Source organism: Gymnoscopelus microlampas (assembly GCF_963454915.1).
Source record: "Gymnoscopelus microlampas genome assembly, chromosome: 8".
Lineage (NCBI taxonomy): Eukaryota > Metazoa > Chordata > Actinopteri > Myctophiformes > Myctophidae > Gymnoscopelus > Gymnoscopelus microlampas.
Genome location: NC_139945.1, coordinates 36,740,834 through 36,963,333, shown reverse-complemented (window position 1 = coordinate 36,963,333; position 222,500 = coordinate 36,740,834). Strand labels below are relative to the sequence as shown.

Genomic DNA, 222,500 nt, shown 5'->3' with positions numbered 1-222,500 from the left:
TTTTTCTGTTTTTGTTTTTTTCCCCCCCAGATTTTATTATGCTTCATTCCATGAGTCCCTTCGCTCGCACCCTGCAAAGAGTGCTGCAAACCAGGCCTATCATCATCCTATAATTCTACAAACCTCTGTGCGTGTGACCAAAATCTCTTCTGCCCGGTTCTCCTCAGTGGCTGGAGCAATTGAGCTGCATTTGCACACAGCCATTGACCATTACCATGTGCACGGAACACCGAAGCCCGTTTTTCCCTTTCCCCAAATGTCAGCTGTTTATTAGCATCTTTCTGTTCGCTGGCTCCCGGGTTGCCAAATCATGTGCGTTAAACAAGCGCCGGTGTTACCACATCCATGAAACAAGCGTGGGTGCTCATATCCCCCGACGAGTATGGTCTAGTTATGTTAACTAAAACTAATGAAATAACAAAAACTGCAACTGGAAAACATTTTTGGTTAACTGAAATCCAGAAAAAAACAAGGTTTTACAAAAAACCCGATAACTAACTGAAACTGTGTTTACAAAAATAACTAAAACAAACTAAAATCATAGAAATTGTTCTTAGTTTTAGTCTTTGACAATATTTCATACGTGAGCCTAATATTGTGGGTGGATGTGAAATCTTGTCTTCCATTAGATTCCATATTTTTAGCTGTGCCAGTGTTAAGCCCTGTTGTCAAAATCTTGTAGCTTGTCTATTTTCACTGTTTGTCTGAGCTTGTTTTATCTCCCCTTGACTAAATCTGAAACTAACACTAAAACTAATAAAAAACTAAGCTAAGACTATGCTTTTTCAAAAAACTGAAATTGAAAAACGAAAAGTTAAAACTAAACAAACACTCATGAAAAATGAAAAACTATAATAACCTCCCTTGCTGCAAACAAATGGACTCTGTTGCCGTGCGTTGGGTCCATTTGTCTGTTCTGCCCTTCTGGTTAGGAGTCATCAGTTTCCATGCCTGCCGTGCACAGGAGGTGCTCCCCTGCCATGAGATGGCTGCTTCACTCAGTTATTTGTTATGATTGACTTTGTTTGGGTCTGGGTGCGTCGTTGTTGCCAGAGGCAGCCTTAGGCCCTGTCCACTCTAGCATGGATATATTGCAAAACAAACATTTCCTTTAGTTTTGGGAACTTCGTCCGTATAAAAACGGCTTTTCAAAAAAAAAACATATTCTAAAGTGAAGATCCGTTTCAGGGTTAGACTGGATTTCAAGTTTACAACTTAGCATTGCTGCATTAACTGAACCACTTCACTGGCACGCAATGGCGTCTGCTGCACCCAATAACAAATATTAGATATCCAACAGCATTGCCATCCAGAATTGTGAGGCCCCGCGAAACAATCTGTTTTTCACCTATTTCCGAACAGCATATAAAAATCACACCCTGTGTGAAGGTAGCGGCGCCTTTGAATACATTATGTCATCGATATGTGTTTATAATGTGTTTATAGCCATGTGTCATGTGAAGCTTGACCAATCACTTTGTTGACGGGTCTGACCAATCAGAGCGTCGACGACAGATAAAGTTAAATTGAGGATCTAACTTTAAATAACTTACCTAGAAGGAGACTTTAGCCAAATAAAAATATATACATAAAAAACATGAGGAAATAAAAAATAAACCTTGACATCATAGTGATGTCATGAATAGTCCCCTTGCCTGACAAATCACAACCTTGACGGGCCTGACCAATCAGAACCTTGACGGGCCTGACCAATCAGAACCTTGACGGGCCTGACCAATCAGAACCTTAACGGACTCTTGGATTCTCGATCGTCTCTATCAAACCATTCTGTCATAATGGATGACTGGGTCCCGAACTCAGACTTTCTATACATTTCACCCTTCATCTGTTCTTGTATCTTTCTCTTTCTATTCGTCATATTAACTTTAAATAACTTACCTAGACGGAGACTTTAGCCAAATGAATAATAAGATGAAGTCATTGTCATCGTTTATATAGACATCGAATTCTATATTCATGACATCATAGTGATGTCATGAATAGTGACCAATCACAACTTTGGCGCACCTGACCAATCAGAACGTTGACGCACCTGACCAATCAGAACGTTGACGCACCTGACCAATCAGAACGTTGGCGCACCTGACCAATCAGAACGTTGACGCAAAAGCCAGGCATAGAGGGCTAATATCCGCTCTATACCTAAAGGTATAGAGCGGCTAGCGCCGCTAAAAAATGCAAAGGCAGTCCAGAGTTTCTAAATACAGTATAATAAAATAATAAATAATAAAAAACAAGACATGACACACAGTCATGTATACCAGCTTGTTACTACGCTCGTATGCAGAGGTGTAAAGTAACTAAGTACATTTACTCAAGTACTTTAATTACATTTTGAGGGACTTTTTCACTTCAGTCCTATATATTACTCTGTGTCATAGTGATTTGAACCGATGGCAGGCGTGTATAGTAGCCATAGAGGCGAGAGGCGTGTCTAGTAGCCATAGTAGCCATAGCTTGGGAGGACGAGACCGCCTGTTCAGAGTATGGGAAAGTATCCCCATTGGCTTAAAAAGGACAGCCAATGATCGAAAACATGTCGAGAATATGACGAACACCTGACACTAGTGGTCAGTCTCTTCTTAGACCAGCGTGCTTTGCAAACTTGTAAAAGAATGCCTGTGAAACAACCATTTAAAGCGATGTTTTGACAGCCTGTGCCAAATTTAACACAGTGCGCTCCTGATCTGCTGCTGATCGGGAAGGCGCTTCCATGTCAAATTAGTTTGTTGCATTACATGTGTAGGGATATATATACTTTTTAACTAAGGTCATGTGGACAGGATTTTATTGTTTTTAAACGGAGGTAAAAAATATCCCTTTAGAGAAATATTCATATACGTGTAGTCAAGGCCTTACACATCTGGGGCCCGTTTCAAGAGCTAACATGAGGCCCTACTTGACAAGCACCACAGGTGCTTTCCCCTTACATATTCGTTTTCTGTCTTCAAAGCTAGCCATGACTGTTTCTCGATGTTTGAGTACTGTAGACTACCCAAGCAGGAACACAGAGAGAGACTACGATTTTCATTGAGAGAAAATCACTTTCCTTTTCTCGTCATGATTTCAAAGTCCGCACAGCACCAGCCCCATATAGCCAGCTAGAACAAACTAGTTACCGCCGGCAAAATATCAAGAATTATCATGTAATGTAAACTTATCACAGTAACCGTGAGCAGTTTCTATTAGTGGGCGAGTTGTTCAATTCTTCGGCCCTCTGGGAGGACGGGCCCTTTTCAACTGACACAGGTGAAACTTAGCTAAGGCCGTATTTGGGGGTCCTTTGCATGGAAAAGTTTTGGAACCTCTGACGTAGCCCTAGGCAAGGGAAGGAATGTTCATTTGTATAGCCCAGTTAAACACCACAGCCCATGCCTCCTCAACTCACCATCTTAGCAAACTACTAGTTCCCAAATTAAGGCCACACCCTCACCCAGTAACCAACATGTAATTACATCATAGATCATTTCATATTGTTCGTCAGCTCAACCTTGATAGAATAGCAAACTGCAACGTGACATTAAAACAATGATTTGTAAGGTTTTGTCACCTACTGTATACACTACTGTACCTTCAACCTCATATACCTAATCACAAACACGCTCACTGGCACCGTGTGACAGAAGCTGGATTTACACTTATCCACTTTGTAAGGGATCCAAGTCACGAGACACAGTGGGAGAAAAGCCTGATTTACACTACAAGCTTGTGAGCTTGTAGATTGCCTGTCTTCACGTGCGACACTGGTATGTAACTAAGTATAAATCGGGCTTTAGGAGTGAGTTTACACATACTGTACGCTATGAACCACGTTGCACCCACAAATCATAGCTTTGGATATACAGCATAAGAGCACGTGTACAGTGCATATGACTAGTAGCCTTAATCTGGCCATGGTATTTGTGGTGGAGACAGTGGTATCATTCACTGCGGTCTTATCTGGGCCAGCGTAGGACCAGGCCCTCCAGGTGTCAGAGCCTGCTCTGAGTCCAGTCCAAAGTCCCTTATTAGGTGCTAGAGGATAGCAGCTATGCAGCGTTGGACACACATCTGTGTGTTTTGGCTGGAGAGAAATAGGACTTAACATTACTGACCAGCATTTTTTTTAAATATGTTGGCACTGACACTCTCTGTAATATATCTATATTACTCCATCCCACTGTGCTCATTCTCTCTGCCGCACTCTTTATCCCATTCGCTTTGTTTTTTGTTCTTTCTTTTGTCATCCGTTTCGTCACTGTCTCTCTCTTCCACTCGTGCTCTGTTTTAGTCTCTTTCCCCTTTCTCCTCTCACTCTTTTTCATCTTATGTCCTGTTTTGATTTATCTATACTAGGCTGATGCCCGTTGGGAACGCATGCCCATGGGTTATGCAATATCCATTGCACCTGTTGTCAGACTACCCTTTGTCATAGTGCTTGAAAGGCCAGTCTACGTATGTTAGTACTATGATGTCATATTGATGGCTTCAGTGATCTCCATATTATGGGCATGAAATGGACACAGCCAGACAGTCAGATACAGAGATTTGTGGATTTATAGATCTTATGGACAACCGCTGATCTGACCGACTTACAACTTGGCACATCTCTCCCTCTTGTCCTTGGCGATACACATGACAAGTTTGAAGTCGATCGGTCGGATGGTTCTCGAGATACATGGGGAAACACACATATTTTTAGAATATATATTCTTAAAACTTAGCTCTCTCTCTTCCACTCTCACTCTCTGCCTTCATGGTTTAACACTCCCCCCGTCTCTCCGTTTGTTTCTCTCTGTCTTTAGGAGATCATGGATCGTATCTATAAGAACGTGATGACCAAGGTGGAGGAGATGAATTGTGTTCAGAAAACCCTGTTCATCCTCGCCTACAATTATAAACTGGAGCAGCTGGCCAAGGGACAAAGCACGCCTCTATGTGACAAGTACGGCACACACACACGCTTTAAGCTTATAGATCTTGTTATTAAATATTGAAGTTATTTGTCATATCTGCCCTGTGCGACTTTCATTTACAAAGCCTGCCTAAAAGCCAAACAGAAATGTAATTTCTATTCATAACGTTCTAATGTTCAACAACCGAAACACAATCAAATCGTTAATCGCAATTATTCGAGCAATAATTGATCGTCGAGGAAGATGTCATAATGGTTACTGACAGTCCTAACCCTCCCGTCTTGGCTCCCTTGTGCCCCAGGCTGGTGTTCAAGAAGGTTCGCTCCCTGCTGGGCGGCCGTACGCGGGTGCTGCTGTCGGGCGGAGCACCCCTCTCTGCCGCCACGCAGCGCTTCATGAACGTGTGTCTCTGCTGTCCCGTGGGACAGGGCTATGGACTGACAGAGACCTGTGGAGCTGGCACCATCAGCGAACGTAAGAGCCATACATACGTACATTCATTATACTGTTCTCAAACGTTTTCGTGCCAGCAATGACTCGCAAATTGATATGTATGTGGCCGCGGACCCCCCATCTGAAAATATGTTGTGTCAGGGACCCCCAGAAGCAAAGTTTTGTGTTCAAAATGTTCACCTTTTAAAAAAAGATTTGCACACATTTTCAAGATTTTTCAGAAATAACAGATCTACAAGCTCATAGCACGACACTCTGTGCCGCGCTATGAGCTTGTATATCTGCTATTTTTTAATAACCAAGTATAAGATATGGAAAATTAAAATCTTTTGTGCCATGGGGACCAGACCCCACTGCATTACACATCATGGAAGCAAGAGTTAGGAGTCTAAAAGTCCCGCTAGAAAATCAATTGGGTTCATAACTTGTTTTTGGCCAAAGTGTGACGTACTTAGAGCTATACTAGCAGTGTATTGGTAGTACTGTAATGTAAAACTGTTACATAACAGTACATTACAGTATATACTGTAGATAGTAGGGTATATTGCAGTATATTGGAAGTACAGTACAGTATATTGCAGTATATTGATACAGCACAGTATATTGCAGTATATTGATACAGCACAGTATATTGCATTATATTTGTAGTACAGTATATTGCAGTATACAGCACAGTATATTGCATTATATTTGTAGTACAGTATATTGCAGTATATTGGCAGTACAGTGTGATGGTCTCAGTTATCCGACTTTTATGAGGCGAGGCGTTTGAAGGAAAGAGAAGGAATGGAAGGCTAGAGAGTAGAGATGAATGGAACAGATCTCTCCTACAGAGAGGTGAAGGGATCAGTTCAATTTTTATTGAAGTGCCAAATCACAACAAGTTGCCTCAAGACACTTTACATAATAGAACAGAGACCTAACCTACCCCCTGGCCCTGAGAAAGCATTTGCCAACAGTGGCAAGGAAAAACTCCTTTAACAAGACGAAACCTCGAGCAAAACCAGGCTCTAGGGTGGGTACTGGGCAGAAATGTTTCAAATGGGGCAGAGTGAGAAGGAGATACAGCGACAGGGAGAGGGGAGGGAGACAACAGTGGACAACAGTACATCAAACAATTTAACAACTATAATAACCCCAATAACAATACTAGCGACTATAATAAGAGAGGGGGGACAGAGAGGGTTGCTGTTTGAGAAAAGGGGGAGTTGCTTGACAAAGGAAGAAAGGAGTTGTAGGAAAATGGAGAGAGAGATAAAATCATGAGGGGAGGAGACAGAGCCCAGATTGATCGATGGTGGGGTCAGTGGAAAGATGGGGGGGCTATGGAAAAAGAAATACTGACAGTCAGATAAGACATCATAGTCATGATACTGAAGGAACCTCAAACCACATGAGTCGTACTGACTGCAGTGAGACATTCCAGGCACTGTATGGTCCACATTTACTGTATGTCTGATGTGTCACTGTGCATGTACACTGTATAACAAAGACTGGAGACACTGAACATGTCTGGAGATGTTCCCTTTGTCAGAATGGCATCCAGGCTTATTTGCCATGCACACTCACACAGTAGGATCTTAATTTAACCCAGTAAGACCGAGAATGCATCTGTGTCATTTTAGATTTCTTTGGCTATACAAAAATAGCAGATCGACAAGCTCATAGAGCTATGAGCTTGTAGATCTGCTATTTCTTTTTAAATCGTGAACATTTTGTCACGGTTTGAGTCCGGGCAGGATTGTAGGACCCAAGTGCAGGAGAGCCAGAGGCAGAACTGGTCGGTTTAACGGGTTTATTAAATCAAAAGGTATTAATACAGGCAAGGGACTGAACTCACGATGTAACGGCACGCAACATAATACAATGAACAAGCAAAGACAGGTTGCAAACACAGGGCTTAAATAGACAGGGAAATAATAAGACACAGGTGAACTCAACAGACTATCAACACTGGGATAGGCTGAGGGACTAAGAGGACACAGGAGGAGAACATGACTAATCAACAGGGAGGTGAGACAGGCAGAACAGGAAACAAGACTACAAAATAAGGTACAGAACAAACACAGGGCAACAACAACAGAGTAACAGAATAACCAGACTAGGTACAGAACAGAACAAAGGCCTCAGAACAAAGTCAGAGTCCGCGGCCCGAGGAGCGGACCGTGACAGGCCTAAAGAACAGGCCTAAAGTGTCCACGACCATATAAGGGCAATGTGTCCACAGCCCGCGGAGGGGACTGTGACACATTTTTGCGAATCTTTGAATATGTATTCAACATTTGTAAAATATGTTGTTCCAGGGACACCCCCAGAAGCAAAGATTTGAGTTACAAATGTTCGCTTAAAAAATATATATATAATTTCAAAGATTTGCACACAGTTTCACGATTATTTCCCCAAAAATAGTAGATCTACAAGCTCATAGCGCGGCACTCGGTGCCGCGCTATGAGCTTGTATGTCTGCTATTTTTGAATAGCCAAAGAAATCTAAAGTGACACAATGCGTTCCCAGTCTTAAAGGGTTAAGGCTTGACTTACAGGTAGACAGGCTTCAAATGAGAAAGAGATATTTATTTACAGCTATGCATCTTATAAAGACAAAGATTTGCGCTGACGTTGAGTATGTTGAGTCCAGAAGCAGGACTTGGGGTTAGTGAGGTTAACATCGCCAGGGCTGTAGTCGAAAGAATAAGGCTAGAATTGTCATAAGAATATACTGTAGGCATGAGAATACATCTAAGCAACACATTATCAAGCATCACAATTAATGGATCTACACATCTCCTCATGCTCTAATGATGGGACAGTAGTAAAGAAGCCTAAGAAAGAGCCTGTGTCTGCTCAAAATGCATTAAATACAGTGTGCAGATCTTTCTGCTCTAAGGTAATTGTGTTAATCCAGCATCCATTTTATTGGACATTGGAATATACAATATAAGTCTTTTTTTATCGTATATTATTCTCAGTGATTAACTTTTTTGCAAACTGCTAATAAAGTATTCAATCAATCAATCAATCAAAAAAATATAAACGTTTTAACTTATGCCTTCACACAGTCTGTGATTTTTTTTTGCCAGCTGTCCTTCATTTGGCAGGCTGTAAATGTGTTGCTTTTAGACTGGGTTATTGTTATGTGTTGGAATTGTTCATATTTCGTCCAATGATATAGTTTGTTCATCGTTTGTGAAATATGGCACTCTTCTGCCAGTAGATTCGTCCACTCTTGCGATTGGTCAAATGTTGCAAACGCTGCCACTTTTATGTGAATGCACGCATACATAGCTAGACTGGGAAAACCTGGGTTGACGTAACAAACTGGTAACCTAAGCCAGTGGTTCTCAAACTTTTTCATGTCAAGGACTCCTAAAATGTATTTGGATGCAGAGCCCCCGCCCCCATCTCAAAAATGTTTTGTGCCCGGGATTTTTCAAAAATAGCAGATCTACAAGCTCGTAGCCGCTCTATGAGCTTCTATATCTGCTATTTTTGAATATCCAGAGTATAAAATAATGGTCATACTCTTACAGTAGCTCAAATCTAAAATGACACAGATGCGTTCCCGGATTGAATGGGTTAAGAATTTGACCACAGCAATAATATAATAGACACCTAATTTTTTTGTTTCCACTCCCTTTCATATTGCAAGACAACAAGAACGTCAAAGCATGGATCGTTGGAATAATAGGATGCCGGGACATTTCTCTGTGATGATGTGACACTCTCTCCACTCATTGTGTTTAGACGCACCCCGTGACGCACTCAGCCCATTTGTGAAATTATGGAAATATTTGGGAGCTCTTTTCCCAAGCAATGTGAAGCTGGAAAAACACTGGGCTGTGGGACATTCCTTTGGGGATGGGGTTACCATGGCGAGAGGCGGGGGAGGGCGTCGGTGCCTGGTTGCCGTGGCGATGGATGTTGTGCATAGATGCTATAGGCGTGCATCTCACTAATCGGCGCAGCTTGAGATCATTTTGTGTGTGTGTGTGTGTGTGTGTGTGTGTGTGTGTGTGTGTGTGTGTGTGTGTGTGTGTGTGTGTGTGTGTGTGTGTGTGTGTGTGTGTGTGTGTGTGTGTTATTCCAGTGTGGGATTACAGCACAGGAAGAGTTGGTGGGCCCCTGGTTTGCAGTGAGATCAAGTTGAAGGACTGGCTGGAGGGTAGGTGACAAACACAGTTCATCACTGTACACACAGTAATACATCATACACGTGTCGTGCACAGCTCACACACTCACCCCACAGCAGTGCTTCTCAAACTCTTACATTTCAAGGACCCCCAGTTTGGTATGCATTAGGCCACGGACCCCCATAACTCTTGAGAGTGCGCAAATGTAACCAAATGGTCTATTTGGTTCCATTAGTACACTCTCTGAGTTACAGACCTGCAAGGGACAGTTTGGTTCCTAAGTTATCAATAATTTGGCTGGGAACCCCCCCAAGGACCCCTGGGGGTCCCCAGACTCCACTGCCCTACAGCACTCTCCTCACTTATATACTGTAGTACATGCACAAGCACGCACGCACGCACACACACACACACACACACACACACACACACACACACACACACACACACACACACACACACACACACACACACACACACACACACACACACACACACACACACACACACACACACACACACGTGCGCACACACAAACACAATCTATGCCTTGAAGATAGCTCAAATTCTGTATATGAGTCACAATGCACGCATGCACACTAGGGCTTTCACGGTTTTTACAGGTCGACTAATTTGACCCAGTGGTAGTCGACTACTCGACTAGACGAAATTTACATTAAAGAAAAATTTACAAAAAAAGGGGGGCATTGTTTTAATGCCATTCTACTACTATATTACTATTATTATTATCCTCCTGCCCTTATTTTTATGGCGTTTTAAGGGAAGCGCTTCTGGCACAGCAGCACAGCACCACAGCAGCGTCTCCAAGGAACCCCATTGCCCAATAATAGGCTTTTATTGGCACCGGCTTCGAATGCTATCAATGCATTGAATGGGAGATTATCACGTTTTATCAGACCATTGAATGGGCGAAGTAGGCGAGCTACCGTCTACCCCGCGATTTGTCAGACCATTCATTGGGCGTAATCAGGAGCTACTGACCTACCGACGGAGGCGGAGCAGTCCCCACAACAATATTTACGATTCTGTCCATATCGGTACATAACTCGAACGGCGCTGAGTAGGCACAGGCGAGGGTCGCACCGCTCCGGACGGCAACTCAGTCGCCTTAGCTCCTTCGGTGGCCCGTCGCGGGGCTCCACCTCGCCTGAGACTGCGCGCCTCCGTCATGGTCCGAAACCGAAACAACCAAAACCAAAACCGAAACTAAAGTATTTAAGTCATCTCCGTCGGTAGGTCAGTAGCTCCTGATTACGCCCACTGAATGGTCTGATAAATCGCGGGGTAGACGGTAGGTCGCCTACTTCGCCCATTCAATGGTCTGATAGAACGTGATAATCTCCCATTCTATGCATTGATAGCATCCGAATCAGGTGTTTATTGGGCATACTTTTGACCCCCTTTGATAAAAAATAAAGTCAGGAGGATAATAATGATAGTAAGATGGCCCATTACTATGGCATTAAAACAAAACAAAACAAAAAAAAACGTATTTATCTTTTTTTTCCCCCAAGTATTCGACTAGTACCAACAAGGTCGACTAGTGGTTATACTAGTCGACTAGTCGACTAGTTGGTGAAAGCCCTAATGCACACACAGAGATACACACCAGTACACACAAACAGACAGATACACATTTATAAGAATCAGAATAAATCCTCAGGTGGTTCTGTCCACATGAGCTGGCTGGTGAGAAAGGTTGTCAGTCTAACAGAGGAAACTTCACCACGTCTCCTATGAGCAGCAACCACAGAAACCTCAGTCTGCTCATAGCCTTGTAAGGACATCACTCCACTCTCCTGCACTGTTTACAATAGTGGTTCTCAAACATTTTCATGTCAGTGACCCCCAAATTGATTGGTCACGGACCCCCATCTGAAAAGAGTTTGTGCCAGGGACCCTGGCACAAAAGAGAGAGAAGAGAAGATTAGTTTAAAAAAATGTCAAACTGGTTCCAATTTTTCTTTTTGCTGACCTACAGTACAAACGCGCAACACGTCACGTTGCGAGCTTGTAGATCTTGCAATAAAATAGGGTTAAAGTGGTTAAACGGTTCCTCGTTTTGCTGGGGACCCTCTGGAACCCCCTCAGGGACCCCTGAGGGGGTTCTGTAACATGTTGATCAGACCGACGTCAACGTGGTAGTGCTTTATCCTCCGTCTATTGTACGAACACAACCATGGCTATTCGTTTTGTATTGATTCCACTGTAATCTATTCCAGGTGGCTACCGTAGCACAGACAAGCCGCACCCACGAGGGGAAATTCTAGTTGGTGGGCCCAACGTAACCATGGGTTACTATAAGAAGGAACTGAAGAACCAGGAGGACTTCTTTGTAGATGAGAGCGGCCAGCGGTGGTTCTGCACCGGAGACATAGGAGAGTTCCACAAAGATGGATGTCTGAAGATTATCGGTGAGGATGGAGGCATGGAAGGGAGGGAAGGATGGACGTAGAGCTCTTTTTCCAGAATCAGGTTACCCTGATTCTGGAAAAAACCCGAACCGAGACCCATACAGGGTCCGGATCTGTTGTTTTACCGTAATCACTCGGACCCTGGTCGGTTCCGGGTCTATTATCTCGGACCTCGAGTCTGTTTATCATTATGTATAGTGAAAAGTAACTAAGTACAATACTTAAGTACTGTACTTAAGTACAGTTTTGAGGTAGATATGACACATTGTGAGCTTGTAGATCTGCTATTTGCAAAATATTTTTATACATTTGAAAACTTGAAATGGGACATTCTGCATAATGAGTACTTTTACTTTTGGTACTTTAAGAACATTTTGCTTTTACTTGTGTAGCGGCCCCCACCGAAAGATGGTCAAGACTTGAACTGATGATTATGAATTTATTAAAATCCAAAGACCACCGTAAGAACTGACAAGACAGTACAAAAACACAAACAAAAATACTCTGTTAGTTTCCCACATTTTGTGAAAGAACAACCATACCATAACATTAGTTCACATAAGCTACAATGTAAATAAGCAAAAACTGTACTCAAAGTACTTTTTAACATGGCTTTGACCAGTCAGCATTGCTGTAATTACTTTACAATGAATTAAGACACAATATGACTTCAACATCATCACTTCTAATGAACTAGTTTTCCTTTTTTTTAGCAGTTGTTTTTAACTCAATATAAACATAATGAAATGCCTTTTTGTAACCTTTTTTTAACCAAGGTGCATGAAATACTGCAACATCAAATACCTTCCTTTGCAATTCACAATTCAAACCTTTCAATGTCAACACATTTTACAGAAAGAGTAGTAAACTAACTAACTCTAACTCTGGTTTAGTTAGTTATTATTATCCATAGCATCATATGCCTTTGTTGCAGAAATACAATTCTTTCATTCAAAGTCCTTCAATATACCTTATGCTGAACAGCATGTAAACAAAACAAGCACTGCATTTTTAGCAAAGACCTGTCCTTTTATAACCAAAAACCCTGTGTTGTTTTGTATGCAGTAAGCACAGTCCATGGCTACTAACCTTATGCCTCTTCGGGGGGTGCTAAAACTATAATTGATCATCTCAAAAGATAAACAATATGCGATCTTTTTGCAGCAAGGAACAGCACGTGACATGCGTCTCCACACTGCTGTTGTGTCAAACTGTCAAACTGTCTCTCTCTCTGCTCAACGCGCAGGTAACGTCGTCCAAAAGTATTTTCAAAATAAAAGCATTTGGCTCAAAACACAAAATAAAAGGATACCAACTTAAAGCATTGTCTGTTCACCCAGGATATATAATATTTTAGTGTAAAACGTATTTGGGTTCTTTACAACTTGTAACAGAGTACTTCTACTGTATATTGTAGTAGTAGTATTGATTGAATAGTATTGATTGATTTAATATTTTATTAGGCAAAAAAATAAAAGTAAAACAGCACAATTACATTTAAAATACTTTGTCTAACAGGTCCGTTGATGAAAGTCCTTGCGGTCTTGTTTCCAATGAGGGCCTTGGTATTCAATTCATAGACATATATAGTGGCACCACAGTTCAAATATCAATACAAATAATACAGAAAAAGATAACACTATGTACAACAAGGGGGAAAAACTATATGTACAAGAACAGGGGGTATTGATACTTTTACTTACTGTAAGTAAAAAAATGTAGTACTTTTTCCACCACTGTGTATAATTCCCGAGTGGACCCGAGAAGACCCGTGCTGAGCGCTGATCACTAGAGAAAAGCATGAAGTGCTACGACGATCACGCTGACCTGGGATCAGATTACTGCAGCGCAACAGCGCATGCTGTCAGTTCAGTGAGAGCGGAGAGCACACCAAGCGCATCAAAATATACCTCCTTGGAAACAAAATGTGCACGTGGCGTGTGCGATCATGGATTCCTTATTCATGAGGTGAAAACATACAATTTAATGTCATATTGTCTCTTATTGTAGGCTGATACAGTATATAGCGGCTAGGTTTCATTATGGAGTAACTAACATCTAGCCTGTTTTTAGGTACATGTATGTTGGGTCCATAAAACTGTGATATCTCTGAACAAATCAGATCTCGGTCCGTCTTTTAAAAAAGAATGTCGGGTCCACTCGGATCTCGGAACCAATTTCACAGGTCCATCCAGGTCCGGGTCCGGGTCCGTCATTTGAAAAATATCTAGGAACCAGTCGGGTCTCGGAACAAAATTCACGGGTCCATTAGATTAGGGTTCTGGTCCGTCATTTTGGATCTGTGAAACGCTCTAGTTGGATGGATGGATGGATGGATAGTAGGGTGACCCTACCTTCAAACAGGTCCATTGAGGGACAGATGCGCGCACGCTTTTTTTTGCGGTTCTGGGCGGATTGGGTTCCTTTTTTTTTCAGTTTTTGGTTTCTTTGTTTCGGTTTTAGGGTTACGATTAGGGTTAGGTTAGGGTTATGTTATTTAATTCTTATTTTTGCCTGATTTTACCGATTTATTATCAAAAAAAAGAAAATCTTTTTTTTTTTCATATCTTTGATTTTCGGGACATTGCTCTGCTTGTGCGGAACGCGGGACAGAGGGTCCAATTTCGGGACTGTCCCGCGAATTTCGGGACGGGTGGTCACCCTAATGGATAGGCTGGCTGATACTCATCCAACTATCAAAGAAGAACCTTTCCCACTGAAGATGGTATTTAATTTGACTTTACTTTACTTACCTAGCTTTCAAAGGCTTTCTTAAGGACCATCAGTAGCAATGCTTAACTGGTTAAACATAAGGCGACTCTGAATTCCTGGGTTTTCCCTGGATTATCATCAGCACACTCAAAATGCCCTGTGTTCCTGGGTCTCTTCCAGAGAACCTTCCACCCTCATTGTCGTCCATCAGTCTGTCATGGCCGCTCCCAGGAAACCATTCTGATGACTTAAATTTACCTCACTTCCCAGAATTTCCTCCCGAGTCGTGTCTCTTATCTACATCAGACTGGTCAGACTGAAAATGGACCATCCCTTCAGCGTCTCTCCCCCTTTGAAGATAGACACACAAATGCAGACATGCATAAACATGCGCACACGCGGTTTGCCATGCATAATGGATGTTTATTTTTTATTGCCTTTCTTCGTAGATTGTGCACCCCTAGGCAAACCAGCCGTCTTACTGTAACCCTGCATTTTGCACCAGCGTCTTCGTTTTGAACACACACACACACACACACACACACACACACACATTATTTTCTTCTATTCTGTCGATTACGTTTTTGATTAATCAAATAATCGAGAAGCGTGTTTTTTTAAGATATATTTTTTTAATCTTGTATTTATCAACAACAACTTAAGCATTATTATATCCTTCATCGTGAGCTTGTAGCGCTGCAGTTTCCACTATTTTTTAACTTTTGCCTATAATGGCATGCAATCTTTATTTCAGACCCAGGGGAGATCCATATCACAATAAAAACAACACAATAAATAAATAAATAAACAAAAACAAAAAACTGTAAAAGAAACAGACAAAACCCCTTCCACAATGCTCAGTTTCTAACATACAGACATGTGTGACCAACGGTTCCACAGTCTAGAGGAGAACCTGACAGAAGTACGTATAGGGTTGGTTATGACCGCGATGATGTCATTTACTGCTCAGATGCCCTACACATAAATCTATACATACGTTACGTAGCACAGCAGAGCAGGTGAACCCCTAATTGCTCCCGATGAGCAGGTTGGTGCCTTGCATGGTTTCCTCCGCCATCGGTGTATGAATCTGTGTGTGAATGGGTGAATGGCACAATAAATGTAAATTGATTATTTTACTATTTAAATGCACCATTTACCATTTACCCCAACACTAACAAACCTATGGCTTGTTCTCACACTTGGAGCTCTCAGCAGCAGCCTCATGCTGTCATTATAAGCCACTGTAAGTCGTCTGATGCTGCCTTGTCTGTAGTGACACCACAGGTGGGCAGTATACAGAGGTGTACTTTATTCTTTATTCTTTATTCGGATCCCCATTAGCTTCCGCTGCCGCGGTCGCTAGTCTTCCTGGGGTCCACATAAAACATCACAACATAAAACAACATACAATATACATACAAACAACAACTGACACTCGTCAGTCCAAATCTAAGCTACATTAAAATGCCAATGATATAGACACTACAGGAACATTGGTTAAACATCATGTACTAAAAGGTACTGAGCACGTGATACATTTGCGACACAGCATGTTCGCTTGAACATAAGGCTTCGGACACTGTCTACTGCACACACTAAGGGCAGTGCCAGACAGATAGATTATTAGTCAATTATTTTATTAAAATGTTAAATATTTTTTTGTATATTCGACGAAATGGATTAGTTGAACTGTGGATGAACTGTTTGTGTGCAGACCGTAAGAAGGACCTGGTGAAGCTCCAGGCAGGAGAGTATGTCTCCCTGGGGAAGGTGGAGGCCATGCTGAAGAACTGTTCTCTGATAGACAACATCTGTGCCTACGCCAACAGGTACACACACACACCTGTGTGCATGTGTTTGCATGGTGTGCGCGTGCACGCCCATTTGTGTGCACATTTGTGGATTTCTGCACACGTGGCGTGTTTGTGTGTATGTGTCTAAAAAAGCTTCCAAGCTTAATGCTGCAATCCGTGACTTTTTTTTGTGAATGAAATGTGATTTCATTATAACTAACAGAACTGCGGTGGTTGTAGTTGTTCTCCCTGCTCTTCTATTGATACAAAGTCAAAACGCAATATATCCTCTGCCCAAATGGGCAGAAATACCTCGGGTATCCGCATTCCTATCCCGGGTGTGACATAAAAGATTGCTACTTTAAATACTTTCATTCAATACTTAAATACCTGTTATCTCTGTGCATGGTAGGATTTCCCTGTGTATGTCTGATAGTTTCCAGGTTCATAGACTGATACAATAAAATACAGTATGCACACATGTAATATGTGCACGTGTATATCTTATCTGTGTATCATTGTTACATGTTGTTAATTATGACTTTTCTTGCTGTCTTCCTTGCTCTCTGCGTGGCAGTGACGAGACGTACGTGATTGGCTTCGTGGTGCCCAATCAGAAGCAGCTGCTGGCGCTGGCGGCGCAGCATGGTGTCCGGGGCTCGTGGGAGGAGCTGTGCAGCAACGTGGCTATGGAGGAGCTGGCGCTCAAGGTCATCACAGAGGCCGCCGTGGCAGGTGAGGATCAGGCTTATTCATTTTTAACTAAATCTAACATTAATGAAAACAAAAAGTAAGCAAAAAAAAAAGACCCAAACATTTTAGTCAACTGAAATAAAAATAAAAACAAGGCTCTGCAAAAATACGATAACTAACTGAAACTGTATTGTGTTCATAAAAGTAACTAAAACAAACATAGAGAGAATGTCCTTAGTTTTAGTCTTAGTGTCAGTATTTTTCTTTAAAAATATTAGCATATGTTTTCAAATGGGTGTCCAGTCCATGGCCAAATACAAATCAATTTGAGGGTTCTTGACATAAAAAAGAACCCTGCACTGTGTCCCCACGTCAGGTTTCCTACTGTGTGTGTGTGTGTGTGTGTGTGTGTGTGTGTGTGTGTGTGTGTGTGTGTGTGTGTGTGTGTGTGTGTGTGTGTGTGTGTGTGTGTGTGTGTGTGTGTGTGTGTGTGTGTGTGTGTCTCTGTCTGTCTGTCTGTCTGTCTGTCTGTCTGTCTGTCTGTCTGTCTGTCTGACTTAATAAAAACACTGTTTTCACTTTCCTCTGATTAAACTTGATGCAGTCCAGTGTGGTTTGGTTCCAGTATGAAACCATTTGAGAATCCATTCATAGTTTCCCTTCTCTTTGCAGCCCAACTGGAGCGGTTTGAGTTCCCGCGCAAGATCCGTCTGAGTCCAGAGCCATGGACCCCAGAGACTGGCCTAGTGACCGACGCCTTCAAGCTCAAGCGCAAGGAGCTGAAATCGCACTACCAGGACGACATCGAGAGAATGTACGGTGGCAAGTAGCTAATGAAGACCTCTGCGGCATGATTCATCGTCCAAACACAGACCAGCACTTGGTTGTCCCCATGTCTTCTCCGGGACTTTTGTACCATATTCCAGGAAGCCACCCTACCAACCCCCAAACAAAAACTACACAAAAGCCACAATTACTTGAATCTTTGGTTACTCTTTGTTCTCCAGAGACCATAAATAAATATGGATAGGGCAAATGAGATACAGATGTCAGAGAATAGAGGCCGAGTTGCAATGTTCCCCTCTACTGTGCATGATGTACTAACCTTAAGCCTGATTTAATTGCACGGCAGTGTCGCATACCAAAAATAACAGATCTACAAGCCCAGAAGGGGTCACGTTGCTACGCGGTGTGACTCGTTGTGATCTTGTAAATTATCGTGGTATTTCTGGTGGACGACACCGGTGTGCGACCGAGTATAAATCAAGCATTACTCTCACCTCAGAAACCGCTTTTACTTGAAATTCTAATCAACACAAATCACTTAGCCTCGAGGAGCGGTGCGAAGAGCTTTGTGTTGAGGCAATGCGTTGATGAGAGCCCTCCCTGTACGTTGCTGCCTCCCTTTTCCCCGTCCTTTCCGGGGAGGACTTGTGTCGTTGTCACATATGAGTTATGAAACAGCAGGTTTTGGTGGGGCGGTTGTCTGTTGAACTCCAAGGAGAAGCTCAGGGTGGAGTAAACAGGGCTGTGGGATTGCTTTTTCAACTCGGATTCAGATGCTAAATCAACAAAAGACTCTACGCAAGTTATGCCGATGATTTCCATAAATCTGTTACTGGATGATTTGCTTAATTTTTCTTCTCTACTAATTTACTTTGCAGTTTCAAATTCCTGTCCTCTCCCAAAGATTACTTTTCACTTATTTCTCATTTCCGAGTCTAGTTGTGCCTAGCGACTGGTCGTGTTTCCCGCAGGTCAGGAAACCATTAGCCCTCATGTTTCTTTTCACAGTTCACTTGTTTTCAGTCCTGTTGAGTGGTTTATTTAGTTTCCCTCCCACTGCCACACAGCCTGACACACGTACTGCTGGGACAGTGCGTCCCTCAGCACATTTGACACCAATAGCAGGCAGTCATTAGAGGGCAAATTAGAAATGAGGTTAGTGAACATGTACTATACCATGTCTAGTAAAGGTTATCCTGTCATTGGTTCAAAATGATGACAATTGCACCCAGTACATGTACTCTAAATGTGGCCCATCGTATTTCACCACAGTGATAATACATGTCTTTACTCCTACAGACCATGATTGTGCACTAAAAGAAAAGCACATTTGCCTGTCCCGTTTGCTCATACCACTCAAATGTCTAATGTAATCATCACCAAGCTTTGTTATAAACAACGTGCAATATGAAAATACTACTTCTTTGTCCAAATAAGGTGTTTGGTTACAGATGGAATGAAAGGCACCAAAAAAAGAAACTCACTTAACGCACTAACGGGTGCGCTGAGTGAAATATCTGCACACTTTTCCAACGTTGGCCTCTGGTTCGTGGCCGACATTATCTTCACGGATTGCCCTCCTGGCCGAGTAGCCGATTTGTGCAATTTCCACATCTGCACATGTGTGATGGAGTGCATATGCTCAACAGCACTCAGAATCTCAGCCTCGGCATTCCCACAATGTGACACCTGTTGCCTTTTCTCCTGTTTCTGAGTGGCTTCAGTCTATTCTAGACTCTAACCACTTCTGAGATGTTCCAAACATTACTGCACAAAGATTAATGATAACGTTTTCTTGACAGTGTGTGTTATACTGTTACGCAAACATAACACGCCTGTCCAATTCTTGATTTAGTTTTGTCGTGATTCTTCTCCTTGACTGTAAATACTTAATGTAATGTGGAGCAGTGATCGCTGGAGAAAGCTAAATGTATAGTCTCTATTTTGAATCTATTTAAGCTTTGTTGTCATAGCCCAGTTCTGGAGCTCCTTTCCCTCTTTATGTGAGGAGATCGGCCTTGATACACAAGTGCATCCAACAATATTTATTTGTAATTTGCCTTGGATCAAATTAAATCAATGAATAAAGATTGTGTTTGGTCTACGTGGGCTTTCCTGTGTCGTTTGAATTACACTGTAGTCCTCCATTGTGGTCAATTGTTCCCATATAACCACTATCTGTACCTGGGTTTGGAAATTTGGGAAGGTTGAGTTTCATGCAATACCTCTTGTCAACCAGTAGTGGTCCTACCTGACCATATGATCTAAATGTCTCAATAGAAAAGCAGAGAGACCACCGCAGTTGTGTTAATTATATTGTACTGTATACTATACCATACGATTTAGTTCAATTGTTTTACTCACAACAAAAGGTTATGGATTGCAGCTTTAAGCCCAATTTACTTAGTCGTATGATGAATAGCGAGCATAGCAGATCTAGATCTACAAGCTCACAACATGTCACACTGCGATGCGTTGTGAGCTTGTAAATATGCTATGTTCGAAACTGTTAGAATAATGACATGCCCAAAATAGGCATGCCAGTGTTTAGTTAGTAGGCCTATACTTCACACTACAACAGTGGTTCTCAAAGTGGGGTCCGGGGACCCTCAGGATTCCAAATGGACCCTTACAAGTCTGTAACTCAGAGTTAAGGGGGTCCTTGAAATTAAAAAGTTTGAGAACAACTTCACTAGAGCATCACTGAGGAAGACGTTGATCTTCCCACGCACAACAACTGTAAACTGAGTGAACTGAATGAACTCAGCCTTGAGTAACATTCAATAAGCAGCGATGACCGCCTGGCTGCCTTCGACAGTAATTCAATTCAACACTCACCAATAATTAGGGTTGTTTAGACCCAGCGATGATCTTATTTCCTCCCCTGGCGAAGTCTGGTGTAAATGGGAGGAGTGGAGTTAGTCTTTTGAATGGATTCAATCATTTGGGAGATGGGACCACCCTAAAACAATTCACTGTCACCTCAATTAACACTTGCTTGAACGTGAACTCATCCCTCCCAAAGCAAGAAACCAAAGCAAAGGTTTTCATTAAATCTCGGATACAAACCCTGAGCTGCTGCTGCGGTGGTGAATTCTGATGGCTGATGGCTCATAATGACAAATATGCTGTAAGTGTCAAGAATCATATGAATAGCGGAGAAATTAGAATCCTTTTGTTACTAAATTATGATGGAATATTGCCTGTCTGTCTGTCTGTCTGTCTGTCTGTCTGTCTGTCTGTCTGCCTGCCTGCCTGCCTGCCTGCCTGTCTGTCTGTCTGTCTGTCTGTCTGTCTGTCTGTCTGTCTGTCTGTCTGCCTGCCTGTCTGTCTGTCTGTCTGTCTGTCTGTCTGTCTGTCTGTCTGTCTGTCTGTCTGTCTGTCTGTCTGTCTTCATACTGTATGTTGTCTGTCTATTTCAGATTTTCACTACAGTACAGTAATACTAGTCTTGTGTCAGAGATGCTGACAAGACAAGCACAGCTTCAAGAAGTAGGATATACAGTATTCAATGTTTTCATGTGAGTCTGCTTTCTGTAACAAGTTCACAAGGCAGCTCCTCAGCTCTGAGCCAAACTTTTCTGTCGACCACTGAGCCTCTCTCACGTGACTTAATGACACCCTGGGGTCCCAACATAAATGCTCACGTCCATCCTCCAGCTTGCCAAACTCCAGAGGCGCACATAACAGAGACACAACACACAGGCTCATATGCACCCGAGCTACTTTTATTGGTGAGTTGGGATTTTCAATCAGTGTAAAGGCAATATATTTATCTGGTTATTGTTACATCTTTGTTTGGTTTACACACAGCTTCTTGCATTTCTAAAGCTGTTGAACTGTACGTAAAACCATACGTAAAACTGTGCGTAAAGTGTGCATCCGATCTAATGCATAATACTTTATTCTTTTTTTTCCCCACTTCTGCAGCAAACTTCTGACGCCCTCGTAGGCTGCACAGGGAATGGAACAACAACCACACAACTCCACGGCGCCAGAGCTTCTGTTTCTCGAGACGTCCGACGTGTCCCACCAGACGGACAGCCACAGGACGAGCACTGGCAACGCGTACCTGTACATTCTAATAGTCCTGTCCTTCTATGGAGTCTTTCTGTTCGGCATCATGCTGGGCTATGTTCGCTCCAAGCGGCGAGAGAAGAGGAGGTCGAACGTGTTCACGCGCCTGGTGCACGAGGAGGAAGAGCGCGAGTGGGGCTCGTTCCCGAAGAAGCACAGCATCACGTTCATGCCCGTCATCCCGGCGGCACTGCGGGCCATGCAGGTGTCCCTGCCTCATGGACTGTATGACGGCGTCGGCGGCTGCAGAGTCCCGCTGTCTCCGCTGTCCCCGCTGGCCTGTGCGCTCTGCGCGGAGCAGAGCAGCGTCAGCTCGCTGTGCTCCAGCGCCGATGTGCGCTTCGCGATCGAGGAGGAGTCGGACAGCGGGACGGTGGAGGGGGGCTCCGAGGACACCGCCACCCCGCCTCGCCACAAGGGATCGAGCCTGGAGAACAGCGACGACTCGGCCGGTGACAGTTCCCAGTCTCCCCGCCACCGGGAGGGAGAATTGTGACCAGAAATAGAGCTGTTCTTTGGCTGGGATACAGGAAGAGTTGGCACTTCATGAGAAGTCTGGGCACCTCGATGGGAAATTGGCTGGTAGTCTATGCTTTGGAAAATGGTCTGGGGAAAAAAACATTGTTGGCTATGCATGATTTCAAGTTCACGTTTTATTAGAAAACATCATTACATAACAGTATGAATGATGTTTCTTACAATTCTAGAGGATCGCTCTATTAAACAATTTGAACATGCATGGTACATAATTATCAGACCTATACCTTTCAACTTGTTGTTTATAATGACTGGCTGGTTTTGTTGAAATATTACGCCTTAACATGCCAAATGTTCAAGCATGTTCAAATTGTTTACCTTATTTCAATACATTTATTATTTCTTCTTTTTCTTTTCTTTTTTCCCCCTTTTTTCCATTTGGGAAAAAATAGCCAATTTAACATTGAGGTGCCCAGACCTCTCAGGTGCCCACTCTTCCAGTTTCCCAATGGATTTTCACTCCAAATAGTATGAAAAGTATAGAGGACTTTACAACCGGACTGAATGAAATAGAACTTGACTGCTCTTGATCACTTCTGTACACTAAAATCCTGAGTGTTATTACATTGAACTGGTGTATACAAATGGAACCAAATGATCCCCGGGTCCATTTGGTTCCACAGTGGAACAAAATGGAGCTTCCACTCTCTCAGAGTTACATGGTGGGGTCTAAGGTCAATATGGGCCCCTTAGGGTCCCTTTGGTCACTTGTATACTCTCAGAGTTAAATTAACACTGATGGTTTTACTGTGAAGCTCGATCATGAGTAAAATGTACCTGGGACCCACTTGAAAGATCTGTATGGCTTGTTTTGTTTTGTCTGTAACTAAATTGTATTTGTTGTAACTGATCACACTGCGCACTGTTAGGCCTACACCAGCATTCGTAGTTATACTTGATGAAAGTAACACACTGTACATACCATTTGTTATTTTCACTTTGTGAGGCTTAAGTTAAAACAAAATGTCTGCTGTGGTGTGGAAAATAAAGGAGAATACATTGTGTACAAGTCTTTACCTTTTCCCTCCTTATTTGATGTGATGTTTTATTTAACCACTAGATGGCAGTGTTGTAATAACACATTACTAGCCTAGTTGTTACTGACGAGGATGGAGAGAAGAGAACGGACATAGGGTTCTATTATCATCATGTTAGTTTTAGAGGGCGTGGGCATAGTGCGTGAAACCATTGCAGTTAAACAAGACATCTACGTATTGCCATTCTCCAATTCTCCTATTGTACTTTCCTATTAGCCTGCACCTTCACTGTCATTTCAACTAAATCACTCTTAAAAGAATCACTGTGGGTCCTGGTCTGCACCCGGCCCACTTGCATGTCTGACTTAACCACATGAGCCCTATTTTGGGGCATGTCATTATAGGCGACATGCCCCCCCTAGTAGTGCACAGCAAGGGTCTCAGAATCAACCTAAACACGCCCCATCCCATGCCTGCAGCCATTGCACTTTATTCTTGCTTGAAAGAAGCCAGGGTGTGTATTGACTGTAAATGAATAAACGGCAAGGGACAGTTTCAGGGCTGTTGTTCCTCTCGGGTGGCATTGGTTTATGACTTGTAGTCCATATTTCTCTCTCTCTCATGCATACAAAAGCATGCACACACTCGTCGTTTTTCTGTTTATCCACGGCATGGCAATGATGGAGATGGATCACATGCATCTACACACACACACACACACACACACACACACACACACACACACACACACACACACACACACACACACACACACACACACACACACACACACAGTTTTTCAGCATGACTGCACACCCCAAGTCTCAAAACTCAGTCTATAGGGTGAGTTGTGAGTCGTGTCTGCCCTGCCAAGCCAAAGTGCAGTAACTACGTTTTTGGACACACCGACTTATTTGTGTATCCCAAAGGTCAATTTAGCCTTTGTGATTTTGGGGGATAAACAATTACCTCAAGAACAGATGTACAGTTAGTGTAATATCACTTATCTGCCGATATCTCATTTTTATTTGGCTGACCAGTTGAATCACTTTTAAAACCATTTATCAGTGATTTTTCTTTTCGTAGTTACTGCACTTTGCCTTGGCAGGGCTGAATAGCCGGAGGGTTTAATGACAGCGTATGCTGAGAAAGTCCCAAAGTTGTGTGCGTACGTGGGTGGGTGTGTGAGAGGGAGAGACAGAGCGAGCGTTACACAGATAAACAGCTAGGTTTATCTGTGTCTTCAACCCTGAAGAGAACAACATGGACAGTTTGAGAGAGAGAGAGAGAGAGAGAGAGAGAGAGAGAGAGAGAGAGAGAGAGAGAGAGAGAGAGAGAGAGAGAGAGAGAGAGAGAGAGACTGAAGCAGAGTGAGTATGTCTGAGGCAGGATGTTTGTTTTTAAGCCCCTCCAAGTGAGATAATGGTGGTCTCTGAATCCTGCCTCAAACATGCACTATTAATGAGACTGGAAATGAGTCACACACTGTACAATACATTATGGCATTTATCTACTGTACAGTACAGTATTTCCCTCTCTCTCTCTCTCTCTCTCTCTCTCTCTCTCTCTCTCTCTCTCTCCCTCCCTCCCTCCCTCCCCCTCTCTCTCTCTCTCTCTCTCTCTCTCTCTCTCTCTCTCATTTTCTTTCTTGCAATTTCTCTCTCTCTCTGTACTTCCTTCATCAGTTGTTTGTTCCTTTGAATGCTGCATGTTTAGCATGTCCATTGGCATATATCCTCTAAAATGCAACCAGCATGACATTTTGCTTTCATGGACGAGGACATTAGCATCAAGCAGCCTAGGTCATATTTGCATGATTTCATTCAATATTTGGGTTGAAAAAAAATAAAGAAAAACAGAATAGCTAATTAATCAATCATCAGAAAATGAATCCAATCCCATTTTAGTAATTCAATAATTGGTTTATCATGTCAACATTTCTAATGTTTGCTATTTACAACTTGACCAAAATGTGAATGCCTATCTTTGTTCCATAATGAAAAGCTTTCATTACCTGACTTCTGGATAAACACATTTTCAAGATGAAGATGAATTGCAAGATGTTGCGATTCAGATAACTTGTGATAAGCATGATGTTGTACTCTCACCATCATTTTTTGGTATAAATTAATTTACAACATTTTAAAAGAAATTGACAGATGAATCAGTTGTGAAAGTAATCATTACAGTTGCAGTCGTATGTGATATATCGTGATATTGTTTGGTATATGTAGAGCACTGGTTCTAACCCCACCATCATTACCAACGCTGAAATGCACATGCAGTAGTAATAAGCATCAAAAGCATTTTGAATAACCAGTGTCAAAGAAACATATGTTACTGCGATCGATTACATGTTCATACATCAGCATCAGAAATAAAGTAGACAATAAGGACAACAAAGAGGCTCTGTTCTGATGCAGACATGTAAAAGGAACCTCCGGTCTTTGCCTCCAGCATGTACACACCTGTCAGCAGACAAAAGACAGCATGGAGGATTGATATATGCATATGCACTTGCATATGCATTTGTCCGGGAGTCAGATGTGTGTTCCGTGGAGATAGCGGATGACCATGCCTTTCCTTCAAACACGCAGCCTGTTTTCGCCCTTTCACCTAATGAGTGTTACTATGGAGACCCAAGCTGAACACTGCAGTTAATTTGTATGTGTGTTGCTGGGGGCAGAGACCACTGCTACAAGTCAGGGAAGAGGAGAAGCAGGGGTGGAAGAAGTACTCTGATATTTTACTTATGTAAAACTACCAATACCACAATATACAAATGCTCTGTTACAAGTAAAAGGCCTGTATTTCATTATTTTTACTTGAATAAAAGTAGAAAAGTATTGGCATCAAAATAGACTCATAGTACCAAAGTAAAAGTAGTAACATTTGTCAAAATTGGTCAAAGCTTTTTGAGAATAATAGGGGATCTACAAGCTCACCACACGTGGTGAGCTTGTAGATCCACTATTTTCGAATAGACAAAGTATAAAACAATGTTTGTAACAATAAATCTAAATCTACAAAGCAACTAGTAACTAAAGATGTCAAATAATTGTAGTGGAATAAAAAGTACACATTTGCCTCTTGAGATGTATTGGAGTAGAAGCATTAAAGGAGAATTTTGGACTACAAAAAAACAACAAACTCGACAATCCTCCAAACAATGTGCAGAAGAAGAAACATACAGTACTGTAGCTGTTGTCAATTTCCACATCGCGCGTGTGTGTGTGTGTGTGTGTGTGTGTGTGTGTGTGTGTGTGTGTGTGTGTGTGTGTGTGTGTGTGTGTGTGTGTGTGTGTGTGTGTGTGTGTGTGTGTGTGTGTGTGTGTGTGTGTGTGTGTGGTGTGTGCGTGTGTAATTTTCTTTTTTTTTAATTATCACCTGTAATGAAATGCCCAAAATAGGGATGCCAGGTTGAAAGAGGTTGAACAGAAACCATGCAGTCATTATGAAAACTGCCATCCCAGCAGCCTTTGTTACACAGCTTTGTCCAAAACAGTTTGTGCTCTCAGAGCAGCTTGTGCTCTCAAAAGGCAGCAACGTTATGAAAGGATCTGGGTCAGAAAGACTTTGACTTGCCAACAAACGGCGGTGGTACTGTATCAGCTACAACCAACAGGTGAGCAGCCACACCTGGAGACATCAATCACTAATACAGCATTGTTATAAAAAAAGACCATCATGGTATGGGGAGGGAACACAGAAGGTGAACTTGGCACTGTGTGTGCGCATGCACCAGTGGTGGTAAAAGTGCTCACATTCTTTACTTAAGTAAAAGTATCAATACTGCAATGTAGAAATACTCTGTTACAAGAAAAGTCCGGAATTCAAAATGTACTTGCGTAAAAGTAGAAAATTGGAATAGAAATGTACATAAAGTACCAAAAGTAAAAGTACTCAGATTGTCCCATTTCAAGTTCACAATGTATAAAAAATATTTTGAAAATAGCCAATCTACAAGCTCACAATGCGTGGCATCGCGTGTGTGTGTGTGTGTGTGTGTGTGTGTGTGTGTGTGTGTGTGTGTGTGTGTGTGTGTGTGTGTGTGTGTGTGTGTGTGTGTGTGTGTGTGTGTGTGTGTGTGTGTGTGTGTGTGTCTCTCTCTGGTGGTTTTAATATCTTGGTCTCTGGAGCTGCAAACACCTCATGCTTTGTTTGCATCCGTGTTGTTGGTCTCTTCAGTGTGCCCCCCAATAAATAAGAACTTAAAGAATACTACTTTAGTTCTATCGTTCCAAGCCAGAACACAATCGATTGATTGCGTCTGGCATTTTGTTTTAAAATACAAAATTACTATATCCTTTTTTGTCAGGGCTGGTATGGCCAACTTTAAAGGATTAAACTAAACTACAATGCATGCGGCCCACCGCAAACACATCATGAAACACTTTCATGATTTTGAAAAGGGCCCTGATCCAGAAGCACTGCACTAAGGAGAATGCTTTCCCCATTTGCCACTTAAGAAAGGAGTAAAATGAGGGACCAAACTCTTCAAAAGAACATTTGTGATTGAGACTAGTATTATGTGAAGATGTGCGTGCCAGTTTATGACGACTTTGTGTCGCCCTCACATCAGAACAGCCCCTCCTTTGTTGGCCCCCTTTATATCTATAAATACTCTGGGTGAGTCATCATCATCCACTGTGCTCCTCTCTCTCTCTCTCTCTCTCTCTCTCTCTCTCTCTCTCTCTCTCTCTCTCTGCACATGAGCACACACACACACACACACACACACACACACACACGCACGCACGCACGCACGAACGGACGCACGCACGCACGCACGCACGCACTTTCCCTCTGTGTCTCTCTCTCTCTTTCTCTCTCTCCCTGCATCTGTTTTTCTTCCTCTCTCCATTTCATTATCTCTGATGGGGGAAAGTAACTAAGTACGTTTACTCAAGTAATGTACTTAAGTACATTACACCTCAGAAGTAAATATTGTACTTTTTACTCAGCTGCAATACTTTAGTTACTAGTTACTCTGTAGATACAAAAGAAAACATACAGTACATGAACTGATAAATGAATACGTATTAGTAAGCTACACAGCAGCATTACTATTTTATTTTTATTATCTATCTATCTATCTATCTATCTATCTATCTATCTATCTATCTATCTATCTATCTATGTATCTATCTATCTATCTATCTATCTATCTATCTATCTATCTTGTGGGTTACAGGCGGCGCCCCTGAAAGAGCAACAGTGCAGGACAGGTGATGATGAATAGGCTGTCAGAACAGAGTCAGAGGTATTGTCAAAGGCAGGTCTGTGAAGGCTGGGGCCAGGGGGGGGGGGGGGGGGGGGGGAGGGCACGGACACAGTGAGATGGATGAGAGGGCTAAAGCCCGGCCCCCCCAGAGAGCAGCATGCTCATGCTGCTGCTGCCTGCTGTGGACCTTGACTGTTCTGTGGACAGCCTGCAGTCTCCAGGGCGTGCTGTGCTGAGAACAGTGGTGGTAGCAGTGTGGTGAATAATGGCACATTTCCCTCTACTGTAGATGTCCCCCCCCCCTCCCCCAGCTTTTGTGTGACGTTAGTTTGTTGTTTTTCTTTCGACGGGGGAGAGGAAGAATAGTGATGTTTCTGCTCTGATCTCTGTGCATGTGTACCTGAATGAATCTGTGTGCCTTGCACTATAGTTCAATAATAAAGGCCAATGTTTGAATTCAATTTCTCTGTCTGTCTGTCTGTCTGTCCCCCGTGTCTGTCTGTCTGTCTGTCCCCCGTCTCTCTCTCTCTCTCTCTCTCTTTTCTTTTAATGATCCCAGTGTCCGGTTGTCTTTTTTCCCGAAATCAATTCCCCTCTCTCTGTCTGACCCCCGGCCCGCCCTCTTTTTCCACTTTGCTCTACACTCCCTCTCCCCCTTCTCTATCCACCCTCATTAACTATTGCACAATTCATGTTTTCCAGACCAAACTCCTAAGCCAATAAGCAGTGTCTGTCTGCCCCGCCCAAACTCAGCCCACACAGTGTGTATGTGTTTACATCAGTCACCCGGTGGTGGAAAAAGTACTTAAATGTTTTACTTAAGTAAAAGTATCAATACTGCAATGTAGAAGTACTCTGTTACAAGTAAAAGTCCAGAATACAAAATTTACTTGAGTAAAAGTACAAAAGTATTGGTATCAAAATGTTCTTAAAGTACCAACAGTAAAAGTACTAAAATATATATATATATATAGCCTAGGTATAAAATAGGGCTAAAGTGGTTAATGTATGTTTTATAATGTAATAATTTATATCGGCAAAGTAACTAGTAACTAAAGTTTTCAAATAATTGTAGTGGAGTAAAAGTACAATATTTACCTCTGAGATGTAGTGGAGTGAAAGTACTGAAATTTGGAAATACTCAAGTAAAGTAAAAAAAAATACCTCAAAATTGTACTTAGCTACTTTACACCACTGCCGCAGCCAACCAGAACACCATTACATTGATACCTGTTGTAGCATGAGGCCGCAAGCAGTTTGACGTGAACTCTAGTTGACAGGTGGCTGTGTTCATGTGAGGTGTTGAGCAATGGTGCATGAGGTGAACACTGCACACAGCTGGGTCAACACACACGCTACAGAGTGACTACTTGGACTTTTAAGAAGTGATTTGTAGTTCATTTGAGTTGAAGACTGTCGTCATTAAAGTGGGGGGAGAGTTTGGGGGTGGGTCTGTATAGGGCAGCCAATCAGTGTGTGCGCGTGTGTGTGGGTGCGTGCGTGCTCGCGTATTGTTAGTCACTGAATGTTCTGGTAAAATAATACACTTTTGTTTAAGGTTGAAACCATTATTAAATGCGTTGCAATCAGTCTCTTTATAAGCCATGCACCAATCTGCGTGGTTGGTGATTTCAGAGGATGCTGAGTAATGCAGAATTACTCAGCATCCTTGGTCATCGGACTGTAAGAAGACAGTCACATTGATATTTGTTTATATCCAAAGCTATCCTGGGGCCAATCTGGGAACTAGTGATGAGCGGGCCGACCCGTAACCCGCGGGTCCCGCGGGTCAACCCGCGGCGCGGGTGGTCGAGTCAGGATTTCAGAGGCAACTAGAAAAAGTGCTCCTCGGAGCACAGGTCTCCGCCAGGTCAGGTAGGTTATTGTGGCCTCCTGGTGGCGCTATAATAGGCCAATGTGAAAAGGGTGGCATTTCTTCTTAGGCCTTTCAATGGGACACTGCATTCATGAGTTGAGGCATTTTGTTCCAAAAATGTGTTTTGCTAAATTAGACCTGCTGGTGGCGCTATAAAGGCCAATGTGAATGTGAAAAGGGGGGCATTTCTTCCTCGGCCTAGTGGGAATCTGCATACAAACTTTCACGGAAATTGCACATTGCATTCATGTTTTGAGGCATTTTGTTTAAAACTGACCAATCCTGCAAACTTTGGAAGCCACTGTAAGCCAAATAGGATGGAATATGAAATATCGGACAGATCCATCAGAATCACATGACTATGGAGATACTGTGTACCAATATGCGTGATTTTTGGACAGAATCTGAATGAATAATATCCAAAAATGTATTGTACATAAGTCGGCCTCCTGGTGGCGCTGTAAATGGCAGATGTGAAAAATGCAGTGCAGATGTTTTTCCTTGGTCTCTAGGGAGTGTGCGTGCAAAGTTTCACGCAGATCGGTGCAGTTATAGTTAAAAATGCAAATCGGCGTGTTATAGCGCCACCATGAGGCTGATTTGAAACATGTCAAGTGGCATTTCTTCCTCGGCCTAGTGAGAATGTGTGTGTGCAAGTTTATGGAAATGTCAAGCTGCGTTCATGATTTGAGGCAGTTTGTTCAAAACGGACCAATCCTGGAAACTTTGGAAGCCAACCTTAGCCAATGAGGATGGAATATGGGAAATCGGACAGATCAGGGTTGATCACATGACTATAGAGATACTGTGTACCGATTTGCATGACGTTTGGTTGAAAACTGTAGGAGTAATGGGGAAAAAGAGGTTTTGCACAAATCGGCCTCCTGGTGGCGCTATAAATGGCCCATGTGAAAAATGTGGGGCAGAGGTTCTGAATTGGCATCCAGGGAGTGGGTGTGCACAGTTTCGCAGCGACCGGGTCAACGGTGCCGGAGATTAGCTGGTAACACACAGACAGGACACACGCACGCACACACACACGGACGGACGGACGGACGGAGGGTAAAACATACTCTCTCGCCATGCCTTCGGCCTGGCGGAGACAATTATGCGGGCTGTGGGTGAGCGGGTCAGCCGCTCTCACACGCAAAAAAAAATATATATATTTTGAACAACATGCTTGTTTATTTAGCCCATCACAATGTTGTGCTACTGTAGACATTTAAAGCGACTTTGGGTACTTAAAAGAGCTCTATATAAATCTGAGCTACAGTATTATGATGATAATTATCTTTTTTTTCCCACCGCGGGTCGCGGGCGGGTTGAGCCATAGATTTATATATGGGTTCGCGGGGCGGGTCGAGGCGGGTTGGGTTCCGTGGCGGTGGCGGGGCGGGGCGGGTCATGAAAAAAACGACCCGCACATCACTACTGGGAACCCATCGCCAAATAAAAAAGGAATAACAGCGCCCTCTGCTGTTCTTTAACTCTTTCGTAAATCCCGCCCACTACATTTGATTGGGTAAAGCGCGGCCTGCTTCCTGATCTGAAGGCACGCCCACTTGTAGGCCAGTGCGTACACGTTATGACGCTGCGTTCGGAAATACAGCAATGAGCGCACTGGCCAATACAAACTAGGCGAGTGCGCTCCGGTGCGCAATTTCCGAACGCACCCGAACCCCCCCCCCCCCCGACAGATTCAAACGCAGAGCAGAATCTGTTCTTGAGAGATTATCCTGGGGCAGCTTCCAACTTACTTGAGCAGATTTTAGGGGGAACGAGGTCAGGAGCTCCCTCTGATGTTACGGCCAAGTCGTTTGACAGGTAGAGTACATGGGCACTGTTTTTAAAGACCACAACCATTGCAAGTTGCTGTACTCCTCCACCCTGAGCCATTCCAGCCTAGCAAAGTGATCTGGTGTTAGTTGAGTCCTGGGGTGGGTGTTGAGTAGCATCATTTTCATCAAAAATGAAAAAGAAGAGGGAATGAGACAGAGGCTTCCAATCCATGTTTAAAATGCCTTGGTATAAGCGGTTGCACTTAGAATAGGTCACAGAGTCCATGCATCACGCTGAGGAACAGAGTAATGAGACATGCATCTGCATTGATGTGCAGTTGCACAGTCCTAATGGCACAGCCCCTATAGCTAACCAGCTGAGCCATTATCTGGTCAGGTTTACTCAAATAGTCAATCAAGAGTGGCACCTCCTGCTGCTCATTTAGCTTGTCCTCAGGTCAAACAGCAGGCACTTTCTAAAGTCACTCTGACCCCTGTCTCCTGCTCCATTTACAGCTTGACAGGCAGTGTCCACCCTGCCCTAGAGCAGTGTTTCCCAACCTGCGGACTGGGCCCCCCTTGGGGGGACGCCAAAGATCACAGGGGAGACGGGGAGGCCTTGTCTGTTTAGAGTACCGGTAGTCCAAGATTTTAGACATGCTGTAACTCCCACATGTGACATCATTGTGGAGCACACTTACTGTATGACATTGTTAAAAATAGTAACAATGGTATAAAAAATATAAGCACAAATCTAAAAACTAAAAAGAGCTTGTAAATCTGCTATTTTTGCTCTTCATCATACTAGTATAGGGCTTAAGTGGTTAAATGTCAGAAAAACAAGTGCGTGTGCGCGTGTGTGTATGTGTGGGGGTTCTCAGCTTCGTCAGATGTAAGAAGGAAAAACGTTTGGGAACCACTGCCCTAGATGACCAGATCTTCTAGAAGTGCCTCCCAGGCCACACACATGGACATTGCACAATGTTTGTAAAACTGATGAATTGAGTACAATGGACCACAGTGGGAACTATCCCCCTGGGTAACACACAAACACGCGCACGCGCATGCACGCACACGCGCGCACACACACACACACACACACACACACACACACACACACACACACACACACACACACACACACACACACACACACACACACACACACACACACACACACACACACACACACACACAGCATGGTGGCTTCCCCAGTGCCCACTTGTTGACGAATTACACCGTCTTGGTATAATCCAACCAATCGTGTGTTGAAAAGAATCAGCCTATCAGTCAGCGGATCAGCAGGTAACCACTCACCATCCAGCTCACCTGCTCCGCAGGGGGTCTGACCACCAATGATAACCACTCACGCATCCAGTTCAGTACAACCATTGGTCTCCATGGATACATATGGTGTGTAGAAACCTCAGGAACATGTCGTTGCTTTCGGGCAGAAACCATCACATCTCCATATTTCAATGTATTTTTGAATGCCCTACTACAAAGATGTCACACAAATTGTGAAAAAGGCAGATATACTGTACAAGCTCACAGCTTGTAGATCAGCTTGTAATAAAAAAGGGAACGTTTTGGACATACACGGTTTTCACCCGACAGCGACGATATAGTTCTGTAGACAAAACTGTGCACCCAGGAGAGAGTGAGAGTGTGTGTGTGTGTGTGTGTGTGTGTGTGTGTGTGTGTGTGTGTGTGTGTGTGTGTGTGTGTGTGTGTGTGTGTGTGTGTGTGTGTGTGTGTGTGTGTGTGCGTGTGTGCGTGTGTGTGCGGTGTGTGTGTGCGGCGTGCGCGTATACGTATGTGTTTTAATGACTGTTCCAGTCCAGTCTAATCACTGAGCTTCCTGATCATTATGTGAATGCACAACAACAAAAGCACATAGGAAGTCACATATTATAGGCCCATTATACACACACACACACACACACACACACACACACACACACACACACACACACACACACACACACACACACACACACACACACACACACACACACACACACACACACACACACACACACACACACACACACACACACCACCCACTGTCTCTTGAGATGGGTGTCCACTTTTTTTTTCCTCCTGCAGTCTGTTAAAGGAATTGTATTTGTCCCCTAGGAAGGGGACAGCTCATGTAGGCGTCTACATGACATGACAAGTGATGTCCGAGATTCCCAGCTGGCCAGTGTGCAGCACAATGGGTGATAAAACCTTACCTCCCATAATCTGCTTGTTTTGACAGACTCTTACACAATCAATTCCCTCTGTAAAAGTGTGTGTGTGCGTGTGTGTGTGTGTGTGTGTGTGTGTGTGTGTGTGTGTGTGTGTGTGTGTGTGTGTGTGTGTGTGTGTGTGTGTGTGTGTGTGTGCGCGCGTGCGTGTGTGCCAGTCTGTACAGTATCTGTCAGAGTGACAAAGGAAAGCATCAAAGTAAGAGAAGTATTACAGGAGTTGTCACTCTGAAAATAGCAGATCTAAGCTTGTCAAAAATAGCCAATCTACCAGCTTGTAGAAAATAGCCGATCTTCAAGCTTGTAGATCTTTTCACAAACATTTCACCCATTTTGAAATATCTTCCAAAAATCTGTACTTCTACTTTTGGTACTTTGAGTACATTTGCAAATACTTTTGTACTTGTATTCAAGTAAGCGTTCTCCAATGTGGTATTGATACTTTTACTTATTATGTAAAACCTATGATTACTTCTTCTGCCCTGTGACGGTTCCCTGTATTATGTGTAGTTGCTGTATGTATGTCACCTTCATATGTTTCACTTAGGTTATGTCACGTGTTTATGAGTTGTGTTCTGCTTTGCCCTTCTAATTGTGTTTCTATTTGGTTCCTGGACTAATGGAGCAGAGTGATGAAGGTCATCAGGCTAATTGGCGTGCACCTGGGCCCGGGTGCTCACGGCCCTAAAAAAAAGCCTGATCCCCAGTCCTTTGTATGATCCCTGCTTCTGCACCTCCCTTACCTGCATTCCTTCCAACATTTGTGTTAAAGGGATATTTCACTTTCAAAAAAACTTTGGGTTATTTCATTGTCTACTCAAGCTTTTGTGAGCCCCCCAGACCGTTTTTAAGTTGCTTGATTCAGTATTTAGATATTTGATATTCATTTTATCAGACACGCCCCCTTCCTATACAAACCCATTATAACTTCAAACTCCATTTTTAACATGTTAGATTCATCAAAAACACCGTCCTTGGTTCTGGTGACCAAGGGCGGTCACCAGAAAAAAGTCATCGAAAAAACACGGCCCCTCACGTATTAGGAGGGCAGGGTGAGTCACCAGAACCAAGGACGGGTGTTTTTGATGAATCTAACATGTTAAAAAGGGAGTTTGAAGTTATAATGGGTTTGTATAGGGAGGGGGCGTGTCTCATCAAATTAATATCAAATATCTAAATACTGTATCAACTTCAAAAAAATAAAATAAAATAAAACGGTCTTGGGGGCTCACAAAAGCCTGAGTCTGTTTATTTGGGTTTTGATCATTAATAAATACTAAGTATATTTTTACACTGTGTCTCCCTTGTTTTTGCTATGTTCCCTGGTACATCTAAGCCAGGGTCATAACAGCCCCATGTGCCCAGCAATGATTTGTCTGCCGAAAGACTTCCTGAACTACAGCAGACAACGGCACTATACATAAGGAGACATTAGGAAACGTCGTTGGAAATGTGGCTGGTGAGAGAGTGGCTGTCGGAGCAGAACATGCAGGAGAGATATTAGTGTGTCTCATGCATTAGTATGATGAATAACTATGCCGGCATACACACAAATACACAAACATCTTCTGCTTCAACACAGCACAGAAATGACACTCTGCTACGGATTCTGGTTGTAGACTGCCAGTTTGAAAACAGAATCGCCCGTGACTGAAACTGAGGAGAATGGAATTAATCTTGACGGATGTAAGTATGTATCTCTCAAGATGTTGACTCTAAATGCTTTTTCACCAGGCAGTGCTACATAACCCTCCGAAAGGAATGCTGCATACTCAGTCTTTGAGTCACGCTCAGTGGAACACCTGATGTCACCAGACGTACCACAACAAACTACAAGTTAATAGTGTGATTACAAGATAGATAAAATTCAGCATCCCATTTGTCCGTTGGAGCAACAATGATCAAGATCCCAAGCCAGATGTATAGCTGTGGCTCAGGAGGTAGAGTGGCCATCTTGGAATCGGAATGTTCCCGGTTCAATCCCCGGCTCCTCCTGGCTGTGTGTGTCGAAGTGAGCAAGACACTGAACCCCTAAATGCCCCCGATGAGCACGTTGGTGAGCACGTTGATTTCCTCCGCCATTATTGTGGGAATGTGAAATATATTGTAAGGCACTTTGGACAAAGATTCTATTTACCATTTTATCATGACATTGGAGGAAGTGTATCTCTAAAATAGCCTGCATCTCACACAATAACACAAAGCACAGAGAGTAAACATCGTCCTACCTTCAGGGTTAGCATTAAATAGCACGCACGTACGCACGCACATACACACATGCACACATGCACACACACAGTCTTGAATCTGAACCCTAGCTGACATCTTATTGATTGGACTATTGCTCTGAAACCCAGCCCAGCCCCACACATCCCAGACCTCTCAACACTCCCGAGACTAGACTGGCCGTGTGCGTGTGTGTGTGTGTGTGTGTGTGTGTGTGTGTGTGTGTGTGTGTGTGTGTGTGTGTGTGTGTGTGTGTGTGTGTGCGTGTGTGCGTGTGCGCAATCTGCGCATGCACGTGCGTGTGTGTGTGTGTGCTACGTGTACCCTCTCTGCTCGTTCAATTAGTCAGGTTGACTGTTAATGAACTCACCATTAGTCCACTCATCCCCGTGAAGCAAACCAAAATATGATGTAAGCATATTACATAAGGCCTGACCCACATCCTAGTATCTGTAGGTTTATAACTACGTAATGACTCTTAAGCTGTGTAATCATATAAGTATGTGTTGGCACATGAGTTTTTCTCCTTATCAGGATGCAGTTCCCCATCTATCTGTTCCTTTTACTACTCTATCTTGCCTGATTCCGGAAGTACAGTATGACTCATATATCGTACAGTCACATAATGTGGCTTGTGCAAAGGTATGTATTCTATGTATGTTTAATATTCTTCAGAATATGATGTGCGACGCTGCCTTGCTGCCATCTTGTTCCCCGAGCTCACACTTGCTTACAAATGACTCGAGTCACTCAACTGAATGATCAGTCACCACTTTAAAAGAGGAGAGAATTTAGCATCTTCACTATTACAGAAGATTTAAAATCACAAGCTATGCTCTTCCTCTTCTTCTGGTTGGGAACCACAATGTATTCTATCTGAGACGAGTCATTGTGTTGAATCCGTGTGAGATTCACAAGAAGCAGTTAATACCAGTTGCACAGTTGTTGCGTAGCCTGACCAAGCCCCCCAGGGCTGTCAGGTTTTTAGAGGCACGGCCTTTTGTGGCTAAATCTAGTATTGCAAGTTTGGGCTTGTTTTGGGCCACTACTACACGATGAGCGAAAAGGATTTCGACCAATGGGCTGGACTCTCAGGCTTTTGCACGGAGGTAGTTTGTGTCGCAGATGCATAAAGGACACTACTGCGCATGCAAATGGCCCCCATGTTGTCATCAGACCAAAGGGCACAAAGCCTGGAAGCAGGGCAGTATACACTGGGTGAGCAACTTGAAATGAATGGACAGGGATTTCTGGTCCATCCTCTATGTAATATAACTCCATGAGCCTGACAGGAAGCTGGACGCATTCCGTAGTTGTTTGACAAAAGCGTCTACAAGTTTGCCACAAAGCTGCATTTAAGCTATATTTTAGCTAAATATAGCTATATACTACAGTCTTAATTTTGATAAGAAAACCAGCGTCCTTCTGAGACAGAGGCAGAACATGGCCACAATGAAGATGCAATAGGACACACATAGAAGCATATGTACATGTAACAAGCATGAAAGGCCATTAACAACACATATACATGCATGCACAATCATCTTGGCCTGTGCGTACCTTGTCATTCACTCATGCAAATCTGACCTATGAGTCATTCTGGCTCTACGTCAAAATAGTCTCACACTTCTTTCCTCTCAAAATCCTACCCTCTCCCTCCCTCCCTCTATTCCTTTCCCTTCCGGTACTCTCTCTGTCCCTCATTCCTTCTCTCCCTCCCCTACTTCCTTCAGCTCCTTCTATCCATGCCCCAACTCCTCTGTCCCTTCCTCTCTACATTCTCCTCTTCTTCCTCCGGTATTCTGTCCCTCTCTCCTTTCCCCTGATACCCCCCCCCTCCTTCTCTACGTGTCACAGATGGCTGACCGGAGCAGACAGCCACGGCACGACAATGCTTCCTGTCTGGCTCTGTGGGCACTTAGCAACCGCCAGGCGCACACGCCCTCTTTAGCTGTCAATTAGAAGAGCCATCAGTCATCACTGCACAGCAGGAGGGAGGGAGCAATTTAGACCACAACCAAAAACCTTGAAAACAATTACCTTACCATACACTTACCTAGTATAAAGAATCAGTAACATTTATGAATGGCAGGTGCATTTGAAGAGACGATGTATGATGTTGTTGTTGCTTGTCTCAAATCTCCATTATTATCTCAAGACAAAAATGCTCAATATTCTCTCTAAGACTTAAATAGAATTTGGTACACAGTAGAGAGAAAGACAGGAAAAGGGGAGAGAGACGGGGAGTGAAATGCAGCCGAGATTGTCGGGCTCGGGACTCAAACCTGCCACTCCCTCGCTGCAATGGAGCCTATATGTGGTATGCGCGTGCGCCTTAACTGCTAGGCCAGTGGCACCCTGCCACAGTCCAACTCTTGATGCTGAGTGCCAAGGAGGCATTGGGTACCATTTTCAATCAATCAATAATATCAATCAATCAATCAATCAACCAACCAACCAATCAATCAATCAATCAATAAATCAATCATGTTTTGTAGTTTTATTCAACTTTAGTTTTATAATGGAAGTCAATGGCTCTGGCTGAAACCTCAAGCTGGTTTTGGATTCACTTGTATACTACGTGTATCCATCTCTCACAGTACACATCAATTAATATGGGGTTACACTTAATGCACGTCAGAGGACTGTGCAGGCCTGACAGTGCGAGTTTCATTTGGTCTAATATGACCTGAGAATGGAAATGGCACATCATAAATGATTCAAGAGATGTGTGCAGTGGGAGATGTGAGAGTGCGGGGAGAATCAATAACAATACCAGCAGAGAGCAAAGATGGGACTAATTCTGTAACTGGATGTAAAAAGAGGAAACTGAAGCCTATTACAGCTATTCCAGACACATGGTGGGTACACAGTGAAATGACAATAATGACTCATGAAACAAAGCCTCTGTTCCAATCTGTCTATTCATTCAGGTGACAGACGTCTAGTTTCAGAGATATCCTAGCCTATAATTTATACAAAAAAAACCCCATAAAAACAGAAACTATTAAACATTGTATCACGTGGATTTCAGGATTCACATGGGAACGCGTGGCTCCAATGTGGATCTAGGACTTCTAGTGGCCAGCCTGTGATGTCCAGTCATCTATGATGTCAGTCATCTATGTCATAGTCTCTATGACATACAGTATCCTTGATGTATGACTCCTAATTTGGTCAAGATTTCAGCCCGACCAGAGCAACATTGACTTCCATCATGAATTAAAGGTAGGGTAAGTGATATTTTTTGTTTAAAAAAAGTATTTTGTTAAAAGGTTAAAATAGTATATTCTGATAGTAATCATTGCTATGAAGTGTTTTTTCAGTAACAGATGTCTCCCTGTCTCTCCAGCTCTTTAATAAACAGAAAATACATTTTTCGGTAGGTGTCAAAATCTCAGCCAATCAGGAGAAAGTACCCATTTTTAAGCTTAATTTGTATAGTGTTCCAGTTCCAATTTTGTCTGCTCATTTCTTAGTGTCATCACTTCCAATTTCACTTGTTTAATCTGTATCCTGATTGAGTTCTCTATCCTGGTTGGATAAAATTGGAAATGAAACTGAAACTGAAACGAAAATGCATTTTCTGTTTAATAAAGAGGTGGAGAGACAAGGAGACTCCTAATACTGAACAAACACTCTATAGCAATGAGTACTATCAGAATATAGAGCTATTTAACACTTATTGTAACCAAAGCAAATCACTTACCCTACCTTTAAAGTTATAATGTATAATTCAAAAAGTATAAAACATATGTGAAAAATAAATGCGTGGAGGTACTTCTGTGGCAGCCTGCATACAAAGGTTGCCACTGATCGCTCCAGCGGTTTGCTACATTAGCTTCGGACACACAGACCCACAGACAGACACACACAGACCCTCTCATAGATGGCTAGTGCTAGCCTCTTGCAGAGCATAGCCGTAAAAATGTAAACATAAGAAATGACACTGTGGTTTTGCCTATTGTCTGACCGGTTCCCACTGCAGACATAGAGGTCCTGTCACCTCAGAATCAGAATCAGAATCAGAATCAGGTTTATTGTCACATCACAGGTTTACAAGGTAAAAAAGTGGGTGAAATTCGTTTTTGTACATCACTCCCATCGCAACGTTAAATTCCATAGAAAGAAGAGTGGGGAGAGAGAAAAAGAAGAGGGGTAGGGGGCAAGTGGGAAGGAGATCAACAAGAGAACAATAGAAGGCCAAAAACAAGTTATCTACATATTTACAAAGTACCTGAGATAAGAGACAAACTAAGGTGCCTGAGCATAGCAGCAATGTATGTATACTGTGCATGATATACTTATAGACGCTAAGGTGCTTAGAGAGAAAAGAGCGCAATAATAAAAAATAAAAAAACAAAAAAGTTTGTGCGTTATACATGGGGATTAAGGTGCAGAGAGTCAGTGCGTGTACACCTAAGGGTGGACTGACCCTGGTATAATCCGCAAGTAGCTCCATGAGGGAGAGCAACAAAAAGTAATCTGTACCTGGTGTAGTCTACAGGTATGTCCGAGGGGGGAGCTTTTCATCTTAATGTTTGATCTTCAAGTGTTTCTTCAGATTAGCATTTTGACTAAAGCTTTTGCCACAAAATGTACAGCTAAAGCCCTTTCTCCTGTGTGTATCAACATGTGTTTCTTAAGATTAGCATTTTGACTAAAGCTTTTGTCACAAACTGTACACCTGAAGGGTTTTTCGCTGGTATGATCCTGATAAGTCCAAGTCATTTTTCCTGGTATAATAATCCACAGGTGTGTTCAGGAAGAGCCAGAAAAGTCTGCAACCAGCTGGGCAGTACCGCCTGTTGTCAGGCTGCTGAAAAGGGCTCATGCTTCATTCAGCATTCTGACAGCAGCCGGGTTAAAACTATTCCAGAACCTGGTGGTGGAACTCTTGATACTGCGGTAGGTCCCCTTGCCCGGTCGCGGTCGTTGTAGGGTTCTGAACAGTCTGTGACTTGGGTGGTACTTGTCCTTGATGATGCGCTTGGCTTTGACCACGCACCGCTTCTTGTACAGATCCTGAAGCGCTGGGAGCTCGCTTCCCATTATTCGCTCTGCCGATCGCACTACTCGCTGTAGGTTGATCTTCTCTCGGGCAGTGCAGTTCCCGTTCCAGGCCGTGATGCAGCCTGTTAGGACGCCTTCAACCGAACTGTTGTAGTACAGCTTGAGGATGCGCTGTCCTACTCCAAGCTTATTCAGGCGGCGGAGCCAGTACACTCTCTGCTGAGCCTTTTTCTTCACGTGTGTGGTGTGCGTCTCCCATTTAAGGTCCTCCTCGATGTGTACTCCGAGGAACTTGAACTTGCTGACCCTTTCCACTGCAGCACCGTCGATGAGGATGGGCGCATGGTCTCTCCGCGGCCTCCTGAAGTCCACGATCAGTTCTTTGGTCTTGTCGACGTTGAGAGCGAGGTTGTTCTCCCGGCACCAGAGCGCCAGTGAGTTGATCTCATCTCTGTAGTCAGACTCGTCGTTGTTTACGATTCGGCCTATCACTGTCGTGTTGTCCGCGTACTTTATGATGGTGTTGGAGACATGTGTGGCTATGCAGTCATACGTGTACAGGGAGTAGAGGAGAGGGCTCAGCACGCATCCCTGGGGTGCTCCGGTGTTGAGGGTCAGGGGGTCAGATGTGATGCTGCCCATTCTCACCACCTGATGTCGGTTGGACAGGAAGTCCTGTATCCAGTCGCACATGCTTGGGTGTAGCCCTAGGTCTGAGCTTTTTGTCAAGTATTGCTGGGACAATGGTGTTGAATGCTGAGCTGTAGTCCACGAACAGCATACGTACATATTTGTCCTTCAGCATCTTGTTGTCCATGTGCGAGAGGACGGTGTGGAGAGCCATGGCAATAGCGTGGTCGGTGGATCTGTTTTTGCGGTATGCATACTGCCACGGATCCAGCGAGGCAGGTAGCGTGGAGCTGATGTATTCCCTCACCAGTTTCTCGAAGCACTTGCTGACGATCGGGGTGAGAGCGACAGGTCTCCAGTCATTCAGGCATGTCACTCTGGCCTTTTTGGGAATGGGCACAATGGTTGACATTTTGAACCCTGCAGGGACCACAGCCTGGGAGAGGGAGAGGTTAAAGATGTCAGCGAAGACACCCGCCAGCTGGTCTGCACATGCCTTGAGGACCCGGCCTGGGATTCCATCAGGTCCGGCTGCCTTGTGGATGTTGACCCGTGCAAAGGCTGTACGCACTTCTCTCTCCGAGATGATTAGAGGGTTCTCCTCTGCTGGTGTTGCTGATGCCCCCGCTTGGCTGCCGCGGTTGGAGCTGATCTCAAACCGGCCATAGAAAGTGTTCAGTTCGTTGGGGAGGGAGGCAGGCTGGTTCACCTCGCTTCTGGTTCTTGTTTTGCAGTCTGTCAAGGTGTGTACCACCTGCCACGTGCTCCTCTGCACCTCTAAATGGATCCACTCTGCTGCCCTCTTACGTGCCCCTACTCCTGACCCATGGTGTTTATTAAGTTAGGGGGGTTTATTAGGGGTGTGGAGCTATAGAGAGGGGGGGCGGGAGCGATGTGGCTGAATTAATTTTTATCCTTTAAAGAGGCTGCAAACAAAGCCTGCATCTATTTTCCACCATGCGCCAAGAAGAAAACATCTGCTCAGTGGGCCACGCTGCAGACTGAGGCCCCATAGAGAGATGCGTTTAGGAGATAGTTTGGCCTTCTTCATTAACAATGACCCCAAAGCCTGGCAGCTCTGTGAAGTGTAACGCAGCCGCATGATTGGTTGTCTTATTAAGAATATTGTGACTTGTGACAAGGATTTCAAGTCCACAAGGGAGGCTATTTTTATACACTGCAATTAATATTCAGTGAGTCTGATCATGCAGGGGTTTATGGGAAAGGATGCTAAAACAATCAGACACAGTGTTCTATGAAGCCAACAGTGGAGAAAAATGTTTTGATTTTCTTGGCCATAAACTAGCCAATCACATAGTTTATCTTCGGGGGCCAAACAACATATTAGCCAATTGCAGAGCAATTGCTCCAGTCTATGGGATGCACAGCTTTTATTTGTTTAAGCTTGCCCTTGAGCTTTTGCTCACTGGCATTGTTGATCACAACAGAGCCTTGAGTGCTGACAAGCAAATTGCTACGTTCAGATAATACTAATGTAACTTGGACATCATTTCATATTCTTTTAATTAAGTGACATTGGGGACCTCCGGTTCAGTGATGCACAGTTAAAGAAAGGAAGAAGACTAGAGATGATGTACAACTGCTAATTGCATGCCTTAAAGGGGAAGACCACTCATTTTCAACATTAAACTATGTCTTTAATACACCTTAGAGCTGTTGTGTGGAAATAAGAAAAAAGTCCCCCCCCCATAGAAACATAGAAGACTGAACTTGAGAAGGAAAACCATGCAATTAACAAATGAGCATTTTAAACCCTCACTAACCCTAACCTCAGTAAAACTATGCCTACCCCTAACCTCAAGAAATACTATGCGTAAGCCTAAGAATGCCAAATCATGATCACCCTCAATACATCGTCGGGGACCGGGGTCAATTCAGTGACCTCCGGACTCACAGGCTGCCTTTCTTCTCATTGAGCTAGAGATATGATAGCCCTGGTAGTGTCTGTTGAAATGTATAAGTCTTTCCGTCCCTGATGAACCAAGCCTCTGTTTTTCTAACTACGCTAGATCACTGGTTCCCTAACCATCTACCGATAGAGAAATTGTACGTCTCCTCGGAACAGAAACTAGTGAAAGTAGTCGATCTACAAGCTCACAAAACGTTGCCATCTGAAAAGTTGTGAGATTGTAGATCGGCTATTTTCACAATGAAGTATGTCATACATTGCAAAAACATACTCTCTCAAAGAAGCATTTCATGTTACCTTTAACAGTTGCACATGCATTCATTGATGCAGTCATGTTTTGTGCGATGCAATTGAAAAGTAGCCTGCATGAAGTGAGGCTTGAACTGGCGACCTTGCGGTCGGGCACCTCTACAGGCAGATGCCGTAGAGGTGCCCCCCTTTTACCAATTGGAGTAAGATTGGTTTCAGTGATATTTGGAATGACCCTCTACATTACTGCAAAGTTTCAAAGAAATGTGAGTCTGCATGTATGTGTTAGGGGCAAATGAATAATTGTCATAAAACTGCAATATTCATTGGCTCATTAAAGCTTAATTTGTTCACTTACAAACTTCTCTTCAAGCGGGATTTTAGATATTGGTCGAAAGTTCATGTGTAAAAGGTTTTGTGCAGATTGCTCAAAAATCCCAGGAGGAGATAGATTTTAACTGCTTTTCATATAATTCAAAATGGTGGGAGATCTAAAGGTCAGAGGTCAAAAGTCAGAGTGTGACATTTTTTCATCATGAGTAGACGCATGTGTCTATCAAAGTTTCATGGCTGTAAGTCAAACAGGGCATGAGTTGTTCCTGTTCAAAGTTGGCATTTTTGACGAATGAGTGTGAGATTTATTTCTTGATAGTTTTTCATGACCATCTATCATATGGCAGCGTTTCGTAAAAAGTGTATGCACGGTTAAGCCAGAACTGCCAAAAACCGCAGAAGAATAATGTCAATATCAAAACGGAGCCATGCTTGTGCCTGGCCCGGTAATTACAGACTGGTGAGACAAGACAGGTAGCAACAACTAGGGCAGACAGGAAACACTAGGAACATAACTACACAATAAAAGTACATGTAGAACAGGAAACAATAGGAACGATACATAATAAGATACAAGGATCCTGACTACTTTGTCATAGAAAAGGAGTGAAAATAGCCGAGCTACAAATTATTGTAGATCGGCTATTTTCACTATTTAATTTTTCTTTTAAAAATAATACATTTTCTTTTTGGGACTGATAACTTTTTTTTTTTGGGACTGATAACTGATAACAATTTCAGTTTGTGAATGATTTTTGTATGAGACATATTGTATTGGGTTTAACGTTAAAGTGCATGTGAGAAGGCCACCAAGATTTGCCAGAAACATACAGCCCCAGTGTGTGTCCTCGAACTACTTCAGTCAGTACACAGTGGTTGAAATGTTGTCTCGATCTCCTCCAGAAGAGACTTTTTTATTTCAGACTACAGTCGCATTAGACTGCTTCTTTGTAACTTGCCTCCATCGCTCCTGTTTTGTGCTAAGTTAATTTTAAATATTGTATTGGGTTTAACGTTAAAGTGCATGTGAGAAGGCCACCAAGATTTGCCAGAAACATACAGCCCCAGTGTGTGTCCTCGAACTACTTGAGTCAGTACACAGTGGTTGAAATGTTGTCTCGATCTCCTCCAGAAGAGACTTTTTTATTTCAGACTACAGTCGCATTAGACTGCTTCTTTGTAACTTGCCTCCATCGCTCCTGTTTTGTGCTAAGTTAATTTTAAAACGTTGTTGTGTGTCCCTTTTTTATATCTTTTTAAGGTATGTGGTTATTGGTAATGTCAAGTTCTTTGTCAGTTCAGCTCCAAACCCAAGACAAGGACACAACTCAGTCTTAAACTCAATCAACTTCTTTATTTTTTCCAACTCTTTCATTTCATTTTGGTTGGTTTCTTTTCGTTGATTGGTCAATCAGTCAGTCAGGTTGTAAACCTTAAAGACAGAAAGAAAACAAGGTTTAACAACATTGCCGTTTTACAACGAAATGAGGGTATTTTTTAAACTCATATCTCCAACTTAGGGTTTCAAACAATAAATGTTTCAAACATTAAATGTTTTAAAACAATAAATGTCCCAAAACAATAAATGCTTTAAAACAATAAATGCTCTAAAACAATAAATGCTTTAAAACAATAATATGCTTTAAAACAATGAAATGCCTTAAAACAATAAATGCTTTAAAACAATTACAGCCCTTAGACAAACAAAAGTGTCTTTAACCAATCAATGCCTTAAAACAAGTTATTTAAAGTATATTATTTTAAACATTTTAAATGAATTAAACATTTAAAATGAATAAACCATTTTAAGTCCTTTAAATGGAATAAAGACACATTTTAGAAAATAGCAGACCCACAAGCTTGTAGATCGGCCATTTTTCACTTAGCATTTTAAGCATTTTTTAAACATGGCAAATTCATGAATTCCAAATTTTAGTAGTCTTAACTCAAATAAACCATAACATGGTAACTTCATGAATTTTCTACATTTTAGTAGTTTTAAATCATAAACAGAATTTTAACCTTTTTAACTTTGTATTATTCTTTTGTATTTCATACTTTTCTTTCCAAACACAAAAAGAGGACAATGCTACTTAATGAAAATTTAAATTAGCCAGTTAAACATGAACACATAACAAGCCACATTTCAAACACATAAGCAGTATAAAAACAAAATAAATAAAACCAGTTCACCGACCATTGGCGTCTTTGGGCTGAACTTCTTGTAGGAGTTCCTTCTCTCCTCTTTGAAGTGTGTTTGTATGACTGAGCACCTCCATTCCTTTTCAGGTGCTTCTGATCAGGTAATGAGCGGCCATTTTGCTGTTGCATTCTGGGAAATGTAGTGTGGAGCAGGGCAGTAGTAGAGCAGGGGTGTAGTTCAGTTCTGACTATACATGGGCCAGTAGGAAGAGGATTTGCCCTAGGCTCTCACCACTAAGTCAAAGCTCCCTTTCTGAGTCTTGACTTGACAGGTAAAGATCCTGGTTTTCACACGTTAGGTTAGTTAGTTATTGAATATAATTTCTAATCTATCAGGGACATACAAGGTTTGTGTTGTGGTTGTATACACGCAGACCTGGAGGATCTGTGGACTGCGGTGTGTGACTCATTCTCTCATCAAAATCCAAACTGTACAACAGTGCTCCCTGTTTTCAGCAGGGCAACGTGAGGAAATTGAATTTGAGCAAGGTTACGTGGAACCAGTGTTTGGGTCAGGGCAGGCAGCTCCAAATGGGCTCACTTCTTTGTTTTGCCAATCAAGTGGTGACACATACTGTGTGTTGTAGCCTGAGCATGGGGGTGAGATATTAATATCAGAGGCAGATAGACTCAAACTAATTCAGATGACGCATCACTGCAAATATACTGAACACAAATGTGAAAATAAAAACAAATATTGTGCATAATGTATAACATAATCTCTCTCTCTCTCTCTCTCTCTCTCTCTCTCTCTCTCTCTCTCTCTCTCCCTCTCTCTCTCACACACACACACACACACACACACACACACACACACACACACACACACACACACACACACGCACACGCACACGCACACGCACACGCACACACACACGCACACGCACACGCACACGCACACGCACACGCACACGCACACGCACGCACACATACACACATTTGAGCAAGAACACTGACGTCAAACCCACCAGACCCATTCACAACCCCTCCCTCTCTCTGTCTCTCTCTGTTTCACCCTGTCTCTCTCTCCAATGTCTCTGCCAGGACACTGACAATCTGGATTAAAGGAGAGAATTATTGTCTGTCAGGACTAGTGGTAATGAATGAGGTGCAGCCATGGAGAGGAGAGGAGAGGAGAGGAGAGGAGAGGAGAGGAGAGGAGAGGAGAGGAGAGGAGAGGAGAGGAGAGGAGAGGAGAGGAGGACCACCATATTTGTCAATGGTGGAACAACCTTTTCCATAATAATGTCGCTTTAATAATGATTAGAGACATGGCTCTCTTGACATTATTTTGTAAATGTAAACTCCAACAACATGAGGAACCTATATTTATCTGCTAACACATCACTTCTGACGTAAATGCCCCGACTTTTCGCTGTTAGCTCCCATATAAGAATACTTGTAGGTGTTTATGAGCGTTGACCCCAAGGCAAGTCTAAATTGAGAGTTAGGGTGAGAAAGAAAATCATGCTGATTAGCAGACATTCAAAATAGAAGCAAAACTGCAACACATCAGCCTCACTGGGAGATTGAGGGAAATACAGAAAATGTGGCTGTTTAAGTTTTTCTTTGACCCTCGAAGAATCTTGCTTTTGACAGGCTGGCGTTGGGACGGGGGAAGGAGATAGGGGGTCAAACAAAACACTAATTGGTTTCTGTTTACCAGTGATTCATTCTGCTACAAACAGCCACAAGCAATAAGCAATAGACAGACTGTGTGCGAACGTGTTCGAGAATAAGGATTGCCATTTTCATCAGGGAGAGTGAAATTAGGCTACAGGAGGCTAAAATCACCTGGTCTCATCTGTCTAATCACTTCTATTACTTAAATCATGTAATTTCCAACTCTATGCGTCATGATTTAGTACTTAAAGCAATCCCTGACCGAAAAACAGAGAAGATTTACATACTGTATGCATTTTTAAAGTGATTACTTACTTGGAACAAACGTAGACTAATCATGTTGAATAGTCACATACTTTGGAAATCTTTGTGGATCATTATTTGTTCACTTTTAGCACTTCAAAGTTTAGTTCAAATAGACTTTTAAGGCTATTGAAAAATATCTTCAAAGAATACATTTCTGAAAGGGCTCCAGTCTTTCATAAGCAAGTATACGGTGCTTGCCTTGGGTTTACAATGAACTCAGAAACGAGGAATTTATGAATGAAAGAGCTGGACTTCCCCGATGTAAGCTAGAAAGGACTTGACTGGCAGCCAAAAATAGAGACTGAGTGCTGTCGGGTATGCGTGTGCAAACAAACACACACACACACACACACACACACACACACACACACACACACACACACACACACACACACACACACACACACACACACACACACACACACACACACACACACACACACACACCATAACTGGCTTGTGTCTCTGCAGTCCCTTCATCACCCCACCCGACTCTTTGGCTGAGACCCTGTGTGAGTCATCATCTGTGGTCTTTAACTCCCTGAGAGAGAGAGAGAGAGAGAGAGAGAGAGAGAGAGAGAGAGAGAGAGAGAGAGAGAGAGAGAGAGAGAGGAGGGACAGGACAGGACAGGGATGGATCTTATTGCCGCAGCAGACCACTACCATCAGCAGCCAGTCAGTCAGACAGACAGACAACTACTGGAAACATGGGTGACGCAGGCACTGTCCATCATCATGACGATAGTGAATGATGTTCAACGGCCTCCATCATTTATGGACCCTATATAACCAATCTGCCAGTCATGTTTTGATGTAGAAGGGACATGCATGGCATGCATTTTGAAAAACAAAATCCAAATTAATTGTGCATGACCAGATAGGCTATTCTTTGTTGTTTTCAACTAATTATCCATAGTGTAATTAATTCTGTGTCACTGTGCCTTTATATGAGCCGTTAGAATTTGTTTGAGACAACTGTGGCAATGCAGGTATAGGCTAAAGCAGGGGTCTTCAACTGAGGGTCCGGGACCCCTAGGGGGTCCTCAGAGATACTGCAGGGGGGCGGCCAAATATTTGTGTGAGATATTTGTTTTTTACTGTACATGAACCACTTGAACCCTATTATCCCCATTCTGAAGAGAATTTAAGCCAAAAAATAGCAAAAATAGATCGGCTACTTTCGGCCAAGAGGTTAGTGTTGGTCTATGAAATCTATGAAAATAAAATGTTACACAGTAGTATTAAAAAATACATGTAGTGGGGGTCCCTGCTGAAAACGACCCCTAGGCTAAAGCATCTGGAAATATTATAATTACCATTCAAAGGGTTTTATAGATCCACCTGATTCAAATCTACCCGTGCGTGTGTGGGAGAGAGAGAGAGAGAGAGAGAGAGAGAGAGAGAGAGAGAGAGAGAGAGAGAGAGAGAGAGAGAGAGAGAGAGAGAGAGAGAGAGAGGGAGAGAGGGAGAGAGAGAGAGAGAGAGAGAGAGATGCGTATCTTGCTCTGACGTACTGGATGGTCTTATAGGTCCGGGAGCTGTCCTTGGTGCTGAACACATCCCTGCTCTCTGCTCACATCCACACGGAGATGCGAAGCTCGCTGACGACACAAACTAATTGCAAACAACGTAAGACTTTATTATTCAAACTGAGATATTCGATTTATGTTGTACAATGTACCACCTTTTTTTTTTAAAATGTTTTACTGATATCAGAATTGTTTGCATCGTGTTGTATATTTCTTCACTTGCAAAGCTCATTGACAACCTGATGCATCATACAGATGTTCCGCAGAAAGGACGGATTAAAGGCAATAGACTCTCTTTAAATGTCCTTTTGTTTAATCTTTCATTAGATAATGTCCCTTCTGATATTCTGACATGTTTCATCTTTGTTTAGATAATGTTCCCTCTGATATTCTGACATGTTTCATCTTTGTTTAGATAATGTTCCCTCTGATATTCTGACATGTTTCATCTTTGTTTAGATAATGTCCCCTCTGATATTCCAACTCATGTGAAAGTGAAAGCTATTTTTTTTTGTTTTAACTGCATTTTCCAAAACATGCCTAATGATGAACTCTGTTAGTTCATCATTATCTGTTTAGTTTTGGTTGATGTTGGTGCTGTTTAGAAAACCCTCTGACTACGTTTGAATGAGTTGCGGTGTTTGTAGGCTACAGTATAGGCTATGTTGATCATGTTTAACTTTGGTCCTGTGCTGCGCTTGACTGATCGCGTCGTCGTCGCACAAAAAATACACTTGTTTACGAGTGCATTTCAGAACTTGATCATTGTATGAATTTAGTCAGTAACACAAAAGGTGGCCGTTATCTAGATAATTAAACAGATAATAGTTGTCTTGGCAACCAAACAGAGCTTGATTAAGGTTGAGTTACCTTGACAACGAGACCGGAGAGCAGTAATTTAAAAGCTAATGAGTACTAATATATTATAATTGACCAGCCAGCTGAATGCCTGCATACCGCCCTCCAGCAAACTAACAACAGATCGATGCCACTTTAACACCTTGCATGCCTGAAAATATGAACAGGAAAAAAACAACAGAACGGTAGCATTTCAGTATATGGGTAATAAAGAATTGGCAATGGGCAAGCAGGATACAGGCTGAAATAATGATGAAAATAATGCAGACATATACAAATAATAATAATAATAATAATAATTAAATAAACCCATCTTTCCTAAATCATCTGTCCATGAAACATTATTGTGTGATTGTATCACAAGACCAGACCTTTAAACTGTAGATAAGAGCAAAGGACATTTCATAAATGCCAGATCAATGGCTGTTGTGAAGCTGTTATCTTCATGTGTAAAGGTCAGCGTTGACGCCTCTACTGTATATCTCCTCTCCAGGCAATACCATGCCAGCATCCACAGCAGGGACCATCTTCCTCCTCTCTTTGATTCCCCTCCTTGGCACCTCTGCCGTCAGGGGGGCCTCTCTCAGAGAACACAGACTGAGGGGCAGTGAACCAGATGATCCATACCAACCCCCCAATGCGGACATGCTCAAAGCCCTAGAGTACATCGAGAACATCCACCAAAGAAGCGGTGCAGAGCCCCAGCTACAGATGCCGCTTGCCTCAGAGTACGACGCCACTGACATGGACGATTCGGAGAAGCTGCGCGCCATGCTGAGAATGGCCTCTGCTCCCCAGAGCCAGGCTGGGAAGGATGATATAGAGGAGAGGGCGGAGGAAGAAAAGGATAACGAGGAGGATAAGAGTCAGGAGTGGCTCCAGGCGGTGCTCAGCAGCCTCCAGCAGACAGAGGAAGCCTCCAAGCCTGCCGCGCATCGATCTGATGATGGCGCTTTCCCCTCGCTCAGCAAAGGTGGGAGGACGGTGACAGATGAGGGGGATGCTGCATACCACTGGACACGGCAGCCGCTCGCCACCAGGCCTCACAGGAATCCCCCGTTTGAGGATGATGACGAGGCTGATGGGAATGAGGAGGAGAAGGGGGAGGAGGAAGAGGAGGAAGGGCAGGCCTTGAACCACGAGAGCCCCTTCAAACGCATGAACGAGAATGTGGAAGAGAAGTACACCGCTCAGAACCTGGCCACTCTGCAGTCGTTGTTCGAGGAACTGGGGAGGCTGGCTAACACCAATGCTGCTAGTAAACGCCAGACTGAGGGCGACAATGGCGATGACATGGCCGATGAAGAAGAGGAAGAGGGAGACAATGACATCTTTAATGTGAGAAATCTGGTTAACGAAGACATAGCTGGGGGAGAAGTATGGTCTCCGCTGGAGGAGCAGGAGAGAGAGGAGGAAGAGGAGGCAGCGAGAGACAACACACGAGAGGTCGACCAAGACCTGTTTTATGATGACCCAGAGGAAGCTGATGATGTAGATGATGAGAGATATCCAGTGAAAAGATCCAGCCACACTGGTCTTGGAGATGACCCAGAAGACTTTGCTAAATTGGTGGACTATTACCTTTTGAAAGTATTGGAGAAAACAGAGGAAGAGGAGCAGAAAAGAGAGTTAGAGGAAGAAAAGAGAGCTCAGAGAAGGGCAGCTCAGTCACAGTACAGTGACAATATAAACCCACAGGCCATCTACCAGCTCATTCAAATCTCCCAGAAGCTCCAGATTCCACCAGAAGACCTGCTGGACATGCTCAAGACAGGAGAGCTGACAAAACAAGACAGATCACCTCCACGAAGCCAGACGCAATTGCGAAAGGACGGTGATTTGGCCAGGCTAGAAAACAAACTCTCTCAGATGGCCTCACACAAAACAACACACAAGAGCCCTCCAGCAAACTTCTACAACAGACGCCTCCCTGACACACAAACCAGTAATACTCTAGATGACCTGCAGACAGAAGAGATACTGAACATCCTCGGGTTGGGAAGTATGGGAAATCACAACACGGCTCCCCTCAAGAAACAGAAGCACCGTAAAAGCTCTCAATCAAGACTTAATACGCCGCCTTCGTGGCAAGAGGATTACATTCTCCCAGCCGAGAAATTAAAGGACGACTATGATGATACTGTGGGTGAGGATGAAATTGCAGCATATTTGGCAGGTCAAATGCTGGCACAGTATCCCGACACTGTGTACTACAACAAGGTTGGCCAAAAGCGAGCCTCTGACCCCAATGAGGGGGGTCCTACTGTGCTGGGGTCATTCGAGCAGATGATACAGGACTACCTAGATCAAATGGACTCAGAGAAAAGCCCACATCAAAAGAGACAGTCTGAGAGCGAGGACATGGGTGACAATACCCAAGCGCAGAGTTTGGACGACGAGGCACTGAGAAAAATCCTAAGTTACTTGAACACAGAAATCGATGAGACAGAGGACAAGAGTGTTGATGACAAATCTGTCAAAGGATTGTAGGCCCATATTGTGGGGTTGTATATAGATATTTAGTAGTTTTTGTGGGGATAGAGAGGAATCAGATTAAAGTATTTTCAAAGATAAATAATGCAGTCAACATAAAGCAATATTTTAACAGCTTTGAACATAGGGCTTGATATCAAGTTACAAATGTACTGTATAAATACATATATTGAATTGACTCACCATGATTCCATGCCTCTGTATGAGGAGTTAGTCATATTCTAGCTCATTCACTTGCATTTTGTCCAAGACATTTTTTTCATATCGAAGAACCTATACAATACCACATTTGTTCTATACATTTTTTCTGACCCTTTTATTATTGAATTCATAATAACAGTATACCAGAGTATATGAAGTTCAGAGCTTGTTCAATGCAAGTGATTGGGGAAATACAATGTGAACACTCCCTCTTTGTCACAGAGTCCATTTCTTTATGTATTTATATATTGGTAAACTTATATCAAGCCCTATATTCAAAATTGTGAAAATATTGCTTTGAGTTCATTCTAAGAGTTTACAAGATTTTGGTCATTACAACCAATTGATTTACTGATTTTATGATTAAATTATGTAGCGATGCCTAGGCCCTATATGTGGTGGTAACTTGGTTTTGTGGTTAATTTGATGTTTTTATTTTTATCTATTCATTTATTTATTTTTATATACGTAGGTTAGTTGTTCAACAGCACCAGTTACAATAGACCAATCATACCTGTGGCTCACCAGCGTGGCATTTCAGCGCACATCCAGTCAGTGTTGGATCCTTCGGGTCCACTCGTGTTCTTCATAAGTTACTTCTTAAGTGTGCTCATATGTGACATAACTGAGGTCAATAAAGCATAATAAAACTTTATTTATTTCCGTATTGTGTAGTGTTTCTTCATTTGCTGAACACAGAAATGGGTGATTTAGCTCCACAACATAGTTTATTCTGTTTGTGACTGACATCAATAAAGTCAGGTTGAAGTCACCCAGTGTCACCCTAGTCGGCTATTAGACCTCCGTGTAAAACAGGGTTATAATTGGTCTAACGGTGAAAGTTTTTTAGACGTCTAGGCTTAGCCTAGGCGTTGATTAGCTGTTTTTTAAGCGTCTATATATAGACGTCTACTGTATATTGTAGACGTCATTTCAACTGCTATAATATAGACGGTCTATAAATAGACGTTTAAAAAACAGCTAATCAATTATAACCCCGTTTTAGCCTAGCCCTTAGACGTATTTTAGACGTCTAATAGCCCAAAAAATGCTCAGTGGGCAGTTGTTGAAGTACATAAGGGAGCTTTATTGTACATTGCAGCCTTATATTACAGTAAGTTCAACTTCTGGAACATGCAGAAACAAACCACACGGTAGAGTTGGACACCATGGCAACAGGACTGCACAGGACACAATCAGAGTTGAGAAGTAGAAGTGCAGCCTGACATGGGACAGTTTGTATTATTGTAATAATTACAGTGTAATAATACAGATGAAAAAAAGGTTTGTATTAAATATTCAGACCAGTTTAATTCCTGCCCATTATCCCCTGTGTTATACTGTACCCTGAGAAACACAAGTCTGACATTTGAAAGGCACTTAGCTGGGCATTGGACAGGCACATTTCTGTTTAACAAAACAGTATTAAAAAAACATAATTAGCTAAGATAGGTATCTTGGTCAAATGCTCATACAAAATGAATCGATGATGACTATGAACAGAATAATAACAGAGTAATAGTTCTTACAGTGCATGTTTAGAAGTATTGTACAGTAGAAAACAGTGCTTTTGAACATCATGGTCTTCCAGTTGGCTTCAGTAGGCAGGTTTACTCATATATTCCTCCATGGTCTGTGAAGAAAGTATGCATGTTATAATATATATATCGTTGCTATCGGGCAGAAACCTCTTATCTCCATATTTTAACTTTTTGTGTTTTTTCGTAAATTAATTTCCTAATTGATCATACAGCAGCGTCACACAAAAGTATCAAAAGCTCAAAGCTCAAAAGCTTCAAAGCTCAAAGCTCTTTTGAGCTTGTAGATCTGCTACTTTTGATACTTTTGAATTTGAATCCTGAAAAGTAACAGTTTTGCACATATGAGGATGAACTATTATTCATGTCAGGTGTGTGATGTGACGTGTGTACCTCTTGGTGTGTGTCAGCCTCCTCAATACACACACCTACATCTGTTTTGGACGTTTCTTGAATCTCTCCTCCCATCAGGAACTCATCCAGGATGAAGTAGGCCTTCTCAAAGTTAAAAATGATGTCCAGTTCACACACCTGATGGGACATAGATGAACACCTCAACTGTTTAACTACAGACAAAAGCACAAAACGTAATGGGTTGTGTAGCTACCTTGCCATTTTGTAACTCCAAATATTGGCATGATATATTCAATAGTGCACACAGTGAAACAGGCTTCAAAGTCACTCTTTTAGCACATAAATGAATGTAAACAAAGCCAATTCTGCCAATATGTAACATTACAAAACCCGACACAGCTTTTATTTATTACATTACATACATACGCACAGTCGCACGCACGCACGCGCGCGCGCACACACACACACACACACACACACACACACACACACACACACACACACACACACACACACACACACACACACACACACACACACACACACACACACACACACACACACACACACACACACACACACACACACACACACTCACACACACACACACACACACACACACACACACACACACACACACACACACACACACACACACACACACACACACACAAACGCATCCTGTGTGCTTTAATGTTCCTGAGGGAAATTCAGTTGTCATAGCAGCAACACAGTAAAGATGAAACAAAGATACAGGAAAGGGTAGAGAACAATTGCAGAATAAGTGGCAGGGTAACACTAAAATAGGATAACAGTATAAAAGACAGTAAAAAGATTTACTGACTTAATGTCAGACCAGGCCCTCTGCGCCGGGCTGGTCGAGTATGCATAATGTATAAGTAGAGAGAAATAGAGGCTTAGGCCGTCACCAATAAAAATGGCATATAAATAGACAGTAGTTGTTAACATACAGTAGGCATAAATATAATATGCAATCTATCATCAATAAAAAGGGCATACTAGACATACAGAGTATCAACAGTAATATGGATCAATATGTACATAAAAGCATGTAGTTATAGGTATGTAGTTAAATAGGTATACTGTACACTCTATCACCAGTAGCAATACGTGCATATATTTTGACTTTAACAGGTCCTACATGTATACACCCAGTACAATCTGCCAGCTAAGTCCAGCTCAATTTGGTGAGGTTTTGCTTACATTGCCAAAGTATTTGTCCAGCAGCTCAACATATCTGTGCAGCACTTCTAGGGTAAGCAGCTCGTTGTCCTGGTCCTCCAGACCAGCACAGAAATACAGACTGGCATACCTGGAACAGACCACATCAAAGGTTAAAGCAGCAGTTCTCAAACTCCCCCAAACTGCTTGTGGTGCTCATGTTAGATTCTGAAACAAGGAATCTAAAAGCTCAACATAGCGGCCCCTAGAGTCCGTGCTGCTCCTCACACCCAACTGGAAATTGGCCGAAGAGTGGCACTAGAGCAGTGACTTATGAAACATTTTCATGTCATTTTCCCCCAAAATAATATGTATTTGGCCGTGGACCCCCATCAGAAAATATGTGGTGCCAGGGACCCCATACAAGATTTGTGTTGTTAAAATGTTTCAAAAATATTTAAAAATCTTCACAATTTTCTGAAAATAGCTCATCTACAAGCACACATTTTAAGCTTGTATAGCCGATGAATAGGGTTAATCTTTTTTTTAGGCTATATCAACACATTTTGCTGGGGACCCCTGGAACCCCCTCAAGGACCCCTGGGGGTCCCCGTACCTCACTTCGAGAACCACTGCACTAGAGGGAAAGGCCACAGGGTCAGCAAAATCACTAGGCTTCATCCTGGAATTATGATTCCATTCATTTCAGAAAGAAATGACAATCAATGCGCAGAAACCTGCTTGCTAAATATACTAAATATCAGTGCACATAATGTTTTGTCAATTTACATTACAGTCATTTAGCAGACGCTTTTATCCAAAGCGACTTACAATAAGTGCATTCAACATAGGTAGGCAAGGAAACTACTAATCACCAGAAGTCTTAAGTGCATTCTCTTCTAAAACAAGCAACTAAGAGTATACCTAGCGCTAAGGTAAAAGTGCAATATATCAGCTACTTACTTTCTTAAACAGATGAGACAAATCTGTCTCCTGCCTCCCTGCGCACAGTGATGTTTAACACTGACTCAAATGTTGAGTTAAGTTCAGTAGCATTTTAATGAATTTGGAAGAAATGTTAATGCTTAGTCTAAGGAAACGAAGAGAAACCCATGACACACAGAGAGGAAATACTCAGAAAGCTGCCCACTCCCTCCTGTGTTCAGCTCAGTTGTAAAACTGTCTGTCTCAACAAGTAGAAAGGGTAGTACTAAAGAAGATTGGATTACAGTAGTCAACGAGATAGACTCTATAGAGAAATTGACCTTCTCTCTTAGGCTGCGAGTAGAACAATATGTGAAGAACTGGAAGCAATGGACGTCTTACTGTATTGGGAAATGTAACTCATTGCATTTGAAAAAAGAAGAACATTCAGTAACATTTTGTAATATATTGTATTGTAATATAACGCCCACCTCATCACAATTTTATTTTAATTTGTTTGTTTGTCTTTACTTTACTTTTTATTTTTCCTTTCTGTGTATGTGTCTTTCTTGTGTTTGTTCTTTTGTTTGTTGAATTTTCTACCTGGAAAATAATAAGACATAAGCTACAAAAAAGAAGAAGAAAGGGTAGTACTGAAAAATGTCAGACACTGCTACGTGCCAATCCAAACACATACATCCATGTTCATGTATATAACGCACGCACGCACGCACGCACGCACACACACACACACACACACACACACACACACACACACACACACACACACACACACACACACACACACACACACACACACACACACACACACACACACACACACACACACACACACACACACACACACACATGCCCATACACACCCGCATCACCTCTTGTAAACTATCTTGAGGTCCCTCCACTGGAGGAAGTTGCAGGAGCGTGGTGGGCGGGCCAACACCATCATGGTCATGTCACGGATCACCTTCTTCTTGTCCCGCTCCGTCAGGGGGGTGAACCATTTCTGTAGCCGCAGTTTCCCCTGGCGGCTGAACAGCAGCAGGAAGTGCATCTGCACACAGACAACATAAAAAGACACCAGAAGACTAAAGACTTGTTAAGATCTGTGTTTAACCACTTGAACCCCACCATCCATATTCTGGCGGGAACACATTTGCTATTTTTGGTAAAGAGATTTGGTGTAGATGGAAAAAAAGCAGTCCAAATGCAGAGCCAATTCCGGTCCAGTTTACTAAATCTAGACTAGAGGGCTTAAGGGGTTGAACCTCATCTCCAATATGCATTTAAATCCCCATGTTGTGCTGTCTCATTCAGTATGGTTTTAAAGTATGTGATAAAGTCACAATTAAAATAGTGTCATTATTATTATTAACAACAATAATAATAATCGGGAGCTGTGGGACTGCGGTCTACTCCATTGCGGGCTGAACCCAGAAACTCCCAATCTGCATTTAAATCTAAACTGTTCAGGAGTATGCACATGCCCAATTGCCTTCATTAGAAAGTGACCTTTTTTATGCCTACATAATTTCCCTAATTTATATCTCTCTTCTCAAACCACAGTTGCTCTCTCTGCATTCAATACAAAGGCTGGAGCTCGTGTTGTTTTCCCCTCCTGATAATAAGTCTGGTTTCAGCAAGAAACAAGGGAACTGCATGCTTAACTCAAGAGCCAATCCCAAAGGCACAAAAATGGCAAATTAAGTTGTCAGTACTCGCAAGTAAATAGTAACACTTTTAACCACTTAAACACTATTATCCGGTTTGACCATGTCATGCCATGAACATTCACAGAAAATAGCAGATCTATATTGCGTTGCAGTGCATTGTGAGTTTGTAGATCAGCTATTTACGATGATTTTCTGTAGAGGGGAAAAGGAGCAGACCAAGTATAGAGCCCTGGGAGATACAAGGGCATAGAGGGTTTAAGTGGTTAACAACAGCAGCAGCAGAAGGAAACAAACATGTTTCCTCAGCATTTTTAAGTCATGTGCGGGTGTGAAGTCTTGGGACACTTCACTACCAAGTGTAAAGAACTTGCTATAGGTTCTGTTCACAGGCTTTTTAACGTGTTATTTGGTTACGAATTCTCAGGGTTTATATATTGATTATTATCATCATCCGTATTTTTTTTTCTTATATTTGTTTTTGGTCTTTTATGCCTTTAATGATAGGACAGCAGACTGACAGGAAATGGGGAGAGAGATGGTGAGTGACACACAGCAAAGGTCGTTGAGATCGGGATTCAAACCCGCGACACGCTGTCAGGCTGGCATTGCAGCCTAGGGTGCCTGGACCGCCACAGCCGCGGCCCAGGCCCCATACTTTTAACTAGGCTAATGTATGCACACTTTTACTAGACTGGGTGTAAATTGTTTAGCTCCTCTAAATTTGCTACAGTTCTCTGGTAATTAATAGGTTATTTTCCTCTTCTAAATTCTGTTTTTATTTGGTATGTAAATGCAATTTTTGTTTTTATTACTATTTATCTCACATCTGCATTTAAACCTAAACTCAGATCTGCATTTAAATCTAATCTAGACAGAAAGTAAATGAAGGCAGACCATTTAATGTCAGGCTCCATCGGTTGGATAACTTAATTTCATGAAAATCATAAATAAACAAATAAAATCAAAAAACGAACAATCGTTTAGCATCATATTATATAAAAGAAATCCCTAATGTAGATCCTATTGTAATGTCAGTTTTTTCTTTCTTTTTGTGTGTGATTATTTTAGCCTATGTCTATCTATTGCTTATCTGTTTTACTGGAGACCGAAAAGCAGGGATATGACAAAGTTTACAAGCTGGGGTCAAACCCAGGTCTGTAACCTAACCACATAATGTTTTATCTGGTACACAGACCAGGCTGGCCCAAGGGAGAAACTCTTGTAAAGGGCTTTGATGAGCTAAATTCTGTATTGACTTCTGTATGTCCTATATACACCTTAAGTAAAGTTTCACAAAGAGTTTGAATGTTATTTGAGATAAGGGGGATAATACGAGGCTACAGAACAAATGTGACATTCTTTTGTGTCCAGTGTCATGTCAAGCATGCTATCAACATGTAGTTAATGTGTAGCTACGGATTTATGGGCATGAATGTATGCACACAGACACAGGTATGTCCACACAGACTCCCATCCTCACACACTCACTCACTCACGCACGCACGCACGCACGCACGCACGCACGCACGCACGCGCACACACACACACGTGCACACACACACACACACACACACACACACACACACACGTGCACACACACACACACACACACACACACACACACACACACACACACACACACACACACACACACACACACACACACACACACACACACAAACACACACACACACACACAAACACACACACACACACACACACACACACACACACAAGCGCGCACACGTGCACACACACACACACACACACACACACACACACACACACACACACACACACACACACACACACACACAAGCGCGCACACGTGCACACACACACACACACACACACACACACACACACACACACACACACACACACACACACACACACACAAGCGCGCACACGTGCACACACACACACACACACACACACACACACACACACACACACACACACACACACACACACACACACACACACACATGTGCACGCACACGCACACATATTGCTGTCACCAAAACATTAATATTAATAACATGTGCTGTTTGTACAGGTGTTTTTTTGTTTGTCAGAATGTAAATCACTTTGCTATCCTCTGGATAAAGTACAGAGTTTCTGCATTCATTTTGAGAGAGATGGAGGGCGTGTGTTCAATAACAGGGGTCTCCCCATTTCTCCAACTCTTTAGAACATTTTCAGATTGGGTTACCAAATTCCCAAATGTTATCCAAACAGGAGAGAGAACTAAACCCCACAAGGAACATTTTTCAGTTTCAGTTATACCAGTTCCAATTTTGACTGGATCAAATTGGTATCCCAAACTGAAAATGAATTTTCTGTTTACAAAAAAAGAGCTGAGACTGGGAGACGCCTGTTACTGAACACAACACACACTCTAGCAATGATTACTACTAAAATATTGCTATTAAACACTTATTTCAACAAAGAAATACCACTTACACCACCTTTAACTATAATGGGCCCGCTGTGCAGTTGCTCTACCTGGCTTACAACATAGACATTTAATCCCACAGTCAGTGTTGCAATCAAAACACATCTAGCCACAAGTGCTCATTCCACATACCTGGGATTACACTGTCAAATCTTGAGTGTTCATTTAAGTTTGAGAGTCCATTTGGTGACATTTGTACACTCACATAGTTACAAATGGATACATTAACACTTAGGATTTTAGTACTTTCTACCTAGAAAATAATAAGAGTACCAAAAGTAGAAAGTATTCAATATGCAGAATCCCATTTCACAACTTTTCAAAAGTATGAAATGTATAGAAAATCTTTTGAAATTAGGAGATCTACAAGCTCACAATGCGTTGCATCGGGACGCATTGTGAGCTTGCAGATCGGCTATTTTCAAATGGTCGAAATGTATATAGGGCTGAAGTGGGTAATGTATGTTATGTTTAGTAATAATTATCAAAATCTACAAGGTAACTAGAAACTAAAGTTTTCAAATAATTGTAGTGGAGTAAATAGTACAATATTTGCCTCTGAGATGTAGTGGAGTAGAAGTAAAAGTATAGAAAATTGGTCATACAGAAGACAGTAAAAAACACTTCAAAATTGCACTTAAGCACAGTACTTGAGTAAATGTACTTAGTTACTTTACAGCACTGGTCCGTGCAACACTGAATGCACTGCTACTCTTATCAGGGAGTCATAACAGATCTTTGACCTGGTGCATTTAGCAATCTACCAGGAACACTTCAAATAGAACATAGAACAGGGACCTGGTGAAAAGAGTATAAACCTGTGATGATGAAAAGGTTCTGAGCTAAGAAGCAGCTTATCTGATATAGATACAAACAGTCAAGGTGCCATATTTCATTATTTGTTGAACTTAATTAAAAAACTAATTTAGTTTCAATTTAATTTGAATTTCCTTAACATCTGAGCAAATGAAAAGAACAGAAGAGAGTTGGTATGCTCCAGATGAGCTCAAACGTAGGCTATACACACACCGTGGTGTAAAGTAACTAAGTACATTTACTCAAGTAGGCTACTGTACTTAAGTACAATTTTGAGGTACTTTTACTTTACTGGGGTATTTCCAATTTGTTATACTTTTACTTCTACTCCACTAATTTTCAGAGGCAAATAGGCCTATTGGTATTTTTTACTCCACTACAATTATTTGAAAAATGTAGTTACTTGTTACTTTGCAGACTGTATTACATACATACATTAATTTTAGCCTACCTATTTTATAGGACTATTTTTATTCCGGACTTATTTTATAGGTAGGCTATTTTTATATTTGTGAGCTTGTAGATCTGCTACATTTTGATACCAATACTTTTACTCAAGTACATTTTGAATTCCGGACTTTTACTTGCAGAGTATTTCTACATTGCAGTATTAATACTTTAACTTTAGTAAAAATAAAAAAAAAGAGTACTTTTTCCACCACTGGCTGTAGCCTACACTGCAATGAGTTCCTGCATTCATTTTCCTCCGAGAGTATCCTACAGACAGTACTTCCCAGGTGCAGGTGTAGCCTACTCTAGTCTAGACTAGTCGATATTAATAAATAATAACCTAAAGTGTACACTGGCCAAATAGGCCTATGTAATCTATGTAAACTCAAATACTCACCATTTTGTCACGGTAAATGGAGATCAGCAGTCTTAGATCGGTGTAAAGATTCAAGAATCCACGGTTTAAAAGCACGCTGTTATTTCTTGTGTATCTCGGGACGTGGTGACATCGCTGAGCTCTGCGCTCTCTGCGTAACGTGCGTTGCAACACCACATGTGCGCAGCAGTGGTGGAAAAAGTAGGCTACTCATTTCTTTTTTTACTTGAGTAACAGTATCAATACTGCAATGAAGAAATTCTCTGTTTATACAAGGAAAAGTTCGGAATTCAAAATTGACTTGAGTAAAAGTACAACAGTTGGTTAAATTGGTATCAAAACGTACTTAAAGTGTCCAAAAGTCCTACTCATTATGCAGAATGTCCCATTTCGCAAGTTTTTTTTTTACAAATGTATGTACTATACAAATCTTTTGAAAATAGCAGATCTACAAGCTCACTGAGAGCTTGTAGTATTTTCAAATGGCTGAAATTTGTATTTGTAATAATAATCTAAATCTACAAAGTATAGCCTATTTTTTTGATTGAATACTTGTATTCTCATTTAGAAGTTTGCAGAGTAAAAAAAAAAGAACATGGTAGTACAGTTTAAAATACAAGGTCAACTAAAAAGGATGAAAAGCCCAAAGAAGCCTTTCGGCTTGATTCAATAGGGGTCCTGACCTCACGTACTCAATTCATGAGAAAATAGTAACTAAGTAAGTTAGTTAGTTTAATAGACCAATTATTTGTTTAGCCTACTAACATTGAGACTGGATGCACAGGTGATTGTTTCATGCAATCAATTCTCAACCTTTTTGTTTCGCACCCCAATCCTCTCTTGTGTGTTGGCTAGTGAGGCGCGTCTTAGCGAGACCTGACAGAATGGGTTTCATTTGGAGCCAGATCGTTTGGAGCCAGTGTGACGTCGTCTGTGAAGGGGTCTATAAGTAAGTTTTCAAATAATGTGGTTAAGTAAAAGTAGGTTACTTAATATTTGGGATTACTTACCCATTGGGAGTGTGATTGTCTCACACCTGTGAACCAGATGGAGTGTTAGTATATAAGAGCACAAAGTGATCAGTATTGTAAGACACTATTGAGGAAGGTCCAGACGGATCGAAACGTTTGTCATTAAATAAAAAAAGTGAGTTGCCACAACAAGATAGGCTACAGTGTGCGGGACTTCTTATTCGATTCAGATTACTTACAATATTTGCCTCTGAGATGTAGTGGAGTAAATAAAAGTATCAAAGATTGGAAATACTCCATTAAAGTAAAGAAATACCTCAAAATTGGACTTTAGTACAGTAGCCTACAGTAGGCTAAATATACTTAGTTACTTTACACCATTGGCAACACCTTCCCAACTCCCAAGACACTGCCACGCCCTCTGCTCATCTGCAGCCTGGGATTATGGCTCTCTGCTGTTGTTTCCACAGCACTATCCTCACTGTTCGGTAGGTAACATAAACAAAGACATCATAGGATGTGACATAGATGAGTTTCCGGGCGAAGGTGAACTTCTTGGATTGGATGAGAGTGATGATTACGTCGTCGTCAGATGAGGATGATGATGGTAGATGATGTAGATGATGAAGATGGTGTGACAGTTTATCTTTGGACAAACAGCGTCCAAATGTCTCAAACAACATGTTGACCTCGGCTCTGACCGGTCACTGGTCAGTGGTGACTTCGTGGCACTGAAAGAAGGGTTATGAATTGGAGAAGAACACCAAGATGTAGTGTTCCCAAAACATTCCGAGATGAACTCACTATCTACTTATTGTTATTAAATTCCAGGAGCCGACATTTCAAAACAACGTTAGTGGCAGAGATGAAGCTGCAGTGGCCTTACGGTGTGTGTGTGTGTGTGTGTGTGTGTGTGTGTTTGTGTGTCAATCACACAAAAACATTGTACTTGTAAATAATCACTTCAACAACTTCTCTTACTTCAGCGTCCGTTATGAGGAAATTAATGGTTTGTTTAGGTTAGTGACTCTTATTAGAGTCAGGGGATATTAAAAAAATCTGGGAATAAATTAAAGATGTCTAGTAGTAACACATCTCACAAATACTGAATTTCAGTTTCCCTTGGGGAATCTGTGACAGCTGTTGAAAGTTGGAGTTACTAGTTACTTTGTTGATTTTGATTATTATCACAAAACATACCACTTCAGCCCACTATACATCCTATATATGTTTACTTTACTTTAGTCATGTTCTTTTTGAATATGTTTTGAATGTCTTTCTTCGAAATCACAAAGCAAAACACTGAATATTAAAAAAGAGCAACAAAGAAACAAGAGAGAGAGAAAAAAGGAAAGTAAGTATCCTAGATATACTTTGGCAATTTGAAAATAGCAGATCTACAAGCTCACAACGTGTTGCGGTGCGACGCGTTGTGAGCTTGTAGATCTGCTATTTTCTAAAGATTTTTTATATATTTCAAACATTTGAAAACTTGTTCTGCATATTGACTACTTTTACCTTTTGCCCTTTAAGTACATTTTGATGCCAATACTTTTGTACTTTTACTCAAGTACAACAGACTTTCACTTGTAACAGAAGTATTGCTACATTGCAGAATTGATACTTTTACTTTTTATTAAAAAAAGTATGTTTTCCACCACTGGACCTTGTAGGCCACACATCATCGGTGTGGTGTTATATTATGTTCTTCAATGTGTGTGAAATAAGCCCAGAAATAAGCCTGGCTATACATCATCCCATTGAAGGTCTAAAGCAGTGGTTCCAAAGCTTTTTAGCTCAAGATGTTTGTCTGGGACCCAAACTAGTGAAAATAACAGATCTACAAGCTGGTCTACAAGAACCAGTGTAGACCACTGGTTCCCAAACAGTTGTTTGCATTCAGCTATTTTAAACGTGCTCTAAGTTGAAATGAGTTGAATCACCCTGGTGACCTTTATACACTATAGCATCTATTGTCATCTATAGCCATAACACATTCAGCCCTCTGTCTCGCCGCTTGGTGGCCTCTGGAAGTGTGTCATCCACCTATGTAAATTCATTAGAATCCCTTGGTTACACGTGGTACTGGTCAGTATTAAAGCCTGGAGGAGAGCTCGCCCCGCTGACCAAGAGCCTGTGGAGATAAAGCATGTCTCTGTACCGCAACTCCGCCTGGTTCCTCAAAGGAGTCACTGAATTCACCAAGTAAGTAAAACCTGTCTGTTCTGTCCTGTAGGCTGCTTAACCACTCGAACTCCAGCATCCCTATTCATGGGGGAATATTTGCCAAAAATATCAGACTGATTGGCTATTTTTAGCAAAGAGATTTGGTGTAGAGGGATTAAATAATTCAAGTACCAAGTACAGTGCAACTCAGGTCTGTTTTACTAAGTATAAAGGGTTCATGGTTATTAATGTGCACATCAAAGATGCACTTTTCAACTTTGTGTTAAAGGGAAGATTCATTGATTCCGCAGTCTAATGTCTAAATGTCTGCATCTATGAAAATGTAAGCAAGATAAGTCATGGCTATTATAAAAAAATACATTTAAAAATATTTTGGTTCATTTGAGGTAGGGGTAAACATTTAATCAAACATTTGTATTCATCAAATAATCTGTTTAGTGATGTATTAGGTAAAAAATATCTTATATGCATTCATCTTTATCTTTATTCATTCTAAAATGAGAAGCTGCTGGATAAATATAACCCATTTAGACCTGGAACACCTATACGTTATTATATCTTTCAAGCCGGGAACACCTCTGTGTGTAGTTGTTGCAACATACATTTTTTCCAAATTTATGCAACAAAATGTGAAGTTTTTCAGAAAACATTTAGATTTAGAAGGTGTTTTTAGAATCGGCCTCAGGTCTAAATGAGGCAACTTCAGGATGATTTGGTCCAGACAAGTTGTGATGAATTTGATTTGATTTGATTTTATTAGACGTTATACAGGAAAAAACACATGTTACATCATGTTCATCGTAGAAACGTCAACGATACAGACACAGATAAGTCTTGCGACTTATTTTCATTGTGGTCCTAGGTCTGAGACAAACAACACTGCAACAAAATACCTACAGGTAGACCGTTCAGTAATAAATAAAACAAACGAACGAATGAGCACTTATTTTACCATTATTTTATGGTGTAAAATCAATCAATCAAATAATCAATTTATTTATGACAGATTGCTTTATTATTAAAATAACTTTCCATTATAGTAGTAGGATGTGATGGTTGAAATGTCTAATGATGATGATAATAATACATCACACTTATATAGCACTTAGATACACTTAAAGAGGCTTTACACCAATAACTTTATTAAAGAAAAAAACAATCATCAGTAGATCCTGGTGAGATCACTACTGTGTATATAGGATCAACCAAGAAAACGTCCATATAGTTCAAGATATCCATTAAGACATACTCAACAACCTTTTTTTGAGGTACCTAGTATACAGAAATAAATTGGGAGACGTTCATTTAAGTTTAAAGCACCTTCTGACTGGAACAATTAACCTACTTTACTTAGATCAATTATTTCATTTTCTGTTTTCAAAATGTCTTAGCTTGATTCGCTCAAATCTAACTCTTCTTGCTTTTGATTCTTTTTTTTTATAATTGATTGTAGGCCTATTTAGATTTTGATAGCTCTTTTTATTTATTAATTTTGAGTTTTTTTAGATGACTTGTGTAACATTGTTTGTGCGTTGTGCCTGAGGACCCCCTGGAAAACAAAATGATGCATCTCAAGGAGTTTATCCTCCAATAAAATGTTCAAATAAAAAAAGACTCAAGGTGAACAGATGCAAGTGAGATGGAGAATGTTTGGGCATCACCACTGGATCAGCCTAGATGGCTCAAGTGTGCATTGAATATAATAGAATAGAATAATTCATTGAATATGACTGCTTGATGTCTGAATGACTATTCAATGACATTTTAAGATTGTATTTGTATCAGCTAGGGACCGTGTACAAAATACATTAATGTCAAGCAAAGAGAATACTTTGTACCAGATTTAGCTATAGCTAATTTCCATCTGTAGTCCCTGGGCAGTTGAACAGAAACAATATGGTTGTGATTGATCGATGACTTGTTTCATGATTGATTTCTGTATCAGACCTATAATGTAACTGAACAGGTGCTCTGTGAGGCCCCAAGTCTATCATAATCACAGTGGAGCTCTAGCTTATCAATCAAATATAAAGTGTTTCCACAACAGTGTGTGAACCAAGCCAAGCCTTGTAAAGAGGTGTGTTTGTGCTTGTTTCACATCTTCTCCCTTTTGTCCAGTGTTGTTTTTCCTCCCAGATAGCAGCGAGTCTCACTACCCGCGCTGACCCTGCGCTAATGTGCTCCCTGCATGACACCGCATGAACAGAGCCACCATTTAGCCTAACTCGCTAAGCACGGCGGCACCATGCTCCCTTCATCCCCTGCTGCCTGCCGCCTTAACAATGGTGCACTCAGGACAATGGGGGGAATTGAGGTCCATAATGTCGCTGCCTCTCTCTCACAAGCACACACACACACACACACACACACACACACACACACACACACACACACACACACACACACACACACACACACACACACACACACACACACACACACACACACACACACACACACACACACCAAGCACTCCTGCCTCCCAGATGATGCAAGGCACGCTCTCTCCCTCATCAGATCTTTACAGTAAAACTGAAGTGACACACTCAGTGTCCCCGGTTGACCCGACTGCTCAGAGCGTGTCTGTGTCTCTCTTGTCACGTACACAAACACATTGATTCAGACACAGAGAGAAAGGGAGATGCATCCTTTTTTCATTTCGGCCCCCTACAAGCGAGTGGTTCCCAAAGTGGGGTTCAGGGATCCTGAACCTGTTGGTTCCAGGGGCTCCCCAGTCCAAACGAGGAGTAGTTTAATTAAACTATAATTCAATTTACTTAAAAAAGTTATCGTGAGTGTTCTAACAAGTGTTCCAACATGCTACTGTAAGATTTCAATATCACCACTCCATGTGTGGTGTGTGTGTGTGTGTGTGTGTGTGTGTGTGTGTGTGTGTGTGTGTGTGTGTGTGTGTGTGTGTGTGTGTGTGTTTCAGGAATGGCTTTCTGTCGTCCTCCAAGAGGTTTGTGGAGAAGGACCTGGAGGTGTCCATGGCAGGTCGCTCCTTCATGATAACTGGAGCTAACAGTGGTATTGGGAAAGCCACGGCCATGGCCATCGCTAAGAAAGGTAGGTACACATCATCTGGACGTTACAGTGATGTGATCGACACATATCATAATGTCGTAGTGCGGAATAGAACAGCTCTGGAGCCTTCATATTCCATTGTCACTACTTCCTTCTTCACAGGTGGAACCATCCACATGGTGTGCAGGAACAAGGACAAGGCTGAGGAGGCCAGGGCCGACATTGTCAAGGAGACAGGGAACAAAGTACAGTGTGACTCATGTTTCTATAATTAACCTTTTAAGACCTGAGGCCGATTCTACAAATGGCTTGAAAAAACGTATGTTGATATATATCAGCGGTGCTCAAATATATGTTCCAGGAACCCCCCAGAAGCAAAGATTTGAGTTACAAATGTTGGTTTAAAATATATATATATATTCAAAGACTTGCACAAATTGTTCATGATTAAAAAAAAAATAGCAGATCTACAAGCTTATAGCGCGCACTGAGTGCCGCGCTATGAACTTGTATATCTGCTATTTTTTAATAGCCAAAGAAATCTGAAAAGCCAAAAAATGACACAGATTCTAGCTTTCCCGCTCGTAGAGGGTTAAAGCAGAAACTAGAAGGCAGGGTCACTACGGTAACTACCTCTGCTGCTATGGATACGGATTGCATTCATCCTGAAGTCTTGTGCCATTGCAGGAGATCTTCGTGCACATCCTGGACTTGACTGAGACCCGTAAGGTCTGGGAGTTCGCTGAGGCCTTCAAGAGGAAGTACAAAACCCTCAATGTATTGGTGAGAGCCACTAGTTTCTCACAATATGCTGACATCTTCAGGAGTATCAAAACAATCCCCTGTAAATGTGTATTAATCGGTTCATCCCCACTTATCCTGAGAGTTTCCACTTCTCATTTCCTCTGTCAACTCCTTCACTTTCAAGTTTATTGTCACGCTCACGCCACAAGTTTATAGATATAAAACAGTGTGTTAAATTATTATTTTCCATACAAGCTCCCAGTGCTTTTATTTACAAATATAGTCATAAGAATAGAGAATGAAACAAAGGAAACAGCACAACAATATCAAATATATTAAGATGTGTGCTAAAAATGTTACACGCAAATTAGGCAGAATATCAGCCTCTTGTGCAAGCAAGATACCACTTAGTTAGCAGCAGATAAACGGTATATAGCAGTAGATAGAGAATCACAGTCTCTTGTGGAAGTAAGAGTCATATTGTCTCTGTCGGGTGGAAACCTCATACGTCCAAAACTGTTACTTTTCAGGGTTCAAATTCAAAAATAGCAAAAGTAGCAGATCTACGGCAGATCTACGGCAGCAACGATATACAACAGTGCCTGTTCAACAGCCTGAAGGTCTGACAAAAAGTTGTCCTTCAGAAGGACCGCCTTGTGCTTAACACAATGAGGTTGTCGTTTTTGGGTGACAGCACAGGTTACGGCCTGCCCATCTCTGCACATGAATATCAGCTTATTACTGTTTGCGATAAATTGTGATAATTGGTACCTTAACGAGTTGTACTGTGTGCAGATCAATAACGCTGGCTGCATTATGAGCGAGAGGGAGGTGAACGCAGAGGGACTAGAGAAGAGCTTCGCCATCAATGTCCTGGGTGAGTGGGTGAGACATTGTGGTATATGAGAAATCAGACTGCATGCTGTGTATCAGATCAATCCACATCAATGTTTCTATACATAAACTATAATGACATGACCCAAACTAGGGACCAGGTTGAAAGTGGTTAAAGTGGGAAGTATCAGATACAGTTATAACCATAATGTCCTGATTCTCTGCCTCCTGTCTCTTTCCAAAGTACATTACATTACATTACATTACAGTCATTTAGCAGACGCTTTTATCCAAAGCGACTTACAATAAGTGCATTCAACATAGGTAGGGAACGAAAACTACTAATCACCAGAAGTCTTAAGTGCATTTTCTGCAAAAAAACAAGCAACCAAGAGTATACCTAGCGCTAAGGTAAAAGTGCAATATATCAGCTACCTATTTCCTTAAACAGATGAGACAAAATAGCTAAATCAAATGAGCAAGAGCTAAAACAAATAATTGTATCGACTAAACAAGATCCAATAAAACAATACAACAATAAAACAAGCGTTCGTACAACTAGTTAACAACAAAGTACTACATTGAATAAACCAAAGACCTGAACTGGCCAGGAAGGTGCAGAAATAGTTTGAAAACAGCAAGCAGAGAACTATGAAAGTGTTCATTTGTCTTTGACCCGTTCTTTTTTTTAGGAGTTTACATTCTCACCAAGAGCCTCATTCCTTTGCTGGAAAAGAGCACAGATCCCAGAGTGGTGAGTGTCTCAACTCAATATTGTACACACATTATTATTGCAAAATATACAACTTTACAAAAAGTTAAAATAACTATATCACTATATCAGTACTTTGTTTACACTTGTTTAGGCAAATACTATACCCCCAAAAAAAATGTTTTCATTTGGCATTGTTAAATAAAAAAAGAAGTGTGATAAAACGTGTTATTTTGCACAAATATTAATATGTATATGTGCCTTGAGAGTTTGACTTTTTGGCACAAAAAGTTTGGAACCCACTGCCATAGTGGGCACAATAAACATCCACTATCAAATGATAAAGCAGCAAAAGAGAAAGACAGAGAGAGAAATCCGTACATGGTAATACACCTCTCTGTGTTAATTGAGCACTATGGATATTACTGTGTATGTGTATACTGTACAGTCTGTTCCTAGAGCCACACAATGTATTCAGGCTGAAGCCTGAATACATTGGAAGAATGAATTCATCCCGATTGTGTTTCTTTTTATTGTTCTCCAGTGAGAATCCAATTGTCTTCTCCTACCCTCATTTCCTCTGTCATCGTTCTTCCTCTCCTCCCTTCCCCTCCATCCCTCCGTGCTCAGGTCACGGTGTCATCCGGGGGCATGTTGGTTCAGAAGCTGAGGATAGGCAACCTGCAGTCTGAGAGGGGAAATTATGACGGTACCATGGTCTATGCCCAGAATAAGGTAAGAAAGGATAATGGGCTTTCTACCTTCAACCACCTACATAACTACTTGAAGCGGCAATCCATAACCTTAATGTCCTCCCCGGAAACACTGTTCCCTACATGAGTGCTAATATTTCTACTGCTGAGCGAAGACAGAAAGTCTGTTTGGTGGCAGAGCAAAATTTGTGTTTTGACCTTCATGCAATACCTCTTGTCAACCAGTAGTGGTCCTACTTGATCACAGGATCAGAATGTCTCCATAGAAGAACAGGTAGACAACTACAACCGCTGCAGTCGTGTTATCGTTTTTTTAATATCGTTTTGAAGCAAACATGAAAAAAGTATTTCCATGAAAAAATAATAAAGGCAGAGGCTGCTGAGCAAGAGCAGTGTGCGACTGCTCTTGCTCAGCAGCCTCTGCCTTTATTCAAACTGACAGACGTTTCGGTCCCTCTGGACTTTCATCAAGAGTGTCTAATGTAATATTGTATTAACATTACCATACACATAGGTCAACTTAGTGTTTTATGGATAGCAGCTTTAAGCACCATTTGTGTTATCTATCCTCTCTTGGGGCGGCTGTAGCTTAGTGGTAGAGAGGTCATCTGGTAATCAGAAGGTCACCGGGTCGACCCCCGGTCCACTCAGTATAGCTTACGTGTCGAAGTGTCCCTGAGCAAAGACCCCTATCATCCTGTGTGTGTGTGTGTGTGTGTGTGTGTGTGTGTGTGTGTGTGTGTGTGTGTGTGTGTGTGTGTGTGTGTGTGTGTATTTCAGAGGCAGCAGGTGGTGATGGTAGAGCAGTTGGCCAAGGCGCATGCAAACATAAACTTTTCTGTCATGCACCCTGGCTGGGTGGACACTCCAGGTACCACAAGCACGCGCGCACTCGCATGCACGCACGCACGCATGTATACCACAAATGCATTTACGTTAAAAACCTTATTATTAATGTATTATGGACCCATTTTTTTTTCCAGAGTTAAGTCAACACTGTGAATTTTACTTTGTAATCCAGGGTGATTAATTTGTCTCTTTATCTCTCTCCCTCTCTCTTTCCTATCCCCGTCTCTCTCTCTTCTCCCTGTCTCTCTCTGACCCCCTCCCCCCCCCCCCTGCTATCCCCCTCGCTCTCTGGAGTTCCAGTAGTGGCCAATGCCATACCAGACTTCCATCGCTCTATGAGGGAGAACCTGCGTACCCCAGAGCAGGGGGCCGACACCGTGGTGTGGCTGGCCATCTCTGAGGCCGCAGCCACCAATCCCAGTGGAAGCTTCTTCCATGGTAGGAACTGAAAAAACAACAACTAATAAATCAAATCAATTTTCAGGTCTTTTCTGTTAAAGCAAACCTGATGCCTTTTAGAAATGCAACAATTACTGGGTAGGACATAGTGAGGAGAGGAGATGAGTTAGCTGGCTCAATACAGTGTTTGTCATTTGTAGGTCAGATGAGGGCCACAGATGAAGTGTGCGTGCTTTTGTGTGTGTGTGTGTGTGTGTGTGTGTGTGTGTGTGTGTAGGACTGGCATGCATCCACTGCAGCTGGAGTGGGCTGCTCTGTGCCAGATACTGCCAGAGTACAGTGCACGGCACGCCCCTATAAACACACACACACACACACACACACACACACACACACACACACACTTTAGTAAAATGTCCTCAGTGACCCGGGAAAGTCACACTTAGTGACATAAACAACCACCTAACTTGTGATTACCCAGAACATATGAATATACTGCATGGAAGTCAAGATATCTGTTTGGTCTCTCTCTGCTTAAAGATAGCTCATATTTTAAACAAAACCTCTGCCTGAGCATCACATTTTACCACTTGAACCCTGGCGTCCTTATCCTGGACATTTCTTATTAGTCGAACATTCTGTTAAGATGGGCGAACATTCAGCAAAAATAGCTTTACCTGCTGAGTTTGTAGACCGGCTATGTTCAGTGAAGAGGCCAAGGATAGAACCCTGCGGGACCCCGGTCAACGAAGTACATTGGGTTTAAGAGGTCACAATGCATATTCCTGCATGCATGTTAATATTTATCTACAAGGTTTTACTATCTTTGTGGGGAACAAAAGTTCCCACGACGATAAGATCTGCCTTGTGGGAAAATGTTTCTCATCCCCATGAGGAAAAGTGGCATTTTTATGGTTAAATGTGTGTGTGTGTGTGTGTGTAGACCGGAGGTTGGTGCCCACCCACCTGCCCCTGGCCTGGAGCCGTAGTTCTCCTCCGGAGGACCAGAAGTTCATGTCACTGATGGAGGACCTGGCCAAGACCCACCAGCCCCACTGAACTACCACACCCATCACCACAACAACCACACTCAGAGTTCCAAAATGCATCTCAGCTTGGAATGACCTTGGTACCATTAAAGAAAAACAAAGATAGATAGAGAGAGAAGAACCTAAAGATCTGCACCGATTTCCCAGAAATCATTGCATAAATATAATTTAATAAGGAAATTCACCATTTCTTCATTAAAATGATTTTGGGAACTGTTATACTGGGATCCTGTAACCTTTTTATTTAATTTTGTATGACTACTTATTACTAATATATTCATATGTGTGAGGTCAGCTTGTATTTAAACAGTGTTAAGCTACAATGTTTGACAGTCATGTTTTTAGCTTTAAGATTTCTTATTCTTCTGAGTGCGCTCTCTCTCTCACACACACACACACACACACACACACACACACACACACACGTTCTCATAGCTACTGTTCAGTGACTTTAAAGCAGTCAATTAGATGGGAATCTGATGTGACTTAAGGCACTGCCAATACACACACACACACACACACACACACACAAAGCTATGGGCTCAACCTAATGTTTGCTATCATGTGTCTAATGTAACATGCGTGCAGTATTGCTGATAATGTTTAACGTCTATGTAAATTATTTAATTCCAATGCCAGTAGCAGTAATGTTTGGACTCACAGTATGTCACAGGTTGAGCTCAAGCTTGAGAGTTGCCCTCACTATACACCGTTTTACACACCATTCACAACTGCCATGTGCAATGAGATGCATATACACATGCTTTGGATAAGCGCTGTATGATTGCATACCATTTATATGTGAACTTGTGATATCTGCCCAGCACCTTATAGAGAAAAGGGGAGTTTACTGACTGTAACAAGCTTTGGTGTTAATTTATTCTGTAATGCATGCTTAATTAAAGAATAATATTTTTTTGTCAAGAGCATACTAGTATTTATTTTACGATTCCTTCACTGTTGCAACATTTGTCCTTGGTTAAAATACTATTTGTGCTTTGTTATGTGCAACGGAGACATGATAATGGAGGTAGAGGAAGGAAATGCACCAGGATATGACTGCAACAAACACATTAACACAGCCATTACCTTTGCTCTTTGCAAAGGCTAGCCAGTGAAACATACAGTCTGTGTAACAGGTCATAATATATTTTATTAAGCATCAGTTCTTTCCTCTCTGTGACCAGCAAGTTCACAGAAAGACTAAAGTCAGTCAGTACTGTATTGTCAACAAAAGGTCTCTTTAAAAAAATTCAATTAGAGATATACAATTACAGAAACAAATTGGAACAGCAAGTTTGTTTAACAAGCAGTTAGAAGAAAACAACTAAATTATTAAAATCAAGTTACAGATTTACAGACGTGCGCCTCCGAGTTTGAAAATTGAGGCTTTGCATTTGCAAAAAGTGGGCCTGGGCCTCTAGTTAAAATGAGGCCAATCAATCCTATTGTTGGATGAACTGACATATTATTAGACACAAACTAAAGCACACAGGACTTGGCAAAAAAAACAAAAAACATTTACAAAACAAGGACGGAACAATAATTAACAACCTTTTTCATTGCATATCAAAAAGAAGACCAAAGCAATGAACACAAATTACAAGCCCCGCCCCACTCAGTCACACCTGTCTTGTCCATCTACTAGTGAGCTAAGCTCAAATATAGTAAAATTCTAAGTGATAATTCTTCCATTTGCAACTCTCAGAGTTACATTAACGCCCAGGATTTTACAGTGAAATCTGTCACAGGTGGGAAGGAAAATTAAGCCATTAAGACCGGGAACGCATCTGTGTCATTTTAGATTTGGGCTATAACCATTATCTTATACTTTCACAATTCAAAAATAGTAGATATACAGGCTCATAGCAATGAGCTTGTAGATCTGCTATTTTTGAAAAATCTCAAACATTAGTGCAAATACTTGAAAATGTATATATTTTTATGGGAACATTTTTGACTCAAATCTTTGGGGGTCCCTGGAACAACATATTTTCAGATGGGGGGGGGGGGGGGGTCCACAGCCAAATACTTTTGGAGGTCCTTAACATGACAGTTTGAGAACCACTGATATGGAAACATACGGTTTTCAGAAAACTGTTTTAGAAGACACGTTCCCGGATTGAATGGGTTAATAATGAGCCCAAGAATTCCAGGTCTTGTCAACCAACGCAGAAAGGTTTGGGGTTTGAATCCTGATTGTACTGTAGCAAATGCATCTTCAATAACCCTGTAAGTCCCTGGTGACTATGTGTGTGACAGTGTCTTTAGAGACCAGTGATTCTAAACCTTTTCTGGATCAGGGCCCACTTGAAAATCATTAACGTGTTGGCAGCCCACCCATCTGATGGGTCAGAAGATGGGTGGGCCGTGAACCCATTAAGACTGGGAACGCATCCGTGTCATTTCTTTGGCTATTCAAAAAAAATAGCAGATCTACAAGCTCATAGCGCAGCACCGAGTGCCGCGCTATTACCTTGTAGATCTGCTATTTTAGAAAAATCGAAATATCTTCTAAATATATTTTTGGGGGTCCCTGGAACTAAATATTTGAGATGGGGGTTCGTGGCCAAATACATATGATTTTGGGGGTACTTGACATGAAAACGTTTGAGAACCACTGATATAGCAACTTATGTTTTTTTTAAAACCTGACATTTGTAGAATCGTCCAAATTGCACATTTTTTCACGATTTAAAAGAAAATAGCAGATATACAAGCTCATAGCGTGGCACTCAATGCCACGCTATGAGCTTGTATATCTGCCATTTATGAATAGCCAAAGAAATCTTGAAATGACACAGACGCGTTTCTGGTCTTAATGGATTAATGATCAATCAATTGATTGTGTTCCAGCTTGGATCAATGGAACAAACGTAATATACTTTAACTTCTTATTTATTGGTATCACTATGAACATTTTTCAAGGTTTTAAAGAAAATAAATACTAAAAAAGGTGTTTGTCTTAATGTTTTGCCAATTATTTGGGGGCCCACTTGCAATACCCTCGCAGCCCACCAGTGGTCCCAGGCCCACAGGTTCAGAATCACTGCTTTAGGCAAAAGACATTTTCAATGGACTAATGGCATTGGTGTGGAACAACGGCAGCACTATGAGAAACACCATGAATGTACAGTAATGTTACACTGTCACATTTTGGAACATTATTATGACAATCACAGTGCAATTCGTCACAGGACCAGGATGGGACATGCATGAATATATGAACATGGATATATGTGACATGCCTGGCGTTATGTGGGAATGAATACTATGCGATGGACACAGACAAGTAAATCCTTAATTAGATAAATACATTGCGACACATATAAATACACACTACGTGAAACCTGGAATGTGAGGAATGTGACGACATTTTGAAATTCAGGAATCCCTAATGGTAGAATGCTCATTCTTCCTCCGACATACAATAAGGCAAGCGTTAGTCTGCACACTAAAGCATATTAGCCAATATGGATTTACAAGGACACTACATGAGTCAAATCCAGCCATTCTGAAGTGAATCTCTCCCACAAAAAGGAACATGGAATTTACAAAAGTGTTGACTTTCATTTCAAATACATACACATATTGTGCAATTCAGTGCAGTGGCGAAAACATTACCCTTGGGACAGTTGTGTATTGAAAATGTATAGACGGGAAAGGAGGAAAGAATTGAAATCTACCAAGACATGCAGATTCAATTCAAGTGAATGAAGAGTGACTGAGGTAACAGCCATGAGCATTGAGAAACTTGTAGAAAGGTGTCTTTAAGGCTTAAGAGGAAACACATGGAGCAGCCAATTCACCCACTATTCAGCTGGGACCACAAAACACTGTTAAATGCTACATACCGTACGTACCAGTTCTGTACCTAAGTGCCTTTGTTTAAAGTGTGTCCAAGCCCAATTTTGCCCGACAAAATGAAAGCCATGCCATAGTTATACATGAGGGTGTGACAAAAAGACCAAGGGGGTGATGAGCTGACCAATCAACACAAGCTAAAGTCGTATAAATTCTACGGCTAAAATGCCACCATGAGTGCTGAACTGTCATCATGAGTGACGGAACACCATGAAGGAACACACCATGACAAACATGGCCACTATTCGGCCAATTCTCAGCTCAGGACACACTGGAGCTTATCCGGCTGCTATGGAAAACAGAGCAGAAAACGGCTACCTTTTGACGGTCCACAGAGCGGCTGCCTACAGGTGCCAACAAGACCAGCAGCATCTGCCATGTTGTCAGCCAACTCTCTCCCCACACTGCTGGGAAATTCCAGCACCACCACGAGAAGTTCCTTGTTTACAGTAATGTTAATGTATTCAGTAACTTAAAAGTTGTAATCAAATTCTATTTTTCATCTTGTGAATAGATAAAGCTTTGGGAATGTGATTAACTATTTATCACCCAGAATGTGTCATTGCCCTGGTCATCCTCATTCTGGGTGATAATACTACATAGTATACACACATATCTTTATGGCATGGCTCTGCAGGAGTCAGACTGTCTTAATGAGAGTCAGTCTGTGTCTGCCCGCAGATACTGTAATCTTGCAAATCACAGGACCAATCAGTGTCTTGTGCGCACTGCCATCTCCACTGATTTCTTTTCACATGTTAAATACTTTTTTGATGGAAGTTGAGTTTTATATAATGGGGCACGGATTGGGCTGAAACCTTGCCCAAATTTGGAGTCAAACGTCATAGAAATGCCATGACGTCATAGATGACTGACATCACAGGCTAGGCACATGAAGTCAGAGATCCACATTGGAGTCACATGGTTTGCATGTGAATCTTGAGATCCACATGATTCAATGTTTTTTTTTTGTATCAATCAAGCAGTACTGTGAGTAGTATCTACCCACAACAGTGGTTCTCAAACAGTGGGGTCCAGGGACCCCCGTCCTTGAGGGGGTTCCAAATGGACCCCTACAGGTCTGCAAGAGAGCGTAAGGGTTCATTTGGTTTCATTTGTACACTCTCAAGAGTTATTTGGGGTGCTTGAAATTAACACGTTTGAGAACCACTGATCTGCAACATCAGTGCTATCTATGTCAAGTGGTATCAATGTAAGTGAAAGAACACTTACAAGAGCGCTTTCAGAGAATGATTTGTCTTTAGACATTTTAATCGAGATGAATGGAGTGCTGGTGGCCACTTGTTGCGTGCTGGTACAGTATGGTTACCTCCCAGCCACTGCTGGCACAAAGAGTGAACCCAAGTGATCAGAGCTGACCATGAAATAACTCCTGAGACAAAATGAGTGATTTAAGGCCAGCTAGTGAAAGAGACAAAGTGAGAGAAAGAGTTACAGAAAGACAGACGGGGACAGAAAGACCTAAAAACAAACAAAACTGAGACTTGAACGTCAGCACAATCACATCTACTGTACTATACACATTATGCACATTTGTTGTAGCTGTTAAGACTGAATCGTTTGCAGTTAGTGGGGTGTAGAGTTAGGCGTGTGAAGTTGCAGAGTCAATGACGAGCTTTTCTGTGTTTACAAGACTAGAGGGTTGGCAATTGTGTGGAACCCCAATGTTACAGTGCAAGGATAATAAAAAGAAAACAAACAACTGACCTCTGTCAAAGGAACTAAATCAGAACTATAGTACGTAAACAGTCCTCCTCCCATTGGAGGAATCATATGCACACTCAAATGCATGCACACACACACACACACACACACACACACACACACACACACACACACACACACACACACACACACACACACACACACACACACACACACACACACACACACACACACACACACACACACACACACACACACACACACACACACACACACACACACAATTGTGCTTAGGAGGATTCTGTCAAATCAAATACAGGAGTCAAAACCATTCACACACTTTCATATCAGACTCCTGGGTCGTCAGTATAGTGGATTTCGGGGAAAATAAAGTAAGTGAAATTCATTTGTTGGACTAACTATTTAATTTAAGTGCCAAGCTATTTACACCCTAACCCCCCCCCCACCCACACACATACACACACTGCCTGGACATGGCTGATAGGGTCCGGGCATTAAGGGGGAGGGGATATACGTGGATGGTGGGGTTTCCATGACAACTGCAGTCAGACAGCTGTCACCAGAGAGTTGGTGGATCCCAGCGGAGGGGCGAGGCCTCTCAGCGAGGAGAAAACCCTGTTGCTATGCTACAGCCAACCACCTGTGTCATATCCCAGATCTGTGGAGAGAAAACGGCCAGTAAAGCTCCATTCATACTTCATATGCGTCAGAAATTGCCAACCTACAAGCTCACAACGACACGTTGTGAGCTTGTAGGTCTGCCATTTTCGGCGTGTGACACCGTCGCGAGACGGAGCATAAATATACGGCTTAAAGGGATAGTTCACCCCCAAAATTACTTTTTTACTATTGTTTTTTGTCGCATTCCTAAGCCAATAATTTGATGACCGGCCGTGGCTCCGGTAGGAGACATTAGCATCTTTCAAATTATTGGCTTAGTGACTAAAACAAAAAGATCTCCATGAATTCAAGGCTTCATGGTGTGTGTAATTGATAGGAAATAAGTCATTTTTTTGGGTGAACTATCCCTTTAAGAAGTCATAAAACCCCAATATACCAATCAAGGAATGACATTTCAGGATTTCAAACACATCTTTAACACATTTTCGCTGTCAGTAAAATGGCTTTTTCACGGACACTTTAATTTTGATCAACCTGTATGCCTGGTACCACAACTGCGGTGGTTGAAGTTGATCTACCTGCTCTGCTATTGAAGAGCAGATAGACCGGGTTCAAATCACGGGTAGGATATAGATGTAGGATGTTTACAGATTGCAGCTTTAACTCAATTTAATCTCACGACGACAGACGGTGTCTTTTCTGTAATTATGTGATGTTAGTGGGACAGCTGACCTTAACGATGCGGTCGTTACCGCAGGTCACCATAAGGCCTCTGGACGGGTCCATGTCCATGTGAGCAATGTTGTGCTTCCCCTCATGGAATGTAGCCAAGGGTGTTCGACTGCAACACACACACACACACACACACACACACACACACACACACACACACACACACACACACACACACACACACACACACACACACACACACACACACTAACATAATTTCATCAGAATTGATCTCACTATGTATAGTGACACTCAGAAACAGTATTATACTATTACTAAGCAAAAAGGTTCAGGCAATGATTTAACCACTTAAACCCTATACACCGTGTTGAACAGGGTCACTCAGGGCTCTATACTTGGCCCCCTCCTTTTTAACCACTAAACCAAATCTCTTCACCAGAAATAGCAGATCTACAAGCTCACATGTCACATTGCGACGAGTTGTAAGCTTGCAATATTGTCGCCGAATGTACACCTACTTTCGCCGAATGTTAGCCTATTACGACATACCCAGAATAAGGACGCCAGGGTTGAAGTGGTTAATTAACTGTATAACTGAGGCAGTCGGGGCAGTTGAACTGAGAATCCAGGTACTTACTCCTCTTCTTTGATGGTGTCAAAACAGGCATCACATACGCGCACCTGGAACTCAAAGCCCATGATGGGGTAGGTGGAGCGTTTGGAGCTGCACTTTCCACACACCGCGTTGCCGCACTTTCTGCAGTGGTGCTGCAGACAGGAAATGCACTTGGAAATGAGTCTGGGGTGACCGCTTTCACACACACAACTATACATAGAGATCATTTGGATCTGACTTTTGTCAAAAGTGACTTGTATGGTCACAGGCAGTGGCGTGCACAGACATTTTGAGGGGCAGGTGCTCAAGTAAATTATACTTTTTTTTTTTTGACTTGGTCTGCTCTTTTTTCCCTCTACACCTGTACCTCTTTGCCAAAAATAGCCAATCTACAAGCCCACAACGCCTCGCAGCGCGAGGCGTTGTGGGCTTGTAGATCTGCTATTTTTGGCTAAAGTTCTCCTCAGAAAAGGGATGCTAGGTTTCGAGTGGTTATGGTAAAAAGAAAAATCATATCACACAAAGATTTGGCGGACCCCCAATAGTAACTCTGAGGACCCCTTAGGGGTCCCGGACCCCCTGTTGAAGACCCCTGCTGTAAACTGGAAAAAAAACACGTTTGTTTTTCTTTTTTTTTAAAGGGCACTTCTGGTCAAGAGGGCAAAGGGCAGGTGCTCTAGCACCACCTAGAGTCTATCTGTGCACGTCACAGGTATGGTTTGTGTAGTACGAATACTTTAGTTTGGTAATGTTTATATAGCCAATAAAATAAAATCCATGAATTCATGACCAATGTGGTACATCTACTAACTGAAATACTAAGATTCCCTAAGATTGGATTCTTTCTCTCTCTCTAAACTGTGATCTTGTGAAGGGTGTGAGGAGAGGAGATGAAGGTCTCCTACCTGTCTGAGACCCATGGTCTTCGCGTCCCACATCTGTTTGATGTTCCAGAAGAACGGCTGCTCACATTTCTGACACGAGTCGCTTTCCAGCCACTGAGGAGCCTAGAAGAGAAGGTTTACACTTCTGTTACACAGGAAACATCTTTACACCGTGTACTTAGATTAGAACATACATTAACATTTAAAACATGTGTTTGTTTTGCTGCATGGGACATAGTTTGAGGCAATACAATGATTTAACACTTCCTAACTGATGATCGCAATATATCTAGCTTTTCATTTGCCTTTTTTTGGTATTCAAATCTATTTTTATAATGCGTTTCTTTTGCACTTTTTTTGTTGTTGATATTCTTGGGGATCTGCCTTTATTGATCGTACACAGTAAAGAGAGACAGGAAACAGAGCGACAGGGAGTGACACGGGAGTGAGCGACAGGGAGTGACACGCAGCAAAGGTCATCCCATTAGAGCCTATATGTGGCATGTGCATTAACCCCCTTTTGCACTCTCTTAATGCTCCGTGTCTTAACTCATTGACTGCCATGGACAAGTTAATTCGTCGAATTAATTAGGGCTCACCCTGCCAACGACGAGTTTGGACGAGTTTTTTTCTTTTTCTTTTCACACAGAACCAGGAGATAATGTAATCCCAACATGTACTGCTCCATTCACTTCCTGGTTAAAGTATTTGGGAAATCGATGTATGTTTTTTTTATTAACGCTTTAAGATCTATTTTACCTATTTTTTATTAAAAAGTAAATTGATTTATTTGATTAACTGTTACATATATATGTGCTATACAAACAACCTTGTCTTTCCTTGTGTTCTATACACTTGACTACCTAAATGGATTGTTGTCTGATATCAATCCTCTATTGTCAAGACAAGACACTTCAAAGCCTGTGTCTGTGAACATAATTGTCACAGAATTTCTATTTTCTCCTTACAACCGCAGAGGGCGGCAATGCCTCGGTGCTGCACAGTATCCATGGAAACAATAGGCCGTTTAATCTTTACACTGGTTTCCCCAACTGCTCACTGTGCTGCCGATTTGTAAATCTAGTCTTTCTCCGATTTGCACAAATAGTCACAATAAATACTACCTATATGAGATCATGGGAGTATTATGGAAAAGACATACAGAAGCTTCTATTGAGTTACTTTAAATTATATTCTACTCTATCCTTGAAAATATGAAGTGAGCACAATGCTGATGTGATTTAGCAGCTTCTATTCCATTCCATCCGCGTTAACCTGGCGTCCCAATTCTGGGTATATAGGCAGAACTGTTTAAACATTAAAAATCACACCCTGTGTGAAGAGAGTGGTGCCTTTGACGAGCCCCGTATTGATGTCGTCATCAATGTTTGTTTATTGGACATACATACGGACGGACACACAGACAAAGTCAGATATAGGAGTGGTTGGCACCACTCAAAAACATAAACATTTTCCAAAACTGCACAAATAGCTCACATCGCAACATGTTGTGAGCTTGTGAGCATCTTTAGCTCTTTATCGTATAAACGCACTGCAGTAGTTCCCGAATCCTAACACAAAGACACATTTTTGATCTCCCCAGTACCCATACTAGTGAAAATGTCCGATCTACAAGCTCACAACGCATCGCGACGCGTTGTGAGCTTGCAGGCTTTTTTAATTTGTGGAATTTCTTTGATTGATTTATTCATTAGATTATTTTGAAAAATATTTGAATATGTATTTATTTATGAAAAAGAGTGATTATTTTTTACTTTTGAAATAATAAAAAAAAAATCATATTTACTAACGACCCATAAAAATGGGTCCGTGACCCACTGACCCATATATTGTACTGAAGTACAGTATATAGGGCTTAAGTGGTTATTGTATTCCATAAAACTGTGCACAGTGCACTGTGCTGGGTTCCAGTGTGCGATGAAGTGTACCTCCTCTCTGGTGGTGTCCATGTTCCACACTGTGATGCCTCCGTCTGCGGAGCACGACATCAGCTGCCTGGTCAACTGGAGGTAGCGCACCGCCTGCACGCGCTCACTGCACACAAGAGGGAGACACAGCGGGGAAGATGAGAATCAGTGGTGGAAAAAGTACTCACATCTTTTACTTAAGTGAAAATATCAACACTGCAGTGTAGAAATACTCTGTTAGTAAGTAAAAGTCCAGAATTAAAAATGTACTTGAGTAAAAGTACTAAAATATTGGTATCAAAATGTACTTCCAAAAGTTAAAGTACTAAAATGTTTGAAAATAGCAGATCTACAAGCTCACAACACGTCGCGATGCGACGCATTGTGAGCTTGTAGATCGGATATTTTCAAATAGCCTATGAATTAAAATAGGGCTAAAGTGGTTAATGTATGTTTTATAATGTAATAATTTATATCTGTAAAGTAACTAAAGTTTTCAAATAATTGTAGTGGAATAAAAGTACAATATTTGCCTCTGAGATGTAGTGGAGAAGAAGTAAAAGTACAGAAAAATTGAAATACTCCAGTAAAGTAAAAAATACCTCAAAATTGTTCTTAAGTACAGTACTTGAGTAAATGTACTTAGTTGCTTTACACCACTGATGAGAATGGGGGTAGAAAACTGAGAGAAGGGAAGGACAGGTCCTTTCCTAGGAGCCGGTAGACCACAAGGTAACAAGACCTGCTCCTTATGGGTTGGTAAGTGTCTGACAATCACCTGCGGCTTGTCACACAACTCTCGTTTTCAAAACAACAGCAGCGCAACAGGATCTATGCTGGCTTGGACAGATACCGGTACTCCTCATTGTGCATGGCTTGGCTTAATAGCTCTTACAGCAGTGCTGCAGGCTAGTGAAACATGTATGAAGATAAAAGAGAGAAGATACAGTCTGCCTCTAGGGACAGCTGTTACTGGCACTACTGAGACCTGCCAATGACAGGGGAGGGAGAGAGGGAGAGAGAGACAGAAAGAGAGACAGAGAGAGAGTGAAATAAAATGAAAAACAAGTGATCTGTCAGAAGAGAAAAACTGCCTCAATCATTTACTGGTATCACATAAATGAGAACAACATGGTAGAGAGAGAACAATAGTTTCACTCCTCTGCCTCTCAGCAGCCACCCCATTGAACTTGCTGTAGCTAATGATACAATCCACTTTCTGTGTGGAGTTTGCATGTTCTTCCCACCTTGGGTAGGTACCCTCACAAAAAACATGCAGTAATCCTGGTCTCTATAATGCCTCCCCTTGGTCAGCCGGGGTGCCTGATGGAGGGGAAAGGAACTGGTTGGAATAACGCGTTCCTTGCACACGCTACGTCCTACCGGGGAAACTCCCCCCTGTCAGGTGATAAGAAGCGGCCTTATGATTTTTTTTTATTAAATTCAAAAAATGATACAATATGCCTTTGAAATGTAAACACAGGGATACGAACGCAGACACACCCGTTCCCCCACAACACCTCAAGACTTACTGATGTCCCTGTAACAGCAGAGTTCTTCCCTTGCGGCCTCCGATGTCCCACATGATGACACTATGGTCGGCGGCCCCTGAGAACAGCAGCCTCTGGACTGGGTCCCACCACAGCGACCCTATGCTACCTTGGGGTACGTAAAAGGTGTGGTAGATGACAGAGACGGGGTAAGACAGAAGGGAAGGGGCACAGTCACAGACAGAGGGGGAATTGTTAATCATTCGTTTCATGCAAGTTGCATTGTGAACATTGGTGGACAAAGTAAACACTCAATATTCAACATTTTCCTTTAAACTCATTCACTGCCAAGGACAACTTTTTTTTCCAAAAGGCCCAGACTGCCAAGGACGACTTTGATGACTTTTTGCAGGGTTTTTTGTGTTTCCACTAGATGGCGCTCTTCGTTAACACATGAGTGACCACTTCATCTCCAGATACACACAGAACAAGGAAATCACGTGAGCCCAAGATTTATTGCTCCATTCACATACATATTTGGAAATCGTATCTCGCCTCCAATGTATTTTTGGCGAGACATGCTATTTTCAATAACAAGCGAACGGGGGGTCGTGATGAGAGTTCATTTTTTCCCCCACAGAAGCACAGTGAAACCACCCGTGATTAACAATGATCAGGGGATCGATCATACTGGAGATAAATATTCTGTGACTACTTGAAAATGTAAGAACATCGCTGGCAGTGGATGATTTATTTATTACATTACATTACATTACATTACAGTCATTTAGCAGACGCTTTTATCCAAAGCGACTTACAATAAGTGCATTCAACATAGGTAGGGAACGAAACTACTAATCACCAGAAGTCTTAAGTGCATTTCCTGCAAAAACAAGCAACCAAGAGCATACCTAGCGCTAAGGTAAAAGTGCTATATATCAGCTACCTACTTTCTTAAACAGATGAGACAAAATAGCAAAATCAAATGAGCATGAGCTAATACAAAACGTGTATCGACTAAACAAGATCCAATAAAACAGTACAACAATAGAACAAGAGTTCGTACAACTAGTTAACAACAAGTAAGCCAGCCAAAGAGGAAGGGTAGTGTTTCCTGAAGAGGTGGGTTTTCAGCCTGCGGCGAAAGATGGGCAGTGACTCTGCTGTCCTGACTTCAGTGGGAAGTTCATTCCACCACTGTGGGGCCAGAACAGAAAAAAGTCGTGACCGTGTCGATCGACCAGAAGGACCCTTGAGTGACGAGGCAATCAGTCGCCCCGAGGTGGCAGACCGAAGTGGTCGGGCAGGGGTGTAGACATCAACCATAGGCCAACCATAGGCAACCAACCATTATTCTGGCAGTGAATGAGTTAATATCAATGCATTGTTGTATTGACATTTCAAACATTTCCCCCAAAATGTTAAAAATAAATAATGGACATTTTCAGACAAGCTTGTGTATTGTCCATTTTCGCTATATTTGAAATAGGGCTTAAGTATTTAATTCATAACATATTTTTGTAAGTTTGAGCCCCAAGAGTCCCTTCCTACAAATGTAATGGAGTCAAAAGTACAATATTTCTATTTAAAATGTAGCAGAGTGAAAGTCATCCACTTGCAAAGAACAAACCAAATTCTGTAAAGATTTACTTAAGTACTCAAGTGTACTTAGTGACTGACCACCACTGATTTTGAGCTGCCTTGGGATGCTTGCAGCAGAAGACTACTGCTGCGTTTCTGCCTGTTGGCTCCATCCGGTGCCTCGTGGAAGCACTACAGCCCCCTTCAAACTGTGGCCAAATGCACGAATGGAGGTAGCTGGGAATATTAGCTAGGGCTCAGCAACAAGACACAAACAGCTGCTGTCTTCTGCATGAATCTGGCTGAAGGCCTACAATGCCTTCTGCCTAGTGCTTGTAACAGTCACTATTCCTCTATCGTCTCATTCATAAAATAAAACAGGCAGATAATGACATTATGATACAATGCATAGCATTTCTCATACACCATCATATTGATTTGCAAACCTTTGATCCCATGATTTTCCAGTCATTTCACTTATGGGACAAATGAATAGCAAATAACCAATATTTTCCAGTCATGCACTAGTGCAGTGAGAAAAAGAGCTTCCAAAAGGCTAAAATAGGTCATAACGTGGTTAGCCACTTAAAAGCAGAAGTATGTTTAATGTTGCTGAATCACATAGATAAGAAATGCTTTAAGGGCAGTTTAAACAAACAGGCTTCAGTTGCAGTCTACTCCACTGACGTGTTTTTAGTAAAAAAGCTCTTCCTCAGGCAGTCATGCCTTCCACATGCTTCTTAGCCTAGGATTACGGACCATGTCCATGTGTCTTTGAAATTCATATGTCTTGCTCGCAGTTAACACAATGATCCTTTTGTGAAACATAATTACAAAGCAAATGTGTGTTGATCCTAACCAGTAAGACTCCCTAATCGGGAGATAAGCGACCGTAGGTCACATGTATACAGAAGAGGGCTGTAACGGCGATTGGTTCCTAGTTGTGTGGGCAATGTATAGTTTTGTTTGGTGGTCTAAGAAATGTGGTGGCAGGCATGTTGATGACATGAGTGTACACATACTGTGTAGTGTGTAGCAATTTGCGTGTTTTTAGGGGCCAAACTGTAGGAGTAGTGGGCAAAAATGTGTTGTGAAAAGCGGCCTGAAGGTGGCGCTAGAAGAGGGCCATGTGAGAAATTAGGGGTGGGGTGTCCGCGTTGCCTTGGCGGACGAATAGGTACCGGCCGCGGCTCTCCCGGACGCTCCTAGCCCGAGTTACGGCATTTTATGTGAGCTGCAGTGGCAGGGGGTCCTCCACTGGGGGCGCCACCACTTTTGCATCCGTTCTGGAGCGCCAGGAGTGGGTGGTCCCCGGGAATGCCCCGTGAGCAGCCCCGTTGGGGTGGTCATTTGGTAATTTGTCCACATGTGCTCATTTTTTACACTTGGGGGTCCCCGAGGCAGCTGGGGGTCCCTGGAGCTCCGGGGGTCCTTGGAGGGTGTAGTTTGGCAGGTAAGGAGTGTGTGTGCAAAATCTGGCATGGATCGGGGCAACGGGTGCGGAGATATGAGCAGGGCAAAAGTGTGACGGGACGTGTGTGACGGAGGGACGGGTGTGACGGGACGTGTGTGACGGAGGGACGGACGGACACCTGGAGCAGGTTTCTATAGTAAATGCGACCTACGGTCGCAATTAAACACCCATTTGCCAAGTAAGTAGAAGTTAGTGAGAGACTGAAATGCATAATCTAAGTGACAAATGTCACATATATGAAATGCTGCATTTCATATATGTGACATTTTTCACTTAGATTATGCATTTCAGTCTCACTAACTTCTACTTACTTGGCAAATGGGTGTAGTCCATTTACCATCACTGCTTCCCCATGGTAATGCGTGTGCATAACAGGGCTGCCTGCAACCAACTATTATCATAATTGATTAATCTATGCCATTAATTAAGACCATCAAATGACAGTAAAGTAAGGTAATAAAGTATCAAATGGATGGCAAATGCTCATCACAAGAAGTTATCGGAACAAACTTTGGTTGTAAATATGAAATATTCGAATTTTATTTGACATGATACATCACTAAACTGATTATTGCGACCGTAGGTCGCATTTACTATAGAAACCTGCTCCAGGTGTCCGTCCGTCACCCCGTCCCTCCGTCACACACGTCCCGTCACTCCGTCACACACGTCCCGTCACACTTTTGCCCTGCTCATATCTCCGCACCCGTTGCCCCGATCCATGCCAGATTTTGCACACACACTCCTTACCTGCCAAACTACACCCTCCAAGGACCCCCGGAGCTCCAGGGATCCCCAGCTGCCTCGGGGACCCCCAAGTGTAAAAAATGAGCACATGTGGACAAATTACCAAATGACCACCCCAACGGGGCTGCTCACGGGGCATTCCCGGGGACCACCCACTCCTGGTGCTCCAGAACGGATGCAAAAGTGGTGGCGCCCCCAGTGGAGGACCCCCTGCCACTGCAGCTCACATAAAATGCCGTAACTCGGGCTAGGAGCGTCCGGGAGAGCCGCGGCCGGTACCTATTCGTCCGCCAAGGCAACGCGGACACCCCACCCCTAATTTCTCACATGGCCCTCTTCTAGCGCCACCTTCAGGCCGCTTTTCACAACACATTTTTGCCCACTACTCCTACAGTTTTGCCCCTAAAAACACGCAAATTGCTACACACTACACAGTATGTGTACACTCATGTCATCAACATGCCTGCCACCACATTTCTTAGACCACCAAACAAAACTATACATTGCCCACACAACTAGGAACCAATCGCCGTTACAGCCCTCTTCTGTATACATGTGACCTACGGTCGCTTATCTCCCGATTAGGGAGTCTTACTGGTATGATTGTAACAATAAAAAATGTGACCCAAAACAATTGTTCCCGCTAGATTAATTGATGATTCAAATTAATTTCAACCCTAGTGCAGAAGCCATATTTAGCTACAGCTTGTTCATATCAAGCATTCTCCAGTGCGTCTTTCCTTTGCTCACATAATGAAGTTCCGGGGAGGAATCTGGGTCATCGATCATAATGGTGCAGTCATGTCTGCTTATCTGGCTTTATGCTCAGCATACTGATCTGTGCATTTGTGTGACGGGTCTAATCATGTGCGCACAACTCCCATGATGCATCTGTGCTCCGTGAGGTCGTGTGTGCATGCATTACGTGCCCGTTATATTGTATAGGCCTGGGCGATACGGCTTCAAATCAATATCACGATTATTACTCAAACTTTTGCCTCAAATGCGATTAATGAACATTTATTTTATATGCTTTTACACTGACCTCATAGATCTCTGACAAGGTCTTCTGAAAGTATTATAATTTTTTCATGTGGATTCGTTGATATCAAATAAATAATATCAGATAACTCTGCTTCTCGATTAACCGACGTGAGCAAGATTAATTCGGTGAGACACATTCACTGCCAGACTTATTTCTGGCTGGGTGCACCCACTGCCAGCGTTTTTTTTATTTTTCTAACCTTTTCAAGTAGTCACATAATATTTATCTCCGGTATGATCGATCCCCTGATGGTTGCTAATCACGGAGGGTTTCACTGTGCTTCTGTGAAAAAAAGAAATGTCATCACAACCTCCCGTTCGCTTGTTATACGCCGTTGAAAATAGCCTGTCTCGCCCAAAATACATAGTAAAACACAGGAGCCGAGATACAGAATACTTTAACCAGGAAGTGAATGGAGCAGTAAATCTTTGGATCACGTTGTCTCCCAGTTAGGTGTGATTTTTTTTCAAAAAAAAAAAAAAATATATAGAGATATTTTAAATGACAGATCTCCGTCAATGGCGGTGAACGGGTGGATTTGAAATGACGGAGATCTCCGTCAATGGCAGGGAATGTGTTCTCTCTAGGAACAGAACAGAGTTGTCATTACCTTCATGGCCCTTCAGTGTAGTGATTGTGGAGTAGGTTTGTCTCTCTAGTTTCAGCAGGGTGATCTGTCCTGAGTAGTCCCCTACAAAGGCATGCTGTGTCTCATGGTCGTATCTGGGCATGGAGTCAAGGCTCAAAGATTAAAAGCTCTTTGTCACTTGAATACACACTCCCTTATATAATTGACAACACTCAACAAATCTGACTCGGACGGCCTCTGGCTGGAGGCCTACAGTATATAGATGGTTGGATGCAAAATATGTATTTTCTCATTTTTATTTCTATTCATCGCTCTCAATAGTGCAACTGTCCCTAACTTGACCTGAAAGGAACAACATATTCTGACAAAAAGTTAACAGTTTGGTTTGTCTGTCCGTTTGTTTGTCTGTCTTGTGTCTTTTTCATTACTGTCAAGTGATTATTATTATTATTTATTCATTTTTTGTCTTGTCGTTTGGCTTGTTATGACCTTGGTGGGATGGTGGGGGATTGGGGAAATAAGACGTCGTACATAATGCAATGTGCTTGTATTTTATATGCAACATATGGAAAAATAAAAAATAAAGTGTTTTTTTTTAAAAAAGCTCTTTGTCATAACGTTGACCGAGTGACACACACCTGCACGGGAACACACGTCAGACTCGGCACAAGCAGACATCAATTCAATGAGAGGAAAGGAAGAGTTATTATGGTATGTGGAGATAAGCTATTTATACTGTGCTCACGGTAAATGTAAAGTATGAATGATTTGAACATGCACGGTGCAGCATTATCAGACCTAAATGTACCCTTCCACTTCTGGTTCATGCCCATCATGACCTGCTAGCGTTTTGTAGCAATTATAGAAATATTGAGCCGTAACAGTCAATATTCAAATCATGTATACTTCACTTCAGATCATTTTCCAAATTCTTTATTTTTGTTAACATTTGGGGCAAAAAAATGAATTTAACATTTGAGGTGCCCACCATATTTAGGTGCCCACTCTTCTTGTATCCGCACAAACAGTAAAATCCTCAGTGTTACTTTAACCATTTGTAACTCGGGCACTGTACAAATTTAACCAAATGGACCCTTGAGGGTTTATCGGGATAGATTTGTAATGTACACCAAGTTAAATAAACACAAAAGGTTTTGCTGTGCATGCACACGCGCACACACACACACACACACACACACACACACACACACACACACACACACACACAGAAGGATACTGTAGGCAGGAGGCCCAGGCGGTGAAGTAGTGCCGTCCCAACATGCTGCCACTCTGTGTGCACATCCAACTCACACTCTTATCGTGGCCCGTGCTCACCACCCACTCACTCTCCAGAGTGAACACCATGTCCGACACGCGGTTTTGATGGGCTGTAACGCACACATTAACACAGACACAAACAAGTTGCACATTCAATTTAGGCATCCAGACCCATTGGATACATATAATCACATCAAATGACGGTTCCCTGCCGGCGGGCAGTGATAAGCATGATTTAAAACTAATTTTCCTAATCCAACTGAGAGCATTCTGATCTGCTGACAGAGTCCTTGTGGATTTGCCTTTCTTCTCTCCTTTCCTTGCTAAGAGAGCGCTGGTGGAAACCAGATGGAGCGCTCCAACAGCGACATCTGGTTTCTGCCTCTAAAAAGCAGCAGGGTCTCCAGTTTCCCCACAGCCATGATTCTTTTTCCACTGACGGGAGCCGGATAGGCTGAGTGACTGTTGGTTTGGTTAGAGGGATTGTGTTGTGTAGCCTTAGAAGGGAAAGTGTCATTGTAATCAACCATTAATGCCAGCGTGATGGGATGTGTAATCAAGATGTAATTTGATTTAACGCAATTGTTTCCCAGCGCCATTGTTGCTCTGTGTGCGCGCATGCACGCGCGTGTGGCAGTAGCAACAGAGACAAGGAAACGGATACATTGTGTGTCTGTTTTCCAGGAACACACACACACACACACACACACACACACACACCTATAAGAAGGCCTGAGAGTAAAGTGGGGGTGGGGAAACCCCCCTGTTGAGATCTCACCTGGGTACGTCTTGACATGACTCATCTTGTTGAAATCTTCAGAGATGAGAAACTCCTAGAAGCCCAGAGGAGGGTGTCGTTTAGAAAATGTTTCAAAACCAAAATTGGTAGTCGTTTTTAAACTGGGCCATTTGTGAAACACCACTGGAGTTGACCCCGGGTGTCAATATCATCATCTGTACGGCTCAGCTTCACTCACCACAATAGCTCCATTGTCCTGGCCGATGAAAATGCGCCTGCTGTCATGGTGGTAGGACATACAGGAGCATGGCGCTAAGGAGGGAGATGCAAAGTTTAAAATAAATGTGTTGCGAGAAGGGAGAGACGGATAAACATAGATAAGATGCCATGCCATTAGTTTAGATGTAGTTTATTCTGTTTGGCTGTACAAGGCTATCCAAGCACAACGGCCCTTAGTTTTTTTCCTTCTGTACATTCATACAAGCCAGACAAATATAAACAATTGAGCAGTGACCCAAGACAAGGAAAAGCAACTACGGTAAAGGTTCTTACACACCGGGAGTGTGACGAATAAACGATCCGAAAATCGACCTAGTTTAAAAAATAAATTACGTCGCTTTATCTCTGCGTAATATTAGCATTCTGTGTGGATGACACAAACGCATTTTAAGATGATGCGAATGAATCACATTAAATAAACGCTCCTTAAGGGTTGACCCTCTATGGGAGAAGACTTTTTATGGACTTCTCCATAAAATGATAAAGTACCAATAGATCATGGATTAAATCATAAGCTTGGTTGAAGCACATAGCAATTGTAATTAGGCAAATACTAAGCACACACATATCAATTATTTTTATTTGGATCTGCTCAAAATGTGCATACATAATAGATCCAAACACTGATCAGAAGGTTGCATTACATTATGGTCAAACCAGATACAACGTGATGCACACGATTATTAACACACATAGGAAACAGATAACACATTGATGACTACATACAGAAAAGTGACAGATTTTTTTTTTATTACTCAAGGATATATGAAACATGGCCTATGCTATGATAGCTGAGATAGAACAATATTTAGCCAACATTTTTGTATTTGTCTTTTCCAATTCTTCCAATTGCAGACCACAAGTTTGACAACGTGGCTCCCAAACACAAAGACAATAAGTTGACAGTTATATCCTAAAGGCCATGATACATTTTACCAAAGGCTGATATTTCATAAGTGTGGCTATTAAACAAATGTACATCCATATACAAATCAAATGGGCAGCCTATTTCAAAAATAGAAACAGTTCTTATAATTTCATTTAAAGAGTAGTTCACAAAGAAAATGACTTATTTTCTATCAATTACACACCCCATGAAGAATTTGTTGTTTTGTTTTTTGTCGCATTCCTAAGCCAATAATTTGATGACCGCCGGTCTCTCCGGTAGGAGACTCAAAGAGTCTCGGATACATTAGCATCTTTCCGCCGGTAATCAAATTATTGGCTTGGAACTACTCCTTTACTGAACACAATATCTGGGATATTTGGAATAATATCCTGCAATGAATTGACATCTGTGTCATCTTGTGATCAAACCAGTCTAGTCTTACAGTACTGTGTACATTTGTGTTGTCCTTTCCTGTACTTCTCTGATGTTATCTGAGACCAGATCAACCAGACGGTCATGTCTGGCAATATACAGTCCTTGTGGATCAGAGAAAATTATGAACTGGTAGGACAGCAATCACATGCATATGCATCATGCAATATGGACACACTTTCTTTAGGCATGCTACTTACATGATACTGTATGGTAGATGCTGGGCCAGTATTGGCCACTGTCTCGCTTCAGCCATACTCGGATAGTTCTGAAAAGAATAGCCAAAGTGTCAGTCAAACCCATCAAACGCTCTTTTATGACGGGGAAAACGGAAAAGGCCAGCTCGAAATTATGGAGAATATGGAATATGACCTTGTATTGAACTGTAATTCCCTGTGATTGTCTTTGCAAACTGTTCATAAAGTATTCAATCAATCAATGGTACAGTAATGTTAGGGAATATAGCTGTCTCCGAATTTAAATGTCCTCAGTTGACTGAAAGCATCACTTTTGACTGATAGTTGACTATTTAGACTATTTGGGGGATTTGGGGACAATGCATCGCATAGCATGGTAGTGGGCTGGTGTGGATAATGGATAGTAGGGATGGATGCGCCAACCTAACACTGGTGGCTGTTGAAAAAAAGCACAAAACAAATGACAAAAGCCTGCAAGCCAATGAATGTTTCCATATGAAAGTTGGCTAATCAGCCTGAATACAATGGCAAGCCTCCCCCAGCTGAAACCTGGAGAAAGTAGTGTGTTGATTCCTTCTAGCATTATTCCATGCTGACTGCTGGCAGGAGCAGGTTGCCTGTTTTGTGTCGGTAGTGTGCATGTGTGTACACGAGACAGTACATTCAGTTGTCTCCTCACTCACTCTACAGATTTTTTTCTAGTGATTGCGTTTTTATATACAATGGATTAATGGAGTTTGATTTTTTGGTCTAGCTGCTGCACTCTCTCACTACCGTGAACACAGTTACTGTTTTGGTTATGCCAAGGCAATCAATACAATCTACTACAATCTGTTGACTGCTCGGTCATTGATACATTGATCACTGACTGTGATCTGGAAATTGTGCATAAGGATAAGGTGTCGGGAAGATTTATTAACTACAGCAATGTGCAGAATAATGACATTATGGAAAAGAAATGTGCCTCTAACAAATGCCTAACAAGACCTACATAGCTTGAGGAACCGAAAAGAACTTGGCGCCACTTCTCCATTGAACTCAATGGATGTGGCCCACCCTGTTCTTTTCTGTCGCTCTATTACTTTGAATAGTGTCCTCAAGCTCGATAGCCGCCTAGAGCCCAGCAACAAATTAGTCGACTAGCCGACTGAGAGGTCTAATGGTCAAAGATAGCAGATCAAGAGCGAGACTAGTCTTGGATAAAGACTGTCATATAATATATTACAGTCTTGTATCAAGGCTAGAGCGAGACACTACTCAGTCTATGTTGAAACTAAGGATTACCTCATGCATCAGTCTTTAAGTGTAATAAATGTGTTAATATTTACAGAAATAAAACAAGATTTGAGTTCAGCAGCACTGCCACGGCCCTCATTTGACTGACAACTTTCAGGTAAGCTCCCTTTTCCCAAATATGTCTTCTAAAACTAATATAAAGCACAGTCAATGGTCAAGTGGTACAGTAGTTCATGAACAAATGTTCCAGTGTTCACGTCATAGTTTTCCATCTATGGCATTGGCTATCATGACAGAACAGCATTTCAAAATTAGAAGCGGTCGTGTCTCATGGGACCTGAAAGTCAGAATGTTCCACATTTTCACCACTTCTCTCTACTTAGAATTAGATCAAAGGTAAATTGGCGCTCAGAATGAAATATTGAAATCATATTATTCAGTCGCCCTTCTATTAAGTCAAGAATCTGAACATTGCTTCTAAAAAATAGAAACAATAACCTATCAACCAACAAGGAAGCACTATAAACCAATGTATTGACCCTCAACTCTTTCACAGCTGGGACCCCTGCAGCTTGCAGCACCAACACTGAGAAATGTCATCCATTAAGGAGACATCATTTTATAATTGATCATCATGATGTGACTGAACAGCAAACCCCAAAACGAAGCATGCACACACAATGGTCCCAAATAACTACTGGTCCAAAAAGAATTGATCATTCATTTGATAACAGGATAGGTGGGCACTAGGGACATCTGGGCACCTCGATGTAAGATTGTCTATTTTTTCCAAAATGTAATGTCCAAAATGTAAAAAAAAAAAAGTAAAGTATACATGATTAGAACATGCTTAAACATTCGACAATTAAGGTCTAATATTTCTACAATTGCTACAAACCCTTAATATCCAGTCATTTTCGGGCATAAACAAGAAATTGAAGGATAAAATTAAGTCTGATAATAATGTACCGTGCATGTTCACATCATGTATACTTTGCATCACTTAAGACCATTTTTCATATATACTGTTTTTTAACATTTTGGACAAAATAGCCAATTTTACATCGAGGTGCCCAGATGTCCCTATAATATCAATGTTATAATGTATCACCATGATGTGACTGAACAGCAAACCCCAAAACGAAGCATGCACACAGTAGTTCCAAATAACTACTGGTCCAATTGAATTGATCATTCATTATTTGCACCCCACTGGTTGCTTAGGGTTCCCAGTCTCGCGTTGGGTCTGGCTATTTAAAGGGAGGCGCCCACTAGACGGATGAACTTTGACAGTCCATAGTTTATAATATATCCCTGTCATTTGTTCACAAACCACAGCTTATAAGAATTAGACATCTGAAGAATGAGAACACTTGATTTATTTGTCAAGCAAGTTGTTCGTAAGCCAGTGTTTGAGTTTTAAACCCAAGAAATAGACTGAGCCTGGCTAGCTGCTGTTTAGAACAATGTTGCCAGATGTTGTGAGAGAAACAAGCAACCAGGTCTATGAAAACAAGCCCAAAAGAAGCGAACCCGTCAACCTTTAAAATATACACACTGGCTATTTATTTATTTTTAATCTTGAAGAAAATTGGGGGGGAAAACAACATTTTAACAACACAGATCTTGTATGGGGGTCCCTGGCATAAAATGTTTTCAGATGGGAGGGGGGGGGGGGGGGGGGGGTCTGAGGACAAATACATATTAAAAAGGGTCCTTGACATGAAGATGTTGAAGAAACACTGGTTTAAACAACATTTAGGAAATGTGCCCCAATAAGCAACAACTACACTTTAGAAACAAGCCCAAAAAACCCGGCAACCACCAATATTTACAAGCAACTTACCAGAAAAACAAGATCAAAGTCGCTTATAATAAGCAGACACGGCAACACTGGTTTAGAGCTATACCCAGTATCACCACTGACATTAGCTTTAATACAAACTTACCGGTCCTCGCTGACCGTTATCACTCCATCTTCCTTTGGTATCAACACGGCCGCGGTGACGGTGTCGGAGTGTCCCTCGATCTTGTTGAGAAGGACCGGTCTGGAGGTCTGTGGCCTCGAGTGGATCTCCGCTGCCATGGCGATCAGTATATACTAGCAATGTTGTTCTTTTTCAGCTGTTGTTTTCTCCCAGCGTTGCCAGGTTTTGCGAGAGAAACAAGCAAACAGGTCTAGGAAAACAAGCCCAAAAGAAGCAACTATGAGCATTTAAACGTATTATGCGTCGGCTATTTGAAAATAGCCGATCTACAAGTTCACAACGCGTCGCAACTGCCATTTTCAAAAACTCTTGCAATAAAATGTGTATTTTTAAAAAACATTCTAACAACACAAATGCTCCCCTGGGGTTTAGCCCCATTCAGAGCCCCATTTAGAACCTCTCCCTCCGCTATGTAGCTCCAAGATGAGGTCCTACGTGGCCCGGTGCCGTTTGAGCAGGACATTTTCGAATATTTTCCACTTTACATGTTTCTTACCCCTTTCTGCACATCGTATCCAAAAAGTAAAGGTTTTCTGAAATGCTCTCAGATGTTTTAACTTCTAGGGCACAATAAAATATATCCAACGAGTTGAAAAAAGCGTTTAAATAGCTTCTCTCCTCAGCCGGTTCCATAATATTATGCATTACAAGATACAATTCAACATTTGACCAGTAGGGGAGTCAGTAATGTCGCCTCTGCGGGCGCAACTTCCGGGTATGTCTTAAAACATTTAGGAGAGAAGCTATTTAAACGCCTTTTTCAACTCGTTGGATATATTTTATTGCGCGCTAGAAGTTAAAACATCTGAGAGCATTTCAGAAAACCTTTACTTTTTGGATGCAGTGTACAGAAAGGGGTAAGAAACATGTAAAATGGAAAATATTCGAAAATGTCGTGCTAAAACGGCACCGACAAACGTGGAACCTCATCTCGGAGCTATACAGCAGGAGGGAGAGGTTCCGATTGGAGCTACCCTGGGGTACAAATCATTTTCATGAAAATATTTGAGAACCACTGGTTTAATTGGTTGAAAGCTTTTGAAAGCAAGCCTTAATAAACAACTATAGTTTAGAAATAAGACCCAAAAAAACCCGCAACCACCAATATTTACAAGCAATTTCACAGAAAGACAAGCCCATAATCGCTTAGAATAAGCGGACATGGCAACGCTGCTCGTAAGGCAAGCAGGGTCAGCTGACCGTAAGCTCTTCTGTCAGGACGATTACCGTATTTTCAGGAGGTGAGCGCCACACTACATTCTGAACGTCAGAATTAGAATCCGATCCATAAATGAACATTAACTGAGTATTAGTCTTTGGTGGAAAGTAACTAAGTAAATTTACTTAAGTAGCTACAAGTTTGAGGTACTTTTAGTTTACTGGAGTATTTCCAATGTTGTATACCTTTACTCCACTACATCTCACACACACAAAATGAACATTTCTGAATCTGAACTCATAAATTAGTTAGGTGAAAATCCTGAAATATGGCAGAATGAGAAACCATCAGTTATTTTAAAATTCAGAATTAGGTGAACATTTATGGCTAGAATAAGTGACAGTCAATTCTATGTAATTTATGTCTGTCACTGACAGACATAAATTACATAGAATATTGAAGGCATTGTAGGCTGAATTTCTTTACAAAACAGATAACTCAAAACACAAGAAATGGACATTGTTATGGGTGTTCACTTTATTGAATATTAACAAAGTAAAGTTTGACAACATAACAGAACTCTTCCTAAATGAGAGAACATTCATTTCAAAGAAGCTACATTGTTGACAGACACTCATCACCAGGCAGTTTAAACTGACATAATTTAGATGGTGGGCAGATGAAATGACTTCCAAAATGGACTACATCCAAAATTGAAAAAGTAACACGATAAATAAACAAACTCCAGAGTTCAGATAATACAAATATTTGACATTCATGGTCTTATAAAAAAATGCAACAAAATTGAAATAGTATACAAAAGATTCATTTAAAAGCGTTGGAAATTTAGTCATTGCAAAACGTTACATACAACCTGTTGCATTACAGAATAAAATGACTAACAAAAAAGCAATACTTAAAATATCAAATGAAATGTCCACATTGTACATGAGGCTACAGGCAACTGTGTGTGTGTGTGTGTGTGTGTGTGTGTGTGTGTGTGTGTGTGTGTGTGTGTGTGTGTGTGTGTGTGTGTGTGTGTGTGTGTGTGTGTGTGTGTGTGTGTGTGTGTGTGTGTGTGTGTGTTGCTGCTGTAGTCTCAAGGCTGGTTGATTTGACCGATGAACAGAATAGTACCTGGAACAGAGAACAAATGCAACCATCAAACTTAGTTTCCTTAAATAAACATCCGGCTGAAATGCCAATAAACTTGAAATGGTATGCTGACAAGAATGCCACACTGCTCCCATTATACCAACAGTGAAAGGTACACTTTAAAAAGGTTGAGTTTTTAAACAAGTATATAGGACTTAAGGAGTAGTTCACACAAAAAGAATGACTTATTTTCGATCAATTGCATACCGCATGAAGCCTTGAATTTATGGATTTAAAAAAAAGTTTTAGTCACATTCCTAAGCCAACAATTTGATTACCGTCTCCTACCGGCTAATGTATGCGGTAGTAGGAGACACAAAGTAGACTCTTTGTGTCTCCTACCGGAAATACACACGTTCATCAAATTATTGGCTCAGGAATGCGACAAAAACTAAAAAATCTCCATGAATTCAAGGCTTCATATGGGGTGTGTAATTGATAGAAAATTAGTAATTTTCTGGGGGAACTATTCCTTTAAGTGATTAAAAGTTCACTTGATCAGATGGCGAATAGTGAAACCAGTCCATATACAAGCTCACAATGCTTCGCAATGTGTCATGTTGTGAGCTTTTAGATCTGATTTCTTTTTTTTTGGAAGCTGTTCGCCTATATTGACAGCCCAAAACAGAGACGCCAGGGTCAAAGTGGTTAACCACTAGCATCCCTATTCTGGTGCAAACATTTGGCTTGGAGCTTGTATATTGGCTAGTTTCGGTGAAGAGATTTGGTGTTGAAGGAGAACAAGGAGGAAAACAGATGAATACTTTATTCACTCACATAAGGCCTCAATGTCTTTTCAATCATGTGCTCTAAGTGACAAAGCTTGTGCCTGTGACAAGACGGTGTTATTCATCCTTCGCCTTATGGTATGTTCTAACAATCTGAATATATAGAATCCAATATTCCAAGATGCTACTTCATGCTGGCCTGGTAATAATTATTGAACAGGAAATGTATGCTACCTGTTGGGTTGTGTCGGATGAGGAAGAGGAAAGGTCTGTCCACGATGACCCACGGTGGAGAGGACCTTGCCTGCAAAATGGCAGCTATGCAGAAAAACAAAAACATTGCTGCAACATTTATGGAAACTACACAACAGCAGACATAAAATATGTATAACAAAATGATCAAACAAAACATTCATAAAATATCAATATATGAAAACCTTGATAACATACAACTGAGCACCACAACCCATAAACACATTGCCCATATCCAAGTGGAGGTCAGAAGATACTCACAAGTGGCAGCGGCTGCTTTTGTCCCATCCTCGTTCACCTCAATTTTAGCCTTCTGGAGAGCCTTGGATACGAACACGGGCTCAGCACCTGAGAAAATACCTTATTTTGAATCCATCATCCATGCTGTAAACTTCCACTCATCAACACATTTCTCCACAAGGGGTCGCTAAAGTGCTTTCAAAACAAAAGCGTGTTCATCGGTTCTAAGGTGTTTACTCCAATAGTGGGGGAGGCAGGAAAGGGGAAAAAAGGACAGCAGAGTGATTCAGCTTTTCACACTGGACAGCGAGACGTGATTCATAGCTATTTGTGCCTTCCGTTGCCGTAAACAACCAGTGATACTTTTCATATTTTCAAGTCATGCTCAAGTGGAGCTAATGGTCGGATGGGTTATGTGAGGTTTTATTCATGCCGTCACTCACTCAAGTGTCTGAAGTCAGCTTTGGCCACACTGAACATGTCTGTTATCCCTAACGCCGCAAGGGGGGCTTCCAGGTCCACCTGTGCCTCAGCTGTAAACCTAAAAGAAATCACACACACACACACACACACACACACACACACACACACACACACACACACACACACACACACACACACACACACACACACACACACACACACACACACACACACACACACACACACACACACACACACACACACGTCTCAAATCTAAACTGCCACAGTTTTGTTGTTGACAGGAAGCAGAACCTATCATGGTGCATTTATACAGTAGCTTTCTCCAAAGCTCTTTACAATGTCCATTACATTCACACACACTTAGAAGCAGTTAGGGGTAAGTGTCTTGCACAAGGACACTTTGACGCGTAGCCACAAGGAGCAGGGGATCGAACCAGGAACCATCCCATTCCAAGACAGCCGATCACCCTCCTGAACCACTATATGAACCATACTGTAGGTGTGTGTGTGTTTGTCTTACCTGGGAATGAGCAACCGGACTTTCCTCTGGTGCATCAACTTGGTCCAGCTCTGCACAGTGGCCGTACTGATGTGTGGGATGACATCAGAGAGGGGCGTGTCCTCTTCAGAGGGAAGGGCGATCAGCATACTGATGGTGTTGCCGTGATATGGCAGATCAATCACTTTGTATTTCAGCCCCTGTGGAGTACTGGCCAGTCCTGAGAGAAGAACACAATGTTGAAGGTTATGAGTCCCAGTGGTCACGGTGAAGATAAGAATAAAGCTTGGTGCAATTATCATTTGGTGGCCAATTAAGATTAGCACTGCTGGACTTTAACGTTGCATTATGCCAGCGATTCCATGTCTATCGATTCAAATTTGCGTTTGTACCAAGTTTGCTAATCAGGAGAGAAGACATAGTCACTATGTGTTCTTGTAAGTAATGCTCATTGTCCACCAAGATTAGCACATACAGTATAGGGCCCTATCTTGCGCCCCAGCCGTGCTACCCACTATTTGGGGATTTAGCATTGCGCAAGGGCCGTTCCCACAGTCGTGACACTCTCTTGCGCCACCCCTAAAACACCTGCACTACCCCTTACATTATGCATAGGTGTGGTTTGGGCATTACATTAATAAAACCAATCAGCGTGCCAGATGCCATAGCCTTTAAGAGCAGGCTGCGCAATGCGTTATGTTCAGTGCTATCGTGCACTCTCGCTTTCTCTGCCCATGGAAGAGGCAGTCCGACACTGATTGCCTTGGAATAAAATTATATTTAATACACAGAATTATCATTCACACCTTGCTGGTTATAGAGAACTTCAAATTACAGCAATTGCTTGTGTTCTGGATTAATTCAACTGAATGGTCTGGTGTGGTTATAGCGAACGCAGATCAAACAAGCTTAACTGGCAACTGCTGATAAAAACACAACTTATTGACACAAGAAATTAACGCTTCCCCATATGCGTGTGGGCACGATAGCAATTTCACGGATAGCGCAACTACACGCCCAGCAGCCAAAAACTCCAGCCGCAAATTTATAGGGCCGCAACGGAAACAAGTCCCCAGGACTTTTCTGTGTTATCCTTTTAGCCTAAATGTCTGACTGTACCTCGTGCTGTTTACATTTCTGTCTAATAAAGTACTGGTATTCAATCAATCAATCAATCAATGGAGTCGGCATAATGTTCAGCAATTAAGGCTGCCGCTGAACATTAACGGCAGTGCATAGTGCCAAGGGATAGTTGTCTGGCTACACGAGACTAACACCTGTTGAAAGAGAGAATTGACATAATTTTTGGATCACATGCTCCATGCTTCATCAATCAGCACCCATTATTAGGATTCAATATTTACATCCGCATTCTTCGTGCTCTTGTTGTTATCTCTAAGCACACAGACAAATGTCACATCAACTGCAAGTTGGTTTTGAATGGATATTGAATATTATATGAATGTCAATAGCTCCGAGCGTGTCTAACTGGTTGTCATGCTTCCATCACTGCCTATCGAAGCTGGAGTCAAATACCTGTGCGTGCTATTACTGCACAGTCATCTGTCCCGGGAATGAATGCAGATTGTAACCGTTCCGACTAAAGCCAAAAGCCAGATGTTAGTGGGTGTACATGGGGTTTCAGTCCAGTGGGAAAGGGGCTTAATAGTACTGCTTTGACATTTGAAATAATTAAAAAAAAATCTTCTGTTGTGGGTTTTAGTTGCAAAATACTGCCTTAGAGGTTATAGAGGTCTGGCCAAACAAAGAACAACAAACCACAGTAATGCCAGAGTACAGGCAAATGTGCTAAAGTCATGTTTATTAAATGGCTATAAAAACCCATAAAACCAAGTACCACATAAAAATCATAAAACCAACAATACACAACGGCCATTATATTCAAAAGACATAACCATATGAACCCACAGCTGAGGGGGTTATGTTGTTTTTGCACATTAGAAACTTGCCAAAAGATATTTGGCTTAGTCCCTTGAAAAAGATGATGCCGTCTTTTACATAAAATAAATAATAATAATCTTTTAACACTTTCCTCTGATATGTACAAGGACATTAAGCCAAGCATCAAGGCACAGAATATCCAAAAGCAACTTCATGACATACTGTAGTGAATGGCTCATGATCTACAAAGGCCTCTCGAGTAACCTAACATGGTGTAAGCCCAGCTCTAGCCTTGGGTGAGCACCAGAACCATGCCCACTGACCCTGTATTACTCTGAGAGACTTGACTACCGCTATTCTAAAAATAGAAGACTGGCTGGTATATAATTTAAACTTGGACTCCACCTGCCATCCCACAACAGTTTAAAACCTAGTACTACTAACAACTGTCTAGCACCATCTAGCAACCCCCTAGTACACCGTAGAAATTAATATGGCACTACTTGACAACTAGGCAGCAAATGACAAAACCAGCAGCTTATTTTCTTTTCACATATTGTTATACGACTGGAGGCCAATGATTAGCAGCCATCTAATCGCCACTCACCAATGTTGAAGACAGACAGCTGGGACATCATGGAAACTTTGAATACGTTCCCGTTGCCTCCGTTGAAGTTCCTCATCTTGGTGTTCTCAGGCTGGAAGCGGGACTTCCAAAGGCCTTTGAAGTAGATGGAGTTGACCGCTACCAGACGGGTCAGTGTAGGGTCCAGCATGTCTGCTTTGATGAGGCTGGGGATGTGACCTGAACAAACATGCAACAAGAGGATATTGTTGCTGTCAGGCAGAAACCTTGTATGTCCAAAACTGCAAAACTATTCTACTGTACAAAACGACATAAAAGAAAGGTAAAACAACCGCTAACTGCACAAAAAGGACATACCTTTGGTTTTATTGTTGACCCAGGTGTTGATTTCATCTGCTGCCCCCTGTGTGTCTCTGAAGTCGAGGCTCCTGCTCTCACACTGGAAGTTGGCTTTGTTGGTGGCTACAAAGGCCTCCTCCATGGGGAAGCCCTCCTGGGTAAACATGGCGTTAGCGATGGTAACAATGTCCTGGTTTGACTTGGCCGTCACTGTTTTGTGGAGCTTCTTCAACATTTTGTAAGGGCCTAACAGGAAGAAAGGACAATGGAATCATCGCTCAGTGGAGTTTAGTTGAGGCTTAAAACAATTCACACATTCAACCAGCACACTTGCCAGGTCTGCAGCCATGACAATGAGCTGATTTACATTACATTGAAATAAATTTTGAGTTGTACATTTTGTGTACAGACCTTGTTTTACCAGATGAACTCCCAGTAAAAAAAAAGTAAGTAACCTTGTGGCCCATAGGCTCCTGCCCATCTCCTGTTTCTGTAGCGTGAGGTTGCTTGATGTACAAGTACAGTGCATCCCCCAGCCATGATGTACAAGTACACCCCAGGGAAACATTGGGTCCCATTTTGTAGCCTTTTGTGACCTGGCCGGGGGACTGAACCCCCGACCTCCCAATCGGACACTCAGACTACAAGGCTACCAAGCTCGAGAACTTCCAGTTGAAGTCCATAAAACAGGATGTTCCCAAGAATGACAACTCAGTATTCACCTTTGTTCAAATTTTTGCATTAACAATATTAAAAAAAGTCCTTACCATTCTTCTTATAGCGGAGAGCTGTGAGCACCTGCCTTCGAGTTTCTCCATGGGCTCCTGGTAGCAGCATACCCAGGATAGAAGCCACTCCATGGGGTGAGAGCACAACATTTTCCTGGGGCTTTGAGCGGGCTACCTGCTGGAACACTTGCAAGCCCAAATCGGAGCCTCTTTCACCATAGTTGGGACTAGGAGCCAGAGAGTGCACCCCCTTGTGGCCACTTAAGACCACCAGCACACCCAGACACAAAAAGATGAAGTGCCCCATATTGTTCAGCAGAACACCTGATGGGACAGAAGAGACATTAAATTAACATAGACTATTGTTGCTTTATATAGAGAGGATAGTGTGTAGAGAGACACATTAATTGCAGAGGGGGACTGACATGCAACACAGGTCTTCCACCTGTATTGTACCGTAGACATTGCTATGATAAACACTCCCAGAAATGTTAATCTGTTCACCTACTTTTAATTATCACATGAACCCTAACGTCCCTATTCTAGGCATGTCGGAGAAGAGATTTGGTGTAGAGGAAACAAAGGACATTCAGACATTCTTATCCAGAGTGACTTAACGTGTAAAAACAAGTTAAAATGTGAAGAATGCACCAAGTATAGACCCGTGGGCCCCGGTCAAAGAAGTATATATGGTTTAGGTTACTGGAAGATAGAGACTCTCTCTCACAAGACATCAATTACTTTGGGTTTTCACTCGGCTGAGGAGCAAATTCAAATGAAACCTCAGTATCTATACAGGACGCTAACCGGAACGCTCACCCCAAATCACACTCGCCCCCATTTCTTCCGTGGACCACTCGCCCCCCGGCACTTCTTTGTTTTACTGAGGTTAAGGTTAGGAATAAGGTTAGGTTTAGGCATAGTTTTACTGAGGTTACGTTTAGGAATACCTGGTGGCGACCGCTACGAGGTCGCCGGATTTGACCTGGGGCGAGTGTGTTTTGGGGCGAGCGTTCTTGTATTCCACAGTGGGAGCACCCTGTCAATTCTTTGAATAAAAATCCCCTTGACAATAGGAAGTGGCAGGATGGCATACTGGGTAAATCCATCATCCCACAATTGAAAGCTGAATTTAATTCTCAGAGGGTTAGCCAGTGTGACTGTCAGTAGGCTATCCATCTAACTTGTCAGAGTGTCCTGTATACTTCCTATTGGGGATTTCAATTCAAAGAATTTACAGGATGCTCCCACTGTGCTGTTCACTATGTAGTTTAGATATTAGCCGTGTTGTTTACTTGATCTCCTGGGTAACTGTCATAGCATATCTTTGTTCTCATTGTAGCTCTCAAATACATGGCCACTTACTGTATCTGACAAATGTTTGTGGCAATTAGGCTGCAAAGACCTTTCAGATTTTAACTTGTCGTTTTTACATGTTTAGTTGCTATGGATAAGGATGTCTGAATCGCAAGTGATGACAATAACTATATATTGTACTTTTCACTCACACCTCTCCAAAACATAGTCTTTGCAAGAAAGAAAGAAAGAAAAGGCCCTGGTGTGAACAAACAGGGTCTGAGATATTTTGATTCAGAATTGTAGCCTAGTTGTGGCCTTAGGATGAGAAAATGAGTTACATTTTAAATTAAAATGTAACTCATATTAAAAACAGCTTATCAGCTTCAAATAACCTCCAACTTCTGCACCATATGCAAAATGTTTGCTTGCTTTAACACGTTTTCCTGAACGTAACAAACATATTATTAACACACTCTTAACCCATTAAGACATTTTTTATTTTAACCACTTTAACCAGTATTTTATACATTGACTATTCAAAAATAGCAGATATACAAGCTCATAGCGCGCTATCAAAAAAAAAACATGAAAATGTGTGCAAATCTTTGATTTTTTAAAAACAATATAATTTCTTTGTAGTACTTTCTACTTTTGGTACTTTAAGTACATTTTGATACCAATACTTTTGTACTTTTACTCAAGTAAATGTTGAATTCCGGGCTTTTACTTGCAACAGAGTATTTCTACATTGCAGTATTGATACTTTTACAAAAAAACATGTGTAGCCTACTTTTACCACCACTGACTACAACCAAGTAATGCAGCCAGACAGTGGAAATACGTGGAAAGAGACCGTAAATGATCAGAGGAGCACTTGCACCACCTGTAGGAGATGACAATGATGTGGACGCAAATAAACGGACAGAAATTAATTACGTACACTATTAATCACAATGTCATGAGCAGAGAACAATTTACAATTATCTAACTATGTACGCACACGTTTTACACTTCATTTAATCCAAATAATAAAGTTTGCAGGGAAAAGAAAGTGTCTTCCAGACTGTTCCTTCTTACCTCGGCCGATCAAGCTGCCACACGTGAAACAGAAGGTTTGTTTAGTTTCTTAAACAAACGTCTTCTCGGTCTTCTCTTCTGGACAGTTATTAAAGTTTATCCCCGCTCTGATTCTATTAATCTAAAGTGTAACGTACACCTCTTGTCTATTCAAAGGTGAGGTGTAGTAATGTACCGAGTCCACAGTGTCGTTTAATGGAGGCTTTTGTCACTTCAACTCCGCCTTCTCTTCAAGTCGAGCTGGAATAAGCAACGCATGTATAGTGACTGTCTGCGTGACACAAGCTGCAGTGGTGTTAAGTAACTAAGTACATTTACTCAAGTACTTTACTTAAGTTCCATTTTTAGGTATTCTTTTTACTTTACTGGAGTAATTCCAATTTTCAGTACTTTTACTTCTACTCCACTACATCTCCAGTCAAATCTCAGAGGCAAATATTGTACTTTTATTCCACTACAACGATTAGTATGGTTTACTTTGTAGGTTTTGATTAAAGAACACACATTAACCACTTGACTTCAGCCTTATATACATTTAGGCCATTTGAAAATAGCCAATCTACACTCACAATATGTTGAGATGTGAGGCATTGTGAGCTTGTAGATCTGCCATTTTCAAAAAAATGTAATACATTTTATACATTTGAAAAAACAAGCATTTCTACATTGCAGTATCGATACTTTTACTTAAGTAAAACATTTGAGCTTTTCCCACCACTGGTTGTGTACAGCAGGAAATGACATCCTCCTCAGGAGACTGTTTACTTGCCTGCCCTGCAGTATGTCAAATAAAACCACTATGCAAATGGTTAAGTCTACACACTACAGGCTGCATTCCCAAAGCACTTTTAGGTTATGAAAAGTACACCATGAGCAACACCAGCTTAAAAGTGCCCATTTATTTATCAGAAGTAAATCGGTAATCTGTTCAGTTTCCACCTGAAACCCCATTACTGGGGCAGTGGGCTACAACTAGAATAACCCTAAAACACCTCTTTTTACTGAGGACTACATGACTGTAGGCTACTGCGCCATTAGAATGGAGTGAGTCCTTTAGGCAGGGATCAGGGATCATGCAGTTGTGCACACAGCACAAAACACACATTAACCGAACAAAATCTCAACTTAATATGCCACCCACCTGGGATGGTGCTGATGCGTTTTAAATTCAGGGCAGGAATTTTGGATGGGTGTACTGTGCATGTGCATGTGTGTGTGTGTGCGTGTGTGTATGTGTTTGTTTTGCTTGAGCAGGGTCTTAGAAGTCCAGCTGGGGTGCAGAGTAGATTGTTGTGAAAATAAACGGTGTGTGTGTATTGAGAGGTTAACTGAGGAATTGAATGAACACAACCCACACAGCTGTGTATTGGGATCATGCCCTAAGGGGCTTCCTTTTTTTTCTTCTATGGCAGACGAGAATGCTATGAAAGTACTACATGTATCTGGCTCAAAGATGTGACACACCATAGAGCTTTTTTTTTTTAACATTACCCAATATTCTGAATGGTCTTTGTGTCTAATGTCTTAGTCATGGTGATACAGCTTAACCTGACTCTGTCAAATGGAAGAAGCTTGCGACACACATTTTGTTTCAAATGAGATTTCCGGAGGGAGGGGGGTTTACCAGGCTAGATACAGCTTAAGACACGAAACATTTCACAAGAGACCTACAAGTGAAAGTGACCAAACTTGTGCTGCATCATGTCTGTGCAACAATTTAATGTGAAATTGTGTGAAATTAATTTGTTTTCTTTTGGAAAGTTTGACACTGACAGGAAAAGATAATAGACATTACACAGCCATGTGCTGTTGGATAACCAACCTTAACATGTAGATGTGATTTGTTAATACCATAGGATACAGAGCAGCAGTATTGTATTAATGATCCAAAACACAATATTGGTAAAACATCCACATAAGCCCATGAGCAGCGACCAGCATTTCCTTTTGTTAAAAGCCAACATTCATCACATTATGTAATACATTACAACAAAAATGACCTAGGATAATTGTATCTGTATTCATAAAATACATTTGGAAGTACTCACCTTATTTAATTATTGATAGTGAGTTAGAAGAAATCCTGCAGGTCCCACTATGTATGTGCTGGGTAGTTATTGTGCATTCCCAGAACAGCTTAATGTTAAAGTTGGGACATTCAAAAAGAGAAATCAAATCTAGGGCCATGCTAAGTTTCAATCTGAATGATAAAAAGAAAAAAAAAAACATCTCTTTAATCCATGAGTACAAAACAGATAGCCTCACATACAGTACAAAAAGTACCTGAACATTAGCGCTTTTAGAGCCTTTTCTCTGCAAAACAACAATCCTTGCCGTGCTTACACAAAAGCAGAAGCCTGATTCCAGCATCAGTGATTAAACATCAAAGTGATCAATTTGCTCTCTAGTGATTGGCTAGTCTAATCAGAGGTCATTGTTTCAACCATCGCTGAAGGAGAATGAAGACGTGGTCCCGTGCCATGGTAAGCTGGGGAAGGTCCTGGCTTCTTTCAGGGTACATGTTGGCACAATGGGCTGTCCCTGGGTCACAAGAGAGATGGAGGAATGGGAGGGAAAGTGGATAACGGAGGTATAAAACATGGCTATGCAGTGCAAACTACTAGTGTTCTTATACAGCTTGTATTACCAAACCAGAACACTGGGCGAACTCTGTCTTTTTGAGGCATTGATCCACTCAAGGTCATGTTGCTAAATGAAAGACCATAATGACTCCCTATTTGGGTATAATACTAAACATGTGTTTATGGGAATTAATCATCTCATTCCGTGCAGCCGTATTCCTGTAAAATTGTTACAAATAGACAGGACAAAAAAAACACTGTTGGGAGTGGCCAGATTGGCTTCATGGTGGCAAAAAGGACTTACAGTAAAAGCGAAATGGGTCAGTTACTGGGAAGTCAGAAATCCTCAGAAAGAAATAGAATCTCAAGAAGGGTAAGTGGTCCCTGTAAGTCTCCAATAAGCACAACAGTGGTCCCCATGTTAGTCAGGGTGGTGGTCCCTGATTCATAATCAGTTGAAGATTCCTGTTCTAAGGGAAGCAGAGGTCAACAAGCCTTTTGTCCAACTGTTCTGGGTCAGTCAGTTTTATCATTTGAAAAATAATGAATGATTATACAAAATTAAATTGCGTATGATGGTGGAGAGGGAAGCAACAAGTGTAAAATATGAGAATAGAGCTGCAGCAAAATAGACTGCCCTTGATTGCAGTGGGTAAACTGTCAGATCAAAGCCTTGCAGATGATACTGGTTCACAATGTATAGCTGCAGTGTGTAATAACTGGGGAGGCCCAGGAAGCCTATTCAGCCCCTAGTCATGCAGACTGTCAACATTAATCAAAGGATAAATTGGCAGTGTTAAGAGCTTATGAGTTAGCTCCTGTATCCTGAATATCTTGGAGATGGATAAGCAGATGTGGAATTTGCTTGTGTGAATTGCAGTGTAATTTTAATCGATGTATGACTGCACACAGAGAGTCCACAGAATCGTTATTTAAAATAATGTTTCTTGAAGGTTCATATTGCCACCTACATTAAAGTTTGCAGAGTGCCCAATGCTGCTGTACTGGAAGATGAGTGATTCTGTCCAGACCCATCACCAAACCCTGTGTTTGGCAGCCAAAGGTTGTGAACAAACTCAGCTTGTCAATGAAGAAAATTCTCCATTTAAAAGAGAAGGCTATTTATAACGTGTAGGGAGAGAAAAGGATTCTGTTAAAATCTTGTGTGATACAGGTGCCTTGGATTCTTTCATTTCAGGCTGTGCTTCTTTTTTTCCTCCTTTCTTCTTTTGCATTTTTGCCTGCGGATTTGGTTTAACAACTTTAAGTGCACCCTTGCACAAACAAAACTGAGCTTTACTCAGACCTTGTGCAGGGGGGAGTGTCAAGATGTGGTGTCTGGGCTGTGTGTGTGTGTGTGTGTGTGTGGGGGGGGGGGGGGTGCATATTTGGCATGATGTATTTCCACCCCCAGTTACTTTCCTTAAGTTAAGAGTTTTTAGAGCTTGTGCAGTGACTTGTGAAATGAGTAAAGCCAAATGTAACTATTTGGTTCTTCCTGAGAAGAACCAAGATTTCAGGAGGAGTCCCTGAGCAGCCTATCCCCTGAAGGAGTGTAATATAGAGGAACATGTTTCGCATGAGGAGTAGGAGAAGAGATGGCTGGTTATTTCTCCTCACCGCGTGACTACTGTTGCTTGTTTGTACTGTACTTCCTGCATTAAGATTTACTGGTGAGAACATGGGTTCTGGGGAATGCATTGCAGGAGATCCTGTTATTCAGATAGCTGTGCCCATTAAGTTCACATGGGGATGTGCCTGGTTATTTACAGGAAAACATTTTTTTTTTGGCCTGGTTTTAAGAAATATGTATTGTATAACATGAATATTCTTCTGGGTCAACTCTTTTACTTTAGAAACTGGGCCATCAAAAATCCAATATGGCGGTAATTTTTCAAGATGGCCGCCAAATCAACAAGTCATATCTATATTTCTTGCACATTTTAGGAAACATTTCACCATAATAGATATATCTATGTTCTACCATGGGGTTGACGAGAGGAGAAATGGGGAGTGATGAGCATGAGCATTTGTGTTCGGGTAGCTCAGTTGGTAGAGCTCTTGCCTTTGGACCACAAGGTCATGGGTTTGATCTGGGCACCGTCAACTCAGCGTATGAGTAGCGCGGCTTGAGTCCTGTGGTAAGTGCCGATGTTAGGTGTGAAGACAGAGAAAACCTGCCAGGTCAGGTAGGTTATTGTGGGCCAGCAATGTTCGGAATTCGCCAATCAGGATGGAATATGACAAATCGGACGGAACCGTCTTGATCACTTGACTATAGAGATAATGTGTACCGATTTGCATGATATTTGAAAAAGGAAAAATTATAATTGTAATATCATCAAGTAATGATGGAACATGAAGAAAGAACAATGCTGTGTGGAGCTCAGGGAGGAGATAAGAAAGGCAGCCAAAGATATGAAGAAAGTAGGCAGGAGTACAAGGAGATGATGAGTAAGGCGAAGAGAGAGGTGCCGAGGGCTAAGGAAAATAGTATGAGAAATTGTATCAGAGGTTGGGCACCAAGGAGGGAGAAAAGGAACTGTACCGATTGGCTAGACTGACAGATGCAACGAAATGGGAATGATGTGCAAAAGGTTACGGTGATAAAGGATAGAGATGAAAATGTTTTGGGGATGCTATGAGTTAGGAGTGAAAAGGAAGGACATCATCAGCAACTGCTAAATTAAGAGGATCAGCCCAGGTTAGAAGGTCTGGGGATAAAGCAAGAGAGCCGAGGTTTGGATACAGTACAGTATGTGAAAAGGAGGGATGAGGGGTAATTGGGAGAATGATGCTGAAGATGTAATAAGAGGAGAAGAGGAAGGCCAAAGAGGAGGTGAGAGACGACATGCAGGTGGCAGGAGTCACAGAGTTAGTCATGAGATTTCTTTTTGGTTTGAGTTTGCCTGTGAGCACAGTTGTATGGCGTGTTTTTGAAATGTTTTAACATAACTTAAATATACTATGGGAGTGTTATTTGGTGATTGGCCTCACAATGCTGAAATACAAGATCAGTCTAATTTTGGCATCCATCTTGAAATAAATGTAATCTTTGATCACTCTTTGATTTAAATCTAAGAGTGATCTCCAAAGATGATTTGTACCAAATGTCACGCTTGTATCACCATTTGAACGATCCCCGAAAATATTGCTGTTATCTGCTACTACCTTTAATGAAGACCGCGGGGAGATCAGGAGTGATGTCGCGGGTGATGCCCAGGGCGTGCCAGGGGTCGATGGAGCCGTTGGGGAAGACTATCCTGGCGGCGTGGATGTTGTAGCCGCCATAGTACTCGTTGGTCTGGGCCACCGCCTCTGCCAGTGTCTCAGCACTCACATTGTACAAGTCTGCACACTGCTTGACGTGGTACCTGGACATAAACAGGATAATCACTAACACATAGTAGAGATGACATGGAAAGTGTTGTTAATGGTGTTTTTCTATGAATATATCATCATCACATGATGATACAACATACACACGTAGGCACAGTATACTCACGGCAGAGGAAAGCCACCAAAGGGCTGGTTCGGTGAATCCGTGCTCTGGTAGAAACCAAACTCGGTGCAGGTTTGGTAGACCCACTGTCTCCCTGAAACACACACACGCACACACATTTCCCATGCTCAGCAAATTTACATATGTTATGCCACCTAAAACAAGCCAAGCACTTAACTTGGAACATTAAATTCCAAGACAACACAACAAAAGCTAACAATGAGTCTAAAATAGGGTTTTTCCCAAGAAAAGTATTTGAGAGTGAAGCCAAATACTCCAAGGAGGGGGGGGGGGGAACAGTTAATACAGCCCCCCCCCCTGCAGCATTTTAAGAGACCACTTCCTCTCCCAGTGATCCCCACTAACATATTAAGCCACCAACAACAGAGGAAACGAACGCTGGAACTGTAATAGTAGCCCAGGGCAGGGGCACAAAATGTAAAATAGACTTTTCCCGTCTTAAAATAGGCCTTTTCCACAGTAAAAAATAAAGAACATTAAATTGAAACGGGAAGGAACAACCAGTGACTTTCCAAATACACTTTGGATGTGAAATGCATTTATTTAACTGTACAAAAGTAGCCAGTAATTACAAGCACACAATTAAGTAAGTACAGTTGGAGGGGAATCAGGGGATTATTGTTGGCATCAGCCGAGAAAGAGGGCGCCTATCTCCTTTACAAGGTGCCACGCCAGGTGGAGCGCCACCACTACCTTTTGCTCCCAGACAGTATACCACACGTCTTACTTATCCAAGTCAAGATCAAATCCATAACCTTGTGATTCAAAGGTGAGCGCTCTACTGACTGAGCTACCCGAGCGCTAAATTGCATGACTCAAAATATGTGATAAACATATGCAGCCCACCCCTCATAAACACCTACCTCCCCCTGCACCGGGTCCATCCCAGGACGTGTTGGTCATGTCTCTAAGGTAGTTGGCGTAGTTGGCGTCAAGGCACTTCATTGAGAAGGTGTCCATCATGAGGCGTGCCACGGCCACGTAGCGGTCGTAGGGTCCCCCCAGTGAGGCATCTGCCATCACCCCACACAGCACTTTGATGGTGATATTGGTACCCACCACACCCTGCAATGGCACAACACTGGGCTTACATCATTGGTTCACAAACTTTTCAGCTCAAGCACCTAAAAGAGACATTTGCGATGCAAATGTACAAAAATACATTATGAATTAATCACTTAAGCCCCATTTCAAAAATTGTTGAATACGCTGATCTACAAGCTCCCAACGCGACGCGTTGTGAGCTTGTAGATTTGCCATTTCTTAAATGTCTTTTACATTTATGGATATATTTTTTGGGTGAAAATCTCTGAATTCTTTTGAAAATTGTTTGACTTTTTAATAAGAATCTTATTTGTCATGTTAATATTTATTTATTTTCACATAATTTTTATTGAAGAAGTCAGTTTTACAGGAGGATAAACAATGACAGAACTCTTCAAATTCTCTGTGAAAAAAAACAAACGCACAAGACAAACACAAACCCCCCCTCCCAACCCTCACAAGAAAGTAAATTACATGGTATTAAAAAGTACAGAAAAGAGGGCAAAAAGTGGAAAAAGGAGAGAAAAAAAAAGACAAAAACAAAACCTGAGAAAAAGAAAAAGAAAAAGAAAAGGAAAATAAAACTCAGCCAAAAGAGTATCCGAGTAGATGACATGACAGCATGTATTATACAAACAAGGCACAGAGAAAGCTCAACCCACACCGTTCTCAAACACTTGAGGGGTCACCTCGAGCACGGGAGCCACTTGTCTCCTAATAATTTCATTATTCCTAATGTGCAAAATGTTGACTCAGATCTCTATATTCCTGCATTCAACACATTTCTGGCTAACCACAAAACCAAATGCAATTACCATTTTACGGGGCTGAAAAATGTATCACAGGTTTGATTCTCACTGTACTTCCTCTATATTTACTTACAGCCCTTTGTTCAGGTCTTGTGCAATACCAGCACATTGAGTTTACATTCATCAAAACTATCTGGGCATGTATGAGAAGGAATGGCACTGGCAGAGGCTGATCTGGGTCAATGTGGAATGTGCTCCTGTGTCGAGAGATAACATAGTAGTTAAGGCCCCTATCCTTGGACCAACGTAAGTTGGGATCCTATCAGAACCTTCTCTCCTCATATTTCCCTATGTTGCTTCTCTCTTATTCAATGAGTAAAATACAATCTAAAGCCTAATTTATACTCTGTTGCAGCTTGAAAATCTGTTATTTCCGATGAGAAATGTTTGTGGGATGAAGAATTAGGCTTAAAGGGTGAATGTTTTGTTGCAAGCCATTGTTGCACACCAAAAATAGCCGATATACAAACTTACAGTTTGCAGCACTTGGTTGTGCACCTTGTACAACCAAGTATAAATCATCCCTTTGGGGGAATGGACTAGCCACTCACTTAAAAAAAGTGAATGCAAAACAGAAGCACTATAAACTACAAATGAACCAGGACTAATACTCTGTCCAACATTAATGGTTGCCAGATTGCCCATGGCAAGTAAAGCCTGCAAGTAAAACCTGTCTAGACTAATTCAGCCCAATGTTTCGTTTTCATTTGATTTCTCCTATCGGTTGTGGGCTGCTGCTGTCTCCCTTGGCTGAACCTCTCTGCCAAAGCAGTGCTCCAGAATTAAATGCGACCAAAATGAGTATGCAAGTAAACATTGCATGTGGCTGCCTTCGTGGTCTATTGTCTCTCCCAGCCTGCAAGTTCATCATCAGAGCCTGTTCATCATCTACATGCGTAGTCACTTCTCAGACTGGATTTAACACATTAATTAGTTCCACAAGCGCTTGGTTCTAATATGGGACACAGGTCTCTGGTGGGGTATGTTGAACCTTCGTACTCGGACCAGAGCTGCGATTATGCTACCTAAAAAGCAGTCACAAACTACATAGAAAACATTCTAGTATGAATAGCATGAGTGCGTGTCAGGAAATATTCCTCCACATACATGAAAATAAACAAAATGTGTACATGTACTATGCCAAACTTCCTCAACTGCCATTATGGGCCAATAGTCCTGATGGTGGCACTAAAGCAACCATTTAAATCTTGAAATTTGAGAAAAACTCAGGTGTAAGTGCTATCATTTCGCAATTTCAGCAAAATGTTATATGTTTATTAAAAGTAATGATGTCAGTTGCACTACATACAACTCAACTTACTGCTTGCTGCAGTGAAACAGTAATAACAGGAGTTCAAACACAAACAGCAATTGAAGGATCACTTCACCCATTTCCAACCATATCTTGAATCTTCATATGTCCTCACTAATTCCCATTATAAGAACGCACAATTTCAATCCACTCAGTGTCTCATTGGTGGGCTATGGACAGTTCAGAAACCAGACTACCAATGACAGAAACTAAGCTAACAGAAACATCAGCCTTTGTCTCAATACTGGAACGTTTGCATGCTAAAATAGAAGCCATTGTTCTTGCGTTAATAAAAAACATTTAAACAAAGTTTGAAATCTTCTTTGAAATTACTAATCCTGACTACAGATGTTACTGGTAAGCAGGTTTCTGAACTGTCCACAGCCAGGTTTCTCTGAGACACTGAGTGGTTAGACAGGAATGGTGCCATCCTATAATGTACACACACACATTTAACATCTGTATTTGCGTTCACATTTTAACAAGAAATTCTTGAAAACAAACAATAGTAGATGCACAAACTTGGCAAAGCTCAACAACAAGTATTTCAGGATACAGATGACGGGTACAGGAAGCATCGCCTTCTCCATAAATGGCGACTGCCAATTATCACAGACACTGAACAGAATTTTGCCAATGCCTTAGCTCTTGACTTAGGCATTCCTGCAATCTGCAGGTGTCTCACAACTGATTTGTGGACATTACAGAGGCTTCCAAATATGAACACAAGCAGTTTACATTTGTAAGGCAATGGATTTTAGTTACTGTTGAAGTAGCCTATATTGAGACAGAAATATATGCACCGCACAACTGGTAACAGTATCCCCTACTAGGCAGGGCAAGTAGACATTTAGATTGGGCAAGTAGATTTGACAAGTATTTGCCCTGCAGGGCAAGTAGGAGAAAAAAAAACTTAACGCCGGACCCTGTATCTCCTCTACTGCATCTTCCTTTCTAGGTAAAACTGGGGAACTGTTGGTATTTGCTTTCACAAGCTATAGTCTTACATCATTTTCTCCACCCCCCGATTTTATAAAGCACCCCAGTGCCAACACCTCGAGCGTGGAAGCCCAAGTTTTGATTTCCCTGCTTGGGTTACACATAGCTCCATCCTGCTCTCCTCTTATCCAAATTCCTTTGTGGTACCTAAAACTTGGTAGTGAGCCCTACACTTCAGCCCTTTGGCCCAGAGGAGGCAGCTTCTTGCTGTGTTTGTGTGTTAGCGCTGTGGACTCCGTAGCCCACTGCTCCTCTGGGTTTCTTTATAAGCGTCTCTTGTCGCCTGGGGCGACAGGAAACCAGAGAGACCAAAGACTCTTTTGTTGCTTTTTCACATCAGCTTATTGGTAACCGGACTCACGTCTCCTCAAGGCAACAGGGGGATAGAGAAAGAGAGAGAGAGAGAGAAAGAGGGAGAGAGAGAGAGATGGGGAAAGAGAAGAGAGGAGGAAGGGTGTGTCATAGTGAAAAAGGGGACCAAGGGCACCCATAAAGAAAAGCGGTGGAGAGAGTGGGAGGTGATAGATAATGATGGGGACAAAGAAAAAACAACTTTTGTGTGCGTCGAAGCAAAACACAGCCACGGAGGGGAGTCCTGTTGTCAGATATGAAACTGTCTGAAAGAGCTTGGAACGATCTTATTGCAGTATCTTGCCCCTTTTGTCTCCTCTTTGCTGTATCACAAGCTAACTGGGTTACGAGAGGGGCCACCCACATCTCAGATAATCAAAACAGGCCAGAGGAAAACCCCTAGGGAGCCCTCTTTTGGTGGTGCAGTCCTGGGGACCTCTCACTGCGACACAAAGGTGGGTTTTATGTGTTTCAACACACTACCTGGGCTGTGTGCGACCACCCCTCAACTCAATAATTCCTGGTGTCCTCGCCACCCATACTGGGTGGTACTATGTCAAACTCCAGACCTAGTGGCCAACTCCCCATAACCTTTACCCACTTCTCTCTATTCCCAGATTCCCAGACTGAGTTGTTTTTGTGTGTAGTTGTGTACGTGCGCTATGTAAGCCACAGCTTGTTAAAACAAGTTCCAATGGTTCCTCTGTTGTGATGCAGAAAGGAGATACAGATAAGATAGCAGTTCTAGGTTCATTTGTAGTTTATTTGTCTTTTTGTCTTTGTTCATGAACAATATAGTAACCATAGCACATGGTCACATTATGTGAAAAATCTAATTTAGTTGTGCTGATCTTATAAGCCGAACAAATACCACAACAAATACATCAACCTTAGGTGCACCCTGTAGGTGCAAAAGACATTTTCAACTTTATTGCAAATATGACTGGGTAGATTAGAATGTTTCTTATAAAATGGATAGTTCCGGTACTTCATTATGAATTGAACATGGCTCTTGGCTGAGCCATGTTCAACCCATTGTAAATTACTCTATTAACACACACCTGTGACCCCATTACAGCATCAAACAAATTGTGTTGCGTCTGGGTGTGTTGCCTGACAACTATTCTGCTAAATGCCTCCTAAGAACTACAGAGGGATTATTTATTATAAATGAATTACTGAGTTGTTTTTTTGTTGCCGTGATTACTTTACGAAACCTTGCCAGGTACAGTATACTGTATGTAGAAACTGAAAGCAATACGTCTTATTGAATCCCTTCTCTCCATCTCCTCTACCTCCCTCACCTCAAACTCCCTGTTGTCTTGGTTGTATTGGACCACATCCATGAAGTTGCCGGCCAGTGTCTCCAGGAGGTAGGCTGAGTCCATGTCTGACTGGAGCTGCAGCTTGGAGCACAGTCTGGGAGAGGAAAAAGAGCAGAGTGAGGAACACAGATGTGGACAGGCAAGCGCCTGAGGTGTCTCAAAGCCCAAGGCTCAAGACTCAGCAAGAGTTTATTTTCCACCTGAGGCTGTCAGAGCATTGAACAAGGACAAAAAACTAAACAAAACAAAACTGCCTTCGGTCTGTAAACATCCCTGATTGGAGTTTGGAAATATTGTACTTGCACCGATGTGTACATACTGTATATGTATATATATGTTGTATGTGTATTGTATACCTTTGATTGCTACTTACTCTCCTCCCATATTCTGCACAGTCCCCATCGGTGCTACAGTAAGGGGTTGTTTCACCCTTATCTGACCTTCTTTACCCATGCTATTCTTCACTTTTTATTTTTAAATTGAAGAAAAATAAAGTATTGTCAGTCACTGTTATTATCATCCTGCTATATTGTAATTGCACAGTCTGCGGAACATGCCACACCAATATTGCTGTGAGTGACAAATAAACCCTCTTGAATCTTAGTACACATAGGAGGGGGACAGGACATAGGGGACAGACAACAAGATGAAGGCAAGGGTTGAAGGGAAGGAAACAAGGGAAGGAGTAGAGGGCAAAAAGGAGCATTAGAGGAGGAGATACATGGTAAGTAGAGAAAGGACAAAAAGTACAGATGGAGAGGAAAGACGAGGAGTCAAGGACAGAGCGCAGTGACGAGAGAACAAAGGACACGGGAGGAGAGGAAGAGATGAGCCAGGGAGGGAGAGGAAGACGGTAGAGAAAAGAGATGAGGTAGAGGGGTAACAACAACGGAGGAAGAGAAAGAGAAAGGACAAATGGTACACAGTTAAATCCTGTGTGTTAATGTATCAATCTGTAGCTCAGACAGTGTACGAATGTAACAAGATCATTTGGTTACATTTGTGCACTCTCTGAGTTACATTAACACTCAGGACTTCGCTGGGTAGGAAAGACAGAATGAGAAAAAGGGAGGGTTCAGTTTTTGTACAATGTGGCCTGTGACCTTTGGTCTTTTTTACTGTGCAGTTGGTGACAGCTAATTGAAAACACATGGCATTACTCTGATGCTGGACGCCACTCAACAGTTCTCTCCTACAGTAGCTCTCTTGAAACCCAACACTCTGTGCTTACATGCAGTACTCAATAATCAACTCTGTATATGTATAGAGGGGAGTGTACATTTACAAAAACACAAGCACATGCACACACACACACGTTTAGTGTTGATTAGGGCAATCCGTCAAGTTGACAGTGATTAGGAGGAGGTGAACCATCCAGAAGGTGGCAGAGTTTGTATGTCTGCCTGTATTTGCCTACTGACCAAAATGTGTGTGTGTGTGTGTGTGTGTGTGTGTGTGTGTGTGTGTGTGTGTGTGTGTGTGTGTGTGTGTGTGTGTGTGTGTGTGTGTGTGTGTGTGTGTGTGTGTGTGTGTGTGTGTGTGTGTGTAAGGGGCAGTGGTCATTAGTAACTGGCCACTTCCTTCATAAGGAATCTTCTTACTGCTAATTTGCTTCTCTGCAAATGATGTTATAGGTCAGTTTTAGAAATGACCCAATCTTCGTTTGTGTGTGTAGTGCGTGTGTAGTGCATACATAGGTCAGGATGGATCCATGACGCAATCATTGTGTCTCTGAGGTATTGTGGTAAGGTAGCCAGACAGAGTAAAGGTCTGGTGTGTATGCTTCAAGCGTGTGTGTGTGTGTGTGTGTGTGTGTGTGTGTGTGTGTGTGTGTGTGTGTGTGTGTGTGTGTGTGTGTGTGTGTGTGTGTGTGTGTGTGTGTGTGTGTGTGTCTACTGTATGTGTGTGTGTGTGTGTGTGTGTGTGTGTGTGTGGGTGGGTGGGTGTGGTTCCACCACTTGACCAAGTGATGTGTGCATATCTGTATGAGGGAATGTCTGCACGTTCCTGTGTGTTCTCAGACAGACATGAACACTGTCCTCACAGACCACGGTCAAAATATCACAGATACACTGTGTGCCTGTGACATCATCCACTATAACAGTCCCCTGGCTAACCAGACAAATAAAATACGCTAAACACCCCCCCTCCCCCAGTTCCTCGTATAAACTGACTATGCCGTTACTACAACAACTCAGAACAATCCAACAGAAAATACCATCAAAGAAAAGCCATAAAACAGTGGTGATGGCAACTTATGCAAAAATACATATATAAAATACCCCACATTAAAAGAAAAAAAATATCTACAGAGAAATGTAAGTATATGGTGGGAAACAAAACAAGCAACCTTGTTCAGAAAAGAAAGAATAATGACAAATAAGCAGGAACTAATTAATGAAAGAATTGATCATGTGATGAGTTACATTTGTCACATTTGCGCAGCGAGAGTAGAGCGAGAGAGATCATTTCAAGCCTCCCAAGAGGACTGGAATGGTTCAGACATTCCAATGTCATGGACTGGGTCCAAAAGGCCCGAGGGGGACACCATGAAGCTGTAAATGGACCCCTCTCAATGGTGGACCCCAAACAGCCTACCTGCTCCCTCTGCAACGCAGTGCTCCTATCTCCAACTCTCACCTTTACACACCTGTTCACAGGCAAACTCCCACACCTGTGCTGTTCTGATCCCATCTGGCTCCTGTTGTTCACACTACCCTATTCACTGTTCCAGAGTCATCTGCATCGCTGCCGTTTATGTTAAGACATGAGGTCGATTCTACAAATGCGTTCTAAATCAGTAGTTCTCCAAGGACACCCAAAATTATATGTATTTGTTTGCGGACCCCCATCTGAAAATGCTTTTTTTTTTATTCATAAAATGATCTAAATAACAGATGTACTACAAGCTCGCAGCAGTTTCAGCACTCTGAAAAATGTGTTGCCATATATATATATATATAGCTAAAATCTAAAAATGACACGCATGCTTTCCCGGTTTTAATGGGTTAATGGGTAAAGAGAACTTGATGCGTCATTGGGTTTTGTAATGAGTGGATGTGACCATGTTAATACAAAATGACTAGCACATCTGCATTGGTTGGAGGTGGTCTCCATCTACTCTTCGGTTGCAAAATGTAGACCCTGATGTCGGATAGGACATACACTATACTGGTTGACAATGTCAATAAAGTTATTTGAAGTAGGGGGAACACCAGATTAGACACCAGAAGGACTGCCATCTTAATTGTTAACAAAAATATGTTTGAATATTCCTTAAAGAACAAACACTGATATTGTATGCGTAAACAAATATTGTATGCGTAAAACTTCAATTTAAAGACTCTAGATGTCTCTTTCTCTCTCTCTCTCTCTCTCTGTCTGTCTCTATGCGCCGGCAGTGGTTGATGCTGACCTCTTGCAAGATCAAATGAATGATTCATACATATCTTATTCTATACTCTATCCTCTGATGTTTTTTTTTGTAACTGTAGTGCAATATTTGAAGGCTTGAACTTGAGCTGATTTTATTTATGTGTTTGATTTTTTAGATGACAGTGCTTGTTTCCTTTTTAGTATTTTAATAGTATTAGTATTAGTTTTAGCAGTATTAGTAGTACTTGGTATTGTGCTTTCTGGTCTCTTGTTAACTGTACTTGTATCTCTTTTAAAGCTAACTCTGGGAGCTATGCACAAATACTTCCTATGCATTAGAGCAAATGGCAAATAAAGTCTCTTGAAAGTCTATCGAGTCTCTTGATCTCTTGATTATGTAGCCTAATTTTTATAAGGTTAGGTCATATCATAGTTTACATTCAAGCCCGGACTTGTCCGGAGAACGGACATTAATGTGCTATGATGGAACAATCTTTACCTTCACATAAAATGGGAAATTATAATCAAACCAATCTATTCAGGCAGACGCATTATGGCCTACACTTTTGTTTTAATTAAATAAAACTAAGGTACACAATTACACAAATGTGACAAGGAGGACATTTTACTGTGAGGGAAAATCCAAACAGTTTTTAAATGACTTTTTCAGCCGAGTCTAGTTGTAAACCATCTGCAATCATTACCAAACGGATTGCCTCTTTCAGCTTGACCAATGTTAAATTTGAGAGTTGTCATTTGGAGGACACTATCGCTCAATGAAAAGGTGGAAATGGAAATTATCTCAGGAGCTAAATATAGTTCAAGCTAGGGGGCAGAACAGAGTTTGCAGTGCATTAGTATCAATAACAAAACTGGATGGTTTAGTGGAGCCATTACTGTACCTGAAGTCTTTGGTGATGTTGTCCCAGGCCTCTGGGTCTTTGAGGCGCTCCAGAAGGGTGTTGGAAGCCTTTTTCACCAGTAGGGGGCACTCTGCATTTTCGGAGGCTAAAGAACGCCAGACCACCTCCAAATACTCTGACAAAACACAGGACAGAGAGGGTGACTGATAGCACATGAGAGAGAAACTGAGGGACAGAAAAAAACATAGACATAAATACAGATGGATCAAAGAAAGAAGAATAAACACACACAACTAAAACTCTTAAACTTGGGTTAATTTAAAAAGGACAAATCTAGACTGTTTCAAAACCATGCACTTAAAAAGTATGACTCCGTCTTCTGTCAGCTACAGTACGTAAATTATCCAATATAGCTCAACCTGAGTGCGTGTGTGTGTGTATTTAAACAACTCAGTGAGGGTGAAATTATTACTTTCCACCAAACAGTGAATGTTGCGGTTTATGAGTGTGTGTTCGAAATGAATGTTATGAAAACAAGGTCCACCCCCTCTCTGTGAGGAAGAGGCAAGCACTTACCGGTAATAATACTGGCCGTGTTGTTCTGGGAAATAATCATTTGTGTGCTACATCTGAAAGATATCTGACGTCAATAAGGTTGTCTGTGTGTGTGTGTGTGTGTGTGCGTGCGTGCGTGCGTGTGTGAGTGTGCGTAGGACTTGTCAGTGTAAATGAAGCCAAAGTGTGTGCACTGCAAAATCATGAGGGTTAATTTAACCTCTGAGTGTAAAAATGGACCCTCATAGGATTTTACTGTGCGTGCATGCATTTGCGTGCATGCACGTGCGTGTGTGTGGGTGGAAGAAGGAATGGACCCTGTTCAAAGAAAGTGCAGCCTTTGAAGAAAACAAGGTCCAGAGCCAAACACAACACAGACACAGACACTGATACCGATAGAGACAGAGAGAGAAAGAGAGAAGCCTCCCGAATCTTTCATCTTTAGAAACACATCCAGCAGCACAGATTGCAATACTACGTAATACTCTGCTGCAAATATGGCAGCAGAAAATTACAAAGTAACTGAAACATGGGGGTAATGATTGTTCTTAAATCTTTGCAAAGTGCCAAAGAAGTATAATGTCTGTCTGACAGGCAGATCAAACAAGGCATGTCTCACATTGCTCAAATTGGATGTAAAATAAGAAAATTATTTTACGTATTATCAACACAGCTATGTTTTGGTTTGGATGTCTGGAACAGCAGGTTTCTCAGTAAGGCCTTTATGTCCCACCGTGCTTTAGTGATAAGAGTAGAGAGCCACATATGGCCAAATGTTAACCTGTAAACTTCAACATCTGCCATCTACTTACACTAGTATTGTCTGAATGTAGTGTTCTGTAAAGACCTGAAGCAATTCTGTATGTCCATAAACTTTGTTGGAAGTTGGGTAACCTGTCACCACACTTCGGTACCAAAGCAAATTGCTTGGATGTGTTTCTGATTCTAAATCTGATGGCTAGGTTTGTGTTTGAGCCCGTCTGTCTGTCTCTCTGGCTGCATATTGTGTCACACTACGTTTCATCCTACCTGGGAAGTTAACTGCAGCATGAACGGGTGCGCTGGTGGCCACAGAGGCATGGACCAGGTGAGGGTACTTAAGCCTGAACCAGGCAGCCAGCGAACCTGGGTACGAGCCACCAAATGCCACCCACTTCCTCTGGGTCAGCCCCTGACTCTCTGCCATGACCGTGCGGAAGTGAGCCAAGTCGGCCAAGGCCTGGCGACTGCTGAGGAATCGCAGGCTATCTGTGCTCAGGTCACTGAATGGAGATAGGAGGAAGAAACAGTCTAATTTATTTATTAGTCCAAAGTGCATATTTAAGTGTCTGTTTTTTTCTAAGTATGATGACATACAACCATAAGTGAAAGTATTTATTGGCTACTGTGTTTTACCAGAATATGTTTAGCATATGCTGAAATACTAATACTAGTCTAGCAAGTTATTTTGAATACCGGTCCTTTAAACTGCTGTGACACATAAACATGAAGTGAGGTAAACATTATTCATGGGCTCTTCAACATTATTGGGCTTTGTCAGTATAAGAGAACTAAAACAGAAATTCTTACTCTCTATACGAATGACAGGCTGCCATCTAGTGGTGAACTGGACACATCAACAACAAATGTGGGTCAAATGCACTACAGGAAGAAGAGACCACCCTCTGGATTTTGGTTCTTTCTGTTCGTTTCATTCTTTAACATGCTGACTGTTGATCTAACGGCCATGAGAAGATGCTGTGATTCTTTCATCCTTGAATATTTTTAAATTGGTATTATGGTCTGAGAGGCCCTGCAAGCATTTCACTGAATGTTCACTGAAGCTCAAATCAAAGGGACACCAAACTAGGAACCCAACATCAAGTGCACCAGGTCCACTTATGTGACAGACATCATTCTACTTCTATGACTCTTCTACACAATACATCTACAGGTGCACTACCCATGATCTGGCACAGCCGTTGAGTAATATAAAAGTATTATTCTGAGAACAAGGGTCCCCTGTCACAAAATAATAATGATGTGGTAAAGAACACAACAGAATAGAATTAACAGAAGAAAAGAGCAGAAATGTGCTAAATGCCCAAGAATCAAAACGGGGTTGCTTTGGCTTTTATATCTACAAGGATCATAGGGTAGAGCGGCCCTTTGGGAAAACCGGTTCCCGGTTCGATCCCCAGCTCCTCCTGGCTTAGTCAGTGTCCTTGAGCAAGACACTGAAGCCCTAACTGCTCCCAATGAGCGGATTGGTACCTTGCATGGTTTCCTCTGCCATCGGTATATAAATATACATGTGAATGCGTGATTTTCACACCCATTATAAAGCACTTTGGATAAAGGCAGTTTATAAATGCACCATTTATCATTTAGGACGGTGGTTCTCAACCAGTGGTCCGGGGACCACCAGTGGTCCTTGAGGCGGTTCCAGGGGGTCCCCAGCTAAAGGTGTCAATACATTTTCACCCCTTTATCCATATTGTAAACGTTGGCTATTCAAAAACAGCAGATATATAAGCTCACAGCGTGTCACTTCGTGCCACGCTGCGAGCTTGTAGATCTGCTATTTTTTAACGTTTTCGAAAAAAAGTGAAGAATTTAGTAGAATTTTGCATTTTTTTTTAACACAAATCTTCTCTTCTGGGGGTCCCTGGCACAAAACATTTTCAGATGGTGGTCCGCGGCCAAATGTATATCAATTTAGGGGTCCTTGGCATGAAAAAGGTTGAAAACCACTGATTTAGGACACAGTAGTGTCTGTGACACCTACACTGTGGGACGACTCTTTCCATAGAAGCGGTGCTCCAGCATCAGACACAGGGCTCCTAGTTTCTGGGCGTAGATGAGCCAGGTGCCGTTCTCCATCCACGCCGCGTTGGCCGGGCCCTCTCCACCTATCATTAGAAACACCGGACCACCCGCCTGGTGGAACTTGTCATTTACAAAGTACCTCTGGGGCGCAAAGGAGAGAATGTGGGTTAGTATTCAAGGATACTATGTCATATATATGGTAATTCTTTCTGCATGACAGGTCTGAAGGTCACACACACACACACACACACACACACACACACACACACACACACACACACACACACACACACACACACACACACACACACACACACACACACACACACACACACACACACACGTAAGTAACTAAGTAAATTTACTCAAGTATTGAATAAAAGTTCAATTTTGAGGTATTTTTACTTTACTGGGGTATTTCCAATTTTCAGTACTTTTACTCCACTACATCTCAGAGGCAAATACTATATTTTACTCAACTTTTACTGACAACTTTAGCTACTAAATACTTTGTAGATTTTAATTATTATTACAAAACATACATTATAACCACTTCAGCTCTGTATACTATACATTTTGGCCAATTGAAAATAGCCGATCTACAAGCTCACAATGCGTAGCGATGTGACGCATTGTGAGCTTGTAGATCTGCTATTTTCAAAAGATCTGTATACAATTGAAATTAAAACTTGTGAAATGGGACATTCTGCATAATCAGTACTTTCTACTTTTGTTACTTTAAGTACATTTTGATACCAACACTTTTGTACTTTTACTCAAGTAAATTCACACACACACACACACACACACACACACACACACACACGCACACACGCACACACGCACGCACGCACGCACGCACTTACTTGCTTCCATACTCGGCTGTCTGCACCATTAAAGTGGTCCAGTTTCTGGGTGAACCATAGCTCCTCAAAGTCAGCCCCTCTGCCCAGAACCTTCACCTGATCAAATCTCCTAAAGCCTTTGAAGCGGCCCTCGCAGAGAACACAGAGACATAACAAGAAAAGGGTTGAAGTGCATAGAAACGCTCTACACCCTGTGAGAGACATACTGATACTGACTGCAAAAAGGAAACAAATGCATGTGATTCAGTTCCATATGGAACTAAATCACATGATCATATTATGATCATGTGACCATATTATGATCATGTGACTATGTCTTCTTCCTGTGCGGTATAGTAGGATGCCATTACAGTAAGGCGGCCCGAGGCTGCCATCTGTTGGAATATTTATATCTAAAAGCTGGAATTAATCAGTGGTGGAAAAAAGTACTCACATTTTTTACTCAAGTAAAAGTATCAATACTGCGATGTAGAAATACTCCGTTACAAGTGCAAGTCCGGAATTCAAAATTGACTAGAGTAAAAGCACAAAACTATCGGCATCAAAATATACATATATATAGGCCTATAGTACCAAAAGTAGTACATTGTGCAGAATGTCCTATTTCACCATTTCAAAATCTCTTGAAAATAGCAGATCTACAAGCTCACAATGCGTCGGGTAGATCTGCTATTTTCAAATGACCAAAATATATAGAGGGCTAAAGTGGTTATTGTTTTTGTAATAATATTAAAAATCCACAAAGTAGTTAGTAACTACAGTTTTCATATAAGTGTAGTGGAGTAAAAGTATAATATTTTCCTCTGAGAATCTCAGACTGAGATGTAGTGGAGTAGAAGTATAACTAAGTACTGAAAATTGTAAATACTGAAGAAAGTAAAAACTCACAATTGTACTTACATGTAAGTACAGTACTTACATGTACTTAGTTACTTTACACCACTAGTACACACAACATATATATACTACAGGTTTTTAACAATGCAGCCTGTCTCCTTGAATTTTGATACTCTTTGGTTCTCAAAGTGGGGCCCGGGGACGCGGGGGACCCCCAGGGATCCTTGTTGAGGAGGGGATTCCAGGGGGTTGTGAGCTTGTAGATCTGTTATTTTTGGATCTTGCAACTTGTTTTTATTTAAACAAACCTTCTCTTATGGGGGTCCCCTCCCTGGCAAAGAATATTTCCAAATGAGTGTCCGCCTTGAGTTGGGGTCAGCGCTATTATAACTATGGGTCAGCGGCCAAATAAAGATATCAACATGGGGGTGTGTGCCTGTGTGGTGTACTGTACAGCATTGGTTCTCAAAGTGAGGTCCGGGGACCCCAGGGGTACTTGAGGGGGTTCCAGGGGGTCCCCAGCTAAATGATGGATAGGAACCAAATGGACCCTTATGGCTCTGTAACTCTGAAAGCGTACACATGGAACCAAATGGACCCTAACGGTTCCATTTGGTTCCATTTGTACACATTCAGAGTTAAATTAACATAGATTTTACAATATAAATTGGGGTCCCAGAGATAGAAATGCCATTAAATTTGGTCCGCAGCCTAATGCATGTCAAACTGGGGGTCCTTGAAATTAAAAAGGTTGAGAATCACTGCTAGAGCCGTAAAAATCTTCTCTTATGGGGGTCCCTGGCTTATCTTTTCAAATGGGGGTCCGCGGGATAATAAGTGTCAATTTAGGGGTCCTTGAGTTTGATAACCACTGCTGTACAGTGTACATGAACCAGTGGCCAACAGGCGGAGGTAGCGACACCTCCAACTCAAACCGACGAAGAACTCGTAGACAGAGTTGCCATGTCCGCTTATTATAAGCGACTTTGGGCTTGTTTTTATGTAAAGTTGCTTAGCAGTTGCGGGTTGCGTTTTTTTTGGGGCTTGTTTCTAAGTGTTGTCGCTGATTTGGGATTGTTTCCTAATGTTGTTTAAACTAGTGTTTCTCAAACAATTTCATCTCAAGGCCATATACCCCCCCCCATCTGAAAATGTTTTGTGCCAGGGAGAGACCCCCCATGCAAGATTTGTGTTGTTGAAATGTTTCAATTTATTATTCATTTATTATTTATCTATGTATTTATTTTTTTCTTTGTTGGGGAAAATAGTAGATCTACAAGCTCAGAGTCACAACCCGTCTGATTTCAAAAGATTGCTGCTATTTGTTTCAAAAGGCCTTATACCCTAAAACAAAAAACATATAAAACAACGCAATGTGACATAGCTCTGTTTACACAATGCTCCAACTGTATATACTTTCCCCATTGTCAACAGTTTTTTTTTTGTAATTCTATTTTGACACTTGCTTTGGCAATTGAACTGTTTTCATAGACCCGGTTGCTTATTTCTCGCGCAAAATGTGGCAACACAGTCCGCTTCGCGCATCCATCCATCCATACGCTTCAGTCTTCACTCAATTCATGCTAGCTCAGAGTCCGTAGAGAAGCACAACCATGGAGGACGCCAAAAACAAAGAGAAGAAGCAGACCGAGAAGACAGAGGAGAAGGACAAAGAGAAGGACAAGGACAAGACGCAGCAGGATAAAGACAAGAAGGACAAGAAGGAGGAAGCAGAGCTGGTAAGAATGAAGAATGTGTCTTAGTGTGTTTGTGTTGCCCTCGTTAGGAGAGAGAAGCTAGCTGTGTGCTTTTTACCTGAGTCACTGCTGCTGTGTAGCAGGCCTCTGTGTGTTCAACACACACCTCTACACTACAGCACGTTTAGTCTGAACATATCTGACCCGGTTAGTCCTCTCTAACGTCTCTGGAGATAGTCCAATGATAAACTGTTGTATTTGCAAGTCACGCTGCCTGCTGTGTCAAGTCCAGTTTAAGCTAACGCTAACTCCGGTTAAGCTAGCCACCGGCAAGCTAATGTTGTGAGTGACTGACTGACTGGTGGACCAGAGTGACGTTTGATGCTGTCAGTTAATGTGGTTTCAAGATATATATATATATATATATATATATATATATATATATATATATATATATATATATATATCTTACATCAATAACTTAAATAATCGAGAAGAGCATCAATGATATACAATGACATATTATGAAACATGGCGGCAGAAGAAAGAATAAAACGGCACATAAGTATGTACATTGGTCATAGTTTGTGTTTAGCTTGTATATGTTGTATGACAGAGTTTTGATTGATTGAATACTTTTTCGAAAATAGCACAGAAATGACAGTTATATTCAAAAAGATGCTAAAAGGTTTAAACCAAAGAAAGCACTATGGCTTGATTCCATTGGAGTTTGATTATTGATTGAATACTTTATTTAGGAGTTGCAGAAAAGATATCCTTGTGTGTTGTGTCCATTGCTTCATTATGATGTGTGATGATCTCTAATATTCTCAGTCTGAGGAAGACAAACAGCTACAGGATGATTTGGAGCTGATGGTAGAGCGACTGGGTGTGAGTATCACAACTAAATTACAATCACAATGACTGCAACATCTTTACTGGAGTTCTGCTGAAAATGTCACTGTGAAGCCTTCATAGGTGTGCTAGATTTATAATGTAGTTGCACTGTGTGAAAATAACATCGGCATAAACATACCTCCTCCTTCCCCATTGACAACATGTTGACAGGACACAAACATGTCTTTGCACCGTCCTGCCCTAGAGGAACTACGCAGACTGATCCGCTCCTCCACCACGTCCATGACCTCGGTTCCCAAGCCCCTCAAGTTCCTGCGCCCACACTATGGCAAACTCAAGGAGATCTATGAGGGCATGCCAGACGGAGAGAACAAGGTGAGCCGGCACCGGCTTGGCAAGCTTAAACGCGAAGCACGTTCTTTTGAGACCATCTCAATAAAACCAAAATTGGTTTTACTGGGATGGGGCACACGTGTCAAGAGGATGCTGACAACGTATTTGTCTTTATTACGTTTTTAGATTTCATTTTATTTTATTATACCTATCACATCCTGCGGGGAAACTTCCGTTTTCAGCTTCACCCAGCTGAGTGCTGCCCACAGAGGAGCGCAGAGGGGGGAGCAGTTAGAGGTTAAGTGTCTTGCTCAGTGACACATTGCTGAGTGCTGGAATCGTACCTGGGACCTCCAGAGTCCTAGGCGGGCTCACAAGCCACTCGGCTATGGCTGCCCACGTATAGACGAATCCACAGAGTGCTGTGGTGTCAGACTCCTGCTGCCGTGTGCATTCTGACGCCTCAGTTATGATTGCACCAGGGGAGCGCTCTGTGGATTCGCCTATAGAGGAGCAACAGTAAATCAAACTTATTATAGATTTAATCGATTATAAAAAAAAATCTTGATTTTAATTTAACGTACCGATTTTGGGGCCAAATATATATCCATTTGGGGTTCATTGAAAAAGTTTGAGAACTACTGAGTTAATGGATCGTGTTGCTTGTGTTCTGCAGCATTTCTGTGCTGATGTGGCATCAGTTCTGGCCATGACCATGAGCGGTGAGAGGGAGTGTCTCAAGTATCGTCTGCTGGGCTCCCAGGAGGAGCTGGCTTCATGGGGACATGAATATGTCAGGTAGGACAAAGAAAATGGGCATAACAGCATCTATGAAAAGACACGCCATTTACTGTGCACCTGCCATGAATCAGACTACAAATGACCAGTTGTGGACACTGGACAGTAATGCAGTAACTTCTTGAGTACTCTACACTTAACTACATTTTTGGAGTGTGTCTATACTTTATTTGAGTGTTCAGGGTAGCATTTCATAAATATTCCAACTGCGTTAAATTCTGTGTTTACACAATTTATATACAAAGTGTTTTACAATATTGAAAACAAAAATCAGAGGTTCTCCTTGCATAAAAGGAGAAAAACACACAGGATAGATACTTAGAAGCAGTTGTGTTACAGCTTTACAACATCAGCATGTTGAAAACCGTTATCTACATCAACCGGAGAAGCCATTCTCTAACCAATACTGGTTCTCTATCTGTCCTCTTGACAGGCACCTGGCTGGCGAGGTGGCCAAGGAGTGGCAGGAGATTGAGGAAAATGACAAGACACAGCAGGAGACGCTGCTGAAGCTGGTGAAGGAGATCGTACCGTACAACATGGCCCACAACGCCGAGCACGAGGCCTGCGACCTCCTGATGGAGGTCGAGAGGCTGGACATGCTGGAGAACTACATAGACGATAACGCCTACGCCAAGGTCTGCCTCTACCTCACCAGGTATGTTTATTGTAGTCACACTGTTTCATGGGAAATGTTCTCAAGGGCCCAGGTCTTCAACTGGGGGTCCGCTACCAACACTACTAGTGGTCCACAGAGCTTTTTTGTAAGGATTCCCTCAAAAATAAAGCTATACACTATATTCAAATTGGCTTTTTTTTATGTTCAATTCAGTTCAGAAAATTGTGGCAGAGAAGCAACGTGTTGTGTCGTCTACATTAATGACAAATTAATGGAAATGAATAACTGAAATATGGTTATAACATAAGGGTTCTTTCAGTTATGACTACTAGTATACATTTGGGAGTCCAGACTACTACAAATTTGGGAGTCCAAGGATTCAAGTTGATTAACACATTGCCGGCCAAAAACGTTTATAAAAGTCTTTGGCAATACACCACTTGCCTGCCAAAGACGTTTATAAAAAGCCAAAAACGTTTATTGTAAAAAAGAAAAGAGAGGCTACAGACTGTTGAAGTCAATGTTAAAAGACATCTGATCTGGGCCTTGATTTTGTCATTGTCAGGTGCTGCCAAACTGTGACACTCTAGATTTTGCCTAGAAGGTGAATTCTATTCATAGCATACAGTATACAGTACTTTGTCTTACATCCCTAACTTGACAAATCTCACTTACAGCTGTGTGAGCTACGTCCCTGAGCCAGAGAACTCTGCGCTGCTTAAAAGTTCCCTGAACATCTTCAGGAAGTTCAACCGCTACCCTGAGGCCCTGCGCCTGGCCCTCATGCTCAATGATGTGGAGCTGGTGGAGAACATCTTCACCTCCTGCAAGGACATGTAAGCCCTGGAGAAGACAATGTTCATCCTAATCAAGATTAACTGAGGCAAACGTGTGGTCTCCTGTCAGAAACGTTTGAGCAGTAGTGCAGGAAAATGTAAGGAGTTGGGTGTGACCCTGACTGTGCCACTGTTTAATTTTAGACCATGATGCATATTCAGAAGCAGACATTCTGTTTAGTATAAGCTCTTAACGTTTTGCAGTTTCATGGAAGAGTTAGAATAGAGAAAGAAAGTAGAAAAGAAACAAGGAAGGTACAGAGTAAAATCTAAATATACAATGTCCAATATACATGAGGTGCAATTGAAATGATATTATCCCCCACCCTACTTCTGCTGGGCAATTTGGATTTGCACTCAATTTGCACTCTGTCCTTCCGTACATCTGCGGAGCCTGTCTCCCATTCATAAGGCATGGGTTGGTCTTCAACCTTTTCGGTTTTGGACCCAAAAGTGAAATCTGTTGTTCCTGGTAACCAAGCTCACAAATAGCAGTAAGAAATATATAATGAATTGTCATCTACAGTAAGTTAGTATATTAGCAATAATAAAGACAACTACGTAAATGGAAATGTGCATACAGTATGTATAGAAATGTATGCATTATCAAATCGTATTTACAGCCATATTACATTTTATGTTTATATGCAGTTATACATACATTTTACCACCACCCCCATTGCTTATTATCTCCCTCCATCAACCCTAACACCAACATTTATATTTGGAATCATTTAGCTGACCTATATTTTAACATTTAATGAATTGACAGGAAGTAGCCTACAATACACATCTATCATGATGAGAGAAAGGCTGAATTGTTCGTAACGAGATTAAGAAAGGCTGCCATAAGGCCTAGGAGGAGTTGGTATATGGTTAAATCTAGGGAAAATGGTGTGACACATACCAAAAGTAGATCACTGTGCCCCTAAAAACCCAAACATTACAGTGGCTGATTATGGATCGCCTTCTTTTTTCCGTAACTTTTAAAGATAACACTTAATACCAGAGAGGAAACGTGGAGCATAGATAGAAATTGGATGTGTTTATGCCTTGCAGTGTTATTCAGAAGGAGATGGCCTTCATGCTGGGTCGTCACGGCATGTTCCTGGAGCTTAATGAAGACGTGGAGGACTATGAGGACCTGACGGAGATCATGTCCAATGTTCAACTCAACAGTAACTTCTTGGCCCTGGCCAGAGAGGTACGAAACAATAAGTGTGGAAAATGTACATGATGACTGTTTTTGAGTGTCTAACCCTCTCTCTGCATCAAAGAATGCAGGAAGAAGTTATAGTGATTTAAGAAATGGAGGATGATGCTGAAGGGGTGATTGTGTGGGAATATGAGAAGGCGATGAAGGATAATGATTCTAGCAAATGCTTTTTCTTATCTGTGATGGAGCACATCTCTCCCCGTGTTAATGTAATATAATGTGTGCCTCACTCGTCCTCCCCTTACCCAGTTGGACATCATGGAACCCAAAGTCCCTGACGACATCTACAAAACCCATCTGGAAAACAACAGTGAGTGGCTGCTAGGGTTTTTGTCTTGTTATTTGGAATACAATGAATCTGTCAATGAGTTTTACTGGGGCGTGTGTAGAAGTTATCTTGTATTACATTTCCATTGTCTGACATCATTACAATTTGCAGTTACTCTTACTTTTATTGCATTTGCTTGCATTGCAACAGTAATTGTATTTCACACTTCAAAAATAATCTGCTCATAAATGCTTAAAAAAGCACTGCTACACTAAATTCTTGAGAATAATGTTTGTGGTCCACCTATCACCATTGTCGTGTGTGTCAGGGTTTGGAGGCAGCGGTTCTCAGGTGGATTCAGCTCGCATGAACTTGGCCTCATCCTTCGTCAACGGTTTTGTGAACGCCGCCTTCGGCCAGGACAAGCTGCTCACAGACGATGGCAACAAGTGGCTTTATAAGAACAAGGACCATGGTGAGGGAGGCACTCAACATTCACCAACTTTTTTGGGTTTTAATCCATGTGGATGCTAACATCCAGGGCTTGAAATTATTTTTTTCAAAATGAGGGAATTCTCCCCTTGTATGCTTTACATAGGGGTACTCTTTGAATACTAGATATTAAGCTTAACTGTTGGCCTGACTTACATTGCCTGTTTCAGATTGCATTTTGTCGCTCTGCTCCAATTTACCAGATGTGTGTGATTGTAAGAAAGAAAACGTGTATAAAGTATAGACGATCGCGCCATTAATTATTTTTTTAATGGGCAGGATTCCCTTCAGATGTATTTACATTTTTAGGCGTTGGGGTCTGTGCCAGCGCCATCCAGTACCAAATCCTGTGTTCATGACACGTTGGATCTAATTATTGACATTATTTTTTCATTATTAACAGGAATGTACCCCATTATAAGTATACTGTATACATTTGCGGGAATTAATTAAAATATGCGCAATTCGTGCTAAACTGCGCTGAAATCGATAACAATGTTCCTATTTGACTTTTGACCTGTTTTGACATATTATGTGGTTGTGTGGCTCATTGTCAGTTTGCTGTGTATTTGTGTCGACAGGCATGTTGAGTGCTGCAGCCTCCTTGGGTATGATTCTACTGTGGGATGTGGACGGTGGTCTGACACAAATAGACAAATACCTTTACTCCTCTGAGGACTACATCAAGGTAAACTTCAGGCCAGAATTGTTGTAATTAGTAAGATATATATATACTGTATAAGAATGAATGAATGAATGTCTTTATTGCAGACTCAAGGTCCATAGGTACATACAAATACAGACTCCAACAATAAACATGAATTAAAAACAGTCCTTTACACAATAAATTGGGACGGTTATAAATACAAGCAGTTAAGCCAATGTCTCCTAAGACTAGAGGTATATCTGATGCAACTCTTCACAGGGTTATTAATATTGACAATGATGCTATTCTCAGACTCATCCAAACTGCACATGAATCTGTGCATTAGATTCCTAAGAACAGCTTGGAGAGTATTGACTCTTGCAGCCACAAACATTTCACTTGCACTGCTCCATCTAGGCCTTTTGAGTAAAATTCTCATTGCATCATTATATGCTACTTGCATTTTCTGAAAACTAGCTCTCTTGTACCTTGACCACAAGTGGGCAGTGTAGAGTGGTGTGCAGTAAGCTCTGAACAGAGTGATCTTAACTGCTTCAGAGCACATGCTGAACTTACGTGCGAGGATGTTCGCCTGCGCATACTTCCTACGACACTGTCTGTGAATATCATCATCGTCTGTCATGTGTTCTGTAATAAAATGTCTGAGATACTTGACCTTACTACAGACATTGAGCACATTAAGAGATTATATAAGATGCTTTCTACTGACAAAGAACGATTTAAGGAAATATAAATCTGAAAGGTCAATTCAGAAGAAAATGTTGTATATGCACAACACTATAGTAAACAAAGTATATACATTTACAGTTATTATGAGAAGCTCAGAGCCCTAACCTCACTTAAATTGTGTATCTTGTTTGTGTGCAGTCTGGTGCTCTCCTGGCCTGTGGTATTGTGAACTCTGGGGTCAGGAATGAGTGTGACCCTGCCCTGGCTCTGCTGTCAGACTATGTACTGCACAACAGCAACGTCATGAGGATAGGAGCCATTTTTGGGTGAGGAAGAAACCCTGTCTTGATCTGACATCAATATTATGTATGCGAGAGTTAGAAATACCTTGGATGACACCTGGCAGAACAATCAATGAATCTGAAGCATTGACTTCATATTTATAGACATATTATGCATATTTATAGACATATTAGGAATGATATTTGAGAGGCTATGTTCATTATTTATAAACCCAAAACCTGTATTTGATTGTGTGTGTTTTCTTTCATCATTCTATTATAAAATGTACAAAACTGTCATTCCGTCCAGCCTTATCCATTTTTCTTCTCACTGGCTGGCCAACTGGTCTGAACTTTGCACACTGGCATTACCCTTTGCCATATGCTGGGAGTGATACAATTTTGTGGCCGCTCATGCATTTTTCACCTTAGAGGGGCTATCTTTAGTCACGGTTGCGGTCCCAAGTTTGCATGTAGTTGGTATGATATAAACTAGTATGGCAAATGTTGGTAAATGAAGTGGAATTCATACCATTACCTCATGTCTTACTAAGCCAGCCATGATCGTTCTTTTTATAGGTGCAAATATAAATGGCACATGGAATAGTTTCCTGTGTATTGGTGCTGTAAATGTCTTATTGATATGGTGTAAGTTACAGTGGAAGCTGGGAAGTGTTTCCTTGACATTTTACTGTACCTTCTGGTCTCCTTTGTGTTTCAGACTTGGCCTGGCCTATGCTGGCTCCAACAGAGAGGATGTTCTCTCACTGCTTCTCCCTGTCATGGGAGACTCAAAATCCAGCATGGAGGTGAGGTCTGCTAGTTAATGTGCACATCTGTTATGATGTGAAAATGGTCAGTCATCGAAAACAAACGTGTGCAGTACATTACAGCTTCACAACTGTGCTACCTATGATATAAAAAAAAAGTTTCCAAACACCATCTGTAAGACAAGTACTGAGTACACAGTAAAAATCTCAATGTTAATTTTACTCTTGAGATTGTAGAAATGTAACCAAATGCTCCTGTGAGGCTTCCTTGACCGGGGGACATTAGGCGAAATATGACACTTTTGGCTTTCCATAGCAGACCTACAAACACCCCTCACCTTGTGTGACCTCACGCAGTCCTATAGAGTGAGCGTTAGCATGTAGCTTAACATGTTATAACATGTAGCTTGAAACATGACATCTGATGATGTTTTTGGCCCATAGATAATGTAATTAATCTTTTAAGTCGTTATCACCTAGCCGTACCTTTACATTCATGATATAATATTGAAGTTCCTTTTTGTGTGTGTGTGACCTGCAGGTAGCAGGTGTGACGGCTCTAGCATGTGGTATGATCGCGGTGGGGTCGTGTAATGGAGACGTGACCTCCACCATCGTCCAGACCATCATGGAGAAGAGCGAGCAGGAGCTCAAAGACACATACGCCCGCTGGTTGCCACTGGGCCTGGGACTCAACCATCTTGGTGAGAGGGGCCTGTGCATTCCTGCTGTTTTTATAGTCATTTCTATTCAGTTACGTGTCCTTGGGCTCTGTGAAGGTGCTATGCAGATAATAGACTTTTGAAGGGAGATGGAACCAAAGGAAGATACCTTTACGAATATTAATTTCTATAGAGGTTTAGCTATTTTAAAGTCTGCAGTTCATCGCCTGTGTGTGTGGTGTTGTCTCCTATATAGTGTTTGGACTGTAACAATATTGAAAATATTATTATGCCAATTGCCTACTCCATCACATTGGCACCATAACCTTCAGTGGCTTTGTCTTGGCAGCTCGTCCCATAACAAACCCTATTGTCATTGTGTGGTGTTCAGGTAAAGGCGAGGCCATTGAAACCACTCTGGCAGCACTACAGGTTGTACCTGAACCCTTCCGCAGCTTTGCCAACACACTTGTGGACATCTGTGCCTACGCTGGTCAGTCTCACACATCAACACACCTTCAGATCACACCACTGGCATATTCATACAGTACAATTGCATTCACACTAGGGCTGACGCACAATTTACACATTGAGATTCAGATACCTACACAGCTGTACAAATTAATGCATAGTCATGCAGAAAGATAATGTTCACTAACTTAGAAAATTGCACTGACATTTCTGACATAATTTACAGACATCATACATGGTCCTGAATTTACTAATGCACTTTACCGCTTGTCTAAATCTGTCTGATCGAGTTATTATTCCTTATTTCTGTGTTCTCCTGTTATCTCTCTCTCCCCTCCCTCCCTCTCCCTTTCTCCCCTCACTCCTTCCCTCTCTCTTCCCTCCCCTCCCTTTCTCCCTCTCTCTTCCCCTCCACCCAGGCTCTGGTAATGTGTTGAAGGTGCAACAGCTGCTCCACATCTGTAGTGAACACTATGAGGCCAAGGAACGGGAAGAAGACAAGGACAAGAAAGACAAGAAGGACAAGGAGAAGAAGGAGAGTACTGCTGACATGGGCTCCCACCAGGTATAGACATACTGTATGGACCATGGGGCAAGTTTTGGATATTTACAATGAGGTGAATACGGAAGAGAGACAAGTTCATAAAATGGCCAGTAGGTGGCTGCAGGTGTCAGAAAGAATATTCTCTCATTAAAGCGGATGGGTTTTTGGACGAACTTTAGACTAGATTTTCTTACCTTAATAAAAATTGTCATAAATACTATATGCTTCCAGTCGCTAGTTTAAAGTCTCTTTCAATCATCATGTTATGCGTTTTGCTAAATGATGGTCCCATTTATTCTAAAATTGACGATAAAGTAGGCTATGCTCCAGGAGGGGCGGGATGATTTGATTGACAACCTACACAACCAATAGCATTCATTCCCCGCCCCGCTCTTGATTGACAAGCTACCCAACCAATAGCATTCTTTGGGGGTTGTTTTCCGGTTCCCTGGTCACATGTCTGGTCTCAACCAATAGCGTTTGAGTTCCGGCGTGGCCAACTGTATATATTAAAGGGGAGTGGCTTTGTCCATTTCTTTTTTACAGTGGACACATCCGGTCAGCTGTTGCTTGGTAAATATAATTGTGTAGTTGGCAAAGGCTAACTATGTCCTGAGTGGAGAGAAGCCCACAAGATCATTTCTTTAATAACTACTGGACATAATCACTTGCTACCTAAGATAACAGCTGACCAACAGTTTGTTAGCTTGTTTGTTTTGGGGGGGATATAAAGGAAACGTAATGTTGAATGTTATCTATGTGAAACAATCTATACAATAACGTCAAGAATATACACAGAATGCACCATCCAGGTTCACACAAGACTCAGTGGTATTATTGTAGTGTGATGACAACTCAGGAATGTCTTCATCTTGAATAACAGGAGATTTCTGAAAACAAACAAAAATTAAAGCTGTGATATCTTCGTTCTCTCAGGGTGTGGCTGTTCTCGGTATTGCGCTCATCGCCATGGGAGAGGAAATTGGATCAGAGATGGCACTGCGGACATTCGGACACCTGGTCAGTATAGCAGCATTTCACCAGCTGATCAATATTAATCGCTTCCTCTTCGGTTTGTCTATGGATTCATCTGTTTATTTTTTAGCAGTTGTTTTCTTGTTCTCTTACCTCACCAACTCTCCATTTTCCTTCTTGTCTGAGTTCCGTCGTTAATGCCTGTTTTTATATCTCACATAATTTTATTAAAATGTTTTAATTTCTTTCTGGCCTATTTTTCTTTTTAAACCTTTTGATATTTATACTTTTTTTTTTGACTCCACATTGTTCATATCTCTTGCTGACCCTCTGATCATGTCCTTTCCTGCCTTTCTCCAGCTGCGATACGGTGAACCCACCCTGAGGCGGGCAGTGCCCCTGGCCTTGGCCCTCATCTCTGTGTCCAACCCTCGCCTCAACATCCTGGACACGCTCAGCAAGTTCTCCCACGATGCTGACCCTGAGGTCTCTCACAACTCTATCTTTGCCATGGGCATGGTGGGCAGCGGTAGGTAGAAAATGGCATGATTTCAAATAGACATTAACTCATTAGATTTCTGTGAAAAGGAAATAATGTATTTTCTATTTCTGTGCACGATGATACTACTGAAGTATCGACACACAGAACCTGTGTTTATAAAGGAAGGATTGTTTGGTCCATATTGGGGAGAAGCTGTTATTGATAGAATTTTAAGAATACCCCGACATTTTCAAGCTTATCTCCATTGATTTAATGTATGAAGCACACCAGCAATAGTTGTCAATTTTCTCTCTGAAGGTGTGTTCACACCGGACAAGATAAAAAAAATAATCATGTCACTTGAATCAGAGGGAACATGTTAGCTCCTTTGTGTTCACACATTTTGCTTGAATCAATATTTTCCCCACACACACTATCCTAGCTGTCAGTGTTTTTGCTTCAGCAAAAATCGCTTTGAGTTGAAGATTTTTCAACTTGTGCGAGTGACTAATGGCTTTTCAAAAGTTGCTTGCAGAGAATATGTGAATCAGAAGGCAGTTGAATGTGCTCATTCAGTTCAACGCACATTACAAAATACTTCAATCTTACTGATGTCTCACTTTTTCCCCCCACCTGGCATCTTTTACTTTTCCCTCCATTGCCAAATAAAATTAACTCAGTAATGTTGAACGTGTGTCCTGTGTCTCTGATCTTTGATGCACGGATGTGTATCTTACGTTGAGAGCACAGGCTCACGTCAGCCTCCTGTCAATCTAAACAAGCAAAAACACATTCCACGTTTATAACATGGCCGAAAAACAGTGACACGTTTGCAACGATTCAAACGACTTGATTATTTTTATCTGTCTGGTGTGAATGCACCTTAAAGACTGGACAAAAAAACTAATCACGAGGGATTTGGACAGGTAGAGATGACTATAAACTATTGCACAGTGACCCATTATATTACTTGCATTATGTGGACCACATTCTATGCAAAATACACTAAGAATAATCGAATATATTTGATAAATTCTAATATCACTTTTGTGCTCTTTTGATATAGCTATTAATAGTACAGTTTTCTTATACAAATGTGTACAAATAACATTTACAAACTAAGCCTCCTCTTAAAGCGTCTGTCACACAGTGATTGCCATAGCAACAACTGTATTTTCTGTATCTAGGCACGAACAACGCCCGTCTGGCTGCCATGCTGCGACAGCTGGCACAATACCACGCTAAAGACCCCAACAACCTCTTCATGGTCAGACTGGCACAGGTAAGTGTCAACTCTGTGTGTGCATGCATGTGTTTGGGTACTGTATGTATTTATGCTCAGTGTGTGTGTGTGCGTGCATGTTTGTTGTGTGTATGGCTTAAAGCTCTCCCTTGTCTCTGCAGGGTCTGACTCACCTGGGTAAAGGCACGTTGACCTTGTGTCCGTACCACAGCGACCGGCAACTGATGAGTCAGGTGGCCGTGGCTGGACTACTCACCGTTCTCGTCTCCTTCCTCGACGTCAAGAACAGTTAGTCATTTTTCCCTCTTTAGCCTTCTACATTACTCCCTCTATCCACACAACACATGTGATATTTGTTTCCCCCTCCTAGCATATTTTACTTTCCCTCCAATGCCATTAAAAAACATAATATTTTTAATACATTATTGACAAACTTATTAGTGGAACATAACACCAAACTGTCCATCTGTTGGTATATTTGTCCATGACTTGGTAGTGTAGAAGTGTACTGTTAGTTGTTATTGGGTTAATGCCCCCTGCTGTTCTCTCTGTGTGTTGCAGTAATCCTGGGGAAGTCTCACTATGTTCTCTATGGGCTGGTAGCAGCCATGCAGCCACGTATGCTTGTCACCTTCGACGAGGAGCTACGACCATTGCCCGTATCTGTCAGAGTCGGACAGGTAATAAATGTGATAACTGGTCCTCAGGAAGCCCTGGTGGTCCTGGCAATTTGGATTTGGACTGATGGGTCAAAATACAAAAAATAACGTTTTATTCACACACAAAAAGTTAGGGATTGCAGCTTTAACTACATGGTAGAATTAAAAAGCCAGCAGTATCCCTGAGGACCAGAGTTGGGGAAACCTCTGTCTAGTAAAAATTGTGCTTAATTGTTCTAGGTTGACCACAGCATCTCATGGGGTTTCTAATAGAAAACTTGGGGAAAATAACAGAATTCATGTTCTCATGTTGACAGGCAAATTTGTTGTAGGGGGGGAAAGGGAAGGGCCTAGCAGACTCCCAAGAGACTTTGGTAAACAAAGTACAGGATAAGTTTTAAGTGTGTTAAGACTTTGGCTATTTTCAGACAGGCAGATTTTTTTACTTACCGTATACTAATTGGTTTTATCAAGTCTGAAAAGCAAAAACAAAACATGGAAACTGATTTTTGTGGATCAGATTCAAGCCCTATTCGTTGGTGGTTTGAAATGCAATTCAAATCTTATTTCTAACGATGTGTCTGCCGATGTCTGATCACTAGAAAATAACAGCGGACAATCAGTCCGAAAGATTAGGTTTGAGAAATTGTAATTGACTGCAGTTTTTAACTAATCCTATGTCTTTGTAATCTGTTCACAGGCTGTGGATGTAGTGGGCCAGGCAGGCAAGCCCAAGGCCATCACAGGTTTTCAGACCCACACAACACCAGTGCTGCTGGCTCATGGAGAACGGGCTGAACTGGCAACAGAGGAGTACCTCCCCGTCACCCCTATCCTGGAAGGCTTTGTCATCCTCCGCAAGAACCCAAACTATGAATCGTAGACGAAACACCCATTTCTCTCTCTGTCACACACACACACACACACACACACACACACACACACACACACACACACACACACACACACACACACACTGCTTTCACCCTTGTTCTTCATTTTGTTTTTGTTTTTTGTTACAGTGCTGTAAAAGTTTAAAAATAAATAAAACTTAAGGTTCACTTGGTTGAATTTATCTGTTCTTGGCCTTCTTTCATGTCACTATTAAGTGTCTATAATGGTTTATTTTATATTTAAGCCTGTCCCCTCTTAATTAGTGGATCACTTGGTCAAATAAATCTTTTGAATTCAATTGTTGTGTTTATATTTGTGTCTTTGTAACTGGAAAATACTGAACTGCTCTGGAGTCAACACTATACATAATATATTATACATAATTTCAGTAAGGCAAAAGCGATATGTAATTTTACAAGTTTAACAATTTGGGCCCTGACAACTTTTAATTGTTTATTTAAATGATAACCTAGAGATTCACCTCCCTTACCAAAGAGGAGGTTTGTAGGAAGTGGGTTTACAGCACTGGCTATAAATATAGGCAGGGTTGGGTTGTCACTGACTGCATGTAATCTGGATTACGTAGTCAGATGACAAATCATTTTAAAAACCAGAATACTGTGAAAATGTGTAATTGGATTATAGTTACATTGTCATGAAAGCTTGATATAAAAATTGTAATTATTCCCCTCCACATAAGGGATGCTTTTAAATGGTTATCCGTTTAACAAAAACAAATCACTATCCGTTAAAGTCTAAGTAACTGAAATTCAAGTCATACAAAATAATATTAACAGTGTAGTAATGGAATAAATCACTTACATATAATTATAATTGTTCCTCGAGTCGTACAATATTTTACAATTCCTAGTAACACCCATTAAAGGGAAGAAAACAGCAATACAGAAAGTAGTACAACCGTGGTTAACCGCCTACATTCTAAATGGTTGCACAAGAAATTATGGCTAGTTTCCATTGGGATCCTTTGTACTCAATTCATCGAAAAAAGGGCTCAGGGCTCAATACTAGTGTATTTTCTGTTATTGTGGGGAAAGCTTTCGCTGTGCTATTTTCAGCCAAAGCTTTCCCCACTATACCGATGCTGGGGTTTAAGTGGTTAAAGGGAAAAAAAGTAGAATAAACACTTCCACCACTGAGACAGTAGCACAATATATATATATATATATATATACACACAAATTCGTTTTATGGACAGTACAACTCGGGCGCGCGATACCGTCGTACGAAGAGGTCTACGGACTGTCACGTGACGGGGGGGGGGGGGGGGGGGGGATCTCGCCGGAAGTACCTCTGGTACCGGCTTCCGGGCTGATTTTCCGTCCGTCCGGCTCTGCGGACTCAAGGAGAGAAAAGGTAAAAACGCCGCGGTCTCTTCACTTTATCATCTTTATCATTAAAACAAATTATGTATTTTCATGTAACGTAGAGACAGTCCGGGGTCTCACAGAACATTCAGACTGACAGCCTTGTCTGTCCCCGCTGTGTGTTATATGCTTCTATGTGAAGATAGTGTATTATTATCTGCTGACTGGTCCTCCTGCTGTTTTCAGGGGGGATTAGCTTAGCTAGCTAGCTCCAGTTAGCTTCATGCTAAATACGACGTGGGTGTTCTTTCTTTACTTCAGCCAGCCCCGGCTACTCGGCTAGCTTGCGACCAGTGTTGCCATGTCGGCTTATTATAAGCGACTTTGGGCTTCTTTTTCTGTGAAGTTGCTTGTAAATGTTGGCGGTTGCGTTTTTTTGGGCTTGTTTCTTAAGTGTAGTTGCTTATTTTGAACGTGCTTCCTAATGTTGTTTAAACCAGTGGTTCTAAAATATTCCGTGTCAAATCAATATGTAAGTATCCATGGACCCCATCTGAAAATATTTTGTGCCAGGGACCCCCATACAAGATTTGTGTTGTTAAAATATTTCCAATGTTCTATTTTTAGGGGGAAATGGCATATCTACAAGTTCATGCGACGCGTTGTGAGCTTGTAGATCGGCTATTGTCAAATGGCAGATCCATGATGTAGGTTTAAAGCGCTAAAGTGGCCTAGTAGTCGCTTCTTTTGGGCTTGTTTTCCTAGACCTTGGTTGCCTATTTTTCACAAAATCTGGCAACACTGCTAGCAAGCTAACGAGCTAACAGTAACTCAAACAACAGAGGAACGTTAAACTTTGATATTTTTTACTTACTGCTCTCCAGCGGGGAGACAGATATATATGTTGGTAAGAAGGGACTGGTGTGTTTTGTTCTGTGTGACGTAGTTGTTCAGGAATGTCAGCTATAATGTCATTTCTATTTCTACTCATGTTCATAATATCAACCGTCGGCTATCATACATGCTAACATGCTTAGCTAACAACATTCTGCCATCTAACTAGTGTAGAAAGTGACTGAGCTTGTGAGTTTTTTTTATGACTTACCATGTGCTGTGTTTTACTAATGATTGTATTCTTGTAGTTGTAAACATCGGGGCGGTCTTGACACCGTAGTTTGTCTACTCTAAAACGTAAATCATGTGATGGCAACCAACGTGAAACAATTATTCGATCCTGCCGGCAAAGATGGAAACGGTGTGTGTGTTGGTGATGAGCTTGTTCAAAGCTGATGTTTTAAATATGTAATGATGATGGGGGTTAATCAACAGAAGGGAAAACAAGCATGTCCTAACAGGCTGGTGGTGTTGATTTAGCATAAGTAAGAAGGTAAAGCAGTGGATGAAAGACTAGCCTGGCATTAGCCAAGAGCTAATATAACGTGGATTCGTGTGAGTGAATCCACGGTATCATCCACTGGCGGTGGTGAAATGTGTAGTAGACACTAGACAGAGAGAGAAGGCGGGTGACTTTGAGCCTGTGGACTGCCTTGGTTGGGCCTTGATGGGCGCTAATAGTCGTTTTGTTGTCACGGGTAGCTGATGCTGTCTTGCTACAGTCCTGATCATCATGTCAGCTCACATTGCACTGATGATGATGATGCTGCTGCTACTACTGTACCGACCGCACTGCATCAGAATCAGCGATTCAATCGAGGTGAGCTGTCACGGAGACCTGTATGAGAATGCTAACGTTAAGATCTTATATGATGTTGGCTCATCTTGGACATTATTATCGGTATACAGTGATCAGATTGTCTGGGCGCTGTTGACAGCCACCCGCCACCACTCCCAGCCGGCATCGAGATCATGATGTAGTTAGCCGGTGAATGCTGCTACTGTATGAGTGAGATCATACGAGGCTAGCCACCTCCCCTCACGATCGTCTTGTAATTCCATGAATTTATACACGCGATGTCAGCAGCGGGCGGCCTGGCCTGTCGTTTGTTTCTGCCGTTTTATCATGTCACATGAGGAGTTGTCATGTAGCCATCGTTTATGTGAGGTGTGGCGTGAAGAAGCCGGCTGCACGGCAAACCACGTGGTCTCTCCTAGTCGGGCCTGAGGAAGTGAACGGCATCGTGGCGCAGCGCATCACACCTCAGCACGTCCTCTTCAACCAGATGTTTGTTGGCGAAGTTTACACAAACCTAAGCATTTGACAGCGGACATATGTTCGGGGGTTGCTTGTGTATAATATGTCGTGTGCATGCCTGGCTAGACAGACAGACACGCCCCTGTGGCATGTAGCTAAAGCCTCGCACGCTTTATAGATGGACGGAAACCGACGTCTTGTCAATGCTAAAAGGTTAGCTAGCAGGGTTGGCAACTGGCTACATGTAATCGGGATGGCGTTATGAGATTACGAAAAATAACTAACCAATTAGTCCAGATCACATTCGGAAACTGTAATATTTACTGTACTGTATTATCAGCCAGTTACATTTTTAAGGAAGCTTGATTGCATTTTTTATTACATCCCAACCCACAACCTCATCCTCATCTTCTGCTCCCACCCCCAGCTCTCTCACACACACACACACACACACACACACACACACAGGTTGTGCATCTCTAGTTGGGATGCTTTCACCAGCACAAAAGACAGTTATTTACACAACACCCTAAGCCTGTCTGCCATTGTTGGACAAATGGCCGGTCAGGGGGCTAGATGTAAAGGCATGTAAATCGAGGAGGCTAGATTGCATGTAAATTGGATGACTCCAACCCCACCTTGTATTGTGAAGCACATTCTCTTTCAGGAAGATGGTAGAGGCTAATTCATTCAAATTACAATCTCAGGATGGGATTTTCACCCTGTTGGTCTCATCACTTTTCAGTGGTGTGAGACATTTGTCTCAGTGGGTTCACTTCCCCTGTGTAAAAAAAGTTCAAGTTGGACATCCAATTTAAAATCTTGCTCCAAATATTGTACTGCAATACCCATTTCCCTCGTGGTTGCAAGATCCAGGTTCCAGAATCCAGATCTAAAAGTCTTCCCAAAACTGGGGGAAGTTTGTGACTGTCTGGATATTTTCCAAGATGCTTTACCACGAGATTGCCTTATTGAATGCTGAGGTCTTGAAACCACTCGCCATTGCTCTTGACCTCCAACAAGGAGAAAGTAAATGCTTCTTTGGAAAGCTGATCCCCACATTAATTACTCTAAAGAAGAAGCTATGTGAGAAAAGACCTGCAACAAGCTAATGAATTGTTGATATTAGTAAAGAGGAAAAATGTCCATTTGTGGAAGTCAGAAACTCAAAATCTTTGACTGCATCAAGGTGCAATCAAGTTTGATTTTGAAGTAGTCCAAAAATTAATCAGATTAGATTAAACATGTTTTATAATCCAACAGATTATGCTACAAAAAATAATGTATTCAGTAACTGACTACATTTCAAAGTAATCTGACCCAACTTGGTTAGCTAGCCAGTGGAGTTGGCATCATTACATTGCCTATTTGTCTCAGTTATTATCAAACAAAATCCAGTGTCAGTGATATGTTTGTTTTTAGTTAGATGCTTTTTAACAAGGCTCAGCACCAAGTGGATGTTACAGTAATAGTTGTCCATATAGCCATGACATGAAAGCATTGTCTATCAATTCTCAGTCAACAATCTGAGAGAATATTATTTTTGGCCCAAATATGTCTTTAGCTAGACTGAAAGAAGAAAACAAATAGTGCAAACACAAGGCAGGTGTTCCTGCATGGTGTGCCTCAGCTGAGCTGCCAGTGTTTTTTTCTGTTCTTTCTTTTTCTTAGAAAATAAAACAATATATATAGTACTGTATATATCTGACATTTGGTGCTAGTTTGCTGTTATGAAACTTGAAAACCCAAAGTGTGGGCATGTATGGGGTTTGACAGGCCATTGCTGAATGTTGGCACACTAGGGACACATGGACGAAGTGGGGAACAGGCTGTGCTGTTGAGACGCAGTGTCACTATGCGACACTGCCTGAAACTCTATCTTATGTTTCCCAGCTTGTTACCAGCATCTGAAACTGGTTACATTTGCTTTCAAGTTACTGCACATAATTGACATTCAATGTTTTAGTGTCACTGATGAACCAACTAAATGTGTTAAAACATGTTGGCTATGTAAATATGAGACTACACAGACCCAGTCATTTGTCATTTCATCGCTGTGTGGTAGGTTAATTCCTTGTCCTGGTCTCACCTAAAGAAACAGAAACCTAACAGCTGTAGCATTGTTACATGGAGTCCAATTTGGTGATGTCATTGAACTCCGTTATAGGCATTGGGCTGTAATTCATTATAAAGATAATGATATTGGTCATATAGATTGTCCCAGTGTCCCTTAAAGACTTGTGGTCTATATTTAAGCTATACAATATATTAGTAATTAGTAAAGTAATGTATATAAGGAAGGCATGGTTTGTCTGACATAAAACAAGCACCCTGCATGTCAGACTCTGTATGGTACATTAGCATTGCCAGACCAGTTTGCAACCATAACCATTAACCAGGAAACCACAGAAGGTACTTCGAGCAGTCGGCACTTTTCCCTGTGTGTGTATATGGGTTCATATAGGCTGTATAACATTTGACTCATCTAATGATGACATTGCACACTTATCTGGGAATCTGCAGCAGATCATAAAGCCAATGACACATTTTGACCTGATGACCTAACCAGAAAGTATACCAGGCTGTGACTCACCACCAAAAATCTTAAATACTTAGATTTTAGCCGGGGCGCTTACCCATTGTTGTCCAACAACTACAGTGCGAGTGCATCTCATAATACACCAATCTTTTGCCATCTTTTACCAAACAAATGGATTTTTTAGAATGGCATATGACATCCGAACAGTTGGCTAACCGCCAAACTGACCACTGACCAGTCAGATTTATAAATTCACCAGTATTAATTTGTCAGAGTACGCAGTGCGGTACACACTACAATATGACTGATCAAGTAAATAGTGAGATACAGGGATCTCTGATGTCATCAGAAACTTCTGCAGTCATGTTGATGATGTACACGGGCAGGCGTGGCCCTCTAGACGCGCCACTCGCTTCTTCCCAGTATCTATTGTACGTGCCAGCAATGAGTGTGGTGTCTAGTGCCTGTCTCTTCGCTTTCACATTCGGCAGGCGACCAATTGGTAGTCTGCGATGCAGGGGTGGGCAACTTTGATGATGCGGAGGGCCACTTTATTTCCACACTCACTCCGGAGAGCCACATTGCATATACTGTTGGGCAGAAACTTCTTATCTTTATCTGAAATCAATAATATATCAGTATTCCGATATTAACCTCGATATTAAGTGGAGGTGGGGGCTGCATGTGGCCCCCTGGGCCGGCAGTTGCCCATGTATGCAGTGTTTTCACGTCACCTTTTGGTATCGCCACAGCTACATACAAAAGTACCTGGTAATATCAACTTTTGCCTGGGAAAAAAAAGAAAAGTAGAATTGGCTAGAGTTGAGGCAGTAGTACTATGCAGTGGGAAAAGACCATAATTGAGTGAACATAATTGCTCAGCCTGTGGAGTGACCTGATAGCCTGGGCCTTTAGCTGCACTATGTCTCCATGTGCTCTCTGCCTCTCTCTGGTGGGGTGTGGGGGGGGGGCTTTATGCAACACTTTAAGCAGCATGGTTCACCAGCGGTGGTGGGGATACCACTCGGCTGTGTGTCAGACCAGCTCAAATGACCAGGGCTGGGTGGGACAGACTGAGATGGGGGTGGTGACCTGGCCTCTGCTTTCACATAACTGTCCCACACACACTCCCGCTAAAACCAGGTCCCCTGAGGTACTCTTTCTGGCTAGGAAGGCAGTGTTGTATGTTGTGCATTGCATATTATGTAGTGGTGGAGAAATCCCAGACTGCTTGTCTGCTTCTCACAAATGACATAGGCTAGCCGAATAGCCGTACCAATTTGTTTGTATGCTAGTCACAGCATGTTGACTAGGCTGCTATATACCGATTTTTCTTTCTTTTCAGTTGACGCATTTAGAGCTGAATTATTAGGCGTGTTTTGCCGTTTTTGCAAGTGTACCCACAGTTTTGTGTATTGGACTTTCATGCCAACTGTCACGCTACTAATTTATAATATTGACCACATCACATGAACGCAGTCTTAGGGTCGTTTCAGACGGGTAACTGCTGACGTGCCTATGTAATTCATTTTCAATGAGAGGCGGGTAGGGGTGTGCCGATATATTGTCCCGTGATTTATCAGAATTTTTTGGGGGGCTAATGGAAGTTAGAGGAGTTCTTACTGTTTGGTGTGTGTTATATGAAATGTGAGCATACCATATTCACTGTGAGCTTAACCATATTCACAGTAATCCTTATTCATATTCCATCATATTCAAGGGCTTTTGGAGAGAAATGAACACTCACTTTTAGTTTAAAGCACTGCAGGGGGAGGTGTGTCTGTCCAGCTGATGCTCGTTAATGTTACATTCATGAAGGCAATAATGTTTCTGCACTGTCAAATAGGCCTACATCTATTCTAAGATAGCATCAAAGCCAAAGAGTTTTACAAGCAACCCTCTCTCTGGTATTATGGATATTTAGTTCGAGCTGTTTTTAATAACTTGGCTAGACTTTGTTGTTTTTTCGAAAATTCGTGGCAGTCTCCAATTCTTTTTATTTAACCGATTTTACATATATAAGGGGGGGGGGGATTCATTTTCGATTCTGTGCCTATCGGTACATAACTCGGACGGGGCTGAGTAGGCCCAAGCAAACTTCGCAACGTTCGGCACGGCAACTTGCGCGCTAAAGGTGCCTCTCGTGGCTCGAGTTTGCTTGAGACTGCGCCCCTCCGTTGCGGTCCAAAACTATACTTTATCGGTGAAAAAAAGTAGTCTGCGGTTGTTGGAAAAAGTAGTATCGTCAGCGGGAGTCGATCGAATGAGGTGTGGGTTGGGAGTCCAGTGATTAACGAGGCAAGCCGCTGAGGCTGATGCTGAGATGGAGTATTCGGGCTCTATTAGAATGTGACAACTCCCACCGTTCCTGACTCTTCTAATGTAGAGCGAAAGAAGCCCCGCCCACTGGGCGAGGCTACTGAGAACGGGGGGAGAACGCTGCACATGATGTGGATGCAACACAGTGTGGGCTTGTAGGTCCACTGTGTTCCCTGCGTGACACTGTTGTACACCGAATATTCGATTTTGAGTTTTATCAGTTTGTGGCATCCCTAGTCCAGATGACAACAATATGACTGACCATGAGGTCATGTCCCTTAAGCTTAAGCTTTATGTTATAAGCTTTTATAACATAAAGCACAAACTGAAGAGGATGGTCAATGTTGATAATTGGAAGATAAAAAAATATATATATCGTATCATGAAATTTGTATCGTGACACCCCTAATATATATATATATAAATCGGATGTTATGGTTCTGTTTGTGCAAGAGAGACTTCAGCCCCAGGGTTGTCCAATGGCCACTCTGAGGTGTCCGTGCTGGCCCTGACTCAGAGATTTGTATGTCTTTTGCACCATATGCAGTTCTTTTTGCATCACTTACCAACAAGGCAAGTGTGCCGATGGTGAGCCCTTGAGGCTTGTGAGGCGTGCCCAAGCGAGACGCTAGGTGAGCAAAGACGAAGATGCCAAGCAGCCGATGGCCGTGCGCATCCACCAGCTTGCCATCTTGAGTTGGCAAGACCTGGCGGATGGAATAGGTTATCATCTGTTTTCCAAATTGCACATGTTGCACAGGTAGCTGCTAGCTAGCCACATAATGTAAACAGACTGGCTACAAGCAGGCACACATCACTTCCTCCCAGTCAAATGGAGGACAGCGTAGCAACTAGCAAATGAAAAGAATGGGGTGTGGTTTGCAAAATATTCTGGTGCAAAACAGCAAAAGGCATACATGCGGCAGGGCCCAGACTGTGGATGAGACTTTAAGCTTATTCCCTGTTAGCCCCCACCCCCCTAGCCTAACTTGGCCTAGCTTACAGCACTGCCTACCATAAGCCCCATGTTTGTGTTGTAACGTGGATGAGCCTGTGTCAATCAATGTTTTTCCTAAGCTGGGTATTTCACCTGCTTGTTTCTGTTTTTAGCTGTGTTGAATTATAATCATAACAGCCCTGATAAATGCCCTTTCTCAGGAAGCACAATTTCTCCTCCTACTTAAAATAAACACCCTGATTCATCATGACTCAGGGCTTTTACTTAACCTGTGTGTGTGTGTGTGTGTGTGTGTGTGTGTGTGTGTGTGTGTGTGTGTGTGTTTGTTGGTAAGTGTTTGTATGGAAGGGTGTGTGTGTGTAAGGGTGTGTGTGTAAGGGGAAGAGAGTGTATGCGTGTTAGAGATAAAGTAGGCTTACAGGCCATATTGTCCCACCATGACCCTGTTGTTAGGGGTTCATATCCCCAGGTGAATTATTACACTTGAATAAAGACCAATGACCCTGTAGTGCAGTGGTTCTCAAGCTGTGGCCTGGGCCCACTTGTGCACCATGAGGGTAGTGCAAGTGGGCCCCCAAAAACAGCTGTAGCATTGTTACATGGAGTCCAATTTGGTGATGTCATTGAACTCCGTTATAGGCATTGGGCTGTAATTCATTATAAAGATAATGATATTGGTCATATAGATTGTCCCAGTGTCCCTTAAAGACTTGTGGTCTATATTTAAGCTATACAATATATTAGTAATTAGTAAAGTAATGTATATAAGGAAGGCATGGTTTGTCTGACATAAAACAAGCACCCTGCATGTCAGACTCTGTATGGTACATTAGCATTGCCAGACCAGTTTGCAACCATAACCATTAACCAGGAAACCACAGAAGGTACTTCGAGCAGTCGGCACTTTTCCCTGTGTGTGTATATGGGTTCATATAGGCTGTATAACATTTGACTCATCTAATGATGACATTGCACACTTATCTGGGAATCTGCAGCAGATCATAAAGCCAATGACACATTTTGACCTGATGACCTAACCAGAAAGTATACCAGGCTGTGACTCACCACCAAAAATCTTAAATACTTAGATTTTAGCCGGGGCGCTTACCCATTGTTGTCCAACAACTACAGTGCGAGTGCATCTCATAATACACCAATCTTTTGCCATCTTTTACCAAACAAATGGATTTTTTAGAATGGCATATGACATCCGAACAGTTGGCTAACCGCCAAACTGACCACTGACCAGTCAGATTTATAAATTCACCAGTATTAATTTGTCAGAGTACGCAGTGCGGTACACACTACAATATGACTGATCAAGTAAATAGTGAGATACAGGGATCTCTGATGTCATCAGAAACTTCTGCAGTCATGTTGATGATGTACACGGGCAGGCGTGGCCCTCTAGACGCGCCACTCGCTTCTTCCCAGTATCTATTGTACGTGCCAGCAATGAGTGTGGTGTCTAGTGCCTGTCTCTTCGCTTTCACATTCGGCAGGCGACCAATTGGTAGTCTGCGATGCAGGGGTGGGCAACTTTGATGATGCGGAGGGCCACTTTATTTCCACACTCACTCCGGAGAGCCACATTGCATATACTGTTGGGCAGAAACTTCTTATCTTTATCTGAAATCAATAATATATCAGTATTCCGATATTAACCTCGATATTAAGTGGAGGTGGGGGCTGCATGTGGCCCCCTGGGCCGGCAGTTGCCCATGTATGCAGTGTTTTCACGTCACCTTTTGGTATCGCCACAGCTACATACAAAAGTACCTGGTAATATCAACTTTTGCCTGGGAAAAAAAAGAAAAGTAGAATTGGCTAGAGTTGAGGCAGTAGTACTATGCAGTGGGAAAAGACCATAATTGAGTGAACATAATTGCTCAGCCTGTGGAGTGACCTGATAGCCTGGGCCTTTAGCTGCACTATGTCTCCATGTGCTCTCTGCCTCTCTCTGGTGGGGTGTGGGGGGGGGGCTTTATGCAACACTTTAAGCAGCATGGTTCACCAGCGGTGGTGGGGATACCACTCGGCTGTGTGTCAGACCAGCTCAAATGACCAGGGCTGGGTGGGACAGACTGAGATGGGGGTGGTGACCTGGCCTCTGCTTTCACATAACTGTCCCACACACACTCCCGCTAAAACCAGGTCCCCTGAGGTACTCTTTCTGGCTAGGAAGGCAGTGTTGTATGTTGTGCATTGCATATTATGTAGTGGTGGAGAAATCCCAGACTGCTTGTCTGCTTCTCACAAATGACATAGGCTAGCCGAATAGCCGTACCAATTTGTTTGTATGCTAGTCACAGCATGTTGACTAGGCTGCTATATACCGATTTTTCTTTCTTTTCAGTTGACGCATTTAGAGCTGAATTATTAGGCGTGTTTTGCCGTTTTTGCAAGTGTACCCACAGTTTTGTGTATTGGACTTTCATGCCAACTGTCACGCTACTAATTTATAATATTGACCACATCACATGAACGCAGTCTTAGGGTCGTTTCAGACGGGTAACTGCTGACGTGCCTATGTAATTCATTTTCAATGAGAGGCGGGTAGGGGTGTGCCGATATATTGTCCCGTGATTTATCAGAATTTTTTGGGGGGCTAATGGAAGTTAGAGGAGTTCTTACTGTTTGGTGTGTGTTATATGAAATGTGAGCATACCATATTCACTGTGAGCTTAACCATATTCACAGTAATCCTTATTCATATTCCATCATATTCAAGGGCTTTTGGAGAGAAATGAACACTCACTTTTAGTTTAAAGCACTGCAGGGGGAGGTGTGTCTGTCCAGCTGATGCTCGTTAATGTTACATTCATGAAGGCAATAATGTTTCTGCACTGTCAAATAGGCCTACATCTATTCTAAGATAGCATCAAAGCCAAAGAGTTTTACAAGCAACCCTCTCTCTGGTATTATGGATATTTAGTTCGAGCTGTTTTTAATAACTTGGCTAGACTTTGTTGTTTTTTCGAAAATTCGTGGCAGTCTCCAATTCTTTTTATTTAACCGATTTTACATATATAAGGGGGGGGGGGATTCATTTTCGATTCTGTGCCTATCGGTACATAACTCGGACGGGGCTGAGTAGGCCCAAGCAAACTTCGCAACGTTCGGCACGGCAACTTGCGCGCTAAAGGTGCCTCTCGTGGCTCGAGTTTGCTTGAGACTGCGCCCCTCCGTTGCGGTCCAAAACTATACTTTATCGGTGAAAAAAAGTAGTCTGCGGTTGTTGGAAAAAGTAGTATCGTCAGCGGGAGTCGATCGAATGAGGTGTGGGTTGGGAGTCCAGTGATTAACGAGGCAAGCCGCTGAGGCTGATGCTGAGATGGAGTATTCGGGCTCTATTAGAATGTGACAACTCCCACCGTTCCTGACTCTTCTAATGTAGAGCGAGAGAAGCCCCGCCCACTGGGCGAGGCTACTGAGAACGGGGGGAGAACGCTGCACATGATGTGGATGCAACACAGTGTGGGCTTGTAGGTCCACTGTGTTCCCTGCGTGACACTGTTGTACACCGAATATTCGATTTTGAGTTTTATCAGTTTGTGGCATCCCTAGTCCAGATGACAACAATATGACTGACCATGAGGTCATGTCCCTTAAGCTTAAGCTTTATGTTATAAGCTTTTATAACATAAAGCACAAACTGAAGAGGATGGTCAATGTTGATAATTGGAAGATAAAAAAAAATATATATCGTATCATGAAATTTGTATCGTGACACCCCTAATATATATATATATAAATCGGATGTTATGGTTCTGTTTGTGCAAGAGAGACTTCAGCCCCAGGGTTGTCCAATGGCCACTCTGAGGTGTCCGTGCTGGCCCTGACTCAGAGATTTGTATGTCTTTTGCACCATATGCAGTTCTTTTTGCATCACTTACCAACAAGGCAAGTGTGCCGATGGTGAGCCCTTGAGGCTTGTGAGGCGTGCCCAAGCGAGACGCTAGGTGAGCAAAGACGAAGATGCCAAGCAGCCGATGGCCGTGCGCATCCACCAGCTTGCCATCTTGAGTTGGCAAGACCTGGCGGATGGAATAGGTTATCATCTGTTTTCCAAATTGCACATGTTGCACAGGTAGCTGCTAGCTAGCCACATAATGTAAACAGACTGGCTACAAGCAGGCACACATCACTTCCTCCCAGTCAAATGGAGGACAGCGTAGCAACTAGCAAATGAAAAGAATGGGGTGTGGTTTGCAAAATATTCTGGTGCAAAACAGCAAAAGGCATACATGCGGCAGGGCCCAGACTGTGGATGAGACTTTAAGCTTATTCCCTGTTAGCCCCCACCCCCCTAGCCTAACTTGGCCTAGCTTACAGCACTGCCTACCATAAGCCCCATGTTTGTGTTGTAACGTGGATGAGCCTGTGTCAATCAATGTTTTTCCTAAGCTGGGTATTTCACCTGCTTGTTTCTGTTTTTAGCTGTGTTGAATTATAATCATAACAGCCCTGATAAATGCCCTTTCTCAGGAAGCACAATTTCTCCTCCTACTTAAAATAAACACCCTGATTCATCATGACTCAGGGCTTTTACTTAACCTGTGTGTGTGTGTGTGTGTGTGTGTGTGTGTGTGTGTGTGTGTGTGTGTGTGTTTGTTGGTAAGTGTTTGTATGGAAGGGTGTGTGTGTGTAAGGGTGTGTGTGTAAGGGGAAGAGAGTGTATGCGTGTTAGAGATAAAGTAGGCTTACAGGCCATATTGTCCCACCATGACCCTGTTGTTAGGGGTTCATATCCCCAGGTGAATTATTACACTTGAATAAAGACCAATGACCCTGTAGTGCAGTGGTTCTCAAGCTGTGGCCTGGGCCCACTTGTGCACCATGAGGGTAGTGCAAGTGGGCCCCCAAATGATTGGCAAAACACTACCATTTTAATAGTAATATAACATTATTTTTATTTCTTTAAAAGATTAGTTTTCAATTTTCATTGTTATACCGATAATTAATTGATGACAGAATCTTGATTGATCATTAAAATGAACAGGCAGCCCACCCGTCTGACCACTTAACCGGCTGCCACCAATGCTTTTGAGATTTTCAAGTTGGCCCTGATCCAGAAAAGTTTGTTGAGAACCACTGCTGTAGTGTCAGTTTCAGCTGTCTTACCCAGTACCTTCTAGGACTGTCGTCGACTAAAGAAATACTTATTTGACTAATGGTCAAGGATGTTATCGACTAATCAACTAGTTGACTAATTGACAAATGTTTTAGATTTGAGTTTGCCAAGTGCAATAATGTAAAAGCATACTTAGAAAAGTGCTTACCGGTATTCTTTTTCAGGAAATTAACTCTGTATTGACAACTAACAATGTCGTTATCAACCAGCACCAAACCAGTCAATTAATTAAGGGGGCAGGCCTACTACCTACAGTACAACCTTGTTTGTTTGGTATTGTAAATAGAAAAGCATGTTTGTTTTTAATTATTGCTTTGTTCTGTCTTTTGTCTCTGTCTGTCTTGGTCTCTCCATCTGTCTTTCTCTCAGGACAAACCGCTCCACGGAGTGTCTCCCACATTTGGGACCTAAAGAAATAAGTGTAAGTACCGTTTATCAGGATGTTTCACTGAATTGTGCTTTATGGATGATGATTTGTTAGTTCCTAGTACAGTATGTCAAGTGCAACCCTCCAAAACAGTAAAGCAGATCCCCAAACCGGTCTATTCATTTTGGCATCACTGGTGTCGCATGTCTCTTACTGGTAAAATTAAGTCATACCATAGCTATTCATTAAAATACTAATTCAAATAAAGAGTTTAGATGTTAGTGGTGGTTAATATGACCTAAATTTGATATCCACTTAAAACAGAAGAGGCTTGCACACTGACAATTTAAAAAATGAGGCTGCAAAAAAAATAGGCTGCCCTAGCGCGTCTGATATCTGGTCTAGAGGGGCGGCTTCAAAATCTCCGGAGAAAAAAAGGTGACAGGTTTAAAAAGACTGCTGATGATGGTCTGAGGACTGAAACGTCCACTCTCTTCACGTTTTGCACCTGTGTCACCATGTAAATAAAATAAGATATTTGTGCATAATTTTTTGATTTGTCAAGTGTGCAAACCTCTTCTGTTTTTTGTGGACTTAATTACTGGCGTCGTGCACCTGGCTTTAGCTTTAGTAATCCTTGAGTCAAGAGCGCAAACACTTTTTTGCCTTAACTAAACTAAAACAATATTTCTTTTGGCCTAATGTCAATATTTGATATGAATACACTTGATATGATATTTATCATATTAAAGTTTATAAATAGCCTAATATTCCTGTATAAAACGTAACATGTTTCCAGTGCTCCTCTTGTGAGGTTTTAATGATGGACAATTTTTATAGCCTGTATAAATATTGAATAGAATGTGTATAAAATATTTCCCCGATGTGTACTCAGGTGTGCGTACGTGTGTGTATGAGAGAGAGAAAGAGGAGGGGCGGATGACATTCTCTTACTGATTGCAACCTGTGCCCAAAACATTCTTCTCTTTGCCATCCATTATTGAGAACATTGCTGCCATTATTGGTGGTTCGGGTGCCTAGCTTGTCTGCAAGCACGTACTTCTCTGCAAGTACTAATCTGATTACTCGTTTACATGTAAACGCCCTGACTGACTGACTCATCTACAATTGTTGAAACACGTCATGACAGTCACCCCCTCTCCTTGCTACAAACAGCCAGTGATGCCGTTTCCTTTTTCTGCTTTCCTGACTAACTCAAAACCATTTATCCCACAGCCGGCAATGTGCAGATATTTCATATTTTACTGGGTTCATTCAAATGAAATGGCCAACGGGGCAGGAAGTTGCCAAGCTTTTATCACATACAATACAGAGAAAGGGCTCTCGAATGCCCCCATTTGGTCTGATTTTGGTCCGTTCATTAGCCTCCTCTTATACCCTATTGCCTCCATAAATCTATATTATTTAGCCTCAGAGCTTCACTCACTCTCTCTCTCTCTCTTGCTCTGCATTAGTGTACATTCAGCTGTCTAGGTAATTGTGCTGATGGAGAAGTCAAGTCAAGCAGAAAAGTCCTGTAGTATATTTGTCATAATAAACAGTCACAAAATCAAAAAGGTAATGGATTGATTTTCTAAGGAATGACTCGACTCCCAGTTCACTGGTGCTGCCATCAGAACAGAGATTAGATTCGCAAATAAGAAGGAGGTCGGCCAGCTGTGTTCTCACGTTATTACACCAGGCTGACTGATGTTACAACAATAATTGTTATTTACCATGACACAAAATGATTGGCACAAATATGTTAAGGTACTCCTGTGGCTCATCAGCTTCCCTTGCAGGATACTTTTCACACTGTTTTCCACGCATGCACACACTGTGTATTTCTAAGGAGCTATATTACTGTCAGCAGATTTTTAGTGATAATTGGACAGGTGGGTGGGAGTAACTCATGTTGTGTTCCATATATCGTCTCTGTCGGGTAGAAACCTCATATGTCCAAAACTGTTACTTTTCACGATTCAAATAAAAAAATAGCAGAACTAGCGGATCGACAAGCTCAAAACATGTCGCTTCGCGCCGCATTTCGAGATTGTAGATCTGCTACTTTTGATGCTTTTGTGTGATGCTGTAGGATGATTCATTTGAGTAGGGCATTCATTTACAAAAAAAACCCACAAAAAGTTAGAATATGGAGACAGGAGGTTTCTGCCCGACAGCGACGATATCTTTCTGCCCTTGTCCTGACATTCTGTGTTCTACGGTATCCGCCTCCCCTTTGTCCTGAATCACCCACTCTCTCCTTCTCTCTCTCCAGATTCTACACAGGTCCGTGTCCCACGTCCCTCCATGCAGAACTCCATGAAATGAATAAAGCACCACAGCCTATAACGGGACCCCCCACTGCCCCTTCCCCTGGTCTCTCACAGGTAATATCCTCCTCACCATCAGAACGTGTGTGTTTGTGAGACATGATGTTCATAGATATTTTTGATTGATCGATTGACAATATGTGTACAAAAGAAAGAACAAATTGCACACAGGCAGTGATGCTGATAGGCCTCCGTTCTGCGTCTCTCTCACCGTCCGTGCGTCCATGGGACGCACATGCACTGTAGTCAACAACAAATTCCATGTTAACACATCGACTGCCTAGATCGAGTTAACTCGATATTAGTAATCCAGCGCTCGACTGCCTAGATCGAGTTAACTCGATATTAGGTATTTTCATTGGTTTCATCTGTGATCGCGCGGGTCTGTTTACTTTTAATCATCACTTTCGTTTTCCATCTACGTCACACTCACCCGAAGCCGGATGTAAAAAAAAAAAATCGTTTCCGGGTCACATTGTTTTTCTCCGGTCATTTTCGTCCAGAATAGAGAAAAACACTTTTTTTCACACGCTATAAAATACAAAGGGAGAGCTCCCCTTTTATTTTCTTTGGTCCGAGTGACGATCAGGCATCGTCGTCGTGTATCACATCGTATCACAAGCCGATCAGAGATTGTCGAAGACAATCACATCCGGTTCATGTTGCTTGACTGTTTGAGCCTGGAGGGAGGGGGGGGCCGAGTCAGCGAGTCATCGAGGGTGTCATTTTGCTGCGCTCTGCTGGTCGATCGTCGTATGTGTTCAAAATCATGGGAAAAAGAAACTTAAATGCATTTAAATGAGAAAACAGAGAAAACAAAAAAACACGCAAATCGCTGGCAGTCAAGGGGGTAAATTTGGAATAAACTCTGGCAGTCAATGTGTTAAGAAAACTCGCAGTAAAAAAATAGAAATTGACAGACCCCGCTATTTTGTATGGCCAGCTGGCTGCATCCTACTTTATCCTAAGTTATGAAAAACAAGATCCACGTAGAAATCACATAAAAACACGATACAATACAACAAAAAAACGCACAAGACGTTGCTCCGTGTTATACTCAAATGTGTGACCCTATACAATCTGGTCAAAATGTCCGTGCTTCTTTTTGTTTTTGTTTTGTATCGTGTTTTTATGTGATTACTACACAGATTTTGTACAGAGTACACGGTACAGAGCAGAGAGACTCTGCTCTGTACCGTGTATGCCTTGAGCTGACCTGATTTTATGGGTCACACTTTTTAGTATAATACCCGTCACCGGAGCTGAACTCTATGGAGCTGAAACATGAACGTTTTTTTTATTTTACTTTACTATATTTTGGTGCTATTTACTTTATAAAGCCTACTGTTCTATGTTTGCATACTTTTATTATGCAAATATTAAAGTTGTCAGATTTAGAATATTGTTTATTTCTTTCAGATATCTTGCAGATACGTTGCACTTTGTTAAAATGTTATTAGGACATTTTTATTTCCCTGGGACCCATCTAAAAGACCAGCCTTGGGTCCCGGGACCCATTACAATTGAAAACCTAGCAACATCACTGCACAGGAAAGTCAAAAGGATGATACAAGAAAGCTAAAAGCTTATTTCCATTGGGGTCCCATTGATGTAGGTGTGTGACCTGGAGGGGGACAAAGGGAGTAAAAGCAGTGAAAAGGAATAACTTGGATCTGATGTCGATCCTGATTCCTAGACCACCAGTTACCGATACCGAGCTTGTAGATTTGTCATTTGAATTATAATTTTTCTTAAAAATATTTGCCTATAACGAAAGTGCCTAAAATAGGCATGCCAGGTTGAAAGTTGTTACAAATTGGGATGCATCGCCTGCGTAACTGCCGATAACAATGTAATCAAAAAGTCAAACTCAATATCAAACTGATATATCGGTTGTACTCTAGTCGTTCTTGCGATAGTCAAGGAAAATATAATTCTTATCACACACACACACATCTTCCCTCACGGTGTTCTCTTCATCTCATCCCTCTCTCTCTGTCTCTCTCTCACAGCCCTCCTACCCCCCTGGGCAGCCCTCTGTCGTGTTTGCCACCCCACCTCCACAAATGAACCCAACACCGCAGCCTCGACAGGTAGGCCCCAGCCTTCAGTCCACCCACTTCCTTAACATCACTGCTTCACTTCAGACTGAGGTGGGCTGCACTTCATTCCAAAATAGTCGCTCCTTAACCCATTAACACATTCCCTGCCAGAGGGTTTTTTTTTACTTCCCCCACTGCCAGCATTACATTCAATGTTAAAAAAAACATTTTTTAAGTAGTCACAAAATATTTTCTGTGATCACTGTCCTCACGGTGATCCCCTCATTACACACACACACAGGAGTCTCGTAGAATTGTGGAAAAAAATTATCCGATTGCGGTAATCCGTTCCATAATTGCAGCCAATTGAAAATAGCATGTTTCACCCAAAATAACATGGTAAAAAAGTACACAGGAGCCGAGATACAGGATTTTAAAGTAATAAGTTAACCAAGGAGTGAATGGAGCTAGAAATCTTTGGATCACGATATCTCTGGTTCTGTGTGGATAAATTGAAGAAAAAAAAATGTGTGGAACGCGTCTATCATTTTAGATTTTTAGCTATAGCCTATAAACAATATTTTTATACTTTGGCTATTAAAAAATAGCAGATATACGAGCTTGTAGATCTGCTATTTGTTTTGTAATTGTGAAAATGTATGAAATTTTGAATATATATATATATATATATATATTAGGGCTTTCACCAACTAGGGCTAACCACTAGTCGACCTTGTTGGTACTAGTCGAATAGTTGCATTTTTTTTAAAAATGTTTAATGCTATAGTAATGGCCCATCTTACTATTATTATTATCCTCCTGACTTTATTTTTTATCAAAAGGGGGTCAAAAGCATGCCCAATAAAAGCCTATTATTGGGCAATGGGGATCCTTGGAGACGCTGCTGTGGTGCTGTGCTGCTGTGCCAGAAGCGCTTCCCTTAAAACGCCATAAAAATAAGGGCAGGAGGATAATAATAATAGTAATATAGTAGTAGGATGGTATTAAAACAGTGCCAACCAAAAAAAAAAAAAACTTTTTTTTTGTAATTTTTTTTTTAATTTAAATTTCGACTAGTCGACTAGTCGACTACCACTGGGTCAAATTAGTCGACCTGTAAAAATCTCTAGTCGTGAAAGCGCTAATATATATATATATATATATATATATAGAAACTACATAGCTCATAGCGCAGCACTTGAGGTTGTAGATCTACTTTAAGCAAACATTTTTAACTCAAATCTTTGCTTCTGGGGGGTCCCTGGAACAACATATTTTGAGATGGGGGTCCGCGGCCAAATACATATAATTTTGGAGGTCCTTGACATGAAAGAGTTTGAGCACCACTGATATAGCAACATAAGTTTAAATTAAAAAAAAAATAGGTTTTAGAAGACATTTGTATAATCCCCAGAAGCTAAGATTTGATTTACAAATGTTCGCTTTAAAAATATATATATTCAAAGATTTGCACACATTTTCAAGATTTTTGATTAGCCAAAGAAATCTAAAATGACACAGATGCGTTCCCGGTCCAAAAGGGTTAACACTCTTAATTTGGAATAAATCCCCACAAATGTCAGGTAGTTGGTCTTTTTTTTTTCAATATTCATGGCTTAGAGCTATACGTTGTGACTTCATTCCATCTTATTGAATACACATCCCTCACCCATGTCACTGAAGTGCAGCATTAATTCCATTTACTTATTAATTACGTCTTTAGAAAACATTGTTGCCCAAATGCTGAACGTCTAATGTCAAGGTCCTGGCTCCAGGGCTGTTCCTCTGTGTGTGACATGATAAAGCCCAAGCTCACCTTCTCTGAATGTTCTGAATGAATTTGTGAATGTCTGAATTATTGCCAGTATGTCTGTTCACCTATCTCTGCACCACAAACTGTTACTCTGCACTCAGCCTCCACACATTACAATGGATAATAACCTTGCTCTCCCCAATCTCTTGTATGTGTCCACATTGGTTGCTTTGACTCTCATATCGTCGCTGTTGGGCGGAAACTTTGTATGTCCGAAACGGTTCGTTTTCAAGAAATAGAAAAAAGGACATGCGTTCCATCGTAGTTACTGTTTAGTCACAAGCTCTTGTTTTTATCTTTCATTGGTTAAATATTTATAAAACCCACAGACAGACTTCACCTCTTTACATCTGGCGTCAGAATTTTGGGCATGTCGTTTTAGGGGAAATCTTTCAAAAATATTCAAAAGTTTTCAAATTTCATTAAAAATAGCAGATCCACAAGCTCACAATGAAACATGTTGTGAGCTTGAAAATATGCAATTTTTGTATGACACTGTGTTATGCAACAAAGTATATTATAGGCCATTAAAGGTAGGGTAAGTGATTTTCTTTGGTTAAAATAAGTGTTAAATAGCTCTATATTCTGATAGTACTCATTGCTATAGAGTGTTTGTTCAGTAACAGGAGTCTCCTTGTCTTTCCAGCTCTTTATTAAACAGAAAATGCATTTTCAGTTCAGGATACCAATTTGATCCAATCAGGATAGAGAATTGTACAAGTGAAATTGGAAGTGATGACAGTGACACAAAGAATTGAGCAGACAAAATTGGAACTGGAACACCATCAAAATGAAGCTGATAAATGGGTACTTTCTCCTGATTAGCTGACATTTTGTCACCTACCTGAAAATGTATTTTCTGTTTATTAAAGAGCTGGAGAGATGTGGGGACTCCTGTTATGAAAAAACACTCTATAGCAATGATTACTATCAGAATATAGTGCTTTAACCTTTTAACAAAAACACTTTTGTTTTGACCAAAAAATATCACTTACCCTACCCTTAAATTCATGAAAAGAAAAGAAAATGTGGAGATGGAAGGTTTCTGCCCGACAGCGACTGTAATACTGTATTACTATTGGTTACTTCTGGGTGTTTGAGCATGCTGTACCGTTTGACTTATCAAGTTGATCTTCACCGAGGTGTGAGCTAAATTGGTAAAATGTAAACCTTGTAAAATGTAAAGGCTTGTGTCCAGTGTGGAGTCTCTGCTGATCTTTCTGGGGGGTCCTTAACCTCTGTCTTGTGTGCCTCTCCTCCCACTCTAGTTTGCCCCAGGGCCCCGGCCTATACACCAACAGGTACTAACAGCACAATTGACTAACCTCCTGTGGGGTGGGGAGGGGTGGGGTAAATTCACTCCAGAATTCACTCCAGTCAAGGGTGTAAAACTTAAGCACATGTTCAAACCAATGTTTTGAAGCTCTTCCGAAGCACTAGCTTGGCCTGAAGACTGTGCTATTGTAAGCACTGTTGCCTAATTGTTGCCATTATCCAGTTCCTATAATATGATATGAGGTAATGTGTTTGTGCACAGCTTCTTTGTGTTATCATCAGGGATGCAAACAAATGTGCTTTTTAGACTGTCGCTTTTTTCACACTTGCTTTGGCAATGTAAAATTATTTTCCCCATGCCAATAAAGCGGCTTTGAATTGAATTGAATCTCTAACGATTCCTACAGTGTGTTTTTTGTCATTGCTCATATGAGTGAACTGCAAACATTTTTACTTGACTGTCAGGACCTGTTGCGAGGACCTCACCTTACATCACTGGTTACGCTGTTGTTTACTCTAGTCTTGCTGGACCGTCACTGCATTAGACACCATTCTGCCTGCACAGACATTTTGAGAGCAGCGTCCACTCCCCACAGATGTTGAAGTCATCAGTCCACATTGGATTTTTTCTAATGTCTGACTATGTTATGTGATATGGTTTTGATTTCGTTTTACACTGTTTGACGTTAGCTAACTACTAGCATTAGCTATAGTACGTAGCAGCAGGTGTAACGTAATGAGCTGTGTAAATGGGCCATGATGATCTGACTCATACTGATCTGAATACAAATAGCAAATAGGATGTCCTATTCATGTTAGCATATGTTTGTCATATGGTGACGATATTAGGCTGCTGAACGTTTTTCCTTCAAGTAGCATTTTTCTTTTAAATTTGTTTGCATCCCTGAATCTTCATACACAGACTATACAGATTTATTTTGTGAGATTATAACTTAGCCAATGACCAATGGAAAAATCTTAAACAAATTAACAAAACTTTAATTAATTAGAATAATGACAAGGCTGCTATGATCTGACTTTTTTCTCATGTAACACTACACCGTGTCAGCGCCGATGTGGAGATTTGAAATCTATTATAAAACTGCTGTTAAACGCTAAAGCCTGCAGCCAGTTGTATTTCAGGGAACAAAACTCTGCTTTTAGACAGCAGGTCAAGAAGAATGGTTTATCTGAAGTACTCAGTGTGTCGTCTAACTTCAACATTCCAGTGGTTGATAACCTCTGACACCTTGCCTCATGTTAACTGTCTCATCACACTGTCCTGTCATGACATTTTTAACTCATAATATAATGCAACCACCAAACCAGTCACTCAGGGAGCCTTTGTATAAACATTTATAAAAGGTGCCTCAGTGTAAACCATGTGTCTGTCTAGTCTGCGGCCTCTGTCAAGTGAACAGGGGATAAAACCACTGCTTCAAGCTCTCACATGTGTGACAGACAAATTTCAAATGATGTAGAATTATGAAGTGCACATAGATGTATGCTCAAGTGGGAACACTTGCTTGGCATTGCTGCCTGACGCACCTCCGACGGTGCCATGGTACACATGTTGTTCCTAGGGAGAAGCTAAAGCAAATGTAATGGGAGCGTAAATGAGCTGCTTGTTGAAATGATGTCTGCTTTACAACACTAAGCTGTCTATTTCACACCAGTTGGTTTTTGTTGTCACAGCAGATGAACGTCAGGGTGATTAATTGGTGCTTTATGGTTTGTTAGTTATACAGTTTTCTGTCCAAGCATAACAAGACCATATATACTGGCATGCACTCTGCATTATCCTCTGCATGCAGCTCATTAATTCACTGCTTGGCTCAATGTAGTAGGTTTTTGGATGCTATGCTCTGTAACTGATTGTGTGGTGATCTTTCTCTCCTCACTCCCTCTCTCTCCCTCCCTTCTCTTCCTCTCTGCTTCCGTTGGATGTGTCTGTGTGTGGTCTGTGTTTGTGCCGCTGAAGGGAGGCTTCAGGTCGCTGCAGGTAACTTATCCCTCACTTTCCTTTCTCGGCTGCCGCCTCTGTTTTTCCTCTCGCCCTCCATGGGGGTGTGTGTGTGTGTGTGTGTGTGCGTGCACTTGCATGTGTAATATTTGGCAGTGTTGTGCTTTGTTGCCTGGCGTCATTTTACTGGCTGTGGTGGTTGGCTTCCCAGGCCAGCAGCAGAATGTCAATGAGGAAGTTCTCAATGAACCGGTGCTAGCTGCTTTATCTTTCCTGGCTGTCGTAGCCAATATGTTTCCACTTGGACCCATGGACAAAGTACAAGGCTAGTTGTTAGGCTGGACTAGCAGGAGCAACCTGATCCAAGTGACGTATGAAAATGGATTTTCCCCAAGAAGGGGAGTGATCAATATTTCCCTAATATGTCTCTTCCTTCCTCTTTATCCATGTTCCTCCCCTCTCCTGCCGTCATCACACTTGCTCTCTCTCTCTCTTCTTCTCCTTTATCCTCTTCCGTCTCCTCATGTTTGTCCTTTATCACTTATGACATCTTTCCCTTCCTTTCTCCACTGTATCTCGTCTTCCCCTGCTCCCACCTTCGTTTGTCTCCCTCCCCTTGCTCTCCAGCCGTACTATACAAACAGGGCCAACCTGCCCCCCAGCAGCGGGCCTCGGGGGGTGCCCCCCAGCAGCGGCCCGCGGCCTGTGGCCCCTACTCACGTCTACCAGCCGGGACCTGGCTCCCAGATGATGATGATCCCTCAACAGCAGCTGCCTTTCCCCAGCTCACCGCAGGGAGCGGCTTACTTCATACCTGGACAGGTAAGGCATCCAAAACAAACATGAATGGCAAATTGGTGCTCCATATCTGGCTACTGAATGCACATGCATGTCTCTTGTAAAATGCATGTGGTCTGTGTGTGGATAGAGCAACTCTTTTCCCCTCCCTCTATCAATGGAGAGATTCTGCAGTGTGTGTGATCTCATACTTGAGTAAATCTGCCTCCTCCACTATTCTGTTAGCATGATCCTCACGTTGCTCAGCTGATCCCTAAACATAATGCTGAGTGTGTTATTGTTTAAAAGTAGCACAGAAGCAGGGTTAGAAAGGGCCTGTTACAATGCAATAGAAAATGCCTGACATGTGGGTCCTCATGTTATAAATTAGGAGGACAGCTTACTTACTTTTGGGGGTACAGCTGCACTGGCCAGACATTCTACCCGTTTCACTATAGCAGTGGCTCCTGACCAGGGCTCGAATGTAACTTCTTTTTACTTGGTAGCTTGGTGCTACCAAAACAAAAAATTAGGAGCATCCACCAGAATGTAAGGACCACCAATATGTAATAGATTTTTAAAATTAATACAAATAATAATATGATAATATGCATAATAATATGCAGTTTACAAATAACATGAATATTATTAAAGTAATCTTAAAAATCCATGATAGGCCACCACTGAGGCTTTATGCAATATGCTGGGGCCAGGATTTAAAATGTAGTGTCCTGACTGTCTGTCCCTCATCCATCCATCTCTTCAAAGAGACTAAGGTATCAAACATGTCCAGATGAGGACCCTCTACACTGATTCCAGCCAATCACATCTTCATCAGTTTTTTTGTTCACCTTCATAGCCCATTTGGATAATATAATTAGAATTTCTAAGTTATAAAATAATTGCCATGTAAATATAACATGGTAGCCTATTTTCCATTACATTGGCCATATTGCGTATAGCTAAGTCTACTCACTTCTAATGAGAACATTGATCAGGTTTTGTTTTTGTGTTGTCATACATTTGTCAATAGGCTACTAATTGATTCTGAATATTGACAGTTTACAATTTAGGCATTTAGCAGAGCGACTTACAGTAAGCAAGGACAACACAAGGTAATACATCAAATGCATAGTAATCTAATAATAAACTAATACATAAGTAAGCCAAGAACCTATCATCAGCCTGTACATTGAAACTATACACACTATAGGATGCCAGGTCAACAATGACCTGGCAACTGTCTACATAACATGCTATCTAAGTTACATTTTAGATAGCATAGTCTACATTTTAGAAAATAGCCGATCTACAAGCCCACAATGCACTTCAAAACCTTTTGACAATATAATGACCCAAAAAATGCTGAAAGTTGTTATTTTGTGCAGTATGTTTACAATTTTGTGTCACCATGTGTACTGTGGTTGCTGTTACTGCCAACCCCTGCACTGTTGTCCTGGGGTGGTTGCACAGTAAAAAAACAAGTGTCTCCTCTGATACACAGAGTTGCAACCGAGGCTCAAGGAATGGGCGCTGGAATTGAAGCTCTCTTCCGGGTTCTCTTTCAGCATAAAGTTCCTATTAATGGCCCAGCAGATGTCGCTATTTCATCTTCTACTGGTCGCAATACAATTATATTGAGAGTATATTATGCTCTCAATAGAATTGAATGAGGTTCTGGCCGGACTTTAAACTTGATTTTATTACCTAGTAAACATTTTCATAAACACTTTGTTTTCAATGGCTAGTTTGAAGTATTTTTTTAATCACCATGATATGCGTTTAGTAAATTATGGTCCCATTCATTTTAAAATTGATGATAAAGTAGGGTATGTTTCTAAGGTTTCTACTGGTTCTACCGAGTGAAGACCCGCCCTTGCTGCGGTTGAAGCCAGTAGTAGTCGTTTCTGGTATTTCAATTCGCCGAAAAAGTGTCTTCAAAATGGTCTGTAGAAACCAATGGGGCTGGCTTTGTCCATTCTTTTTACGGTCTATGGTTGCAACTTTCTTCTTTTCACCGGAAGAGACCATCAAACGCGTTGCTTTTCAGCTAAATTTGCCAACTTCAGTACAGAGTATGCCATCCACGTGAATCATGTACATCCAAATAGGTTTCAATTACGTGTGGAGGGTTTCTGCTGCTCCTATCACTCCAAGGGGTGAGAATGTTCCTAGGGAGAAGTGACCTTCTCCATTAACAAAAACAATAAAAGGCCACCAATCAAACTGTGAAACTTGCACAATCTGACTGGGAGAATGCCGGGTGTCTTTAGACAAGTGCACCCAGACACATTCACCTAGTCGCCTACTGACTCATGTCGACAAAGAGAAAGCGTTGGAATTGGAAGATAAATGAAGGGAGAGGTGTGGTACCAGTGGCAGATGTAGCCTCACAAGTCAAATGCAGTGTGTCTGTCATTCCTACAGGCCTACATTGTGCAACCTGGCAAATGTAATAAACAAAGAGGTTTCTACTTTACAGTGTGGGGAAAGGCTTAAGTACCTTATATATTTCATAGGCATAGTGTGATCATTGAACAACTCTAAAAGACTGGCTCGTGGTGCAACCACAATAGGTATGTCATTGGCGGTCATCTCCTCTCCCTCCTCAGACCTCACCTTGTTGTAAAACAAGGAGACAAAATGTGGCAATATTAACTCACCGAGTGCCAGAATTATTTCTGGCTATGTTGTCACTCATTTTCCTCATAACAGTTTTGTATTTTGCGTTATGACAATGTTTTGTCTAACTTTTGCCAGTTTTTAAACACTTAAAGTAAAATTACATTTTAGTAGAGGTTTGGGTTGTTGTGGTCAAAAGGCGAGTATCGAGTGCCTTACCTGGATATAAAATTGTGCAATTTCTTAAAAAAAAAAAAAAGCTCAGTGGCCTTGTTAGTGTCCGCCCTGAGACTCGGAGGTCGGGGTTCAATCCCCGGCCGAGTCATACCAAAGACTATAAAAATGGTACCCGATGCCTCCCTGCTTGGCATACAACATCGAGGGTTGGATTGAGGGGTAAATTCCTATGACATACTAGTGTCATGTCCAGGGGGTGTACTTGTACATTAAGCTGCCTTGTGCTACGGAAAGACGAGATAGGCTCCTGATATATGGGCCACACGGCCATGACTTTGACACCCGTTTCACCTTGCAATGAAAGTCAACATGCCGCATTGCAACCCGTTGCGTTGTGAGCTTGTCTATAGGATATTTTTGAAAGTATTATAAAAATAATTGCAATAGTATTTTAAAATAGGCACACCACAGTTAATGTGGTTAAAGCTGTACCCTACTTCCTGTTCAGGGACTACAGATAGAAATGAGCTTTTAGCTAAATACATTTATTGTATGCTGTCCCTGTCAAATAAACAAGGCAAGGCGGTTTGTTGACTACAGGAGCGTGTTAATCTTCTTCTTTTACTTTGACAGTGGTTTAACTGCAGTCTTTCACCAAGAAAACTGACCCTTTCTCTCCTCTCTATGTGCCTCAGTACCGATCGGCGACCTATGTGGCCACACCCCAACAGTACCCAGTGCAAGCTGGCACTCCTGGCTTCTACCCTGGCACCAGCCCTGCTGAATATGGTACTTATGGTAAGAGGCTCTGTGATGGGCCTCGCCTAACACACGCACACCCACACAAAAATATTTTGTATACCAGAAAGTGTACCCAACCTAATTCATTCGAGGGCTGCCATTATTGTCATCATAGATTAAAGGGGGGTGTAAGTGATATTATTTTGTTAAAATAATTGTTGAATTGCTCTATATTCCAACATCGTTTCTCCTGCTCTTTAGTAAACAGAAAAGATATTTTCAGGTGAGGAAACCAATTTTGCCCAATCAGGATCGGGAAGTGATACAGGATAACATAGTGATGTTGGAAGTGATGAAACAAAACAAAATGCACAGACACATTAAGAAATGGAACTCATACATTTTAAGCTGATAATCTCTCCTGACTGGATAAAAATGACTTTACTTGGTTTACTAAAGAGTTGGAGAGAAGCAAGACCCCTGTTACTGAATAAGCACTCTATAGCAATGTTTACGTTCGTAATTTAGAACTTTAACCGTTTCATAAAAAAAACAATTGCAACCCCTTTAACCTGTTGATTGTTTGATGATTCAATAAAACAATGCGATTAATTTAGCCACACAATGACAGTAAAGTAAGTGTAATACAGTACAAAATAGTGGTAAATGTCATGTCTCTGACTGCAAACATCTTGAACTTGTTTTTTTTTTTTACGATGATTCAATTACTTAAACACATTTTTATTCATTTCCATCTATCTATTGATTATTTGATTAATCGTTTCACCCCTGATCCACACCCAGGCCAGAGAAAGCCCCAGAGCTGTCTCTCAAAATGATACAGTTGTCGGTTGTCCACCAAGTCAACATTAAGTTTTTGAGGTCCCTACAACTTTGATCTTATAAAAGAAAAGCCCTGCAAAGCACTAGTGGCATCTCTGCATTGTGTGTGTTACCATACCCTCTAGTGGTTGCTGTATGTCGGTACACCACAATAACCTATGATGACCTAAAAACAAACTCAATGATCCCGTGCTGCTATTTAGCTAAGCTATGTGGTGCCTTTGTTTAGACTGTAGCATATTGCCATGAGAATGCACACACACACACACACACACACACACACACACACACACACACACACACACACACACACACACACACACACACACACACAATCCTACAGTTTGGGTGTGCCATTTGGCATTTAATGTACTTTGTATTTGAGTGACGATAATGTACATTCATTCATTGTACTCAACATTGGATCCAGATGTCAGTGGAGGAAATAATTGTTCTGGGTGTATGTCCGTGAGGGCCCGTCTTTTATTTGACATTCTGTGTTTTGTTGGGAGGAGATGAAGTATGCATTTCGCATTAGATGGCAGTGTGTGCGTTGTAATTCCAAACAAAAGGTCTAATTCAGTGTGGTTTTGGACCAGGAGCCAGTTGTTGGAACATTTGAAAGAGCATTTCTGGAATTTGTCCCTGTCCACAAACGGTGCCCAGTGTAATGGAATTAGCTGAACTGATGGAAACACACACATAGTTAAACTGTTGGAACACACATTTTCACTCACAGCCTCTCTTTCAAAGTGACTTGCCACTTGCACACTATTTGTCTGATCTGTGTCGAATCACTTTAGTGTTGTGCTCACTTTTTAATGACATATAGTTCACACACATTTGTGCATAGCAACACGAACATTTTACACATCTATAATTTACACACTGATCCTGAGACAGACACATGTACATGCCCAGTCCTGAAAAAAGTATTTCGTATTTTTCAGACAGTTATTTCTTGTGCCAAGGCAGCTGGCATGTTTTTTTGTGTCGGGAGAGGCAGTGCTAAGGCGGAGTGAGGACAGGCTTACCCAGGCTGCTCTGGTTTAGAACAAAGGCAAGGGAGAGCAGTATGTAGCACAAGTCACTAAATCTAACTGTACATAATACACTATGGCTTGTCTGCTACCAATCCAGCTGTGTTGCCAATAGTGCTTGTTAATATATTGATATTATTATGTTGATGTTGTGAAATGAGGCTAGATATCGTCTGGGATTTCAGATATTGTGATAGTGTTGTTTTTTTTCCTGGTTTTATTCTTTCAATTTTTTCAAATATAGCAAAACTAGCTATACAAGCCCTCAGTGCGTCTCAATGTACCACGCTTTTCACTATTTTTTAAATGTATTCTCTTGTTGGAAAATGTTTACCTATAAGAACATGCCCAAAATAGGGACCCCAGGGTTAAAGTTAAAGGTGTTACATGCTGCATTACAGTAAAGTGATGTCATTTTCTGAATGTATGTGACTGTTCTAGCTTCCTATGATTTTCCTTTAGCTACTTAGTTATTATTATATACTCATTTACTTTTACAAAATCTCATTGTGTACATATTTTTATGAAAGCTCAATAGACATCAATAGACACCCCCACAACAAGATTGATTGGTTAACATTTAGTGGTAGCTACTAAATCGGTCATTCAAATATTTTTTTGTTATAATAAGGTTGAGCTAACCAGTGAAGTTTCTTTGTGCAATATTCAGTTTCGAAAGTCACAACATCGGATTTAGTTCATTAGCTCAAGTTGGCTGGCACAGGGCCATCTCAATGGGTCTGGACTGGCTGAGTCAATAGGGACTAGTTGTTGTCTCTGTCAGATCCCATGCATTTCCAGGGCAACAGAGAAAACACTTGCAAAAAAGATTATTTTGAGAGCGAATTGCCCCACAATATAATACATTTTGATTATGTTTTATTTTGATGGTAACTGTTGTATAATTGCAATTTTAAACCAAGTTTGTGCTTTGCCGTCCTTTATGAAACAACCGTGTAATATTGCTCAAACGGAGCACAATCAGAATTGAGTACATGTGTATTAAATAGATAAATTAATAATAACAGCAAAATTGAAGAAAGCATGTGACAGTTCCCCACCCATCCCGCGTTGTAGCTTTAATGCTAATACAAACTGAAGTTTTGATGAGTTAGGGACAGCCCTACTTTTAACACTTATATTTATAGGCTGAACTTGAATGGACTTGTTTAATATTTCACTGGAAGTCAGAATGAATCAAATGCACTCTGTTGTTTAATTTCAGCTCCAGGGTTAGAGCTGATATCGACAAAGGGCTGATGTAAGCGGCTAATTTTTGGTGTTTGTTTTAAGATTGAAGCTGCTGATCCAGCGTCTGGACTGAGAGTCCTTGTTTACCCTTTGCCTTGTTCAACTATTGAGGGGAGTTGGTTAGTGTGAATCCCAGGGGGAAAAATCAGCTGGAACATTAAGTGGAGCAGCAAAGAGTGAGTCTGTAGTCTTCCTCATTCGCATGAGTTGGATGGATTTTTAAAGGGCAACTTGGCCTATTTTTACCCTGAATCTCTCACTCGCTCTCTCTCTCTCTCCCCTGTCCTTCTATTGTGAGTATGTGAAAGCGCTGGGATTAATTGTCCTTTATGGACAACAGAAGATAATGAAATATAAATCCCTACAGCGTGTCTGATAAGCACAACAATCTTTGTCTTCCCCTTCTTTATAATCGTGTGCACCTTATATTTTCCCCAAGCCTTGTGTGGCTTGATGTAAACTATGTTGAAACCCAGAAGTTGCTAGTGGGTGCAACATCAAGGCTCTCTACCCAGCATCTACTTACGTCCCACTGAAGTATGAATCATTCTGAGAGAACTGTCTGTGAGACCAGGCATTTCGACGCATAGAATATGGAAATGTCAAGGCCGTCCCTGAGATTGAAATTCACCACCAGTCCCACCGAGCCTTTAAATGATCGTTCTAGGAAAAAGTGAAAAGTAATTCCTAGAAATTCCTAGAGACTCAGCATCCTAGAACCGCCTACCCAGAATGTCCTCTTATCTAATCTCTTACAGGGTCTCATCCATGCTGCATTCTGCCTACGTACGAGTTTCCTCAGCCCAGCGCAGTCTTTATTCAATATAATTATACGCAGGTTTAATTCAGAACACTTTCTGATCATGTGTGGTAGATACAGCATTGAGTGTATGCGACTTAATATAGTGTCACCAGCTTGGGGAATCCTGCACGTGTCATGAGGTCAGAATGGCCTGACCTCATACAATTGTCATGCGACAATGAAACGTCACACACACACACACAATACAAATATGTAGCTGCGTACATGTATATGAATCTGTATTACAATTGCCACATTCCACAATAGCCTTACAAATGTGAGGCATGAAGCTTCATGAAATATTAATTCAGCAGTGCTCCTTCCTTGATGGAAAAACTAAACAAAATGGTGCATGCTGCAAACCCATAGAAATGCCCTAAGATAGTACACACACCTGCCTCAGCCTTCCAGGGCAGTAGGTGGCGCTGTCTTTTACCAGACAGTGAACAGAGCTGTGCTAGTGGTCAGGTAAAAACATAGATGCGTTGGTGGTGGTAGTGACGACATAGTGGGGAGGAGTGAGCGGTGTATTTTTAACAACCCCCCCTTTTACATACACATACACACAGGCCACCTCTGTTGTTGGCTGTGACCTCGTAGCCAACACAGATCAGATCACGGCAAGGAGGGTCAAGACTGGGAGGGAGGGGGGTGGTCTTCAGACACCTTATTGCCTCTCCGGACAGCACGACCTGTTAGTTTTAGCTCTTAAGCTCGCCCCTGGGTACACTTGAAGGGAAAGAAAGAGGGAGGGAGGAAAGAGGAGAAAGAGGGAGGGAGGAAAGAGGAGAAAGAGGGAAAAGGAGGAGTGATCAGGGAGGGGGAGGTCAGAGGGAGGAGGGGCAAAAGGCAGACACGCTGGAAGTGGGGAAAGAGAAGAAGCTTTTCTGAGGGTCACCTGTACAAAGAGAGCGGAACAACAGAGAAGGGGTTTGAAGACGATCCCCCTCTCCTTTTAACCCTTGCGTGCGCGTGCACACATGCTCACAGTGGTGCAGGAGTTGTTCTGACATGGGGAATCGCGGGTCTCAGGCACAGGAGGACTCCCAGGGTAGGTGTCGTCTAGACGCTATGTCGTTTTACACCCTTGCCTTACTCTGCCGCCGTCCAACTCATCTCCCTGATCCTTCTCTTTATTTCTGTCTCTCTCCCTCTCTCTCTCTGTGAGTCATAACTCAAGTCTCTCATTTACAGGGTTTGGGACGTGCTCCAAGAAAGATCCCATTCTCTCCTTTCTCATTTCATGCATGCATTCCACTTTTTTTTCTCTCTCTCTCTGTCGATGTGGTGACTTTCTCACTCTCTCCATCTCTCCCTCTGTCCCTCGACCCCCCCCTCCCTCCCTCTCTCCCAGTCGGTGTGGTTTTTTGACTATATTTAGGCTGTGCCGCTCTTGGTCAACAATGCAGACTCAGTAATGTGAGTTAGGCTGAAATGCATGCAGGGGGGAAGGAGCGAGTGAGAGAGCGAGAGCTCCCAACAGGCAGACAGAGAGGCCACTTCTATGTGAGGAGATTTTTTTCTTTTCTTCCTTCTATCCGAGAGAGGGGGAGTATGAGATTGAAAGAGGGTTGAAAGAAGTTCATACTGTAGCTGGACCAGGTAAGATCACTGAAGATCTGGAGCTGAGATTAAGTTTTGAGTGTTAGATGGTGCTGCCTTTGAACTTCTGTGATTCACATTTTTCTTATTCTAGGTGGTGGTAGGTTGGCCTGTGCTCTCTAAAGGGGTTTGTGAAGCAGGCCATGGTGTTGAGTAAAGAGGGCCTCAATGCAGGGCCTGGGCTTTGGGAGGGATTGCTATGTGATAGTTTAAAGGCCTACCTGTATGGCGTCTTAACATCTGAAGTGTTAATTCAACTCTAAAATGGGACAGATTGATTCTTCTCAAAGGTGATAAGAGAAGCAGCTACTCAGCACTATACACTAGTTGATTCCTGAACAGCCATTTTTGGTTGGAAGTTGTACCTTGTTTATCTAACTAATTATTGAACTGATTTGTCATCTGGATAATAGCAGTCTTATAAACCATGTACATAATCATACACATTTTAAACAGTGTCCTTTGCAACCATAGATAGATGGACCTTTATTGATCTCATTCAGTTGCCATAGCATCACCGCAACCCCATTAAGGATGAAACCAAGATGCAGTAAGCAGTACAGAATAAGTGGTAGGGTAACACTAACGAAAATAGGATAACAATATAAAGGACAAGTTCAGATCTGGCCCTCTGCGCATGTGCTGGTCAGGGACAGTATGATTATTTTTTTTACTTTAAACACTTTAGACCTGGCATTGCTATTTTGGACAGAAGTTTTCAGAAGTTGTGTTGATTAGAACATTTTACACAACATCGGTCACCACAATTTTGATCGGCATCGGACCCTATAAAGTGGATCCAAACACTCGTTTTGATTGTGGCTGAGGAACCTCTGTTGCATAACATCCCCACTATTTCCCGGCTTTCCTCCATATCTTAACTGTCATGTCAAAATGTAGCTGAATTCACCCAATATACTATAAAAGAAAGAAACTGCGGTTGTTGTGGCTCGTCAGAAGGTGTCAGGCTTTTTGGAGAATGAAAATGTCAAGCTGGATATGCAGAACATTAAAAACCATACGTGACGTTAGGTGTGCAATGCATACCGTTGTGTAAACACAGGATGTATGCTGTTGGGCGAGCGTGTGAGTCTGCGTGACTTGCGTGTGTGCGTCAGGTTGACGTGGCTGTGAGTAAGTCAACGTGAGTGTGTGTTTGTGTGCGTGTGTTTACATTCCTCTGTGTGTTTGGTCCACAGCGGGGGCCTACTACCCTGCCCAGGCCCAGTTCACACCCCAGGTGCAGCCGGCGCCTGTTATCATGAATGCAGCCCCCCAGCAACAACAGCAGCAACCGCCTCCGCAACACATCGCCACCAAACGGGAACGCAAACAGGTACAGTAACTATATGACTATACACTTAACTTGCACACTGTGGAGCTTAAGTTGTTGATGCTTGTTTAACCACTGTCAACCTGTTGTCCCTGTCTCGGGCATGTCATTGTAGGCGAAAATGTTTCGAAAATAGCACATCTAAAAACTCACAATGTGTCGGGATGCATCGTGAGCTTGTAGATTGGCTAAGTATATGGGACTTAAGTGCTTAACAAAAGCTTTTGAACAATACATTATTTCAAATGTGTGATTCAAAATGGACCAAAAAACAATATACAGTATATTTGAAAATCTATATTTTGGACCCAGGAAATATCTTTTCATATATTATGTTTGAAATGTTTATATACTATGTACTATACTAGATATACAGTATATTGATTGTATTATCTCCCATATAGGAATACTCAAAATACATTTTGGTGACTATATTGTGTATCATTTTACTGTATGTCAGGTCAGCATATACAAACATAGTTCTTGGTATTATATTTTACTGTAAGCATATAGAATATTGTTCTTAGTATTATAAACATGGTGGAACTGTTAAGTCTCAGTTTTCCAGGGGTTCCATTTTCCTCTTGGGGCCCTTTATTTATTCAGTACTCAAAACATACCGTAGGCGTTGGACTTTACAGAGTCTCACTACTGCATAGTGACTTTAAGCTTGTGTGCCGTATTCATTTTTCACTGTTGGTTTCATTGATTGCTCTCAGTTCCCCCAGGCTATCAAACATGTGGCTCTAACAAAAGACTGTCTATAAAACACCAGATAGTTTCAGCTGTTTCATATTGGGGTGTAACATCAAAGATCGGTGGAAATGTGAAAAATCTGACTAATTCCACAGCAGTCCATCCACACAGAGACCTTATTTTCGAAAATAAATAATATAAAAACTATAAACGGAAACCAAAATATGGTTTCCGTTTATAGTTTTTATATGAACCGGCCGTGGATGTCTTTTTTTATGTCTCTTTTGCGTGCAGTTTGTTGTGTGTTGGAACACTGAGTTTAGCCTTGTTTAACTAAATTCCTGGATATGTGATCAAATGGCAGCAGCTGCAGCATGTCTCAAAAGTATGGAAATACATCTTTAAACTTCCAAAGATGGATGCCTTGACTAACAAAACTACACATTGTAATTGATTTTCAATTACATTTTATTATAGGGCCAAATCACAACATGTTTTCTCAAGACTCTTTACATATAGAGCCGAGACCACCCTGAGCAAGCATTTTACTCCCCCTAAAGCTGGGCATACACTGTGCTATTTTAGAAATGTAATGTTTTACTACTACTCATACTTTACGTACATTTACATTTGAAAGCTCAGAGGCAGGAGCTTTCATATTATATCAACACAAAAGTTCCTTACATATTTGTTTTGAAAGTGGAATATAGGCACTGTCTGATTGCACTGTCCAATCTGATTCACGATGACTCGCCAATATTTCACTTCTCTATAGACAGCTTGGGTTATCTTCTTTGTCTCTGTAAAGACACTGTAAACAACTTTCTGTCAATAAACACCATGTGTTTTTCTTCTTGTGTTACATCTGCATTACCTGTGTTTGCATAGGAGCGAAGTTGTTTTGTGGAGCTTGTTTTAAATCACGTCCTGCGCACCACCCTGTTTCGAAATGCATGCAGGATGTTGAGTGACCCCAAAACAACTTCACTCACACCCGGCGAGAATCATCGCTTCACAGAGTTTAATGACAGAAAGTTGCTCATAATGACAACTTTGGATTTTTGTGAAACAAAGTCTTTACAGAAAAAAAGAGTACCGGTATATACCAAAGCTTTCCGTAGAGGTACATAGTATTGGTGAGTTTATTGTCGTTTAATGCAATTCAGACGGGACGTTTTTTGTCTCATAGGACTGTCAGTGAAAGGAATGTGAGCACTGCCTGATGCCAGGGCCAGCGGATGAAATGGTTTTGATTTATTATTGCTACCCAACATAGACGGTGTGTGTGTGTGTGTGTGTGTGTTGTGTTAAAGGGAATGAAGCAGAGGAGATAAGCAGCAAAAAACGTCATTTTGGTTCAGGCTTGTGTGCATTTCGTGGGTGCATATACAGTCTGCATTTTCATACACGCACGTGCGTATTGTCATTTGCTACTTTGCGCATGTGCAGTGAGGAAAAAAACTGACGTCGGGGAATCGTGTTGCAGCTCTACTACAACCGTGCAAGAGCTTGAAAGCGACAAACAAAGTTTTCTGACATGTCTGAATTCATCTGATCGCCGATGGGGAGCAGTCAATCAGTCCTCGAAACCCCCTGTACACGAAAAATTACGCCCGATTGTGCGAACATTCGGCACAACGCACAAAATTCGGGAGGATAATTTTGGGGTCTGAATTCGGGCTTAAAATCGCATAGTGTATGCCCGCCTTAACTGGAAGAAACGTCAGGCAGATCCAGGCTCTAGGGTGGGCAGCCAGCTGCGTTGACCATGTCAACGGGGGGAGAGAGAGGAGAAAGACAGAGAAAAGAAGAGACAGAGAAATGGTGAGAGGCAGGAAGAGAGAGATACAAGCAATAGCAGTGGTATAATATGATAATAATTGTAAGTCTAGTGTAAGATTATATATAATGGTTTATGATAGTATAAAATAATAAGATATAATGGTATAATACTCGGTCCACAGCTGGAGGTCCAGAATGACACCCTTGTTCTGCAGCCAGGGAGTCCTTGATCACAGTCCATGGAAACCAGCAAAATGACAGACACAGAAACTCAGAGGAACTAAGTTAAACATGTATTAATCCGCTACAGCCATATAAATGTGTATTTTGGGAAAAGATCCAAACTATAATGTCATCGTCAGGGTTTTGTATTTACTTGTGAAAACGTGTCTTTTTAAAAAGAAAACAAGTAAAAGGTTTGGCCTAAGGATGGTGCTAGAAGAAAGGCCATGTGGTCGTTAAAATCAGAAGGGTTTATCCTGCAATCTGCCTTTTGGATAGATCATCAATTTTTGTGTACGACAAAGCTGACATTTTGGCGTACGGTCAATTGGGCGGGAGGAATGTGTTAATTCTCTGGGGAGAATGAAGGTGCTCAGCAAGTTTCCACCCATTAGATTTTGAGATGGTTTATGTACAAGTGGAACTTTTGACCTAAGGGTGGCTCTCTATTATAGGACATGGGGTCATCTACATTGGTAGGGTTTATCTTTCAGGCAGCATGAAGGTAGACAGCAAATTCCATGGCATACCAATCATTTTTGGGATATTTAGTTTGGGACCAAAGTGTTAGACAGAATCACTGACTGACTGAAATGGCCATCCTTAGTGCCCCACCATTTTTAGGTACAAATTTAAAAGGTATGAAACCGTCAGTTTCTTTCCATCTTCTCTCTGTTTTGGAGGAGCTGCCACTTGGTCCCATAGACAACCAAGATTTCAGTTAAAATAGGCGACGCTCAGTCGCTCACTGTTCATCACTGTCTTCAAGCAGCATAAAATAAAAATGATAAATTTGGCTTTGTTTGACCCTGGGAACGTGAAAGAAAAATTGTAAAAGTTATGATGCCACTATCTTTTGTATCCTATAGAGGGCCATAGCCCACACTGCTCGACATGTGATATTGCAGGTAACTGAGGTGAAGTGACAAAATAGCTCAGCTAGCGGTGTCGCTATCGCACCAAGGATGATCCTGGTGCGTGGTCACATTCTAGTCTTTCAATCAGGGCACTGATTGAAATAGATAGTGGTGTCCTTGACCTTAAGTTGGTGGGCTTTGAGACGCTGTATCTATATGACATAAGCATGTAATTATGTCATATAGATGTCTCAGAGTCTCGTTTTTCCTCTGCTCTCCAAGATGGCCCTCGGTTGGTATGTGGTGGGTCCCTGTGATCCGGTTCATATAGAGGCTACTACTTTAGCTGCTCCTGGTTTCTCTTTCTTAGCTGTGCACATCAACTGGATTTAAACAGATTTTAGCATAATTTTTGACGTAGGTTTTGTACATGGGATGAAACATGTTGTGCTCTATTCTAGGTGGGTATACTGTCATTTTCTTTTGGTAGATATTGAGCCTAACTAGCCTGTTGTGAAAAAATATGGAGGCAAGCTTTCTGGTCTTTGATTTCCGTTGGGCTAAAATATTCTAATCTTAAAGACACATTTTACTGGCAAAAAAAAAAAGGAAAGTTGACTAGGTCATCTCATCTAGTCTTGAGTTCTACCGGGAATGTCTTTTGTCTGTCTGATTGAGTAACCTAGATCCCAGGTACGATTCCAGCCCTCAGCAATGTGTCAATGTGTCCCTGAGCAAGACACTTAACCCCTAACTACTCCCCCCTCCGCGCTCCTCTCCCCCACCCTCACTGTGGGGGGGGGGTCTTGAACTGTAAAAGTTTGCGAACCATGATTGAACATCTTAAGCCACGCTTAAGACAGACCACGCTTTGGCAATGGTCTGTCTGTTTGGCAAAGGCTGTGTGCTTTCGATGTAAGACCCGCAAGATGTAGTCAAGCAGCGTGCATTTGTGTCGCCGTTGCCCCCCCCCCCCCCCCCCCCCCCATCTCTCTGGGGAACTTGGCTGCTTATCAGTGTGACTGTGGGAGCACGCAGCTGGCCGTGTTCGGACTTCGGCCCGTTCCCAACGGCCCCAGCCCATAACTGCAACGCTGACTTCAAGGTCCTACGCTTACATAGAGACCTCGCCTTCTCTGTCACCCAAACACACCCTCACACACAAATGATACCCACTCGCACTTGAGGTGGAAGATGAGAGACGGGGTGTCACAGGAGTTAAAAAAAAAAACAAAACGCTTCAATTCACACCCGGGTGAGTGATGCTTCCTCCACAACTGTGTGTGTGCGTGCGTGCGTATGTGCGTGCGCGTAACCTAGCTTTATGTGGCAGCATGTTGCAGTGAGATCAGGTGTGTTCATTTGAAGATTTTTCAGCCAGTTTATGCCTTTGCACAAAATCCAGGATATATACATATGACCCATAAAAACTGAGCCGCAACCCATAAATGGGTAACAACACAATTTTTGGGAAACACTGGTTTACTTTTAAATTCTGAAGCATTTCAAACGGTATTGTTCCTCTCTTTCTCTCCTTCCCTTAAAGGAGAATTTTGGACTAAGTTTTTCTTACCTTTTCTATGATGTTATGATATCTTAGGATGAATGGTACAGTAGAAAAATGTCATAACTCCATACTTGGTCCGCCACATCTTAAAACGTGCGCGGATAGGCCTTAGGTTAGATCACATATTTTAATAGCTTTTTTTTGTTTTTTTTGTTTTTGAGATCTGACGTTCATAGTGACAGAACACTGTCAAAAAAAAAAAAAAAAGACTAGACGAGATTGAAATCTCGAGATTTCAATCTCGTCTAGCGAGACTTGGGTTTTTTTTTTTTTGGTTGCATAGTGTTCTGTCACTATGAACGTCAGATCTCACGAAAAAAAAAAAAAAAGCCATTAAAATGTGTGATAACCCGCGGACCAGGGAGTTATGACATTTTTCTACTGTACCATTCATCCTAAAATATCATAACATCATAGAAAAGGTAAGAACACTTTAGTCTAAAATTCTCCTTTAACTCTTTCTGACTCTGTGTCAAAAGAGGTTAGGGCGGGGAGGGAAGGACATGTCAGCACATAGCTCAGCTCCACGTGGCTACTGGTCTCCTCCCCCTCACAGCCGGAAGGGCTAACCTCCCTCCCTCCTCTCTCTCACTCCACTGCTGCTGTGGCATTCCCCCTCCCCCTTCTCTCTCTTTCTCAGGAACTGAGAGCCTGAAAGTTTGAGGAGTGACTAGCATGAGTGTGCAGAATGACAGAACAGCAGCAGAGAGAGAGAGAGAGAGAGAGAGAGAGAGAGAGACTGAGAAAAGGGGGAGTTTCTTCTGAGAGCTGGAGCTCATTTGATAAAGTTGGAAGACTTTTTTTTCCTGGAAGCTCCCCCTCGCTCTCTCTGGCCCCCATTGACTGTCTGTTCGTTTCAGTGGGCGGGGACACACATTCCAGTACCGTAGCTTTACAAGGCCAGTTTTTTTCCCTCCCCCTCAACTGCCCGCAGCCCCCCCCTCCCCCTGCTCTTGCTCACTCTCTCTGTAAGCGTGAGGGAACGGTAGAACGTCAGCTCGCTTAGCCAGCTTTACTGGGAGCAAGCAAGGCTGGCTGTGCCCTGTCCTGCAGCGCTAGCTTGCTAGCTAGCTATCCCAGTTGTGGGTGTAGGTGTGAGTTACACAGAGAGGCGACTGCGTGTGCTACTTCGTGTCCCAGACAGTGTTGCGGGATCCAAGTCCCCAGTTCTCCAGCAGAGGCCTTTGGGCCGGCAGCACTACTCCAGCCCCAGGATGGGAGAGGCCCACTAGGGTCTCCGGAGCTCAGGGAGAGGGGTACTGATCGTGGCAGGTAAAGCTCCCTAGGAGAGAACATTCCAGCTCATACCGGCTCTCTCAATAGAGAGAGATACACAGATAGAGTGAGATAGCAAACATGTGCTTGTCATGTAGACACACTCCCCAGGAGTGGGTGAACACATTTTCTCTAGTTTTTCACGTGGATGGTCAAAGTAAAGCACACTGTAACAATGTTTGTGCTTTGACTTGGTTACTAGCAGAGCCAGGCATTTTTCTACAGGCCCTGCCTGCGCTGGAATTTGTTTAGTAACTTAGCTCAAAGTCTGCTAACTCGAGTCATGCTTCGACAAACAATTTGAGCTGCGATCAGACCAAGCGTCTGGATCACATTTAGCTGAGTGACAAACAGTTCCATATCTGTGTTACTTTGTTTTTTTTTGTTGGTGAGCCTATGTGTCAAGAATGTGAGAAATGTAGCCTCATTCAAAGAGACACAGCTAGCTTGCCACAGCCCCTGTACAGTGAGAGAGAGAATGCAAAAAGCAGTTGAAAACCTAAGGCATTGCATCATGGGAAGCTTCAGTCCAGATAGGTTTTTGTGTAAATGCTTCATTCCTCGCCTTAAAACATTCTCTCCCTCTTGTTCCCTCCTGCCTCTCCCTCATTTAGGGTGGGAAAACAGCCAGTGTGAGCAACATACTCTTTCTTCAGTGCTCTCCATTCTCTCTCTTCTCTACTTTTTTCTCTCCTTACATTGTGTGTGTTTTTTCTTTACTGACATCTGACCTTGCTCTGTCTTACTTATTGTAGATCAGAATACGGGACCCTAACCAGGGAGGTAGAGACATTACAGAGGAGATTATGTCAGGAGGCCGCAGTGGTTCAACCCCAACCCCACCACAAGTGAGCAACACAGTTACCCCTTGTCCCCTGTTCTTTTTTCCATGAGGAGTGGACATTCCCAGTGGTTATTATTGCTTATTATATCTCATGTTGTGTTTGTATCCATGCTCCATCAGGCTGGATCAGAGAGTACAACTGTGACCCAGGCCAACGGTGAGAAGGTCACACCTGCGCTGGTCAGACCTGGTGAGTGGAATACAGACACACACACACACACACACACACACACACACACACACACACACACACACACACACACACACACACACACACACACACACACACACACACACACACACAGATCAATCATGGTGAATAATTGATCATATCATTTTTGTTTTCATATATTTGTCATATAATATTTTGACAATATGTCATATAATATAACATTTGTCATATAATATAACATTTGTCATATAATATAATATTGTCATATAATATTTGTTTTATATAAGATGTGTTGCTAATGGAGGAGTTAAACTCCTTGAGATGAAGAAGAATAACGCATCTGTGATAACTCCAACATGCTACCTGCAACAAAATTATCTCAGTTTCATTGACTGATGGAATGGCTGTAGTTTTTGACAAAAAGGGGGGGTGGGCACTCCATGTTTGGGTTATGTACTGCTGAGTGTGATTAAATGGATAGATTGTACTTTCAGTCTGTGGCCCATCTGATCTCTTTCCTACCAATGTCTCTTGTTGAACTCTCAGATGACAGAGGGAAGCCCACACCACCACCTCTATCGAAGACCCCTGAACTTATCAAGAGAGAACCCCTCCCTAAAGAGTCTCCCCCCTCAGACACGGACACTAAAACCCCTCCCCCTTCTTCTCTACCCCTGGACAACCCTCTCAACACTACTCCCACCCCTCCGCCCAGCGCTCCAGTCGCTGAAGTGATGGACGCCCCCCCGGCCCCCAGGGAACAATCCCCCACCCGGCCTTCGGCACCTGAGGTGCCAGCCTACCCCGCTCCCCTCCCAGACCCTGTCCCCACCTCCGCAGCAAAGAACAGAACAGAGAATGAGCCTGAGCAGGAGGTGACAGGGAAGGAGTCTGAAGCAGAGGCTGAGCCTGCTTCGTCAGACGCAGTCCTTGCCCCTCCCTCCACCACCAACGGGGTGTCTGAGGTGGAGCCAGCAAGGCTCTCTGTCACGCTTCCGTCAAGTAGTCAGATGGAGGCTCCCCTGGAGTCTCCCATCGCCCAGCCGGAGGAGCTCCGCCTCCCCAATGGCCTGCCGCTGCCTGCCCCACAGGACCCCGAGGCCCCGGCCACTAGCACGGCCGAGCGTGACGACAGCCCCATTGCTGAACCTGATGTTAACGAGAAACTGGATGTTCTCACGCCCGCGCCTCCCGCCCAGGCAGCACTAGCACCCGTTGTCCAGGCAGTTCCTTCTCCGCTCAGCCAGGCAACGCCTTCACCCGTCGTCAAGGCAACACCATCACCCTACGTCAAGGCAACACCCTCACCCTACGTCAAGGCAACACCCTCACCCTACGTCAAGGCAACACCCTCACCCTACGTCAAGGCAACACCCTCACCCGTCGTCAAGGCAACACCCTCACCCGTCGTCAAGGCAACACCCTCACCCGTCGTCAAGGCAACACCCTCACCCTTCGTCCCGGCAACACTCTCACCCGTCGTCAAGGCAACACCCTCACCCGTCGTCAAGACAACACCCTCACCCTTCGTCAAGGCAACACCCTCACCCGTCGTCCCGGCAACACCCTTACCCGTTGTCGAGGCAACCCCCTCACCCGTTGTCGATGCAACTCCCTCACCCGTTGTCGAGGCAACTCCCTCACCCGTTGTCGAGGCAACTCCCTCACCCCTTGTCGAGGCAACTCCCTCACCCGTTGTCGAGGCAACTCCCTCACCCGTTGTCGAGGCAACTCCCTCACCCGTTGTCGAGGCAACTCCCTCACCCGTTGTCGAGGCAACTCCCTCAACTCCCTCACCCGTTGTCGAGGCAACTCCCTCAACTCCCTCACCCGTTGTCGAGGCAACTCCCTCAACTTCCTCACCCGTTGTCGAGGCAACTCCCTCAACTTCCTCACCCGTTGTCGAGGCAACTCCCTCAACTCCCTCACTCGTTGTTGAGGCAACGCCTGCACCCATTGCCCAGGCAACACGTGTTGTCCCAGCAGTGCTCGCACCCACAGTCCAGCCAGAGATGCCCACCCCGCCTCACGTCCCTGAGACCGTTGCCCCGGTTACTCAAGTTGCCCCTAACACTAAGACGGAGACGCCAACGCCTGTTGCCAAGGTGGAGACTCCCGCTCCTGTTGAGGCAGCGGCCGCCGTCACTCCAGAGGCGGCGCCGACCCCTCCTCCTCCCACAGCCGAAGAGAGGGAGGATACCCCCCCTCCCTCCACAGCTACCCCTGCCCCAGAGGAAACTATGCAAGGTCAGTGAGAGTCGGTCATATGTCTCCGCCAGAATGGATCATTATTAATTACCACTCCATAATTCACAAATACGCACACACCTTTCATCTGCTGTCTTCTTTTGTTAATGTACGCTATACATTTGTATTGCCATTTGCACTGGTTTGTTAACATCCCTCCTCTTGGAAGGACATTTTTGCCAAGTCTTTACGCCGTGGCTCCTGGGGGGCGAGCCGTTTAGAAGACCCATGTGTCAGAGATGTGTCTGACTGTCCGCAGCTAATCTTGCAAAATACTTGACCAATCAGTGCTAGATATCTTGTGCACGCTGCTAGTAGGCCATGGAAGTACATTCCTGAATATTTCACATATAGTCAATATATCTGCTTTTTTGCCAGACCCAGAGGGTCGGCCTACATGAGGCTTTGTCTGTCCCTCTTTTGTCCCTCTTTTGTCCCTCTTTCGTCCCTCTTTTCTCCATATATGGCATAAATGGGAAGACAGATACACAGACAGACAGACGGATCCCTCTTTTGTCCCTCTTTTCCTCTTTTGTCCCTCTTTTCTCCATATATGGCATAAATAGGAAGACAGATACACAGACAGATACACACGTCATGCGAAGTCCGGCCATTCAGATTTCAACCACTAGGGGTCTGGCAGTACCAGGTCTCCTGGTTCTAGTTTTATCAACACATCAGAGATCCAAAGGAAATCCACGTCGTTATTAGACCCTGTCTTTCTTTCTCATAATTCCGAGTTTATATGTCCCAAGTCTTTATGGCGTGGCCTGTCCGAGGCCAATCTCGCAAACCACTCCACAGAATTTCTTGTGCACGCTGCCAGTAGACCAAGGAAGTAACTTACTTGATCTAAAAATATTTTAGTTTTTAAAACAAAAACATTATGCTGGAAGTCAACCTCGTGACTTCAGAAATCTACATGGAAGCCACGCTGTTTTTAGACCCTGTCTTATTTTCAAAAACAAACTCATTATTCTGAGATGTTAAAGTCACAATTGCGAGACATGTTACGTTAATTCAGTGGTGGAAATGGGCTTCTATACTCCACTGCCTTGCTGATCTGAGTGAGGTTGTTTGTGTTTTGTCTGTAGCTGCTGTGTCTGTGCCAAAGAAAAAGAGAAAGATGAAGGACCTGAACAACAAGGGGGCCGTGGGAGACCTCCTGGATGCCTTTACAGAGGTGTGTGAACCTGTCTTAACACCACACTTTTGAATTTATAATTCACCTGCCTGATAACTCCTAGGCACCATACTCTTAAACTCCCGTAGTCTGATCTCCATATGTTGTTCACTTATCTTCTTCCTTCCTTCCCTATCTGCCTTCTCCTCTTCATCTCTACCACCAGGACCAGGTCGACGATACCCCTCCTGAGCCGGAGCCAGTCCCCGCTCCGGAGGCTCAGGCCCCCGCTGCCCCTCCTGCCGCAGAAGAGGCTGACCTCACCTGGGAAGACAAGGAAGACAAGCTGGATGCTGAGAACATCAAGCCGGGCGCCACCGACAAGAAGTACCAGTACAAAACAGGTGGGTCCCTGGACCTTGGTCCCAATCTGTGGACCATGGGCTGGCGGTGCTGTGTACTCTGTGATCTTATCTCCCCTTCTCTCTCAATGATTGCTGTGAAGTTTTGTTTCATTGAAAAGAGTGCCGTTTTCACCTCACTGACCTTTGCCTTGCTAATGTTGCGTGGGTGTTTGGATACATTGTGAATTTGCACTTCCTGAGTCGTCTGAGTCTCACAATCTGTCCAAAATTCCTGTCTATGCAGCCACTGTTTCTCAACCTGTGGGATCGGGACTATGAAGTTGAGCGTGTTTGTGATGGGATCCTTTTAATAACGTCCAAAAGAACAGAGAAAAAAGCTAAAATTGTCTCTCAGTCTGTCTTGCTGTGCTGATTAGCAAACCAAATTCATCTCCTGTGTCCTACTCTCTTCCAGAACAATGGCAGCCACTTGACCCAGAAGATAAGAAGAAGTATGACAGAGAATTCCTTCTGGGCTTCCAGTTCATCTCAGCCAGCATGAACAAACCTGAGGGCCTGCCAGCCATCAGTGATGTAGTCCTGGACAAGGTAACTAAGGTATACCTAGTTCCCCCCAGGGAACTAAGTATACTCGGCCAACTAAGGTCTATACTAGGCCCTTTACACTAAATATCTTTGCCGTAAATAGCCGATCTACAAGCTCACAACACGTCTTCATGCAATGCTTTGTGAGCTTGTAAATTTGCTACAGTAAGTTCACCCCAGAATAGGGACGCTAAGGTTTATGTGTTTTAATACTTTTTAGACATGAGCTGTTGATCAAGGGAAATAAGTCCAAAATGACGGACCCGTGAAATATTCCGAGATTTTTTTCAAATGACAGACCCAGATGGACCCGTGAAATTTTGTCTCGCGTAGCCAGACAACTATTCCACAATCTTCGAATGTTATATAGAGTCTGGAACTACACCTCCTGAAATCCGAGGCAGGAAGCTGTCATTTCCGTTCATGAAAAGATATTTTAAAATATCTTTATATTTTGTTTTAAAATTTCCATTTCTGCTAAGCAGCAAGCTATATATGCTTAGATGATTTTGATTTATATTCGGATACATTTGCGCGACGGTAAAGACGAAACAGAAGTTTTGTTGTGGCGATTTGTTCCAAAATATTACAGACCCAACCCATTATTTTATGGACCTGACAAACCTGAAATGCCATTCTAAAAGTAGGCTAGATGCCAGTTATACTCCATAATGAAATTTAGCTCCTACAATAACAGACAATGACATTAAATTGCATGTTTTCACCTCGATGAAGAAGGAATCCATGATCACACACGGCGCGGTGCGCACTTTGATTCCTTCGAGGTCGTTTGATGCACTTTGTGCGCTCTGCACTCAACTTTGTTCCCCCGTATATTGTGCTGCAGTAATCTGATCCCAGGACAGTCTAATCATCACATTGCTTTTCTCTACCGATCAGCACTAAGTACGAGTCTTCTCGGATCCACTCGGGTATTACACATAATGTTAAACAGACCCGAGACCCGAGGTAATGGAATCGTTACTGAGACTACCGATCCAGTCCCGACTCTCGACTGATCGTGGTAAAACACAGACCTCGATCTGTACGGGTCTAGGATCCTGTCAGGTATTTTCATTACCGGCGAACCCGTGAAGAGCTTTAGGTTGTACGTCTCGCTACATTTCTGATAACAAACAGAACCATAATTTTCACACAGTTTGTGTACTCTACATTTTTTTCCCACCTTCTTGCAATCCCTCATATTTCTTATAATCTTATTCTCCGTCAATCTGTCTTTCTCCCTCCCTCTCACCCTCCCCCTCCCTAGGCCAATAAGACACCTCTGCGACAGCTGGACCCAAGTCGTCTACCAGGCATGAACTGTGGCCCTGATTTCACTCCCTCCTACGCCAACCTGGGTAGATCTGGAATGGGAGGGGGTGGAAGAGGACCAGGAAGTTATCTTCTGGAAAAGGTGAACCAGCTAGCTTCTCTACAGCACTAGTCCAGGAATTGTTTGATATTTGCAACATTTTTCTGTACTTTTTATGTAGTTTTATTATTATTCATATTTTTACCCCTTTCTGTATTTACACACCACAATAAGTTATTATGGCCGTCTAAGACTGCTCAACATCATCTTGGTAGTCAACATAATAGTTGTTGATGTAACTAGCTAGCTACTATTGTGATTCCTATATTAGGTGCTGTTACTATGGCTGCTTTTACGTGTTTGTCTGCTATCGACCAATAAAAGCACAGAGATCGGTACTCAAGCCCATCTTCCACCTTTCTCCACTCAACCTCCCCCCAGCCTCCAGGTATGACTCCTATAAACCTGCAGAGTGTTGGGCCTCGTCGCTCCCAGCAGGGCCAGAGGAAAGAGCCCAGGAAGATCATCATGATCAGCTCGTCGATGACCGAAGACGTGCAGCTCAACAAGGCAGAGAAGGCCTGGAAGCCGTCCGGCAAGACGCCGAAGCCAGTGAAAGGGCCAGAGGAAGCAGAGGACGACACAGAGGAGGGCAAGACCCAAGAGCTGTTCAAGCGTGTGCGCAGCGTCCTGAACAAGCTGACCCCCCAGATGTTCCAGCAGCTGATGAAGCAGGTGACGGAGCTTACCATCGACACGGAGGAGCGTCTGAAGGGAGTCATCGATCTCATCTTTGAGAAGGCCATTTCTGAGCCCAACTTCTCCGTGGCCTATGCCAACATGTGCCGCTGCCTTATGGGGGTAAGACGGGTCTTTTGTGTGTTTGAGTGTACGCACGTGCATGGGTCTTTACTGCTCCAGTGATGATGGGGCGGCAGTGGTTCAGGGGTAGAGTGGCTGGTAGAGCGGCCGGATGGGAACCGTGAGGTTCCCAGTTCGATCCCGGGCTCCCCCAGAGTTAGTGTCGAAGTGTCCTTGAGCAAGACGCTGAACCCCTAATTGCTCCCGATGAGCAGGTTGGTGCCTTGCATGGTTTTCTCCGCCATCGGTGTATGAATGTGTGTGAATGGGTGAATGTAATGCACAATCTATGTAAAGCGCTTTGGATAAAAGCGCTATATAAATGCACCATTTACCATTTACTTCCATTTTGTGCCACGTGTCTGGGCCACTGATATGTTAACTAATGGGATTGAGCCAATGTATCTTTCTAACCACATACCCCCATTGCTGTTAATCTGATTTTATTGTTACTATTCACTTTTATGGGGCTTTCAGACACAACACGCTACTGCACTCTAAAACACACTATTTCAAATGGCCTTTTCTGTCGCTGCGTCGAGCAAAGTGAGCTCGCGCTTGCGTACAAACCAAGTTGAACTTTGACCGCTGCACGCTGTAATGAATACCCGTGTGGCATAATAGAAATAAGGCATTCAGCTGGGCACGGATTGCAAAATGGACGAAAAGCTCATATTTTGTGTCTAAACACAAGTTTGTGTTTGTATTGAGACCTCGGAACGAAAGCCCTATTTTGGAAATACATTTTCACCCAAGTAGGCGTGTCAGGTGTAGATTAGCTGTGTTTTCTGTGTGTTTGTCTTACAATCGGGTAGCTTTTTAGTGTGATGCTGTATGTGTAGGTTTAGCCTATATGATAAATATAGCTTAAGTTTGTTATTTTGTTCCCTCTTAATAGCTGTACAAACCTATTCACGTTTCTTAACCACATGAACCCGAGTGTCCCTGTTCTGGGCATAATAGGTGAACATCTGGCAAAAATAGCAGATCTACTAGCTCACAACACATCGCAATGTGATGTAATGAGTTTGTTGATCGACCATTTTCAGGGGGGGGGGGCAAGAATAGACCTTGGTCAACGAATTATACAGGGTTTGAGTGGCTAATTCGGGTAACAAGGTAGAGTTCATACAGAATATGTCATTACATAGTGATGTAGTACCGACTATAATCTTTGTATATAATAATGTACTCTGACCTCCAAGAATGGTGTGCTGTACCCAGCAGTGAGTGCAGTATCTAAAAGGGCCTTTATAGCTCAACTAACCTGTGTAGCTGTATGATAACCGGTCTCCCCCATGTCTCTACCCTCCTCAGCTCAAAGTCCCCACCACGGGAGATAAGCCGGGAGTCGTGAATTTCCGCAAGCTGCTGCTCAACCGCTGCCAGAAGGAGTTTGAGAAGGACAAAGACGATGACGAAATATTTGAGAAGAAGCAGAAGGAGCTGGATGCTGCCCCAGGGGTATGCTTCTGTTCTATTAATATCACGTCAACCAAGTTAATTGTCAGACAAAAAAAACGATGATTTTAATGTTGATATTGTCAGTTGTTATTCCAAATTAACATAGATGTGTAACAGCGAGCAGAATGCTGAAAGTAAAAAAGAAAGTAATTCACCTTGTGTTGTATGTCAAACTGATGAAAGTTGAATACAGTAAATGAAACATTAGTGTATCGTCATTATATTTCCGTTAGTCAGTGAATTAAAACCTTTAAAAGTGTCTCTGACACCAAGGTGTCTTTAACTCTCACTGCCAAGAACGACTTATGACGAGACATCGTCATAACGCTCTAGCTGCCAAGAAGGACTTTTTTTGTTTTTTCACACAGACGCGATCCAAAGATTTAGCATTTGCTTCCTAGTTAACTTATTACTTAAACATCCTGTATCTCGGCTCCTGTGTACTCTTCTTTTTTACTATGTATTTTTGGCCGAGACATGTTATTTTCAAAGGTGTATAAAAGCGAACGGGAGTTCGCGATGACATTTATTTATTTTCTTCGGAAGCACAGTGAAACCCTCTGTGATTAGCAACCATCAGGGGATCGAATATTCTGGAGATAAATATTCTGTGACTACTTCAAAAGGTAATAAAATCGAAAAATCGCTGGCAGTGGGTGCACGCAGCCAGAAATAAGTCTGTCAGTGAAAGAGTTAATGTTGAATCTGTATAATAAATTGCCCAGAAATCCATTGTATGCTAACCTGCCATGTTAACCCCCGGACACGCCACAACCAGGAGGAGAAGCAGCGCCTCAAAGAGGAACTGGATTATTCCAAGGACCAGGCCAGGAGGCGCTCTCTGGGCAACATCAAGTTTATCGGGGAGCTGTTCAAGCTCAAGATGCTGACGGAGGTGATCATGCACGACTGTATCGTCAAGCTGCTCAAAAACCACGACGAAGAGTCCCTGGAGTGCCTGTGTAGACTATTCGCCACCATTGGCAAGGACCTCGACTTTGAGAAGGCAAAGGTACATACATACTGCGTACACATTAACAAAAGATGTGTAAATGTAGCTAGCGCTGTCGGCATGTTTGTGGTCTGACAGTTGAACCTCAGGGCAATTTACTTTGCAAATCGCAAGCAGCTTGGTCAGCACTAACTGAATTGTATCTCTGTTAAGCCTCGCATGGACCAGTACTTCCACCAGATGGAGAAGATTATCAAGGAGAAGAAGACGTCCTCCAGGATCCGCTTCATGCTGCAGGATGTGTTAGATCTGCGACGGGTAACACATACATACACACCCGAGCACGCATACTACTTTTCACGTACAACAAGAACATTTAACATAACATTGGATATCTCTCATTTTGTAATTCATGCCGGACTGTATTGTAGAGTTGTGTGGTGATTTGTAACTATGTATATAACTGTATAACTATTTCATTCGTACCAGCCCATAGCCGGAGATGCAGACTTGCACATCAGCCCTGTCATTATAATAATGTTTTCCTCATTCAGGCAAACATGTTTTCCTGTACCCAATTCAGTTGTTATGCCAATCCTCTTAGTATTCTAGTCTCTTGTCACTGCACCAACCTGTATGAGCCGCTAGTGCGACGACACGAGCCTTGTACTCACCATCTACCTGTCCCTCCCTCTGTCCCAGAATAACTGGGTGCCCAGGCGAGCGGACCAGGGTCCCAAGACCATCGACCAGATCCACAAAGATGCCGAGATAGAGGAGCACAGAGAACAGATGAAGGTCCAGCAGGCTCTCATGTCCAAGCCGATTGGAGGCTCGGGGGGCAGGATGGGTGGAGGGGGGCCTGGCGGCCGGGGCCCTCACCCCCAGGGCCGTAGCCAGCCCCAGGATGAGGGCTGGAACACAGTCCCCATCTCCACCAAGAACCGACCCATCGATACGTCACGTCTCAGCAAAATCACCAAGGTAGGACGTGGACTTATGTCTGGGCTTATGATAGGTGTTTGAATACCTGGCCTGGGGACTTTTAGTGATCCTTGTCCTATGTGTTGCCTCACAACAAAGAAGGTCCTGGTTTGGGGCCTTTCTTATTCCCATTGTTCATGGGTTTCTTCCCTCACCAAAATACATTAATGTTAGGGGCATGTTCCTGCCAAGGCACTGGCATTAGAACCAGAGCTGATCCTCAAGCTCTGGAAAATGGCTGCCCCAGGCCATCTTGTTCTTAAGTGACTGGTTAAATAACATTAACACATCGCGTGCCAGTCGCGTAGATCTACGCCAAACGATTTAAAGCCGCAGTGTGCCAGTCGCGTAGATCTACGCGACTCGCATTTCCCATGTTAAATCGAAAAAGTGCACATTCCGGAATTTTTTTCGACCCATTTCCGGTTCCGGGGCCGACCGGAAACGGAATAAAACTGGTTCCGGTTTTTTCGCTCGCATCCGTTTCCTGTCTGGGCGTCAGCTTAGAATCGATTTATCTCCCTTGTGGGTTTCCTCACCGCATTGTCCTGTCTAACGTTCTCGTCTGTAACTTCAAAATGGCGGCACGGATCGGCTCGGATTTTTTTGTTGTTGTTTTTCACGGATCCCGTGTTTGTGTCGAACCAAATGAACGCGGATTTTAAACGGATTTAGCGGGGGCTATGACGACATGAAAAAAACAAAAAAACAACAAAAAGAGCTTGGCACTGGTAGGTACATTATGAGATTAACCTCTGGCGTCCAATGTGTTAATACAAATAAATAAATGGACAGCACAGAGATGCCCTATATTTTCATGTATGAGGTTCATACATTTTATTTTGTTTGTCATTGGCATAGAGACTATGCTATATTAATAATATATACTATATTACCATTTTGTATTCTTATTTTTAAACTAAATTAGTAAAAGATAATAATAAAACAGCTGGGCCTAGAGATGGCTTACATCTCGCATTTTCTGAGAATGCAAACCAACCAGTGCTAACTAACAGATGGTTCTAATTAACCTGTGGTTCTACTTTACCAGTGGTTCTAATTAACATGGTTCTAACCTATGATCACCACCTCCACAGACTCCAATTCTTGACTTCAACAGCCAGCTGCTGGCTCCAGGAGGTAAAGGCACGTGGGGCAGTTGGGGTAAAGGTAGCAGCGGTGGAACCACTGCTACTAAGCCTGCAGCAGAGCCTGGCCCTGGTAGGTACCCTTCAGTCTATGAGACGCTTTCCAGTTTTTTCTTGAGAGTACCATAACACTTGTTTTACTGAACATGGAAATCTGAGTGTGTGTGTGTGTGTGTGTGTGTGTGTCCATTCCCAGTTCCAGAGTCAGGCAACCGTCCGGCCACCAGCACCCTGAACAGATTCTCTGCTCTGCAGCAGCCCACCTCAGGTTCCTCTCAAGAATCAGACAGACGAGTGCCTCAGAGGTCGGTAGTGCAGCATTGTGCATTTTTTCATATTCTTTCTATCAAATATACAATTTTATGTATATATACATTATATTATTATACTGTATATGAGCTGTTTTGTCACTCCGATCTGAGCTCTTCCAATAACCTCCCCCCCCTCCCCCCTCTCCTCTGACCACAGAAACAGCTCTAGTAGAGAGCGCGGGGACCGCTTCGACCGCTTTGACCGACGGGACGACCGACGGGACGACAGGAACAGACTGACTGTGACCAAACGCAGCTTCAGCCGGGAGAAGGAGAACAGCCGCGAGAGAGACCACCGCGGGCCGGTCGACGCTGTCCGCCGTGTGGCCAGCATGACGGACGACCGGGAGAGGGACAGAGACCGCGGCAGCAGAGACAGAGACAGAGACCGCGCCAGGAGCAAAGAGAATGGTGCGTAAACCACTGGATGGACGGCATGAAGCTTTATTTAAAAAATCACACCCTGTGTGAAGGAAGCGGTGCCTTTGGGGCGGGGCTTAACTCATTTCAGTTTGTCCCTATTGGTGGTCTGAGTCCACTTACCAAATTTGTACTTGGTAGCATGCTGCAAACTGGAATGATGGCTGTTTAAAGCCCAGCCAATGGGCAGACAGAGGGGGCGGGGCTTAAGTAATTACAGTTCGTCCCTATTGCTGGTTTTAGTGCACGTACAAAATTTGTTCTCCGTAGCATGCTGCGAACTTGAGTTATGGCTGTTTGAAGGCCAGCCAATGGGAAGACAGAGGGGGCGGGGCTTCAGCAATTCATGCTGGTCCCTATTGGTGGTCTAAGTCCACATACCAAATGTGGACTTGGTGGCATGCTGCAAACTGGAGTTATAGCTGTTTAAAATCCCGTGCTCATACGGGCGGACAGACATAACATACGCTGGGGGTCCCTGGACCCCGCTTTGATAACTTCATCAATTCATGCTCGTCCCTATTGGTGGTCTAAGTCCACATACCAAATGTGGACTTGGTGGCATGCTGCAAACTGGAGTTATAGCTGTTTAAAATCCCGTGCTCATCCCGTGCTCATACGGGCGCTGGGGGTCCCTGGACCCCTCTTTGATAACTTCATCAATGCATGCTTGTGCCTATTGGTGGTCTAAGTCCACATACCAAATGTGGACTTGGTGGCATGCTGCAAACTGGAGTTATAGCTGTTTAAAATCCCGTGCTCATTCATCCCAGGCTCAAACAAACGGACACACAGACAGAGTCAAACGTAGAGCGGTTGGCACCGCTAAAAATAAATTAGCTGGTCTCTTGACTGTGTGTATGTTTTAACAGTGAAGCGGGAGGCAGCTCCTACCCCTCCACCTCAACGTCCCCAGACCCCCACCAAGCCTGCCTTGACTGAGGAGGAGCTGGAGAAGAAATCCACGGCCATCATCGAAGAGTATCTCCACATCAACGACATGAAGGTACGCACGCACGCCGTTTCTCTGGAAAACATGATCAAGAGCTTTGAAATGTGATGTTGGCTATACTATGGTAAATCCTCCCAACTTCACTCTTAACTGTCTGCGTTTGTGCTCGCCTGAACCAACAGGAGGCATTGCAGTGCGTACAGGAGATGAACAGCGCCCAGTTGCTGTTTGTGTTTGTGCGGAACGGTATGGAGTCCACACTAGAGCGCAGCGCCATCGTGCGAGAGCACATGGGGCTGCTGCTGCACCAGCTCATCAAGACTGGCATGATGCCCACACAGCAGTACTACAAAGGGTAAGACTGGCATGATGCCCACACAGCAGTACTACAAAGGGTAAAACCGTTTGAGAGAATAGGGGGACTGCCATTGAGCCAAGTCATTCTTAAGTGAGACGGTCTGGCAGCTTTAACTGCGTTCTTTGAATTGAGGTAGATTCTGTGTGCAGACTTACTCAGGTATGGTTGTAGAAAAGCAACTTGCTGTGATCGGTTGTGAGTGTCAAATTCACAAACGTTTTTATTTTCATAATGTGTATTTGTATCAGGCTTGATGTGTAAAGACCTTAAAATCAGTTTATATGCGTTTCCAGGCTTCAAGAGATCCTAGAAGTGGCAGAGGATATGGCCATAGACATCCCCCTCTTCTGGTTGTACCTGGCGGAGCTGATCACCCCCATGTTGCACGAGGGAGGTATCCCCATGGGACAGCTCTTCAAGTGAGTCCCAGGCCTCACTGGAGGCTTACAAGCAAGCAAAGACACAGCTGAGACTGTGAAGCATGTTCTGCAATTAACGTCCATATGTGAAATGAGTTTTCTAATAAGGGAAATGTTTGCATTTGTTGTTAATTAATGTGTGTGTGTGTGTGTGTGTGTGTGTGTGTGTGTGTGTGTGTGTGTGTGTCTCTCCAGGGAAATCTCCAAGCCTCTCGCTCCTATGGGTAAGGCTGGAGACCTGTTGGTCCATATCCTCATTCTACTCTGCAAAGGAATGGTGAGATTTCACCCTGTTACTTACTCGCCCTGTTAACCCTCGCACACTGCCACAAGACCATTAATTCACTACACTGCTTGTTCATTACACTGAATGATGTTAAACTAACCCACTAATGGCTAACCCACTAATGGCCCATCAGTCTGACGATCTTCCTCTCTTGCTCCTGCAGAGCCATATAAAGGTGGGAGCCATGTGGAGGGAGGCAGGCCTTAGTTGGAACGACTTTCTGCCTGAGGACGAAGACGTCAATAAGTTTGTGACAGAAAAGGTCAGAACTCCACCTGCCCCGCTCATTTTCAGTCAAAGACAGCACAGCTTCCCATCTGTCTGTTAATATTATCCATGTGCAAGATCAGCCAATAAGTTTCCAACAGAAACGTGCGTGTTTGTCAAATATCATGGTGTCCCGTATCTTCATAGAATGTGGAGTTCACCCTGGGCGATGAGTCGGAGAAGGACCAGAAGAAAGAGGTGAGCCCCACTGAAATGAGCAAACAGCTGGACAGACTCATCCAGGACAAGGCCGACAACACCAGGATCTTCGACTGGATCGAGGTACGCTCGATTAAATGTCCCAAAAAGTGTTTAGGACATTTGGTCTCAAATCTAGGACAATGTTTTGTTCTGTTTGTGACTATCAGCTTCAAGGTTGCAGCGTACTCTAACGAACGCCGAACGTTTTTCGTCTAGGTTAGGTTAGTAAGAACAAAATGATGTCATCAGGAACTTCGGCAGTGCCTTTGAGTACCTATTTCTTGCACTTACAAGATTTTCTGACTAGATGAACAAAGTTCTTACCGAACATCGTGTGTGATTGGTCAGACACTTGATGCACTTGTAAATTGATATTGTTTTATTTCTGCAATATGTCTGCAACGTACCATGGACTGCTTTGACGAGCGACTACAAATTTAATGTACTGTTACCTCGCTTTTTGTATTGAGCCTCCATACATGCCCTCTGTTACAACCCATTTCCTCCGCAAACATCCTCGGGGAAAACGGTGTCGCGTCCCGTCCCTCATTGCTCCCTGTACACGTCTACACACCGGGCACCAGTCAGAAAGTCTGTTGTAGCGCTTGTCTCGTCTGTGTCATTACACATATAAATCTATTACAGCAAATACAACCAAGATGGCAGTTAATTAATGGATAGCACACACTGTAGCCACTGTGTATGTCGCCGAGACAAATATGTCAAACTATGTTGGAGATTGATAAAAAAAATAAACTGCAGAGATGTCGATGTCAAATCATCTCTGACATCTTGATCATGCTGAAATCTTGCACAAATTTGGAGTCATGCATCATCATAGATAAAGTATGTCTTAGACGACTGATGTCATAAATGACTGACGTCACAGGCTGACCACATGAAGTCTGGGATCCACATTCAAGCCACACCATTCCCTTGTGATTATTTTTAGCGGCGCTATGGATCCTGCTCTATACCTGACTTTGTCCATGTTCACCGTCAACGTTCTGATTGGTCAGACCCGTCAACGTTCTGATTGGTCAGACCCGTCAACGTTCTGATTGGTCAGACGCGTCAACGTTCTGATTGGTCAGACCCGTCAATGTTCTGATTGGTCAGACCCGTCAACAAAGTGATTGGTCAGACCCGTCAACAAAGTGATTGGTCAAGCTTCACGTGACACATGGCTATAAACACATTATAAACACATATCGATGACAAAATTTATCAAAGGCGCCGCTACCTTCACACAGGGTGTGATTTTTTTATGCTATAGTTGAATTGTTAACCCTGCTTATCACCTGTCATCATCATGAATGTTAATCAGTGTGAGTTTGTGTGCAGGCCAACCTGGAGGAAGAGCAGACGTCCTCCAACACGTTTGTCAGAGCGCTGATGACCTCTATCTGCCAGGCCGCCATCATCTGTGAGTCCACTTCTCGTCATGCATAGTTCAGCTCAGATGACGCTTTGCCTAGACTGTGCAGTATACCGCAGTTTCAGCAAGCAGAAGATGGATGTTTATTCTGCCAGATATGTTGTGAACACCAAAGTGGTTTAGACTTCTTTATTTAAATAAAACATGATTAATGAGGGGTCGAAAAGTTGTCTCTTTTGTTTAAATAAAGAAGTTATGTCCTTGAAGATTATGTTCCCACTATCGATGTGCATGATATAGTTCATCACCAAATCTTTCACTGGTTTATCTCTCCTACACACAGCTTGCTCTGCGCTCCTATACGGTGTAAGCAGACCTGCTGTGATTGGCCTCTGTGGTCGATAAACACAGCAGGTTGTTTTGAATACTTGTACAGCCACATGCAATTGTATTTAATAATATATTTTGCAGCCTGAGTCGTCAGTAACATGAAACACCCTTATGATGGCTTGGTAGTGGTGCTTGGGTGTTTGACATTGTCAGTTTTGGCACCACTCTTGTCCTTCAGGTGAGAATCCATACAAGGTGGACAGTGAGAAGATCAACCACAGAGCCAAGCTGCTGCAGAAATACCTGAAGGACGAACAGAAGGAGTTGCAAGCTCTCTATGCCTTGCAGGCCCTCATGGTGGAGATGGAGCAGCCTGCCAGTGAGTATCATCCATGTTTACCACCATGTGATACACACTAGTACCATTCATTAACCCCAAACCAGGACTCTCATTAAGTCATTTAGTATTACGTGAGCAAAGCAGACCCAAGACCCAACAAAGATATTTTTGGGGGAATTGGTTATTGTCTGTTAGTGTATGAATGTATTTGTGTAAAAACAAGGAAAAGAAGTTAAGCTTCGAGTGGTAAATGTCGTAGCATTTGTAGCATGTATGACATTGTGTAGCCTACAATGTTGTGTGTCTAACATGCAATTAGCCTACTGAGACAAGAATTGCTGGATTCAAATTATGGCCCAAAAATACTTCAAAAATAGGACAGGCACGTCTGCCAATGCCTGAGCGATGTAAATCATTTGACATGTATGCATGTGAAATGGTGCGCTGTTTAAAATTGAAAAGATATGATTAACTTATGGTTTGCCCTGATGAGACATGATCATGATCTTTTTAGTGTATTAGAACTAATTTACTTTTAGGCTGGCCTCCAGCCACCCCATGTAAAACTTGCTACTTTAGATCTGCCACTGGTCTCTGTTCTCACCTTCTCCTCTCTTCTCTCTCTAGACCTTCTGCGGATGTTCTTTGACACCCTTTATGACGAGGACGTGATCAAAGAGGAGGCCTTTTACAAGTGGGAGGTCAGCAAGGACACTGCCGAGCAGCAGGGCAAGGGCGTGGCCCTCAAGTCCGTCACTGCCTTCTTCACCTGGCTCCGCGAGGCAGAGGACGAGTCTGACAACAGCTAGGCCCCCCACCACCTTGCCCCACCCCCTGGACTTCAAGAAAGCCTGGCGGGGTGTCAGACATTGATCCCGTGGGAGTGAGATTGTTGAATGGAAGATTCAGGAGACACTGAATCAGCAAAATCCTTCTGCATAAACAGAAAAATACAAAGCAAGAAAAAATATATACTTTCTTCAACTGGGAGAGATTGTATTACGGATCGAACATTCGATCATACTATTTTATTTTTTTGTTTTTCTTTCAGTTTCTTCATATTATATTTTTTCCTCTGCTGCCGAATGTGTTTTTGAACTCAATGAAATAAGTGCTTAAACTAAAAGAGAAGAATTGGGAGATGAAATACTGAGGTGTTGTGGCGCCGTCGCCGAGTAAGATGCTGAGTTCTTTCAGTGTTGCTTTTTTTATCTCCATGTTTTAAAATGGCTTCTTGTTGCCACGGTGACACTATGGGAGAAGTTTTGCTTAACCACAAACAAATAAAATCAAAACAAAAATCAGAAAAACCCCAACAGGAGAACTTTAAAAAGCTGCTCACATCTCTATTTTTTGATGACATACTCGTGCACCACGTGGACGAGACGTGGTGACATCTGTTTGCGTATGTTTGGCGTATGATCTATATGACGAGCTTATGTAGATGGTTAGCTGTTTGTCTTCTCTTTTTTCTGGGTGTTGGATGATTGGAGTGTGCTTTTTTTATATAATATAAGAATCATGAATGAAACACAAAGAAAGGAGTACACGACAGCTGTCTATGGACATTTCAGACAGTTTAAGGAACGGTTGTGGACTCAAGGATTGGACATGGACTTTTGGAGGACCTTTAGGGGCGATGGACAATGACCTTTTGCTGCTGGGGATGGGGTCACGATGCTCCCCCAAATGGCTACGCAACACCCCTACACCTTCCCTCTGATGTGTCTATTTTTACTTTCCCCCTGCGCTTCGGAAAGTAAAAGACTAGTGGGCTGGAAGAGCGAGGGTTCATCCTTCCCAAAAAAAACTGCTAAGTAAAGCATTATAAAGATTAAAAAAGGAAAAAGGTATTATTGAGACTTTATACGTGATATATATATATATATTTATATATATATATTTATGTATGTATGTGTGTATGTATGTATATATATATATGCGTGTGTGTATGTATATATATGTATTATATATATATATATATATATGTATATATGTATAATATATATGTATATATATGTATATGTATGTATATGTATATATATGTATATGTGTGTGTATATGTATATATACTGTGTGTGTGTATATGTACACACACACACACACACACACACTCTTACGAAAATCCCTCAAGTTAAACAGTACGAATCCTTTTCTGCTTCCATGAGTGGAAATGCATTTCAGGAGAGTTCTGTAAATATACTATTATGATTTTTCTTTTTTTAAATAAATAAAACAAGCAAATGAAATGCCATGTAACCCGCTCTCCCCTTTGGAAACAAAAAAGTGGCAGGTCCCCCCCTCCCCCCGTATTTATGTTTCTCTCCCCAGCTGGCAGAAGGTGCTTATAATTCTCCACCCCAAGTCATTGATTACAATTTCATTGAAAGAAGAAAAAAAAAGAAAAGACAAAAAAAAAATGTGTAAATACTTTTTTGCTTTACTTTATTAAAAAGATATTTAATTAAAGAAAATTAATGCCTCTTTTCACATCTGAAACTGGAAGAGATAATAAAGAACATTGCAAATAAAAGGAAAAAAACTGCCACACTCGTGCTTTTTGTGAAGGTGCACTACAGGGCTAGGTTTCCCTCTGTGCCCCCACTCTTCTATTGGACCACACAATAGAGCTGAATGCCTCTACTGTACTTTAATTGTTAGCTGGAATGAGGAAGTGGAGCCCTCATTGTTGCCTTTCTCAACCAATCAAAGAAAGCAATGCTTTCGCTGTGTGCTTTGTCTTTTGCTTGTTCCGTTCCATCACACGCGTAAACCTTCCTTTAGTCCGGCCAGTGCCACCGTCTGATTTCACTAAGCAGCACACGCCTTTCACCAAACAGGGGAGAATGAATTGGGGAAATCACCTGATGTGCTGTAGTGTAGGGTTACAATGAAGAGCATCTCATTTAGCTGTTTGTCATGTGTTTCAAAGGTGTTTCTTACATTGACCACTTTGAATCTGGCATTCCCATTTTTAGCCATGTCATTATAGGTGAAAATGTTCAAAGATAAAAAATACAAAGTAAGCTCAGTGGCTATTTTGCTACTCATCATACGACAAAGTACATAGGGCTCAAGTGGTAAAGCTACTGTCTCTACCCAGTATAAGCATCAAATGGACTGTATTACAGCACTGTTTTTTTTTTTTTTGGGAACTCCACAAATTAAAAGTTCTAATAGGCCTATTGGGTAATCCTGTTAACTCTGGTGTTTGCCCTTCAGCTGAGTACTCAAGCTGTGCTAAGTTTTCGGTGGTGAATTTGTTTCTGCCGACAGCTTATCTCAAACCTGTGTGGCACAGCCAGGCCCGTACTTCTTCTGAGTCACGGGCCGTTGTACTGAAACTTTGAAAGAAATGTTTGGAACACAGCTTCTATTGTGACCTAGCGCTGTCTCCTGTCTCTCAGCACCCAGGGAAAGAGCTAGTTTCCTTTTTCCTTTACAAAATGCCTAACCCACTTTCTGTTTTTTAGCAACAATACTCACAATGGGAGAAGAGCAAAACCCTCATTGGCTGAAATTCAACCTCTCTGACTGTAACCTTAGCCAGGGCTGTGCAGCCATTTTATCTCTCTTGTTATCAGAAGCAGACTCCTTCCGACAAGTGTCGCGTGACAAAAAAATATGTATTTTCTCCAGAAAGAAGTGTTGACACCTTTTTATGAAGCAACAAACCTATTTAATGAAAGGGTCATAGGCCTACAACCAAGTATACATTTTGTGTTTAATACATAAAAAAAGACTTGACAATGTTATTTTATACCAGACCTTTTCTGAATCTGTTTGTAGAATGCAAGCTTTGTCTGCAACAGGACACACCGTAAAACTTTAGCCCATGCATTTATTGATGCCTTCAGTTGCTACACTCATAATGCATTATGTTGTCTTATACCAACAGACACCATAAGACATTGTAATATTATGTAAATACTTTATAAGGTCAGGTATCACAATTGCTCATTGTAGTCATACCCATTTTTCATAAAAGCATCAGGTAATAAACATCATGGTGCTTCCTCTAAGCATAGTGTGGTTATGGTATGCAAAGACAGCTCATTGTCTGCTTTTAGTATGGACTCTGGTTAATTGCATTAAACCCTAATCAGCAAAAAAGGCCCTGGAGCACATGGGTGTTTTTTTTTTGGGGGGGGGGGTGGGTCTAAACGTCCAGCTAGAGAATGTGCTGCTCATTTTGTCCAAAGGGTGGTGCTAGAAGAAAGGCTATGGGGTCACCAAAATCGGTAAGCAAACTGCTGCAGATCTCAGATTAGATTATGAGCTAGGCCTAACTGCACAATTTTGACCTGACGTCGACGTCTCCCCCCGAGTGCTCACCTGCCTCACCATGACCATTCTGAGCACAAGCAGGGATTAATACAAGTCTACCATTGACTTTAATGTCAGCCATAGTGTCCTTCAACTTCTCATTCAACAATCATTAGCTCAACAGTCAACTGTTACCACAAGAGGGCAACCAAGATCCAATTTAGGCAAAACAAAATATTACCTAGGACCAGTGGTGTAAAGTAACTAAGTACATTTACTCAAGTACTGTACTTAAGTACACTTTTGAGGATTTTTTACTTCACTGGAGTATTTCCAATTTTCAGTACTTTTACTTCTACTCCACTACATCTCAGAGGCAAATATTGTACTTTTACTCCACAACAATTATTTGAAAACTTTAGTTACTAGTTACTTTTCAGACATAGATTATGATATTATGAAACATACATGAACCACTTTAGCTCTATTTTATACATAGGCTATTTGAAAATATATTTTCAAACATTCGAGTACTTTTACTTTTGGTACTTCAAGTATATTTTGATGCCAATACTTTTGTACTTTTACTCAAGTAACATTTTGAATTCTGGACTTTTACTTGTAACAGAGTACTTCTAGATTGCAGTATTGATACTTTTACTTAAGTAAAACATTTGAGTACTTTTTCCACCACTGCCTAGGTTGAAGCCTCTATCGTTGGATAACATCGGTTTAAACTCACACTCCATTAAGGATAAAGATTATTAGTAAACTTAACACACTCTCAGTTAAACACTTCTCTTTAGAAAGCGTCTGCCTGTAGCCTATCATGATCCAGCTTCATGTAAAAAAAAAAAACAGGAAAGGAAAGCAGGAACAGTTTCAAAATATGTTTTTTTTTTATGTATCCTGGCCCTGCATGTACGTTACGTATGTATATATATCGTCCATTCTTGAGAATTGGGACAAATCATCTCCTACCAAAACATTTCAAATGATTACTTATTAACACTGTAGCTGAATCCGTGTACGTAGCGTTCAGTTGATTTTCAAAATAAAATCCCAAAATCAAAAATCGGAAATTGTCCGTTCAGTTTATATCCGTTCTTAAGTCCCAAAATCGACAATAAGAAATTGGCTTCATCTCATGAATGGAAAACGGAAATTGACCCTTTTTTTAACTTTATTTTTTTGTTAAACACAATTTTTGCCAAGATATCAAGTATTACTTTATAAGCCCGTATCTTGCGTTCAGTCTATTATTCAATGTGAAATCCAGAATCAAAAATCGAAAATTGGCTTGATTTTCAATTCTAGCCTTTCATCTACATGAATGGAAAACGGAAAATTACCTGTTTTTTAATTATCGATCATTCATATGCATTATTATACAAAGTTACGGATAGGGAGGGGGCGGAGCCGAGTCTCCACCCCCTCGCTACGCGCCATCTTGGTGAGGTCGTAACGTCACGCTTTGATATCGCCGCAAAGCAATCTTCCAATCACTCTGCTGCTCCGTCCAGCTTCATTCATATTATCTCGGTGTTCAGACCCACGCTCACTGGTAAGTTGATGAAATTACTTTATTTATTTTTTGCAACACTGGCCAGGCAAGGCAGAGGGACGACAGCTGCAGCGTTATAAAGAGAAACAATAGTTTTATTTTATGTAAATCGGCTTTAGTGCTTATCTTAAGAAATATAGCCCATAGAGGAGAATAGTAGACCAGGGGTCTTCAATGTTTTCCAGGCCAAGGACCTCTTAAGAGATGAAGCAGGGACCCCCTCACTGCATATTGTATAAAATTGTGTTGCACGTTAAACATCTTCATATATTTCATAGACAGCTTCATAGACTTGTTTGACAGCACTAATGTGTTGGATTCATTTTAAGTTGTGCATTGTGAGCTTGTAGATCTGCTATTTTCTGCTAATGTTCCCCTCAGAATAGGGATGCTAGGGTTGAAGTGGTTAATGTAACGCAAAGATTTGGGCCCCTCTGTAGTAACACTGAGGATCCCCTAGGGATCCCGGACCCCCTCTTGAAGACCCCTGGTCATGGCCTGTTCCCCAACTGCAACTGCTTCTCAATAGTCTAAGACTATTGAGAATGTTTTTTGTAACCAGTGATGGTTACAAAAAATACTCGTTTTCAGTTTGCTTTGTTTTGTTACATATACCTAGTCTAGCAGCCAGGATGATTATGCTCAACCTGTAATGTACATTTTTGTGAGTAGTGAGAACATTTAATCAAATATGAAGACAGAGAAGTTTGGTTCATGTGTGCACTACTGCAGTTCTTACTATTGACAGTAATGTGTTTAGTATGATAATTGTAAAGAAAATAAAGCTGTATTATGTTATTAGTGAGGTAGAGGCGCTTCATTGTGACCAGCACTCAACAATACACACCTGAAAGGCAGATATTTGTGAGGGGCTTGTATATGTGAGCTTACAGTAGGTTTGCATTATTATTTGATTTTCTGTACAATGATACTGTGTTTATTTTACATTATCGAACCTTTCTTTGTTTTCCAGTACGACCGAGGACTCAAACTCTGGCTGCCTGCCTCTCCAAGACCCCATCTACTGCTGAGAGGAAGGAGTTTGTGCTGGAGTTTTACTAAGACTGGTTGAGGCAGATATTCCCCTTGAGAAAGCTCCCACACTGGCTGCAAAGCAGGGAGGATCCCTTCCAGCTCTGTCCCACTTCCGCTCAGACTACCTGCTAGAGCTGTTACCTCAGTATGTGGAGGATATCAAGAGTGCGGTGGAGTGAAAGGCCATCTATGTTTTATTAGATGAGACAACAGATGCCTGTGGTCGCTGTGTCCTCGGAATTCTTCTGCAACCCGTTGGCGAGCCATCTCTGACATCAGATATTGTGTTCCTTGAGAGAGTCAACTTCAACACTGTGTCACAGGCAGTCATCTCTTGCCTCAACAGCTACAACATCAACCTCAGTGACGTGTGGGCTTTTGTCACAGACTCAGCAAGCTACATGAAGAAAGCCTTCAACATCATTCTTCATGGCCTGTTCCCCAACTCCAGACACATCACATGTCTGGCACATCTCCTCAACAGGAGACATCCAACCCTTCTGCTGCCACTATCCATGGTCAACTTGACAACCTCTACATACGTTTGAATACGGCTGCAGTGCAGGGGCTGAAGACTGGCATCCTGGGACCAAAGAGCAGCTGGGGGAGCTGGATGAGAATGAGCATGATGCCTACTCTCAGCTCTTCCAGAAGACCATGGCTAACTGCTCTGCAAAGCTGCAGGCTGTGATGGAGAGACACCCCAGCATGGATCTCTTCAAAGCCCTCCCAGTGTTTTACCAAGCAATTGGCTGGTCTAAGAAAGAACATTCAGGACTATGTCCAGGTGGCCCCTGCCCTTACCCTTGTGTCAGCTGAGGAATGACATCGTTACGTCCACATGGACTAGAGTGATGCTGAGTATGTCAGTCCTGTGGAGTGGTGGGCTGCCAGGGAGGACAGAATGCCCACTCTTGCCCCACTAGCATCATTGTACCTCCATCACCCCGCTACCTCAGTGGATGTTGAGTCTTTTCTCACATTACACTATGCTGCTTACACAGTACCGACGGAGCCTGACTGAACACAACATTACAATGATGCTTATTGCCAAATTCAACTGTCGGCAGAATAACCCCCACTGACTGACTGAAAGCCAGAGGCTGGCTATCTGGCTGGCTGGCTGACTGACTGCCTGACTGAAAGCCACAGACTGACTGACTGACTGACTCAGAATGCCTGGCTGAAAGCCTCAGGCTGACTGACTGACTGACTGACTGACTGACTGACTGACTGACTGACTGACTGACTGACTCACTCACGCTTTAATGGTTGTTAAATGTTGCCTTGTCTTGTATAGAATGTTAAAGTTGTTCTTTTCAAATGCATAGACTTGCAGAAAAAAACAATCATCTGTTTTTCAATGATTATTTAATGTTCCGGAAGTGCTTTGTATCCTCTCTTGAACAAGCACTATATCTGTTGTATGTATTTGTTCCAAATTTATTTATTGAACAAATTAATTAATGTATGTTTAACGATTATGTAAAATGTTCTTTTTTCCCCTCCTTTTAATTAAAAAAAAGAAAATCCAGCATCCATATTCTGGGGATAACATTAGCCAAAAATAGCAGATCTACAAGCTCACAACGTGTCACAATGCGGCGCGATGTGAGCTTGTAGATCGGCTATTTTTATGAGAGAGAATTCGTGTAAAGGAAAGTACAGTTGCAACTCAGGTCTATTTGTCTTAGAATAGAGAGTGTAAGTAGTTAAAGTAAACTGTTCCTTTCCAATGTACAGACTTGCATACATACAGAAAAAACAAACATCTGTGGTTTAATTATAAATTCTTTTTATTTAAATTGTTCTAAAAAAATATCAGTTCTCGCATTTGCACTATACTTATTTATGTATTTATTACATTATTTAGAGAATGAATTTATGTATGTTCATGTTGGACCCATTGGTAAATTATTGTTTTCTTAGATTAATGTTTAATCTACCTGTTCCCAATGCATTTCAGTGGCAAATTTACATTTTATTGCACATTTGTTATTTGAATTGAATATGTACTAAAGAATGTTCATGAAGGAGTGAATTAGTATTGAATAAAAAATGACAAAATCAAAGGTTTGACTAATGGATCTTACTTTGTGGTACTTTAAGATTTATTTAGCATGTTTAGGGTTGTTATTCTTGCTCCAAACACATTGATTATAGTACTGGATAACTGTCTAAAACCTTAAAAAGTCACCCCGCAGAATCCCACAGATTTTCCTCCTGAATCACCACTGAAAAACAGAAAAAAAACTGCAGATTCCGTTTGGGTTTACTGATCAGATCTTCAGGAGTCAGCAGGTGGCGTGTCCACAGCGAACAGTGGCTGAGAGAATGCGATAATGGTGTCATTTTTCAGTACAGTGTAATATATATATGTATAGTTATACATTGAGTACTGTTACGGCCCTATGTGGCCTCATATTGTGTTTTTAACCCTCTGAGTGTTTTCAGTGCCCTACTTGGTAATGGAGGGTGGAGTAGAGATTGGAGGAGTGGCGTGGTGTCTGGAGACACACCTGGGCCTCATTCCTCATCATCATCATAACCTTTATTTCAGCTCGGAGTACAGTTGAGGGGCAGGCCCTCATTTTCAATGTAGCCGAGAAACAGAACACAGTAATCAACAACAGGAATAGACATTCACATACAGCAACATAAGATGCATGAATCAGAATACAGAAATCACTAAAAAAAAACTAAAATACTCAAAGAACTAGAACAGATCTACCTAAATTAAATTAAATAAAGCAGTTACAATCCTGAACAAAATTGTTGGAAGTCATTTCCCTGAAATGACCTAAAGATGGAAGTGATTTGATTTTCAAGGGCCTCTGGAGCTCATTCCAGGCAGATGGAGCACTGACAGAAAATGCTGTCTTGCCTAACTCTGTCTGTGCAAAAAGAACCTTGAGTGTCAGGAGATCAGTTGAGCGGGTCTGGTATGTAATAGGGTTCTGATCCAACATAGAACAAATATAAGGGGGCAGCATTCCTGAGATGGCTTTAGAAATAAATACATACTGTACCAGTGCTTATCACGCCTCTCAGATAGAGAGGATAAGCCTGCGTTCCCATAGAGTGTACAATGATGGGTACCATAGCTGTCACCAGTGACCCATCTTAGGGCAGAATGGTACACAGTGTCGAGGCGCTTTAAAATTGATGGAGTAGCAGTTCTATAGATAATGTCTCCATACTAATTGTTTTCCTACTGGATGCAGGAAAGCAAGATTTATTTCTATAGAGACAAGGTTTTCAATGTGAAATTTAAAACACAATTTCTCATCTAGCCAGATGCCAAGGTAATTGTATTCCGTGGCCCTTTCTATTGTAGCACCACTTGAAGAGGTTATGACTATATTACTAAGGTTGGTGGTTTTAGCCCTAGTGAACAGCATGAATTTAGTTTTGCTTGCATTTAAAACCAGTCTAAGCTCAACCAGGGCAACCTGAAGAGCATTAAAAGCAAGCTGCAGCTTCCTCAATCAGCCCAGACAGCATAAAAGCCTGGGAGAAGCTCCTCATCAGCCTTTTTACCATCCGTCACCTCCATGTGCTGAACCCTTTCTGTTAGTTAGCTGGTGTTTGCTACTGTAGGTCTATAGGCTGTGTGCCATACCTTTTTCCTGCTTAGTGCGTAAGTAGGTAACTTTATTTACTTAGTGTTTAAAGTATAGACTATTCTTAGATAGGAAACGTAATCATATTCCAAACCTTTTTCCTGAGTATAATAGAGAAGGGAAGCTTGTAGGGATGTGCCGCCATTTATTTTGTTCCCCCATTTGACCCTGTTTTGTTTAGTTAGGGAGCCTATACTGTAACTTTGTTTTGGTGGAGTTTAGGTTGTTTTCTTTTCAGGTAGGGTTGGGGTATTTTGGCTTTGGCCACCCTGAAGTTTGTTGCTTTCCCTGATCTGCTTAATTATCCATTGTAAACTTAAGGTTGATCCTAATATTAATGTACACTTTTTCGTTACCTGTGTATGTGTTACTCCTTAGCCTCTAGACACCTTATAAGGTCGTAACAAGTACACAGTAGCTAGGCACACATCTGTTTCTGGATCGCTGGAAGAGGAATCGGGTATAGGAAGGGTACAGGATATTCACACCAACTGGGTTTAAATGGTTGAGAATGCGATAATCATGATTTATGTGTCATGCCATGAGTATTACAGTATAATAGTACATGATGTATTCTAAATTATATAACGAACAAATAAAGGGTTGGAATTAAAGAGCTAAGATACAGTATTATGAACAGTATAAACTGGTAGAAATGTGTTAATATGTATTGTTGGCCTATACTGTTTGGACTAGTATGGATGGTGCCATAGTGAAATATAAATGCCAAGACATACAGTAGGCTAGGACGCCTGAAGGTACAATATTAATAATGTACACATTCTAGACAGCAATATCTATAGTGTTAATGTCTTTGTTTGTACAACATATACCCAGTGGTGGAAAAAGTACTCAAATGTTTTACTTAGTAAAAGTAAAAGTATCAATACTGCAATGTAGAAATACTCTGTTACAAGTAAAGGTCCGCAATTCAAAAGTATAAAAGTATTGGCATCAAAATGTACTTAAAATACCAAAAGTAAAAGTACTGGAATGTCCCATTTCAAGTTTTCAAATGTATAAACATCTTTTGAAAATAGCAGATCTACAAGCTCACAATGCCAATATCCAATGCCAATATCCCAAACACACAAAGTGAATGTTACAGATTAACAGCTGTAGGTATATGTACACACTGTATACCTCCGACTGTACAATACATAACATTTACAGTACACCAGTTTAGTGTTCATACTGTTCTGTATATGTCACATTCATACCTACGCTTACAGTTCATTCTATTTATATATTATACCAGGGGTCTTCAAGGTGTTTCAGACGAAGGACCCCATAGCTGAGAGATGATCAGAGATCCCCACTACATATTGTATACAATTGTGTGGCAGATTCAAACTTTTCATAGATTTCATATAGCTTCATAGGTTTGACAGCACTATATTGGATCCATGTTCATTTGTATTTTCAGACATTTAATCACTTAAACCATAAACTTGACCTTTCACTTGGTCTGCCCCCCCCCCCATCTACACCAAACCTCATTGCCTATAAATAGCAGATCTACAAGCTTGTAGATCGGCTATTTTCCCTAAAGTTCCCTCCAGAATACACAAAGATTAGGCGGCCCCCTGTAACTCTGAGGATCCCTAGGGGTCCCTGACCCCCTGTTGAAGAGCCCTGTATTATACATACACTAATTGTTCTCAACGTGGGGTTCAGGGACCCCCCAGGGGTCCTTAATATATACGTAGCATCAACATCTGTTTTAAGCACCTCCCTGTACATTGGCTATTTGAAATATAACCAAACTCCATGCTCCTCGTCTGAGTCGTCTCAATGTGATGTGTTGTGAGCTTGTAGATCGGCTATTTTCAGAAGAATTTGAATGTTTTTGAAACATTTTACAACACAAACATAGTATGGGGGTCCCTGGGACAAAATATTTTCAGATGGGGCTAATACATATTAATTTGGGGGTCCTTGACATGGAAAAGTATGAGAACCATTGCATTGATTATAGTGATAACACATGATTCTCTTGTTCTCAGCCACTTTCTCAGTAAGAAGAATCTCCTGCAGTTTCTTCCTCCTTGGACATGACACACTGTAACTCAGCTGTAGATGCGAAACTGCATTTTTTTGTCTCAGTAGTGCTTGTACTCTGTGCAGTGACAATAAAGTTGAAACTAAATCTAATCTAAACATCACTCATAAAAACAACTGCTTAATTTAAGCCAAGTAGGACATTTATCAATAGTAGGCTACAGATTACAGAATATGCAAGGCAAATAATGGCATTCAATAAAACATTTTATTCACAATTTAAGTGCAAGCTCTTGAAGTCATCTCTTTTAAGAGCTTGAATCCTCTTCACGAGGCTACTACTGCACAAAGATTAGTACATTTTTCGTTTTGGTGAAGCACATTAAAATAGTAGATATGTAGAGATATACAGTATGTATGTATAGAGAGTTCACAATATAGTAGTATAATATAGCATATAGTAAAGTATAATATTAGTTTAGATTAATATAGCTGTTTTTCCCCCTTTTGTAAAGGCTAGTGTGACTAATCATGCCATGACAGATCCTACACTATCTGCAATGTTGAATCCTCTGCCAACCAGTACAGTACACAGTCTCCAGGAAAATCTGATGGACGCTGGTGGTGACGCTGATCAAACTGCTGGGCTTTTGAGCAGTAGGCACGGCTCTGTTGGTGGCCAGCGTCATGCTGCCTTGCCTGGAGTGACTCTTCTTGTAGCGAGGGTCCTGCTGCTACACGCTGTGTTGGGAGCTGCCTGGAGTGCAGATGGTCTTAATTAGACTCCTTGGAGGTGTTTCAGGTTATTACTTGCAGATGGGTCAAAAACACCTGAGAATAAAATAAACAGGGAATATTACTGTGATAGTACAGACCGGTAGGATATCATTTAACTTTTAGATCATTTTCTTCTGCTTAAATAAGAGAACACTCCATGCTTCAATCAAATAATACATAAAGCATTATCTAGTTCAGCGGTGTCAAACTCGCGGCCCGCGGGCGTTTTGCGGCCCACGGAAAGGTCCGTGGCGGCCCAGGAAATACTTCTAAAAATAGTAAATTGATACTACATCTAACAGACAGAGTCGCATTTTGCACTCACTTGCTGTGCGCGGCCAAGCAGCTCTCCCCCACACGCTGCTACTTGGCTGAGTACCTCTGATGGCCCTGCCATTGTCTCCCCAGCTGTGGAATGTTGTGGCTGATTGGCTCGTTAAGAGTCTATTCAACTACTAGTCGAGTAGTAATGGCTATAGGCTACTCTTTGATCCTCACACAGGAGTCAGCACAGCACGGACATGTACACTCTCTCACTCACACACACACACACACACACACACACACACACACACACACACACACACACACACACACACACGCACACACACACACACACACACACACACACACACACACACACACACACACACACACACACGTAGTGCAGTGTTATGAAAACTGAGTTTGTTCAAGCAAAGAGATGTCAGGTGTCTGGGAGCAGCAAGTGATTTAGATGAATTTTCATGCTGGCTACACCATGTAAATTTGATATTTTTGAAAATATAATAATGGTAATAGCCTAGGTAGTTTAAATGTATCAAAGCTGCTTCTTTTATTTCTCAGGAGCTTGCCCAGTGAAATCCTCATCAGTATTAATTGAACTCAGAGCGTATTTACATTCAATCTGGGAAAGCATCTGTGTCATTTTAAGATTTATTTGGCTATTCAAAAATAGCAGATATACAAGCTCATAGTGCGGCACTATGAGCTTGTAGATCTGCTATTTTTGTAAATGTAAATAATTAAAGTAGCTAATCTTCATAAAACATCTTTTAAAGTGATATACTGTAGATAGCAGTGACTGAGATGTAGTGGAGTAGAAAGTTCTGGAAATTGGAAATACTCTAGTAAAGTAAAACTACATCAAATCTGTACTTAGGTACAGTACTTGAGTAAATGTAATTAGTTACTTTACACCACTGTTCTATAAATGTAATTATTTAACCACCCACACACATTACCAGGTATTGTTTAACTTCAAATTTAATTATTCTACTTAAAATGGTTTATAATAATAATAATAATAATAATAAATAATAATAATAATAATAATAATAATAATAATAATAAGGGTAATTATTATTATTATTATTATTACCCTTATTATTATTATTATTATTGTTGTTACAAATTGCATTGTTTGTTTTCTGAGACAAGACAACAGATTGAAAAACAATGCTGTATAACTGAATGCGTGTGAGCGCGCATGTGCATCCGCAACTGGTTCCTGCCCACCTCAAGTCACCATTTGACCAATCTTGCCCGGACACCAAAATGAGTTTGACACCCCTGATCTAGTTAAAATGCTGTGGTTTCACTGACCCTGGTTCTAATGAATTAGAACAATATGCTCAATTTAAAATACACAACTCACGTTACCACGCTTTGACTAATCTCTCAAGAACAGATTCCACCTACAATGATCACAAACAGCAGAGGTCGCTGTTTTTCATTTTCTGTGGGGTCTGGCTAGCGAGACTACGCTTTGACTCAGTCGCTGAAGTGGGCCACAAGCACCTAGAGTAAGGTTCTACTGTGTCTTTCCTCTGGACTCTTGCAGCGCAGCACCTACACGGGACCAGACCTCACACAGTCCAGACTTGCAGTCACAGTGTGCGTCAAGCACCGCCCCAGTGTGCTGTGCTCTGGGGCCATGATCCAGGGAGAGGTTGGCTTCTCCCTCGGTTGCTGAGTGCAGCACCTGAGAATAGAGTAAACAGTGATATTACTGTGATAGAACAGACCGCTAGGGTATTATTGTCTTCAGCTTACATAGGACAACACTGCATGCGTGCAACAAAAAAATCAAATAATATCTAAAGCAGAGGTCTTCAACAGGGGGTCCGGGACCCCTAGGGGGTCCTCAGAGTTACTACAGGGGGTCCGCCAAATCTTTGTGTGATTTTTACATAAACCACTTCAACCAAGTATCCCTATTCTGAGAGGAACTTTAGCCAAAGGCGTTGTGCGTTTGTAGATCTGATATTTTCGGCAAAGTGGTTTAGTATAGCGGGGAAAAAGAGCAGGCTAAGTACAGAGTGAAAGGTCAGGTATAAGTGTTGTTTAAGTGTGTTTTTCCCCTATGAAACTCTCAAAGAACAAAGCTCCTTTAATAATACACACTAAACTCACTTAACAGCACATCACTTAACTACTATCTACACTCTAAAACCATGTCCCTATGACCAATACAAAATACAAATATGCTATTTACAATCGCATCATTTGCACAATGTCAAGCATGCATAAGCTAATATTTTACTGTTTGTAATGTAAAATTGTAGTATTCATCCACCAGACATATGAAATACCTTCATGAGAATAATAGAGACAAAGTCTGAATAACAATTTTACATGATTTTATTGAAGGTAATTAAGTGAAGCATGTTATTATCTATTGAATACATAGTGAGAATCAATGAAAAAACATTAAAGAAATGGATAATTAAAACAAATATAACAAAAAAACATGGATTTCTGGCAGAAATATCTTCCTTTTATATTGTTTTGTTTTTCTTCATTTTCTGCACTTGGTCGGGTGTAAATGTCATGCAAAAGTAGCACACTTGCACTATATTAAACTTTGAAAAAGGTTGGAACCTATAATGTCATGACCAAAATAGGTTTGCCAGGGTATCGATGGTTAACTGTGTATGTGTGTGTGTGTGTGTGTGTGTGTGTGTGTGTGTGTGTGTGCGTGTGTGTGCGTGCGTGCGTGCATGCGTGCGTGCGTGCGTGCGTGTGTGTGTGTGTGTGTGTGTGAGTTTTATAAATATTGACCCAATGAAAAGTATTGCTGTGACTACATAATAACTACATTGGATCCATTGGAACACAGGTTATTTTTTTATTTCCTGAAAAGTACGTTTTGGACTTTCCACCTGACAGCAACTAAACGTTGAAGGAAACCGGCCGGTTTCAGCACAATTAACTTGTTGCATCCAGA

General features: G+C 42.1%; 10 protein-coding genes across 16 annotated transcripts in view; 6 read left to right on the top strand and 4 right to left on the bottom strand.

Moving 5' to 3' along the window:
- Positions 1–20,025, top strand: part of acsl3a (acyl-CoA synthetase long chain family member 3a) — a 51,486-nt gene extending 31,461 nt beyond the window's left edge. The window contains exons 9-15 of the mRNA XM_084064417.1: positions 4,806–4,945; positions 5,218–5,390; positions 9,457–9,531; positions 11,743–11,934; positions 16,364–16,478; positions 17,020–17,177; positions 17,808–20,025. Of these exons, the coding sequence (XP_083920543.1) occupies positions 4,806–4,945; positions 5,218–5,390; positions 9,457–9,531; positions 11,743–11,934; positions 16,364–16,478; positions 17,020–17,177; positions 17,808–17,965 (1,011 nt within the window). The 3' untranslated portion in view covers positions 17,966–20,025. The remainder of the gene's footprint in view (positions 1–4,805; positions 4,946–5,217; positions 5,391–9,456; positions 9,532–11,742; positions 11,935–16,363; positions 16,479–17,019; positions 17,178–17,807) is intronic.
- A 1,572-nt stretch (positions 20,026–21,597) lies between these two features.
- kcne4 (potassium voltage-gated channel, Isk-related family, member 4) lies at positions 21,598–23,516 on the top strand. The gene is made up of 2 exons (XM_084063945.1): positions 21,598–21,655; positions 21,852–23,516. The coding sequence occupies exon 2, from the start codon at positions 21,886–21,888 to the stop codon at positions 22,492–22,494; it is 609 nt and encodes a 202-aa protein (XP_083920071.1). The 5' UTR covers positions 21,598–21,655; positions 21,852–21,885; the 3' UTR covers positions 22,495–23,516.
- A 28,526-nt stretch (positions 23,517–52,042) lies between these two features.
- LOC311050566 (secretogranin-2b-like) lies at positions 52,043–54,031 on the top strand (the record flags this gene model as incomplete). Its single annotated transcript, XM_084064652.1, has 1 exon — positions 52,043–54,031. The coding sequence occupies one exon, from the start codon at positions 52,043–52,045 to the stop codon at positions 54,029–54,031; it is 1,989 nt and encodes a 662-aa protein (XP_083920778.1).
- Positions 54,032–55,236: 1,205 nt separating this feature from the next.
- On the bottom strand, positions 55,237–99,924 carry wdfy1 (WD repeat and FYVE domain containing 1). Of its 3 annotated transcripts, XM_084065120.1 has the most exons (15): positions 99,748–99,924; positions 96,566–96,633; positions 95,004–95,077; positions 94,805–94,859; positions 93,986–94,136; positions 92,770–92,882; positions 87,355–87,481; positions 85,844–85,949; positions 83,916–84,017; positions 83,032–83,162; positions 82,434–82,542; positions 59,127–59,305; positions 57,352–57,460; positions 56,167–56,304; positions 55,241–55,868 (listed from the first exon to the last, which is right to left on the bottom strand). In XM_084065120.1, exons 1-15 carry the CDS (start codon positions 99,882–99,884, stop codon positions 55,833–55,835), a joined length of 1,635 nt encoding a protein of 544 aa, XP_083921246.1. In that variant the 5' UTR covers positions 99,885–99,924; the 3' UTR covers positions 55,241–55,832. The 3 variants fall into 3 exon arrangements, with proteins under 3 accessions (XP_083921245.1, XP_083921246.1, XP_083921244.1); XM_084065118.1 differs by lacking the exons at positions 55,241–55,868; positions 56,167–56,304; positions 57,352–57,460; positions 59,127–59,305 and adding an exon at positions 78,161–81,738; XM_084065119.1 differs by lacking the exons at positions 82,434–82,542; positions 83,032–83,162; positions 83,916–84,017; ... (6 more) ...; positions 96,566–96,633; positions 99,748–99,924 and adding an exon at positions 64,046–64,163 and having other exon boundaries at positions 55,237–55,868.
- On the top strand, positions 67,145–75,519 carry dhrs12la (dehydrogenase/reductase 12-like a; the record flags this gene model as incomplete). Its single annotated transcript, XM_084064490.1, has 10 exons — positions 67,145–67,200; positions 70,118–70,251; positions 70,372–70,454; positions 70,897–70,992; positions 71,749–71,830; positions 72,480–72,541; positions 73,130–73,234; positions 73,993–74,083; positions 74,362–74,499; positions 75,404–75,519. 10 exons carry the CDS (start codon positions 67,145–67,147, stop codon positions 75,517–75,519), a joined length of 963 nt encoding a protein of 320 aa, XP_083920616.1.
- A 1,534-nt stretch (positions 99,925–101,458) lies between the features above and the next one.
- On the bottom strand, positions 101,459–110,441 carry serpine2 (serpin peptidase inhibitor, clade E (nexin, plasminogen activator inhibitor type 1), member 2). The gene is made up of 9 exons (XM_084064907.1): positions 110,195–110,441; positions 107,858–108,142; positions 107,109–107,336; positions 106,773–106,970; positions 104,285–104,483; positions 103,764–103,861; positions 103,342–103,428; positions 103,063–103,146; positions 101,459–102,082 (listed from the first exon to the last, which is right to left on the bottom strand). Exons 2-9 carry the CDS (start codon positions 108,123–108,125, stop codon positions 102,045–102,047), a joined length of 1,200 nt encoding a protein of 399 aa, XP_083921033.1. The 5' UTR covers positions 108,126–108,142; positions 110,195–110,441; the 3' UTR covers positions 101,459–102,044.
- Positions 110,442–111,878: 1,437 nt separating this feature from the next.
- prss59 (serine protease 59, putative) lies at positions 111,879–130,845 on the bottom strand. The gene is made up of 9 exons (XM_084065271.1): positions 130,607–130,845; positions 129,700–129,881; positions 127,962–128,194; positions 126,417–126,552; positions 122,119–122,233; positions 117,163–117,364; positions 116,282–116,372; positions 115,948–116,150; positions 111,879–112,735 (listed from the first exon to the last, which is right to left on the bottom strand). Exons 1-9 carry the CDS (start codon positions 130,808–130,810, stop codon positions 112,626–112,628), a joined length of 1,476 nt encoding a protein of 491 aa, XP_083921397.1. The 5' UTR covers positions 130,811–130,845; the 3' UTR covers positions 111,879–112,625.
- Positions 130,846–133,009: 2,164 nt separating this feature from the next.
- psmd2 (proteasome 26S subunit ubiquitin receptor, non-ATPase 2) lies at positions 133,010–147,174 on the top strand. Its single transcript, XM_084064991.1, has 21 exons — positions 133,010–133,182; positions 133,975–134,031; positions 134,209–134,373; positions 135,008–135,129; positions 135,563–135,787; positions 136,426–136,584; positions 137,644–137,788; positions 138,050–138,110; positions 138,397–138,543; positions 139,142–139,248; positions 140,095–140,222; positions 140,899–140,986; positions 141,489–141,651; positions 142,001–142,102; positions 142,500–142,645; positions 143,561–143,644; positions 143,960–144,128; positions 145,268–145,362; positions 145,485–145,611; positions 145,885–146,003; positions 146,683–147,174. The coding sequence occupies exons 1-21, from the start codon at positions 133,057–133,059 to the stop codon at positions 146,863–146,865; spliced, it is 2,718 nt and encodes a 905-aa protein (XP_083921117.1). The 5' UTR covers positions 133,010–133,056; the 3' UTR covers positions 146,866–147,174.
- Positions 147,175–148,185: 1,011 nt separating this feature from the next.
- LOC311049836 (eukaryotic translation initiation factor 4 gamma 1-like) lies at positions 148,186–208,551 on the top strand. Of its 5 annotated transcripts, none has more exons than XM_084063712.1 (32): positions 148,186–148,250; positions 161,673–161,724; positions 163,949–164,060; positions 166,016–166,096; positions 169,127–169,159; positions 171,724–171,918; positions 175,368–175,461; positions 182,151–182,287; positions 189,439–189,531; positions 189,648–189,717; positions 190,246–191,946; positions 193,041–193,129; positions 193,296–193,473; positions 193,889–194,022; positions 195,290–195,436; positions 195,776–196,195; positions 197,513–197,659; positions 198,438–198,671; positions 198,825–198,929; positions 199,314–199,595; positions 200,693–200,816; positions 200,940–201,048; positions 201,212–201,465; positions 202,347–202,480; positions 202,609–202,781; positions 203,078–203,203; positions 203,399–203,480; positions 203,653–203,751; positions 203,904–204,038; positions 205,302–205,383; positions 205,904–206,044; positions 206,633–208,551. In XM_084063712.1, the coding sequence occupies exons 3-32, from the start codon at positions 163,998–164,000 to the stop codon at positions 206,812–206,814; spliced, it is 5,844 nt and encodes a 1,947-aa protein (XP_083919838.1). In that variant the 5' UTR covers positions 148,186–148,250; positions 161,673–161,724; positions 163,949–163,997; the 3' UTR covers positions 206,815–208,551. The 5 variants fall into 5 exon arrangements, with proteins under 5 accessions (XP_083919838.1, XP_083919837.1, XP_083919839.1 ...); XM_084063711.1 differs by having other exon boundaries at positions 175,368–175,470; XM_084063713.1 differs by lacking the exon at positions 169,127–169,159 and having other exon boundaries at positions 175,368–175,470.
- A 12,533-nt stretch (positions 208,552–221,084) lies between these two features.
- Positions 221,085–222,500, bottom strand: part of LOC311050565 (HHIP-like protein 1) — a gene marked incomplete at its 3' end in the record, with an annotated part of 27,268 nt that continues 25,852 nt past the window's right edge. The window contains exon 11 of the mRNA XM_084064651.1: positions 221,085–221,255. Within this exon, the coding sequence (XP_083920777.1) occupies positions 221,085–221,255 (171 nt within the window). The remainder of the gene's footprint in view (positions 221,256–222,500) is intronic.

What these genes read in the sequence shown, in the direction of transcription:
- prss59 (XM_084065271.1), bottom strand. Translation starts at nt 130,810, where the DNA reads ATGTCTCTCACAGGGTGTAGAGCGTTTCTATGCACTTCAACCCTTTTC. An exon ending in GGAAAGAGTCGTCCCACAGT is followed by an intron (nt 128,195 to 129,699) that starts GTAGGTGTCACA and finishes ATCTCCATTCAG; the next exon opens with TGACCTGAGCACAGATAGCC. An exon ending in TGCTGCAGTTAACTTCCCAG is followed by an intron (nt 126,553 to 127,961) that starts GTAGGATGAAAC and finishes GTGTTTTGTCAG; the next exon opens with AGTATTTGGAGGTGGTCTGG.
- serpine2 (XM_084064907.1), bottom strand. Translation starts at nt 108,125, where the DNA reads ATGGGGCACTTCATCTTTTTGTGTCTGGGTGTGCTGGTGGTCTTAAGT. An exon ending in AGCTGACTTCAGACACTTGA is followed by an intron (nt 103,429 to 103,763) that starts GTGAGTGACGGC and finishes GTATTTTCTCAG; the next exon opens with GTGCTGAGCCCGTGTTCGTA. An exon ending in CATCCGACACAACCCAACAG is followed by an intron (nt 102,083 to 103,062) that starts GTAGCATACATT and finishes TCTCTGTTCCAG; the next exon opens with GTACTATTCTGTTCATCGGT.
- psmd2 (XM_084064991.1), top strand. Translation starts at nt 133,057, where the DNA reads ATGGAGGACGCCAAAAACAAAGAGAAGAAGCAGACCGAGAAGACAGAG. An exon ending in TTCACCTCCTGCAAGGACAT is followed by an intron (nt 136,585 to 137,643) that starts GTAAGCCCTGGA and finishes TATGCCTTGCAG; the next exon opens with TGTTATTCAGAAGGAGATGG. An exon ending in TTATAAGAACAAGGACCATG is followed by an intron (nt 138,544 to 139,141) that starts GTGAGGGAGGCA and finishes TTGTGTCGACAG; the next exon opens with GCATGTTGAGTGCTGCAGCC.
- wdfy1 (XM_084065120.1), bottom strand. Translation starts at nt 99,884, where the DNA reads ATGGCAGCGGAGATCCACTCGAGGCCACAGACCTCCAGACCGGTCCTT. An exon ending in CATCTACCATACAGTATCAT is followed by an intron (nt 95,078 to 96,565) that starts GTAAGTAGCATG and finishes CTCCCTCCTTAG; the next exon opens with CGCCATGCTCCTGTATGTCC. An exon ending in AGGCTGACACACACCAAGAG is followed by an intron (nt 55,869 to 56,166) that starts GTACACACGTCA and finishes CTTTCTTCACAG; the next exon opens with ACCATGGAGGAATATATGAG.
- kcne4 (XM_084063945.1), top strand. Translation starts at nt 21,886, where the DNA reads ATGGAACAACAACCACACAACTCCACGGCGCCAGAGCTTCTGTTTCTC.
- LOC311049836 (XM_084063711.1), top strand. Translation starts at nt 163,998, where the DNA reads ATGAATAAAGCACCACAGCCTATAACGGGACCCCCCACTGCCCCTTCC. An exon ending in GAAGTACCAGTACAAAACAG is followed by an intron (nt 193,474 to 193,888) that starts GTGGGTCCCTGG and finishes ACTCTCTTCCAG; the next exon opens with AACAATGGCAGCCACTTGAC. An exon ending in GGATCTTCGACTGGATCGAG is followed by an intron (nt 204,039 to 205,301) that starts GTACGCTCGATT and finishes GTTTGTGTGCAG; the next exon opens with GCCAACCTGGAGGAAGAGCA.